Source organism: Erinaceus europaeus, chromosome 6, assembly GCF_950295315.1.
Source record: "Erinaceus europaeus chromosome 6, mEriEur2.1, whole genome shotgun sequence".
Lineage (NCBI taxonomy): Eukaryota > Metazoa > Chordata > Mammalia > Eulipotyphla > Erinaceidae > Erinaceus > Erinaceus europaeus.
In genome coordinates, this window is record NC_080167.1 from 68054716 (window position 1) to 68338289 (window position 283574).

Consider the following 283574-nt stretch of genomic DNA (forward strand, 5'->3'; position numbering starts at 1 on the left):
CCACCACCAGAGTTCCATGTCCTATCATCCCCTCCACTGGAAGCTTCCCTATTCTTTTCTTTTTTAATTTATTTATAAAAAGGAAACACTGACTAAACCATAGGATAAGAGGGGTACAACTCCACACAATTCCCACCACCAGAACTCCATGTCCCATCCCCTCCCCTGATAGCTTTCCTATTCTTTATCCCTCTGGGAGAATGGACCAAAATTCTTTATGAGGAGCAGAAGGTGGAAGTTCTAGCTTCTGTAATTGTTTCTCTGCTAGACATGGGTGTTGGCAGGTGGAGCTGTTCCCCCAGCCTGTTTCTGTCTTTTTCTAGTGGGGCAGGGCTCTGGGGAGGTGAGACTTCAAGACACACTGGTGAAGTTGTTGGGGCATAGATCTTAAATGGACACCCAGGACTAGAGAACGAAGCTTCTGGAGTAAGCTGAAGAGCATTCACTGGTCTGCTACAAGTCTGCACTCTGTTGTCTTGGGATTGTCTTAGTGTGATGTTGTGGGGAAAGAAAGAATGGATCAGGGAGTCGAGCAGTAGCGCAGGGACCGGCATAAGGATCCCGGTTCGAGCCCCCGGCTCCCCACCTGCAGGGGAGTCGCTTCACAGGCGGTGAAGCAGGTCTGCAGGTGTCTCTCTTTCTCTCCCCCTCTCTGTCTTCCCCTCCTCTCTCCATTTCTCTCTGTCCTGTCCAACAATGACAACATCAATAACAACAACAATAATAACTACAACAACAATAAAAAGATAACAAGGGCAACAAAAGGGAAAATAAATAAAATAAAAAGAAAGAAAGAATGGATCCGGAATCCGGGGGGAAGACATAAGTGCTCTAAACCCTGCTGTCATCTGTGAGGTGGTCCACTTGCTTCTGGGTCTGTGCCTGGTCAGAGAGAAGAACAGCTCAGAGAAGGCCCTGCTGTCCCTTAACTGACCGTCTACAAAATTATTAGATGAGAGTTCTTGTGATGCTTTTTATTTTTTTTTACATTTATATTAGTGGTTTATTCGTGATTTGCAAGATTGTAAAATTACAGGATACAGTTCCACGCCAAACCCACCACCAAAGCTCTGTGTCCCCCTCTCCCACTTCCCAGAGACAACCAATGTCTTCGAGACACCTTGGCTTCCTTCCTGTCTCCCCCCCGCCCCCCAGCTCGGCTCAGCTGTGGTGTCTGGTGGTGCTGGGGATTGTGCCAGCGATGATGTCAGGAGCCTCAAGCACGAAGTCACTTTGCGTATGTATTCTTCTGTGCCCCCAGTCCTGGGAATACTTTTCAATCATAAAGCACTTCTGCACAAAGCACCAAAAAAAAAAAAATTTTTTTTTTTTTGGTGTACAAGGGGCTGAGAATATGCAAGCATTTTTTGATCCAAATTCCAGGCAAAATTTCAAATGCTCTGAGTAGAAGGATTCTGAGTCTTTTTTTTTTTTTTTTGCCTCCAGGGTTATTGCTGGGGCTCAGTGCCTGCATTACAAATCCACTGCTCCTGGAGGCTTTTTTTCCCCCTTTTGTTGCCCTTGTTGTATATTGTTGTTGCTGTTAGTGGATAGGACAGAGAGAAACAGAGAGAGGAGAGGAAGAGAAAGATGGACACCTGCAGACCTGCTTCACTGCTTGTGAAGCGACCCACCTACAGGTGGGGAGCCGGAAAGCGTGAACCTGGATCTTTACGCCATTCTTTGCACTTTGAGCCATGTTTGCTTAAACTACTGCACTACCGCCCGGCCTCCAAAATACCAGATTTATTCACTCCCTTACCTGTCGCTGGAGAAAACAATTTCATTCTTGGGAGACAGAAAAGTGTGAGTTATGATTATAAATTCTGCTGAAGCAACCCAGGTTTCCAACAACAGATGAATGTCTGAGTAAGTTGTGATCTAGATACACAATGGAATACTACTCAGCTATTAAAAATGGTGATTTCATCTTCTTCACCCCATCTTGGGTGGAGCTTGAAGAAATCATGGAAATGAGATAGGTCAGAAACAGAAGGATGAATATGGGATGATCTCAGTCACAAGCAGAAATTGAAAAAATAAGGGGGGTCGGGCGGTGGCGCAGTGGGTTAAGCGCATGTGGCGCAAAGCGCAGGGACCGGCGTAAGGATCCCGGTTCGAGCCCCCGGCTCCCCACCTGCAGGGGAGTCGCTTCACAGGCGGTGAAGCAGGTCTGCAGGTGTCTATCTTTCTCTCCCCTTCTCTGTCTTCCCCTCCTCTCTCCATTTCTCTCTGTTCTATCCAACAACGAATTGCGTCAACAAGGGCAATAATAATAGCCACAACGAAGCTACAACAAGGGCAACAAAAGGGGGAAAAAAATGGCCTCCAGGAGCGGTGGATTCATGGTGCAGGCACCGAGCCCAGCAATAACCCTGGAGGGGGAAAAAAAAAAAAAAAAGAAAAAATAAGATCAGAAGGGAAAACACTAAGCGGAACCTAGCCTGGAGTTGGTGTATTGACCAAAGTAAAAAAAAAAAAAAAAAAAAACTCTGGGGTTGAGGGGGGGAGAGGGTTCAGGAACATGATGTCAGAGGAGGACTGAGTGGGGGTTGAATTGTTATATGGAAAACCAGAATAAGGATCCCGGTTCAAGCCCCCAGTCTCCCCCTTGCAGGGGAGTCACTTCACAGGCGGTGAAGCAGGTCTGCAGGTGTCTGTCTCTCTCCCCCTCTGTCTTCCCCTTTTCTTCCCCTTCCATTTCTCTGTCCTATCTAACAATGACGACATCAGTAACAACAATAATAATAATAATTACAACAATAACAAAAAAACAAGGGCAACAAAAGGGAAAATAAATAAATATAAAAAAAGAAAACTGAGAAATGTTACACATGTACCAACTATTGTATTTTACTGTCAACTGTAAACCACTAACCCCCCCAATAAAGAAATTAAAAAAAAAAATTCCTCTGCTATGATCTTAGGAACTGATGGGAAAGAACCCACTGCTTCTCACTGCTGCCTGTCAGAAATGCCTGCACCCATGCTCCTGAGGCTGCAGGCCTGTTTTCTCTTGCTCGTTCTCTGTAGGTCGAAGCTGAATCACATGGGCCTATTAGACTGGGCAAAGGTCAGGAGGTTCCTGTGGAGAGTAGTATTCAGTCAGTAGTAGCACAGCCTTGTGGTGACTAAATACCAATTCTTTTTTAATTTTTTCTTTTTTTTAATTTGCTTTTTTTCCCCCTTTTGTTACCCTTTCTTTTTATTGTTGTTGTAGTTATTACTGTTGTTATTGATGTCATCGTTGTTGGATAGGACAGAGAGAAATGGAGAGAGGAGGGGAAGACAGAGAAGGGGAGAGAAAGACACCTGCAGACCTGCTTCACCGCCTGTGAAGCGACTCCCCTGCAAGTGGGGAGCCAGGGGCTTGAACCGGAATCCTTACACCGGTCCTTGTGCTTTGTGCCACATGCGTTTAACCCACTGCGCTACTGCCCGACCCCCTAAATCCCAGTTTCTTTAAGGGCAGGGAAGGTGAGCAGAGATGCAATGATCTCAAACCCATAACCAGGCCTCTGTGTCATCTACCAGTAGTTAGAAATGACAGCGGCTGTGCAGAGGTACAAGACCAGAAACATTTTCTTAGCTTGGGCTCATTTTATTTTTAGGATGTATAATTGTTTCCCTTGATCCAATCAAACAGGAGTTTCTTTTGTTACATTTTTGGCACGACTTACACATAATAACCTTATCCTAGGAGACTTCCTGATTATCTTTATAATGAAGGGAAGGGGTGGGAGAAAGGAAGCTCAAAAGAATTTTTAAAAAGAAAAACCATGGCTGTGGTGGGGGTGGGGGAAACAAACTTTTAAAAGTCATTCCACTCTCCTGAGTAACTGCTTCATGTGAAGCCTATTTCAGGAAACTGAGGTGTTTTTTTTTTTTTTTTTAACTCTCAGTATGTAGACATTTAGGTAAATATTTAGGAATTGGGTCTCCGCTGAATTCGCTTCACTGTTTCCTGTTTCTGAAGGTCATCCAGTGGTAATCGGCAAAGTCCTTTTGATATTCAATGCTGTGATGTGATTGACATGTTAATCGGTTTTACTGCTAAGGTTAGCACTGGGTGGGGCTCGATGCCTACACTACAAACCTACCTTTCTTTTCTTTTCCTTTCCTTTCCTTTTCTTCTGTTTTCTTTTTTTTTTTTTTGATAGGACAGAGAGAAATTGAGAGGGGAGCAAGACACACACACACAGAGAGAGAGAGAGAGAGAGAGAGAGAGAACTAATAAAGTGCATCTCCTGCGGGTGGGGAGCTGGGTCTTGAGAATGGTAATTTGTGCTTTCAGCTAAGTGCTCCACCATCTGACCTGTGGCAGATTATTTTCTATGCTTTTTTTTTTTTTAAACCAAAGTACTGTTCAGCTGTGTTATGAGTGGTGCCGGGGATTGAACCTGGGACTTCTCACATGAGAGTCCTATGTGTGACCACTGTGCTATCTCTTCAGCCTCAGGCAATGCATGTTTAAAGGCAGCTGCTGTGGGCTGGATGGTTTCATTTGGAGTTCATGTCAGTATCTGTAGCATCCCTTACAGGCCAGCATCAGACTTTTGTATAACCACATATGGAAAATAACAACGAGGCAAGAGGTCCAGAGCGTTCTAGAGGCGTCTGCACAGCCCCATTTTGAGACCAAGATGATCTTTTTGTTTCTGTGTGATGACTGTGGATGGTTAGTAATTTCTGGAGAGCTCTCAGCCCTGCACCTGCTGTATGAGCGCAGAGTCCTTGCCTGAGGCTCTGAGGACCCAAGTTTAATCCCCAGCAACGCCCCGTGAGCCAGAGCTGAGCAGTGTTCTGGCCTCTTTTCTCTATATATCTTTCTCTGTGTATCTCTCTCTCTCTCTCTCTCTCACTAGAATAAATAAAATATATATAAAAAAGAAAGGTGAAAAGTCAGCAGGGACTACTGCAGCTTGTGTGTTATTGCTGAGAAGAAATGTGTATGTTTCAGGGAACTTTTTGGTGAGAAAGGTTTATAGCTTTGATAAAAACGAGTCAAGGAGACAGCTCAGTAGGTAGAGTGTGTGGCCTTAGTTTTAACCCACATGCGAACACTGTGGGTAACACCTGCATGGCGGGGTGATGCTGTCATTTGCTGTGCTCTCTCTCTCTAAACAAGAAGAATAAAATTTGGCCTAGGAAGGGGGTTAAGTGCACGTGGCGCAAAGTGCAAGGATTCTGGTTCGAACCCCGGCTCCCCACCTGCAGGGGAGTCGCTTCACAGGCGGTGAAGCAGGTCTGCAGGTGTCTATCTTTCTCTCCCCTTCTCTGTCTTCCCCTCCTCTCTCCATTTCTCTCTGTCCTATCCAACAACAACGACACCAATAACAACAATAATAACCACAACAAGGGCAACAAAAAAGGAGAAAAATGGCCTCCAGGAGCAGTGGATTCATGGTGCAGGCACTGAGCCCCAGCAATAACCCTGGAGGGAAAAAAAAAAAAGATTTGGCCTGGGGAAGATGACCCAGCACAAGTATTTTAAAAAAAATATTTTATATATTTTTAATGAAAGAGAGAGAGATAGACTAGAGTCCTGCTCAACTCTGGCATCTGAGGGTGGTGCTGGGGTTTGAACCTGGGAGCTCAGAGCCTCAGAGGCATGAAAGCCTTTTGCAGAACCACTATGCTGCCTCCCCAGACCCCAGCAGAGGTATTCTGTGTGTCATGCTTTGCGCTCATGGAGAAAGACTGAGGGGGGAAGGAAGATGAGGAGGGAGGGGCAGGAGAAGAATGAAGGAAGGGCGTCTACAGAACAGCTCACTTGGTAGAGTGAAGCTGTGCTGTGTGTGACCCAGGTTTGAGCCCAGCTCCCACTGCACTGAAGGAAGCTTGGGTGCTGTGAGCTCTTTCAGTCTGTCTCTGCCTCACAGCCTCTCTGCTTCTATTAGAGAGAGAGAGATGGGGGGTTGGGAGGTAGCGCAGCGGGTTAAGTGCAGGTGGCACAAAGCACAAGGACTGGCGTAAGGATCCCAGTTCGAGCCTGCAGGGGGGTCGCTTCACAGGCGGTGAAGCAGGTCTGCAGGTGTCTGTCTTTCTCTCCCCTTCTCTGTCCTATCCAACAAGAACGACATCAATAACAGCGATAATAATAACTACAACAACGATAAAACAACCAAGGCAACAAAAGGGAAAAAACAGCCTCCAAGAGCAGTGGATTCGTGGTGCAGGCACCGAGCCCAGCACTAACCCTGGAGGCAAGAAACAGAGGGGGTCGGGAGTGGGGCGGTAGCGCAGTGGGTTAAGCACAGGTGGCGCAAAGCACAAGGACCTGCGTAAGGATCCCGGTTCGAGCCCCCAGCTCCCCACCTGCAGGGGAGTCACTTCACAGGCGGTGAAGCAGGTCTGCAGGTGTCTGTCTTTCTCTCCCCCTCTGTCTTCCCCTCCTCTCTCCATTTCTCTCTGTCCTATCCAACAACGACGACATCAATAACAACAATAATAACTACAACAACGAAACAACAAGGGCACCAAAAAGGGAATAAATAAATAAATGCTTTTTTAAAAAAAAAAGAAAAAAGAAAAAGAGGGGGTTCGGGTGGTAGCGCAGTGGGCTAAGTGCACATGATGCAAATCGCATAATTTCTGTAATACCTCTTGCAAATACTAAACTAAAAACCAGCCCTGCTTTAGAAAAATAAAAAAGGAAACAGGTGACCTGGGGGTGTGGTGCAGTGGAAAGTGTTGGACTCTTAAACATGAGTTCCCCAGTTCCATCCCCAGTAGCACCTGTGCCAGAGTGATGCTCTGGTTACTTCTCACCCCATTAGTGAATGAAGCTCTTGGTCCGGGAGCTGGCGCAGTGGATAAAGCACTGGACTCTCAAGCATGAGGTCCTGAGTTCAGTCCCCGGCAGCACATGTACCAGAGTGATGTCTGGTTCTTTCTCTCTCTCCTCCTATCTTTCTCATTAATAAATAATTTTTAAAAATGAATGAAGCTTTTTTTTCATTTTTTAAAAATATTTATTTTATTTATTTATTCCCTTTTGTTGCCCTTGTTGTTTTATTGTTGTAGTTATTATTGTTGTTGTCGTTGTTGGATAAGACAGAGAGAAATGGAGAGAGGAGGGGAAGACAGAGAGGGGGAGAGAAAGACAGACACCTGCAGACCTGCTTCACCGCCTGTGAAGCGACTCCCCTGCAGGTTGGGAACCGGGGTTCGAACCGGGATCCTTATGCCGGTCCTTGTGCTTTGCGCCACCTGCGCTTAACCCGCTGCGCTACAACCCGACTCCCATGAATGAAGCTTTTTAAAACAATGACACAGAAAGAAAAGCTTAAATCCACACTGCTCGCAATAAAGCTCAGTTTCTGAGCAGTGGAAAACGTTTCATAACAGTCTGTGAATGGACCACGAACATCAGTGGATTTGCCTCTGAAACCAGATACTTAATCCGTCAGATCAGATTGTCTGGAGAAAGGAGAGCTGCAAAGAACACAAAGCAGGACCCGGGGGACAGCAGCATGTCCTGGACAATCGGGTTTACCCAGGGGGGCGCGGACCCTGGACCCACCCTCTTTCCGGGCTCACCGTCCACCCCTTCTTTTGTTCTCATGGGCTCTGCACAATGGCCTTTTCACAGAGCTGGTCTTTTAGAAAGACCTGGCTCAGAATTCACCCTCTAACTTGGCTTCTCTGGTCTGTCCTGTTCTCTGATTGTTCATTTATGTTTTTTTTTTTAAATATTTATTTTATTTATTTATTCCCTTTTGCTGCCCTTGTTGTTTTATTGTTGTAGTTATTATTGTTGTTGTCGTTGTTGGCTAGGACAGAGAGAAATGGAGAGAGGAGGGGAAGACAGAGAGGAGGAGAGAAAGACAGACACCTGCAGACCTGCTTCACCGCCTGTGAAGCGATTCCCCTGCAGGTGGGGAGCCGGGGTTCGAACTGGGATCCTTATGCCGGTCCTTGTGCTTTGCACCACCTGTGCTTAACCTGCTGCGCTACAGCCCGACTCCCCACATTTATGTTTTTTAATGAACTCTTTGATGCAAGTGTGCTAATAATATGAGTTTTCAATTCTCTCTCTCTCCTCTCGCTCCCTCCCTTACTCTCTCTAAATAGGAAGGAGCTGGATACCCTTTTGGAACCTTTAGTTTCAGTTCCTGCTCCACCTTGCCAGCAGATTGGTCACTATTTTTTTTCCCTGTGGCTGTTTGTATATTTATTTATTTATTTTTCCCTTTTGTTGCCCTTGTTGTTTTTTATTGTTGTTGTAGTTATTACTGTTGTTATTGATGTCATCATTGTTGGATAGGACAGAGAGAAATGGAGAGAGGAGGGGAAGATAGAGAGGGGGAGAGAAAGACAGACACCTGCAGACCTGCTTCACTGCTTGTGAAGCGACTCCCCTGCAGGTGGGGAGCCAGGATCCTTATTGCCAGTCCTTGCGCTTTGCGCCACCTGTGCTTAACCCACTGCGCAACTGCCAACTCCCTGTTTGTATATTTTCTACCAGACCTGTGTATTTGTTTATTTTATGGGAGAAAGAGAGAGAGAAAGATGAAAGGGCACCGCTTTGGGGATGGAACCTGGAAACTCAGGGCATCACACACACATGCAAGGAGTGCCTTCACTCACTGAGCCACCACCCTAGCTGCACGTCTGTGTCCTGGGAGATGGCTAAGTGGCTAAAGCATTGGACTATCAACCATGAAGATCTGAGTTTGATTCCTTGGCATCACATGTGCCAGAGTGATCCTTTGATTCTTTCTTTCGCCCTCACTAACTAATCAATACGTCTTTAAAACTAAAACATGGGACAGATGGGAGGGGAGCAGTGGGCTCCTGATCTCTCTCCCTGCTCCCACGATGAAAACAGATGAGCATGGCCACTGAATGACCAGGAAGCAGAGGCCAGCAGAAAGGGTGAGCTGGAGCTGAGGCAGTCAGTCAGCTGTCACCATCCAGAAGTTTCTCTCTAAAGAGAGGTCGGTCGGGCGCCTCGTCAATGCTCTGCACTTCCAGTATCGTCTGTGGAGCTGACCTGTCAGGCAGGTGGTGCTCTGGGCAGGAGGTACTGCTCACTGATCCTGATGACCAACCCTACAAGGCCCGAGAGCCAACTCTTGTTATTGTTTTGTGGCTTCTTTGTTTTTTGTTACCAGGGTTACCATTGGGGCTGGATGCCTGCAGGACTCCATTGCTCTCGGCAGCTGTTTTTTTCCTTTCCTCTAGATAGAAAGAGAGGCCGGGGGAGTCGGGCGGTGGCGCAGCGGGTTAAGCACGCTTGGTGCAAAGCGCAAGGACCGGTGTCAGGATCCCAGTTCGAGCCCCCGGCTCCCCACCTGCAGGGGAGTCACTTCACAGGCGGTGAAGCAGGTCTGCAGGTGTCTGTCTTTCTCTCTCCCTCTCTGTCTTCCCTTCCTCTCTCCATTTCTCTCTGTCCTATCCAACAACAACAGCATTAATAATAACAATAATAATAACAACAAGGGCAACAAAAATGGGAGAAAAAATAGCCTCCAGGTGCAGTGGGTTTGCAGTGCTGGCACCGAGTCCTAGCAATAATCCTGGAGGCAAAAAAAAAAAAAAAAAAGAAAGAAAGAAAGAAAAGAAAAGAAAGAAAGGAAGAAAGAAAGAGAGGCTGGGTGGTGGTGCACCTGGTTGAGCACACAGTTTTTTCAGCGCACAAGGACCTGGGTTCAGCCCCCGGCCCCCACCTGCAGGGGGAAAGCTTTGTGAGTGGTGAAACAGGGCTGCAGGTGTCTCTCTGTCTCTCTCCCTATCACCCCCTTCCTTCTCCATTTCTGGCTGTCTCTATCCAATAAATAAAGACAATGAGAGAGAGGCAGAGAGAAAGAGACATAGACAGGAAGAGACAGAGACCCATCGAGAAGGAAAGATATCCAAAGCACTGCTCCACCGCTGGGGAAGATAGTCCCATGTGGTGTCCAGGGGTTTGAACTCACGTCCTCACGCATGATGCCCTGTGAGCTCTACCACATGTTGCTTTTCTGCTTACCCAAACTATCCCAAAGCAAAGCATAACCAGGGGTTGGCTGAGTACTGTTCTCTGGGGGAGAATGAAGCTTCCTCCCTATTCACCTTCATGACCCAAGCAGTACTTGAGTGTCCTGCGGTTTAAGCACCAAATACTTCAAAGGGTTGGGGAGTGCGGGAGGGGTGGCTTCCCCCTTTCCAACTGTCTGACCCCAGTCACGTACATGGACCGTACACGACCCTTCTGGGGGAGGCGAGAGAGAGGTGAGAGAAGGTCTGGCAGAGAGCGCTGCCAGAGATGGAGAGGAAGAAGTAGCCCAGGACCCAGGAGCCGGTTAAGCAGGGTGATTTGTGTGCGTGTAAACCCAACCACCCAGTTCAAGCCTCTGAACTCCAGGAAACGACTCTGCTGCAGTTTCCCAATGTGGCCACCAGGTGGCGCCTAATCCCTGTGTGTGCACCTGGGCGCAAGTCCAACAGGCCGGTTAGACTGTCCGGGACAGAAAGACAGTAAGACAGTAACCAGGTGGCAGGTAGTCCCTCCTCTGCCAGCACTCACCTGTCCCAGAGCCACCTGGGGCTCCTGGATCTGCTGTCACACCAGCAAGGTGCAGCCACATACACCAACTTCAACAAAAGACCCATTTCCTTCCTTTATTTCTTTTTTCTTATTTATTTATTTTAATACTTATTTATTTATTTATTGGATAGAGACAGCCAGAATTAAGAGGAAGGGGGCAATAGAGAAGGAGAGAGAGGGAGGAGGGTAGACAGCATAATGGTTATGCAAACAGACTCTCATGCCTGAAGCTCCAAAGTCCCAGGTTCAATCCTCCACACCACCATAAACCAGAGCTAAACAGTGCTCTGGTTTAAAAAAAAGAGAGCGAGAGAGAGAGAAGGAGAGAGACACCTGCAGCTCTGCTTCACCACTTTTGAAGCTCCCCCTTCCAAAGGTGGGGACCAGGGGCTTAAACTTCTGTCCTTGTGCACTGTAACATGTATGCCAACACCCAGCCCCCTTTTCCTTTTTTTTTCTTGCCATCATCAGGGTTATCAGGACTCCAAATCTGCATGATGGCAGGGCTCCCGGTGGACATTTTCCTGCTTCCTTTCCTTTCCTTTTCTCTTCTTGTTTTTTTTTTTTTTGTTCTTTCTTTCTCTCTCTCTCATTTTTCAGATTAAAATTTTAAAACTATTTCTTCATTTATTCCCTTTTGTTGCCCTTGTTTTATTATTGTAGTTATTATTGTTGTTATTGATGTTGTTGTTGTTAGATAGGACAGAGAGACATGGAGAGAGGAGGGGAAGACAGAGAGGGGGAGAGAAAGACAGACACCTGCAGACCTGCTTCACCTCCTGTGAAGCGACTCCCCTGCAGGTGGGAAGCCGGGGGCTCGAACCGAGATCCTTATGCCGGTTCTTGCGCTTTGTGCCACTTGCGCTTAACCCGCTGCGCCACCGCCCGACCCCCCTTTTTGTTTTTTGATAGGGGGAAGAGACAGAGAGGAAGAGAAGAACAACAAGGCACTGCTTCACCACTCGTGAAGCTTCCAGGGCAGGTGCTCCAGGTCATGACTGCGGAGTGTTCTCTTTGGCAAACAGACTTGGGAAGCCCCAGGCGAGGGTGGTGATGATGTGACATTTCAGGGGTAGTGACCCAAGGGGACTGGCACTGACTCGGCTTCTCAGCTGCGGCTGTCAAGTCCCCAAGCAAAGCAGTCAGTGCTGTGCGGCAGAAAGGTGTGAGCGTGTGTGAGCGTGTGTGTCTGTGTGTGTTGGGGGGGATTCACACAGACCTGGGTTCTCGCGACAGCTCCTCCCATGCTCACATACCTGTACCTTTTCAAGCATTTGGTGTTTATATTGTCTAGTGATGGCTACAGGGACAACGGAGGCTTCCACAAACCTGATCTGACATGAAAGGTGAGAATGGGCTGGTTCATCAGACTGTCCAGAAGGTCAAATACCAGGTTAGGGAAAAATAGAAGAAGAAAAAAATAGAATAGAGGGCAGAGCCAGGGCAGTGGTGCACCTGGTTAAGCACACATAGCCGGAAGCACAAGGACCAGCGTAAGGATCCCGGTTCGAGCCCCCGGCTCCCCACCTGCAGGGGAGTCGCTTCACAGGAGGTGAAGCAGGTCTGCAGGTGTCTGTCTCTCTCTCCCCCTCTCTGTCTTCCCCTCCTCTCTCCGTTTCTCTCTGTCCTGTCTAACAATGACGACATCAATAACAACAACAATAACTACAGCAGCAACAATAAAAAACAATACGGGCAACAAAAGGGAAAATAAATAAATATAAAAAAATGAAAAGAAAAAGAGTCTAATCACCTTGGGAGGTGGCACATAGGTCAGAGCATCTGCCCTGTGAGCTCAATGGTCCTGAGCTCAATGTCTGATGTTGCATGTGCCAGAGTGATGATCTGATTCTCTTTCAAATCAGTAAATCTATACTTAGATAAGTAATTACCTGATTTTCCAGAGCAAGAGTAGCTGGTAGAATGCACACTTCAGACACAGGTCCAAGATACCAGCCATCACGGGGGGGGGGGGGCTTCAGGACCAGGGGAGCAGTGCAGGTCTCCCTCCTGTCTGTCTCTCTCATTTTCCATTTCTCTCTGTCTCTCATCCTCGATCGAGATGAAAGAAAAAATGGTGGGGAGATGCCACCCCCACCCCGCTGCCCAGAGAATGGTGGATTCATGAAGGTTCAGAGCCCCAGCAATAACTGTGGTGATAAAAGAAAGTGTTACTACTGAAAAAGAAATTGAAATGATAGGCTGGAGTAGATAGCATAATGGTTATGCAAAGAGACTCTCATGCCTGAGGCTCCAAAGTTCCAGGTTCAATCCCCCGCACCACTATAAACCAGAGCTGAGTAGTGCTCTGGTAAAGAAAAAAAAAAGAAAGAAAAGAAATTGAAATTGAAATTAATTGAAATGACAAGTCACAATGGGGAAAATATTGTGAAAGCACATGTCTGTCTGTCAAAGGACATTTTTCCAGATGAGACACAGAGAGAAAAAAAGCATTACAATTCAATAATAACACAGATATCCCATTTACAGGTGGCCCAAAGACTTGGGCAGTTACTTTAGAGAAGAAAAGGGACAGGTGGCAGTTGAGCACATGAAAATGTGCTTATCATAAGCCACCAGACAAAGCCAGTGCTCTTGAGTGTAAGAACAACTCGCCGCTCATAGAAGTCAAGTCCTGCCGCCAGTTTGGAAAACAGTTTGGCCATTTTGCTTGAAGGTAAATACCTATTAACCAAATGACCCGACCATTCTATGAATAAACATTTACCAGAGAGAAGCGAAAGACAGACGTGTGTGGGAACGTTCCTAACCGGTTTGTTTATTCATAATAGCTCAACCAGGAAGGATCCCAAAGATCTGTCAACAGGTGAAGTGACAGGCCAGCCGTGGAATGCCACTTGGCAGATGACATCATGAGAGGGGCGATAACGTGAATGGTCTCGAAAATACGAGAACAGAAGTGGAACAGAAGGAGTCAGGTGGAAAGAAGTTCATGCTTGTTTATTTCTCTGACGGTTTCCCCCTTTAGTTGCAAATCTGTTCTTCAGTATTAGAAATCAGATCTGTGTCTGCCAGGTAGAAAGAAGAATGAAACAAAGAGGTGTGTGTGTGTGTGTGTGTGTGTGTGTGTGTGTGTGTGTACACGGAATGTTATGTAGCCTGATTTGGTAGGACTTAGGAATTTATACTTTGTCAAAACTCAAAATGCCTGCACACATAAGATCTGTCTAATACACTGTGTGAATTGGATCTCAGCAGGGTTGATTTAAAAAGGAGTTCAGAGGGGGTCAGGCGGTAGCGCAGCAGGTTAAGCGCACATGGCACCAAGCGCAAGGACCAGCATAAGGATCCCAGTTCAAGCCCCCTGGCTCCCCACCTGCAGGGGTTTCTGCTTCACAACTGGTGAAGCAGGTCTGCAGATGTCTGTCTTTCTCTCCCCTTCTCTCTTCCCCTCCTCTCTCCATTTCTCTCTGTTTTATCCAACAACAACAACATCAATAACAACAATTATAATAACCACAACAACAATAAAATAACAAGGGCAACAGAGAGGGGAAAAAAATTAGCCTCCAGGAGCAGTGGATTCGTAGTGCAGTCACCGAGGCCCAGCAATCACCCTGGAGGCAAAAAAAAAAAAAAAGAGTTCAGAGCTAGCTCAGTGATGAGCTCAGTCAATGCTTCATACTAGTATGTGACTGTACACAGGTCACGTACCTCTTTTATTTTTTAATTTTCCCCCTTTTGTTGTCCTTGTTTATTGTTGTTATTTTTGTTGTCGTTGCTGTTGGATAGGACAGAGAGAAAGGCAGAGAGGAGGGGAAGACAGAGACGGGGAGAGAAAGATAGACACCTGCAGACCTGCTTCACCGCCTGTGCAGTGACTCCCCTGCAGGTGGGGAGCCGGGGGCTCAAACCGGGATCCTTATGCCGGTCCTTGTGCTGTGCGCCACCTGCGCTTACCTCTTTTATCTTTGCCTGCAGGGTTATGGCTGTAGCTTGGTGCCGGCACTATGAGTTCACTGCTCCTGGCAGATATTTTTTTTTTCCTTTTATTCGACAGGACAGATAGAAAGTGAGAGAGGAGGGGAGATAGAGAGGGAGAGAGACACAGAGACACACTTGTAGACCTGCTTCACAGCCTGTGAAGCAACCCCCTACAGGTGGGGAACTGGGGGCTTGAACTTGGATTCTTGCCGGAGTCCTTGCACTCAGTAAGTACTACGTGCGCTTAACTGGATGCACTATCAGCCCCCTCATCTCTTTAAGTCTAGATTTCTTTACCTGCAAAACCAAGATATTAGCATTCATGCAGGGATGGTTGACATGGCAGATTCTATTAGGTACCTGGGGTGACAGCCCCATTGGTTTCGTCCCTGACAGAGTGATGCTCTGGCTTCCCTCTCTCCTCTCTCTCATAATAAGTCCCTACAAGTTATGTTAGTTGTAGGTGTACTACAGAGTGATTTGCTACTCAAGTACATTGTGAAATGATCACCAGATTAAGTCTAGTTAACACCTGTCCCCATCCATAGTCACCGAAAGGGGTCATTGTTTTCTTGGGATAAAGACTTAAACTGGTGGCGCAAAGCGCAAGGATGGCATAAGGATCCTGGTTCGAGCCCCCGCTCCCCACCTGTAGGGGAGTCGCTTCACAGGCGGTGAAGCAGGTCTGCAGGTGTCTGTCTTTCTTTCCCCCTCTCTGTCTTCCCCTCCTCTCTCCATTTCTCTCTGTCCTATCCAACAACATCAATAACAACAACAATAAAGACAACAAGGAGCAACAAAAAGGAATAAATAAATAAGTATAAAAAAAGACTTAAAGACAACAAGGGCAACAAAAGGGAAAATAAATAAATAAAATTTAAAAAAAGGACTTAACTGGGACTATTTATTTTATTTATGTTTAGATAGAAGGTGAGAGATGGAGTGAAGGGAGGGAAAGGGAGAAGGAGAGAGAGAGAGAGAGAAAGGGAGGAAATAATGCCACAGTGCTGCCTCAAGCTTCCCCCTGTGCATGTGGTGGCTGGGGCCTCGAACCCGGGTCCTTGAGCAAGGTACTGTGTGCACTCGCACTCTATGGAGTGAGCTTTCTCCTGAGCCCAGGTGGGACGACTGACGGCGGCATGCTCTCACAGGGTTTAGTTAGCGTTACTGCAAGTTCAGGGGCTGGCGTGAAACTGAACACCAGCAGCCGTGCTTGTTACTGCGATCCATGGAGTCTCGACCTCTTGAGCATATGTGGATGGTGATTCCTCTTCCTCCCGGGGCCGCTGTCTCTAGACATCTCAGAGCAGGTGAGCACTTCACCCAGCACCCACAGACCACAGGGCAGAGACAGTCCCGCCCTAGCAAAGCACATGCTTGTGTGCGACAGGCAGCAGGAGAACTGTGCGGAACTTCCCCCCTAGGGCTACAGAAAGGAGACCCAGGCCTTTAAGGCTTCGTGAACCGTCTTTGGGACAAGCCAGCCGGTCAGATCCAGGTGAACTGGGCCTGAAATGGGCTCATGCAATGCTCCCAAGTGTCAGAACTACGCTTCTGTGTGAGATTTGTGCAGGCCGGTACCATTCACCAAGCCTTGCTGTCCTCCTGGTCCCTGACAGTTTGCCTGGCAGCCTGGACTGGCCCCACCCTCAAGCTGGTAATGACCTGTCTGAACCGCCTCCCATAACCAGCACACACACAACCTAACCACTCCTGAGCAGTTGGCTGGGCGCTGCTTCCTCTAAGCTGCCCGTCCAGCTGGCCACCTCTGCTCACAGTGCTTCTCCGGACACTTCCAAAAGTGGGGACACACTAGAATACTTCTGCATGGGGGGTGGAGGGGCGTGAGAAGCCAGAAAAGTCTCGAATCTGAAGGATGACAGGTGCCCTCCGTGAATCTGTGGGGGGACTCCAGCCTAAGGTAAGAGCTGGGGGGGGGGGGTTCTAGTGGGATGCAGCCAAGGACAGGGCTGGCAATTTGTCCTTGTCACCCCTGGCTTATGGGCATCACTCTGCTTGCTACCTTGCCTCTAGTGTGGCTTCAGATCCCTTCTCTTTGGGTTTGGCCTGAGTTGACTTCAAAGCACACTGGGTGATGACAGCCTGCAGAACACTCCACCTGCTCCTTTGGACAACGCTGCTGCGTGCGCGTGGGAGGCTTTGGACTTTGATCTTGGGCGGGCCTGGCTTGGACGGTCATCTTGGATGTTTCATCAAAGCTGTGTGGCCTGCTCTAGTCACTCTGGTCTCTGTCCAGGGGCTTTGGATTTGCTCCTTTAACCTGTGACCCACTCTCCTGAGGACAATCTGTCCTTGTCATTTGGCTCTGTTCAAATGCCAATCCTTCTAAGAGAACTTGCCGGGCGGCCATTTTTAAAATACACCCCTCCCCTACACCGACCCCACTATTTTCTTTATCACCATCCTCAATTAGAAGAAAAAAATTGCAGCAGTCGGAGGAGGACCTCATCTTACTTTGACACCACTGTGTTCCTAGAGTTTAGAATTACAACTAAGGTAGGGCGTACACATCATAGTGTGCAAGGACCCGGGTTCAAGCCCCCAGTCCTCACCTGCAGGGGGGAGGCTTCACAGTTGGTGGAGCAGTGCTGCAGGTGTCTCTCTGTCTCCCTTCCCTCTATGTAAAAAATTAAAAGAAAGGAAAAAAGAGAGGGGGAGAGAGAGAGAGAGGCAGGTAGGACTGCACGTAAGTCATACATGATATTTAGAGTGAATCTTTATTGAAAGAATCAATGAGTTGGTATATCTTTTTAAAATTTTCTTTTATTTTTTGCCTCCAGGCTGATTGCTGGGGTTCGGTGCCTGCACTATGAATCCACTGCTCCTGGAGGCCATTTTTCTTCCTATTGTTGCCATTGATATTGGACAGGACAGAAAGAAATCGAGAGGGGGAGAGGGGGGAGAGAAAGACAGACACCTGCAGGTGTGCTTCACTGCTTGTGAAGCAACCCCCCTGCAGGTAGGGAGCCAGGGGCTCGAACCTGGATCATTACACTGGTCCTTGTGCTTTGTGCCATGTGTGCTGCGCTACCGTCTGGTCCCCCTTAAAAAAAAATTGAATAGAGACAGAGAGAAATTGAGAGGGGAGGGAGAGATAGAGAGGGAGAGAGACAGAGAGACATCTGCAGCCCTGCTTCACCACTTGTGAAACTTCTCCCTGCAGGTGGAGACCAGGGGCTTGAACCCAGGTCTTTGTGTTAACCGGGTGCACCACCACCTAGCCTCATGAGTTGGTATCTTGAAGTCTTCATTTTCCCCTCCCTAAAATGGAGATCACGGCATCTCCCTCTTGGGTTAGTGAAGATCATATGAGGAAGCTTTGTGAGGGGCTTATCGTGGTGCTTGGCATACAGCAAGAGTGCCATCAGTGGTGGCACCTGTACCCTCCTTTGAAATTTATAAGCTTGTCCAGGGTGCATTTAAGGAAGCTTTGTTGAAATGAATACAATTTCCTACTCAGCTCACGAGTTGTCTCCCGAGAAGGACTTTCTGGACTGTCCTCTCCTGACATGGGTGTCCCAGTGGGGACTTCAGTACATGTGACGGCTCTCATGTGCTCACAGGTGGACTTCCTGAGCTGAGCTGCATTTGCACTTGACCCTGGCACTAACCCCAGGCCTCCCAGTACTCACAGAAGTGCTGTGAGTAGGATGGTGGCATAGTGACTAAGCAACAGACTTTGTACTCAAAACTTTTGGCTTCCGACCCTCACTTCTACAACTCCTTTACTGTAAAACTTCTGATAAGCCACTTGCTCGCTCTGTGCCTCAGAGGCCTCCTCATTGAATGATCATCACAAAGTGTCGATGTCACAAACACGGTGACAGATTCTCTGCACACAAGTCTAGTCTTCACAGTTCTCCCAGTTAACTCGTATTCATGGAATTGTGTCTCCTGCCAGGCCTTGGTCTATAGTAGGCATCCAGTAGTGTTTTATTGGCTAAAATTGTGATGTTGCATTGAAAAGACTTTCTTTGTAAATGGAAGTATTCCTTATTTGTTTTGCATAGAGAGAGATACTGAAAGCTTCCTTTAATGTAGTGGAACTTTGGCTCAGATCTGGGCCTGTGCATAGCACACTATTCAAGTGGACTATTTCACCAGCCCCCAAGCACGGACACAGAAAACTTGGAGCTACTGATCCTTTGTAATAAATAGGTGCAAGCAAGCATGCCTTACTTGATTTTCCTGATTTAATGTGTTATAACTAGACAAAATAAAAAAAGCATATACTTGCATTACTTTTTCAACAAGGGTAAGAAGAAGAAACAAAATAGTAACTTTAAAAAAAATATTTAACTTATTTATTCCCTTTTGTTTCCCTTGTTGTAGTTATTATTGTAGTCTGTCTTTGTTGTTGGATAGGACAGAGAAATGGAGAGAGGAGAGGAAGACAGAAAGGGGGGAGGGAAAGACAGACACCTGCAGACCTGCTTCACCGCCTGTGAAGCGACTCCCCTGCAGGTGGGGAGCCGGGGTTCGAAGGGGGATCCTTACGCTTTGCGCAACCTTGTACAACCTGCGCTTAACCCGCTGTGCTACAGCCTGACTCCTCAAAATAGTAATTTAAAAGATACTATTTCCTTCACTAAACACACTGGTTTTAAGTTAAACAGCTATACACTTCGCTGCATTTTAAAGTCTATTTTTGAACCTCAATTTTCCCCCAAAGGGGTGCACCGTTCCTGGAAGTACTGCAATACCAGGTCGATGCGTGGAGTGGACGGAGCAAGCCCCTATTCCAACTCCTAGCTCCAAAAATCCATTTAATATATTGTCCTCGGATAGAGGACGTATCAGATATTAAACTGATAAGAACAGATACTACACTTGATCTTAGCCAAAAGGCCGAGAAGCGATACTGAGCTCTAAATCCTCGCGGGTCCCCCCTTCAAGTCACCTCTATTTCATTTATGGTGATCCATCTGCACTCAGTCCCGATCTCCCTCCTTTGCTTCTTTGGTTCAATTATAAGATTTACTGGACATAATGTTTGCAGGACGGTCACTTTTCCTCTCTGTTTGTGGAAAAGACCTTTTCTACGCGATGGCGCTTGATGGTTGTTGAAGGAGGCTCCAATTTCATTTGCATGCCCCGCCCACTCATGCGTGGCCAGGGCGGAGCGCGCGCAGTAGCTACGGAGGCTTTTCTGCAAAATTCAAATGCAATTCAAGGGGTTTAAGGATGGGTTGCCAGAAGGGTCTGCCCGGATTTTCCCGGAAAAAGATGGATTGCTGGAGTCGCTAGAAACTTCCTGCCTCTATTTGGTGACCTGTATCCAGAATTGTTTGGATGACTGTGAGTCATGTAGTCTTTTAGGCTGGAGCTGAGATAAGTAGGTTATTATAGGTGCTAAATAGTTAGCTTATGAGCTGTACGCTGCCACACAAAGGATTCTTGTTTTGCCAGAATGGGCTGTTTCTAGGCTCAGAGAATCGTTCATTTTCAGGACGATTCTTCATTTTTCTTTTATTTATTGAATAGAGACAGAGAGAAATTCAGACAGAAGGGACAGAAGGGGCGATAGAGAGAGAGAGAGAGAGAGAGAGAGAGATACAGAGACACACCTGCAGCCCAGATTCAACATTTGTGAAGCTTCCCCCCCACCCCTCCGGTCCCCAGAGCCCCGCCCCCTGCCCTCATAGGTCCCGCCCTCCGGGTCTTACAGCCCCGCCCCGGCCCTCAGAGCTCCGCCCCCCGGGCCTCGCGGCTCCCCTCCCCCAGGCCCCGCCGCCTCCGGCCCCCGCGGACAGGGGCGGAGCTGGCGCGGGTTGGTGCTGCCGGGCCCGGCTCAGTTGGTTTCGGAGCGGAGGAGGGAGCGCGGTCGTCGCGGGCGCTGAGGAGACAAAGCGGCGTCGGGGGCGCGGCGCGGGGCCCGGGTCAGAGCGTCCCAGGCCGGAGGGGACCCGCGGAACGCCCCGTCGCCGCCGCCGCCGCCGCCCCGCAACAGGTCGGCCGCCTGCTCGGGCGCCTCCGCTCGCTCGGGGCCGCGGGTGGCCGCCGCCTCGATGCGGTCGGGCCCCACAATGATGCCGGTACGCGGGCGGGGCGCGGGGGCGCGGGGTCTGCTCGGCGGGGCGGGGCGGCGCGGGGCGCGGGGCGCGGGGCGGGGCCCAAACTTCGCGTCGCGCGGGCGGTGCGGGCGCCGGGCTGGGGGCTGCGGCCGGGGTCGTTCCCGCCCCGTCCCGGCCCTCGGCGTGCGGCCACTCGGACCCAGGTCATCCCGGGGGGGGGGGGCTCGGACCCAGGTCTCACTCGGGGGGGGGCTCGGACCCAGGTCTCACTCGGGGGGGGCTCGGACCCAGGTCTCACCCGGGGGACTCGGACCCAGGTCTCACTGGGGGGGGGGCTCGGACCCAGATCTTACTGGGGGGGCCTCGGACCCAGGTCTCACTCGCAGGGCTCAGACCTAGGTCTCACTTGGGGGGGGGGGCTCCGACCCAGATCTTCCCTGGGTGGGGGCTCGGACCCAGGTCTTTCCTGGGGTGGCCTTGGACCCAGGTCTCACTCGGGGTTGGGGCTCGGAGCCAGGCCTTCCCTCGGCTCCCCAGGGCTCCCAGATCCCCCTCTGCAGCTGCACGGCTTTTGGGGGGCTCCTCCGGACCCCCAGACTACACCCGCTCTGGGGGCTCTCCAGACCCCAGATCTTCCCCTGCAAGTGCATCGTTCCTGGGGGGTCTCCTCCACCTTCCTGCCTCCCCTCCCCCTGCAGGTGCAATGCTCTGGGGGGGGCTCCCTGGGAACCCCAGATCCAGCTGCTCTTGGGGGCCTCCCCCCGCCCCCGAGCCCCCGCAGGTGCACTGCTCTCGGGGCTTCCCCAGCCCCCTCCGCAGGTGCCCCACTCTGGGGGTCTCCCCTGGACCCCCAGCATCCCCCGCTGGTGCACCGCTTTTGAGGGGGGTTTCCCCAGCACACCAGCCCCCGCAGGGGCTGGCGGCGGTGCCCCCAGGGTGGGTGGGGGTCTACCAGCCCAGGGGACAGGGGCACTTGCCGGGTGCCCTTGGGTGACTGACCCCTCCCCTCCAGGACACTTGCAGCCCTGGGCTGGACACAGGACCGGTGGGTCACCAGCTTGGGCAGGGGGGGCCTTCCGGAACTGGAGAAACTGGGAATCTGCCCTTTCCAGTACTGTCTGTCATCCCGCTTTAGTTTAACACTGAGTTGGGGTCAGGCTGGTGATGACCATTGACATGAGCTTTAACCTTTAAACCAGACACCGTGCATCAGGCGAGCTTTTTGTTGTCATTTCTTTCTTGTGTTAATTATTTTGTTCCTTGAATTGGCGCTTGTTCTGGAATTAACTTTTGCTGGTGGCGGGTTTTTTCCTCATAGTGGGAGGCAGGACAAGTGGTAGTTACAGTGACAACTTACCGGGAACAGCATGATTAGTATGGAATAAACGGGGTCGTGTAGCAGAGTGGTCATGCAAAGAGACTTTCATGTCTGAGGCTCCCAGGTCCTCAAACACTGTAAGCCAGAGCTGAGCAATACTTTAGTGAAAAAGAAAACAGAATAGAAGAAAGAAGAAAAGATAGCCTCGGAATGGAGACTGATGCTTGAATACACTTGGTGGTGGTGAGATCCACATGATGGCATCAAGATGCCCATTTTACACCCACCCCTCCGAGGCTGACCCTGGCTCCCTTGATTTGCTTCTGGAAAGGCGCTGAAGATAATACTATGCTGTTTAGACCGGCTTGCTTTTCAAACACAGAAATAAGTTACATTTGTTCCGTCACTAAGTGATGTTTGTCCCTAAGTGATGTTCGTCCCTGTGGGACTTGAAGTGATAATTGGACCCAAATCTAGAAGGGAAAGGCGCATTTATTACTAAAAATAAGTAGGTAAGTGCCGAGAATCACAGCAGAGATAATGAGGGCGTCCTGCAGCCATGGGCGTGATAATTACACTCTGCCAGATACCCGCCAAGTTAGACTCTCTGCTCCTGTCATGTTTCTAAAACTTGGTGAGGTGAGACTCAGTAATTTTTCATACTCCCCCCCCCCCATTGATTTATTGAGAGTGACAGAGTGAAAGAAGAGGGGAGAAGAGACCAGAGTGCTACTCAGTTTTGACTGCCTGAATTCTTTCCCCAGGCTCTTCTACCTTATTCATCTTCATTTAAGAAGGGATCATTTGTAGTTTGAGAGGCTGACTTCGTGGTGAGCTCCTGCCATTGTAATTGAGTAGCAGATAAGGGAAAAATAATTAAACGAAAAAGTCTGGGCAAGCAAAAAATAGCTCCGTGGAGCAGTGCTCCTGTTTTGCAGAGTCCTTGCAAGCCACTTTCCGGCCTAGCCCCACCACATGGGGGAAGCCTTGCCTCTGTGGTGTCGGCCCCTCTCTTTTTCTGTCTCTCACAGAAGAAGTCTGGCTGGAGAACTGAAGCTCCAGTGACGACAACAAAAAACAGAGAAACAACCAAAAGAAGCCACTTCAGCTGTTTAAAAATAGCAGCTGTCTTTTCATTTGTGAAATAGTGTAGTCATACAATTTTTTTTTTTGAGCATCACCCTGGCATGTACAGTGCACAGTGCTCTAGGGTCCAGTGCTTTATCCATTGTGCCACCACCTTCTAGGATGCGACATTCACTTTTTATGAACGATCTCGACCAACTTCACACATTGATAATGCTGTTTAACTTTATACAAAGTTGGGCCAGCTGCCACTACAACACTTAAGTTCAAAACCAAAACAGGAAATTCCCCTGACCCAAACACTGCAGTGCAGACAGAGGAGGCCTCGGATTGGGCCTGCGTGTCACTGGGAGGTGCCATGGTGTTGGCACGTGTGGCCGACCAGGGTGGACGTGTCCTGTGTCTGTGCTGCCAGTGTCGTCGTTACCAGACACCTGCGCTTCTGTGTCACTAATGAAACCAAGGAGTGGAACTTAAAACATGAGTTTTCTTCCTTCCTTCCTTTCTTTTTGGTTTTTGTTTTCTCTGCCACCAGGTTATTGAATTCACTGTTCCTGGTGGCTGCGCCTTTCTTTCTATGTTATTTGCTATGATGGAGAGAGACCCAGGGGAGGGATGCAAATAGAGAGTGTGAAGCTTCCTCCTTGCAGGTGGGGAGCAGGGGCTTGAACCTGAGTCCTTGTGCCTTGTGCTTATTATTGTGTGTGCTTAAACAGTTGCTCCACTGCTTGCTCCCCTAAAAAGTTCATTTTTGTTACAGCTGAGTAGCCGGATGTGTCTGGTGATCACTGTATTGGACCAAAGAATGACTTCCCGTCCCTATCACACATTTACCACTGCGCATGTGCATTAATACTTTTTTAAAAAAATTTATTTATTCCCTTTTGTTGCCCTTGTTTTATTGTTGTAGTTATTGAAGTTGTTGTTGTTGGATAGGACAGAGAAATGGAGAGAGGAGGAGAAGACAGAGAGGGGGAGAGAAAGACAGACTTCTGCAGACCTGCTTCATCCCCCCTGCAGGTGGGGAGCCCAGGTTCGAACCGGGACCCTTGTGTGGTTCCTTGGCTTTGCCATGTGTGCTTTACCCGCCACGCTACTGCCTGGCTTCAGCATTAATACTTTAAATGAAATAGCAGTGCCTTCTTTATCTCTACTTACTTGGCTAATGGTTTTTCTAATATTTACTGCTCTGTTTAAAGGAATTTCCTTTCTTTTTTTTTTTTTTTTTTAAATATTTTATTTATTTATTCCCTTTTGTTGCCCTTGTTGTTTTATTGTTGTAGTTATTATTGTTGTTGTTGTTGGATAGGACAGAGAGAAATGGAGAGAGGAGGGGAAGACAGAGAGGAGGAGAGAAAGCTAGACACCTGCAGACCTGCTTCACCGCTTGTGAAGCAACTCCCCTGCAGGTGGGGAGCCGGGGTTCGAACCGGGATCCTTATGCCGGTCCTTGTGCTTTGCGCCACCTGCACTTAACCCGCTGCACTACAGCCCGACTCCCAGGAATTTCCTTTCATACCCTTAAGTGGACAATGTACACAGGAAGATGGTAGACTACTTTTTACTTTTATTTTTCAATAAATCTTTTTATTTATTTATTCCCTTTTGTTGCTCTTGTTGTAGATATTATTGTTGTTATTGATGTCGTTGTGGTAGGGCAGAGAGAAATGGAAGGAGGAGGGGAAGACGGGGGAGAGACAGACAGACACCTGCAGACCTGTTTCACCGCCTGTGAAGCGACTCCCCTGCAGATGGAGAGCCAGGGGCTCGAACCTGGATCCTTACACCAGTCCTTGCACTTTGCGCCACCTGTGCTTAACCTGCTGCGCTACCGGCTGACTCCCGGCTACTGGCTGACTCCCCAATAAATCTTTTAAAACTATTTATTTTTGATATGACTGAGAAAAGTTGAGAGAGGAGGGGGAGATAGAGAGGGCGAGAGAAAGAGACATCTGCAGCATTGCTGTACCACTTGTGAAGTTCCCCCACCCCTGCCAGCTTGAGCCCTGATACCTGCGCATGCGTGCTCCACCACCGTGTCACTGCCTGGCTCCCTGTGATAGCATATTTTAAAAAGTTGAATTGACTGATTTAATTTTAAAATTAAAAATTTTTTTTTTCTCCTTTTGTTGCTCTTGTTTTTTATCATCATCTTTATGGGTGTTGGTGTTGTTGGATAGCACAGAGAGAAATGGAGAGAGGAGGGGAAGACAGAGAGGGAGAGAGAAAGACAGACACCTGCAGACCTGCTTCACCGCCTGTGAAGTGACTCCCCTGCAGGTGGGGAGCCGGGGGATCAAACTAGGATCCTGATGCCAGTCCGTGGGCTTTTAACCATGTGCGCTTGACCTGTTGCACCAAATCCCGGCTCCCTTAATTTTTAATTTTATAGCATTTTATCTCTTAGTTCTGTAGGGGCATCATAATTATTTCTAGTTGTCATGTGATGTAAACTGGTATCTGTATGGGTTTCTATTTTAATGCGTATAGGGCAAAAAATTGGGAGGGGGGCCGAGTGGTAGCACACTGGATTAAGCGCACACTGTGCGAAGCCAAAGACTGGCGCTAGGTTCCCGGTTTGAGCCCCCGGCTCCCCACCTGCAGGGGGGTCTTTGCACAGGCCGTGAAGCAGGTCTGCAGGTGTCTTGTCTTTCTCTCCCTCTCTCTGTCTTCCCCTCCTCTCTCCTTTTCTCTCTGTCCTATCCAACAACAACAGCAGTGGCAACAGTAACAAGAAGGGCAACAAAATGGGAAAAATGGCCTGCAGGAGCAGTGGATTCAGAGTGCAGGTACCGAGCCCCAGCAATAACCCTGGATGCAGCAAAAATAAAACAAACAAACAAAAAACTGGGACAATGTGGTTTTTCTTTTAGAAGTTTAATGTCTGGCAAATTGGTATCTACTCAGAGTAATGAGGTGAAACTCATGGAGTTCTATAGTCCAGCAGCTTAACTTCTGCTTTTATACTTGTATGATTTCCATGGAAAAAGCTAGTTGTATTTAAACCTATTTTCCAAACTGAAAGTGAGTTTTGGAACTAAAAGACAGTCAAGTTTAGATTTGGAACATTGTATTTATGTGGTTGTTCTGTGGACTGAAAGAATCCTTTTCTTGTTGTCGTTGGGTAGTAATGCGACAAGTTAGCTTAGGTCTTAGTCCAGAATAAAGCTTAAGGTTGGTTTTCTGTCTTCATAGAATTTTAATTCTCATGGACTGTTGAGCAGATCATCTATTTAAGAATGATTATCTATTACTTTGAGACATACAATTGATTTCCCCCTCTCATATTAATTAACTACTGATTTATATGTCTACATTTTGCTAGGAGTGTACATAAACACCATTCCCACCACCAAAGGACTGTGAACCATCCCTCCCGCCCACTCCCACCCCCCACTGGCCCAGGAAGCTACATGTCTACCCCTCACCACTGGGTTTTTACTTTGGTGCCCTACTTGCAGATCATCTATTTAAAAAAATGTGCAGAATATCTCACATTTCGTGTGCTGTGGTGAGTTGCTTTGCCTTGTGACTTCTGCCATATTAATTAAAAGCTGACAGGCATTTTAAATTTTCTGCATTTTTACCTGTTTCCGAGAAACCTGATTTAGACTTTATAAAGAATATACACGCTGGAGCATATTTGATTTTATTATTTTTTTCTTTATTGCCACCAGGGTTCTCTGGGCCTGGGTGTCCTCGAGACAGATCCACTGCTCCTGGCACCCATTTTTTTCCAGGGCTGTTTTTTTCACATACCACCTCTTCATCTCTACTTTCTCTAAGAGTAGACGGAAAACAATAAACAAAACCTCTCTTTCTGGAGCTTTTAAGGAACACTGTAGACCTTTATCTCTTTTGGCAGTTTGCCCTAGTGTGTGACACTCCTTACAGCCTTTGTAAGGAAGGCTTAGACTGAGCTGCCCTTCATGCCCCTGTGCCGACCAGCCTCGTCACAGCTCAGACAGGGCACTGCCTCTGAATCGGTATGTGTGGGCGTGCTTTTGACCTTGTCTGTTAGAAACCTTCCCAGTCTTTTGAAAAGAGTTGGAGCAGGGTACCAGTTAGGAATTGGTGTTCGTTTCAGCTCATACCCTGTTCTCAAGTCACATTATTTAAATACTTGGTTATTCATGCTGTTCCACAATTGAACAAAACATTTGTCTTAAACCAGATGAGAAAGAAAACAGATAACAAACCATTTCAACCCAACGTTTCAAACTGCGTGGAACATGTGCTTAGGCTGGCGTGGGTGCATGACATTAAAGTTTTGTGTTTGATTTGGAGCAAGCTGAGGAGAGGTTTTGTCATTAGGGGCATTGTGCATTTGGGAAGCGGTGATTCTCAAGACAGTTTGCGTGCTGGCTTATCTCAAGAATATTGCCAAAGAGATGAGAATTGGAAGCCTAGTTTGACCTTGTACAGGAAGTATAACTTCATAGACTCAGCAAGTCTGGTGATTTTCAGTTTTTTCTATATAACATTTACTCAAAAACAATGTATTTGAATGATATATTAGTAGAATCAGATTTTCATGGACACTGTTCACTTGATTAGCAATTACTGAACTTACATATTGTAAGTTATTATTATGATTATTTTTTAATATTTATTCACTTTTGTTGCCCTTGTTTTATTGTTGTAGTTATTGTTGTTGATGCTGTCATACAGGACAGAGAGAAGTGGAGAGAGGAGGGGAAGACAGAGAGGGAGAAAGACGGACACCTGCAGACCTGTTTCACTGCTTGTGAAACGACTCCCCTGCAGGTGGGGAGCCGGGGGCTCGAGCCAGGATCCTTAACGTCGGTCCTTGCGCTTTGCGCCACGTGCGCTTAACCCACTGTGCTACCGCCCGACTCCCTGTAAGTTATTTTTTAAATGATATGTGTGTGTTTCCCCACCCCCGCACTGCTCAGCTCTGGCTTGTGGTGCTACAGGGGATTGAACCTGGGACTTTGGAGCCTCAGGCATGGAAGTCTCTTTGCATCATCATTATGCTGTCTCTCTCCCCCCCCTTTCTTTCTTAGTCTGCACTGTGCCCAGTGCTTTGGTTTGGTCATCACACCTATACCTGTATTTACCCTGAGAAGTGGATCTTCCCATTCTCATCCAGATGATGAGTGATTTAAGACTCAAAGCATTTCAATACTTTGCTCCTAGATACTCATTAGAAATGAGATGCTAAGCAGATACTCTGTTGAAGATGGCCACGCCAAGATCAGATTATTTTTTATATTTGATACGACAAACAGCTGTATTCCTTGGGATAATGATGGCTTCAGTTATTACTTTTCAGAGCATAACTGCGATTATTTTTGAAGTCACAAAAGAAAAAGGTCTCCTCCTTTATTTAAATCTAGCCTGGGTGGACGGCTGTAAATGGCTCTCCAGCAGGTTTCGAATGATAGGGAGCGATTACCTTACCCCGTGCAAGGAAACTTCACAGTGACAGTGTTTTTTCTGCCTCCAATTTCCGCCTAGATGCCAGCTGTCGCACCTGCAGAGATGTGAGGGTGTTGGGTGAGCTCTCTTTAGATATTTATTTATTTTTTTAATTTTATTTTTTATTTTTATTTATTATTTTTTTTCTTTAGATATTTTTAAACAGGGCTTGGGAGGTGATGTAGGAAAGAAAGGGTCGCAGAAAATGATGGCTCTTCGTTCTTCTCATTAACCCATTGCACTGCGGCCGGTGACCAGTGCCTGTTCAGCCGGGACCTCGTGAGCGTTCGCCATGTTCCAGGCACTGCCAAGAGGTGGGGGTACCGGAACAGATACGTTTCCAGGGAACTTGTGCTTTTGATTGTGCATGGCAGTGGTGGGGGTGGGTCTGGATGGTGGAGATGGAAACCAGAAGTGTGAGTGGAACGGCTGGGGCGTGATGTCTCAGCCTAGAGTGAGGAGCGGGGCCTGGAAAGACTACCTGTGGGGCGTGTGTGTGCATGTGTATGCATGTGCGTGTGTGTGTGTGCATGTGTGTGTGTGTGCAGGCCGAGCTCCTGGGTGGGGGGGAGCAGAGGCCTAAGGCCCCTGATGCCAGAGCTCAGTGAGCAGAGGGGAGCCGCAGGATGGAGGGAGAGTTGCGTGGGGGCTTTCGTGGACCTGGGGCGGAGTGGCTCTTGGTGGCAGGGCCAGGAATGTGGTTGCCACAGCAGGAAGAGCCCCAGGTGTGACCCGGTGAGGCAGAGCCAGTCTGATGGACTGTGCAGGCAGGCGCCAGAGTGGCTTCTGCTGCCTACAGCTTTCAACACAGACTCTGTAGGCAGACACAAAGTGTCTCTCCTGTCCGGCCCAGTGGGTTCGCCCTCTGTGTGTGTCAGTGATGTGTTGTCATCCCAGCACATGCAGCGGCGTGTGGAGACTAGGGAGAGAGTTGCGGTTTAAAACCCAGCCTCTACCAGGGAAGAGGAGTGAGCCCGAGAGCGTGCTGTCCCCGCTGTGGCCCTGGCTTTTCCAGTGGAGAAGATCTGCTTCCCTGCCACCATCTGCGCTGCCCACTGGACCTCTTCCCCTCTGTGCCCACTTGGCTTGGCAGCGCTGCTGCACTGAGAACTGACGTGGCCTTTATATCGGTCCAGCGGTGGCTGCCAGGTGGCCCTGCCTCTGCCCGTGTGTGGTCATCTTCCTGAGTGTCTTGCCCTCCAGTCTGGAGTTTCGGAGCACTCTGAAAGGGAGTGGTGGTTTTCTTTCCTGTTCTCCGGGCTGGCATTCTGAGCCCCTCCACGAGGAAGTTGTTGCCCTGAAGTTCTTGCCCTGTGTGCAATTGTTGGCAGGGTGCAAACCAGCCCTTTCCTCCTCAGGGTTCTAGCACTCAGTGCAGTGTTTGCCACACACTCTCGCTTGAGTAAAGACATGCTGTCACTTTTGATTTTCTCTCGTAAGGATAGTTCTCATCATTGAAACTTGTTTGTAGTATTGGTTTTTTAGCTTTCTAAAAAAACAAAACAAAACAAAACAAAACTATTTTCTGAGTGGCTGTGGCTGTGACAGACAGACCAGAGCCCTGCGTCAGCTCTGGCACATGCCCGCGGCCTGCCGTCCTGCGCTGCCACTGAGCACTCTCCCCGGCCCTCTGCATTGGCTTGAAGCATTGCACACACCTGAAGCCTTTGAGAGTGGAGGGACACTTCCACAGCAGAGAGCAAGGGGGAAAGACTGCGGCCAGAAGTCTGCACTGATCCATCACGGCTGGCCCTTTCATTTACAGTGCTCAGTAACTAAAAGTGAAAGGCTGAGTGAAAGTATCCAGCAGTACCTTCATGGAGGGTAAGTGAGGCACGAGCTCCCAGAAGCCACCGCTCAGTGTAGAAGGGAGCACATGGCATTCAGCTCGGGGCTGGGCAGGGCCGGTCTCACAGATGCTTAGTGCTTTGACTTCGTTTCTGTGCGACAGGTATTGAAAGCAGAGTGTTCCTAAGGCCAGTTATTTTGGAGGATGTATTTTGGAATTCAATCTATCTGATTTTTTTTTTTTTTTTTAGAGGTTTAGTTATTCATTAAGGAGAGAAGCAGAGCGTCAGTCTGGCACTTGTGGCACTTGGGGTTGAACTCAGACCTCACACTTGAGGACTCAGCGCCTTATCCACTGTGCTGCCTTCTGGGCCATGAAACTTGTCAAAATCAAGCTTCTAGCATGGTTAAAAAGTTATCCCAGACCACACAGAATACTTTGTTATTCTCATTGGAGATAAAGTTTGCTCTAGAACTATGCCGTGCGCTTATGTATAAATGCTTCTCGAGTGACGAGGGCACTTGTGTCTGTCGCAGTCGAGTCTTCTGGTAACGGTCCCATATTCCGTGGAACGTTGACTTGGAGGACTACATTGTCAGTGCAGTTGGACAAACATGCACGGCATTTGCTGTGTGGTGTAAGAATAGCATGTTGAAAAAAAAAAAAAAGGGGGGGGGGTCGGGCAGTGGAGCAGCGGGTTAAGTGCACGTGGCGCAAAGCGCAGGGACTGGCATAAGGATCCCAGTTCGAGCCCCCGGCTCCCCACCTGCAGGGGAGTCGCTTCACAGGCGGTGAAGCAGGTCTGCAGGTGTCTGTCTTTCTCTCCCCCTCTCTGTCTTCCCCTCCTCTCTCCATTTCTCTCTGTCCTATCCAACAACGAACAACATCAACAATGGCAATAATAATAACCACAATGAGGCTACAACAACAAGGGCAACAAAAGAGGGAAAAATGGCCTCCAGGAGCGGTGGATTCATGGTACAGGCACTGAGCCCAGCAATAACCCTGGAGGAAAAAAAAAAAGAATAGCATGTTGGGAGACGGAAGAAAATGAGAGGCAACAGAGCTCGTCCTACAGGAATTTAGAGACCTGCACCTGTGGTGCGAGGGATTCTCAGAGAAGCAAAGAGCAGGTTTCTTTCTGGCTTGAAATTTGAAGTGTGTGTTTGAGGGAACGTGTGTGTGTGTGTGTGTGTGTATGTTGGGGGGATGGGTCAGTAAGCATCTGTCAGTCATCTACAGGCTGCCGGTGACTGAGGAGCTCCTGGGAGCAGGGAGCAGGGAGCAGGGAGCAGGGAGCAGGATTTTCAGGTTTCACTTTGGGTGCTTTGAGTTTGTATTTCTGGCACAGAGCATTTGACATACGTTTTCTGCCTTAATATTTTTTCCTTTTGTTCTTTTTGTTTTGTTTTATTTAGTTTTTTTTTTAAATTTTGAATTTAATTTTATATTTATTTATTTATTTCCTTTTGTTGCCCTTGTTTTATTGTTGTAGTTATTATTGATGTCGTTGTTGGATAGGACAGAGAGACATGGAGAGAGGAGGGGAAGACAGAGAGGAGGAGAGAAAGACAGACACCTACAGACCTGCTTCACCGCCTGTGAAGCGACTCCCCTGCAGGTGGGGAGCCGGGGGCTTGAACTGGGATCCTTATGCCAGTCCCTGCGCTTTGTGCCACCTGCACTTAACCCACTGAGCTACAGCCCGACTCCCCGTTTTATTTAGTTTTTAACATCTTATTTATTATTGGATAGACAGAGAAATCGAGAGGGGAATGGCAGATAGAGAAACAGAGAGACACCTGCAGCCCTGGGTTCTTGAGCACTGTGACGTGTGCACTCAACCAGGCGCGCCACCACTCGGCCCCGGTCTTAATATGTCTTATGGTTGAATTCCCTGAAACTCAGACTCTGTGATTAGAAATGCTGGTGTGTCTGAGTCTTGCTGTAGTCCTGCGCTTGGTGTATAATGGTTCGGAACAGTTACTGTGCAGTGTGCGGCCTAACAGGGTGGCACTTATCTGTTCGACAGGGAGACTGGCAGCACACTGGGCATTGCCCTGGTTTGCTGTTCGTCTCTGCTTAATCTCTCTGCAGTGTCCCTAGGCTCAGAGGTGGATCCCACCCAAGGGTTTCCAGGTCAGGAGGGCTGGGGGGCTAGACTTTCTGCTTCTGACAAGTCCCCAGGGGGTGCTGATGCTGTGGGATCCTCTGACAGGCTGGAGGAGGGCTTCTCTCTGAGGGAAAGGTGTTCCCCGAGAGGCTCCAGAGATCACTTTGGGCTTTCTCTCACACAGGGAACGTGGGAAAGAAAGGACTGCCGACAGTGGGTTGACCTGAGCATCACTTGAGAGTCACGGGCTCCTCTCCACGAGCAGCTGTGATGTCTCTTTCTCTCACCTCGCCCCCTCCCTGCCCCCAGCTGGGTTTGATCGCATCACTCACACAGCGCTGTCTAGGCAGCCAGCGACCTCGCAGCCTTGCCAGTCAGCCATCAGCTCTCAGCACTCGCTTCTGAGGCCTCTGGCCTCTGCCGAAACAGTTTCTTGACTTGGTTTCTGGTACACCAGACTCCTCTGGATCCTCTCCTACCCTGCCCTGCCCTCCCTGACTCTACCCTTCTCTTTATTTATTTTAGTGGTGAATCTTTCTGTTTCCTTTCCTGGATCCCCTGGGGTTGTGTTTGGCCAACTCAAGGCACAGCCCTCAGCTTCTTTCTTGTCCCTGGCTGTGCCTGACCTCACCCAGTTTCATGGTTTTAAGTGCCTCTATCTGCTCATCTCTTAATTCTATCATCCCGGTCAGACTTGTTTAGTAAACAGCCTCTCCCATCTCCACTTGGCTGTCTGCTGGGTGTCTCAGATTTAACACGAAGCCCCTGTTCCTCATGCTTCCTTCAGCCTGCCCCTCATCTCAGTGAACTGTGCCCTTCTTTCTTGACCCAGTCACTAAGACAACAAACTTTGGCTCACTTTTACATCCCACATCCTATCATCAAGCGCCTCTTGCTGCCTCTGCCTTCAGCATAGAACTCCAGCTCAGCCATCCTACTTATGAATTGGTTTTTGCCAGCTGGGTTATTGCTTGGACTCAGTGCCTGACAACGCCACCATTCCTGATGGCTGCTTCCTTCCTTCCCTCCCTCTTCTGCTACCCCCTCCCTTCGCCTGTCTCTCCTACCACTTTTTTTCTTGTGGTGGAGGCTAAGAGGCGGAGAAGGAGAGAGAGTCAGGAGGTGAGACACCTGCAGCACTGCTGTATTACTTCTGAAGCTCCTGCAGGTAGGGAAATGAACCTGGATCCTTGCACATAATGATGTGTATTATTTACTTATTTATTTGTTTATTTTCCTTTTCGTTGTCCTTTTTATTGTTGTTGTAGTTATTACTGTTGTCACTGTTGATGTCGTCATTGTTAAGTAGGAGAGAAATGGACAGAGGCGGGAAGGCAGAGGACAGAGAGAAATGGAGTGAGGAGGGGAAGACAGAGAGGGGGAGAGAAAGACAGACACCTGCAGACCTGCTTCACCGCCTGTGAAGCGACTCCCCTGCAGGTGGGGAGTCGGGGGCTCGAACCGGGATCCTTACGCCGGTCCCTGCGCTTTGTGCCATGTGCGCTGAGCCCGCTGACGTGTATCTTACTCAGTGTGCTACCATCTGCTCTTCCTTCCTCTTACTATTATTTTAAAAATGTTTTATTGTCTGTATTTGTTTATTGGATAGAGACAGCCAGAAATGGATAGGGAAGGGGTGATAGAGATGGAGAGAGACAGAGAGACACCTGCAGCCCTGCTTCACTGCTCATAAAGCTTTCCGCCTGCAGGTGGGGACCGGGGGCTCGAACCCTGAGTGCTTGTGCATTGTAACGTGCTCTCAACCAGGTGCGCCACCACCCAGCCCCTTATTATTTTTTAACCAGCCTTACTGTTAACCTGTAGCAGCCTGTGTTATCATTGTATCACAGTTTGTGTGCTACATTTCCTTTTAATTGGTCCTCCTAGTTTATTTACATAGTAGCTAGAGTGATTTGGAAAACAAAACAGAATACAGCCACAGAAACCATTTCTTCACCCCTTCAGAAACATCCAGTGACTTTTATTTTTTTGAGTATGGTTCTTATATCGCCATTTTGAAGGATGGCTCTTGGCATATCTGTAGGTTAACTGTGCAGCCGTTACCACGTGACTTCACATGGGGAAAGAAGTCCTGTACCTGCTAGCAACTCCTTCCGGTCACTACTCGACTTTCCCTCGAGTGGCCTTGACCCCGGGCCTCCTGCCTGTCTGTTCCTCCTGGCAGCTGGACTCAACTTCTTCCATCCATGAGCTCTGGGAAAGCCACAAGCTCCTAGGCCCTGGCCTCTTGAATTAAAGTCCACACTCAGGCAGTAGCGCAGCGGGTTAAGCGCACGTGGCGCAAAGCGCAAGGACGGGCGTAAGGATCCCACCCGGTTCGAGCCCCCGGCTCCCCACCTGCAGGGGAGTCACTTCACAGGCGGTGAAGCAGGTCGTCAGGTGTCTGTCTTTCTCGCCCCCTCTCTGTCTTCCCCTCCTCTCTCCATTTCTCTCTATCCTATCCAACAATGACAACAACAATAACTACAACAATAAGATAACAAGGGCAACAAAAGGGAATAAATAAATAAAAATCTTAAAAAAAAAAAAAGTCCACGCTCTGCTCTGACCTTAGAGTCAGCGGTTCTCCCCTTGTGATCTCTGGATTGGCTGTATGAGTGCCACACGGGGCCTTGTTTGAAATGCAGGATCTCAGGCTCCACATGCAGTGAGTCAGAAGCTCTGAGCTCTGGTGGGGCCCAGCAGGCTGATTAACAGTCCTGTCAGTGCCAGTCTGAGGGCCAGCGCCCCACAAGGCCTGCGTCATCGCCTGCGTCATCTGCCCCCACTCGCCCCTGAGGGAATTTCCTGTAATTCTCTTCCCTTGCTGCCTTCACGCCGACCTTCCCCTTCTGCAGAGGGGCCAAAACGGGCGCCGTGACCTCCGCCAAGGCCCAGGAAGGCTGCAGCTGCTGAAGCCTTTGAGCTGGTGGTCTCCCGTGGGCCTGGGCACCCTGTGCCCTCTGCTTTGGCCCAGGAGGCCGACGGGTGTCCCTTGTCGTCTGGCTCCTAGGCTGCTGGGAGGGAGGGGGCTGGCCGGAGGTGTTTATTTTGTCCGGCTCCTTCTCTACACAGAAAACACTAAAAACCCTCTTGAGTTTGGCACAATGGGGCACGTTAGCTATGTGAGAAAACAAAGATTTCTGCGCTGGAATTTAGACCTACGACTAAGGAAGAGCATGTTGAAGTCTTGCTGGGAAGTTGAAAGCATCACGCCCCAATTCTGTCCGAGTAGCTGTGTGCCATGCCTTCATCTGTACCCTGGGGAGGGGGGTCCGAAGGGCAGTGGGGCTGCCAGAGTGACTGAGTGACTCATTCACAGACTCACTGCCACTGCGAGCTTGCTGCCTGCCAGCCGCTTCTCGGTGCCGCTGAGGCTACGATGGAATGAGGACCAGACACTGGCATGTGTGTGTAGCTAACCCAGCGGAAACGACTTAAGGAGAAGCGTAGGGAGTGTACTCTGCCGAGGCGAGACATGAACGTGCTGGCGGCATGCTTGCTGGGGGTAGAAGGAAGGCAGGGAAAGTTGCACTGACAAGGGAGCCCTCTTCCCCAGACTCGCCCTTAACTGGCGATGTTGCCTCTCATGAACACCTGAGGGACGCACTAGCTTTAGAGACTCTTATTTTGAAGATGAGGCGGAGCTCCAGAGAGGTGACATTCCTGCCCTCCGCAGTCTAATGATTAACAGACCTGGGGGTTAGGACGTCACCGTGCAGGCCCAGCAATGAGGACTTGGGCAAGACTCCTGCGGTCTCCGTAAGCCGATCTCCATGCCGGAAAGGCAGAAGTGGAGTCAGCGCATGCTTTGGACATTCATAGCTTTGTTAAGACTGTGGTTGTGCCTTGGGGAGAAAAGAATCTTTATATATATTCTTTATTTTCCCTTTTGTTGCCCTTATTGTTTTTCATTGTTGTTGTTATTATTGGTGTCGTTGTTGTTGGATAGGACAGAGAGAAATGGAGAGAGGAGGAGAAGACAGAGAAGGGGGAGAGAAAGACAGACACCTGCAGACCTGCTTCACCGCCTGTGCAGCGACTCCCCTGCAGGTGGGGAGCCGGGGGCTTGAACCGGGATCCTTATATGCTTTGTGCCACGTGCGCTTAACCTGCTGCGCTACTACCTGACTCCCGAGAAAATACCCTTAAAGAGAAACACATCTCATCATTCTTACTTGTATTCTGCTTTTGAATAACCCAAGCTGTTGTTTTCAAGGAAATGGAATAGAACAGTTCTCTATTAAGGTTTGAGTTATAGAGGTTAAATAGGACATTTCCTAATATATTCTGCTGTGAGGAACAGCTTAAAGAGTAGAGAATAGATCAGGCGATTAGGATTGTACTCTGACCCCCTTGGGTTAGTAGCCAAATAGATCACTCCCCCACTTTTGTATTTTTTTTAATATAATTTTTTTTTTTTTAAATTTTAGCCAGAGCACTGATCAGCTCTGACTTATGGTGATGTGGGGGACTGAAGCTAGGACTTAGGAGCCTCAGGCATGAGAGTCTCTGCATAGCCATCATACTATCTACCTCCCCTTTATATTTGTTTACTGTGGACAGAAATAGAGGGAGCCTGAGAGGGGATGGGGAGATGGAGAGAGACACTTACAGTAAGTACTGCTTTACCAGTTGTGGTACATCCCTCTGCAGGCGGGGGCCGGGGCCTTGAACCGGGTCCTTGTGCACTGTAGCATACACTCTGCTAGGTGTGCCACCTCCCACCCCCAGTAAATCACTTTGTTTTTTCTTATAAAGAGAAAGCAATATTTGCTCTGTATGTCTGAGAGTTGGTGTAAGCTTCTGAGACACTGTGTACACAAGGTGATGTTCTGTGTATTGTCTTCTGTAATGACCTTGTATTTGTTGTCAGTGTTCTTAGTATGTAAACTGTATATTCAGTATTTCTGTGGCAGAATTAACACCTCTAAGTCTCATATATGCAATGAAGACAGTTACTATGTCTCTTTTTTTTTTTTGCCTCCAGGGTTACCGATGGGGCTTGGTGCCTACACTGTGAATCCACTGCAACCGGAGGCTGTTTTTTCCCTTTTGTTGCCCTTGTTGTTTATCATTGTCGTCATTGGTGGATAGGACAGAGAGACATTGATAGAGGAGGTGAAGACAGAGGGGGAGAGAAAGACACCTGCAGACCTGCTTCACCGCTTGTGAAGCGACCCCCCCCCCACCGCAGGTGGGGAGCTCTGAGGTCCTTGCGCTTCGCATCATGTGCACTTATCCCACTGCGCTACCACCCGACCCCCAGTTACTTTCTGACATGATAAACTTCAAAAAAAAAAGTTTTGGTGTGGGTGCAAAGTATGGAGAGAATGCAAATTGGTTATCTCCCGTCTGTCAGTATGTTGTATGTATATTTTGCCAGAGCACCCAAAGAGGGGTGGAATTCTGTGAGCTTTGTTTGTTATTTTTTTCAAGTGGTTTTGTCAAGGTCTCAAGAATTTTGTGTAACAATTTGAAGTGCTGCTTACTTGGCTATGTTGAGGCCAAGAACAATTGTATCATTGTGAAGTGGAGCTTATCAGAAAGGGAAAGCCCTGCTCTAATCAGCTCATCTGGAAACCACGGTCGTCTTTCCTAAGTCTTGGGCATGGTTGCGGCATTGTCTGCTGGTCCAGTCTGCTGGGTCCCTTGCAGTGTCGTGCTTGCCTGTGTGAGTGAAGTGGAGCCATCCATTGCTTTCAAAATGCCTGGTGCTGGCATGGGGTGTGTGTGGGGGACTAGAAAGACCCCCAGGGGCTGAGCCCTCCACTCCCAGTCTGATCAGGTCCTGATTTCTTAACCAGATAGATTCCAATTATCCTCCCTGATTCGGGACTGCTCCTTTAGTTTCCTTTCGGTAAAGACTAGCCTAATGCCACTCTTGTTTGTTGGGGGGTAATGGGCAGAAGGGAAGCTGGAAGTCCTGATACATGTTTGATTTGGACAGAGGAGCTGACGGAATTGAATGGACATTGCTGGCTTTTAATTTTAAATATTCTGCTGGCTTGGATGGCTGTATATGAAGTCAGGTAAAGTTTTAGCATAACAGTCATTACTACTTAACCCTACAGGGACCAAGTGGTGCCTCACTTGGTTAAGGGCGTATGTTTCTGCTTAACCCTACTGGTGAAGCCTTGTGCTTTAGAGCAGGAAAAGCAGGCATTTAATATGAATAAAACAGGCTTATTTCTTATTCTTATTTATTTTTTTAAAAAAATTTATTTACTTTTTTCCTTTTTGTTGCCCTTGTTTTTTTTTATTGTTGTTGTAGTTATTTTTTATTGTTGTTGATGTCGTCATTGTTGGATAGGACAGAGAGAAATGGAGAGAGGAGGGGAAGACACAGAGGCGGAGAGAAAGACAGACACCTGCAGACCTGCTTCACCGCCTGTGAAGTGACTCCCCTGCAGGTGGGGAGCCGGTGCTTGAACTGGGATCCTTAAGCTGGTCCTTGTGCTTTGCGCCACCTGTGCTTAACTGGCTGCGCCCCCGCATGACTCCCCTATTCTTATTTAAACCATTGCACTGCTCAACTCTGGCGTATGGTGGTATGTGGGATTGAATCTGAGATCTGGGAGCCTCAGGCCTGAGAATGTTTGCATAACCATTATACTAGTTCCCTTGTTCCATATATATATATATATATATATATATATATATATATATATATATATATATTACCAGAGCATATTCAGCTCTGGTTTATGGTGGTGCAGGGGATTGATCTTGGGGCTTCGGAGCCTCAGGTATGAGACTTACTTTCCATAACCATTATGCTATCTACCCTCTGCCCACTTATTTATTTATTTATTTATTTATTTATTTATTATTCTTTTTTTCTTTTTTTAAAATATTTATTTTATTTATTTATTCACTTTTGTTGCCCTTGTTGTTTTATTGTTGTAGTTATTATTGTTGTTGTCGTTGTTGGATAGGACAGAGAGAAGTGGAGAGAGGAGGGGAAGACAGAGAGGAGGAGAGAAAGACAGACACCTGCAGACCTGCTTCACCGCCTGTGAAGTGACTCCCCTGCAGGTGGGGAGCCGGGGTTTGAACTGGGATCCTTATGCCGGTCCTTGTGCTTTGCGCCACCTGCGCTTAACCCACTGCGCTACAGCCTGACTCCCGACTTATTTATTTTTAAAGTTGGAATTTTTAAAAAAATATTTATTTATTCCGTTTTGTTGCCCTTGTTGATAAAGTTGGAATTTTTAAGGTTTTTATTTGTTTTTATTTGATAGGACAGAGTGAAACAGAGGGGAAGAGGAGGTAGGGAGAGAGAGAGAGAGACAGAGAGACCTGCAGCCCTGCTTTACCACTCTTGAGTTTTTCCTCCTGCGGGTGGCGGCTGGGGGCTTGCTCCTGGGTCCTTGTGCTTGGTAATGTGTGCACTCAACTGTGTGCACTGTTGCCCAGTTCCTGAAGTTATTTTTTTTGAAGATGTATATCAATGAGAGAGAGCAAGGCAGACAGCACTATCAGAGCCCTCTCGTGACTTATCTTGCTGCTTGCTGGGGATTACCCGAGACTTCTAGGTCCACAGGCATGAACGATTGCTGAGCTGGCTCCTTGGCCCTAAACATATTGAAAATACAATTTTTGACTGGAGAAATACGTACTTCGTTCCCTCCCGTGTTCTGACCCATTTCCCACCCGCTGCATCCCTCTCAGGAGCAACGCGTGTCATGCACTCTGCTCCGGTGAGGCTCTGCTTCAGTGAGGACGTGCTTGCCATCATCCCCTCAGCACCCTCTGGGTCTGCTTGGTCGGAAGGTCTTTTTGTGATAAGGACCTGCACATACCAGGAACTCTGTCGGTGATGGTCAATAGCGTCGATGTCAAGCGGCTTCATTTGCCCTTTCTGTGATCTGCTTGGATTATACACCAAGGATACTCAGCGGTTCTGCAGGCAGTGTGTGCGTGTGTGTGTGTGTGTGTGCGTGCATGTGTGTGTGCATGCGTGTGTGTGCATGAGTGTGTGTGTGCGTGTGTGTGCGGGTTTGTGTGTGTGCATGTGTGTGTGCATGTGTGTGTGTGCGTGTGTGTGGATGCGTGTGTGTGCTTGTGTGTGCGTGTGTGCGTGAGTGTGTGCGCGAGTGTGTGCGTGTGAGTGTGTGCACGTGTGTGTGCGTGTGTGTGTGCACGTATGTGTGTGTGAGTGTGTGTGGTGGGCTGGGGCAGGGAAGTCTGCTGGCGCAGCTCCCCCCCTTCTGTCTGGGCTCTGTGGAGCGCTTCCTCTGCGCTTTGGCTCTCAGACTGAGGTTTTGTTTTGGGGAAGGAATTGGAGATGAATGAATGAAAGGCGCCTTGTGGACGGCCCCGGTAACTAACTCTGTGCTCCTCTGTGTCTTCAGATGTTCCTCACCGTGTACCTCAGCAACAACGAGCAGCACTTCACAGAAGTGCCCGTCACCCCAGAGACCATCTGCCGGGACGTGGTGGAGCTGTGCAAGGAGCCTGGCGAGAGCGACTGCCACTTGGCTGAAGTGTGGGGCGGCTCTGGTATGAGACCCGGCACCCTCGGGCTTGGCTTAGATGGGCGCAGCACGCTTGCTGTGTAGACCTTGCAGTCCGCGGCACGCGTGTTCACCCCGCAGAAACCAGAGAGTGCGCTCTCTTTGTCTGACATAGTTCTCTTTTTACGATTTTCTTCCCCCCCCCTCTTTTTACGATTTTCTTTGTCTCAATCCATTGAAGACGAAAGTGCTAAAAGTCAGCGAGCAGGTGGAAACTTCTGGGGGTTTGATGGTCAGAGCATGGTGCTCAAAGGTATTATTTCGTCTGCTTAGACTTTACTTAGTTAGCAAACCGAGGCAGCCTGCTTTTTTTCCTAAATTGATGTATGTGTTCAGTAAAAACTCTTCTATGCTGAGCTACTTAGATGACAGAAAGTGGTGGAAAGAGATATCTTTCTTTCTTCCCTTTTGTTGCCCTTGTTTTTTTTTTTTTTTTTAAGAATTTATTTATTTATTTATGAGAAAGGGAGAGAGAGAGAAGAGAATGAACCAGACATCACTCTGGTACATGTGCTTCTGGGGATTGAACTCAGGACCTCATGCTTGAGAGTCCAATGCTTTATCCACTGCGCCACCTCCTGGACCACATGCCCTTGTTTTTTATTGTTGTAGTTACTATTGTTAATTGATGTTGTTGTTCGATAGGACAGAAAAATGGAAAGAGGAGGGAAAGACAGAGGGGGGGAGAGAAAGATGGACACCTGAAGACCTGCTTCACCGCCTGTGAAGTGACTCCCCTGCAGGTGGGGAGCTGGGGGCTCGAACCGGGATCCTTATTCTGGTCCTTGCGCTTTGCGCCACGTGCGCTTAACCCGCTACCGCCCGACTCCCGAGATATTTTTCAAGACCTTGAAATCAGCCCTTCTGTGTAATCTTTTGGATTTCTAAATTGGAATAGCCCTCTTTCATTTTGGCCCCTTAAGTGCTTATAGACGGGGAAGTAGATTTTGCTAATTCCTGTCTGTCCCTCCTGAGTCTGGGTAAATGTCCACTGTCTTCTTTTTCTCCTCTGGGGGATGAGAACCCGCAAACAAGCTCTCCACTGTGGAAGCCGGGGGCACAGCAGCCATGACGTCTGACTTCTCCTGAGCCCTCAGTTCCTGCCCGCCAGGCTCTTACTCATCTCTGCCTGCTTTGCCTACATTTGGGTGTTGTGGAAGGGCTGCCCGGTCCCGGATTGCGTTTTCTTTTCCTAGTCACGTGGGAACCGACGGAGACTATTTCAGAAAGAATCGAACTGTTCTCTTTTATTTGAGAACTTGCTTTTCCTGCTTCAACTCTTCAGTGACGTTCTCTTCCACCTAGCATATAATCCCAAGCTTTCAGATATGCTGTCTTTGCTGTTCCTCTTTGTCCTATCCTGCTGCTTTTTTCTTTTTCCAAATCCCTGAATAGACTAAGCCGTTTTCCACCTGAGAACCATGGGCTCTGGCTGTTCCCATGCCTGTGTTGCTCTCCCTCCAGATTTTGGCACTGCTGCGTCCTTTCAGCTAAAACGTCACCTGCTCGAGAGGCTTTTCCTGAGCGTCCTGCTAATATAGTCGCGGACTTCTCTGTTACATCCTCCTGCTCTAATCGCTCGACTTGTCAGCCAGCTGTGTGTGTTAATGGGCCTTGCCTCAGTAATCCCTGTAGCTTCAAACACACACTAGAATGTAAACTCCCCGAAGCAGAGACCTTGCTTATCTTGTTTATTGCTGTGGCCCTGGTATCTAGTAGGTACTCAGCAAACATTTACCAGGTGCATTCATGAGCTCTGGCTGCTCCTGGTTGCAAAGGGACTCTCAGTTCCACCCAATCTCTCCCCTCTCTCATATCTTGCTTACTTGCATTCCATAACTCTGACTGTGATGAGGATGTTTACAGGAATTTCTTTCTTCTAACATTTTCCATTTTCAAAAACAAGAAGGCAGTGGCCAGGAGTTATTTCTCCCAAAGGGACACGTGCTTGCTCTGTGTGGCCATGAGCAGCATGGTGCTGTGGGTGGTGGAGTGGTGCTGCAGTGTCTTTCTCTCCTGTCTGCCTCTCACTCTCTCTTTTTCATTATTATTATTATTATTTACCAGAGCACTGTTCTGCTCTGGCTTATAGTGGTGTAGGGTATTGAACCTGGGACTTTGGAGACTCAGGCATGAGAGTCTGTTTGCATAACCATCATACTATCTACCTTCCACCCTTATATTATTATTTTTTTTATTTGATTCTTTTTCTAAAAACAAGACTGAAAAAAACAAAGCAATCTGAGAGGGTATTTAGTGGCGATATCCTGTATATGTGAGGTCCTTAGCTCATTCCCAAACATTGAGGAGGGAATAACACGAGTGTGTGCTTGCAAAAGAGTGAATAACACAGGTAGAATGGGGACCTCTATTCCAGACTCATCCCAGTTGCTTGATTCATTGCTTAGAATGTTAGCAGGTAGTTTCCAGACTTTCTCTGAATTTGAGAAGTAAATTTTCTCTATGTAGATAGTATCTTTCTTGTAAGTCAATATCCTGGAGTTTACTATTTCACCTTACCAGATAGGTTGGAGAGCTTTTCAGAGTAGTATTGATATATATATATATTTTTTATTTTATTTTTTTAATTTTTATTTTATTTATTTATTCCCTTTTGCTGCCCTTATTGTTTTATTGTTGTTGTCGTTGTTGGATAGGACAGAGAGAAATGGAGAGAGGAGGGGAAGACAGAGAGGGGGAGAGAAAGATAGACACCTGCAGACCTGCTTCACCGCCTGTGAAGCGACGCCCCTGCAGGTGGGGAGCTGGGGTTCGAACCGGGATCCTTATGCCGGTCCTTGTGCTTTGCGCCACCTGCGCTTAATCCGCTGCACTACAGCCCGACTCCCTAGTATTGATATTTTAAACTATCACACAGTGTCCTATAATGTATATAAATGATAACTGATTTAGCTATTTCTTTGTTCATCAACATTGAAAGGAAGCTGGAGAACTGAGATCAGTTCTACTCTAGTTTCTATAAGTACCAACCTGCAGAATAGTCTCTAGGTCATGGAATTGATGAAAGAGTTTAAGAAATGTAATATATACCACCAGACTTCCCTCAGCAAAGACTACATATATTCCTGTCAGTTACTTCCAAGTGTTGCATAGCAGCGATGTAAATTTTTGCTGAACTGATAGCTGAGGTTCCCCATTTTCAGCTGCCTCATTGACCTGTCACAGCTGTGTTTTTCTTGGCTTTTGCTCTCTGAGTTCTCTCTTTGTTTTTGGAACCCAGGGTTTCACTTCATTTCTTTCAAATGAAGTTCATGTGCATGTGTTTTCTTGGTTGGGATTAGCTGCAGGTCTGTTTAATTTCTTTTGCAGAATGTCAATTCAACTATGGGTCTTTCCCTTCTTAGAGTCTTAGAATTAAAAAAAATATTTATTTTAATGAAAGAGATAGACACTAGAGCACGATGCTGGGGATTGAACCTGGGACCTCAGAGCCTCAGGAATGAAAGTTTTTTGCATAGCCGTTCGGCTATCTCCCAGCCCAGTTAGAATTTTGTGGTTTATGTAAAGGGATGTGTCAGACAGAACTGCATATATATATATATATATATATATATATATATATATATATATATATATATTCCCTTTTGTTGCCCTTGTAGTTATTATTATTGTTATTATTGATGTCATTGTTGTTGGATAGGACAGAGAGAAATGGAGAGAGGAGGGGAAGACAGAGAGGGGGAGAGAAAGACAGACATCTGCATACCTGCTTCACTGCCTGTGAAGTGACTCCCCTACAGGTGGGGAGCCGGGGCCTCAACCAGGATTCTTATGCTGGTCCTTGCGCTTTGCGCCACATGTGCTTAATCCACTGCACTACCGCCCAGAACTGCTTTTATTGAAACCAAGTAGATTAAGTTCAGAGGTACTTACACACTTGGCAGCTGAGTGCTTCCCTGCCCTGTTCTCTGCCCATATTGTTTACTTAAGGGGCTTTGATAGTGTCTTTGATTACTCATAAATGGGTTGAATTTTCCTAGGCTATTTTTTAAAAGATATTTTATTTATTAATGAGAAAGGAGGAGAGAGAGAAAGAACCAGATATCACTCTGGTACATGTGCTGCCGGGGATTGAACTCGGGACCTCATGCTTGAGAATCCATTGCGCCACCTCCCGGACCCCTTCCTAGGCTATTTTAACATTCTTATACTTAAAAATTACATTGAGACTACTGGATCATTTTTGATTTATAATAGTTGTAGCCTCACATATTGTGTTTTTTGTTTTTATTTAATTTATTTTTAAATTTAATTTTGTTTGATAGCTCAGAGAGAAATTGGGAGGGAGGGGTAGGTAGACAGACACTTGCACCACTCATGAAGCTTCTCCTCTGCAGGTGGGGACTGGGGGCTTGAACCTGGGTCCTTATGCATAGTAATACATGCACTTAACCAGCTGCATTACCACCCCACTCCCCTTGTGTTTGGTTTCTATATCCAGATCTCTTGAGGTTAAAACTTTTGTCTTTCTCCTCAAACTACCATTTTTTTAAAAAAAAAATTTATTTATTTTCCCTTTTGTTGCCCTTGTTGTTTTATTGTTGTAATTATTATTGTTGTTGTTATTGCTGTCATTGTTGTTGGATAGGACAGAGAGAAATGGAGAGAGGAAGGGAAGACAGAGGGGGAGAAAAAGACAGACACCTGCAGACCTGCTTCACCGCCTGTGAAGTGACTGCCCTGCAGGTGGGGAGCTGGGGGCTCGAACTGGGATCCTTACGCCGGTCCTTGCGCTTTGCGCCACCTGTGCTTAACCCACTGCGCCACCACCAGGCTCCCTCAAGCTACCATTTCTTAGAGCAGTTAGCTGTGGTCTCTTTTAAGTGTCTGAACCAATTCTGACAGCTGCTAATCTCACTGGGACGGGAGCCAAAGAGATGCACCTTCAGTACTGTAGGTGACAGAAGCTCAGGTCTGCTCCTCTGCCCAGCACTCTGCCCAGCACTCTGCCCAGCACGGACACTGGTTGCCTGCATTGGAAATCTGGCATCACATATACCAGAGTAATGCTCTGTTTTTCTCTCTATCACATGAATCGGTAATCTTGGTAACATTCTAAGATGCTGAGTGTTTCTTACACAACATAATCTGTGTGGAGGATCAGTTGTAAATGATATGCGTGTTTTTCTTGTACCTGTCGATCATACGGTTCCTGTTTTTTGTTTCTTCTAGAACGTCCAGTGGCTGATAATGAACATATGTTTGATGTTCTGCAGAGATCTGGAAGTCAGAGGAATGAAGTTCGTTTCTTCCTTCGTCATGAACGGCCCCCTAGCAGGGATGTTGGTGGGTAGTGTGTTATGACACCCAGCAAAGATAGGAACTTTTATTTTATTCCTTGGCGTAGCTGGGAGAAGCGGCAAGTAGTCAGGAGTCAGTAATTTGAAGGGTGAGTGAGGGTTAAGGAAGTGGAAGCCGTGAGACAGGCTCCTTCGGAGACCTCCCTAGGGGGTGGGTAGATTCAAGGAAAACTTTGTTTTATTTGAAGATGGGAGAAGTTGAAACAGGAGGTTATGGGACAGAGAGGGGATACTCGGTGTGACTGCTTGAGAAGGTGCTCCTACAGCTGTGGTGAAGAGATGCTCCTGGGCCACACAGGGAGCCCCCTTCCCTTGCGGCAGGACAGTGAGAAAACTTGCAGCTGTAGGCAGATGTGTGTACTTTGTGGGGGCAGCTGAGGAATTTCTCTTCAGAAATTGCCCGTTTTCAGTCCGTGTAGGCGGGCCAGCGGGCTGCCCTGCTGTGGAGAGCAGGAGGTGAACTGCTGGGGCACCAGATTGCTGGGCAGTGTGGGGGTTAGAGCCAGTGAGGCCACCTGTGGCTTCTCTGCACAGGGCTCTGCGTGTGAGGTGGCGTGGGGGAGAAGGGTGTTGGCATGATGCCTTGCAAGCTGGGTGTGGGAGAAGTGAAGGTCAGGAGGGCCTGGGGGAAGAGTAGACAGAGGCACTGGGTGACAAAGTGTAGTGAGAGCAGATTGGCGGCAAAAAGTCGACATTGCACTTGCAGTTTCAAAGGTAGAGACTTATATGATAGGGTCCCAGGCTGCACCCTGAGAACTGCCTGAATGAGAGTGGGGATGAGCCTTAGAGTAAGAGGCTGGCTTTTGGGGGAGGTCAAAGCATGCAGAGATAGGAGGGTCACATGACTGAGGCTTGTGACTAGAGCGAGGAACGGGTGGGAGATAATCATGAAGGCGGAGGAGAAGTGGGCTGAGAGCAGTGGCAGACCCCGAGACCCCAGCCACGGCTGAAACGTTGGAGGGCTTCTAGAACATGGGAGAGAGACTCCTTCCAAGTTGTGGTTGGTGGGGAGTGCCTTGGCTGAAGGAGAATTACTAGGCCTTTCTAAAAGTTACGGGGTGTTCAGAATTAAAGTTGAGGGTTTGTGACTTCCGTAAATTCATACTAATTCTCAGCAAGAAGAATACAGGTAACAGATATTAGTTACTGGGTGTTATAAAATCTCAGTTTTGAGAGTCGGGCAGTAGCGCAGCGGGTTAAGCGCACGTGGTGCAAAAGCACAAGAACCAGCTCAAGGATCCCAGTTCGAGCCCCCGGCTCCCCACCTGCAGGGGATTCGCTTCACAGGCGGTGAAACAGGTCTGCAGGTGTCTGTCTTTCTCTCCGCCTTTCTGTCTTCCCCTCCTCTCTCCATTTCTCTCTGTCCTATCCAACAATGATGACATCAATAATAATAACAATAACTACAATAACTACAACAATAGAACAACAAGGGCAACAAAAGGGAATAAATAAATAAATATTTAAAAAAAAATCTCGGTTTTGTTGTTTTAATACGGACGCCTAAGGGAGATGGCTGAGTGGTTATGCAGACGACTTCCATGCCCGTGGTGCCAAGCTCCCAGCCGTCTGTATTTGTACCTGACAATTGGGAATTATTAAGTATGGCGTGGGGGAACACAAAAGCTGACCTTGTCGGGCGTCCGGTATGTGGAGTTAGCTGACTGTCAGAGGGTGCACACCTGCAGGCAGAGCCAGGAGTGGAACTGAGTCCCCTCAGCCAGCCTGGCCTCCAGGCCCTGCACTCACCTGCCTTTCTGATTTGACTTCGAGTAACCAGACATTTTCTAATCCTCCTCAATTGTCATTTTCAGTCTCTGTTTGCATCTTTATCTTGTTCTTTCAATTAGTGACTGCAGACATCATCTTACTAAATGAGCTGAGTCTTGCCTGTTCATCTCCCAGGCAGGTACCTTCCTACACAGCACCCGGTGAATAATTAAAGAGTCTCTCAAGAGTACAATATGCAGTTTCAGTGTGTCTGTAATGTGAGAAACACCATCTGAAGACACAGGAGCTGTTTTCACATTGCTGTAAAACACCAGTGCCACACAGTGTTTTGTGTGAGATAAGACAGGCCTGCCTCTCAGCGCCCGCCCACCCCTAGTAAAGGTGCCAGGCCTCTTGAGTGTCAGTGTGTAGGTTATAGAGTAGGAGACTGTTAGCTTTTCTTTTTCCAGTTTAGAATTTGTAAGTCAAAGTGTATATGAAATCATTTTTAGATCACCACTGTTTTTTTTTTTCATTCTGACTACATGACTGAACATGTGAAGGAGAAACTGGTTGAACACTTTTGTCTTTGAGGCAACAAAGAAAGCAATTATTCTCAAAGCATAGATTCCTTTTTTCTTGCAGAAATATTGTGACAGATTATCTGAATTATTTTGTCAGAGAATTGAGTAGTATTTTAAAAATAAAGCTAACACATCAGGAATAAGTTTGATATCTGGTTCTGAGAATAGACACCTATCAGTGTGGCAGTTTGTAGGTACAATAGACATTTGATATGTATGCCTGTAAGTCCAGCACTCCACCCACTGTGCTGTCTCCCGGGCCACTGCAATGGACATTAGGTCTCCAAGCCATTTTTTTGTTATTAGTAGTGGTTTATGATTATAGGGTTTATAGTTCCACACTGCATCCACCACCAAAGTCCTGTACTCCCTATAATAGACATTTGAATAAAAATAAATTTTAATCACAGATGTCTTGGGTGACAGTAACTCTTAGGCTTTCCTGAACATATAGGTAGATAAGCTTGTTTTCATGTATAAAAATTCTCTAGTGTAGTTTGTGTCTCATAAGGTGTTGGTGCCAAGATCTTTTTCTCCGTATGGTACATAGTGTGCGCTGAGAGACTCATAGATTTTGGAATAAAATATTCTTTTTAGCCAAAAAAGATTCCACAGTGCTTGCCAAAGTATATATATTTTTTATATTTATTTCCTTTTGTTGCCCTTACTGTTTTATTGTTGTAGTTCTTATTGTTGTTGATATCATTGTTGGGTAGGACAGAGAGAAATGGAGAGAGGAGGGGAAGACAGAGAGGGGGAGAGAAAGACAGACACCTGCAGACCTGCTTCACCGCCTGTGAAGCGACTCCCTGCAGGTGGGAGCTGGGGGCTGGAACCATTATTTATTTATTTTTACTAGAGGATTGCTAAACTCTGGTTTATGGTGGTGCTGGGGTTTGAGCCTGAGACCTCTAGTGCATCAGGTCTTTCTCCATAACCACTATGCTATCTCCCAGCTTAACAAAATATTTTCTAGTACAAATGGAGTGAAGATCTCATTATTCAGTCTGCTATGGAAAACTGCCTAGAACAAGAAACAGCACTAGAAATTTCACATGTCAACTACACTCTAGGAAAGCTGCATGATTTAGATACCAAAGAAAGAGAAAATCATTTTGGGAGGCGGGCAGTAGTGCAGTGGCTTAAGCGCATGTGAGGATCCTGGTTCGAGCTGGGATTAAAAAAAAAATCCCATTTATTAAAATTTTAATAAAATAAAGTTAATTTAATAAAATCCCATTTATTAAAAAATGAATGAATGAATGAATGAAACGTTTTGTTTAAAGCACACTTTTTGTTAATGTGAGAGAGCCGTAGTAACAGGGCTCAGATATGAATCAATAGTTGGGATATCTCTCTAATGTCAGTGCGTGACTTTACTTTAGTGAGTGGACCGAGGCCTCAGGATCCAAATTTAAGAAGAAATGGAGTGAAAGTTCCTGGTGAGCACCGAAGGCAGGAGAATGGGGTAAGTCAGTAGTCTGTCTTTGTCTGGTGACATTGAAGGCAGGAGAATTGGGGTAAGTCAGTAGTCTGTCTTTGTCTGGCTACACTGCTGATGCTTTATTTTTTTAATTGCACATTTTGATTGTGATTCAATTCTTACATTATATAAACATGTAGAGTGATAACATAGTCTTTTTTTTTTGAAATTTATTTATTCCCTTTTGTTGCCCTTGTTGTTTTATTGTTGTAGTTATTAATGTCGTTGTTGGATAGGACAGAGAGAAATAGAGAGAGGAGGGGAAGACAGAGAAGGGGAGAGAAAGATAGACACCTGCAGACCTGCTTCACCGCCTGTGAAGTGACTCCCCTGCAGGTGGGGAGCCGGGGGCTCGAACTGGGATCCTTACACCATCGGTCCTTGTGCTTCGCACCACCTGCGCTAAACCCGCTGTGCTACGGCCCGTCTCCCAATCTTTTTTTTTTTTTTTTTTAATTATGAGAGAGAATGAGAGAACCAGAGATTACTCTCTGGCATATGTGATACTACGAACTGAGCTTGAAATCTCATGTCTGACATCTAACAGTTATTTGTTTTTATTTATTAGATAGAGACAGAAAGAAATTGAGAGGGGAGTGGGAGATAGAGAGGGGGAGAGAGAGAGACAACTGCAGCCCTACTTCACTCAGAAAGCAACCCGCCTGCAGGTGGGGACCAGAGGCTTGAACCTGGGTCCTCGTACACTGTAACGTGTGCACTTAACCTGGTGAACCACCACTGCCCCCCCCCTGATATTTTAACCTTTAAATTTCATTGTTACTTTGTTATTCAGTACAGTTCACAGAAGCTGTTAGTTTTAATGTTTTCATAACTATTGAAAGAAGCCACAGCCTAGGGCACAACAAATGTTGAGGGAGGATCTGTTACTGTTCTATCCTGAGTTGGGGTTTTTGTTTGTGTTTTTTTTTTTAATTCTTTTTAAAAAATATTCCCTTTTGTTGCCCTTGTTGTTGTGTTATTGTTGTTGTTATTGATATCATTGTTGTTGGATAGGACAGAGAGAAATGGAGAGAGAAGGGGAAGAGAGAGGGGGAGAGAAAGACAGACTGCTTGTGAAGCGACTCCCCTGCAGGTGGGGAGCTGGGGGCTCGAACCGGGATCCTTACTCGGGTCCTTGCGCTTTGTGCCATGTGCACTTAACCCAACTCCCTTGTTTGTGTTTTCCTTTGTAGGTTAACAGTCCTAGGATGGATCTGACACTCGCTGAACTTCAGGAAATGGCATCTCGCCAGCAGCAACAGATTGAGGCCCAGCAACAAATGCTGGCTACGAAGGTACGAGCTTGCTGTAACAGGCCTGCTGGAGCTGGGCTGATGTGGGCTAAAGCCCTTCCCAGCGTTGCCTTGGTGGTCGGCAGTCCCCTGGCAGACACCGGTACCCTTTATCCTCTTCACTTCAGCATCTGCAAGAAGTCCTAAACATTCTCACTCAAGATCTTGACACTGATTCTGATCAAAGTTGTGTTGGGTATCAGCAAAAGAAAGGCATGAGGAGCCCTCTGCTGGGTGACCATGCTGAGTCGTCACAGCAAGGGAAACTTCAAGGTCCCTTAGTGCTGACGCAGTCCCCTCTGCTGTTTGGCATGGAAAACAAGCTGCTGGTCCTTCTTTGGGGACTTTTTCCGTCCATAGACTGATTCTCTTAAACGTCACTTTCCCCCAACTCCCCCCTTAGTATTTCAGACCAGTTTCACTGCTGCTTCTCCTGCAAAAGACTTGTAGTCTATGACTGTGGGCTACAGGGTTTCTAGCATGGACTTCACTGCAGACCCTGCACAGACTTGTAGTCTATGACTGTGGGCTACAGGGTTTCTAGCACGGACTTCACTGCAGACCCTGCACAGACTTGTAGTCTATGACTGTGGGCTACAGGGTTTCTAGCACGGAATTCACTGCAGACCCTGCACAGACTTGTAGTCTATGACTGTGGGCTACAGGGTTTCTAGCACGGACTTCACTGTAGTCCTGCACAGACTTGTAGTCTATGGCTGTGGGCTACAGGGTTTCTAGCACGGACTTCACTGCAGACCCTGCACAGACTTGTAGTCTATGACTGTGGGCTACAGGGTTTCTAGCACGGACTTCACTGCAGACCCTGCACAGACTTGTAGTCTATGGCTGTGGGCTACAGGGTTTCTAGCACGGACTTCACTGCAGACCCTGCACAGACTTGTAGTCTATGGCTGTGGGCTACAGGGTTTCTAGCACGGACTTCACTGCAGACCCTGCACAGACTTGTAGTCTATGGCTGTGGGCTACAGGGTTTCTAGCACGGACTTCACTGCAGTCCTGCACAGACTTGTAGTCTATGACTGTGGGCTACAGGGTTTCTAGCACGGACTTCACTGCAGACCCTGCACAGACTTGTAGTCTATGACTGTGGGCTACAGGGTTTCTAGCACGGACTTCACTGCAGTCCTGCACAGACTTGTAGTCTATGGCTGTGGGCTACACGATTTCTAGCACGGACTTCTAGCTTCTTGGCCTGTACTTCCTCAGTTCTGCCTTTGTATCAGGAAAGCAGCCACAGTTAGTAGGTAAATGAGTGGGTGTGGCACTTCCACTAAAACTTCATAATATCAACAAAACAAACCCCAATGACTAGATCTGGCTTGTAGGCTGTAGTTTGCCAACCTCTGATTTAAACGAGAATCCTCAAGCGTCCAGTGTTTCAGTGACTATAAGTGCACTGGAGCTGGGGGGCAGTTGATGGCATGACACAGCCCGCTGGTTAGCCAGCGAGATTTAGTGGTCACAGCCAGGGACTCTGAGACAGCTGTCAGCAGTGCTGCATGTTGCCTTCCATGGAACACTTCCTGGGGCTCCTGGGCATCTTCTGTTCCTAATCCCACACAGCAGCTTTTTCACGACTGTGTGTCTCATTGTTTCCTGAATTTTAATATGTATACAGAGCTCTTAGGATATTATTATTTACTGGAACACTGCCCAGCTCTGACTGACATAACCATCATGCTATGCTCCCATCCCATTCACCTAGGGATATTATTAAAATATATATTCTCTCATCCTTCCTTCCTTCCTTCCTTCCTCTCTCCTTTTTTGTTGCCCTTGTTGTTTTATTGTTGTAGTTCTTATTGTCATTATTGATGTTGTTGTTGTTGAATAGGACAGAGAGGAATGGAGAGAGGAGGGGAAGATGGGGAAAGATTATAAGTGCTAATAATAAAATAATTCTTTTTTATGAATAAAGATTTTTATTCATTATTGGATAGAGAAATTGAGAGGGGAGGGGGAGGTAGAGAGAGGGAAAGAGACATAGACACCTGCAGGCTTGCCCCACCACTCCTGAAGCTTTTTCCCTGCAGGTGGGGACCAGGGGCTTCAAACTGGGTTCTTGAACACTGTAATGTGTGCACTCAACCAGGTGCACCACTTCCTGGCCCCTAAAATAATTCTGTAGCTTCAGGATTTTACTTTGAAGTAGTTTTTGCATTATTTATGTTCTAGGCCTATTAATCTGAATTTCCTTCAGTTGTCAATTTTGTGACTATACTCATGTTTACACATTCAAGTTTTAATACACAGAAATGAAATCGTGCATCTGTAATTGCAGTTCTATAAAGGAGTTAGACAGTTGCTTTTTTTCTAAGTGTATTTACTGAGTGTGAACTGTGGCAGGCCCTGTTCAATGAGAATCGCATTTTACACTTCACGAAGTCCGCACTGGTCCTCCAAGGTGGAGTCACTATTCTTCCTGCCCATCTGTAGGTGAAGGAACAGACTTGGTACTTGATGAGATGATGCCATTTGCCCCAAGTCATGTAACTGATATGTGACAGAACTTGGGTTTCAATCTTAATTTCACTCCGGAGCCTATCACTGTAATAACTTTCTGATGCCACCTGCCATCTTGGCACGAGCTCCTTCTTCAGGTCATAGCTGCAGTTCACAAACAACTGGTTCTGGAGAGATTCAGCCATGGTCCCAAGAGTGTGTGTTTTTTCACAAACGTTCAAGGTGGTTCTGATGGCAGTGTCCAGGACACGTGTGGGGCTGGGATGCTGCCACTGGTGTCCCTCAGCCCAGGCTCTTCAGGAACGTGGTTTCATGATTTTTGGGTGAGTGACACACTCAAAGCAGTAAGCCTGATGACTTCTTTCACCTTTAGGAACAGCGCTTAAAGTTTCTGAAGCAGCAAGACCAGCGTCAGCAGCAGCAGGCCAGCGAGCAGGAGAAGCTCAAGCGGCTGAAAGAAATAGCTGAGAATCAGGAAGCGAAGCTCAGAAAAGTGAGAGCGCTCAAAGGCCACGTGGAGCAGAAGAGACTGAGCAACGGGAGGCTGGGTGAGCGCCGCCGGGGGGGTCCAGTAGTGTGGGCTACGGCTGGGGGAGAGAGTGCTTCTGTGTACAGACTGAAGGTGGGGAGGAGAGTTGTTGTAAATGACTTCAAGGAGTTAAAAAAATTTTTTTTTAATATTTATTTATTCCCTTTTGTTGCCCTTGTTTTATTGTTGTTATTATTGATGTCGTTGTTGGACTGGACAGAGAGAAATGGAGAGAGGAGGGGAAGACAGAGAGGGGAGAGAAAGACAGACACCTGCAGACCTGCTTCACCGCCTGTGAAGCGACCCCCCTGCAGGTGGGGAGCCGGGGGCTCGAACCGGGATCCTTACGCCGGTCCTTGTGCTTGGCGCCACGTGCGGACTTCAAGGAATTTTTAAAAAAGTGTCACTCACTCTAGTTTTTTGTTTACATGGAGCCTGAGCCTTTTGCATGTTGGACCTCACTGCTTCTGAGCCAGCTTTTTCGTTCAGAAAGGGAGGGAGACAGCGCCGTACTGGAATTTCCCCCTGGTGCTGTGGCACTGCCATTTGGGGCCAGGGTTCAAACCTGGGCTTAGCACACGAGGAGGCCTGCAGCCAACCCAGTGGACTGTCTCCTGCTTCTCACCACAGTTCCGATGCTGCTGATCCCCCTACACTAAATTTAGCTGCTAAGTGTTTTAAACAAGATTTCTGAATTACCACTGGGGTGGGGGCGGGGATGGGGGGGCAGATAGTGGGCCCCTAGTTAAGTGCACACACTGCAGTGTGCAAAGACCGGGGTTCTAGCCCTTGGTCCCACCGGCAGGGGGAAAGCTTCCTGAGTGATGAAGCATGCGGGTGTCTCTCACTCTCTACCCCCTCCCCACTCAAATTCTCTGTTTCTATCTTATAATAGATAAATAAAAATAAATTTTTAAAAAGTCACCACTGGGAATGTAGTAATAGGTCCTTTTTTCTCATGCTATATTTTTGTTCGGAACTCTGATAAAGACAAGGTTTTTTTTTTTTAATCTTGCTGTTTATGAAGCAATTTTACCGCTTACAATACAGTGTCAGTGATTTAATAGCTTCTGCTATGAAATAAAGAACAGATTTAAAGAAATGATGCTGCTTCTAAAATATGGGGCTAGTAACATTAGCAATATAAATGCTGCTGAAGATGTTCTTTGGGGTGGCCAGGTGGTAGCACACCTGGTTGAGTATACACGTTACACAGTGCACAAGGACCCAGGTTCAAACCCTGGTCCTCACCTGCAGGGGGAAAGCTTCATGAGTAGTGAAGTGGTACTGCAGGTATCTCTCTGTCTCTTTCTCGATTTGTCTCTGTTCAATAAATAAATAAAAGATGTCTTTGGGTGTAAATGCAGACATTTAAAGCTAGGTACATTGATTTCATTTGCTTATAAAAGAAAGAGTAGGGAGCTGGGCAGTAGCGTAGTGGGTTAAGCGCACATGGTGTGAAGTGCAAGGACCAGTGTAAGGGTCCTGGTTTGAGCCCCCAGCTCCCCACCTGCAGGGGGAGTCGCTTCACAGGTTGTGAAGCTGGTCTGCAGGTGTCTGTCTTTCTCTCCCCCTCTCTGTCTCCCCCTTCTCTCTCCTTTTCTCTCTGTCCTATCTAGCAATGACGACATCAATAATAACAATAAAAAACAAGGGCAACAAAAGGGAAAATAAAAAAAAAAAGAAGAGGGGCTGAGTGGTGGCACACCTGGTTGAGAGCATATGTTACAATGCAGAAGGACCCAGGTTCAAGCCTCCAGTCCCCTGCCTGCAGGGGGAAGCTTTGCGAGTGGTGAGGCAGGGCTGCAGGTATCGCTCTGTCTCTCTCCCTCTCTATCTCCCACTACCCTCTGGATTTCTGGCTCTCTCTAGCCAATAAGTAAATATAGTTAAAAGAATAAATAAAAGAAAGAGGTTGGTTGTAGGATATTTCTGAAAGACTCCTCCACTTTTTATTAGAAAGTCTGCTGTAGTGGTCCGGGAGGTGGTGCAGTGGATAGGGCATTGGACTCTCAAGCATGAGGTCCTGAGTTCAATCCCCAGCAGCACATGTACCAGAGTGATGTCTGGTTCTTTCTCTCTCTCCTATCATTTCTCATGAATCAATAAATTAAAAAAAAAAAAGGAAAAAAAAGTCTGCTGTAAAGCCTGGATATGCGGCAAGTGGTCCTTTCATATACATTCCAGCCACTGCTGTTTTTCTTGTTCTTGATTTAGTGGAGGAAATTGAGCAGATGAATAGCATGTTCCAGCAGAAGCAGAGGGAGCTCGTCCTGGCTGTGTCAAAAGTCGAGGAGCTTACGAGACAGCTGGAGATGCTTAAGAACGGCCGGATCGATGGGCACCACGACAGCCAGTCTGCAGTGGCCGAGCTCGACCGGCTCTACAAGGAGCTGCAGGTAGGTCTGGGCCCTGCCCCAGACACAGTACTGGGATGCGCCGGACTTTGGTCTCTTCCTTCAGGGGTGTGTGTCGTGTGTGTGTGTGTGTGTGTGTGTGTGTGTGTGTGTCGTGTGTGTGTGTGTGTGTATGTATGTGTGTGTGTGTGTCGTGTGTGTCGTGTGTGTGTGTGTTTGGGGGGGTGGGGGGGGCCTGAGACCTAACCCCCAGAGAATCCAGGATGAACTCTGGAATGGTCTCCGTAACCGGTTGCAGCTGGGGGTCTGACACTTTGTTATAACCCTGGGGCCGTAAGTGGTGAGGTAGAGGACCTGTGCAACCGTTAGCCGTCCTTCCGCTTGAAAACTGCCCCTTCCCCCCTGGCTTCAGTTAAGAAACAAATTGAATCAAGAGCAGAACGCCAAGCTGCAGCAGCAGAGGGAGTGTCTGAACAAGCGCAATTCAGAAGTGGCGGTCATGGACAAGCGCGTCAGTGAGCTGAGGGACCGGCTGTGGAAGAAGAAGGCAGCTCTGCAGCAGAAGGAGAACCTCCCTGTAAGTGGGCAGCCTGCCTGGTGCTGGGGCCGGGCTGGGCTGGGCCGGGGACTCCTCGCGGTGACCCACCAAGCTTCTGCTTTTTTTTTTTTTTTTACCCTTTTTTGTTGGCCTTGTTGCCTTGTTGTGGTTATCACTGTTGTTGTTGACATCGTTTGTTGTTGGCTAGGACAGAGAGAAATGGAGAGAGGAGGGGAAGACAGAGAGGGGGAGAGAAAGACAGACACCTGCAGACCAGTCGCTTCACCCCTGCAGGTGGGGAGCCGGGGGCTCGAACTGCAATCCTTACACCGGTCCTGGTCCTTGTGCTTTGCGCCACGTGCGCTTAACCCACTGCACTACCGCCCGGCTCCCGGCATGTTTCTTATAGATGCTATAGCCAGATCCTGCAGGTGCTGCTTTTTGGAGACTTCATGAAAATTTAAAGCCTGTCCTGAGTCTGATACAACGTGCGTGACTTGTGACGTCAGGGGCCTGTGCTTCTTCTCCCTAAGGTCTCGTCTGATGGTGGTCTGGCCCAGCAGGGGGTGTCAGCGCCGAGTCGAGTGGCCGCGGTGGGACCCTACATCCAGTCGTCCACTATGCCCCGCATCCCCTCCAGGCCGGAGCTCCTGGTGAAGCCAGCCCTGCTGGATGGCTCCTTGAGCATGCAGGCTTCAGAGGGCCAGATCAAAGTACACACACTGCCCAACATGAGGGCCGGGGCCGCTTCACACACTAAAGGTAAGAACGGGCTCTTGGCGAGCTCTGCCTCTTTTTAGCTCCTCCTTTCCTCACTGTGATCTTCCCCAGGCTTGAATTTTAACAAAGTGTCTTCTGATCCCTTGTTCATGTTTGAATTTATTTTTTAAATTTATTTATTCCCTTTTGTTGCCCTTGTTGTTTTATAGTTGTGGCTATTATTGTTGTTGTAATTGATGTTGTTGTTGTTGGATAGGACAGAGAGAAATGGAGAGAGGAGGGGAAGAGAGAGAGGGAGAGAAAGACAGACACCTGCAGACCTGCTTCACCGCCTGTGAAGTGACTCCCCTGCAGGTGGGGAGCCGGGGGCTCGAACCGGGATCCTTACGCCGGTCCTTGTGCTTTGTGCCACGTGCGCTTAACCTGCTGCGCTACTGCCCGACTCTCCATGTTTGAATTTTAAGACTCTTTGCTAGTGGATTGATTGCTAAGTTTCGGAATGCTGGCCAATATGGTCCTAGCCAGGAAATAAAATGTCAGGTTGATCTGATGTTAGTAGGTTGAGATCTCTCTCTGCTTGTGGTGTCATCTTCACAGAATGTGAGGTGTTGAATTCCTTCTGTTGATGACTGGCATTGCTTTTCATGTATGTTTCTGTGTGAGAATTGATCTGCAGGTGGTTTTTAGAATAAAGGTGGCTGTCCTGAGGCATGAAAGCAGAAGGAACAGAGAGAAGCCTCTTATGTTGGTGGTGTTGCCCAGACCTCAGATGTGTAAGGGAGTTTTAGGTCAGAGCCTTAGGAGGAGAATGTAGGGGAATTGGAATAAATTGGAATAACTTGTCTTTTCAGACCCCTGGGAAAAGATAATAGGGTAATCTCTTTTCCCTAACCACCACCCTGTGCAAAATAATAATAATAATAATAGCAACAACTAACTTTAAGATAGTTCATTATTTTACCATAATTACTACTGTGAAATGATAGTGCCACATAGTCTGAGCGTAATTGTATAAAGACTTACTTTTGTTTCTATGAGAAAAAATATAAGGCTGTCATTTTAAAATTTAAATATCAGTGTAGAGAAAAGCCTCAATGCAGGATTTGTGAACAACTCTGGTCAAACTCTTGTGGAAAGTTTGTCTTTTTGTCTTTTAGTTCTTACTGTATGCCCCTGCCGCCCTTTGGCTGCTGACTTGAATTGTTCTGTGGGTGTGATGGTGATGTCCTCTTGCTCAGTGATATGCTGTCTCTGGTCCAAGCTGACTTTCTTTGCCAAAGTTCATTTTAAGTTGCTCGAGCAAAGGAGAAACTTACTGAAATAGAAATGCAAAATGTTCTGGCCAGGGAGGTGACACAGTGAAGAAAGTCAAACACGGGGTTCCAGGTTTTATCCCCAGCTTTGCATGTACCACAGTGATATTCTAGTTCTCTCTCTCCCTCCCTTCCTCTTTCATATGAATAGGTAAATAAATCTTAAAAGGACAGAAAGAAAGATAAGATAAGATGTATTGGGTTGTCAGGAAAGTCATGACATATTCTTTCTGTGTTTTGCTTTGCAAAAGTGCGTCATGACTTTTCCTACACCAATTGTTTCTGAATGTCAATTTATTGGGGGTGCTGTGTACCTGGAATTTAAAGCCATTTTCAGAGTTGAATGTCCTCTACAGCAAAGTGGGTGCCATTGAAACCCTCCCATAGCTGCGTTTCTGCCTTCTAGGTTCTAAGATCCATCCACTCGGTCCCGATTGGAGCTCTTCAAATGCAGATCTCTTTCCAAACCATGCCTCTGCTTCAGTGCCTAAAAGCCCTGGGTTGGCCCCAGATCAAGGTCAGCTTTATTTGCTCCTCATTTTATTATTTTTCTTACCTAAAAGGTGGCTGTGTTTTTTAATAGTTTGCTTTGCAAACTGTTAAACTTAGGGACAACAGTTATTTCCAGAACACCTTCATGTAGCTGGGAGATTAAGTTACTAACATTGTGTAGTGTCTGATTTATTCTTTTGTCAACTCATTTAAATGCAGGAAAACATTCTGGGGTGCAGAGTCCAGAGAGAGTGAGGAGAGAGGCACTTGTGCATGAATGAGAAGCCTGTTTGACTGTGAATGTGTCTGTCTTCTGTCTGCTTCTTAGATGATGGGGAGATTCTGCTGAGGGAGAAGGAGAAGAAAGTGCGTCCTTTTTCCATGTTTGACGCAGTGGACCAGTCTCCTGCCCCCTCTACCTTTGGAACACTGAGGAAAAACCAGAGCAGTGAAGATATCTTGAGGGACGCTCAGGTACTTTGGAAGAGTCCATGCAAAAAGTTTAATGGTCGCTCTATATTCCCTTATAAACAAAGTATTATCTGAGGGATAGTGGGAAAGGAACAGAGGATTTCTGGGAGCACAGAGAGTAGAACCACATTGTTACTGTAATGTGCAGATGTGGTCTTAGCCCGCGTTGGAGGAAGACTGACACACTTGTCCTGGCCATAGTTGTACATCTCTAAGTGTGTGTGTGTGTCTTGAAGAACGTCGCCTTTGTGATGCTCAGTTGTCTTGTTTCTTCAAAATGTATAACAGAAATTATGAACACCAATCTTTGCAAGCCAGATTATGACTGCGAACTCTGAATTAGGTTTTTTTAAACCACACCGGCCTATACTGTGTGAGGTTCCAAGGAAGAACATGGCTTCTTTTAGTCATTGGCGGCATCTGTGAATATGTAACACGGCAGTTGAGTGGTTTCAGATGAGTACTTAATGGTTACCTAAACTGGAAGTAGCAGTAAGCAAGAAACCCCCTCAGTCAGTGTGATTGAAGTGGAAGACATAAAGCTGGGTCGGCGTAAAAATAAAGGGCTGGTGTTACGTGTGTGCATGCACACGTCTGTGTGACTGGGTTAGCTAGAACGTCCCACACTCCTACTTAGACGGCATTGAATTGACCGTGTGTGCATATCTGTGTGTTACAGGCTTCCAGTAAAAACGTGGCTAAAGTCCCACCTCCTGTGCCGTCAAAACCCAAACAGATCAATCTGCCTTATTATGGACAAACTAACCAGGCGTCACCGGACGTTAAGCCAGACGGGAATCCTCCGCAGCTGTCTGCAGCTGTGGCGTCCACGGGCAGTAAGCCCAAAGCTGTGGGGCAGCCGCAGAGGGGCTCGCTGGCCCCCAGTGTGCCTCCCACTGGCCAAGACCAGGCCCTTTCTCCAGGTCCGAAGCAAGAAAGCCCGCCTGCTGCCGCCGTTCGCCCATTCACTCCACAGCCTTCCAAAGACACCTTACTTCCAGCCTTTAGAAAGCCTCCGACTGTGGCAGCCAGCTCCATATATTCCATGTACACACAGCAGCAGGCTCCCGGGAAGAGCCTCCAGCAGGCAGTCCAGACCGCCCTGACCAAGAGCCACCCCAGAGGCCCTCACTTCTCCAGCGGTAAGCTACCCTCCGTGCTGTCACCGAGCAGGGGACGTGCGCTCGCCTCAGGCCAGAGCTGCCCCCTCACACTGCACGGTGCGATCATTCGTCCTTGCTGGCTGATGGTCTTGTTCTTACAAATCTCGTTTGCTTGTGGCCTCTGTTCACTCCCGGGAGTTTAAGAGTCTCTGCTGAACGCCAGCTACTAAAGATCACAAGTGAGCAAAATGAGACAGATGAATGAGGTCAATGAGTAGTGACTTAGCTTTCTGTGTCACCCTTACTCAGGCGCATGTGTCTCTCACTCATTGCTGAGCACCACCAGGCCCGCAGGCTCCGCGTGGGGATTGCACTGTAGAGCCCTTGCATTCACTCTGTTAGGTTTTTTTTTTTTTTTTTTTTTGGTGCGTGGAGAAGTGGACTGGTACTAATGAGGACACAACCCTTAGATGATTTATAAAGAGATGATTTTGTGTTAAAAACACAAATCTGGTAATTTGTTGTTTTTTTCCCCTAAGAATCGTTAAACTTATCAGGCTAGAATGAAATTCACCACGTTTTCATTGAAAGAAAATGACATTTAAGTTGTGAAAGTAGTTTGTGATGTGCCCATACATGTCCTAACTAGACAGTAAAGAATTAATATATATTCTCCATCTTACTCTTGGATCCTTGGTGAAAACTGTGAACATGATAATTTGGGAGTTAGGTAATAGAGTGGGAATGTTCAGTGGGAGATAGTTTCAGTAAATATAATCGATTGTCAAAATTTTACAAGCCACATATGATTTCACATGTCGGTTTACTTTGGAAAGAGATAGGGGTACTTACTACATACGTGATTTCAGTCGGGACACATGACAGGATAAGCACTTGTCATTGATCTTTGTTACATTGTAATCTGGCCGTTCCGGCCTGTGGTCTCCTGCAACTTCGTCAGCAAGCCCCTTCCCCTTGGTGAAGGTGACAGTGACGTGTGTTCTCTGCAGTGGAGGCCCCGTGTCCTCGGTAGCTTCCTCACTCAAAGGTGGAAACCTGCCTTTGTCATTTGCTACTTTGAAAATCAGTTGTAGTGAAGGGCGTGAGGGAGTAACGGCAACGAAAGGAAATTTGATTGCTGTGGACCGTTGGACCAACTCAAGGTCTTCTTCCTTCCTTTCTTTTTCCCCGTTTCCCACTAGTCTATGGAAAGCCCGTGATCACTGCTGCCCAAAGTCAACAGCCCCCGGAGAACATTTATTCCAGTGACCAGAGCAAGCCTGGCAGTCCAGAGCCTGACACAGAGCCCATGTCTTCGGTTCAGGAGAGCCACGAACATGAAAGAATTCCTCGGCCCCTCAGCCCCACCAAACTGCTGCCTTTCCTCTCGAATCCTTATCGAAACCAGAGCGACGCTGACTTAGAAGCCCTCCGGAAGAAACTGTCTAACGCACCGAGACCACTGAAAAAGCGGAGCTCCATCACAGAGCCCGAGGGTCCCAGTGGGCCAAATATTCAGAAGCTTCTGTATCAGAGGACCACCATAGCTGCCATGGAGACCATCTCGGTTCCGGCACACCCCTCCAAGTCGACTTCAGTGAGTGCCGGCTCAGAAAGCCCTGTAGAAATTCAAAATCCCTATTTGCACGTGGAACCAGAAAAGGAGGCGGGCTCTCTGCTTCTCGAACCAGTGTCCTCCGAGGAAGCAGGGGCTGCGGATACCGAGAACAGTGCCGTGCCAGCTCCTGCTCCTGCTCCTGCTCCTGCTCCTGCTCCGGGCCTCGAGTATGTACCTGGAGGGCTTCCTGATGGCAGCCCAGCTTTCCCCAGTCATGTGGAAGAGCCAAGCACGGAGGCCCCTCATCTGCTTGAAGTGTACCTGGAGGAGTACCCCCCATACCCGCCCCCACCGTACCCATCCGGGGAGCCCGAGGGGCAGGGAGAAGACTCCGTCAACATGCGTCCGCCTGAGGTTACCGGGCAGGCTTCTCTGCCTCCTGTAAGTAATGCGGAATCCCCCGGTCATTTCAGAAAACTTTTGTAGTCTGGAAACTCGCTGAAATAGCAGCACCACGAAAGGTGACTTGTGTTGAAATGACCTAATATAGCAAACGCACAGACAGTCTGCCTGTTAGCTTACATCCCCTGGCATAGAGCAGGTCTCTCTTTTTTTTAATTTAGAAAAAAATATTTTTTTATATCTTTATTTATTTATTGGATAGAGATAGTCAGAAATGGAGAGGGGAGAGAGAGAGAGAGAGACACCTGCAGTCCTGCCTCACCACTCGTGAAGCTTTCCTCCTGCAGGTGGGGACCAGGGGCTTGAACCTGGGTCCTTGCTCACTGTAATGTGCGCCACTGCCTGGCCCTGAGCAGATCTCTTAAATGCTATCAAAATGTCTTATGTCTTACTCAGTATTAAGAACATTCTTCTTTTCTCTTTCTTTTTTACAGAAAATGTTTTTTTTGAATTATTATTATCTTATTGGACAGAGACAGCTAGAATGGAGAGGGAAGGGGGAGATGGAAAGGCAGAGAGACACCTGCAGCACTGCTTCATCACTCACAAAGCTTTCCCCCCGCAGGTGGGGACCAGGGGCTCAAGCCCAGGGCCTTGCACACTATAACGAGTGTGTTCAACCAGGTGCCCCACCGCCCGGCCCCCCAGAAAATGTTTTTTTATATGGAGGACACAGTTTTGTTCTTAGACCCACAAGCCCCACACTTGCTGTTTCTGGTTGATCCCACATACTTGAGGAGCAGTGTTTGACTGGAACTAGAAAGACTTAATTTAATTGTGGAGGGTTTTCTGTGCTCTGTTAGGTAGGTCATTTGAAGGGTCATCTTGATAGAGAGCCAGACTTTTTTTTGTTTGTTTGTTTGTTTTTGGTCTTTGTTATTTTGACCAGAGCACTGCTCAGCTGTGGCTGTTGGTGGGACCAGGGGTAGAACCCAGAACCTCCTACACACAAGTCTCGTACTACTGATGCACTGCTTCCCCACCCCAGCTAGCCTGCTTGGGGTTCTACCATATGCACTTAGCTTAGCTCAGGCTGTAGACTCTGCCCAGATGTCGTCTCACTGAGTTTGATGAAGTCAAGTTCTGTTCGCTTTGTTACACAGGTGTAGTCACTTATGAAGATTCATGAAGTTGTATGTTGTGATTTAGGTTCTCTTGAAAATCTGTCGTATATGTTGTTATAACGTAGTAGTATTTATTTTTGAAGTTCCTTTAAAACTCTAGTTTTGTCGCCGCTCTCTCTTGCTTCTACCGGGATCCTTAATTTTCCTCGCATTTTCTTGGCAGGGCAAAAGGACAAACTTGCGGAAAACTGGGTCAGAGCGGATTGCTCATGGAATGAGGGTGAAGTTCAACCCCCTCGCTTTGCTTCTAGATTCCTCCTTGGAGGGAGAATTTGACCTTGTGCAGAGAATTATTTACGAGGTACGGCTTACTGGGTCTGTTTCGTCAACAAACCTGTATTTTGTTTTGTGACTGTAATCAGAAAGCTACTCTAGAGACGTGGGATTTGGGGGGCAGAATAGATCGCGAGGGCAGTGCGCTGCTTTGTCACGTGATGGCCCAGCTTCGAGCCCAGCCCCCACTGCATTGAAGGATGCTGCGGTGCTGCGGTGCTTTTTGCTCTCTGTCTCTCAGGAAAAAAAAAAAAGTTGGGTTTTTAAATGTTTTTTCTTTTGGTGGGTGAGGTTATGGGGGGGACCCTTCAGCAGCTCCCAAACAGACTGTGTCGGTTTTGTTGCTCTTGTGGAGTCTGGGTCTTGTGTATTCCTGGGCAGCCTTTTTCAGAGCAAGCTCCACTGCCGTGACAACCCCCGTGTGGCAGCGGGGTTCAAACCTGGGCTGCAGGCATGGCAAGGCATGAGCTCTGCCCGGCGGGCTTTCTCCACAGCTCGCCTGGAGCGTTTCTGCGAAGCTGGGGGGGGTTCCCCTTCCAAATAGGGTCCCACACAGTACTGCTGTCTTTAGGAAGCTCATTCCTTACCTTTAAAAATAGGCTCATGTGGGGGAGTCGGGCAGTACCACAATGGGTTAAACGCACGTGGCGCGAAGCGCAAGGACCGGCGGAAGGATCCCGGTTCGAGCCCCCGGCTCCTCACCTGCAGGGGGGTCACTTCACAGGTGGTGAAGCAGGTCTGCAGGTGTCTGTCTTTCTCTCCGCCTCTCTGTCTTCCCCTCCTCTCTCCATTTCTCTCTGTCCTATCCAACAACGACAACAAGAGCAACAATAATAACTACAACAATAAAAAAACAAGGGCAACAAAAGGGAATAAATAAATATATATTAAAAATGTATATATAAAAAATAGGCTCATGTGGACTTGTGCTATAAACTGTTATGATGTGGCCATACTTTTCAGAAACCTACCGTTGTAGCTGGTTTTAGTTCACCTCCTTCCCTTCTCATGGCAACTGTAGCTTCTACCTAGACACTGGTTTATGGTGGGCAGTTAGGGTTAAATAAAAGTGACTGTAAGAGCACGGTACTTTTTCTGCTACTTTCTCAAGTAAAAAAAAAAATTTTCTTTGATTATCATTGGGGCTTCATCACTCCAGGCTGACAGTTTCAGACAGAAAGAGACAGACAGAGCTACAGGGAGATGCCACAGTCCTAAGGCTCCCTTCTGTGTGGTGGGGGCTGGACTTGAATCTGTGTCATGCCCGTGGCAGACACTCTCCAGTGAGCTCTCTGGCCAGCTCTCTCCTCTTCAGTTTTTAAGAAACCTATTTCTAGTGAGTGCTTACTTACTGTAGCTACAACCGACTTATTTCTAGAATGATTCTGGGCTTCTGTAGGCTTTAATTATATTTAAAACACCGCAAGATCATTTCGCTTCTTTTGGCACTTTTTCCAGTCAGTCAGTCAGTAGTGATAATCCAGGTGGGGCAGACATTTGAGTGATGGCCACCCTTCTCACTGATTTCCTAGGTCGACGATCCCAGCTTGCCTAACGACGAAGGCATCACGGCGCTCCACAACGCTGTCTGTGCAGGCCACACAGAAATCGTTAAATTTTTGGTACAGTTTGGTGTGAATGTGAATGCTGCTGACAGTGACGGATGGTAAGCTCTCCTTTTAAATGCCACTTGGGCTTCCTTTGCGCCTGCTGTGTGAGCAGCCCCCTGAGGGTGAAGAATCGTGGTGCTGGGCGCCTTGGTAGCTTGTCCCCAGGAAGGAGGCGCGAGCATGTCCTCCGGCAATGCTCCCCTCACTCCCAGCCTGCAAGCAGATGCTGGCCTCCCACTTTAGTAGTCAATGAAGAACACGAAGAAGAAAAGTCACCAGGTGATGCACGGGACGTCAGAGAGCTGAGACACGCTGACTGAGCGAGGTCCCTGCAGACCCCCTGAAACTTCTCCAGGGCTCGAGTGAACTAATGTCTGTTGGTCTCTTGAAGAGAGAATCATATAACTTGTAACTTTTCCCAGATGTATTTGGTCACGGAATCCTTTTTCCATGAAACATTTTGTGATACTGTTGTGCTTAAAAAAAACTTTTTTGGGAGCTGGGCGGTAGCGCAGTGGGTTAAGCGCATGTGGCGCAAAGCGCGGAAGGATCCCGGTTCAAGCCCCCGGCTCCCCACCTGCAGGGGAGTCGCTTCACAGGCGGTGAAGCAGGTCTGCAGGTGTCTGTCTTTCTCTCCCCCTCTCTGTCTTCCCCTCCTCTCTCCATTTCTCTCTGTCCTATCTAACAACGAAGGCATCAATAACAACAAAGTAACTATAACAATGAAACAAGGGCAACAAAAGGGAATGAATAAATAAATATTAAAAATTATTTAAAAACTTTTAAAAACAAATATTAAATGCTATTCCTATTAAATAATAGTAAAGTAGGTTCTAAGAAACTTCTGCCCCCCCCCATTACTGTAGTATCATGGATAGTAAATTTCATGCACTTTTTTTTTTTTTTTTTTGTGAGAAAGAAAGGAGTACAGAGAAAGAACCAGTCATCCTCCTGGTACCCGTGCTGCCGGAGATTGAACTCAGGACCTCATGCTTAAGAGTCCGATGCTTTATCCACTGTGCCACCTCCTGGACCATATATATATAGTTATTTTTAAATTATATGTCCTTTCTGGGGAAAATACAAAAGTTGCCTTTTTTCAGTATAGGATTTTTAAAAGTTGTAACACTTTTTACCCACCATCCTAATTCTGTTGCTTATTTTTATCTTACCTCTGCTAGCAAATCTGCGCACTCATGCGTACAAGTGCCTGCATGTATATGCATACAGGTAAAGTAGCCTCAGGTGCCAACCACATGATTGCTTTTTTTCCTTTCACTTTTTTATTTGTGTCTAGTAGTGGGTCACAAGGTTGTAAGATCACACACCACACCCACCACCAGGGTTCTGTGCCCCACACCTCCCAGCTCCCAAAGAGAATCACCATAGTTCTCACAAAGTCTTAGAGACAGTTCTCTTGATTTTGTTTTTTTAAGTTAATGTGTATCAGACCTCCAGGTTCCACGTATGAGTGAAACCATCTGGTAGTTGTTTTTCATCTCTTATTTCACTAAGCATCATTGCCTCCAGTTTCATCTATTTTATCCCAAAGGACACAAAATCATTTTTTTAAAGTTTTTAAAAATTATTTTAAAATTTTTTTATTAGATAGAGACAGCCAGAAATCAAGAGGGAAGGGGGTGATAGAGAGGGAGAGAGACAGAGAGACACCTGCAGCCCTGCTTCACCACTCATAAAGCTTTCCCCCTGCAGGTGGGGACCGGGGGCTTGAACCCAGGTCCTTGCACATTGTAATACATGCGCTTCACTAGGTGCACCACCACCCGGCCCCTTAACGTTTTTTTTTTGTTGTTGTTGTTATTGTAGTTGTTGTTATTGATGTCGTTGTTGCTGATAGGACAGAGAGAAATGGAGAGAGGAGGGGAAGACAGGAGGGGAGAGAAAGATAGACACCTGCAGACCTGCTTCACCACTTGTGAAGTGACTCCCCTGCAGGTGGGGAGCCGGGGGCTCGAACTGGGATCCTTACGCTGATCCTTGCACTTTGCGCCTTGTGCGCTTAACTTGCTGTGCTACCACCTGACCCCTGATTTTATTTTTATTTATTTTATTTATTATTTTTTTTATTTAAGAAAGGATTAATTAACAAAACCATAGGGTAGGAGGGGTACAGCTCCACACAATTCCCACCACCCAATCTCCATATCCCACCCCCTCCCCTGATAGCTTTCCCATTCTCTATCCCTCTGGGAGCATGGACCCAGGGTCATTGTGGGTTGCAGAAGGTAGAAGGTCTGGCTTCTGTAATTGCTTCCCCGCTGAACATGGGTGTTGACTGGTCGGTCCATACTCCCAGTCTGCCTCTCTCTTTCCCTAGTAGGGTGTGTCTCTGGGGAAGCTGAGCTCCAGGACACATTGGTGGGGTTGATGTTATTTTTTTATACTAGAGCACTGCTCAGCTCTGGCTTATGGTGGAGTGGGGGATTGAACCTGGGACTCCAGAGTCTCAGGCTCAAGAGTCTCTTTTCATAACCATTATCATCTTTTTTCATAACCAAATCATCTTTTTTGACTGCAAAGTAGTGTTCCATGGAGTCTGTGTCCCGTGAGTTCTTTAGCCAGTCCATAGACATTTAGGCTGCTTCTTCTCATTGGCTGTTGTGAGAATGCTGCTGTGAACAGGGGTGCGTGTGTCCCTGGAGTTAGTGTTTGGGTTCCACTGGATAAATGCCCAACAGGCCAGCCACAGGAGTGCAACTGTTCTTGCTAGACAATAGCTTGCTTTCTAGTTTTGTTTGTTACAAATGATGCTTGAGGAAGCCTTTTAGTTGTAATTTTTAGAAATTAAAATGAGAAACGTAGAAAGTGATGAAAACAGGACATCAGTACCCCACCATCTACAGGGAAACACTATTAATTGTTTTTTAAATGCTGCTTTGAGTTCAGTACCCTTAAAAAAAATACTACATATGAGAGAGAGTTTTACATGAGGCAGAGAGAAGGAGAGAAATAAGCCAGAGTACTGCTGTAGGACACGCCATATTGAGTTTTAACCTTGAAACTCAGGTATGAAAGTCTAGCATTCTACCCACAGACCCATTTCCTGACCATCACCATTAATATCTTAATAGTTAACTTCAAGCTTGTAGGTTTGTATGTGTTCCTTCTCCCTCTCCCTCTCCCTCTCCCTCTCCCTCTCCCTCTCCCTCTCCCTCTCCCTCTCCCCCTCCCCCTCCCCTCCCTCTTCCTCTCCCCCTCCCCTCCCTCTTCCTCTCCCCCTCCCCTCCCTCTCCATCTTCCCCTCCCTCTCCCTCTCCTTCTCCCTCTCCCCCTCCCCTCCCTCTTCCTCTCCCCCTCCCCTCCCTCTTCCTCTCCCCCTCCCCTCCCTCTCCATCTTCCCCTCCCCTCCCTCTCCCCTCCCTCTCCCTCTCCCTCTCTCCTCCCTCTCCCTCTCCCTTGTCCCCCTCCCCCTTCCCTCTCCCTCCCCTCCCCTCCCCCTCCCCTCTCCCTCTCCTTCTCCCCTCCCTCTCCCTCTCCCTCTCCCTCTCCCTCTCCCTCTCCCCTCCCTCTCCCTCTCTCTCCCTCTCTCTCTCTCAGTACTTCTGGGGACTTATTCTCTTTTTATTCAGTGCCAGAGACTGAGCGCAGGGTCTCACACTCGTGCTCCACTGTTGAGTGACCTCCCCGTCTCACTTATCTATTTTTCCATGAGAGAGAGAAAAAGGTGGGGAAGTGGAGGGAGAACAGCAGAGTAAGACACTTGGCATTTTCCTTAGATTATTCCAGAGTTGTTGAAGTTTCCAGAAGGAAGGATTTGGTAGGTGAAAGACTCGAGAGCGCTTTGCACAGCTGCCTGGCACAGCACTCGTCGGCCGCTCACTGTGTCTCCCTCCGCAGGACCCCACTGCACTGTGCTGCCTCCTGCAACAACGTTCAAGTGTGCAAGTTTTTGGTGGAGTCCGGAGCCGCCGTGTTTGCCATGACGTACAGCGACATGCAGACCGCCGCGGATAAGTGTGAGGAGATGGAGGAGGGCTACACCCAGTGCTCTCAGTTTCTTTATGGTATGTGACCTGGAGTGTTTTTTTGTAATTTTTTTTTTTACACTTCATTTATTTATTTATTTATTACTGGATAGAGACAGAAATTGAAAGGAGGGAGAGAGAGAGAGGGAAAGAGACAGAGATACCTGCAGTCCTGCTTCACCACTCATGAAGCTTTCCCCCTGCAGGTGGGAACCAGGGGCTTGAACCTGGGTCCTTGTGCACCATAGAGCGTTCGCTCAACCAGGTGCACCATCACCTGCCCCCCCTTATTTTTTCTTTTTCTTTTTTTATATTTATTTTATTTATTTATTCCCTTTTGTTGCCCTTGTTGTTTTATTGTTGTAGTTATTATTATTGTTGTCGTTGTTGGATAGGACAGAGAGAAATGGAGAGAGGAGGGGAAGACAGAGAGGGGGAGAGAAAGATAGACACCTGCAGACCTGCTTCACCGCCTGTGAAGCGACTCCCCTGCAGGTGGGGAGCCGGGGTTCGAACCGGGATCCTTATGCCGGTCCTTGCGCTTTGTGCCACCTGCGCTTAGCCCACTGTGCTACAGCCCGCCTCCCTTCTTTTTTCTTTTTGTGAGTGAGTGTGTGTGAGTAGAGCAGCATTCAACCCTGGCATCAAGTGGTCCCTGGGACGGACACTCAAGTCCTGTACTCTGACAAGTTCTTTGCCCACCTGGCGACACATAGGAACAAACATGTTAATCACCGTGATGGTTTCTCCTGTATTTCCAGGGGGTGATTTGGTAAGAATTCATTATTTGGAAAAACATTTTTGTGCTGTACATTGTTCTGAATATTGAAAATCAAATGGCCTCAACCATGTTAACAAGGCTTTTTGTGACTTAAGTGCAGGTGGCACAAAGCGCAAGGACTGGCTGAAGGATCCCAGTTCGAGCCCCCGGCTCCCCACCTGCAGGGGCGTCGCTTCACAGGTGGTGAAGCAGGTCTGCAGGTGTCTGTCTCTCTCCCTCTCTGTCTTCCCTTCCTCTCTCCAATAACAACAACAACAATAACTACAACAATAAAACAACAAGGGCAACAAAGGGGAATAAATAAGTAAATAAATATTTTTTAAAACATCTTAACAAAAAACAAGGCTTTTTGCCTGGAAACATCTCTTGCCGGAACATCTGAACCATAAGAGACGGCAGTGGAGCACTGACTCAGTGTTCTTCCTGGCCGTCTGAAGCTCTTCCCTGGAAGCTCTGGTGCTTTATGGAGGTAGGATAGCTGTGCAAATAAGCAAGCAAACCCCCATTTCCTTTTGATCGAGAGAAATGTTGTTCCCAGGGGCCAGACAGCACACCTGGTTGAGTGCACATATTATAATGCACAAGGACCCTTGTTCAAGCCCCTGTCTCCACCTGCAGGGGAAAAGCTTCACGAACAGTGAAGCAGGGCTGCAGGTGTCTCTCTGCCTCTCTGTCTCCCCCTTCCTCTCAATTTCTCCCCCTTCCTCTCAATTTCTGGTGGTCTCTCCAGTAAATAAATAGAGATAATAAAACATTTAAAAGAGAGAGAGAGAAATACTGTTATCTACAAAACCAAGCATGCCATAAAATAAAGTCAGAAGAAGTTGTGGAGCCAATTTTTGGCTTTTCTGTTTCCTTGATTTTGAGTTTATGATTCTGGCTGGTAGCAGGTAAGTGAGCTTTTTAGATGAACATGTCTTGGTTGAAATTTTTATTTGTATGATTAGTTGGCATGCCACCATCCTGCAGCTTTAGTTGGCATTTCCCAGAGTGTCAGTAACACTGGTCATGCTCGCAGACCCCTCAGACAATCTTTTTGGTAAATAACCACATTTATTCCTAACAATTTCTTAAAAATGGGGCTCAAGGGTTTTTTAAAATTTTTTTTTGTATTTATTCCCTTTTGTTGCCCTTGTTTTATTGTTGTAGTTATTGTTGTTGTTATTGATGTCGTTGTTGGATAGGACAGAGAGAAATGGAGAGAGGAGGGGAAGACAGAGAGGGAGAGAAAGACAGACACCTGCAGACCTGCTTCACCACCTGTGAAGCGACTCTCCTGCAGGTGGGGAGCTGGGGGCTCGAACCAGGATCCTTATGCCGGTCCTTGCGCTTTGCGCCACCTGCGCTTAACCCGCTGTGCTACTGCCCGACTCCGAAAGGTTTTTTTTTAATTACTAGAGTACACAAAATTTGTCTGCCACCCCCTTTCCCACTCCTGCCCTGACAGGTGAGCCTGGCCAGCTTAGACAGCTTGTGAAATTCTAGTTGCAGTCACTCTAGTTAATTCTTCTGCATCTAGCTGCCACACTTTGCATGTCTTTAAACATAAAGGTGAAAAGAAGAATGAACTGAACAGTGTGGGATTGGACTTGATTCCTTTCTCCTCTGCTCTCCTCCTGTGATCTTCCAGCTGACTTGTTTGTATTCTGTCCGAGTCCTGTGGGCTAGGGGTTCCGGTGCAGATGGGGAGGGGGCCGAGAGCAGCAGTAATCCTCAGCTCTGTCAGCTCTGCTCATAGCTCTGTATTTGAGGGTTTCCCCTTCCCAGCGGGTGGCATTTTTTAGAAATCTAGTGTTTCTTATTTTAGAGTTGACTCTGTGTAGCTGTTTACCTCATGTCTAAATAGTATTTAGCCATGTTCCTGCACTTAACATATAAAGAAATACCTTCTGACTTCTCTCTTTGATCGTTCATTATCAGAGACCCCTTGGCTAGACACCACACTCGGCTCTGTCTTTCTCTGGTCTACTGCTAAAGCTTTAAGTAAGAAGTGAAGATGTTACGTTTCTGGAGTTCCTTGGTCATTACACTTGGGAGCAGGCTGACATTTGACAGGGCTAGTATCCACTTTTTTTTTTTATTTAAGTAATCACCAAGGCTTCACCACTCTGAGGTGACTTTTTCAGATAGAGACAAATACAGAGGAAGAGAGAGAGAGAGGGAGAGGGACACAGTGCAGGAGAACACAATTCTGAAGTCCCCTTTAGCATCATGAGGGCCATGCACAAGTGTGGGTGGTGCACGTGGCAGGCTATTTCACTGGCCCTGTTACCCAGTTTTTTTAAAAAGTATTTTGTTTATTTGTTTTCCCTTTTTGTTGCCCTTGTTGTTTTTTTATTGTTGTTATTATTGATGTCGTTGTTGTTAGATAGGACAGAGAGGAATGGAGAGTGGAAGGGAAGACGGGGGAGAGAAAGATAGACACCTGCAAGCCTGCTTCACTGCTTGTGAAGCGACTCCCCTGCAGGTGGGGAGCCAGGCGCTCGAACCGGGATCCTTATGCCAGTCCTTGTGCTTTGCGCCATGTGTGCTTAACCCGCTGCGCCACCACCCGACTCCGTTACCCACTTTTTAAAAAATTTATTTTATTTATTTATTCCCTTTTGTTGCCCTTGTTGTTTTATTGTTGTAGTTATTATTGTTGTTGTCGTTGTTGGATAGGACAGAGAGAAATGGAGAGAGGAGGGGAAGACAGAGAGGAGGAGAGAAAGACAGACACCTGCAGACCTGCTTCACCGCCTGTGAAGCGACTTCCCTGCAGGTGGGGAGCCAGGGACTCGAACCGGGATCCTTATGCCGGTCCTTGCGCTTTGAGCCACCTGCGCTTAACCCGCTGCACCACCACCCGACTCCCTGTTACCCACTTTTTAAACATCCTTTTTGCTCCTGGTTTGCAAGGTTTTCTTCTGAATAAGACCGATTTTGAGAGGTGTTTGGTTAGTTTGTCGAGCTGTTCAGAGATAATTTACAACTGTTTCGTTAGTAGTTCTGATTTTCAGCATGTACCTATTTTTTCTTATGTTTTTGTCTTAAGCTTCTTTTAATTTTCTTACTAATTTATTGGACAGAGACAGAAATGGAAAGGGGAGGGGGAGATAGAGAAGGAGAGAGACACCTGCAGCCCCGCTTCACCACTCACAGAGCTTCCCCTCTGCAGGTGGGGACCGGGGGCTTGAACCCGGGTCTCTGTGCACAGCAGTATGTGCGTTCAGGCAGGTGCGCCGCCACCAGCCCCTTGGCTTTATAGAGATAGCGCCACCAAGGGCGGCGTGCCGTGTTCTCCATGCTGTGCTGTGTCTTGCCTCCGCGCCTGCAGGTGTCCAGGAGAAGATGGGCATCATGAACAAAGGGGTCATTTACGCCCTTTGGGACTACGAGCCCCAGAATGACGACGAGCTGCCCGTGAGGGAGGGAGACTGCATGGCCATCGTCCGCAGAGAAGACGAAGATGAGATCGAGTGGTGGTGGGCGCGCCTCGGCGACAAGGAGGGATACGTCCCACGCAATCTGCTGGGCGTAAGTCATTCCAGCGCGCGCCGTCTCCGTGCGGGGCAGGGCGGGCAGGGCGGGCCTCCCTGGGTGCTGCCGGGGGTTAGGGACACAGCGCAGCCTCCCTTGTTCACGAGTCAGAATTTAGACCTGACGCCACCTCGCCAGCAGCCACGATGAACCATCTGTCGGTAGCACATCACAGGTTTTCCAGCCCCTCGAGGTCCAGTCCGCATCTGCTGAGGAAAGTTAACCAGATGTCGCGAACTGCACTCGCAGTCTGTCTAGATCAAGGTCTGCGGCTCTGCGAGAGCTTCAACACAACACCGAAGACAGTTGCCCGCGTGTTCTCTGCTGTCTGAGTCTGGGTTTGGAACAGACCAGAGGGGGTTGGGGAGACGTCAGGGCATAGAAACCGGCAGCGCTTGTCGTCGGGCAGGATGTTGGGACTGTGCTCAGGGAGAGGCCGGGACGGCCAGAGGGAAGGAAGCGGGAAGGCCGTCCATCCCATAGCTTCGCGCTCCTCCCCGCTGCCGTATGCACAGGCGTGGGTGCTGCAAGTGCAAGCGATGGCAAAGACGGAGGCTGGTAGAGTCGGAGGCAGAAGTGATGGCACGATCCACGCCCGTGAGCGAGTGAGCAGGCTGGGAGGGCAGGGCAGCCTGAGTGAGGCACAAGCCCCAGGCTCGGGGCAGGAACGCCCCAGTGCCCACAGGTCAGGGGCACGGAGTGCTGGCGCCCACATCACTCCAGACCCCCTGCAGCATGTGGTAGGTGTGGCGCTGACCAGGGCCGTGTGGGAGGAAGGTGTGTGTGTGTCTGGGGAGGGGGTGTGTGTGGAGACAGCGGTGAGCCTGTCACTGGAGGTGGAGAGTTTCTGTGGGATTTTCCTTACCATGGGACAGAGGTGTCCTGAGCCTGCTTAGGGCTGCTACTCCAGCGTTGAGGCTGTGAGTGTTCTCTGCCTCAGTGTCACCTTCTACGGAGTCCACGTGAATGGGCCAGTGTTGGGAACTGGCCATCTGGGTGCCGAGCAGTGCCCCCTCTCCTGCCCCCTCTCGCTCTCCCTCCCCCTGCCCCTCCTGTCTTCCCTCCCCTCCTCTACTGATGTCTGTGTGGCCTGCAGCATCAAGGAGTCCACCCTCCTCTCTGTGGCCTTCCTGCCTCCCTGCTAGCAGTGTGGATGAAGCATGTGTTTGGGGGTCAGGTGCATATGCTCATAATAGGAATGGTAAAGAATAATGACGGGGCTGGGTGGTAGCGCAGCGGGTTAAGGGCACATGGCACAAAATGCAAGGACCGGTGTAAGGATCTTGGTTCGAGTCCCTAGCTCTCCACCTGCGGGGGGTGGGAGGGGAGGGTTGCTTCACAAGCGGTAAAGCAGGTCTGCTGGTGTCCATCTTTCTCTCTCCCTCTCTGTCTTCCCCATCTCTCTCTCTTTTTCTCTGTCCTGTCCAACAACGACAGCAATAATAATAACAACAACAATGATAAACAACAAGGGCAACAAAAGGGGAAAAAGCCTGTAGGAGCAGTGGATTCGTAGTGCAGGCACTGAGTCTCAGCAATAACCCTGGAGGAAAAAGAAAAAAAAAGATGACAGTGAAGACATTTAGGGTGAGGTCTGAGTGTCCAACTGGCCAGACAGAAGCAGAGCTGTGAAGAGTGTTCTCTTCCCCCAAAGCCACTGGCTCCAGAGGAGGTTCTTGTAGTCACTCTTTTGCTAAGAAACATGGACAGCATAGAAACCTCTCTGCTTATCTGGGGAACTCTCCCTTCTGGAACCAGTGGTTTGCTTTCCTTTAGTTTTCTAACAAAGAGCTTTTGTGACTTACTGTAAAACATTGGGAGAATTATTCTTCCTCAAATGTGGAAGCCACTGGCCAAAGATTTGAGTTCAGTCTCATGTGTGCGATTCCCAGGTTCTGAAACCAGCACCCCGTGCTGAAATTTTTTCATTTAATCTGACATTTCAGTATCGTCCGTCCTTTGGAAGTATTTTTCTGGGTAGGAAGGTCCTTACACACTTTTTTGTTCCTTTTGAAGACTGATTTTAAAAGGAGGTTGGATAAATGCTGACATTTTAGTCAGAAATTCAGATGAGAGTCTAGACAATTGTTTGGCTAAATATCGATTCTTATAATAAGAGTCCTTATATAGCCCTGATCTAGCAGATAGTTTCAGAGATCAAGCTACAAGTCTGACACGTCTTTTCAGTAAACTTTTCTTTCTGTTGTCTCAGGAAGGAAGAGGAGGAGGGGTTTCGCTTAGACTGCCAGTTGAATTACTAGTTTGACTTGCTCTTGGCTTCAGAACTAGAGATCTTAGGACCTTCAAACACCCTCCTCTCTGGTTCTTGTTAACACAAAACCACAAACCCCTTAAACAAACAAACAAACAAACAGCGCTTGTTATCTGTCCTTAAATCTTTGGGTTTTGTCCTTGACAGACTCCAGTCCCATGACACCTGGTTACATCCACTGCGAGCCCAGTTAAAAGAGATTCGAATCGCTTGTCTGTTTTCTGGGCGCCACAGCTGTGGAGGCTGAGGCAGGGGGGCGTCACAGGTCACCCCGAGCACTTTGCGTTCTCGTTTAACGTGACTTGCAGCAGGCTGTGCAGCTTGAGTGAGTGTAAAGGCCTAGTGGATTTTCCTGTCCTGGTACCGTGGAATCACCGCTGCTGACGGCCCCTCAGGCCCTTGGATGGTCCCTTGCCGAAGAGTTGCTGATGTCAATCTCTGTGTCCACATGGGCAGTTCTGGGGATTTCACCTGGCACAAAGAGTCCTCTTCCTATTTTAATTCCTTTCTTGTGACCCCCCCCCATACTTCCTCAAGTTTTATTAGACTGCTGTCTCTGTATAGTATGTGGATAAAGTTTTTAAATTCTCTTACAGCTATATCCGAGAATTAAACCAAGGCAGAGGAGCTTGGCCTGAAACTTGGCAGAATTTAATGAATGAAGAATTAACCCCCGTTATCATGAAGAAGAGAAAATTTCACAAGGCCTGTTTTAATGACAGTGTAACTTGGGAGCAGGAAGAATGTGCTCTGGCAGAAAATGAAGGACTGAAGAACCCACTGTTGATGGAGGATTTTCTGCTGACGAACGGAGTTTCTGAGAATACTGCCTGCACCACCTGGGGGAGGGCCAGTTCCACGGAGCACCCGGAAAGACACCAACAGTCCTGCCGCCCTCCAGCGACACAGAGAGGCACTCGCTCAGCCTCCACGAAGCCAGTTCACGTCCTGGTTAGCTGGCATTTGTCAGAGCCTGAGTCTGTCCTCTCACCACAAAGGACCAATGCCATCAGGGCGCCACCTGTGCCTGTCACCCAGCACCAGCAGGCCCTCACGGGACTCACAGGAGGGTGCGGGAGACTTGGACATAACCAGCGAAGAGCCGTTAGCCCAGTGTCAGTGAGCAACGCCTTTCATCCTGGGAATTTCACATGATTTGCAATAATTCAAGCAACGTGACTGGTCATAGATTAAGAATCTTGTTTTTAGACTGAATTTGAATCTATATTTATTATCTTTTGTATCTCAGAAATTAGATACCTGTTATAGACTCACCCACAATACTTGTCAAGATAATAGCTGAATTAAAACCAGTTGTAGTAAAAATAAAATTTTGATTGACAGCTTTCTACTGGCTTGTTTCTTTTTTTTAAAATTTATTTTCCATTGTGTTTTATTGTTGTTGTAGCTGTTGTTGTTATTGATATTGTCGTCGTTAGGACAGAGAGAAATGGAGAGTGGAGGGGAAGACAGAGAAAGGGAGAGAAAGAGAGACACCTGCAGACCTGCTTCACCAACTGTGAAGCGACTCCCCTGCAGGTGGGGAGCCGGAGGCTAGAACCAGGACCCTTATGCCAGTCCTTGTGCTACTGGCCGACTCCCCTGGCTTGAGTTTCTGATGTCATGGTCTTGTTTTAAAGTTTGCAAGTCAGCTAGGAGAGTATTTCTTTACTAGCCATGTGGTTGGTTAAATGTAGGAAGTATTGATACTTACTTACATGAGACTGTTTTGCAACTCATGAGTTAAATGGGAGTATTTTTTTAAATTTTTGTTAATAATGTATCTTTTGCTGATAGCCATGTTTTATTTATTTATTATTTTAGCCTCCAGTCACTGGGGCTTGGTGCCGGCACTGTGAATCCACCGCTTTTGACAGCTTTTTTTTTTCTTTGATAGGATAGAAAGAAATTGAAAGAGGAGGGTAGACAGAGAGGGAGAAAGATAGACACCAACAGATCTGCTTCACTGCTTGTGAAGTGACCCCCTGCAGGTAGGGAGCCGGGGGCTCGAACCAGGATCCTCGTATGGGTCCTTGATGGTCCTAGGGCTCTCCCGGGCCAGAAGTTAACTGGTGGGGGTTGAACTTGGGACCCTCATGAAAGCCCAGTGCTCTTCCAGATTAACCGTTTCCCCAGCTGTTCTTTCCAGCTTTGATGGGCTCACGGCTCACTGATCAGGCCAGCAGTTTAGCATCATGCTTTCTTGAGTCTCTTTTCCGCTTCCCAACCAAAGGGAAGTGGAGTTGGCAGGCAGAGTAGGCCAGGGTGCAGAAGCTAGAGCCTTGCCTCAACCAGAGGCAGAACAGAGTGTCAGGAATAGCCTGGAGTTGCTGCTCCGATTCCATCCTGACCTCCCTGGGTAGATGACCTCACCCATGTGTCCTGGAGCCTCCCCTCCCCAGAGCCCTACCCCACTAGAGAAAGACAGAAACAGGCTGGGGGTGGGGATCCACCTGCCAACACCCATGTCCAGCGGAGAAGCAATGACAGAAGCCAGACCTCCCACCTTCTTCTCCCCATAAAGAATTTTGGTCTGGGAGTCGGGCGGTAGCACAGTGGGTTGGTTAACGCACATGGTGCAAAGCACAAGGACCAGCGTAAGGATCCCGGTTTGAGCCCCCGGCTCCCCATCTTCAGGGGAGTCGCTTCCCAGGCGGTGAAGCAGGTCTGCAGGTGTCTGTCTTTCTCTCCCCCCTCTCTGTCTTCCTCTCCTCTCTCCATTTCTCTCTGTCCTATCCAACAACAACGATGATATCAATAATAATAATGACTACAACAATAAAACAACAAGGGCAACAAGGGAATAAATAAATATTAAAAAAAAAATTTTTTTTTTTGGTCCATGCTCCCTGAGGGGGGAGAAATGTTAAGGAGAGATGACCAGAGGCCTCTAAACTCCATCAGGACACAGAGAAAGAGGAAAAGAGGAAGGACGTTTGGAAGTAGGAATAGGTATAGGTGAGACTTAGAAAGGAAGGGGAAGCAGGACCATAGGGGGAAAATGGGCAAAAATATAGAGAGGTGGACAGATAGAGTATTAAAAATAATAACCCATATCTGTGACCTTGGGAGGACTACTGCAGTTTGCAAGGAGACAATGGGAACACAGTACCCTGGTGGTGGGGACAATGTGGAACTGCCCTGTTACTTTGTAATTTTGTAAACCACTAATAATAATAAAAACAAGAATAGTCTGTCGTTCCCCACTGGAGTGCTAGGGAAGATGTCTGGAGTCTCCAGAGAGGGCACACCTGGGCAGGGGCCAGGCTGTGAATCTGTGAATTGGGAGTTGCTCCTGGCTGGGGGGTGGGGTGGGGGGGGCTCCAAGAAGGACAGCACACATGACGGCTCCAGGCAGCTTTTTTTATTTACCAGCATTATTTGGCAGAAGATAAGGCAACAAGGCAGTATTTTCCTAACGCCCCAAGCGCTTTCCCAAGGTTAAGCCGGGAAGCAAGCACGTGCCATTCGCTATCCCGGGTACTTCTTCTTTCGCAGTGTCCTTCAGTGCCATGCACAGGTCCCCGTAACTCCGGGCACACGCACCAGAGGCGGAGAAGTTTAGGAAGTCTTGAGGTAGGCAAGCTTGCCGTGCCTGTCTTTCATCACGACTGATTTGCAAACTGGATGCCCGGTTTGGGCCATACTGATAAAAGATGAGTCCCTGGAGTAATTCTAACACCCGGCAGAGGAGACTGGGCTGGTTCTAGAACTTAAGGTGAAGGGCCTCCTGTGAGGCCAGTGGCTATAACCTGTCTGGCTTAGCTCAGATAGTAGAGGCACGAATGTTTTTCAGAGCCTCGGCCAGATCACCTCCAGATGCAACCAAGGTGGTGTTTTCCATTTGACTCCAGGGAACACTAATCCCCATTCGGGCTGCTGTCTGGTAAATGCCACAGCTGCATTTTGTAACGAGAAGTTTCCTCAATATTCCCAGCCAGGACCCCAGGTCCTTGGAGAACCACCTAATAATGTCTGTTTGACTGTGAAGTGCCTCCCTGTGTTTTCGTCCTGATTTAATATTGCTCTAAGTGGAGCTGTATCAGAGTAAAAAGTGCCTACTATGTACAGATTAAAAGCTTCCTTTCAATTTAGCAAGGGCTACCTATTCAGACTGAGTATAATGGTATGCAAATCTCTTACTTTGATATTTGAAAGTTCTGTCTCAAAGAATATCAATATTTTCAGCTATCATCATCAGCTTAAGTGCATGTCCCCATAATTTCAAGGTCCAGCTAAAAAGTCTCTGCAGAAGCTTCATCTGTGAGTGATTCCCTCTCACGACACGTCTTCATTCAGGCAGATGAGTTATGACTTCAGAGTACTGAGAAACACAGCCACTGTGAGGAAGAAGATGAAGAAATGCAGGTCAGTTCAAGGAAGTTGTTTCTCCCATGACAGTCTCTGTCAAGTCCCCACAGAACCTTCTGGAAGACAGTTTCCTACACGAGCCGATCCAAAGGTTACGGTAGCAATGCCTCAATTCTCAGTTCTCCTCCCTAATGTCCAGAGTCTGACCTGCAGTCGTCATTGTCTGAACCAAGTGGTCATGAGTTGAACTTCTAGGTGACTGAAATATGTGATGGGCAGGGGAGATAGCATAATGGTTCTGCAAAGAGTCTTTCATGGCTGTGGCTCCAGAGTGCCAGGTTCAGTCCCCTGCACCACCATAAGCCAGAGCTAGTAGTGCTCTGGCAAAAAAAAAAAAAAGTCAGTTGAGGTGTGATAACCCTCAAACTAGGTGCTTCCAACGCTGCTTCCACAGGCAAGTGAATGTAAACTTTGGGTCTGTTTCTGATGGAGCTGGGCCTACACATCAGAATTTCTGCAAAGTTCCCAGTTGGCTCAGCCTGCAGCCAAGGTTGGGTTTGCTGCCAACTGAAGGGGAAAAAAATTAAAAAAAAAATTTTTTTTTATGCCACTCAGTAAAGAAGACTAGTGTGTGAAGGATCTCTAGGGGCCTGTGAGGGGTGAGGCCTAGAACAGAGATTGCCAGTGGAAAAGGTGGTTCTCAGAAATGGGGGTGGGGAGAATGTAGACTCCCGTGACCTGAGGGGTGTGGGATGCCCGGTGAGCATGGTGAAAGCGAGTTTCCAGCAGCTCGCAGATGGCCGGCTTTCTGTCAGCTGTGTGAGCCCCAGGTGGCAACCTCAGGGTAGGGACCTTGAAGCAGGTGTTCTGATCAGCTGACATGCATCTCCAGTGGACAGAAGGTGTCTCCTCACACGTAACATCAGAGTGAAGAAACTGCCTAGTTGCTAGCTCCCTACAGAGTTCACCTTTCAAGCAAAAGGGCTCCATCCAGCTCCTCACCCATGCCCTGACCCCTTGTTCCTTCCTGTCTGCTCACCCCTACCCATGCCGGTTGCTTGTGATGCCCTGAGCTCAGTCCCCCAAGGAGAAAGGGGTGGGGAGACTGGAGCCAGCTGAGAACGAAAGTGTCCCCCCCGCCCCCCCCCAGCTGGCTCCTTGTCTTTGAAGCCAGAGAACTTTCTGTCTCAGGGACGACAAGGGAACATTCTGCACTCCTGCTTTTTGTGGAACTGGCATGCCAACTTGGCTTGGGCTGGTGCCATTTCAGAGGTGGGCACTGCTGGGATTAGATGCGTGGGTATAATGATTAGACACAGTGAGCTGATCTGTTCTTGCTGGTTTCACTGTACAGAGGGAGAAGGCAGAGTCTCTAGTCTTTTAAGTGGATCTGTTCTCAGGAAGACAGATCTTTCCAAAAACCCACTTGAACGCCACCCAGAGGGATTCTGGAAGCAGCTTCTTCCCTGTACGCTGATGAGCAGCTCGTTTTCTGAGAGGGAACCTGCAGGCGCCCTCTACTTACTTGACCCTGTGCTGTGCTCAAAGACAAAGCCCAGGGGAAGAGGCACCTGCTGCATTCACTTGGACTTGAGAACCCATAGGCACCTGGGAAACAGCTGTGAACAGAAGTCCCTTGTGGGACCTGGGAATCAAGGCCTGTCCCTGGCAGGCCAAATGGTTATTTTTTAAATTTAATCTAATTTTTAATTATCAGGTTTTTTGCCTTTTTAAAATTTATTGTTTTTAAATTTTTTTTTTTGTCTCCAGAGTTATCACTGGGGCTCAGTGCTGGCAACAAACCCTCTGCTCCTGGCAGCCATTTTCCTCCCTTTTATTGGAGGCCAGAGAGAAGTTGAGAGCGGAGGGGGAGGTAGAGAGAGAGTGAGAAAGAGAAAGACACTTGCAGACCTGCTTCACTGCTTGTGAAGTTTACTCCCTGCAGGTGGGGAGCTGGGGTCTCGAACCCCAATCGTTGGGCGGGTCCTTGTGTTTAGTACTATGTGCACTTAATGGGTGCACACTGCACTGCCTGGCCTTTGCCAGGCTCCTGCCAAATGTTTTTTTTTTTAAATTTATTTATTTATTCCCTTTTGTTGCCCTTGTTGTAGTTATTATTATTGTTGTTGATGTTGTCATTGTTGGATAGGACAGAGAGAAATGGAGAGAGGAGGGGAAGACAGAGAGGGGGAGAGAAAGACAGACACCTGCAGACCTGCTTCACCGCCTGTGAAGCGACTCTCCTGCAGGTGGGGAGCCGGGGGCTCCAACCGGGATCCTTACGCCTGGTCCTTGTGCTTTGCGCCACGTGCGCTTAACCCGCTGCGCTACTGCCTGACTCCCAAATGCCAAATGGTTTTTAAAGTGGAGCTTTGGGCTGGGGGGCAGCATAATGGTTATGCAAAATGACTTTCATGCCATCTGATGCCCCAGATTCAGTCCCCAGCACCACCATAAACCAGAGCTGAGCAGGGCTCTGGTCTCTCTCTCTCCCCTCTTTAAGATGAATAAAATGTTAAAGCAGAGCTTTGAGGGCAGGTTGATCAGCCAGCAGCAGGGGCGTGCGGGGGCATGCGGGGGCGGCTGACTTACAGAGATCAGGTTGAGCTCGATGGTTCCAGTGTTCTCGGGGTCCAGCTGCCTGAATATCCCTGGGGAGAAAGAGCAGGCTGTCGTCAGCTGGGCCACCTCCCAGCTGATTTGTTAACTGCCCCCAACCTATCACTTCATCCCTCTTCTCCCAGAGTCAAGAAGGGTGTCCGCGCTCAGCTGGACAGACAGCTGGCTTCACCCGTGACAGAAGGCAGGCTGCTCTAAGGCTTAGAGGACCGACCCGCTCCCCTCCACACTTACTGAATAGCGTTTCTAGTCGGATCAGACACCGCACGAAATTGTCAAAGTCGATGATGAGCTCATCGTCTGCAAATCGAGCCACGATGACTTGGTGCAGCTGGCAGGGCAGCTTGAAGCCTGAGGTGAAAGGGGCGAGCAAGCTGACAGAAGCCTGGGGCTGTGCCCGGGAGCCAGGCCCAGGGTCCATTCATGCCACCCGCTAACTGCTCCCGTCCCGTCCCCGTCCTCGGCTGCTCTCTGAGACTCTGGCTTCATCTCCCACAGCCACTGCCTTCTGCCGTGGCCTCTGCACACTGTTCACCTTTCTAACTATAACAGGACTTCTCTCCCTCTTCTGCTTTCCAAACTGCTACCTTCTGCTGGCTATCTTTTTCTCTCTCCCTCTTCTTCTGTCTTCTCAGCTCTGAATCATCATGAAAACTAGATTCATCCGGGATGTATATACCAAAAACTGTTTATAGGAAAGGGGTAGTTTTGCTAGTCCCCAGAAAACTGTCACCCGCTCCCCCCCACCACAGGTGAGCCAAGGCCCACATTTCCCAGCTTCCTGTGCGGACACCTGCAGCTTGGGACCAAGTTTTGGCAGGGGGATCAGAGAGCAGAGTGACCTGTGTGTGTGTGTGGGGAAGCTTCATAAGCAGTGAAGCAGGGCTGTAGGTATCTCTATTTCTCTCTCCCTCTCTATTTCATCTTCTCCTCTCTCAATTTCTCTGTCCTGCCAAATAATAGTCATAATAAAAAAAAAAATATATATATATAGGGTGGGCGAGATAGCATAATGGTTATGCAAACAGACTCTCATGCCTGAGACTCCCAGGTTCTAGGTTCAATCCCCCACACCACCATAAACCAAAGCTGAGCAGTGCTCTGTTCCTTCTCTCTGTATCTTTCTCTTATTAAAATAAATAAATAAAATAAAATAAAATAAAATAAACGAAAGAAAAACAAAGCAGCGGTACCTGCTTCTTCCAGAGCTTTGCGCATCTCATAGGAATTCATGGTGCCGGACTTGTCCACATCGATTTCCCGATAGATTTTCTGAAATGTACCAAATGGTCATCAGAACCACGGCCACGGCAGTCGGCAGGTGGCTCTGCGCCTTGTGGTTCCCGGCCTCTAGCCTGGCCTGGGGAGGCTCGGCTGGGTGGCTTGTAAGCATGCCCGTCGGATCAGCTCGCCAGCCCTCAGGCACCCAGGCACCCAGGGGGTGTTTGCGCCTGAGCTGACAGCCCAAGCAAAGGAGCCGCGGCCTCTGTAGGCTACTTGGCGATGTGGGTTTTCAGGTGAGTCTGTTTCTGTCAGCGACGGGTGATGTTCAGGAGGGGACCACTCTTGTATTTTTTTCTCCAGGGTTATCACTGGGGCTCAGTGCCCGCACTAGGAATCCACTGCTCCTGGCGGCCATTTCCCCCATTTTACTGGACAGGACAGAGAGAAATTGAGAGACAAGGGGGAGAGAAAGGGAGAGAGACAGAGAGATACCTGCAGACCTGCTTCACCACTCACTCATGAAGCTTCCCCCCTGCAGGTGGGGAGCTGGGGGATCGAACTCGGATCTTTGCGTAGGTCCTTGTGCTTCATATTATGTGCGCTTAACAGGGTGCACCACCACCTGGCCCCCTCAATCTTCTCATCTTTTCATGCCCACCCCTGTCTTCAGTCCCCCGACCCCTGCTGGGTAAAGTCCCACCCCCTGGAATGGTGATGCCAGCCATGTCCTGAAGAGCTGGGCAGAGCTCGGTCCCACAGCCTGGCACAGGGCTCTCCCGGGTGCCCACCTGGTATTTCTGAATCTTTGTCCAGAGAATGTAGAACTCCTTCAGCCCCAGCTTGCCACTCCCGTCCGACTGCCCACCGTTGAGGAACGACCCTTGACTTTGGGTTCATTTGGACCTAGTTGTCACCCTGTGTGTCCTCGCTGCTGGGACCACACCAGGAAGCCTTACAGAGGAGCCCCGGGGCTCGCTCTCCACTTTTGGTCAGACCTGCACTTCAAGGCCGGAGGAAGGGCTGACCAGAGAGGCCCACTCCCCTCAGCTCCTCTGAAGACCAGCCACTGCTGGCCCAGGATAGCTCCCAGTGGCTCCACTGCTGGGCCCTCCTGACTTTTGGAGGAGTATTTGGAGCACTTCCAAGAGGCCTTTTGTGAGGGGGAGTCACACTGTGGGTGACCTCTGCCCTGCTCCCCCCCCAGCCCACTGGACTTCACAGAAGCTCTGACAGTCCCACCCAGCACCTCCCCCTCAGCCGCAGGGACAGCTGGTCTGCATGCAGGCTGGTGGGTGGGCTCAAAAGAGGCGAGAGAGAGCTCGGTGGGGAGGGGAGCCAGTAGAGGCGGGGCCCAGTCTGCCAGGCAAGGACAGGCCCAGGGCCAGAGAAAACATTCGCTATCAGAAATAGCCTGGGCTCAGGAATAGTTTCCCAGAGGAAGTCATGGAAGCACTGACTCAGAAAAAGAATCCGGGCTGTTCAGACAGAGAACGGAGGAGGGTGTGTTGTAAGCAGGCCGCTGGGGGCTTGCACCTTGAGCCTGTGGGTGGGTGTGGGTGGGTGGGGGTGACGTCCTTCTGTCCCTCACGGCCCCTTGTGAGGGAGGCCTGTGCTGACCACAGTCCTGGCCACACAGCTGAGTTTCTCTTGGCACTCATGAAAGGATACATCCAGCATGTCAACCATGATCTTGCAGGTCTCGATGCTGAAGCCGTCCGTCTTGATCTCTTGGCCTGAAAGACAAAATGAGCTTTGCAGGGAAACCTTCCAGCACTTTCTATGATGCTGGGAGTGCCTGCCATCTGCAGCCACTTAACACTCACTGACTTCTGCCCAGACCAGGTTCTGATGAGGGATTTAAAGATAAATTGGGCAGGAGGTAGCCAGGCTGTGGTGCGCCTGGTTAAGTGCTCACATTACAGTGTGCAAGGACCCAGGTTTGAGCCCCTGGCCCCCACCCGCAGAGGGAAGAGCTTCACGAGTGGTGAAGCAGGGCTGCAGGTGTCTCCACCTCTCTCCCCCTCCTCTTTTTTTTTTTTTTTGCCTCCAGGGTTATTGCTGGGGCTCTGTGCCTGCACTACAAATCCACTGCTCCTGGAGGCCATTTTTTTTCTTTCATTGTTGTTTTTTTGTTGCTGATGCTATTGGATAAGACAGAGAGAAATGGAGAGAGGAGGGGAAGACAGAGATGGGGAGACAAAGACGGACACCTGCAGACCTGCTTCACCATCTGTGAAGTGATCTCCCTGCAGGGGGGGGGAGCTGGGGCCTTGAACTGGGATCCTTGCACGGGTCCCTGTGCTTTGCACTATATGCACAGGGTGCACCACCGTTTGGCCCCCTCTCTATCTCCCTTCTTCTCTCAATTTTTCTTTGTCTCTATCCAATAATAAATACATTTAAAAAATAAATAAACGCAGGATAATATAGGACTGTGAGGTGCTCACTGCGGCGTGCAGAGTCAGCGGGCTGGGGACCAGAGAGCCCACAGTTCAGTCTAGGCTGGGGTGGGGGTGCGGGGGTGTGCGACATGTCTGTTGGCATCTGCAGAGCACAGGTCCCCAGCTGAGAGAGCCACCGAGGACCCAGGCTCTCCGGGAGCTGCTGTGCTCATGGAGGTGGGACCTGGCACCAGGGGCTCTGGTACCACAGCCCTCAGAGCAGCCCCTCTTCCAGCCTCCAGGCATTTGCGGGGTCTGGGCAGGAGGCCAGGGGGTCCAGGCAGCCCCGGGAAGGTACCCGGATGGAGACAGACACAGAGGCAGCTCCCCTAGGAATGGGCTGGACCCAGCTCCCCGCCATCTCTCCATCTGTGTAGACACAGAGGCTCTGGTGTCCCTGCTGGTGACAGCCATCAGCTCAGAAGCCCGATGACCTCACTGGTGCCTGGAGGCCTGAGAGTAAACACCATGCTGTCCTCCCACAGCTGAGAGGAGGCGGGGAGCCTCAGGCAGCCTGGAGGGCAGGGGCGGCTCTGTGGGTCACAGACACTGAGGTGACCGCTGTACCCCAGGGACAAGAGCCAGCTGCCTGTGCCTCTCCGGGAGCCCTGCTCTGTCCCCAGCATGGTGGTGGCACTGTTCTGGTTCCAGAGGCACTCTGATCTCTTATCTGCTCTTATCTCTTCAAGTGAGGCCCGAGGAGGCCCTCTTTGAAGTTCCCGAGACTCCAGGTCTGGTCCCGGGCTTGGTGATTAGGGTGAGACAGGCCTGCTCTGGTCTCCCGTGCTGCCCAAGGCCCTGGGCAGAAGCTCTCATGGTGACCTGGCCGGGGGTGGGTGTGGGGAGGGGATGTGTGTGTTCACGGTCTCCTCCTAGTGGGTCCACATCGGGAAGAGTGAATGATCGTATTTTGACGTATTTCCCTTTTTTCCTCCCTCTCCCTCCCCCTCTCCTCTCCCTCTCCCTCTCCCTCTCCCTCTCCCTCTCCCTCTCCCTCTCCCTCTCCCTCTCCCTCTCCCTCTCCCTCTCCCTCTCCCTCTCCCTCTCTATCTTTCTTCTTTATTGCCATCAGGGTTATGGCAAGGGCTTGGTGCTGGCACTACCAATCCACTGATCCCAGGGACCATTTTTTTCCCCCTTTCTATTTTTATTTGATAGGACAGAGAGAAACCAAGAGGGGAGGGGAGAAATAGAGGGAGTAAGACAGAGAAGAAGCCAGTGTTCCCCTGCAGGTAGGGAACAGGGGCTTGAACCTGGGTCCTTGAGCGCTGTAATATGAGTGTTTAACCACCATGTATGCCACTTCCTGACCCCTGGGTGTTTTCTTTTTCATTCAGACAGAAAGACAGAGAGACTGAGCTCTGGATCTTCCTCCAGCACCACAGCGGCTCCAACCTGGGCTGCACTTGTGGGAAAGTTGGTGCTACATCCAGTGAGGTTTTTTTTTTTTTTTTAAATTTCTTTATTTTTAAAAGATGCTATATATATATATATTTACTTGTTATTGGACAGAAACACTGAGAGGGAAAGAAGAGACAGAGATACCTGCAGACCTGCTTCACCACTCACGAAGCTTACCCCCTACAGGTGGGGAGACAGGGCTTGAACCTGGGACTGGAAAGGAAGGGGAAGTACTTACGCTTTGCTAGAACTCTCCTCAGGATGACCTGCAACTCGAAGGAAGAGATCTCTGCGTCCTGTGGAAAGAGAAGCAGGAAACTGTCAGGGGCTCCAGCCGTGGGAGGGCCCCGGGCAGGGCTGGGCTGGGCTCTCTCAGCACATGGAGCCTGCTCCCAGGAGGTGCTGGGGCTCCCCGACACCCTCGCAGCCTGTGCTGCAGACATGGCTTTTGAGAGCTGTCGGTGTTAGTGTCCATCTCTCTTCCCCCGGCAGTGTGAAGGGTCCCTCCCAGCAGCGCGACTTTGGCCTTGAGGGAGGGCTGTGTGTGCGCCAAGGGCAGGGGGGTGTCCCAAGATGGCGCCTTCCTGCAGAAAGGGCAGGGGTGAGGGGCTAGTGGGTGGGGGGCAGATGCTAGATGCTATAGCTCCGTGCCAAGTCTTTGGTTGAGTGAAGGGAGCCAAGGAAGAGCTCCACAGAGGGAGGGAGAGAGAGAGAGACCGACCATGTGTGGAGGATGCCTTTTGGAGGGGTGGGCTGGGTCACCCGTCACTGACTGCAGCTCACAGGGCTCAGAGTTCCCAGAGCTGAGAAGGCTCTGTCACAAGTTGCCTGCGTTCTTGAGATTTGAAGTTAGACTCTGTGTGGGCACCCGGGAGGCCTCGAGTCTGAGCCCTGACATCACAATGACAAGAGCGATGCCCTGGTTCTCTCCCTCCAATAGATCTTTAAAAACAAAAACCCCATGGTCTGGGAGGTGGTGCAGTGGATAAAGCATTGGACTCTCAAGGATGAGGTCCCGACTTCAAACCCTGGCAGCACATGTGCTGGCTGTCTCTCTCTCTCTCCTCCTTTCTCATAAATAAATTAGAAAAATGTTTTTAAAAATCCTTCTGTATACTCATGTTTTTCCTTCCTTCTTTCCTTCCTTCTTCCCTTCCTCCCTCCCTCCCTTATTTGATAAGACAAAGAAATTGAGAAGGAAGGGGAGATGAATAGAGAGAGACAGAGAGACACCTGCTGTCCTGCTTCACTACTTGTGAAGCTTTCTCCCCTGCAGGTAAGAACCGGGGGCTTGAACCCGGGTCCTTGCACATGGTAATGGGTGTGCTCAAGCAGGTGCGCCACCATCCGACCCCCATACCCAAATGTTTCCATGGAACTCAAGTTCCAGGGGCTTAAGCTCCATGTCTCAGCTTGAAGGGAACAGAGAGAAGGACATGGCTGTGAGGGGCCGGGGTTCTTAGAATGCTGAAGCAGAGGCAGCCAGCGTCAGAGCTGGCCACAGACACCAAGGTGAGGGCAGTGCAGGGGGTGAGGGGGTGGCAGGTGTGGGTGGGGGGCCTGAAGGCCCTTAGAGCTGCACCAGCACAGCGTCCCCCAGGGCTCAGCCTTCCCTGCAGCAGCCAGAGCGCATGGCCCAGATCTTGGGGTCCTACCTCCCCTGCCAGCTGAGCAAACAGCCTCCGGAAGCCGTCGTCGATGTCGTCCTCACTCACGTCGATCTGCCGGTGGGGCCGGGAGTGAGCAGAGAAAACCACCAGCCTCCCTGCGTATCCCCCTCCTCTCTGCCTCCCCCGAAGTGCCAGGAGTGAGCAGAGAAAACCACCAGCCTCCCTGGGTATCCCCCTCCTTTCTGCCTCCCCCGAAGTGATGGGGACTGATTTACGTATAGGTCCATGTGAGAAAGTAACGGGACCAGCCATCCTTCTCATTGAGAACACCAAAGGAAGGTCTCAGTTCCGTGGAGAAGAGCCCTAGTTCCTCACATTGCCATCTGCTCGGGCCTTCAACCCAAACGACCTTTACGACCTTTTCATGGTTTTGTTTTTGTTTTGTTTTGTTTGCATCCAGGGTTATCGCTGGGGGTCAGTGCTGGCACTACAAATCCACTATTCTTGGTGGCCATCTTTCTGAATAGGACAGAGAGAAATTGAGAGAGGAAGGGGGAATAGAGAGGGAGAGAGTTGGAAACAGCTGCAGACTTGCTTCACCGCTTGTGAATTTTTTTCCCCCCTGCAGGTGGGGAGCTAGACACAACCAGGATGCTTGCTTGAGTCCTTGCGCTTAGTACTGTGTGTACTTAACTGGGTGTGCTACTACCCAACCTCCTCATGGCCGTGAGTGGGCGAGAGGGGCTGGAATCCTCCAGAAAGAGTCTGCCTAGCAAGCAGAGCCCGTGAGGCCCTATGGGAGAATCTGGCCTCTTATTGAGGACATATAGCTAAGTAACTGAGGAGTCAGCATTGGTCAAGCCACGCTGGGCCCTGGGACAGAGGGACAGAGGGACTCGAGGTCCAGGACTGTTTTCCACATTCGGGCTGGCTAAGCTTGGGCCTCTTTTGAGCTTCTCAAATTACTTCCTCCAAGGCCCGTCAGGTTTCACCACTGGAACATTCTAGAAAACACATTTCCCACAAACCTTTCCTCAGCACTTTATCTTACGGATAAAAAGAAGACTGAGGTTCAGAAAGGGGAGTGACAACTTGGCCATAGTATTTCTCCAAGCCCTCTCCCTCTTCCCTCTCCCTGCCATGATTCCCAGGGGAGCCCTGGATCCCCAACTTTTTTTGCCTCTAGGGTTATTGCTGGGGTTCAGTGCCTGCACTACGAATCCACTGCTCCTGGAGGCCATTTTTCCCATTTTGTTGCCCTTGTTGTTGACATCGTTATTATTATTGTTGTCATTGCTATTGTTGTTTTATAAGACAGAAATAGAGATGGAGAGAACAGAGAGAGAGAGAAAGAAAGACAGACACCTGCAGACCTGCTTCACCGCCTGTGAAGTGACTCCCCTGCAGGTGGGGAGCCGGGGGCTCGAACCTGGATCCTTATGCCGGTCCTTGTGCTTTGCGCCATGTGCACTTAACCCATTGCGATACCCGGCCCCTGGATCCCCAACTTCTAGCTCAGTTTGCAACGTCTTGGGGGCCTCCTAAACCCTTGATATCTTTTCTGTTGTGATTCTGGTGTCATTTAAATACCTCTTCAAGGTTGGCCTCAATTTCATCATCGACGACTCTGGAAAGAGAAGGAAAGGTTGTGTTACTGGGAGGTGGCAAGGAATGGCCATTAAATTTAGCATGGGGGGAAGATGCCCTTGTACCCTAAGTTTTGGGGCTCATATCCACCACCCCCCCGGGGCAGAAATCCAGGCAGAGGACCCAGGGAGAGTCTCGTCTGTGCTTGGAACATCAGAGATTTTTGTTTGGTAGTGTTTCAGTCCTCACACAGCAGAGTATGGTGTTGGCATCCCCAAAACTCACTAGCTTTCTGGCACTGAGGAAAGACTGCTCAGTCCCATCTGAAAGCTCTTTGCTGTCAATCTTTCTACTGAGAGCCGGGCAAGGTGCACACTGAGCTGGAGTGCAGACACCTTGGGGTGTGAAGCGCAAGGACCGGCGTAAGGATCCCGGTTCGAGTCCCCGGCTTCCCACCTGCAGGGGGGTCGCTTCAAAAGCAGTGAAGCAGGTCTGCAGGTGTCTGTCTTTCTCTCCCTCTCTGTCTTCCCCATCTCTGTTGATTTCTCTCTGTCTTATCCAACAACAACAACAGCAATAACAACTATAACAATAACAACAAATGGCAACAAAATGGAAAAAATGGCCTCCAGGAGCAGTGGATTCATAGTGCAGGCACCCAGCCCCAGTGATAACCCTGGAGGCAAAAAAAAAAAAAAAGAGAGAGAGAAAGTTTCCAGCCGCTGTTCAGAGGCAGCATTAAAGGACAGCCCAAGATGTGCTCTGTGATCCGTGTCTCCCCTTCTCTAACCAGAGGCAGACTAGTGGCCCGTGCTCTTCACCAGGCTGAGAACCCCCCAAGCCCTCTGGAAAAGGGGACCCAGGCTCAGAGGGGTGAACCCTTTCCAGCTGAGGCTGGGAAGCGGCCGCAGGCAGAGGATCACCCACTGGTAGTCAGCTTTCTTCTCGGAGAAGACCCGGATGCAGAAGTCGCCGTCCTTGTTGGGCTCAAAGGTGGAGGGTACCAGGATGTACTCGCCGGGGGGCAGCTTGAAGCGGTTGAGCACCTCCCGCAGGTTGATGAAGGTGTCCGACCGCTCCCGGGCACGGTTCGTCAGGAAGAAGTTCTTGCTGAGGTGGATGCTAGTCTGTCCGTGCAGCTGGTGGAGGCAGAGAGCTGCGGGAGTGGAGGGCCCGGGGTACGGAGCCACGACAGCCCTGCTCCCGGGACCCGGGGCCAGCAGTGCCAGCAAGCTGACAATAGCAGAGGCTGGCCCCCTGAGGGGCTCAGAGGCACCAGCTGCGGGAGAGGGGGGCTTCACCCAACTCTCTGCAGGGGTCCCCGACTCCTTTCTCTGGGTGAGGCTGGTGGCACCAGAGTCTACTCAGTAGGAATCAGCTCAGATTTATTTATCTAAAAAAATATATTACTTATAGGGGCCAGGTGCTGAGTACACACATTACCATTCACAAGAGTCCAGGGTTGAACCCTCACTCCTCACCTAAGGGGGGGGTGACTCCACAAGTGGTGAAGCAGGTAACTTTCTCTTTCCCTCTCCATCCTCCCATCCCCCTCAATTTCTCGCTGTCCTATCAAATATAATAGAAGGAAAAAAACAAAGCAAAATAGCTCCCTGGGCGTAGTGGATTTATAGTGCTGGCACCGAGCCCCAGCAATAACCCTGGTGGCAATTAAAAAAAAACATATATGATTTACTTATTTGTGATAGGGACAGAGAGAAAAGGGGGAGACAGAGGAGAGACAGACAATGCAGTCCTGCTTCACCACTTGTGAAGATTCCCCCAACAGGTAGGGCTCCCACCCTGGAATCAGTTCAGTGTGGTCTGCCTGATCTGAACCCAGTGTGGTCTGCCTGAGCAAGAAGCCACAAGCTACCAACCACAGATGCAGTGCAGTGCTAGAAGGTCGGGGTGCCTGCCCTGTGCCAATACAGGTGGGCATCTCCCCAGACCAGTTAAAGCCACCAGGGGCTGGGAGGCATCAAGAGCTCTCACACTAGCCAGCGTCAGTCTGGCTGAGAGGATGGTGGACTAGTTCTCTTGAAAAAGACCTCAGAAGTCTAGAGACAACTGGGGAGCTGCAGGTGGGGGCAGGCATCCCCCTTAGGCACTGGATGCTAAGGCATCCCCCTTAGCAGCTCTGGATGCAGGGGCTCCCGTGGTCTCAGGATGAGGGGTTGTCTCCCCAATATATGGGGCTGCACTGAGCAACCTCACTGGGTCTTGGGCTTGGGGGACCCGGGTCGTTCTGAGCCACCAGCCCCGCCCGGCTGTGCAGATGCCTGGCCTCCAGGCTACGGGCTGACAGATGCCACACGTACCTCCTCAGGGACCTGTGGGGAAAAAGGACATCACGCTTGACTCAGACCATCGCTTCTGAGGGCCCCTCCTCTGCTCCCCCTTTTTCTAAAGTCTTGTTCATCTTCACGGGGGGCCTTTCCCAGGTGCTGGAAGCTGGGAGCTCGGAGCTGGTCGGGCCTCGAGCAGCACATGGCAGCCCCATGACAGCTGAGCTGCTCTGGGCTCTGCTGGGGACCCGATGGTTCCCATGTGGCCACACTGTAGGGTGCAGGGTTGCAGCTCTTAGTACCCTGGGTCCTGGACGCCCAGTGACCAGGTCCTTCTCTGCCCTGAATTATTTCTCCAGCCTGCAGGCTGGGTCTGAGCAATGCGCCTCAGTTCCCCTATGCCCTTTCCTGACGCGGCTCACTCTGCTGCACCCCCAGAGCAAGTCCTTTCTGTTTGTGGGGGCCTGGGGATGCTGAGCAGGACAAGGAGGCCACTGGAAAGGGTAGGATTCCCAGGAAGCTGTTCCGGCCTGCTGCCTCCCCCCTGTCTAGGCCCCCTGTCCAGGCTCCCCAGCATCTAGCCCTCCTGTCCAGGCCCCCTGTCCAGACCCCCCACCCAGACTCCCTTGTCTAGGCCCCCCATGTCTAGACCTCCCCACTCAGGCCCCTCCCCTGTCTGGGTGTCCCATCCAGGCCTCCCTTCATCTGGAAGTTTCGTGTCTGGGCTCCTCATCCTTGCAACCCCATCCCAGGACCCTGGCTTAGTCGCCCTGTGTCCAGAGCCCCTAGCCTAGCCCCCCCTGTGTCCAGGGACCCCACCCAGGCCCCCATGTTCAGGCCCCCAACCAGGCATTCCTCCTCTCCACCAGACTCCCTATCCAAGTCCCCCATCCAGGCCCTCTGTCCAGGCACCCTACCACCAGGCTCCGTGTCCAGACCCCCCTCCCAGACTCCCTTGTCTAGAACCCCCACGTCCAGACCCCGCCACCCAGGACCCATCCAGGCCCCCCTTCATCTAGGGCTCCCATGTCCAGGACTCTCCTCCATACACCCCCATCCCAGGCCCCCCAGCCTAGGCCCCCAGTGTCCAAGGCCCCCGTCCAGGCCCCGTGTGCAGCCCCCTCTGCCATTTCCTCCCGCTCACCTCGTAGATGCCGAAGCCGATGGTGTGCATGTCCTCGCCCATACGCCGCTGCCGCCGCCGGTGCTTCTGAAGGAGGCCCACCAGGAAGGTGCAGCCGCTCTCCCCGTCCTCCTGGTCCTCGTCCTCCTCCTCCAGCTTGATCAGGTACTGGGGGTTCATCCAGAAGGTGTCTGTGACCAGAGAGGGCTGGTGAGTCCCGGGACCCCTTTCGGGGGGACGGCCTGAGCCCAAGGCTGGGTGGGTGGGTTTGTGGGGGCCTCACTGGGGAAGTTCCTGCAGCCGCCCGCCGTGGAGCCCCGTCGCCAGTTGCCGTCCATCTTGGTGAGCTTCCATTTCTTGTAGGAGTCGCTGGTCAGCGTGTCGGGGGTCAGGTTGCAGATCTCCAGCCGTGAGTAGTGTCTCAGGAAGTCGCTGAAAGACATCCTGCGGGCGCAGGGGACGGCTGGGTCACCCAGGGGTCCCCCCCCCCAAATCCCTGGGCCGGATGAGGAGCCACACACAGGCCAGGGGAGCAAGGCCACTGTTTTCCAGAGGCGGCATTGGCGTGTGGGCAGCAGAACAGTTCAGTTGGGGTCCACATGGGGTCCCGGGTTCGAGCCCGGCCTCCACCATACTGAAGGGCTGCAGTGTTGGGATTTCTTTCACTCTCTCTATCTCTGTCTCTCTCTCTCTGAAAAAAACAGACCTGTGGTGTTGAAACCCCAGTGATGACAAATCAACAACAATTTAACACTGGTCTACACTATTATAAAATTTTTGGAGTGTGGCCTAGCTGGGAGATGGGGCAGTGGGTAGAGCCCCGGACTTGCAAGAATGAGACCCAGAGTTCCATTTCTGGTAACGCCTATGCCACTGTGATGCTCTGCTTCTTTTTTTGCCTACTTGCTTGCTCACTAATAAATAGAAAAAAAAAAGACTGGAGGGGTGCTGGGTGGTAGTATATCCAGTTGAGCACACACATTACAGTGTGCAAGGTTCCAGGTTCAAGCCCCTGGTCCCCACTCACAGAGAATCTTCACAAGCAGTGAAGCAGGGCTGCAGGGGTCGCTCTGTCTCTCTTCCCGTCTATCTTCCCCATCCCTTTCGATTTCTGTCTCTATGCAATAATAACAAAATACTAATAATGTAACAAAAAATAACAACAATAAAACAGACTGGGGGGGCCACATCGTCACATAGGATGCACGCACACAGCTCACTGCCCCACCACGGAAGCCCTGCGTCACCACATCAGCTGGAATGCTCCCCTAGCCCGTCAGCCCCCACCCTGCCCCCCAGCATCTCCAGTTGTGGGTGATGAGTCACAGCAGAGCCAGGACCTGCATGGTGGCCCCACAGCCTCCCTGGCTCTTCGGGGCATCCACGGGCAGGGCCTCACCAGAACTCCCCGTCCTCCTGCCGCTGGGTCAGCCTCTCCCTCTCGTCCGGGTCGATGGTGTTCCAGTTTGGGCAGCTGGGGACCAGGGAAAGGGTGGTGTCAGGGTCAGGCCAGCCTAGGGAGGCAACTGGCATGTGTGGCCAGAGCTGGGGGTGGTGGTGTGGAGAGAGGGTGAGGTCTCCCGGAAGACTCCAGAAAACAAACCGGCTGGTCAGAGGCAGTATGGGGGTAGCACGGTGAACCCACACCTTGCTGGGCCTGGCAGCTGGATGTGTGATGGGGGTGCTGAGGGTGGCACAGCAGAGGCCTCAGGTGCCCATGACTGGGGGAGAGGTGCCAAGATTGTGGTGCTGGGCTGAGGGGAGCAGCTGGTCAGAACTGCTGCCCTAACAGCTGAAGGTGGGGATCCACGAGGAGCCCTGGACTCCCATAAATGCTTCTCTCTTGGACTTGGGGGTGTCCACTCCATGATCAGGAGGGAACAGATGTTGGGGGCAGGGGGACGTGTAGTTTTTCTGCTGGAGGCCCAGCAGCAGGCTGACCCTGAGCCAATGAAGGGACAAACCACAGAGCCATGAAAGCGGGAGCCCCGGGGTTCGAGCGGTAGCGCAGTGGGTAAAGCGCACGTAGTGCAAAGCGTAAGGACCAGCGTTCAGGATCACGGGTCAAGCTCCCGGCTCCCCACCTGCAGGGGAGTCGCTTCACAGGCAGTGAAACAGGTCTGCAGGTGTCTGTCTTTCTCTCTCCCTCTCTGTCTTCTCCTCCTCTCACCATTTCTCTCTGTCCTATCCAACAACAATGACATCAATAACAATGATAATAATAACCACAACAATGGTAAAACAACCAGGGTAACAAAACAACAAAAAAAAGGCCTCCAGGAGCAGTGGATTCATGGTGCAGACATTGAGCTCTGGCAATAACCCTGGAGGCAAAAAAAGAAAGAAAGAAAGAAAGAAAGAAAGCGGGAGCCCCACCCTCTCAGGGGTCATGAAAGGTAACAGAAGACCCTGACTACTGGGATCTCGGGGAGTCCCCTGCCCCAGGGCTTCTACTGGGTGGGGGTGGCCTGGGCACTGGGGGTTCCTCAGCACCTTCTTACTTGTCTTCATTCCCTGGGCCCTGAGGCAGGGCGTACCCCACTCACCTGTCACTCCACTTCCCTGTCCACTCCACCTCTCCCCAGGGGTTCCGGATGCGAACCAGTTTCTGCAGGCTTCCTCTGCTCTCCACCTGGATGAGGGCCACAGGGAGAAGGGACCCCTGAGCTCACACCAGGCCTGGAAGACCCCGGGGCCTCTCTAGACGCAATGGGGGAGGACTTCGAGTCCACGTTATGAAGGGGGCCACCAAGGGAAGGCGAGAGGCAAAGGCTGAGCCCCAGATGCCATCCTGGGCCTGGCTCTGGGGGAACCGGGGTGCTCAGTCTGAGTCCTGAGCTGAAGGCATGGATGGGCTTGTCCCTGACTCTCACTCTACGAGGCCTCAGTTTGACCAGCTGGACTTGTCTGAGGACAAGCTTGGCCACCTGTGCCAAGGACAGCGAGTGTGTAACGTTCTTTCACATCCATCACTGTGTGGACAGGTGCAGCAGCTGGGCCCTGGCTGGAGTCTGGGGATGGGACTGGTGGCTGGGCAGCTGAAGACACACACCTGTGGGCCGTACCCCAGACGGGGCCCTGGAATGACATGTTTATGTGTGTGGGTGTGGGTGTGGGTGTGGGTGGCATTGGTGTGTGTGGGAGAATGTCTTCCTTTGAAGTTTCTATTTTAATCTTTACTTTTTAAATCTTATTTCATTTTTTTTATTATTGGATAGAGACAAGGAAATTGAGAAGGAAGGGGGAGACAGGGAGAGAGACAGAGAGACACCTTCAACTCTTGTGAAGCTTTTCCCCCGCAGGTGGGGACCCGGGGCTCGAAGCCAGGTCCTCGCGCACTGTAGTGTGTGCACACTTAACCAGATGCGCCACCGCCTGGTCCCAAGGTCCTCATTTGAAGGGAACACACGCTGGCATGTTTTGCAGCGAGATATGATACCTATAAACTACTCTCAAAAGACTGTGGGGAAAAAACTTGGTTCAGCCAGGGAGGTGACATAAGATGGTGGATAAGGTTTGGACTCTCAAGCGTGTGGTCCCAAGTTCGATTCCTGGCAATGTATATACCAGAGTGATGCTCTGTCTCTTTTGCTCCAATTCATCAATTTTATTTTATTTATTTATTTATTTATTTATTTATTTATTTATTTATTTATTTATTTACCGAAGCCCTGCTCAACTCTGGCTGGTGGTAGTGCTGGGGATTGAACCTGGGACTTTAGAGCCTCAGGCCTGAGAGTCCTTTTACAGAACCATGATGCCATTTGCCCCAGACCTAAATAAATCAATTGAAGCAAAAGGAAATCTTTCGTGAAGATGAGAACCCTGCAGCTTCTGGGATCTCAGGCCAGTGCTCTGAAGAGTCTGAGGCCCCTGGGCTGATGGGAAGGGAGAGGAAGCACTGGTGTGGCCTGTGACCAAAGCTCAAGGCAGGCATGGGGCTTGCTGGCCACCAGGGGGCAGCACGCAACAGGGATAGCCCTGGATTTGAGGAAGGGGAGGCCCATGGACCACCGGCCCCACCCTGGACAGTCCCTGACAGAAATGAGTGAGCTGAGCCGAGAGGCCCCTGCCCACCCTGCAGGCCCTACCTCCTCAGCGCCAGTGACCGAATACGCGTGTCCCTTCACCAGCTTCTGGAAGGTGACGGCCTCGGAGTCGGCTGCGCTGGTGATCTGGGAAGAGGAGAAGCAATTGAGGCCACTGTCCTGGTGCCCAGGGCCTGGACCAGAGCACCCGTGGGCGCCTCACAGAGTGGCCGCCTGGCCAGTGCTGCAGTTTATAGCTAGCACCTGCTTCTGCCTGGCGGAAAACTCCCCAGTACCCCTGGGGACTCCACCTGTCTGTCTGTCTGTCTGTCCTGGCATCTGGAAGAAGGCTGCCAGACCGTAGCTAGGCACGGACTTTAGCCTGAAGTCAGCACCTCTCGCCTCTGCTCCATGGGACCCAGTCAGCACCTCTCGTCTCTACTCCATGGGACCCAGTCAGTACCTCTCGCCTCTGCTCCATGGGACCCAGTCAGTACCTCTCGCCTCTGCTCCATGGGACCCAGTCAGTACCTCTCGCCTCTGCTCCATGGGACCCAGTCAGTACCTCTCGTCTCTACTCTGTGGGACCCAGTCAGTACCTCTCGCCTCTGCTCCATGGGACCCAGTCAGTACCTCTCGCCTCTACTCCGTGGGACTCAGTCAGTACCTCTCGCCTCTATTCCGTGGGACCCAGTCAGCACCTCTCGTCTCTATTCCATGGGACCCAGTCTCGGAGGTGTGTGTGGGGGAGACACAGGCTCTGCCTGCAGGCCCTGGGACAGACATCACATCCCTCCTCTCCCTCTATCCCTCTTTCCCTCCCTCTTTCCTTCTTCTACTCTGCCCTTCCCTTCCTTTCTCTCTTTCTCCCTCTCTCTATCCCCCTCTTCTTCCCTCCTCCCCTTCCTCCCTCCCTCTCTGTCTCTTTTCCTCCCTCCTTTCCTCCATCTACCCCTCTCTCCTCTTTCCTTCCCTCCTTATGCAAAGCTAGCATGAGGAACTGGCTCCCTCCGTGCCTTCTGGAATCTTCCCACAGGACCATTCATCACAGACAGAGAAAAGTGAGGCCCTGCAGTGGGAAGGGATTTCTGGACGGTTCTTTCCTGGGGATGGGCTGACGGCGGGGGCTCCAGGGAGCCAGGAGGTGGAGGGTGGGGTTGGAGGCCCTTTGCCCCCCACTTGTCACCCCTCCCCCATCATGGCTGGGTGCCCCTGGGTGCTGGGTGATGCAGGGGTGGGCGGGGGGCTCACATCGATGGAGCAGCCGAGGAGAGAGCCCTTCTGCAGAGCCTTCTGGATGATCTTGAATAGGTTGGGCGGGGCCTTCCTCAGCTCGTACCACTCGGCGATGCCTCCGGTGAAGTCCTCAAAGCCTTCAGTGGTGGCCCCCCCAGACAGCGCTTCATAGCATCCGTTGACCCTGGAGGGAGGGGGCAGGGTGGGTGCTGCTACCTCTCAGGGCCACCCCACGGGGTGCCTCCCCCTCAGGGTGATCCAGGGACCCCAGATTCTCCTTGGCTTGGCCTCCAAATCTGGGTGTCCATGAGGCAGCTTGGCATCTTCCCAGGACCACTTCCCTGATATGTTGAGAAGCATTTAGACCATCCACCTCCAGGGGCTGAGGGGCTAGCTCAGCAGCAGGGTGCAGGACTTGCATTCCTGAAGCCCCAGAGGTTCCAGGTTCAATCCCTGGCACCACCCTAAAACACAGCTGAGAAATGCCCAGACCTCATTCCCTCTCTCTCTCTCTCTCCCCCAAATTTATTTATTATTGGACAGAGACAGAGAGAAATTGAGAGACAGAGGCAGGAGAGACAGAGAGGGAGAAGACAAGAGATATATCTGCAGCCCTGCTTCACCACTCGTGAAGCTTCCCCCCCTGAAGGTGGGGACCAGGGACTTGAACCCGGGTCCTTGTGCACTGTAATGTGTGCACTCAGCCAGGTGTACCACCGCCTGTCCCCCTTCATAAAAGCAAACAGATCTTTTGAAAAATGAGGAGCAGACAAGACAGGTCACCTGGGCGGTGTGCAGCTGGGGCTGGAACCTGGGCCCCACTACACTGGTGGAAGGTTAAGTGTTTTTATTCCTCTCTCAGTCTCTGTCTCTCTCTTTCTATCTGAAACAGTTGGCTCGGAGCAGAGAAACACTAGTCATGACAAAAAAAACGTTTTTATTTTTAAGGGGCACTCATTAAAATAAAATAAATCATTTAAAAAACAGGTTGTAAAAATAACTAAATAAATAGGGGCAACCTGGGAGGTGGTGCAGTGGGCAGAGCGTTGGGCTCCCCAGCGCGACTCTTCAGCTCAGTCCCTGACATCGTATGTTCCAGAGTGATGCTCTGGTTCTCCTCGCTCCTCTTTCTCTCTCCCATAAATAAATCAGTAAAACTCATTAAAAAAGAAAGAAAGAAAGAAAGAAAGAAAGAGAGAAAGAAAGAAAGAAAGGGAGAAAGAGAAGAAAGAGGCCTCTCTTGGCCCTTAGAACTGAAGAACCTACAAGGCCATCTGGTTCAAACCTCCCCACTAAAGAAGAGAAAGAGGAGAAGGGGATGGAGGGGGAGGAAGAGGAAGAGAAGGAGAGGTGTAGGGAGTTGTGAGGATGTGGTTGAGCTTAGCGGGACCCCCCATTGAAAGATGGGTGCTTGGGGGCACGACCATCCTATTAGTCTCTCTCTACCAGAGGTTGAGCAAGAAGGAACATGACCCCCAGGATCTGTCCCCCTATTTGTCTCCCTGCCTCACAAGGACCCTGCACTCCCTGACACAGCAGTCCCCTTCTTGTTCCTAAACCAGGTGTACTCAGAGGTCACCGAAAGTTCATCTCCTTTGATCATATGTAATCCATATATCATTGTTCTACTCTGTCAAACAGTAACTAAAGTCCTCTCCCTACTTCCCTACCTCCCCCATTCCTTTAATCATACCTGATCCATCTTCTCTCTGCCCTCAGGACCCCTCTTGGTCTGCTGGTTATTGATAACCCTATTTCCATGTTCCTTCAGCCGATTAAACCCCTTGCTTGACAGTTACTGGGAAAACGCTGGCCCTCCTCCGACCCCTTGCCTCCCTGACCATATATGGTGTAGACAGTTTACTTCCCCCTGCCACCCCTTAAAAGCCCTGCTTTGCTGTTCAATAAACGGACTGTTCTCTGACACAGACCCCTGGTTATCTCTTGTGGCGTTACTAGCCACGGACACAGAGAGAGTCCCGCAGTATTTTCCCCTGCTGCCTCGAGGTATATCCTTGGCACCCGTTTCTGGCGGTCGACAGAGCAGGCATGTCAGAAGGCCTGTACCTGAGAGAGCCCCTCTCCCCACAAGAGCCCGGAAGAGAGGAAGGAGGAGGGGGAGGAAAAGGATGAGGGGGAAAGAGGAGAAGGGGGAGGAGATGATGATCTCCCCTTGCAGGACCCCCAAGTCACCTCACTGGCAGAAGCATGGCAGGACTTGGGGGCGGGGAGGCGCTACCTTAAGGCCCCAGGTGGTTCCTGCACATCCGGCTGAAGACAGCATGGCTGTCACTGTCTGTTGTCCCATGACTCCGCACCCCTCCCCACAGCCCCCCACCGGTGGTCACTCACTTGGCGTAGGCCTTCTCCAGCAGGGCGCTCCAGAACTCTCCACCCTCGGCCGAGTGCACGAACAGCAGCTCCCCGTCCTTGGTGGGCAGCCTGTCGTCTACCACCACGTCCACCCACTCGCCATACTGCCAGAACTGCGGGGGACAGGGGGCTGGGTGGGGGCTGAGGTGATGGGGCTCCCCCATCCCTGGAAGGGCTCTCTCTAATGCCCCCCTGCAGACCAGTGTCTACCCAGAAACCCAAGAGAGGCCTCCGCCTTCCCTCCAAGTCTGCCTCTCTGAGCACCCAGTCCTGAGTTCTGTGCTTATAGTGATTGTTATGATCTGGCGGAGCCAAGCCTGACATGTGCTCCCAAGTCCCCGTCACACATGTACACACGGGCCTCACGCATGGCAAGGCCTGCACTCTACCCAGTGAGCTGTCTCTCTGGCCTCACATCATGATTTTAAAACCACGTTGTTTCTCCACTGCCGGCAGGGCAAGGGGGTCCAGTTGGGGCTGCCTTAACATTTTACCTCAGACCCCACAAATATATATACACTTTTAAAAATATGTATTTATTCTTTTCCCTTTTTGTTGCCCTTGTTGTTTTATTGTTGTAGTTATTGTTGTTGTTGAAGTCGTCGTTGTTGGATAGGATAGAGAGAAATGGAGTGAGGAGGGGAAGACAGAGGGGGAGAGAAAGACAGACACCTGCAGACCTGCTTCACCGCCTGTGAAGCGACTCCCCTGCAGGTGGGGAGCTGGGGGCTCAAACCGGGATCCTTAAGCCAGTCCTTGCCATGTGCGCTTAACCCGCTGCGCTACCGCCTGATTCCCAATAATATACACTTTTTAATTTTGGGAATTTCTTTCTGAGCTCTCTGCCCTACCTCCTGCTCACAGCTCCCACGTGACCGTCACTGCCACCCCACAGCCACCTCTCCATCACCTAACAGAGCAGTGGTCCAAGGAATCTCCAGCTCCCAGGGCTGAGGGGCGACGCCACCTTCCACCCTGAGCCCTGAAGTTACCTGGAAGTGGAAGATGCCTGCGTAGTTCTCCTGGAAGCTCTGGTCAGGGGGCACGACTCGGGCCAGGACCTCCTCATTGAGGGTGAGGGAGGCGATGGCGGCCAGCAGCCAGCAGTCCCCTGTGAATACAGCAAGGTGTAGAGGTTCAAGAGGAACCGACGTAAGCCACCTTGGATAAACAACCGGTGGTGATTAGCTTTGCTCTTGCCGGGCAGAAGTCTGCCCAGGTAGGAATGACAGATGCATGCTTCTCTTTGGCTGAAGATGGCAGAAAGCCACAGTGGGCTTCTGCTTTGCTTGTTAACCGCTGACAAACAATGAGCTGGAATAAGCCTCATTGAGCTTGCAGGAAATAATAGCGGAGGTCATCGCCTAGACATAATGTCAGTAACCACAAAACACGCCATAGAAATAATGCAAGTGTGGGGGCTGGGAGGTAGCACAACGGGTTAAGCGCACATGGCACGAAGCAAAAGGAACCCCCTCAAGGATCCCGGTTCGAGCCCCTGGCTCCCCACCTGCAGGGGGGGTCACTTCATAAGCGGTGAAGCAGGTCTGCAGGTGTCTGTCTTTCTCTCTCTCTCTCTGTCTTCTCCATCTCTCTCCTTTTCTCTCTGTCTTATCAATAGCAACAATAACAACAACAAGGGCAACAAAATGGGAAAAATGGCCTCCAGGAGCAGAGGATTTGTAGTGTAGGCACCCAGCCCCAGCGATAATGCTGGAGGCAAAAAAAAAAAAAAAGGTAAGAGAAGAAAAGAAAAGAAAAGAAAAGGAAGATATAAACAAGGAAATAATGCAAGAGCACCTGCAGAACGTCTTGATTCTGAGATTCTGGTTCAGATAAATACGGGTCAGGAAGCCTCACAAGCAGTGAAGCAGTACTATACGTGTCTCTCCTTGTCCTCTCTGCTTCTATCCAAAAATAAATATTAAAAAAATAAGAAAAGGGAGTCGGGTGGTAGCGCAGCTGCTTAAGCGCAGGTGGTGCCAAACGCAAGGACCAGCGAAAGGATCCCGGTTTGAGCCCCCGGCTCCCCACCTGCAGGGGAGTCGCTTCACAGGCGGTGGAGCAGGTCTGCAGGTGTCTGTCTTTCTCTCCCCCTCTCTGTCTTCCCCTCCTCTCTCCATTTCTCTCTGTCCTATCCAACAACAATGACATTTATAATAACTACAACAATAAAACAACAAGGGCAACAAAAGGGAATAAATAAATAAATATAAAAAATTTTTTAAAATAATAAGAAAAAAATTATTAAAAGAACCAACAACAGGGGGCCAGGCAGTAGTGTACCAGGTTACAGGACCCGCACAAGGATCCCGGTTTCAGCCCCCCTTCCCACCTGCAGGGGTGTCACTTCACAAGCTGTGAAGTAGGTCTGCAGGCCTCTCTCTCTCTCTCCTTTCCCTCCCTCCCCTCTTCTCTCAATTTCTCTCTGCCCTACTCAATAAAAGGAAAAAACGGCCTCCAGGAGCAGTGAATTTGTAGTGTTGACACCGAGCCCCAGAAATAGCCCTAGAGATAAAAGCAAACAGATAAATAAAACAACAAAACTAACTATGGGTCAAAACTCAGGTCGGGGTGTCCATTTTTCTAGTTGCCCTGTGACTTCTGGTGTTCAGACCCCCACAAGACACACAGAGGGTTCTGTTTGGGGTTGTCTCAGCACCTGGGACCTACATCTAGCCCTGCTGGATCCCAGGGCATCCTGGGGGCAGGAAGAGAAAGGGCTGAGGGTGGTCTGAGGGGAGCAGGGAGTGGGATGAATGGGCAGGTTCACTCTTTTTTTTATTTTAAACTTTTATTTATTTTTCCCTTTTGTTGTCCTTGTTTATCGTCATTGTTGTAGTTATTATTGTTGTCTGTCTTTGTTGTTGGATAGGACAGAGAGAAATGGAGAGAGGAGGGGAAGACAGAGAGGGCGAGAGAAAGACAGACACCTGCAGACCTGCTTCACCACCTGTGAAGCGACTCCCCTGTAGGTGGGGAGCCGGGGGCTCGAACTGGGATCCTTATGCCGGTCCATACGCTTTCTGCCACGTGTGCTTAACCTGCTGCGACACCACCCAGCTCCCAGGCTCACTCTTGGGAAGACTCGAGTCCTCCTGGCCTGTCTGTCATGCTTGGCCTGTGTCCCCCTCTGACATGTGAAGCAGAAGTGTGAGGTGTGAGGAGAGACACCTGGCACTTGAGGGTTTGCAGGGAAGGGGCTGCTCTGAGGGTGAGGGAGGGACACGCATGTTCCCTGCCTGTCTGGAAAGCAGGCAGTCAGGCTGATGTTTGTGGCTGGACTTGCAGCCACTGCTGGGCAGGTCTGTTAAGAGGGTGCCACCCAGGACGGAGACCCACCCCCAGCTTCTGCCTAATCTGTTCAGCCCTGCAGGAACGGGGGTCCCAAGATGGAAGCCTGAGTGGCAGGACAGACCTGAGCTAGTGCCCTTGCCCTTCTCTGTGCTCCTGGGCCCTGTGGGTCCTTGGCTGAGGGGCTCTGTGTCTCTAGTCTGCAGCCCTGGTGCCTCAAATAAAGGCCTTTTCTGGGAGAGGGAGAGTGTGACTGAAGTTGGTTTGATTCCTTCCACTTTGGTGGCTACCTAAGGATAATGAGGCCTAGAGAGAGTAAGTGGACGGGGGCTGGGCGGTGGCACACTTCTTCTTCTTCTAGCGTTTGCCCTTCTTCCGTAGCCAGTCAACAGCGTCAGGTTGAGCCTGATGTCTGCTTGTTGCTGGCTTTGAAAGTGACTGGGATCCATGTGGATTCAGTCGGCTAGGAAGGATCATCAGTTTCCCCAATAAATGGGTACTCACGGGATGCACCACGAGAAGGTCGATCCAATGCGTCCCTGGTTAAGCGCTCACATTATAATGCACAAGGACCCAGGTTCAAGCCCCTGGTCCCCTCCTGCAGGGGGAAAGCTTCACGAGTGGTGAAGCAGGGCTGCAGGTGTCTCTCTCTCTCTCTCCATCTCCATCTTCCCTTTCTCCTCTCAATTTCTGACTGTCTCTATGCAATAAACAAATGAATTTTTAAAAAAATTCTTTAAAAAGACAGAGAGCTAATTAAGATGGTCAGGAAAAAAAAAAAAGAGCCTGCCTGTTAATTGTCCACTTACTCTCTCTCTCTTTTTTGTTGTGTTTTGTTAGAGACACAGAGAAACTAAGAGGGGCAGGGGGAGGTAGAGAGGGAAAGAGACAGAGACAACTGCAGCCCTGCTTCACCACTCACAAAGCTTTGCCTTTGCAGGCGGGAACCGGGAATTTGAACCTGGGTCCTTACATTGTAACATTTGTGTTCAGCCAGGTATATCACCAGCTGGCCCCAATTAATTCCTTTTTCTAAAAATTATTTTTATTAGTAATTTACAAAGTTATAAGATAACAGAGCTGTAATGCCACACTGTTCCCATCAGAACTCTGTGTTCCCATCATCTCCATCCAGTAGTTCTCCCAAGATCAAAGATATAGGTTGACTATATATCTAAATCTATCTGATCTATCTTTTTTGCCCATTTTTTGCCTCCAGGGTGATTGCTGGGGCTCAGTGCCTACATCATGAATCCACTGCTCCTGGAGGCCATTTTCCCCCCTTTTGTTGCCCTTGTTGTTGTAGCCTTGTTGTGGTTATTATTGTTGTTGTTGATATAGTTCATTGTTGGGTAGGATAGAGAGAAATGGAGAGAGGAGGGGAAGACAGAGAGGAGGAGAGAAAGACAGACACCTGCAGACCTGCTTCACTGCCTGTGAAGCGACCCTCCTGCAGGTGGGGATCCGGGGGCTCGAATCAGGATCTTAATGCCAGTCCTTGCGCTTTGCACCATGTGCGCTTAACCCGCTGCGCTACCGCCTGACCCCTTAATTTTTAAAATTATCTTTATTTATTGGACAGACACAGCCAGAAATAGAGAATAAGAGGGAAATAGAGAGGGAAAGAGACAGAGAGACACCTGAAGCCCTGCTTCACCACTTGTGAAGTTTGCAGGTGGGGACCAGGGGCTTGAACCCGGGTCCTTGCTCATCAGGCAGACATTTTAAAGGGCAGTCCCCAAGGTGGATCAATGGATACAGCACTGGACCAAACGGTATGAAGGCATCAAATTCCATCCCTGAAAACTGCAGGTGCCAGAGTGATGCATGCTCTCTCTCTCTCTCTCTCTCTCTCTCTCTCACACACACACACACACACACACACACACACACACACACTCCCAGATCCCAGTCCATGGTAGCTATCCCAGCCTGCTGTGCCCCATGCTGCTTTCCTGGCACCAAACGCCCAAGCTTTGGCTCCGGGTTTGTGGGCAGACCCCACCCAAGGGCGGGCAGGGCTGCCCCGTGTCCTCTGGTCTCAGAAGCCACTGGCCAACCTTGCTGCTGGTCCTGGGAGGCTTCAGGTGACAACACGACTTTGCCTCTGTGTGTGCGAGACACATCTGGGTCACTGCTGACTGTGCAGACAGCTCAGGTTACTGCTGGCCACCGAGACTGGACGCGGCTTCCTGGTGTTCTGTTTGTCGGAGGCCTTTCTCTTGGCCACCTTGGGGGGGGGGCTTTGTAAAACTCTCCCATTCCTATCCCTTTTCTTTTTCTCTTTTTTTTTTCCTCCAGGGTTATCGGTGCCTGCACCATGAATCCACCGCTCCTGGAGGCCATTTCTTTTCCCCCTTTTGTTGCCCTTGTTGTTGTAGCCTCGCTGTGGTTATCATTATTGCCATTGTTGATGTTGTTCGTTGCCAGATAGGACAGAGAGAAATGGAGAGAGGAGGGGAAGACAGAGAGGGGGGAGAGAAAGACAGACACCTGCAGACGTGCTTCACTGTCCATGAAGCGACTCCCCTGCAGGTGGGGAGCCGGGGGGGGGGGCTAGAACCGGGATCCTTACGCTGGTCCCTGTGCCTTGCGCCATGTGCGCTTAACCTGCTGCGCCACCGCCCGACCCCCCTCCCAGCCCTTTTCTGTGGCTCTCTGGCATCCTGAAATGTTTCTCACATGATGAGACGCTGGCTTTTCAGTGATTAAATGACTTGCTGGAGGCCACCGGCCTTGGGAGGGCAGAGCAGGGACCTGAATGCCTAGCCTGGGGAAGACACATAATGAAACTTTGTGACACTCGACATTAGAGCAACTCTCCCTATTTTATCTGAAGCTCCCAAGAGTCGCACGAAGCGGTTATTCTGCAGTGTTAGACCACTAGCAGGTCTTGTATGTAAACCCTCTCAATCCTGACCCTGGATTAAAAAAAAAATATATATATATATATATGTATATATATATTTGTTTATTTATTTTGGACAGAGACAGAGAGGAACTGAGAAAGAAGAGGGAGATAGAAAGGGAGAGAAAAAGAGACACCTGAGGAGACTGGGCTGTAGCTCAGCGGGTTAAGCCCACGTGGTGTGAAGTGCAAGGACCGGCATAAGGATCCTGGTTCGAGTCCCCAGCTCCCCACCTGCAGGGGAGTCGCTTCACAGGTGGTGAAGCAGGTCTGCAGGTGTCTGTCTTTCTCTCCCCCTCTCTGTCTTCCCCTCCTCTCTTGATTTCTTTCTGTTCTATCCAACAACAACAGTTATAATAACAATAACAACAAGGGTGACAAAATGGGGAAAATGGCCTGTAGGAGCAGTGGATTCATTGTGCAGGCACTAGCCCCCCTGCAGGTGTGAACCAGGGGCTTGAACCTGGGTCTCTGGACACTGTAATTGGAACCTACTTTACACTGCGTTTCTTTAACTTTTCTTGTCACATTTTCATCCAGGTCAGAAGTTCCCTTCCCCAGTCTGATTTTTTTTTTAATTTATTGATTTAATACTTGCTCATTTCAGTGTTCTCAGTCACTAAGTCTGAATAGTGATGACAACGGTTAAGTAGGCCTTGGGCCTTGCACTGAAGCATTTGTTACAGCTGAGGAAAACTGATGTTTAAGGAGGTTGAATTGTCCAGCCAGAGCCCCCAGCAAGGGACGGGCTGTGGATGTGAGCAAAGTGTGTTTTCTTTTTCTTTCCCTTTTTTAAAAAAAATTATTTATTCCCTTTTGTTGCCCTTATTGTTTTATTGTTGTTGTTGTTATTGATGTCATTGGATAGGACAGAGAGACATGGATAGAGGAGGAGAAGACAGAGAGGGGGAGAGAAAGACAGACACCTGCAGACCTGCTTCACCACCTGTGAAGTGACTCCCCTACAGGGGAGCCGGGGGTTTAAACGGGGATCCTTATCCTGGTCCTCGCGCTTTGCGCCACCTGCGCTTAACCCGTTGCGCTACCACCCGACTTCAAGTCTGTGCTTTCTGTGGACAGTCTGGAAGGTGTCCTTCTGCAGACAGGTGCCAGGTTCTAGCCCACCTGATGCACGGAATTTCTGCCTGTGAGGAGGGACCCATGTCTCAGGGCTCAGACTGCACAGTCCTTACAAACAGCTTTGTTGCCACAGAGAAACCTGTTGACACACCTCATTCAGCCCCACGCCGGGCCCTCTGGCGTCCTCTTTCCTGAAAACCCTCTGTGCAAACACCTCTCTGGTCAGTCCCAGGAGGCCCAGATGCCTTCCTGTACAGCCTGTTTGGGTGGGTCACATCCTACTCTGCGTGAAGGTAGTCAGCCACAGGCCTGAAGACCGGTCTCAGCTCAGTGCCATGGACGGCCGATGTTTCTAGCTGGCTTTGACCCCAGGAATGCTCTCCTGCCTGGCAACAGCCTGTTTAGACTTCACTGTCGATAGCTTCTGGGTCCAGGCTGTTCTATTTATCTATAAGCAGCTGCCTCTGGGACCTGAGTGCCTGACACCTTCTCGTTGCTTCTCTAGGTCCAGTCCCTCCTATTCTCCAGCCTTCTCTGTCCCCAGAGTGGGCTTCAAGGATCACAGCTCTGGTTCCCAGCAGCTCTGGGTCCTGGTGGTAGGGACAGGGGCTGGTCAGCAGGAAGCACTGGAGGCCAGAGGAAGGGACAAGAATGATGTCAGGCTGTCTCTGTGCCTCGAGTGCTGGACACTATCATCCCCTCACGGTGTGATCTGCCCCCCCCCCCCCCATTTCTAGAATCCTGACAACTGGTTTTCTGGGAAGGACTTGACAATGTTTCTTCACTGGTGACCGGCGGCTTGTGACACATACACGCTGTTTATGTCTTGTGGCGGCTCCCGCCTGGTGTGCCCTGGCTGGCCTGCAGACAGTTATTTACCCCCTTCCAGAAAGGGGCCTGTCTTCTTGGCTAGAAAGACTCACTAAGAGGGCCGGGCGGTAGCACAGTGGGTTAAGCACACATGGCACAAAGTGCACCATTCGGCATAAGGATCCTGGTTTGAGGCCCTGGCTCCCCACCTGCAGGGGGGGGGGGGTTTGCTTTACAAGCGGTGAAGCAGGTCTGCAGGTGTCTATCTTTCTCTCCCCCTCTCTGTCTTCCCCTCTTCTCTCCATTTCTCTCTGTCCTATCCAACAACGACAGCAATAACAACAACAATAATATTAACAACAACAATGATAAACAACAAGGGCAACAAAAGGGAAAAAATAGCCTCCAGGAGCAGCGGATTCGTAGTGCAGGCACCGAGCCCCAGCGATCACCCTGGAGACAAAAGACTCACCACGAACATACTGCTTGCTCTAAAAACAATCTACACATGTAGTGCAGTCCCAGCACAAACACAAAGGGAGGCTTGAGCAGTCCTAGAGGTGTGCAATGGATAAAGTGTCGGACTCTCAAGCATGAGGTCCTGAGTTCGGTGACAGTATTATGTGTGCCTGGGTGATCCTCTGGTTCTCTCTCCCTCGGTCCTTCTTTCTCTTTTGTGTTAATAAATAACTCCTGGGACCAGCAGGAGGTGCCCTGGGTTGAGTGCGCACGTTACCATGCTCAAGGATTAGGACTGGAGCCCCTCACTCCCCACCTACAGGAGGGAGACTTCACAAGCAGTGAAGCAGGGCTGCAGGTGTCTCTCTCCCTCTCTGTCTGCCCCCTCTCAGTCTTTCAAAGTTCTACTAAATAAAAAAAAGAGGAGTGGCTTCCAGGAGTGGTGGATTCATTTTGCAGGCACTGAGCCCCAGCAATACCTTGGTGGCAATAAGAAAAATCTTTAATGAAATAAAATCTTTCTAAGGGAGCGACACCTAGCAGTCACCTGCAGTTTAGCCTTGTGTTACACAGCCAGCCAGTCAGCCGTACAGGCTCCAGAGCCACAGCCCAGTCCGCTGGGAGGGGGTGGGAGGGGGTGGTAAGAGAGAGAGGGGGAGAGAGAGAGAGAGAGAGAGAGAGAGAGAACTCTCTATCACCTCCAGGTTGTACACTGCTATAATGAAACCCTTGTTCCCTCCTTGGCACCAATGCTCAAGCACTTAGTGCAGATGTCCCCAGAGAGCTCTGTCTCTTTTCTTCTCAGGCCCTTCCACCTCCTCCTTTCTTTAGAACTGACTGTTTTTGTTTTTGTTTGGAGTCAAAGGATGTTTTAATAAAGTCAAAAGTCAATCCACACAACAGACGAAAAAAAAAAAAAAAAACCATCACCACGTTAACTATCTTCCTCTTAGTTTTTTTTCTCAATATTTACAATGACTTGAAATCCCGGTCTACTCATTTTACCCGATTTTTCATTTCTGTGTCATTCAGATCCAAGTGTTTATTTTTCCTTCTTAGGAGTCACAGTCTTCATATACTTGTATTATCTTGTTTTTAAAACTGGTTGTGGAATGTCACATTACAAGCTGCATTTTTTTGTATATCTTTAAACACCTGCCAACACCCATTTCCAGCGGAGAAGCAATTGCAGAAGCCAGAACTCCCACCTTCTGCTCCCCATAAAGATCGTGGGTCCATGCTCCCAGAGGGATAAAGAATAGGAAAGCTTCCAGTAGAGAGAATGGGATACGGAACTGTGGTGGTGGGAATTGTGTGGAATTGTACCCCTGTTATCTTACGGTCTGGTTGATACTTTCATTTTATAAATAAGTAAAACATAAATGTTTTAATATGCTTTTCTCCTTATTTTGTTGATTGAATGATTGAACAGAGACAGAGAGAAATTGAGAGGGAAGGGGGAGAAAGAAAAAGAGAGGTGGCCGGGCAGTGGTGCACCCAGCTAAGCACACATATCACCAAGCACCAGGGCCCAGGTTTGAGCCCCCACTGTAGGAAGGAAGCTTCCTGAGCAGTGAAGCAGGCCTGCAAGTCTCTCTCTTTCTCTCTCATTACTTTTTATTTATTCATTGGATAGAGACAGCCAGAAATTGAGAGGGAAGGGAGAGGTAGAGAGGGAGAGAGACAGACACTTACAGCACTGTTTCACCACTCGTCAAGTTTTCTCCCTGCAGGTGGGGACCGGGGGCTTGAACCCGGCTCCTTGTGCATTGTAGCATGTGTGCTCAACCAGGTGCACCACTACCCAGTCCCTGTCTCTTTCTCTCCCTCTATCTCCTGTTCTCTCTGCCCTAATAAAAATTAGAAAGGAAAAACTGGTCGCCGGGACTGGTGGGCTCATGGTACTGGTATCAAGCCCCTGGGATAACCCTGGTGGCAATACAAAAAAAAAAAAAATAGAGGGAGAGAGACAGAGACAGAGAGACACTTGCAGACCTGCTTCACCACTCGTGAAGCTTCCTTTATTCAGGTGGGGAGCGGGGGGTCCTTGAACCCAGGTCCTTGCACATGGTAATGCGCATTTAACCAGGTGCACCCCTACCTGGTGCCTTACTGAGACACAAATGGGAAGAAACATGCAAAGACTCAGAGCAGTGACTCTCCAGGTTTGGTGTCTTTCTTTTCTGTCCTGACAGAGGTGCCCTATGCTCTGTGAGGTTCAGCCGTGCAGACGCTGGCTACACAGCCCTGAGCAGGTGACAGCTAGTGGCGGCGAGACTGGGGCGGGCAGGGGCTGTGACCGAGGTGCCATTCACTTATTATTCTTGGTTTATTTTTTTTGCTGCTGGGACTTTAAACCTGTGAATTTCCATTGTTTCTGATTCTCCTTCCTTTTCCAGATCGAGGAGGCAGCTTCCTGTTTGCATCTGTACGATGCCAGGAACTCTTAACCCAGTCCTCAAGTGTGACAAAGTGTGTGCTCTACCTGGCTGGCTATCTCCCAGCCCCACCAAGGTGGGTTTTAAAAAAAGAGATGTCAAGCCCCAAAGGAAGTCCCTCTGGGCTTGGGCGGCTAACCCGTTGGCAGCTCAGTCTCTTCCCCAGAACCGTGGCCTCTCACCCGGTTGCCTGTTCCCAACTGGCCTGCACCACCTCTCTGTCCCACAGGAAGCTGCCCTTGCTGGTGACTTCCACTATTCTCATCTTGCTCCCTGCCTGTCTGGACCAGCCTTCCATTATGTACAGCTCCTAAAAAACACCTCACTATAGACCCACCTGCTGATGCCTATGCCCAGCAGAGAAGCAATTACAGAGTAATTTTGGTCCGGCTAGGATTATGGATCAACCTGTCAACACCTATGTTCAGCGGGGAAGCAATTACAGAAGCCAGACCTTCCACCTTCTGTATCCCACAATGACCCTGGGTTCATACTCCCAGAGGGATAAAGACTAGGAAAGCTATTGGGAGGGGATGGGATATGGAGTTCTGGTGGTGGGAACCGTGTGGAATTGTACCCCTTTTATCCTATGGTTTTTGTCAGTGTTTCCTTTTTAGAAATAAAAATTTTAGAAAAGTAAAAAAAAAAAAAAAGAATTTTGGTTCATACTCTCAGAGAGGGAGAAGTATTAGGGGAAGATGATTAGAGACCTCTGAACTCCAACTCAATCAGGACCTGGAAAGAGAAGAGGAAGAAAAGGACATTTTGGAAGTAGTAATAGGTGTCGGTGTGACTTAGAAAGGAAGAGGAGGCAGGATCATAGAAAAAAATTGGGAAAAATATATGTAAATATAGATTGACAGGTACAGAAATAATAGTCAACCTGCGATCTTGAGAGAACTGCTGGGAAATTGTGCCGATGCAGTCACATCTGCCATGTTGTCCCCTCAGGCTACTGCTAGTTCCCTCGAGAGTTGGGACATTCTCGGAGTGCCTGTTCCGCCATGTTGTGCCCTCAGGGCATTGTCTATATCCCCGCGATATTTGGAGTGCTTTGGTCACTCCTCCCCCTTCCCATTCTCACGAGAGTTATTATCCTATCCTGGAGTGCTGTGGTTACTCCTCCCCCTTCCCATTCTCACGAGAGCTGCTCCTATAAAAGCCCTTCTTCTTCCGCACCTCGCTCTCTTGCCAGCGCTTCACTCTGGTGTTCAGATGCAGGAAAGGTTACTGTGTGAGGCGGCCATTTTCGCTACCTCCATGTGGCCCAACCTGCCTCTCTAGCACCCAACTCTGAGGTGCCAGCGCAAATAAAGATTTGTGTTCCACCTTCACTACGGACCTCCTCTCTCTCTTCCCCGCGGCCCGCACAACAACAGAGAACTACTGCTGTTTCCAAAAGAGGGAGTGGGGACACAGAACTCTGGTGGTGGAAAAGGTGTGGAATCATACCCCTGTGAATTATAATTTTGCAAATAAATACTAAACCACTAATAAAAAAAAAAAGAAAGAAATATCATGCAAAAAACCAAATAAAAAAAACAAACCCAACCCGAGTTTCTGCAGGAACGACAGTGTCTTCACCCCCTCGTGCAAGACAGGGCTCACTGCTGCTCCCCAGTGTGTGCAGACCTGGGGTGTCCCCTCTGCTTTGTCCTCACACATGACATAAGGCACGAGGGTCCTTGAAGCTCTGAACTGACTCTTTCTGCACCTACGGCTTGGGGGTGGGAATTCTGGGGAAGGTGCCCTGTGTCACTGCCTACAGCACAAGAGAGCTCACCCACCAGACATCCCTCCCTCCCTCCCTCCTTCCCTCCTTTCCTTCCTGCATTCATCTGTCCCACAGCTACTTGGTGACATTCTCTCTGGGGACTCTTGAGGCTTTGTTGGGGTCACTGAGACCCTCTCTGTGCTCATGAGTCCCCCAGCAGCTCTTCTCCAAGTACAAACTCCCCACTCTTCTTCCCTTCCTTCCTTCCTTCTTTCTTTTCTTTTTGGCTTATATTTTTATCATCATTTATTTATTTATTTATTTTTATATTTGTTTTGCCAGAGCACTGCTCAGCTCTGGCTTAGGGTAGGGCTGGGGACTGAATCTGAGACCTCAGAGTTTCAGGCATCAAAGTCTCTTTGCATAACCCTTATTCTATCTCCCCAGCCCTTATTTTCTGTTTTTTAAATTTTTATTTATTTATCTATCGAATAGAGACAGGGAAATTGAAATTGAGAGGGGAGGGGGAGATTGAGAGGGAAAGAGACAGAGAGATACCTGCAGCGCTGCTTCAACACTTGTGAAGATTTCCCCCTGCAGGTGGGGATCAGGGGTTTGAACCCAGGTCCTTGAGCATTGTTATGTGAGTGCTTAACCAGGTGCGCCACTGCCTAGCCCTGTACTTTTCTTTCTTTTTTTAAATTATATTTATTTATTTTCCCTTTTGTTGCATTTGTTGTTTTTCATTGTTGTTGTAGTTATTATTGTTGTTCTTGATGTCGTCGTTGTTGGATAGGACAGAGAGAAATGGAGAGAGGAGGGGAAGACAGAGAGGGGGAGAGAAAGATGGACACCTGCAGACCTGCTTCACTGCCTGTGAAGCGACTCCCCTGCAGGTGGGGAGCCGGGGGCTCGAACCGGGACCCTTACGCCGGTCCTTGCACTTTACACCGTGTGCACTTAACCCACGGTGCTACCGCCCGTGCCCCTTCCCTCCTAGTTCTGTGGCACTCCCACGTGGTACTGGGGTTCAAATCTGGGCTTCAGGCCTGGCAGGCACACGCACCACCAGGTGAGCTATTGCTCACACACCCCTCTTGGGAAAAGGTGGGTTATGCCTGGTCTTTGGTTCAGGAGTATAGCCCTCCCCCTGCGCCCCTTCACCCTGAGTCCTGGTGACCCTGGACAAAGGGTCTCCCTGTCTCCTGCTGGGCTTGCCTTTCCACCAACACCCTGTTTATACAGCCCTTCCTCCACAGCACCCACCCAGGCCCCACCCAGCCCCCTCTGAGGACACAGCGTCCCCAGGCTGACGTGATGAATGGCCCCTTTTAGGCTCCAGAGCCTCATCCAAGAAGCAGGACCCACATAGATGGGCCCTGAGCCAGGCAGGAAGTTTCCAGGACTGGGCACAGGTGTGGCCCCCACTGAGGTCTGCGGGTGCTGGATGTATTTCTGGTGGTGGTGGGGGGGGCATGGGGAGAACAGGGAGCACCTCCCAGCCTTGAACCCTCACCTCCCACAGCTCTACATGCCCAGCTCACCCAGAAAAGCCTCAGAGCTTATACCCAGAGTGAGGAGTGTGTGTGTGAGAGAGAGAGAGAGAGAGAGGAGAGAGAGAGAGAGAGAGAGGGAGAGAGGAGAGAGATATGAACACTTCAAGCATTTCAAGGTCCTGTGCAAAGTCTAGTGAAGAATGAGCTAGGCTTTCAGGTGACTTCTGAGCAGCCTGAGGATAGGTGTGTGAAGGACTCCCCCCCACCCTCACCCCCACCAAATCTACCCAAGATGAGACTCGAGTCTCAGTGGCAGGTGCCTTATTTGAGCTGAGGTCAGCTGGAGCCCTGCAGGCTGAGCAGGAACTCCCTTAACCACACAGAGCACAAACTAGGGTGTTAGCCCGGATGGGGGTTTTTCACTAGAAATAATTTCTTTAAAATTTTTTTTAAATTTTATTTTATTTATTGGACAGAGATAGCCAGAAATCAAGAGGGAATGGGGATGATAGAGTAAGAGGCAGCCCTGTAGGTGGGGATGAGGGGCTCGAACCAGGGTCCTTGTACACTATAATATGATGTCACCTGGACCCAGAAATAATCTTTTTTTTTTTTTGCCTCTAGGGTTATTGCTGGGGCTTAGTGCCTGTACCATGTATCCATTGTTCCTGGAGGCTGTTTTTTTTTTTTTTCCTTTTGTTGCCCTTGTTGTTTTTTATCATTGTTGTTGGATAGGACAGAGAGAAATGGAGAGAGGAGAGAAAGACAGAGAGGGAGAGAGAAAGACAGACACCTGCAGATCTGCTTCACCGCCTGAGAAGCGACTCTCCTGCAGGTGGGGAGCCGGGGGCTCAAACTGGGATCCTTACTCCGGTCCTTGCACTTTGCACCCTGTGCGCTTAACCTGCTGCGCTACCACCTGATCCCCAGAAATAATCTTTCTTTCCATTATTTTCTCTGTATCATCTTGGATGGAGCTTGAAGGAATCACGCTAAGTGAGATCAGCCCCAAGGAAAAGGACAAACAAGATGATCTCACTTGTAGGAGGGACTTAGGAAACAAAGGAAAGGAAGAGAGTGCCACTTGGGCAGGTGTGGCATACTGCACCCAAGCAGAGCACCCTGGGGAAGGAGGGGAACTGAGGGGGTAGAAAGCTTTGGGGTCCTGTGTGTGATGTGGGGGGAACCTAGGCTGGGGGTGACAGACACCTGTTATAGGGACTTGAGAAATTATATCTGTGTGTCAACTGGACTGTCAGCTTTTAATCCCTCACAATAAAAATCATTAAAAATATATCTTCTCCCCTCCCCCCTTTTTTTGAGCTCTGGGATCTTTCATATACATGATTCCACCACTGCCAAGCCAATATTTTCATCTGTTTGATTCCAAAAAGAGGCAAAGAAGACAGAAAGTTCACCATAGTCGGTGGGGGTAAGTAGCCTAATGGTAATGCAGAGAGATTCTCATGCCTGAGGCTCCAGAGCCCCAGGTTCAATCCCCAGCACCACTATAAGCCAGAGCTGATCTGACTGACACAGGCATCCCCTCTTCTAGTCACCAAACACTCCCAGTGAGAAGGAAGCAGAGCAGGACGATTTGGTCCTGGGCTTTGGGGTGGGGGTGGGGGGCTCAGAGCTCGGCCTGGTCCCCCTGAGGCTGCAGAGGGGCCAGGGGTGGTGTGGGTGCTGGGAGTCTAGCTTAGTTCTGCATTGGCTTGCCCGTCCTCGCCAGGAGAGAGATCCATGTCGGCTTCGTCTGACTCTGGCCAAATTCCCCAGCAATGCCGCCTGCCATTCACAATGCCCAAGGTCACCCCCCTTCACCTCACCCTGCCCTGTGCCCGTGACCACCTTCTGCCCTCCCCATGGTGCTGGAAGGTTCCACCCCTCCTCTGTGGGGATCTGAGGCCTCCTCCCCACTCAGCTTTCTGGGCCGTGCCTGGGAGGGGAAGGGCTGGTGGCATCTGGCCTTGTTCTGGAGCTGCCAGGACACCCCACAAGGAAGAAGTACCTGTCTCCATGCCCCACCCCCCCGACAAAGGGGACCTTGAGATGCCCAGATGCACAGTCACAGCTTGCTGATGCCAGGAGCTGAGGAAGGGAGAGGCTCCTTCCTCCAGGCAGCCTTCCATGGAGTCCCCCTTAAACCCCAGCCTGTCCCCCAGCTGCTCCTGTAGAGAAGAGGCCACACTTAGAACCTGAGGGTCTCTGCTAGGCATCTAGGCCCCTCACCTCTCCCGCTCACTGTGTGATCCAGAAGCTTCTAGAAGCCCACACAGGCCCCGGGCTGGCCACGCCCTTCCTCTCAGACCTCAGGCGTCTCCCATGGGGCAGAGCATCGCTGCCTCACAGCCCTGAATTCCTGCTCCCTCATCTCCTCCACCAGGAGAAGCCAGCTACAGGGATCTCTCTTCCTGAGCACTTTGGGGTGCCACTGTGGGGTCTGATGGGGTGGGTCTCTGCCCCAGGGGCTGGCTCAGAGCAGGCTGCAGGCCCAGGACCTCCCCCAGGGCGTTACTTCAGAGTGTGTGTGTGTGTGTGTGTGTGTGTGTGTGTGTGGGGCTCTTTCCTCACCCCAGGGGAGGTGGCAGCACGTCCTTTGGTGCTGGGACCAGGCTGAACCCCTGGGGGTGGGGAGGGGTGGCCAGGGCAGCGGGGCCTCAGCCATCTAAGAAGCAGCAGGGGAGGGGCTGAAAGGGCGGGCAGAAGAGCTGCGGAGGAAATGGTGACTCACCCTCCCCCCCCAGCCCTCTGGATGCTGCTCCAGGAGGCTGGGAGAGGCCCTGCAGGGGGAGAGAGAAGCGAGTGCTCACTGATGACAGTTCTCCTGTGTGCGTGCTTTGGTGGGTGTGAGGGGGATTCACCAGAGCACTGACCTGTCTGTCACACACAGTGCTGCTGCCTGGGATGGGACTCAGGGCCTCACAGATGCAAGGCATGAGCTCCACATAAATCCCTCCCTCCGCCTCCCAGACCCTCTGAGTCTTATTTATTTACTTTAAAGGTAAATGCAAATTCCAACTGAGGGACATCCTACACAATCCTCTCCCTGTCCCCACAGACCAGCAGAGTCTAAGACACTGTCATAGCCAAGCTCAGGTGAAGAGGACACGGAGACTGAGTGTGACAGAGTACTGTGTGGGGTGTCTCAGCAGGGCAGGGGCACCCTAAATATTAAAGTGTGGCCTTAGCTCTGGTCCACAAGAGCAAGACAGAGACAGGGAAGCTGGGGTAGTAGGGTTGGGGGTTCCCTGTCCTAGCTTCTCTATTTTTTCTGTAAGTCTGGAAAGTGTTCTGGGGTGGGAGTAGATAGCATAATAGTTATGCAAAGAGACTCTGACAGGTGTTGGTGAAGTTGTGGAGAAAAGGGAACTGGGACAGTCCCTTTGGAAAACAGTATGAAGGGAGTCGGGCGGTAGCTCAGCAGGTTAAGTACAGGTGGCACAAAGTGCAAGGACTGGTGTAAGGATCCCAGTTTGAGCCCCCAGATCCCCACCTGCAGGGGAGTTGCTTCACAGGTGGTGGAGCAGGTCTTCAGGTGTCTATCTTTCTCTCCCCCTCTCTGTCTTCCCCTCCTCTCTCCATTCCTCTCTGTCCTATCCAACAACGACGACATCAACAGTGACAACAATAATAGCTACAACAACAACAACAAAAACAACAAGGGCAACAAAAGGGAATAAATAAATAAATATTAAAAAAGAACTACTAAAAAAAAAAGAGGAAGACGGTATTAACAGTCCTTAAACAAATAAAAATGGAATTAAACCCTATGATCCAACAATATCACTCTTGAGCATTTATCCAGTGGATATGCACCCCTGTGTTCTTGGCTGCAATATTCCCAGTGGCCAAAAAGTAGAAGCAGCCTAAATGCCCATCAGCAAATGACTGACTACAGACGTTAAGGGGTGGATATTCCATGGAATACTACTCTGCAATAAAAAAAAGTTGATACTGTGTCTTTTGGGACAAAACGGATGGAACTGGATGTGATGATGCTTAGTGAGATAAGCAGAGAGATGAAAGACAGCTACCAGATGGTTTCACTCACATATGGAATCTAGAGACCTGATTTACATGAACTTGCAAAACAAAACAAACAACAACAAAAAGCAAGCAACCAACCAACCAAGAAGCAAGTAAACTGATGGTAAGACTTGTGAGAACTCTGGTGGTGATCTTTGGGAGGTGGGAGGGTGGAAATACAGAGGTCTGGTGCTGGGTGGTTGTTGGGCTATAAAGCCAGCCCCCCTGCTCCATGCTGTATTGCTGATAGTATGGCCTATTTACATAATCGTTGTTTTGCCTGATCTATCTTCTTTCTGCCCCTGAGACCCGCCCTGCCTGCAGGGTATATTAATCCCACCAGTTAAAACCATCGCAACAGTTGCTAAGGAAGCTTCCACCTTCCCAGCATACTTTTGCCTTTCTCCACCCCTTTCCTAGCCATCTCCGTTTCCGACTTGCCACTTCTGGTTTTATCCTATAAAGCCACTTCTGTTTCTGGTTTCTCTCTCTTCTCTTCTCTCTTCCTCTCTTTCTCCCGGGTCTCGACCTGGAGAAGGGCTGGCATGAAGAGCAGGAGGTGCCACGTGGCTTAACCCGCTGTGACCACACCCCACTCTGGGGCTCCTGAGTGAATAAAGATTTGTGTTGCTACTGCCAAGAACTTGGTTCCTGGATCTCTCTCTCCCTCTTGCGAAGCTAGCCCGGCAGGTGGTGTGGAACTATACATTGTAATCTTAAAACCTCGTAACCAACTATTAATAACAAATGAAACAATTTTAAAAAGTGTTTTGCAAAAAGGGGCTGCTTTCAAAGCAGTTTAAGGGCGGGGAAGATAAGGCATAGATAACACACCTGGTTTGCATGCCGGAGGCTCCAGTGTCTCAGGTTCAAATCCTGGCACCAACGTAAGCCTAAGATGAGCAGTGTTTGAGGCTCTCTCTCTCTCTCTCTCCCCCTTGTCTTTTCCCTCTCTCTCTAAGTAAGAATGCTTTACATTATTTAAATCTATATTAAAGATTTGCTTATTTATTTATGAGCGAGAGGGAGAGGAAGCATTATCCTGGCACACGCTCATAACTCCAAGGCTTCTTTGTCCTCTGTGCCACCTCCTAGGCCTCAAAACCTTTTTTTTTTCATTTTTTTCATTTATTGAGGGATTAATGTTTTACATTCGACAGTAAATACAATAGTTTGTACTTGCATAACATTTCTCAGTTTTCCACATAACAATACAACCCCCTTTAGGTCCTCTGTCATCCTTTTCCAGGACCTGTATTTTCCTGAAGTTTTTTTTTTTGTGTGTGTGTGAGGGTGGAGGCCGGAAGAGGTTGGTAAGAGCACTGCAGTCTGCGTGTGACCCACACGGACCCAGGGGGCCCTTCTCCTGCCGGGCACTGGTCTCACCCTCAGCTTTTGAGTTTCTGGCCACAAGGACCTGGCTTATGGCCTCTCTCTTCTCTCTTCCCACCCTCTTTACCTTCCAGTCTTGGAGAAGCCTGACGCATACCCCCGCCTTCCCTGAGGTGTACAGGACCTGCTGTTTGCCAAGAGTATGCCCACTTCTGCCCCTGTGGGAAACTGAGGCTGCAAGGGCTTGGGTGACCTGCATTCACTAGGCTTACAGGGGTGGGGGAGCTGAGCTGGGGCTGGGGTGCCCTGCAGCCAAATACCTCCAGGAGCTGACAGTGGAACCCGGGGCTCCGAGCTGTGCTATGTGATTTCAGCCTGGGAAGCCCCTTGCTCCCAGCTAGCGGCTGGCTCCCTGAGGGGTGTGGGCAGGGCACCAAACAGCTGGTGTCACCCTGCCCTGTGACAACCAAAGGAGAAGGTGCAGATGGGAGTGATGGGGTTCCCTGGGGTGGGCAGGTGGCAAGAGCCTGTAAGAGCTGCTCCCTCGATTCCACAGCCTGATGCAGCCACCAGACCTTCCTCTACATGCACCGACTTCTCTAGGTTTGAGAGTCTAGGTGATTTCTTTTTATTTATTTATCTATTATTGGATAGAGACAGAAATTGAGAGAGATGGGGAGCTAGTGAGGGAAAGAGACAGAAAGGCACCTGCAGCCCTGCTTCACCATTCGTGAAGCTTTCTCCCTGCAGGTGGGGACCGGGGGCTTGAACCCTGGTCCTTGTGCACTGTAATGTGTGCGCTTATTTCTCTATCGCTCACCACCGGGGTTACTGCTGGGGCTCAGTGCCTGCACTACGAATTCACTGGAGCAGTGAGTCTGGTGGTTGGGGGAGGAGGAGCAGGTGGACAAGAGGAATTTGTTTGGGAGGATTTCACCTCCACAGGCCCTCAGGACTCAGAGGTTGTGAAGAGTGTAGACAGATTTCAAACCTCATTAGGACCCACTGGCAATTTTCCCCTGCAGTCCTTTCCCATGGATCAGTTACCTACCTTCCTTCCTTCCTTCCTTCCTTCCTTCCTTCCTTCCTTCCTTCCTTCCTTCCTTTTCTTTCTTTTAAAAAATTTTATAAAAAGGAAACACTGACAAAAGCCATAGGCTAAGAGGGGCACAAGTCCACACAATTCCCACCACCAGAACTCCATATCCCATCCTCTCCCCTGATAGCTTTCCTATTCTTTATCCCTCTGGGAGCATGGACCCAGGGCCATTATGGGGGTCAGTTTTCTTGTCTTCACACTCGCTTCAGAGCTGGGAGGATTCCATGAGATAAGCACCGAGAGACCCTAGCGAGGCCCACGCCAGAGCACAGGTGGAAGCCACTATAGTGAGCCTGACAGCTTCCTGGGCCCAAGGCAAGACCTGAGCAAAGCTAGCTGCCATAGCCTCAGTGAGTGTCTGACCTTGGCCACTCACTGGCCCATTTTTGAGAAGAGTCTGAGGTTCCCAGTGGTGACCTCCCGGCTAAGAAGCAGGCCTTGGCTCCTGCTTCATGGCTCTGAACCTGTTGGGTCCTGATAACAGCCACCTTCCCCTTGCCACTGTGTGCCCAGATGCTCAGACCAAAGCCCCATAAGTCACACTTTACAGACTGACCCTCCAAGACGAACGGCTGGAGAGGACAGAAGGACCAGCGACCAAACCAAAGGAAGCCTTGGACTAGTTACTGGGTGAAAAATGTTCAAGACTCACGTTTCACTTTCTTTCTGTTTGACTTGGTGTGATTGTGGGATGCTTCTCCCCAGGAATGTGAGTTTGCTTGCCTGCCTCCTCTCCGGTTTAGACAGGGCTTAAGCCCCTCACTTATGACCTGCGATTCGGCCTTCGGAATGTTGTTAAATGTTAAGTGGACCTTGAGTCTGGGTGTGGAGAGAGCTTGACAGCTGTGTGCAGTGACTTCTCTGCATTCTCAAATACCCATGGGCTGTGCAGTCTCCCCTCAACTCCCAGCTATGGTGACTCCCACCTTCTCTCCCCGCTGGGTTCCCTGGGGCACCCACTTTAAGTACTCAGCCCTCTGCCCTTCCCCACCCCCCACTGTACTTCTTGTGGGGGAGGGGAGCTGGGGAGTGGGAGGTGTGTTTCCTGAAGGCAGGAATGTGCTCTGGCATCTTGGGAATCCGTCCACAGGTCCAGTCCTGCTCTCCAGGGTCAAGCACCTGCGGGGGGGCCCCTTGGGTGTCTGGGTAAATGGCTCCCACAGCTGCCCTGTCCCGGTCTCCTTCTAGACAGTCTAGCTTAGGGGTCAAACACACAGACCCGGCGTCAGACTGTCTGCAGTGGGGTGACTCCAGCCCTTGTGCAGAAATTTGAATTGGGGTGGGTGGTGACTCACCCCAGACCATGAACACATATAATAACATGTGGAAGGACCCAGGTTTGAGGCCCTGCTCCCCACATGGGGGGTAAGCTTTATGAGTGGTTAAGCAGGTATGCAGGTCTCTCTCTCTCTCTCTCTCTCCTGCCCCTCACAACTTCTCTCTAACCTATCTTTAAAAAAGCGGGGGGGGGGGGGAATGGCTGTCAGGAATGGTGGATTCATAGTGCTGGCAGCAAACCCCAGTGATAACCCTGGTGGCAATAAAAAAAGAAAAGCAAAAAAGAAATGGAGGGGCTAGGTGGTAGTGCATCTGGTTGAGTGCACATGCTATGATGCACAAGGACCTGGGTTCAAGTCCCCAGACCCCACCTGCAGGGGCAAAGCTTCACAACTGGTGAAGCAGTGCTGTAGGTCTCTCTCTGTCTCTCTCTTTCTATATCTCCCCACTCCTCTCTCAATTTCTCTGTCTATAAATAAATAAATAAATGAAATATTTTTAAAAAAAGAACAAATGGAAATCATCGCAGTAACTAGGAGATTCCGCAAGCACAGCTTAGCGACTGGTGCATAGTCCACACAACAAAAAGGAGCTGGGTGGGAGTCGGGCGGTAGCACAGCGGGTTAAGTGCAGGTGGCTCAAAGCACAAGGACCTGCAGCATAAGGATCCCAGTTTGAGCCCCCGGCTCCCCACCTGCAGGGGAGTTGCTTCACAGGCAGTGAAGCAGGTCTGCAGGTGTCTGTCTTTCTCTCCCCCTTTCTGTCTTCCCCTCCTCTCTCCATCTCTCTCTGTCCTATCCAACAACAATGACATCAATAATAACTACAACAATAAAACAACAAGGGCAACAAAAAGGAATAAATATTAAAAAATATCTTAAAAAAAAAGCTGGGGGAGTCGGGCGGTGGCGCGGTGGGTTAAGTGCAGGTGGTGCAAAGTGCAAGGACCTTCATAAGGATCCCGGTTCGAGCCCCCGGCTCCCCACCTGCAGGGGAGTCGCTTCACAGGCGGTGAAGCAGGTCTGCAGGTGTCTTTCTCTCCCCCTCCTCTCTCCATTTCTCTTTGTCCTATCCATCAATAACAATAATAATTATAACAATAATAAAAGGCAACAAAAGGGAAAATAAATATTTTAAAAAAATGGTAAAAAAAAAAAAAGCTGGGCTTATTCTGGGCACCACAACATGAGGGAAAGAAAGCCATCCAAGCGGACTGAGTCTGCTTTTGGTGAACTGGTTTGGGATCCATGAGGCTGAAACAAGTTTCTGGTTTATCCAAATAAAGACCCTCTTCCAGGGATCCTAGGTCTGTATTTCTCATATGTAAAAGAACAGTCAAGAAGGCGAATTCGATGAGAGTTTAAACCACTGGTTGCTGTCAAGGCTGCCCTCACAGAAGCCTGGGGACTTTGCACATGAATGCCAGAGGCCAGCGGCTCCCAGCCCCAGGGGTGAAGCAGAGCCTGGCTTTAGAGACCTTCACCCTTCAGTCACTGGTTTTATTTCCCTTTGATGGATCACAGCACTGCTTCCTGGTCTACTGATGCCATGGTGAATAGGCCTGGAAACACTCACACTTCCTCCCCACAGAAGCACTGGGGTTTCCTCTGGTTTCCTCTGAGTCACTGTCCTCTGTCAGAGGTGCTCACTGGCCAGGGGAGTCCCCCTATCTGGCTTCATTCTCAGAGATACAGACAGCATGGGGCGGCTGACATTTGGAGCTTCTGGATCTTACTCCGGGAGCATCTTTTTTTTTTTTTCCTCCATGGTTATTGCTGGGACTCAGTGCCTGCACTCCACTGCTTCTAGAAGCCATCCTCCCTACCCCCATTTTAATTGGATAGGACAGAGAGAAATTGAGAGGTGAGGGAAAGATAGAGAAGGGGAGAGAAAGACAGAGACCTGCAGACCTACTTCACCACCTGTGAGGCAACCCTCCTGAAGGTGGGGAGCTGGGGGCTCGAACTGGGATCCTTGTGCTTAACCCGCTGCATTACTGCCACTCCCCCCTCCCCACCTTTCTGGGAGTAACTTTGTAACCAGTGCTGCGAACACATGCCTTGGAGGACCCTTGAATTTGTCTATCTGTGTGGGTATACTGGAAACAAGAGGCCCAGGAAGCTTCTGGAAATAAGACATCCCCACTCCTGTCAGCGGCCTTGCGGGAGAGCTCAGCCTGCTGTGGACTTGCTACTCACCCAGCGCCCCCTGGCAGATGTCTGTGCGCGTGGCTCCCCCCACGATGAACTGGGGCTCCTCGCAGATCTCCTGGAATGAGAAGCAGAATACAGTCAGCCTGGCAGGCTCAGGCCTCTGCAGGCAGCAGGCCCCCATTCCCTGGGCTTCACCCTGATCTCACAGAAACAGTCACAGTTTATCTGCGTGGGGCCCTTCTTCTGGGCCTGGCCTCCTCTGCTGGGCATGAGGCCACCATGCCCCCAGACGCCTGCCCGCCCACTGCTTTTCCTGCATGAATTCCTCCCTTTCCCACAGACTTGACTGTCCTTCCCACCTAGCACTAGATTTCCTTGCCTCCTTCTCTGGGAAGTCCTCCTTCATGCTCCTTGGATTCCAAATGCCAGAGGACCAGTGTTTCTTCACTTCGTATTGAGCTGGGCACTGCCCAGTGGTGTTTCCCTAACATCCACCTGCTTCTTGGGGGCGGCCTTCTGAATGTCCCCACAGGGCATGACACTTGGGTATCCCTGTATGGTCATCCTGTGCCCAGCATTTTCCATTATGGGGCCCTGCTGGGAACAGGAGATAGCTGTCATCCATGTCACAGGCCGGGTGACAGGACAAAGTGCTGAACCAATGGTCTGCAAACAGCACGGGGATTAGGAGAAACTAAGGCCACCGCCATGATGTTGTGAGTTGATCCGAAATGAGCCTCCAACAGTGTTAAAACCTCCAGGCTGTTGAAAGGATGAAAAAGGTTTGGGGCCGGGTGGTGGCGCACCTGGTTGAGCACACATGTCACAATGTGCAAGGACCCACGTTCAAGCCTCCGGTCCCCACCTTCAGGGGGGAAAACTTCACAAGTGGTGAAGTAGGGCTTCCGGTGTGTCTCTTGTCTCTCTTCCTCTCTATTTCCCCCTACCTCTCAATTACTGGCTGCCTCTATCCAATAAATAAATAAAGATAAGTAAAAAATTTGAAAAAAGAAAAGAAGAAGGCCTCTTCCCATTCAAGAAAGCTCTACCTTGAGAAGTTATTGGCCAGGTTTGAAGGAGACCTTGAGTGCTTTGAGAGAAGCAAAGACTGAAAGAATTCAGTACCTCCAAACCAGACCTTTAAGGAGGGACTCCAAAGGCTCACGTGATATGAGAACAGCAAATGACCAAAAAATTAAACCAAGAAAAACAGGCAGAGCCCAAAGAAGATCACAGTCTTAGCAGAATGCAGCTCAACAGCGGGGGTGGGCTGGGGTGGGGTGAGAAGGAGTGATGGGGTTCAACGGCCGTTGGTGGAAGGATGCCCAGGCTTCTGTGGGGTGGTGGGGTTACTGCTTTTCGAGGAAGTGAAAACTGTACTTCATAACACTTCTGGCTTTGTACATTAAGGTGACCCAGACAACAAAGAATTAAACAAATATAAAACGCAGGGGGCACAGCTTCAGAGGTGACTTCTCAAAAGAGAAGCTTGATGTCATTTGCAATTTGCACTGACCAGGAGGCAAAGGAACTTTTGCCACAGAGGAACGGGGAGGAAGTTGTGTGGGCTCTGTTTCGGGGTGAGACCGCAGAGAGGAGGAGGCTGCTTGGAAGCTGGTGACTCTCCAGAGGTGAAGAAGGGTGGGGGCGGGGGTCAGCTCCAGTGGCAGCAAGGAGGGCAGCCCCAGCGCCCCTGGGAGTCTTGTCTGCTGCCCAGGGGATGCTCGCCGGCTCTTGACTCTGGGCTTCCAAGCAGGCCCCCATTTTCCATGAGCTCTTGTTCATGTGTCTTAAATCATGTCCCTGTGTGTCCAGCATGGTGATGGGCTGAACAATAAAAAAAGGGGGGGATGTACCTTTGGAAGGCTATATGGAGAATCCTTAAACAAATAATAATGGAATTATCTTAATATCCAGCAATGCCACTCTTAGACATTTTTTTTCTAACTTTTAAAAATTATTATTAAACAGACAGGACAGAGAAGAATTAAGAGAAGACGGAGAAATAGAGAGAAGGAAAGACCTGCAGACCTGCTTCACCTCTCATGAAACAGAACCCCTACAGGTGGGGACCAGGGGCTTGAACTGGATCCTTGCTCTTGCTAATATGTGCACTTAACTGTGTGCGCCACTGCCGGGCCCCTAATCTTAGGCATCTATCCAAAGGACATACAAACACTAATTAAAAGGGACACATGCACCCCTATGTTCATAGCTGCATTATTCACAATAGCTGAAGAGTAGAACCAGCCTATATGCCCATCGTCAGATGACTGGCTGAAGGAGTTAAGGGATATATACTTCATGGAATATTACTTTATAATCTAAATAGATGACACTGTGAACTTTGGGACAAAATGGATGGAACTGGAGATGATGATGCTTGGCGAATAAGCAGAGAGATGAAAGACACGGCCAGAGTAGTTTGGCTCTTATGTGGAGTCTAGTGAACTGAGACACATAGTTGCAAAGACAAACAAAACCCAAACAGAAACAAGCAAACTGTTTCTAAGACTTGTGAGAACTCTGTGGTTATCTTCAGGAGGTGGGAGGATGGGGATACAATTTTGTAGCCCATTATTCATAAATAAAAAAAATGGGGAAAAATTAAGGGGCTGGGGAGAGATAGTACAGTGGTTATGCAAAATAGCTTTCATGCCTCAGGCCCTGAAGTCACAGGTTCAATCCCTAGCACCACCATAAGCAAGAGCAGAGCAGGGCTCTGGTAAAAATAAAATAATAAATGAATAACTTGTTATCTAAACAAAACAAAAGTCTTCAGGTTGTCCGGCCAGGAGCCCGGTGGAAGTCACCTCCCATCGCCCAATAATTGGGGTCCTCTGAGCAACTGTCTCTGAGTGACAGCGCTTCCTGGCTCTGCTGTGCCCCACCCCAAAGCCACAGAGGAAGCCCAGCACAAATCTGGTCTCCTCTGGGTGTGGGCAGCCCCGGCTGCAGGGAGCCCACACAACCCCTTCCCCAAGCACCCTCCCCATCAGCAGAGCCCTGTCCCTGCTGGCTGCTGCAGTATTTGGCTGTCTGGAAGCTGTCTGTCAGAGCATATACCTCTGCACTGTCTGCTCCCTGTGTTGCGGACAGCAGGCGTGCAGGGTGGAGAGCTGAGCCTGGAGTCCACTGTGCAGGGCAGAGAACTGAGCTTGGAGCCCACACTGCAGGGCAGAGAACTGAGCCTGGAGCCCACGTTGCAGGGCAGAGAACTGAGCCTGGAGCCCACATTGCAGGGCAGAGAACTAAGCCTGGAGCCCACTGTGCAGGGCAGAGAACTGAGCCTGGAGCCCACGTTGCAGGGCAGAGAACTGAGCCTGGAGCCCACACTGCAGGACAGAGAACTGAGCCTGTAACCCACTGTGCAGGGCAGAGAACTGAGCCTGGAGCCTACGTTGCAGGGCAGAGAACTGAGCCTGGAGCCCACACTGCAGGACAGAGAACTGAGTCTGGAGCCCACATTGCAGGGCAGAGAACTGAGCCTGCAGCCCACTGTGCAGGGCAGAGAACTGAGCCTGGAGCCCACATTGCAGGGCAGAGAACTGAGCCTGGAGCCCACTGTGCAGGGCAGAGAACTGAGCCTGGAGCCCACACTGCAGGGCAGAGAACTGAGCCTGGAGCCTACATTGCAGGGCAGAGAACTGAGCCTGCAGCCCACTGTGCAGGGCAGATAACTGAGCCTGGAGCCTACACTGCAGGGCAGAGAACTGAGCCTGGAGCCTACATTGCAGGGCAGAGAACTGAGCCTGCAGCCCACTGTGCAGGGCAGAGAACTGAGCCTGGAGCCCACATTGCAGGGCAGAGAACTGAGCCTGGAGCCCACACTGCAGGACAGAGAACTGAGCCTGGAGCCCACAGCCCACATTGCAGGGCAGAGAACTGAGCCTGCAGCCCACATTGCAGGGCAGAGAACTGAGCCTGGAGCCCACATTGCAGGGCAGAGAACTGAGCCTGTAACCCACTGTGCAGGGCAGAGAACTGAGCTTGGAGCCCACTGTGCAGGGCAGAGAACTGAGCCTGGAGCCCACACAGAGAACTGAGCCTGGAGCCCACTGTGCAGGGCATGGTGGCCTGAACACAGCCTTGCTTCCTTCTGCACAACCTCTAGGGTTTGAGTTCTGGTTCTGCTACATCTTCTGTGGAGTCTAAGACCCTGCTCAGTTACAGCACCAATTTCTTTTTTGTAGCCAGGGCTTTGCTGCAACTCTGCACCTGCACGATTCCACCACTCCTGGTGGGTTCTTGTTTTATTCCCTGACACAGAGAGGAGAGACACCACAGCACTGCTCTACAACTCATGAATCTCCCCCTTAGCGTAGCCACCCACTTGGTGCCCAGGGGCTCAAACCCGGGTCTTTGGGTATGGTAAAGCATACAGCCCACCACCAGGTGAGCTCCCTTTCTGCCCCTCTGCTCCTCTGGAAGCTTGCTTCCTCCTCAGTAAGATGAGGACAGTGATGCCAGGTGTCAGCGCTCCACAGGGCTGCTCTGAGGGCTTAGTGATTGCACCTTGGTGAGCGTCGGTGACGGCGACCTGTTACTGTTATTCAATGAGCTGGGAGGCTGGTCTGAGGCTGAATCAGGCCTCTCCGAGGATTGGTCATCTCAGCAACAAATCAGGACCCACAGGTGCTGTCTTTGTGTCCCCAGACCCTGTCACCCTTGGGTGCAGATGGCTTTCACATGGCGCCTGCACCATCCTGGGCCTCCCGGGGGCTTGGCCCATTTCCTCTTCAGCTCCCTTCTCACACCGGTGCTGTGAAGCCCCTTTCTGAGAAGGAGCAAGTCCACCCAAGCTGATGGGCTACCCTGCCATCCTTGCATCCTCCTCTCCCTGCCTACTCCCCTGCTCTTTTCCTCTGGGGTGACTGCTTTGGCCTGTAGTGACCCACGCTCCTCCTTCATGGTCTCCAGCAAGTCTGAGGGTCCTGCCTGATCCCACCCACAGCAGGGCTGGAGGGGCACTGAATGCTGTCTTTTCTGGACGCCCACCCGCAGGCTGGGCACAGTCCCGCTCTACCTGTGCCGACCTGAGTCTCAGCAGCCTCCAGGTCCTTGAGCAGCCACACCTTTCCCGGCTGGTGCCACCCCCTCCGATGCAGGCAGCCCCCCAAGCAGCTCTCCACCTCCAGCTTCCCTTCTGGAAATCTCGCAGGTGTCTCCCACTGCTGGGCAACCTGTCAGCCTTCCCTCACACCTGCCCCCCAAAGTACAGAGGCAGAAGCTAACTGCATGGGGCCTGGCCCACAGGAGGCACTCCATACATGCTTCCCAACTGAACATGAGGCCACGTGGGTGTGTGAGTCATTATTAGCTCAGGGAACTGGAAGGTGCTGGGCTCAGGTGAGGCGAGAGCGGGCTCTGGTTCTGACGCTCAGCTGAGGTTCACAGCCATCATGCACCCACCCACCCCACACGTCCTCACTGCCTTTCTTTATTATTTATTTATTTTCCCTTTTGTTGCCCTTGTTTTTTAAATATTTATTTATTTATGCCTCCAGGGTTATTTCTGGGGCTCAGTGCCTGCACTATGAATCCACTGCTCCTGGAGGCCACTTTCTTTCCCCTTTTGTTGCCCTTGCTGTTGTAGTCTTGTTGTGGTTATTATTGTTGTTGTTGACATTGCTCGCTGCCAGACAGGACAGAGAGAAACCGAGAGAGGAGGGGAAGACACCTGCAGACACCTCCTGTGAAGTGACTCCCCTGCAGGTGGGGAGCTGGGGCCCCAAACCGGGGTCCCTACGCTGGTCCTTGCACTTTGCGCCACTTGCGCTTAACCCACTGCGCCACCACCCAACCCCCCCCGCCCTTGTATTTTTATTTTTGTAGTTATTATTGTTGTTGTTATTATTATTGTTGTAGTTATTATTGTTGTTGTTATTGATGTCATCGTTGTTGGATAGGACAGAGAAATGGAGAGAGGAGGGGAAGACAGAGAGGAAGAGAGAAAGACAGACACCTGCAGACCTGCTTCACCACCTGTGAATCGACGCCCCTGCAGGTGGGGGGGGGCTCAAACCGGGATCCTTATGCCAGTCCTTGCGCTTTGCGCCACCTGCACTTAACCCACTGCGCTACAGCCAGACTCCCCCTCACTGCCTTTCTGCTCCCCGGTGCACCCCAAGCCTTTGGGCACATAAGAGGCGTGGATAAATACCGCTGGGTGTGTGAGCAGAAGCACACTGAAAGGAACTCTGGTGTGTGTCCACACACGAAATCCTCACAGCTTGGCAGGAAGGACACACACCTGTGATGAGGTTCATGGGTGACTGAAGTGTCCTGAGGGGAACCAGCCAGCCTCGGCAGTAAGGAACTTCACTGTGGAGGGTGGTGGTGATAAGAAAAGTCATCTCTGGGGAGGGGACACTGGGCAAAGCCCCAAGGACAGAGAGTGAGCCCGACACCAGGAAAATAGGCAAGAGGGGAACAGGCAGTGGTGCACCTGGTTAAGCTCACACATTACAGTGTGCAAGGACTCAGGTTCAAGCCCCCGGTCCCCATGTGCAGGTGGAAAGCTTCACGGGTGGTGAAGCAGGGCTGCAGGTATCTGTCTGTCTTCTCTTTCTCTCCCTCCACCTCCCTTCTCAATTTCTCTCTGTCTCTATCCAGTAATAAATAAAAAATATTTAAAATAAAGGAATAAGTGGGCATCTTTAAGAAACATGACTCCCCTGCCCACCCCACTCCTCCCTATTTTTTTTTTTTTGGCTTGCCTTGAGGGCTGAATCACTCCAGGTCCACTTTTTCAGACAGCAAGAGAGAAAGAGACACAGAGCACAAAGCTTCCCCCCCAGTGTGGTGGATGCTGGGTCCAAACCTGGGCTACACATGTGGTGAAGCAGCCCCCTCCCCCACCTGATGAGCTATCTTACTGACCCAGCTGGACCTCAAGAAAACTTGCTTATTGATTAAGTTGGGGGGGGGGTGCAGAGAAGCTGGAATTCTGCTCGGCTCTGGCATAAGTGGTGTGGGGATTGAACCTGTGGTCTCTGGGGCCTCTGGCACTCAAGTCTATGCTCTCACAGGCTGAGCTAGCTCTCCATCACTGCTCCCTGCATGTAAAAGTATTCATTTCATGAAAGACAGAGCTTGGGGAGCTCCGGGGATGGGAGCCAGGGCCTGCAGCAGCAAGGCCAGCACTATGCCCACCCTGTCCTGAACACCCATGGGCTAGACACGCTCAGAGAGGGCGCTGGCCAGGCCCAGCAGGTTAGTCAGACCCCACACAGTGGTCCTGGGCACTTCCTGCTGTGTTGTCTACCACTGGGCTGGGGCACAGGGGCTGGGTTTGGGGAGGGAGCCAGGGACCAGGGGAGTTGGAAGGGGGACAGCCAGGTGGGGTGGGGGGCAGCCTGTCCTGAGGGGTGTCAGGGCCAGGACAGTCACCCTGGGGTGGGGTGGAGGACTTGGTACCCTCGGGGTGGAGGGAGGCTTCTGAGCTGTGGATGAGGAGGAGGAAGAGCAGTGCCGGTCCTGCTATTCTGGGGGTGCAGCTGAGAGGACCTTCCAGCAGCCACAGGGTGGGGGGTGTCAGCGCAAGCATGAGCAGCCCCAGTGACAAAGCAAAAGGCTCCCCCACCTCTGCCCTGAAGCAGGGTCCCTCTTTCCCCTTCAGTGGCCCCTGAAGTCCCCACAAATTTCCCCCAGGGGTCCCCAGTGCCACCCTTTGTTGCCCGTGTTTTGGGGGTCAGACCCCGCGCCCCAGCCCGGGGTGCCCCTGCCTACCGGGGGCCGCGTCCACACGATGCCCCGCGTCTTGCTGGAGTAGGGCCCCAGCTCCTTGAAGCCCAGCGAGGACGGGCCGGCGGGGAAGGCGGGGTCCTGGAAGAGCACCCCCTCCTCCAGGCACTGGGCCCGCAGCGTCTGGAAGTCCTGGTTCAGGTATCTGACCGCGTTCTCGTGCGAGCCCAGCCCCTCGGCCGCCTCCCGGTCCCGGGCCAGCCTGGCCGCGACGCCCGCCATGGTGCTGCCAGCCTGGGGACCCGGACTGCGGCCTCCAGCCCGGGGTGGGGCCGGTGCCGCCTCCCGCTGCTCCGCCCGCCCGCTGCGGGGACACTGCTCCGCCCAGCCCGCGCCCGCCCCGCGCCCGCCCCTCTGGAGGAGCCGCTGCAGCCTGCGGCTCCAGTCAGCCCAGACCTGCTGAACCAGGTCAAGGCCGGGCCAGAACCAGGCCAGAACCTTAGCAGAACCACACCAGAACCAGGCCAGAATCAAGTCAGAGCAGGCTAGAGTCTGGACAGCCACAGGCCAGCCCCAGATCAGAAGCAGGTCAGAAGCAGGCCTGAGCCAGGTCAGCATCAGACCAGAACCAGGCCAGGACTAGATCAGAACCAGGACAGAGCCAGACCAGGACTAGATCAGAAGCAGATCAGAACCAGGTTAGAACTAGGCCAGAACCAGGTCAGCACCATGTCAGAGCTAGGCCAGCACCATGTCAGGACCAGTCCAGAATCAAGTCAAAACAGGCTCTAGTGTGGACTGCCACAGGCCAGCCCCAGATCAGAAGCAGTTCAGAGCCAGGTCAGCACCAGACCAGAACCACATCAGAACCAGGCCAGTACCAGATCAGTACCAGATCAGAACCAGGTTAGAACCAGATCAGAACTAGGCCAGAACTAGGTTAGCACCAGGTCAGAACTAGGCCAGAGCCAGGTTAGCACCAGGTCAGAACCAGGTTAGCACCAAACCAGCACCAGGCCAGTACCAGACCAGTAACCAGACCTGCACCAAGTCAGAACCAGGCCAGCACCAGGCCAAGGATGGGCAAGAAGGCGAGAGTGATGGACAGGACTGAGCCAAGTGAATGCTGGCCTTGTGACCCCCGCCTGGCCCTCTGTCAGCAGACACAGCTCTGGCCCACACCAACCACAGCCTCCTGACCTGGTCCTTCTCCGACCCCCCCCACCCCCACCACATGGCCTCTGCCTTGGTCCCTCCAGGAGACATGTTTGGGTTTCTGTCCTTGTCTGTGCTCTCAAATTGCAGGGTTTTGGCCCCCAGTCCACCCTCATTTGCCTCTTGATATTAGGTTGCCAGAGGGCTGGGGGAACCGGAAGCTGAGGCAGCTGTGAGTGTCCAGGAAACACCCAGTGACTCAGTAGAGCTGGGAGTGGAGCCCAGGAAGGGAGATGAGTTGTCACCATTGCTGGGGCCTGGTGGAGCTGGCCTCTCTGCTCACAGTCCTCCCTGTGTGCAGACTGCATGGACCCTCCCAGTCTCTCCACAGCCAGGAGCCTGTCCTGCCCCTGCTTTGCAGACATGAAGTCTCAGTGTCAGAGGTCAAATGACACTACCCCAGGTCACACAGTTAGGCTTGGGCAAAACAGGTGGCCAGATTTGGCAAGTACCAAAACATCCTCCAAGTGAATTTTGAATTTCAGGTAAACACCAATACATTACAAATTAGTCTTTTTATTTTTTTTAAATATATTTTGCCTCCTTGGTTATCGCTGGAGCTCGGTGCTTGCACTACGAATCCACTGCTTCTGGAGACCATTTTTCCCATTTTGTTGCCCTTGTTGTTACTCTTGTTGTTGTTATTATTATTGTGGTCATTGCTGCTGTTGTTATTGGATAGGACAGAGAGAAATGGAGAGAGGAGGGGAGATAGAGAGGGAGAGAGAAAGACAGACACCTGCAGACCTGATTGTGAAGTGACATCCCTGCAGGTGGGGTGCTGGGGGCTTGAACTGGGAACCTTATGCCAGTCCTTGTGCTTCACTCCATGTGCGCTTAACCCGCTGCACTACTGCCTGACCCCCATATTTTAAATAATTTATTAATTATCTCTTTCTTCTTTCTTTCTTTCCTTTTTTTTTTTTTGCCTCCAGGGTTATTGCTGGGGCTCAGTGCCTGCACTACGAACTCACTACTCTTGTGGTCATTTTTCTATTTTTTTTGGATAGGACAGAGAAATTGAAAGAGGAGGGGAAGATAGGGAGAAAGAAGGATAGACACCTGCAGACGTGCTTCACTGCCTGTGCAGCGACCCCCTCTGCAGGTGGGGAGCTGGGGGCTCGAACTAGGATCGTCGCCTGGGTCCTTGAGCTTCGGACTATGTGTGCTTAACCCTGTGTGCCACTGTTCAGCCCTCATTATCTGTTTCTTTAATGATTTTAATAAGAAACACAGAAAGAAAGAAACAGAAATACCAGAGTCCCGCTCAACTAGGTAGTGCTGGGGATTGAATCTGAGACATCAGAGCCTCAGGCATGAGAGTTTTTTGTGTCATTATTATCCTGTCTCCTCACGTCTGAAATTATTGGTTTAGTTCACCTTCTCCTTTCTTTTTATAGAAGATGAAAGGAGAGACAGAGAGGAGACACCTGTAGTACTGTTCCACCGCTCGTGAAGCTTCCCTCCTGCAGGTTAGGGATTGGGGTCTTGAACCCCAGATCCTCCCACGTAACGTGTGTGTTCTGACCAGCTGTGTTTTAGTGTAAGTATGCCCTAAATAGTACATGGGGTAAGACTTGTACAAAGAAAGTTTTTTTGAGTTAATTTTTTAAAAATATATATTTATATTTATTTTATTTTCATGAGAGATAGATAGAGAGACAGAGAAAGATACACACAGAGAGAAAAAGCCCAGAGCACTACTCAGCTCTGGCTGATGGTGGTACTGGGAACTGAACCTGGCATCTCAGAGCCTTAGGCACGAGATTCTTTGGCATAACAATTATGCTGTCTTCCCCAGCACCAGAAAGATTTGCTGTTGTTGTCATTTTTTTCTCTGAAACTTAGTTTAAGTGAGAGAACCAAGTCACTGGAGAGAGCATTTAGCATGGTAGCAATATTCGGAGTCACTGGACTGCTGCTCCGGGGAGGGAGCCTGGGATTTCAAAGCTCAGACTCAGAGAAATATGTGTGTGCGTTCGTTCGCCAGGAAGTGTGGGCACAGCCTCCTCTCCTACCCGCCAAATACACAGAAGAATCCGTGTGTCAGCAGAAAAGTATGCATTGTTTATAGAGAGCTGGTTCTTAACTGGGGATGAGTCCGCCCTTTTCACCCCACCCCAGGAGAGACAGCCCTTCAATGCAGGAGAACATGGTTCCAGATGCCAGAGGCCAAGAAGCCCTGGCCCTGCTCACCTCCTTCCAGGTTACCTGACTCTACCTGCTGCTTCTTTCTCTGTTTCACAACTCACCAGAGTGCCAACTAGACATCATAACCGCTATGCAGAAAGATTTCCGTGCCTGAGGCTCAGACACACAGATGAGTTCTCTCCCATCCAGGGACTCTTCTCTCCACTATGGAAAACCCTGGTTCCTATTTATTGGTGTGTGTGTTTCAATTTTTTTTTTTTAATTTGATTGAGTTACCATTGGCATGTCATACTTTGTCAGTCTTGGCAGCACCGTTCCTGCCTCTCGTGGTTATATAGACGAGTCACAGTAGGCACCAATTTCAGTATTTTTCACTTCATCTAAATTTGGGAGAGATTTTTAAAAATACTTCTTTTTTTTTTTTGCCTCCAGGGTTCTTGCTGGGGCTCGGTGCCTGCACCACGAATCCACTGCTCCTGGAGGCCATTTTTCCCCCTTTTCTGCTACCCTGGTTGTTTTTATCGTTGTTGTGGTCATTATTATCGTTGTTATTGATGTTGTCGTTGCTGGATAGCACATAGAAATGGAGAGAAGATGGGAAGACAGAGAGGGGGAGAGAAAGACAGACACCTGCAGACCTGCTTCACCGCCTGTGAGGCGACTCCCCTGCAGGTGGGGAGCTGGGGGGCTCGAACTGGGATCCTTCTGCTGGTCCTTGCACTTTGCGCCATGTGCATTTAACCCACTGCGCTACCACCCAACCCCCTAAAATACTTCTTTTTAAAAAGATTTCATTTGTTTGTTCATTTATTAATTTATTTATGAGAGTTATAGGAGGAGAGAGAGAAGAGAGCGAGAATGATCAGGCATCACTGGTACACACACTGCCGGGGACTGAACTCAGGACCTCATACTTGACGGTTCAGAACTTTATTTTTATTTATTTTATTTCATTTATTTATTTTGCCTCCAGGGTTATCATTTGGGCTTGGGCCCTGTCCTATCCAACAACAACATCAGGAACAACAACAATAAGAACTACAACAGTAAAACAACAAGGGCAACAAAAGGGAATAAATAAATAAATATTTTTAAAAAGATATAAATAAACCAATAAAAGTACCATGTTAAAAAATAAGTACTTAGCTGCTTCATTTATTTCATGAATTAAATGAAATCAAATAAATGTATGTATTTCAATCTGTTTGAGGTTTGAGTATTCAGGATTTTTCTGAGCAACAATGACCTGCAAGGAGAAACCTACAAGTCTTTGAAGAGAAACCTACAAGTCTTTGAAGTTCAGAAGAAAAAAGCCTCCTGTTTGTCTTAGGGGCTGCTCTGTGCTGATATCAGCCTTGCCTAGTCTGGGAGCTATTTTATAGCTCTGGAAGCTGTGGAAAATTGCTAGCAATGCAAATCATTCTCCTCTCAATCTATGCAAATGAATTTCACCCAGTGGCTGTGCAATCAAACGGTCACTGTTGGTTCTGGAGCTATTAATACATATTCGACTTCATGTTTCAAATGGGCTACTCTTTTTTCTTTTTTCTTTTTTTTTTGCCTCTAGGGTTATTGCTGGGGCTCAGTGCCTGCACCATGAATCCACTGCTCCTAGAGGCCATTTTTTCCCCTTTTGTTGCCCTTGTTGTGGTTATTATTGTTGTTGTTTGTTGTTGGATAGGACAGAGAGAAATGGAGAGAGGAGGGAAAAACAGAGACAAGGAGAGAAAAACAGACACCCATAGACCTGCTTCACCGCCTGTGAAGTGACTCCCCTGTAGGTGGGGAGCCAGGGGCTCGAACCAGGATCCTTATGCTGGTCCTTGTGCTTTGCGCCATGTGCGCTTAACCCGTTGCGCTACCGCCCGACCCCCGAAGGGCTACTCTTTTAGACCCCCTTTTCACTGGTTTCCTCATCTATGAATGAGTTAAGTAGAGCCTTTGGTGTTTGTTTAGCTTATATAATTGGGAGAGCATGCCATTCTTTTTTTTTTTTTTTTTTAAAGTATGTAAGCTGTTCCTAGCTGTGACCACAGAATGCAAGCTCAGACCTACAGGGATGCAGAGGTCACACAGGTTTCTGTGACGAATATGGGCCCCAGATAAAATTGATGGGGTTTACAGTTAACAATATTTATATACTTTTCCCATGTTTGGGAACTACTCTCATCCCTGATCCAGCTTTTTAGTCCTTTTTCCAACTCTGACACCATCTCCCCAGACAATAACTTGGGTCCACCTGCATGTTAGCTGTTGGGCTTAGGCAAAAACTAGTAAAGTCATGGACCCCTTGGAACAGACCTAGAGCTTTTTCCAAAATGGAGACCTCAAATCTCACCTGCTCTATTCTTGCCTTTAGGTTCCTGATTATTAAACAATATGTTCTGCTTTATATCTTAATACTTTTTCAGCCACCAAGTTGCAGATGCTGCCATGATGCCAGCCTGACTTCCCTAAGCAGATGACCCCACCCATGCATCCTGGAACCACATTTCTCTAGAGCCCTACCCCAGGGAAAGATAGAAACAGGATGCTAATGCCCATGTTCAGCAGAGAAGCAATTACAGAAGCCAGGCCTTCCACCTTCTGCACCCCATAATGATCTTGGGTCCAGGCTCCCAGAGGGATAAAGAATAGGAAAGTTATTATGGGAGGGGATGGGATACGGAGTTCTGGTGGTGGGAATTGTGTGGAATTGTAGCCCTCTTATCCTATGGTCTTGTCAATATTTCCATTTTATAAATAAATTTTAAAATCTGTCTGCTTTGTGGGCGGGCCCTATGCCTTAACCTTGGTCCTTTATAGGACTTTAATGGATGGTGGTGAAATAAAACGGGTGAGACAGGGGAGGCATTTCTCTTGGATGGTGGAGGATGTCGTGCCCTTGAAACTCACCTCAAGCGTGCCCAGCCTGGCACGGAGTACGGGGAGTGCATTCCCGGGTTACTCTCCAGGGAATGCTGCACTAGCTGGACTTAGGTTGAATCTAACATAAAAACAGACAGTGTGCTTAACCGGGTGCACCACCGGCCGGCCCCCAAGAGTGGTTTTTTGAGATGGAAGCCACCAGTGAAGAAGCTGTGTCTGTTGTTGAAATGGTGACGGAAGGTTCCTAACAAGACATAAACTCAACTGATAAGGTGGCGGTGGTTGGGTGTAGGAGGTGCTCAAATTCTTTCCGATTTTGAAAGAAGTTCAGCTGTGGGCAAGATGTTCTCAAGCAGCGCTGGATGCTACAGAAAGGTCTTTCACAAAGGAGAGTCGATACATGCAACACGTTTCACTGCTGTCTTTTAAAAAAATAAAGAAGATTTTATTACATGTGAGAGAATGGGAGAGAAGGAAAAAGAGAGAAAGAGAGAGAGAGAGAGAGAGGCAGAACCTTAGCACTACTCTGGTACATGAAACATCATTGATTGAATCAGGAACCTCGTACATCCAAGCCTGAAGCTCTACCCATTGAACCATATCTCTTGCCCTGCTGCTGTCTTATTTTAAGAGACTGCCACCCCACCCTTCCGCCAACTCTCGGTCAGACAACACCGGCGGTGTCCAGGCTAGTTGGAGGCTCAGGGGACGGGGCAGCAATAGTATCTCTAAGTTAAGGCATGGGGACACTCTGCATAGACACACTGTGGCCACACCCAGCAGGTTGCAGCAGAAGTGTGACCCTCATGGGTTCTGGGAACCAGACCCGGGCACGGCTGACGCCACCGCAGGACAGGCCTGGAGGCCTGGGGCTGAACCAGCAATGCTCCCAAGGTGCGCCAGCAAACTGCCCGTCTCGGCCTGAATGTGTTTTCTGGGATGCTTCATAGATCCAGTTTGCAGGTGTGGGTGCTGGGCCTCGTGGACAAGTCTTACTGCCCATCTCCAGGCTATGCCCCTGGTGGGTGGCAGGAGGGCAGGAATGTTCATGAGTTACTGCAGCAAAGGTTTTCTGAAACCATTGCAGTTAAGAACAGAGAGAGAGGGGGCTGGGTGGTAGCTCAGCGGGTTAAGCCACATGGTATGCAGCGCAACGACTAGGGCAAGGACCCAGGTTCAAACTCCTGGTCCCCCATCTGGGGGTCACATTGCAAGTGGTGAAGCAGGTCTGCAAGTGTCCATCTTTCTCTCCCCCTCTCTGTCTTCCCCTCCTCTCTCCATTTTTCTCTGTCCTATCCAACAATGGCAGTAGCGGCAACAACAACAGCAATGGAAAAAATGGCCTCCAGGAGTGGTGGCTTTGTAGTGTAGGCGCTGAGCCCCAGTGATAAGCCTGGAGGGAGGGAGGCAGTGGGGGCGGGACTGAGGAGACTGTATATTGGTGATACAGAAGACTTTCCTGCCTGACATCCCAGGTTCAGTCCCCAGCACCATTAGCCAGAGTTGAGCAGTGCTTTGTTATCTCTCTCTCTCCCACCCTCCCTCTTCCCCCCCTTCCTCTCTGTTGTTAAGTTTCTCTCATTAAAATAAAACAAAAAATAGCCCCAGATCACATCAAATCGATGGGGTTTACAGTCAACAACATTTATACCCCTTTCCCATATTAGGGAGCTACTCTCTTCCCTGATGCAGCTTTCTGGTCCTTTTCCAGCCATGACATCATCTCCCCAGACAATAACTCAGATTCACCTGCATATCAGATTTCAGGCTCAGGCAAACAAAACAGAACAAAACAAAACAAACAAATGAAAACACTAGTATAGCTACAGGCCCTTTGGAATATAACTAAAGTATGCCTACTAGCTATCTACAAAATGGAGGACCCCCCCCCAACTCTTCATCTGCACTATTCCAGCCTTTAGGTCCATGATTGTTCAACAATTTGTTGGGCTTTGTATGTTAACTCTCTTTTCAGCTACCAGGTTCCAGATGCCAGCAGGATGCGACCAGACTCCCCCCCTCCCCCCACAGACAACCCCACCAGTGTGTCCTGGAGCTCTGCTTCCCCAGAGCCCTGCCCCACTAGGGAAAGAGAGACAGGCTGGGAGTATGGATCCACCTGCCAACACCCACGTTCAGCGGGGAAGCAATGACAGAAGCCAGACCTTCCACCTTCTGCATCCCACAATGATCTTGGGTCCATACTCCCAGAGGGATAGAGAATGGGAAAGCTGTCAGGGGAGGGGATAGGATGCAGAGTTCTGGGGGTGGGAATTGTGTGGAGTTGTACCCCTCTTATCCTATGGTTTAGTCAATGTTTCCTTTTTATAAATAAAAATAAAAAAATATTAACAAACAAACAAACAAAAACCAGAGAGAGCTGTTAATTTGTTTTACTGTTAGATTTCTACAGGGCTCAGCCCCAGCCCTCCTGAGCTCTGGGCTCCTGGGGAAGTATGTATCCCGCTGGCCAGCTTCTGCCAGTCTCTCTGGGGACAGCTCCTCCCTGGGGGAAGCGAGTTCTCTCACACAGGCCACACAGGACTGCACAGCCAGCACCGACATCACAGTTAAGTCCAGGCTGTGGGCACCCCGGGCCCAGAGGAGTTGCCTGGCTTGGCGACCGACTGTGTCTTCCTCTGCCTTGTGCTGCCATCCTCTCTCCACACCCCTGCTGCCCGGTGCCCAGCTTTCGGAGGCCTCTGGGTTCTTAGGACACAGCTGGTGAGGCCCCACCTCGGCCTTGAACGGCCCCCAGGCCTGCTGACACAAATATGTCCGGCCCTGCGTTGGACTGGAGCCAGCCTACAAACTGAATAAACACCTCTTTCTGCTTTTCAAAGCTCACACAATGCAAGGGGGTGGGGGAGACCCAGCTGGGCTCCCCTTTCTCTGGCCTCCCTGGCCCTCTGACAGGAACACAGGACAGACTCAGGCAGACTTTGCAGAGGGGCGGGGGGGGGGGAGGGGGGGGGCAGGGTCCCCCAGAGGGCCTTCCTGGAGTGACTCATGGGCTCTGAGGCCCTGGGGTGAGTCAGAAGCAGCTGGGATTATCCTAAGCGCTGTCTCTCTCTCTCTCTCTCTCTCTCTCTCTTTCTTTAGCTTGTTTTCTCCAGAGAGAAGCAAACTTTTAGGCTGTTCTGACTCTAGGCCCAGGATGTCTGAGTTCTGTCAGAAGCTCACTGAGGGTTCTGGAGAAAGCACTCAGAGCTTCCTCCCTGAGCCAGGCCCTTGAGAGAGAAAGAGAGCGAGAGAGAAGAGAAAGGGAGAGAGATATCCTAGAAACAACCAAAATGCCCTTCAACAGATGACTGGATAAAAAAGTTATGGGACATGTACTCAATAGAGTTTTATTCAGCAAAAAAAAAAAAAAAAGATGTTGGGGGCTGGGCGGTAGCGCTGTGGTGCAAAGTGCTAGGACCTATGTAAGGACCCTGGTTCGAGCCCCCTGCACCCCACCTGCAGGGGAGTCGCTTCACAGGCGGGGAAAAAATAGCCTCCAGGTAGTGCAGGCACTGAGCCCCAGCAATAACCCTGGAGGCAAAAAAAAAAAAGCTGATTTTGTGTCCTTTGGGATAAAGTGGATGGGACTGGAGAAGATGGTGCTCAGGGAAGCTAGTCAGGAGGGGAAGGACACTACAGAGTGGTCTCACTCACATGCAGAATAGAGGCAATGGAGTCTACGAATGTGGAAAAAAAACAGTGTCAACCTATTTCTAAGACTGTGGGACAACTATGGTGGTTATCTATGGGGGTGGGGATGAGGACACAGACCTTTGGTGATGGGAGTGGTAAAAAAAATAAATACAAAAAATTCTGTTTTCAATATATTTATTTATTTATTTAAATTTTGTTTCTTTTTGAAAACATTGTTTATATTTATTTTCCCTTTTATTGCCCTTGCTATTTTTCATTGTTGTTGTAGTTATTGATGTCGTCATCGTTGTTGGATAGGACAGAGAGAAATAAAGAGAGGAGAGGAAGCCAGAGGGGGAGAGAAAGACAGACACCTGCAGACCTGCTTCTCCACCTGTGAAGCGACTCCCCTGCAGGTGGGGAGTGGGGGGGCTCGAACCGGGATCCTTCCGCTGGTCCTTTCACTTTGCGCCACATGTACTTAACCCACAGTGCTACCGCCCGACACCCATATTTATTTATTTGGTAGAGACTGAGAGAAACTGAGAAGGGAGGGACAGATAGAGACAGGGAGACACCTGCATCACTGCTTTACTACTCAAAAAGCTTTTTCCCATGTAAGTGGAGGCTGGAGGGTGCACTTGGGTCCTTGTGGATTGCTACATGGACCCTCAACCAGATGTGCCACCCTGACCCCCTTCTGTGGTTTCTCTCCCGGCAAAGACACAGCTCCCTCTAACTCTCTGTGCCTGTGTGGGCTGATAGGACTGTCTCTACCTCAAAACCTGCCTGCTTTCACATTTCTGCTCCAGCTTCCTTCCAGTCACAGCGGCCACCTGTTGAAAAAGACCAGAGAGTTACGGACTGAGGCTCCTTCTCCTTCTAGAGACTTCTGGATGCTTCTTTGGGTTGTCAGAAGGATGGTGCTGTGGAGAAAGTGTCGGATTCTCAAGCGTGAAGTCCCAGGTTCCACTGTCAACATTGCAGAAGATACTCTGGCTCTCTCTCTCTCTCTCATTCTCTCACTCTCTGTCTCATACATACATAAAGAAACAAATCTTTTTTTTGCGTCTGGCTGGCGGTGCACCTGGTTAAGCACTCACATGACAGTGAGCAAGGACCCAGGGTCATTCCCTTGGTCCCCACCTGCAGTGGGAAAGCTTTGGGAGTGGTGAAGCAGGGATGCAAGTGTCTCCCTGTCTCTTTCCCTCTCTATCTCCCCCTCCCTGTTCAATTTCTTTCTGTTTCTATCCAATAATAAGTAAATAAAATAAAAAATGAAATGAATCTTTTTTTTCCTTTTTCTAAAAAGAATGCTGACTTGGGCTGCAGGCACAGCTATTGGAAGGCTGACGGTGCCTGAGTCCTTCCTCTGACTATGAGCTAGATCTCCATGTGGCCAAATACTTGGGAAAGATGCTTCTTGCCTCAGTCTGGTCTGAGGCAGCTGTCACCGTGTGTGTGACTGGCATCCAAGTGCATCCTGTGTCCAGAGGGAGGCCCAGCCCAGCAGCTCTCAAGAGAGAACCAGGGAGACTTTACCTGGAGCCAAATAAGGGCATATTATAAAGGGGGCCTTGGGCGAGTGAGGGGCTGAGTCATGCTCGGTGATGTGGCCTCTGACTCAACGGGAGCTCCCTGGCTCAGCTCTGTCTTGGCAGGAGTGAGAGCGGCAGAGACAGGGCCTGCAGGTGGAGGAGAAGCCCTGCCTGTGACTGTGGAAGGGGGTGAGGTGGGGGCAGCACTGGGGCCTCTGGCTGGGGCTGCAGGGTGGGGCTCACCCCCCGCCCTGCCTCAGGCTCTGCCCAGCCTCTGAAAGCACCCTGCCCCTCTCTGGGACAATGCCAAAGCTTCAGCTTCCTGACTCAGTGCTCACATGGGGATGCTTTGGAGAAATTTCCAAGCAGCTTAGGGACCGTGGAGGTGTTAGTGTTCTCTAAGGAATATTCCAGGATGAGGTCTCTCTCTCTCTCTCTCTCTTTGCCTCCAGGGTTATTTCTGGGGCTTAGTGCCTGCTCCTAGAGGCCATTTCCCCCCTTTTGTTGCCCTTGTTGTTGTACTCTTGTTGTGATTATTATTGTTATTGTTGATGTTGTTTGTTGTTGGATAGGACAGAGAGAAATGGAGAGAGGAGGGGAAGACAGAGAGGGGGAGAGAAAGACAGACACCTGCAGACCTGCTTCACCGCCTGTGAAGCGACTCCCCTGCAGGTGGGGAGCCGGGGGCTCCAACCGGGATCCTTACAGCAGTCTTTGTGCTTTGTGCCAAGTGCACTTAGCCCACTGCACTACCGCCGACCCCCTCACTCTCTCTTAAAAAAACAAGCAAACAGGGAGTCGGGCGGTAGCACAGCGGGTTAAGCACATGTGGTGCAAAGCGCAAGGACCAGTGTAAGGGTCCCGGTTTGAGCCCCCGGCTCCCCACCTGCAGGGGAGTCACTTCACAGGCGGTGAAGCAGGTCTGCAGGTGTCTGTCTTTCTCTCCCCCTCTCTGTCTTCCCCTCCTCTTTCCATTTCTCTCTGTCCTATCCAACAACGATGACATCAATAAGTACAACAATAAAAAAAAACAATAAGGGCAACAAAAGGGAATTAAAAAAAACAAGCAAAAAAACAACTGAATATAAGAATATATAATGACTCCCACCTACCCTTCTTACCTCTCACTTATTAAATTCACAGTGAGCCCCTTGTACTAAAATCATCCTTCTACTCTGGAAGTAGTGTATAAAAATAATCACAAATATTTGTACCAGGTTTTCAGGACATCTATAAATTTCAAGCTTAATCATCCACCATCTTTTTTTTTCTTAAAAAAATTATCTTCATTTATTTATTGGATAGAGAAAGTCAGAAATTGAGAAGAAGGAGGAGATAGAGAGGGAGAGAGACAGAGAGACACCTGCAGGCTTGCTTCACCACTCGTGAAGCTTTTCAAGTGCAGGTGGGAACCAGGGGGCTTGAACCTGGGTCCTTGAGCATTGCAACATGTGCGCTCAACTAGGAGGGCCACCACCCAGCCCCTGTCACCCCCCTTGGTGTATCTGTGTCCCCGAGAGCTTTAAGTCTTTTGCTGCCTCTGCCTATCACCTGGTCTTCAAATATCCAACTGTGAATCATTACCTTTCTTTGTGGACTTCTTCTTCTAGCGTTTGCCCTTCTTCTGTAGCCAGTCAACAGCGTCAGGTTGAGCCTGATGTAAAGTTTCGAGACCTCCTTTGAATCTGGAGAGGTGGCAGTCGTTGACTATGTGGGTCATAGTCTGTCTGTAGCCGCAAGACTGTTCTACTATAAAAAGGAAAGTCTGCTGAGATTCAGGGCCCAGAATTTACATGTGAGCTGGTTCTAGGTCGGAGCCAGTGAACTGTTGTCCAGCACCACAGGTGTTGTGGTTTTTGCTCAGATTCCCCGCTGATTCCCGTTCTCTCGCATTTAGCTGATCAAGAGTCTGCTCACCCCAATCTGCCCTTGTCTTTGCAGAATAGCCTCCCACGGGTCAGGGGCAGGGCAGGAACTCAGCATCATGCTTGTTGTTTATCGTTGTGTATTTGGCCTGCTAACATCTCCACCCCATTTCCAGGCCAAGCCCCGAGGTTCTGGACACATGGAAAGTCAGGGATGGCGGTGGGCGGTGGTGGTGGTGGTGGGGGTCTAGAGGGCAGAGGTGAGGCCGGGAGGGAGGTAAGGAGGGAGGGATCCTGTGGGGGCCTTGTACAGTCAATAAGGGGGGGGGGTCCCTGAAGCATGAAGGACCATGGGGCAGGGTGGGACTGAACTGGGGGTTTGCACCATTGGGTGGCAGGGGGCATTGAGATAGCTTGCTTCTGCTCACTGGGGAGACAGTCACACCCTCCCCCTTTAGTTAACTAATTAATTAAGCTGGCTGTTTCCTCTGTATCTTGCAGGGCTGTAGAGACCAAGCGCTGACAACGGAACCACTGCTGATGCCACCCACAATTGCTAAGGGTTAAAAATGGCTCCACTGGAGGCCTCGCCCAAGCTGCCATGGCGCCACCTGGTGGCAGGATGCAGTATTGTTATCTCAGAGCGAGAACATTCCCTCTGCAGACAGAGAACAAGAAACCGTCACCCTATAAACCAGGGACAGGTGGTGGAGGTGAGGGTAGAGAGGAGAGTGGGAGAGGAGACACCCGGCTTTGTGAGCTAGCTGAAGGGGTTTGTACTAAGATAAGAGGGCTTCAATCAAGATTCAAAAATGTTTATATTTATTTTAAAATATTTATTTATTTATTATTGGATAGAGACAGAGAGAAATTGAGAAGGGAGGAGGGAGATAGGGAGAGAGACAGAGAGACACCTGCAGACCTGCTTCACCACTCATGAAGCTTCCCCCCTGCAGGTGGGGACCAGGGGCTCGAACCTGGGTCCTTGCACACTGTAGTGTGTGGCCTTAACCAGGTGCACCACTGCCTGCCCCCTAAAGATTTATTTATTCACTTATTAATGAAATAGAGAGAAAACCCAAACAAATAAACAAACAAACAAAACCAGACCATCACACTGGTCCATGCGATGCTGGGAACTGAACCTGGGATCTGAAGCTTTTAGGGCCAATACTCCAGCCACTATGCCATTTCCTGGGCGGCACGAGAACTTAACATTCAGTGTGGCATAAAGATCTTAAACTGCAGTGATGCAAATGGGCTGAAGGGGAGGCAGGAGTTCTGCCATGATCCAGGGAGAGATGGAATGAACGGACCAGTGAGCTAGTGACAGAAGTGGACAGATTTCTGAGAGACTCTGGAGGCTGGAAAGATGGTACTCGGTGACTGACTGGAAATGTACTGTGAATGTGAAATTGAGAGGGGGAAATATATATGGAGAGAGAGAGAGAGAGAGAGAGAGAGAGACAGAGAGAGAGAGATGTGCATGCAGCATTGTTTACTGCTTCTGTGAAGCTTCCAACCATGCAGGTGGGGACCCAGGGCTTGAACCTGGGTCTTTGTACATGGTAACAAGTACACTGCACTGGGTGTGCCACTGCCTGGCCCCAGAATTTTGCTATTATCTGATTCGCAGTTTCTATCCGATTGCCATCAATTGTCCTAATGTCGTTGATACTTTTGATGACATTCCCCTCCACCCAGCTCAGGCTGGTGAAGTACACTTGGTTGTTTTGTCTTCTTCAATGTAAGGCAGTTTCTTGTTTCATGATCTTAACACTATTTAAAAGACTATAGGCTGGCTAGTTTGCAGGAATTTAGCTTTGTCTGATATTTCTTTTCTTTTTAAAGTTTTTTTTAATCTTTATTTATTTTGAATAGAGACAGAGAGAAATAGTGAGGGGAGGGGAAATAGTGCTGGAGAGAGACAGAGAGACACCTGCTGACCTGCTTCACCACTCATGAAGCTTTCCCCCTGCAGGTGGGGACCAGGGGCTTGAACCCAAATCCTTGCGCACTGTAATGTGTGCACTTAACCAGGTGCGCCACCACCTGGCTCCCCTTTAAAGTGGTTTTTAAAACGTCTATTTATTCCCTTTTGTTGCCTTTGTTGTTTTTATTGTTGTAGTTATTATTGTTATTGATATTGTCATTTTTGGATAGGACAGAGAGAAATGGAGAGAGGAGGGGGAGACAGGGAGGGGGAGCGAAAGACAGACACCTGCAGACCTGCTTCACCGCCTGTGAAGCGACTCCCCTGCAGGTGGGGAGCCGGGGGCTCGAACCGGGATCCTTATGCTGGTCCTTGCGCTTTGCACTACCATCCGACTCCCTTGTCTGATATTTCTCCATGATTTGATTTAGTTCCCTTCTCTCTCTGTCTGTCTGTCTGTCTGTCTCTCTCTCTCCCTCCATCCCTCCTTTCCTTCCTTCCTCTTTCCATTCCTTGGACGCCACCTCCCGCTCCCATACTGCTCAGTTCTGGCTTATGGTGGTGCTAGGGATTGAACCTGAGACCTTGGAGACTTCTCACATGATTATTGTGTTCTTTCCCTGGTCCCCAAATTTCTGGTAACAATATGGAAACTCATTGTCGTCATCTTGACTTGCATCAAAAGGCAGGAGGCTACACGAATGGTGATGTTCCCTTTAACCACATGGTGGAGACAGTGCTTGCCGATTTGTCCACCGTAGACCTAGCTGATATTGCTGCGTGATTTGAGGGAGAATATTTTGAAACCATACAAATATCCTGCTTCCCACTAAACCTTCTTTCTTTTGAAAAAATTTTTTAAAATTTATTTATTATTGGACAGAGGCAGAGAGAAATTGAAAGCAGAGGGGGAGATAGAGAGGGAGAGAGACAGAGACAGACACCTGCAGTCCTGCTTCACAAAGCTTTGTGAAGCTTTTCCCCTGCAGGTGGGGACCAGGGGCTTGAACCTGGGTCCTTGTGCACTGTGATGTGAACGCTTAACCAAGTGCGGCACCATCTGTCCCTTCATCAGACTTTCACCTGCTAGTTTTAGCATTCATTACTCCCTCTTGTCTGAATCACCCATTACTATGAGTACTATAGAATGTATTTTTCTCTCTCTTTTGACAAGATTTATCTACTTATGAGAAGACCTTTCCCTTTCCTTCCAGCTCTTATTTTACTCAGTGGATTATAATTCATCACCACGTGGGGACACCATGCATGGATGATGGAGCTGTGTTGTGGGGTCTTTCTCCCTCTCTCAACGAAAAATAAAAGAGCAAACAACAAGGGATTGGGTGGTAGCGCAGCAGGTTAAGCGCACGTGGCTCAAAGTGCAGGGACCGGTGTAAGGATCCTGGTTCGAGCCCCCGGCTCCCCACCTGCAGGGGAGTCACTTCACAGGCGGTGAAGCAGGTCTGCAGGTGTCTGTCTTTCTCTCCCCCTTTCTGTCTTCCCTTCCTCTCTCCATTTCTCTCTGTCTTATTCAACAACGAATGATATCAACAACAACAATAATAATCACAACAAGGCTACAACAACAAGGGCAACAAAAGGGGAAAGAAAGTGGCCTCCAGGAGCAGTGGATTCATGGTGCGGGCACTGAGCCCCAGCAATAACCTTGGAGGAAAAAAAAAAAGCAAAGAACAAGCCCCATTGGACCTGGAAGATTTCTTGGTGTATGGGGCTTCAGGTTCACTCATTTTAATTAGTTAATTAATTAACTAACTAACTAATTAATTCTCTTTTGTTGTTGTTGCCTCCAGGGTTATCGATGAGGTTCAGTGCCAGCACTAGGAATCCACTGCTCCTGGTGGCCATTTTCCCCCCATGTTACTGGACAGGACAGAGAAAAACTGAGAGCGGAGGTAGCGATGGCGGAGGGAAAGAGAGACACCTGCAGACATGCTTCACCGCTTATGAACCTCCCCCCCCCCCCCCCCGCAGGTGGGGAGCCGGGGACTCATACCCGGGTCCTTGTGCTTCGTACTGTGTGCGCTTCACTGGGTCGTGCCACCATCCTGCCCTCTTGGGTTGACTTCTTGGAGTTGCATAAATGAAGAAACAAACAGGACAGGAGTCGGTGCCATGGATAAAGCACTGGGCTCACATGCGTGTTCCAGGGTGATGCTCTGGCTGTCTGTCTCCTCACTTTTCTCTATCTCATCAGTAAACAAATGAATAAGTACGCATTGAAAGAAATAAATACTCAAGTCACCAGAAGTAAGAAATGAAGGCCCTAAGCCCCCAATATTACACTTTTCTTCTCCTATTTGACACTAACCAGTCTTATCAAAATACATAACCCAGAAATCTCATTTTGATACTCTTTATTTATACTTGAATATTTAATATCTCAAATTCTTTTTAAAATCAGCTTTACTATCCTGCTGAGTCTCTCTTAATTAAGCAAGTAAATCATAAAAAATGTCGATGAATAAACCTCCACTTGCTCTGTAAGTATGAAAATGGGATACAGTTTTCACATATAAAAATCAGACTTGCCACATGAGTCTTCATTTATTTATTTACTTTTGCCTCCAAGGTTATCACTAGGGCTCAGTACCTATACTATGATTCCACTGTCCCTGGCTGTCATTTTTGTTTGTTTGTTTGTTTTTTGGATAGGACAGAAAGAAATAGAGAGGGCATGTAGCGCAGCCGGTTAAGCGCAGGTGGCGCAAAGCACAAGGACCAGCATAAGGATCCCGGTTCGAACCCGGCTCCCCACCTGCAGGGGAGTCGCTTCACAGGCGGTGAAGCAGGTCTGCAGGTGTCTATCTTTCTCTCCTCCTCTCTGTCTTCCCCTCCTCTCTCCATTTCTCTCTGTCCTATCCAACAACGACAACAACAATAATAACTACAACAATAAAACAACAAGGGCAACAAAAGGGAATAAATAAATAAAATATAAAAAAAAAAAGAAAAAAAAAAGAAATTGAGAGGGCAAAGAGGAATAGAGAGGGAAAGAGACAGAGAGGCAGAGAGAAACCTGCAGACCTGCTTTACCGCTTGTGAAGTGACCTCCCTGCAAGTGGGGAGCCGGGGGCTTGATCCGTGATTCTTGAAGGTTCTTGCGCTTTGCGCTATGTGCGCTGAGCCTGCTGTCTGTCACGCCACCCCTGCCACGTGAATCTTATATGGACTTTTGATTCCAAATGAGCACCATGTGGCTTGCTTTGAAGTCTCCCCACCCTCTTGCCGGTCATTCCTGTCCCCAGCAGTGAGAGACCGGCTTCCTTTCATGCTCGACTTAATCCAAGACTGTATGTAGGAAGTCACTTTGGGTTGCTAACTCCTATCCTCCTATCCAGTGTTCAATGTCTGTTTAAAAGTCTTTTTTGCCTTTACTTAGGATCATTTCTGGAATACCATGGGTAAAGTCTGGATTAGTTCTTTCTTTCAGGTCCAAGAGATTCTGAGTCTTGACTTTTTAAAAACAAAAATTTATTTATTCCCTTTTGTTGCCCTTGTTGTTTTATTGTTGTAGTTATTATTGTTGCTGTCGTTGTGGGATAGGACAGAGAGAAATGGAGAGAGGAGGGGAAGACAGAGAGGGGGAGAGAAAGATAGACATCTGCAGACCTGCTTCACCGCCTGAGAAGCGACTCCCTTGCAGGTGGGACTCGAACCGGGATCCTTCCACCTGTCCTTGTGCTTCACACCACTTGCACTTAGCCCACTGCGTACCGCCCGACTCTCAACTTTTTTTTTTAAACTTAGAAAATTCATCATAAGGTTGTTTAAAGAAGTCAGGGATCCTGGGGGCTGGGACGTAGCACATAGTATGATGTACAAGGACTCATACAAGGATCTGGGCTTGAGCCTCTGGCTCCCTACCTTCAAGGGTGTCCCTTCACAAGTGGTGAAGTAGGTCTGCGAATAAAAAGAGTTAAGTAGAGAATGGAAAGGGAAAATGAGGAGAGATAGACCACCAAGGGCCTAACAAGCCATGTGAATGGCTTTCTGTGGATAGCAAGATGTCAATGAAAGGTTTGTAGCACTGGATTTGCATTTTAGCTCACTCTTGATTTGAATAGCACAGACTGAAATTCAGTCAGAAAATCAAAGGACTAGAATTGAGAGGGTAAAAATAATATCAGAAAAGAAACAGCATCGGAAAAGATTCAGAATAAATTTGACAGAGGTGTTGAGGCTTGTACATTTGGGGAAAGAAAAGGTACAACTTGAGTGACTAGGGCAATATATTCCATAATACTGTAGTAATACTGTAGTAATTTCCTTAGTCCCTACTATGTTCTGGGTATGCCAAATTACCTTCACAGCATTTGGAATTTTGTGGTAGAGACTAAAATCACAAAATTAATTGCCATAGAAGAAGATAAAGGCATAATATGGCAGCTACATGTTGGGGCTCATTTCTTTTTTAAAAATTTTTTATTTGTAAAAAGAAAACATTGACTAAACCATAGGATAAGAGGGGTACAACTCCACACAATTCCTACCCCCAGAACTCCGTATCCCTCCCCTCCCCTGATAGCTTTCCTATTCTTTATCACTCTGGGAGTATGGACCCAGGGTCATTGTGGGATGCAGAAGGTGGAAGGTCTGGCTTCTGTAATTGCTTCCCCGCTGAACATGGGTGTCGGCAGGTGGATCCATACTCCCAGCCTGTCTCTCTCTTTCCCTAGTGGGGCAGGGCTCTGGGGAAGTGGGGCTCCAGGACACACTGGTGGGGTTGTCTGTCCAGGGAAGTCTGGTCGGCATCCTGCTAGTATCTGGAACCTGGTGGCTGAAAAGAGAGTTAACATACAAAGCCAAACAAATTGTTGAACAAGCATGGACCTAAAGGCTGGAATAGTGCAGATGAGGTGTTTATTTTTATATTTTTTTATGGAGTAGGACAATGTTAGTGTCTTTCAATATTCCAGGTAGGATATTAACTGAGGAATTTCCTTTGCATGAAATGAGATCCTCACTTACAAAGTGGCTATGTATGGGGACGGTGGTGGTGTACTCAGTTAAGAGCACAAAGTACTAAGTGCAAAGACTTGTGCAAGGATCTGGGTTTGAGCCACTGGCTCCCCACCTGCCAGAGAGGTGGAGGGACGGGGGGGGGAAACACCTCACAAGCGGTAAAGCATATCTGCAGGTGTCTTTCTTTCTCCCTCCCTATTTCCCCTCCTCTCTCAGTTTCTCTCTGTCTCTAGCCAGTAAAATAGAAAAAAATGGCTGCCAGGAGCAAAGGCTTCACAGTCCCTGGTTGGGTCTGTAGGTGGGGCAAAGGAGCAACTTGCCAGTAGCATCTGAGAATGCCAGGGGGAGCAGGTAGGCTTGCTCAGTCGTGCAACTGTAACACGATCTTGGCTAATTTCAAGGGATGCTCTGGACTATTCATGGCACATAGTAGGTGCTAGTTTGGCCCAAAGTGTCTCCAGGCTCTTGCTTCTCCCAGTGATTGAGTGGGGGGGCTGCTTCCCCCCAGTCCTGAGAATGTGACCCCCAGCTTCCCACCTGCAGGGGGAGTAACTTTACAGGTGGTAAAGCAGGTCTGTAAGTTCTATCTCCCTCCCTTCCTCTTTCATTTTCTCTCTGTCTCTATCCAATAAAATGGAGGAAAAAAAATGGCTACCAGGACCAGTGGATTCATAGTGCAGGCACTGAGCCCCAGTGATAACCCTAGAAGCAAAAAAAAAAAAGTAGCTATGTAAATACAAAAGTCAAATATCTATATGACAGCCTATTAAAAAAAAAGTGCCTCGCTCTCCCCTCAGGAGTTGGTTGGCATTCGATTTCTCAGAGACTTAGACATTTCTACTGCTCTTCTAACTATACATTTGTTCTCCCCACCCTGCATGGGAAATGACAGGACCGGCACATTTTAATTAACTCCAGCTAATTCTCTCTATTTAGAACCCGGAGACACGGACCCCTCTCTAGAGGACCCCAGATAATCAAAGCTGCTCCAGTTTGTGAGAGCTGGGCCGTCTAATGCCAGTTTTTAACAAGAGGTTGAGTGACGTTTCCAGAACGTCCACTTTTTTTTTATATGGTGTAGAGAACTTCGGGTGATCAGGGACTTTTTTTAATGACTCATATAAATGACATCTTAATTTTTAGTTTTTAATAGCTGAGCTGTGTCTTTAGTTCATGCTAAGCTTCAGGAATAAGGTTCTGAGAAAGTCTAACTCTGAGCAATATTAGAATTTATCTTTTTAAATTTATTTTTTTTGTCTTTATTTATTGGATAGAGACAGTCAGAAATTGAGAGGGAAGGGGTAAATAGAGAGGGAGAGAGGCAGAGAGACACTTGCAGCACTGCCTCACCCTATAGGTGGGACTGAAGGGCTTGAACCTGGGTCCTTGCACACTGTAACATGTGCGCTCAGCCAGGTGTGCCACCACCTGGCCCCAGAATTTATCTTTAGACACCCCCCACCCCCCAGTCTCTGTATCATCAGCTTTTTGATCCTGACCACTACCTCTCTGATTCTGAGTCTATAGTGTTCTTAGGAGTTCTTCCTAAACATTCAAATTTTTCTTTCATAGAAAGGATTCCATTTGTCCACACTAATGTGTCAACAACAGATAACAGCTTAGAATGTCTTTCTCTGCAGTAGGTACCAGCTAACTGAGAAGACTAACACCAGAGTTAGCAGGGTGTAAGGAGGTGTGGGGTTGTGGTGGAGCCTGGCAGGGCTTGATCTGAGAGGTGAGTTCCTCCTGGTAAGTCTCTCTCTCTCTACGGAGGGGTTGAGCAAAAGGGGGGGGGGACTCATGAACCTCAAAATGTTGGCGGCCATTTTAAGTCTTCTCTGCCTCACAGAAACATCCTGCATCTTCCTGCTTAGCATTCCTTAAAAAACATTAAGCCTGCTCCACCCTATATTCCCTGATACTATGGCCCATCCTTTTATTATCTACATATCAATCTTCTGCTTTATCTTACAAATCACTAAAGGTCTCCTTCCTAATTCCCCACAGGGAACTAATCCTGCCAGTTGAACCCCTAGCAACAGTTGTTGGGGAGGTCCATACAATTCCCGGCCCCTTTTGCCTTTCTCCACCCTTTCCCTAACCATGTATGGTATTGTCAAGCCACTTCCGTTTCTGTCTTGTCTCTTCCGTGTCCTGACCTGGAAGAGGGTGGGCGTTCAGACCAAGAGGTGGAAGCTGGCCATTATGGTTTGCACCATGTGGCTTAACCAGGTGTGCTAGCACCCGACTCTGGGGCATTCAGATGAATAAAGATTTATATTAAATAAAGATCTATATTGCATTGCCACCACGAGTTTAGTTCCTGGGTCATCTCTCTCTCATGTGACACTAGCCCAACAGTGGGACAAGATTCTACCCCTTGGGCTGGTGACAGGATTTGCTGGGCTCAGTGTAAACTGAAAATGTAACCATGTGCTTCAAAGCTCAAGGAATAATAGGTGCCAATCAAACAGGAAGCCGTTTCCTTTAAGAGTATTGCTTGTACGATGTAACTGAGCTGTGGTCTGGAAGATGGTGCAGTGGATAAACTATTGGACTCTTCAGCATGAGGTCCAAAGTTCAATTCCAGGCAAGACATGTACCAGAGCGATGATCTGGTTCTCTATCTCTCTGTCTTATCAATCAATCAATCCATCAATCCATCCATCAATCAAACGTACAAATGTAACTGGGATAACAGTGATAGGAAAGGAACAATATGATCTCACCCATTGCCAAAGTGAAACGAGGTGCGATTGCCACAATTTAAAGAATTATGTAGCAAGTGATGCTGTGCTAAAGTGCCATCTTAATTGGTCCTAAGATTTTTCTGGCTCGATTTTCTGCCAATTTATGAAGCCATCAAAATGGCTACTTTCAAAACCATGACAGCAGAGCATTTCAGCAAACCCAGGCTCTTCCGAGGGCAGGGCTCTGCTTGGCTGCCCAGATTGCAGACCCAGGAAGCTGCTCTTGCCTGTTTCCCTGGTTGGGTCTGCTGGAAGCAGAGGCAAAGGTGGAGTTTGCTGCGTGCAGAGGGGTCAGCATCTGAGAACGTCAGGGGGAGCAGGTAGGCTTGCTCAGTGGTACAATTGTAACAGAATCTTGGCTAATTTCAAGGGATGCTCTGGACCATTCACAGCCCATAGCAGGTGCTTGCTTGGCCCAAAGTGTCTCCAGGCTCTTGCCACTCCCAGTGATAGAGTGGGGGGCTTCCCCCACACCCTCTGCCCCAGTACTGAGAGTGTGATCGGCAGAAAGTTCATTGCTTTCAAAACCTTTAGTGTTTATCTTGGATTCAGAGAGTCATGACACCCAAGAATGCACCCTTCCAGGTGAACCCGTGTCCGTCTTTGTCTTCTGATGGTGGTATTGGCGAACCAGACTTACGTGCTTACAGGGTAGTAATTACAACTCACAGCTTGCATCTGCTCCAAGAATAGAGGTTTCGTTTACCACTAGGGAATCAATCATGGACAAATCTGCATGAGCAGAACGGTTGTTTTCTTCTTCTTCTTCTTTTTAATATTTATTTATTCCCTTTTATTGCCCTTGTTTTATTGTTGTAGTTATTATTATTGTTATTGATGTTGTCATTGTTGGACAGGACAGAGAGAAAGGGAGAGAGGAGGGGAAGACAGAGAGGGGGAGAGAAAAACAGACACTTTCAGACCTGCTTCATCGCTTGTGAAGTGACTTCACTATAGGTGGGGAGCCGGGGGCTCGAACAGGGATCTTTACGCCAGTCCTTGCGCTTCGTGCCATGTGCACTTAACCTGCTGTGCTACCGCCTGACTCCCTCTTTTTTTTTTTTTTTTTACCAGAGCACTGCTCAGAACCTGGGACCTGGGAGACTCAAGTATGAGAGTCTGTTTGCATAACCATTATGCTATCTCCCCTACCCTTCAGAATGATACAGATATGGAAAATTTGAAAAGAAAATGAAATGAAGAGAAAAGATCTATCATGCAAGAGTTTTCTAGCCCAATTCATCCATTATAGAATTTACTTATTTATTTATTTATTTTGCCACCAGGGTTTTTGCTGGGGCTCAATGTCTGCCTTATATATAAATCCACTGCTTTGTTTTCCCCCATTTTATTTGACAAGACAGAGAGAAATTGAATAAGGGAGGGGGACATCGAGAGGGAGAGAGGAAGAGAGATACTTGCAGACCTGTCTCACTGCCTGTGAAGCGTCCCCCCCGCAGGTGAGGAGTGAGGGCTCGAACCCTGTTAGTTACTCATGATAATATGTGTGCTTAGCCAGTTGTGCCACTGCCAGGCCTCCTATTAGAGAGTTTTTCATCTAATTGTTTATTTTTTCCCAAGTCCGGGCCACTTAGAGGCATTATTGCATTAAGGATTGTAAAATGGTGATACATCTAGCTCATCACACACTCTCTTCTCAGTCCCATCTCTGTAAAGAAAAGTATTCATCTGCACTATTCCAACCTTTGGGTTCATGATTTTTCAACAGTTTGTTTGGCTTTGCATGTTAACTCTCTTTTCAGCCACCAGGTTCCAGATGCCATCAGGATGCTGGTCAGGCTTCTCTGGACTGAAGACCCCACCAATGTGGTCTGGAGCTCCGCTTCCCCAGAGCCCCACCCTACTAGGGAAAGAGAGAGGCAGACTGGGAGTATGGATCGACCAGTCAACACCCATGTTCAGCGGGGAAGCAATTACAGAAGCCAGACCTTCCACCTTCTGCATCCCACAATGACCCTGGGTCCATGCTCCCAGAGGGATAGAGAATGGGAAAGCTATCAGGGGAGGGGATGGGCTATGGAGATTGGGTGGCAGGAATTGTGTGGAGTTATACCTCCCCCCATCCTATGATTTTGTTAATGTCTCCTTTCTTAAATTAAAAAAAAGAAAGAAAGAAAGGTATTTTGCCTTGTCAGTGAATTTACCCAGTGAGAGGCTCCAAACAAGGAAGACAACTCTTCCCCTTTCTCAATTTTCAGAACGACTTAGCCGTGGAAAATATGCCGAAAGTATTGCTTATAGGTAGTTTTAAGAAAGCCAACCAGGAGCCAGTGGCCAGGAACAAGGAAAGAGTGTGACTATACCTTGTGTACACCAAGCACTTGGCTTTCCATGAATCCAGGAGGTCTGCACAGATCCAACAGGGACCTAGAGGGCAGCAGAGACCACCCCCTGCTGGAGCAGACCCCCTGGGCTTTGACTCCTCTAGAGAGTCCTCTGCTTGTAGCTCTAACCTCAGCTGGACCACGCCTCGGCCATGGCTGCAGGGAGTGCATGCAGTCTCTCTCTCTCTCTCTCTCTCTCTCTCTCTCTCTCCCTCTCTCTCTGGAGTCGCTGACAGAGCTACCAGCTCCTGACAAGACCAATGCCGGGAGTCCGGCAGCCCTGATGGGGGTCATCTGAAAGCAGCAGACAGCCCAGAATGCATTCTGCATGTCTGTAAGGGGCCCCGTAAGCAGTGTCAGCGTGGTATTTTGGAAAATGGTGTGAGTTTGTTTTGTTTTGTATTATGTTATTGGGGGAAGGAGGCTTATGGTTGGCAGTATGGTGGCTGACACATAGGTATGACTTTTCATCTCCCCCCATGGTGTCTGTGAGACACTCCGACCCACAACTTGGATGTCGTTCTACTGTCATACGCCAGGACCCCAGCCCCTCCCTGGCTTCCCAGGAGTCCTCTGCTTTGGTCCAGCACTCCGGACCCAGCTCAAGTTGGATCGTCTGCTTTCCCTTTCTGTCCTTGTTTCTTAACTTCCGCCTCTGAGTGACATCATCTCGACAGATGAGTGGCTGAGAAAGCTGTGCTGTAAACCCACAAAGGGATATTACTCAGCTGTTAAGAACGATGAAGTCATCTTTTCGCTTCATCTTGGATGGAGCGTGAAGGAATCATGTCAAGTGAGATGAGCCGGGGAGGGAAGGATAAACACAGCATGGGTATTTAAGTAAGGTACGTGTGGCTTCAGCTTCTGCTGCACGTGAGCCCCATGATGAGGTCTCAGCTGCCTCCTCTGTAAGATGTGGCCCTCAGGTTCCGAGCCAGGGTGGTGAGCTAGGGGTTAGTGCAGGGCTTAGGTTGGGGGTCTGGGGGCTGTTCATTTGTGCATTTGCTGATCAGGAACCATCATGGTGCCCCACAGTCAGCTTGCCCAGGACCCTATGGCCACCAGAAATGTAGTTTTTTTTTTTAATGATTTTTAAAAAAATTTTTTATTAGTGATCAAGATTGTAAGATAACAGGTTTAATTCCATATAGTTCTGACCACCAGAGTTCCATGCCCCCCCCCACTGGAAACTTCCTTTTTTTATTTTAAAGATTTTATTTATTCATTAATGAGAAAGATAGGAGGAGAGAGAAAGAACCAGACACCACTCTGGTACATGTGCTGCCGGGGGCTGAACTCAGGACCTGCTGCCTGAGAGTCTAATGTGCTATCCACTGTGCCACCCCCCAAACCACCTTTTTAAAAAAAAATATTTATTTATTTATTCCTTTTTGTTGCCCTTGTTTTATTGTTGTAGTTAATGTCACTGTTGTCAGATAGGACAGAGAGAAATGGAGAGAGGAGGGGAAGACAGAGAGGGGGAGAGAAAGACAGACACCTGCAGACCTGCTTCACTGCCTGTGAAGTGACTCCCCTGCAGGTGGGGAGCCGGGGGCTCGAACAGGGATCCTTATGCCGGTCTTTGTGCTTTGCGCCACGTGCGTTTAACCCGCTGCGCTACTGCCCGACTCCCAACTTCCCTATTCTTTATCCCTCTGGGAATATATACCAAAATTTTTTATGTGGTACAGAAGGAGGGCCATGGTTTGCAAGCTGTTGCTTGATTTTTTAAATTCCAATGAACTAGAAAAAAAAAATGTGGAAGATAAACTACCATTATTAGAAAAAAAAAGTGAAAATATGAGGTGATGCTGAAATACAGCCTTATGAGACTACATATGTTAACATAATTTACAAAGTAGTTTTGTGTTTATTCTGCTTGACCAGTTCTCTTGGGTCCATTCTCTGGATAATAATTTTTAACTACTAAAGTGATTGTGGGGTTGGAGAGGGGCCCTGAATATTGAGAGCAGCTGTTGACCCGAAGCCAATTGTTCTTGTTCCGTGTGGCTGTTTCCACCTGTGCCCACCCTGTGATAACTATAAAAGGTGGGATGAGAAGTGATCGGGTCGTAGACTCTCCCTTTGCTTGGAAAGGTTTTAGCGGCCTAAGCTTAAGCTTTCTAATAAAGGCTCTTGCTATTGTGTGTGATTCTGGTCTTCTTTGCGTGAGATCGGGACTCAAACTTCTGGGCATAACAGTGATTATAAATGAAAAAAAAAAAAGCTACCAAAGTGACCACTATCCTCAGGGCTTTGAACCAATTGGGATAATGTGGCAAGAGGAAAAGTTGAACGTGTAATGTAATCCCCAGACCTATTAATACTGTGACTATAGCTTCACTGATTTTTTTCAGAAGCAAGGATGGCAAACCATGAAAATATAAGAGGAGCTGTACTATTTGCTAAATTAAGGTGGTTTGGTTTGGCTGGACTGCCTTGTGGCAAAGCAAAGCCCCATCTGATTCCTTCCAAGAAAGAAAGGAAACTCGCTCCATCAGCCATCTGAACAAAAGCTAACAAAGGAGTTTAACTCTTTGTCATCCCCATGACCAGAGGTGGAGAACAAAGGGAATTAATCCTGTCAGAGTTATGTATAATGCTGACTTTGGGCTGTCGGCTAGATAAGTGATGGTGTTTGGTGACTTGGGCGGAAGAAATACTTCCTTCTGCTTCTTCTTAAAGCTGGATGGACAAGTATGATAGCACCGTGTAGGGTTCATACACAGTGAATATGATGAGGAAAGCCAAGGTCTTGGAAACCAAGGGTAAAAGTTCCACTGGAGATATGTCTTGAGAGTAAGTGTGTTTATTCTTTTGCTTGTTTTCAATTTGACTGTGAAAGGAGATGTCAGTATCTTTGAAGATGCTTGAGAAAACTTCTGGAGGAAATGAAACATATTAGGGATGGGCGGTAGCACAGCGGGTTAAGCGCACGTGGCGCAAAGTGCAAGGAAATGAAATATATTGTGCCTTTTTCAAAATCTTGCTCAGGAAGATGCCGGGCAGTTTTCATTAATGTTTTTTTCACATGTTGTGGAAGGTCTGAGTCAGAAGCATGTTGCTGCATTTGATGCAGCAATCCTAACTTCATCTGACAACTTTGCGCCAGTAGACGGCAGTTTCAAGAACAGCCAGACATCTAAGGCAAGTTTTATTTTTTTAATTTTTTTTTTAACCAGAGCATTGCTCAGCTCTGGCTTTTGGTGATGTGGGGGGATTGAACCTGGGACTTTGGAGCCTTAGGCATGAAAGTCTCTTTGCATAACCATTATGCTATCTACTCTCACCCCAGAAATGTAGTTTTGTTGAGACTACGACAAAGCTACGTTCTGGGCTCCCCATGCCATCTGTGTCAGACGAGAAAAGGAAAACCCAGAGGGGACTGGACAGCTCTGAGGCTAAGGTCCATGTCCACTGCCTCTAGGCCCAAGTCTCTTTCTGGCTGCAGCTAAGTTAACTTTTTTTTTCCTCCAAATATGCCTGGCCTTCCTCTAAGTCCTTCTCAGGTTGTTTTGGTTGAAGTCAGACTCCCGTTCCAGAGACTCGCAGGTGAACCGAGAGAGCCCCCAGGATACAGACACACTAAAAAAGTCCTGTGATTTTCACCCATTCCTGGGAGAACTAGCCTGTCTCTTGCTCTTTTGAGGATGTGAGAGACAAAGTTAGAATATGACTTGTACCCAATGCTTTGGATATTCCTGTTATGCCAGGTCCTGGGTCACAGGAAAGGGGTTTGAGACAATGGGGCATGGGGGAGGGGGCAGAGACACTGGAAGGAGCAGTGTGGTGTGTAGAGGCAAGAAATTTCAGCTTGGAAGAGTGGGGGAGATATGGAACCAGGAAGCCAGTGGACGATCGCACACCAGTGTGATGCGCAGGTCAGTCTCTGTCTTGGAAGATTTTTTATTTTATTTTAAAGATTTTATTTATTTATTTACTCATGAGAAAGGTAGGAGGAGAAAGAAAGAACCAGGCATCACTCTGGTACATGTGCTGCCGGGGATTGAACTCAGGACCTCATGCTTGAGAGTCTGATGCCTTATCCACTGCACAAACTCCCAGATAACTTCTTTTTTTTTTTTTTTTAATTGACACTTGAACCTAATCTAGAAATATGAGTTATAGCAATGCAGTGAGAGAACGAGGTGGCTGTCATTTTAGTTGGTGGGAACGTGGAGGCATAAGAAGACACAGTGGGTTTGCCGGACTTTCTTATAACTGCAAGGAAGAAGCATGGATGGACAGGCTGATGAAGAGGCTGATATTTAAGCTGAGAGGTTGGGACATCATTTTCTTTTTTTCTTTTCTTTTCCTTTTTTTTTTTTTTTTTTTTTTTACCAGAGCACTGCTCAGCTCTGGTTTATGGTGGAACTTGGGACTTTGGAGCCTCAGGCATAGGAGTCTGTTTGCATAACCATTATGCTATCTACCCCTGCCCATTTTTTTCTTTACTAAATTAAATTAAATAAAGTACTCATTTTTTTGCCATCAGGATTATTGTTGCTGGGACTTGGTAACTGCATGACAATTCACCATTCCTGGTGGCCATTTTTTCTCCTTACTGTCTGAGACAGAGAAATAAAAAGAGAGACATCTGGTGGTCCAGGAAGTGGTACAGTGGATAAGACATTAGACTCTCTTTTCAGTCACCAGTTTCCAGATACTAGCATGATGCCGACCAGACTTCCCTGGACAGACAACCCCACCAATGCGTCCCGGAGCTCTCCAGAGCCCTTCCCCACTAGGGAAAGAGAGAGGCAGCCTGGGAGTATGGATTGACCTGTCAATACCTATGTTCATCGGGGAAGCAATTACAGAAGCCAGACCTTCCATCTTCTGCATCCCATAATGATTTTGAGTCCATACTCCCAGAGGGATAGAGAATAGGAAAGCTATCAGGGGAGGGGATGGGATACGGAGTTCTGGTGGTGGGAACTGTGTGCAGTTGTACCCTTCTTATCCTATGGTTTTTTCAATGTTTCCTTTTAACATTAAAAAAAATATATTTTATTTATTTTCCCTTTTGTTGCCCTTGATTTTATTGTTGTAGTTATTATTGTTGTTGCTATTGATGTCATCATTGTTAGATAGGACAGAGAGAAACAGCGCGAGGAGGGGAAGACAGAGAGGGGGAGAGAAAGACAGACACCTGCAGACCTACTTTACCACCTGTGAAGTGACTCCCCTGCAGGTGGGGAGCTGGGGGCTCAAACCGGGATCCTCACGCCGGTCCTTGCACTTTGTGCCACGTGCGCTTAACCCGCTGCACTACCGCTGGACTCCCCAATAAATATTTTATTTATAAATAAAATAAATAAATAAGTAAATAAATAAATAAATAAAAAGACATTAGACTCTCAAATGTGAGGTCCTGAGTTCAATCCCCAGCAGCACATGTACCAGAATGATGTCTGGTTCTTTCTCTCTACTCCTATCTTTCTCATTAATAGATAAATTATATATATATATATATATATATTTATTTATTTATTTATCAGAGCACTGCTCAGCTCTGGCTTAAGGTGGTGTGGGTGCTTGAACCTGAGACTTTGGAGTCTCAGGCATGAGACTCTGTTTGCATAACCATTATGCTATCTATCCTCTACCTAGTAAATAAAATCTTTAAAAGAGAGAAATAGAAAGATAGAGAGAGCCTGAAGTACTACCCTACTACTCATGAAACTTCACTCCTGAAAGCAGGGACTGGAGGCCTTGAACCGGGGTCCTCAGGCATGCTAATGTGTGTGCTCTACCAGGTGCGCCGCCACTGGACACTGACACATCGCATCTAAGGCACGACAGGCATCACTGACATCCTTTATGTAATATCATCTACTGGAGAGTGGAGGTATTTGCAAAGTAGAGAAGGCTGTCGACTAGATTCAGACTAGAAAGGATAAAGGATTGAATTTAAGCTTTGGCTTTTGGGATGGAAAGGAGGAGGGTAACTCGGGGCTGTTTAGGAGAAAGACTGGACAAGATGTGTGAAAACGATAGTTCTGGGAAGGAGCTATGTCCATCTTTCAGAATCAGCCTTGAGAACTATGCTCTAGGATCACCTGGCTGCATAGGCTCAGGGTGGGGGAGGCCCTGTCAAACTTGTGGAAATAGCAAGTGTGATATGAATCTATGCACATTCTTTGGTGTCCTCCTTAAAAAAAAGAAAATATTGGAAGTTTCTGTGCTCTCTTTATTCTAGTGTGTGTGTGTGTGTGTGTTTGTTTGGTTGGAGATGAGAGACCTGTTTCCAGTGTAACTTTTGTCCTTCAGAGGGCAATGGTCATGGGGCTGTGGATACCTTTCTTCCGTCCAATTTTGCAGCAAGCTCTGCTGTGACACCAGGACTGTCACATTGGAGGCTCCTTGGGCAGGATTCCCAAGCCATAAATATTCCCCTCACTGTTCCTGTAGACATTTCTCCTTTACTGTTAGTGTTCAAAATTGCATGAGTAACAGCCCTTGATTTATGCCAACCTTTCGCCATTAGCCCGTGTATGGCCCTCTTGACTGTCTTTCATTTATTATTACCTCCTCTGTATCTACCACCACCCCCCCCCCCAGGAATCAAAATGTTATCTAAAAATTCTATCTCTCTGCACTCCTTTCCCACCCCATCTCCTCCTCTTCAGATGGGGAAGACCAACATCTTTTTTTTTTTAATATTTATTTTATTTATTCCCTTTTGTTGCCCTTGTTGTTTTATTGTTGTAGTTATTATTGTTGTTGTCGTTGTTGGATAGGACAGAGAGAAATGGAGAGAGGAGGGGAAGACAGAGAGGGGGAGAGAAAGATAGACACCTGCAGACCTGCTTCACCGCCTGTGAAGAGACTCCCCTGCAGGTGGGGAGCTGGGGTTCGAACCGGGATCCTTATGCCGGTCCTTGTGCTTTGCGCCACCTGCGCTTAACCCACTGCGCTACAGCCCGACTCCCGAAGACCAACATCTTAATCTTTGTATTTCCTTTATGTGCTCACTCGATTTCACGTCTTTGTGTCTCTCCCATATCCACAGCCTCCCCACTAAATAGGAAGAGGGCTGCTCTAAATTTGGAGAACAAGTCTGTCCTCCTTGGGGATTGTGTCTGCGAGTTTCCCAAGTGTTTCTCATGAAGCCTTAGAAGCCCCTGTTATATTCTGTTAAGCTCTTAGCAAAGATGGCATCTTGCCTTTTGCTGTATGTAGCCTGGGTGGAACTGGAGGTGAGACAAGTGGAACAAGTTAGATGATCTTCCTCCCAGATGGGGTCTAAGGAAGCAAGGCATGGGAACTGCCAGTCAAGCGAAAATATACCCTGGGTCTATGGCTGGAGGCCTGAGGGTGCCCAGGGTCTCCAGCGAGACCCGCAGCTCTGGGGAAGAGAAAGACTGGCCCTTGGGTGGCGGGTGAGACAGCACATATTTTGAGGAGATCTGAAATGTGCCTCTTTTATATATTATTTATTTACGTATCTATTTATATCACCGCCAGGATTATTGCTGGGGCTTGGTGCCACCACTACAAGTCCAATGTTCCCTGTGGCCACTTTTCCTTTTATTATTATTACTATTTTTTACTGGCTAGGACAGTGAGAAATTGAAAGGGGATGAGAAAGGGAGATAGAGAGGAAGAGAGAAGGACAGACACCTGCAGATCTGTTTCACCACTCATGAAGTGTCCCCTCCTTGCTGGTGGGGAGCAGGGGTTTAAACCCGGGTACTTGTGCCTGGCCATGGATGTGCTCAACTGGGTATGCCACTGCCCAGGCCCCAAAATGTGCCTCTTAAACCCTAAGTCAATCCTGTGAACCATACTTAACACAAACAAAAATGTTGTCTTATTCAGTATTCAAGACCTTGAATAAAACGGCCAGTCCAGGAAACCATGTTATGTTATGTCACAGCCCACCAGCGAGCACCCCAGTGGGCATCTGCCCACAGTGAGAGGTACTGCAGGTCTCTGTGACTGCTGTGAAGGGGACCTGAATAGCCTAGGAACAGGGAGCCCTGCAGCACAGAAGCTTGGTGGGGGTGGTGGTGTGAGGAGAGCTGCGGCAGAAGCAGAGCCTGTAGGAATTCAAGTGGTAAGAGTTCCCAGGGACAGGGGCAGAACATTGGGACAGGGGCAGAACACAGGGACATAGGGACACAGGGACACAGGGATACAGGGACAGGGGTAGAACACAGGGACAGGGGCAGGACCCAGGGACCCAGGGACCCAGGGACAGGGGCAGAACACAGGGACACAGGGACACAGGGACAGGGGCAGAACACAGGGACACAGGGACAGGGGCAGAACACAGGGACACAGGGACAGCGGCAGAACACAGGGACACAGGGACAGGGGCAGAACACAGGGACACAGGGACAGGGGCAGAACACAGGGACACAGGGACACAGGGACAGGGGCAGAACACAGGGACACAGGGACAGGGGCAGAACACAGGGACACAGGGACACAGGGACAGCGGCAGAACACAGGGACACAGGGACAGGGGCAGAACACAGGGACACAGGGAAATAAAATTTATTTATTCCCTCTTGTTGCCCTTGTTGTTTTATTGTTATAGTTATTATTGTTGTTGGATATGACAGAGAGAAATGGAGAGAGGAGGGGAAGACAGAGAGGGGGAGAGAAAGACAGACACCTGCAGACCTGCTTCACCACCTGTGAAGTGACTCCCCTGCAGATGGGGAGCCAGGGCTTGAACCAGGTTCCTTATGCCGGCCCTTGCGTTTTACACCACATGCGCTTAACCTGCTGCGCTATAGCCCGACTCCCAAGTTGTGGTGGTTTTAAAATATGCCCACAAATTCTTCGATATCCCACCTCTTAAGCAAGGCAGAGGCTCATTTTCTCCTTTGTAAGAGTGGGCTGGATTTAGTGGCTTGCTTCTAATGAATCAAATAAATCAAAAGCGACAGCATGGAACTTCAGAAACCAGGTCATGAAGAGTTTCCTCCTGGGTGTGTTGGAACTGCTGCTCTGGAGGGAGTCAGCTGTCACGTTACGGGGCCCCCTCAAGTAGCATAGGGAGAACACCGTACATGGGGGAATGGAGCCCCCCAACAGGGGCTGTGAGAGTACACCGTCTGGAAGCAGGTCCTGGTCAAGCCTTCCTGTTGGTCAGTGGCCCCTGCCAGCATCTCATGCACGACCAGGAGAAAGATCTTGAGAGCAAAACCACATAGCTGAGCCACATCTGACTTCCTCGGAGGTAGGCATCTGCTTTTTCTAGGCTTCTAGTCCAGGATAAGTAGACAGCACTCATTAATATCCTCATTAATATATGTGCTGATTCATTTCACACTCAGTTGATGGTAAGTAGCCCAAATGGGCTCTCAATGCTGTCTGTCATGTCTCTGTCCATTCATTTAAAACTGTATATATTGGATAGAGACAGAGAAATCGAGAGGGGAGGAGGAAGGAGAGACAGAGAGAGACACCTGCAGCCCTGCTTCACCACTTGTGAAGCTTCCCCCTGCGGGTGGGTTGCACCTGGGTCCTTGAGCTCTTGCAATGTGTGTGCTCAGCCAGCTGTGCCACCACCCGGCCCCTTGCCCATTCATTCTTGATTCTATTTACTCATTACTGCCATAGTATTTCTACCTGGTTTCTTAAGCTCCACCTGGAAGTGAGGTCATCTGGTGTTCCTTCTTCTCCTTTTGGCTTATTACACTGGACATTCATGCCAGCTCTATCCAACATGAGACAAAGGAGATGACACCATTATTTTAAACAGCACAGTAGCATTCATATATATCACAACTTCCTTTAAATTTTTTACTAGTGATTTACAAAGTTATAAGATAGTAGGGGGATAATTCCACACAATTCCCACCATCAGAGTTCTGTGTCCCCATTCCTCTCTATAGGAAACTGCAATAGTTCTCCCAAGATCACAGATACATTTTAAATATATATATATATATATATACACACACACACACACACACACACACAGACATATATATATATCGATCTATCTATATCTTACCTTTATATTTTTTGCCTCCAGGGTTATCAATGGAGCTTGGTGCCTGCACTCTGAATCCACTGCTCCTGGAGGCCATTTTTCCCATTTTTGTTTCCCTTGTTGTCACCCTTGTTATAGCTGTTGTTGTTGGATAGGACAGAGAGAAATGGAGAGAGGAGATGAAGACAGAGAGGGAGAGAGAAAGACAGACACCTGCAGACCTGTTTCACCGCTTGTGAAGCAACTCCCCTGCAGGTGGGGAGCCGGGAGCTCGAACTGGGATCCTTCCGCCAGTCCTTGTGCTTTGTGCCACGTGCGCTTAACCCACTGCGCTACCGCCCGACTCCCTCCCTGCCCGTTTTTATTCACTCCTGTGACTCTGCCTTGATTTCCTTTACAAGTCATACCCACACCTATTACTATTTCTGAGTCCTTTCAGTTTCCTCTGCCCTCTCAGATAAGTGACATAGTGCCTGCTTCCTCTGGTGTTTGCCATATTCTCTTCCTTCTCAGTAATGGTATAAAACCAAAGATTCCTGGTGACAAATATTTCAGGTCCTGATGGAATTGGGGTTCAGAGCCCTTTGGCCATCTTCCCTGACATTTTCCCCATCCAGGAGTATGGACCAAAATTCTTTTATGGTGCAGAAAGGAGTTCTGGCTTCTGTAACTGCTTCTCTGCCAGACCTACACACACACATAGACCACAACTTTAGTTATTAATCTGTCTGTGGTCACCTGGGTTGTTCCCAGTTTGGGGCTGGTACAGATTTTGCTGCTGTGAACATTTGCCAGGTACACTGGTGTCTTTGGATAGAAGTTTTCTGCATCCCTTGGATAAATCCCCAGGAAAAGAATTGCTGGATCACAGTGTAGGTCTATTTCTAGTGTTCAGAGGAGTCTCTAGACAGGTTTCCACCTGAGTCTCGTGCGTCACCAGGCACAGGCTCTGCCGAATAAGCAACCTCCAGCCCCAGAGTCTGTCATTTTTAGAACACTTCACTACAGAGGGCCAGAGACCAGGACCCTGAGCCCTGTTGCCTCTCAGGTTTGAGAGGCAACAAACAAAACACTTCAAACACCCTAGCTGGTATTAGAAGAAGTCTGGAGATGGACGGACGGACACACACACACACACACACACACACACACACACTCACACACCCCACAACGGGACTGTGTCAAATGTGTAGCACCAACCAGAACTCCAACAAAGCATTTATTGACAAGAGTATGCCCACATCAAGGAACGAGGAACACCAGCGGTGTTTTCTCAAGTGCACACACACCGGGGAATTAAATGCCAAGGTACAGGCAGTGATGATACACCACGGAGAATAAAGGCCAGGGTCCTGCCATCCGGACGTAATGACAGGGTACAGGTATAAGAGTTCCCGTCTAGTTAAAGTTTCACTAGGATAAGCCATTGTCTAGATGTCATTACATCCGGCACACTCTTGATGCCATAAGAATATCCGGTTTATTCTCAGGTCACCCTTTTACCACTCCAGACTCTGGGAGGGGCTGGTTTCTGTCGAAATATATGGATTAAGGGATGTAGCCTGCTTGGTCATGTGGGTTAGTTATCCATTAGCTCAGCGACTTCTAGAACTCTGTTCAGAGTGCTGGAATTGTAACAAATGACAGGCTGAGGGTTTGCCGTGGGCAGGTCTCCCGGCTCTAGACAGAGAAGTGAGCCAGTGGGGACAACAGGCAGACATGTTCGAACAAACCTCGGACAGAGGCGAAGTCAGGGGGCTAGTCACGGGTACCAGGCAGCAGGGACCAGGGGCTTCTCAGCACTATACTGAGGTGCACGACTGGAAACATTTTCCTCGCCTCAAAAGTAAAACCCAAACTCCATGTACCTACAAGCTAGTCAGTCCCCAAGCCCTTTTTCCTTCAGCACCTGGAAACCAATGACCTACTTACTCTTTCTTCCTTCCTTTCTCCTTCCTTCCTTCCTTCCTTCCTTCCTTCCTTCCTTCCTTCTTTCCTTCTTTCCTTTCTTTCTTTCTTCCTTTCTTTCTCTCTCTCTTGTCTTTTACTAATTAATTAATTATTGGATAGGGACAGAGTGAAACTGAGAGGGGAGGAAGAGAAAGAGAGGGAGAGAGAAACAGAAAGACACCTGCAGCCCTGCTTCACCACCTGTGAAGCTTTTGCCTCTGCAGATGGGGGACCAGGGGCTTGAAACCGTGTCACCGTAATGTGAGTGCTTAACCAGGGGCGCCAGTGCCTGCCCCCCCCCACTTATTGCTTCTATGCATTTGTCTAGTGTGAATATTTCACATCTGTAATGTGCTCTTTGTGATGGACTTCCTTCATGCAGCATAACTTTCTTAAAGGCCATCTGTAATGTAGCACTTGTCAACCTTTCACTCTTTTCTGTCGCTGAATAGTATTCCACTGTGGGGATATGTCATCTTTGGTCTCTCCATGGGCCTTGGGGCTGTTTCCATTTTTTGGCTGTTATGAATAATTCTGAGCATTCCAGTGCCAGTTCTGTTGAGGGGGAGGGAGCAGCTCACTGAGGCCGCTCCCCAGTTCCCTCCTGTGGCATTCTAGACTGACTCCTCCAGGAGGAATCACAAGAGAGACAGCTCATGCTTCAGGGAGAAGAGGAGCATTGAGTGGGAGAAAGGAAGGAGAGAAAAGGAGAGGGAAGAACAAGCCGCGTAGGCATGCAGACTCAGGAGAGACAGAGATGTAGGCCCCGGGCCTGCTGGCCTTCCTGGCTGTTCTTCTGGGAGAGGGCAGGACCCTCAGGGGTGAGCTTCAGCCTCTGTCTCCAGGTGTCTCATCTGCCTCCATCTGCATGTTGTGGCCTTTGCAGGGAGGTAGGGAGGGAGGGGGCTGGGGCAGGACGTGCAGACACACTGGGCTTCTGGGCCTGCCTCTGGGCCTGCTCCTGGCTGCCTGCGGGGGCAGGGGGTGCAGGGGGAGGGTGCTTCTCTCCCTACGCTGCCCTCCAACAGTGCTCTTTCAGTTCCCCAGAGTGGAATGCCACTTGAAATTCTCATTTTGTTAATTTAAAAAAATTAAAAAAAAATTTATTTATTTATTCCCTTTTGCTGCCTTGTTTTATTGTTGTAGTTATTGTTGTTGTTATTGTTGTTGTTGTTGTTGGATAGGACAGAGAGAAATGGAGAGAGGAGGGGAAGACAGAGAGTGGGAGAGAAAGACAGACATCTGCCAACCTGCTTCAGCGCCTGTGAAGCGATTCCCCTGCAGGTGGGGAGCCGGGGGCTCGAACTGGGATCCTTATGCTGGTCCTTGTGCTCTGCTCCACGTGCACTTAATCCGCTGCTACTCCCTGAAGTTTGCATTTTGAGGAACAGTTGGACTGTTTGCAAAGCTGCCTAGTTTTGCATTCTCCCCTGCTGTGTTTGAGAACTCTGCTGCAGTGGAGTGTGTGTGTGTGTTTGTGTTGGGGGGGTGGTGGTGGTGGTGGCATCACCTGCCTGCCTTGAAATTCTGAACTGGGAGGCCCCAGGAGACAGGAAGCCATTGCCAGCTCCCCCACCTGCTCATTTTAGTTGCCCAGAAGAGCTCACTTGGGCTCCTTGCTGAGGCTCCAGGCAGCCGCCTGTCTTGAGCTGGAGTTGTCAGATGGGAGGGAGCTGGCACTGGCTCTTGCGGGCATGGGGGGTTCGAGAGGGGGTGTGAGGCTGAGGAACACCTGTTCCGGTGACCAATCTGCTTCCTCCGGGAAGCCTGCTCTCTTCTGGGGCACCTCCATGGGCTCTCCTCTCCATGCAGGGACCCCCCCTGAGCTCACACTTGTCTGCGCAGCCAGCATCTGGATGTGACAGTGTGACAGTTGAGGAGATGGCCAGCCCCAGGGGAGGCCCTCTTGGAGGAGGAAGCTCACAGGCTGCCCTTACTCTGCTTAGAGGCAGGGCACGCTCAGTTTAGTCCAAAGTGATGGTTAGGAGGGGGTGAGGGAGGTGTAGGGGGAAGTGGGGACCCATGAGGTGTTTGCAGGTGGACAGTGACCCAGGGGCTACCTCCCTTTTAGCTGGAGCAAGCCCCTCTGACCTCGGTGGATTTCATCCCTGTGGAGAGTCTGTCATTCAGCACACTTGTCAGCTCCTCCTCGTGCCAGAGCTTCCCTGTCTCCAGTGCAAGATGAAAACACACAGAGGTCCCTGTGGGGAGCAGAGCCTGGTGGGGTGCAGGGGACGTGCTCCCAGGAGGATGCTGTGAGGAGAGCGGCTTCCCAGGGGCAGGCGTCCAGAGAGTGAGGGTGGTGGGCAGGGTGGGGAGAAGGGCAGTTGTGACAGAACCCACAGCAGGGCCAAGGCCTGGGCACAGGTGATGCAAGGCCTCCTGGGACCCAAGAGAAACCAGAGATGGAAGGGGAGGAGAGGGCTGGTCTACTTAGGGTCCTAAAGGTAGGGTACCCCCCCATTCTCCTAAGAACAATGGACAGTGTATCTGGTGAAGGGAGCATAGCTCAGCTGGCTGAGTGCAGGACTTGCATGCCAGAGGCTCCCAGTTTGATTTCCTGACACCACATGGAAGGCTGTCAGCTTGGGAGCATCGTGGATGTTTATATATATATAAATTTATTTTTAAATTATTTTTTCTGTAAAGAAAATACTCCTCACTAGAAATATTTATTTATTAATGAGAAAGAGAGAGGGAGAGAGAGAGAGAGGAAAACCAGAACATAAGTCGGGCACATGCAGTGCCAGGGATCAAACTTGAGGCTTCATGCTTTTAAGTTCAAACCCAGGATCTCCTCAGGGAAACAGCATAATAGTTTTGTAAAAACAAATAAACAAACAAACAAACAAAAAACCCTCTCATGCCTGACGCTCTGAGGTCCCAGGTTCAATCCCCTACACCACCATAAACCAGAACTAAACAGTGCACTGGTAAAAATAAAAAAAAAAAGGATAAATAAATAAATAAATGCAAACACACATATTTTTTAAATTAAAAATTTTTTAATCTTTATTTCTTTATTGGATAGAGACAGAAATCAAGAAGGAAGGGGGTAATAGAAAGGAAGAGAGACATCCAAAGGCCTGCTTCACCACTTATGAAGCTTTCCTCCTGCAGGTGGGGACCAGAGGCTCAAAACCGGGTCCTCACTCGCTGTAACGTATGTGCTCAAGCAGGCGTGTGACCACTCAGCCCTCTTTTTTATTTTAGCCCCAATGCTCTGCCCCACCTCCTGGGTTACAGATGTGGTCAGCTCTGTGTGTAAAATGGCCACTCTGGACAGAGTAAGGCTGTGTGTTATCAGTCACCAGCTTCAGAGTCACGAGAATGGGGCCGGGTGGTGGCTGAGTGCACGTTACAATGTGTAAGGACCCGGGTTGGAGCTCTTGGTCTCTATCTGCAGGGGGAAGCTTTGCAAGTGGTGAAGCCGGGCTGAAGGTGTCTCTCTGTCTCTCACCCCCTTCCCTCTTGATTTCTGGCTGTCTCTGTTCCCATAAATAGAGATCATAAAGAATTTTTAAAGAGAGTCACTAGATTAAGAAGGGAAACTGGTTTTCCTTCCCTGCACAGTTAGTGTGAGGTTAAAGAAAAGCCCCAAATATTGAGAACAGCTATTGGCCTGAAACCAATTGTTCCTTGTTCCATGTGGATATTTCCACCTGTACCCACCCTGTGATAACTATAAAAAGGTGGGACGAGAAGTGATTGGGGTCGAAGACTCCCCCTTTGCTTGGAAGGGTGTCGGCGACCTAAGCTTAAAGGCTCTTGCTATTGCATATAATTCTGGCCTTCTTTGCGTGAGATCGGGACTCAAACTTCTGGCATAATAGTTAGTAGCTTTCCATTGGGATCCGGTGTGCCTGACCCTGTGCTGCTTTGATGGAGCTGAGGTTCTGGCGTTTAAGGTGGGTGGGGTCATTCAGGTGAGATTTTGGCCAGCTTGAAAATGTAACTGTGCACGCTGAGAGAACTTAATGGCGGGTGTGTGTGTGTGTGTGCATGTGAGTGTGTATATGTGTGTGTGTGTGTGTTGGGGGGCAGATGCCCAATCAGGGAAAGTGCAAGTAGGCCCCAGAGCAGCTAGTTCGACCCTCTGAAGTCTTTGGTCTTGAATTTATTTCATTTTTTTATTTATAAAATGGAAATACTGATAAGAATATAGGCTATTGAGCCCTCAGCTCCCCACCTGCAGGGGAGTCGCTTCACAGGCGATGAAGTAGGTCTGCAGGTGTCTGTCTTTCTCTCCCTCTCTCTGTCTTCCTCTCCTCTCTCAATTTCTCTCTGTCCTATCCAACAACGACATCAATAACAACGATAATAATAACCACAACAATGGTAAAACAAGCAGAGTAACAAAAAAGGGGAAAAATGGCTTCCAGGAGCAGTGGATTTGTGGTGTAGGCACCGAACCACGGCAATAAACCTGGAGGCAAAAAAAAAAAAAAGACTATAGGATAAGAGGGGTACAGTTCCACACAATGTCCATCCCCAGAACTCCGTATCCCATCCCCTCTCCTGACAGCTTTCCTATTCTTTACCCCTCTGGGACTATGGACCCAGGGTCATTGTGGGGTGCAGATGGTGGAAGGTCTGGCTTCTGGAATTGCTTCCCTGCTGAACAGTCTTGAATTTCTACTGGAGCCTGGAACCCCGAAAGAGCAGACCTGTGTTTCTGTTCTCCAGCTAAATGCTCTGTCTTACTTAAAAAATTAAACATATTTTATTTATTATTTATTAGAGAGACACCTGCAGCCCTACTCTACCAGGGCTTTCACTCTGCAGGTGGGGACTAGGGACTTGAACCTGAGTCTTTGTGCATACTGTAACACATGTTCTCAGTCAGGTGCACCACCACCCAGCTCCAGGATCTAGTATCTTTTGGGACAGTTGTTCAGCCTGGTTCTCTCTGTTAATTTTTTAAAATTTTACTTATTTATTATTGGATAGAGTCTGAGAGAAATTAAGAGGGGAGAGAGAGAGAGATAGAGAGGGAGAGAGACAGAGAGATGCCCGCAGCCCTGCTTCACTGCTCATGAAGCTTTCCTCCTGCAGGTGGGGACCAGGGGCTTGAACCCTGCTCGTTGCACACTGTGATGTTTAACGAGGTGCGCCGCCACCTGGCCCCTTCTCTCTTGCTAAGATTCACAAATCACTCGTACGATCCACATCCTGAGGGTACCCCAGGCCTAGGAAACTGGAGTCTCCTAAGAAGGGATTAATTCCGGGTCACGCAGCCCATGATTTACTTCTGACATTAGAACCCAAGAATCTGGAGGCCTGGTTCTTGGGAACACTTGTGAGAATTTACAGGGCCTTTCTGCACTGCTCGGAGCCAGTCCCAGCTGTCATCACATCTCCCTCCCAGGAAACTATGTGAGGTGGATCCTGCTATTACCTACTATTTTACAGATGAGAAAATTAAGGGGGAGGAGCCACCAGCTAACTTGCTGAAGGCAACAGAACTAATGACAGCCGGGGCTGGGACTGAACTCCAGGCAGAGGCCACGACCTTTGTCCAGAGGTGGGACTGTCCCCATGAGGGCATCTCTGGTCTTCCCGTCCTCCTGGAAAGTGTGTAGGCAAAGGCTTCTGAAAGGGAGAGAGGCCACTCTAAACCCTGGGGGCCTGCTCCTGCTCAGAAGACAGCTTTCCAGCTCCTCCCGAGCTCTCTGCCTCAGCTCTGAGGTGGGCCTTCTCATTCCGACCACGGCAGGGTCCCCAGGGAGGGCAGCTTACCCAGGGAAAGCGGAGCCCCATGTAGGGCAGTGTCTTCAGGAAGGAGAGGGTCCCCAGGGAGGGGAGAGCCCCCAGGGATGGGCAGGCACTGTGAGGCTGATGAACCTTGAGGCTAATGGGCTGGGAGGCACCGTGGATGGTGGGTGAGGAGGTGCCTGTTTGCTTCTGACTGACTCACACCCTCTAAGCAGCACCTCCTGAAGTGTTTACCTGCCCCCCCTCCCCACACCACCCCCTGTTATAGCTCCCTGCGCCCTGCCCTGCCAGCAGAGCTCACCATGGCCGCCTTGGCTGCCCGGCTGTCTAAGCAGCGGGCCGTGGCCCAGGGTCTTGGCTCTAGTCAGAAGGCCGTGAAGTACTTGGACCAAGACTTTGAGGCCCTGAGGCAAGAGTGCTTGGCTTCGGGGGTTCTCTTTAAGGACCCCGAGTTCCCGGCCTGCCCGTCGGCCCTGGGCTACAAGGATCTTGGTCCCGGCTCCCCACAGACACGTGGTGTGGTCTGGAAGCGGCCCACGGTAAGGCAGTGAGCTTCTGAATAAGTGGGGGGGTGGTGCTTGCTGCCGGCCAGAAGCAGTGGGGGCAAGGCCTGCGTCTAGCTCCCAAGCTCCCAGGTCCCAGCTGTCCTCACGTCTCTCTCTGGCCCTTCATGTATGTTCTGAGGCTGGGCAGAGGGTCGGTGTGCATGGATGGAGTCAGGCATCCCATGACTGTGGGAATTCATTGTCTGTGGGCTCCTGTCTGCCCATCTGGACAATGGGACCGCTGGCTCCTTAGCTCACAGGAGCCTGTGAGGGCTGGAGATGGTTCTGGGGAGGGTGCCTGGCATGCCCACATAGGGACCAGCACATGGGGATCACAGCCAGTGCTGTAGGTGGCTCTTGTGGTTTGTAGGCCCAGGTGAGTGAACACATGAGTGGCTGTCAGAAGTGACCACTTGCAGTCATTAGGGAAGAATGATCGCACGGCTTATTTTGGCCAGGCTTGTGCTCAGACGCCCTAGAGCCTTTATAGGACACAGTCTTATCCGCTGAGGCCTCCTGAATGATGGTGATTCATTTCTGATGTGTGTGTCCGCTGTTTGGCTACTGCAGATCATTCTTCCGTGAATATGTGTGTACAAATATCTCTTCAAAAAATATTTACTTATTTATTTATTCCCTTTTGTTGCCCTTGTTTTATTGTTGTAATTAGTATTGACGTCATCGTTGTTGCTTAGGACAGAGAGAAATGGAGAGAGGAGGGGAAGACGGAGAGAAAGACAGACACCTACAGACCTGCTTCACCACCTGGGAAGCGACTCCCCTGCAGGTGGGGGGCCGGGGGCTCGAACCGGGATCCTCACGCTGGTCCTTGCGCTTCACACCACCTGCACTTAACCCACCGTGCTACCGCCCGACTCCCTACAAATATCTTTTGAGACCTAGATTTCAGCTCTTCCGGAGTTCCTGGATCATGCAGTAGTCCTGTTCTTGATTTACTGAGCAGCGACCATACTCTTTCCCTGTGACTGTGGCCTCCTTTCGTTTCATTCCCACTGACAGAGCACAAGTGTTCTAGTTTCTCCTCATCTTTGCCAACCTTTGTTATTTTTTCTTTTGAAAAGTAGCCATCTTAAAGCAGTGTCTCGGCCTAAGTCTGATCTTAGATCAACTGCAATGAGCCAGTTCCGTCCTTCTACTTGGGTGACGGACGTTTGAGACAAGCTGCTCACTCTCTGCCCATTTTAAACTGGGTGGTTGGTGTTGCCTTTGCTTTTGCAGGTGGTTCTTGACTTACGTCATCCTCAGGGGCATTAAGCCAGCTGCCCGAGGTGACTCACGTGACCCTGGTTCTCAGAGAGCTGCCAGTTTCACCTGCTTTGTAAGAGAGGAGATGGGACATGCTAACTCATGCTCATGTGGCTTTGCCTTCTTTATACTCACCAGTGTTTGAGAGTTAAGTGCTCTCTGAAGTCACAGCATTTGAAATTCTGCCCCTGCCAAGTGCCTCTGTTTTCAAGTTGCTGAGTTATGTGGGCTTGAGTTTTTTCTTCCCTCCTCTCCTCTCCTCTCCTCTCCTCTCCTCTCCTCTCCTCTCCTCTCCTCTCCTCTCCTCTCCTCTCCTCTCCTCTTCTTTTCTTTTGCCTCCAGTGTTATCTCTGGGGCTCAGTGCCTGCACTATGAATCCATGGCTCCCGGCAGCCATCTTTTCCAATTTATTGGACAGGATGGAGAGATTGAGAGAGGGGGGGAGAGCTACAAAGGGACATTTTTCGGGGGCTCTTCATGACTCCAAGGCATTCCCCCCACTAACCTTGGGCAAAAACAAGGATCCTGTCACCAGACATTGACCGATCTTGAGAAATTCACACATATTCTTAGCAGCACTTCTCACCCCTCACCTCCCGGCTCCCACCGTGCTGGGTTGATGCCCAGACCAGGTCCTGAGGGCTGAGGGGTAGATGCTCAGTGTGCCAGTGGGCTTCTCTGCCCAGTTTTCACAATCAAGCAACCTTCTGACCTTAAGGAGCAGGACAGAGAGAGGAACCAGGGAATGTCACTGCTCCGTGGGCACCGAAACACCAGCCCCAGTTCAGGAAACTTTGAGGGACTGAACTCTTGAGAACTTAGGCTAAGGGAGCTGGGGAAGAGGCCCTCTGCTTGGGGCTATGGCTCTTTTCTTCAGTCGTGTCTTTTCAGTTCAGCCTCGATTCGCAGAGTTCTGGTCATGAGCAGCTGAGATGCTAGCTACTGCGGTGGTGATGGGGGGCAGTTGGGCTATTCGTTGAGGGCTGAGTGGCTAAGAGCTTGGATCTGGGCATCAGGGGATTAGAATTCTGGGCTTCAGGGAGTCGGGCCGTAGGGCAACGGGTTAAGCGCAGGTGGCACGAAGCACAAGGCCTCTCCAGGCCTGAATTCTGTGACTGTCATGTCCCCTCTTGTGACTTGTACTTTGTCCCCAATTCCTTTCAGGAGCTGTGTGCCAGCCCTCAGTTTATCGTTGGCGGGGCCACGCGTACAGACATTTGCCAGGGAGGACTCGGTGAGTCACCGGGAGAGTCCTGTTTGTTCTGGGGGCGGGCAGGTGTGGATGTGTGACAAGTGAAGGCCTCAGATTAAACTACCAGACTTGACAGAGGAAAGGACACTGTGGGATTGTCCACAAGGCTGTGTGTTTTGGGGTCTGTGGACCTGGAATGTGGGTACTCCCTTGGGCTTCCCCAATAAGATATCTCTGCAGGCTCATTCAACTCCCTTTTATTTATTTATTTTAAAATATTTTTTATTTATTATTGGATAGAGATGGAGAGAAATTGAGAGGGGAGTTGTATATATGTATATATATATATGTATGTATATATATATAGAGTATATATATATGTATATATATACATGTATATATATGTATGTATATATATATATATATATATAGAGAGAGAGAGAGAGAGAGAGAGAGAGAGACAAAGAGACACCTGCAGTCCTGCTTCATCATTCATGTAGCTTTCCCCCGTAGGTGGGGGGACCTGGTGCTTGAACCTGGGTCCTTGTGCACTGTAACGAGAGCTCTTAACCAGATGTGCCACCGCCTGGTCCCTACTTTTGTAAATTGCTTTTAATTTTAATTTTTTTTGGGGGGATAGAGATATAAATTGAGAGGAAACTAGGGATACAGAGAGGGAGAGAGACAGAGAGACACCTACAGCACTGCTTCACCACTATTGAACTTTCTCCCTGCAGTTGGGGACCAGGGGCTTGAACCTGGGTTCTTTTTTTTATATATTTATTTTTCCCTTTTTGTTGCCCTTGTTTTATTGTTGTAGTTATTATCATTGTTATTGATGTCGTTGTTGTTGGATAGGACAGAGAGAAATGGAGAGAGGAGGGGAAGACAGAGAAGGGGAGGGAAAGACAGACACCTGCAGACCTGCTTCACCGCCTGTGAAGTGACTCCCCTGCAGGTGGGGAGCCGGGGCCTCGAACTGGGATCCTTATGCTGGTCCTTGCGGTTTGCACCACCTGCACTTAACCTGCTGCGTTACCGACTGACTCCTCTGAACCTGGGTTCTTACGCACTGTAATGTGAGCACTTAACCAGGGGTCCTCCTTCTTCTTCCTCCTCCTCCTCTTTTCTCTCTTCCTCTCTTTTTATTATTATCTTTTAAATCACTTACAATTTTTCTCTTTCTTTTTCCTCCCTGTTGTAGCTCAAAGGTGTATTCTCTTTAGTTTACTGGAAACCTTCGTGATCTTGAAAGCCAGGGAGGGCATTTGATTTTAAATGCTTTCAGCATTGTCTCTCCTTTAATGAGTCAGAGCTCAGGGACCAGGAATGTAGGACACTGAAAAGGACTTGGTACCCACTCCCTGCAAAGCCTGGTCCATGTGTGAACTCAGGGACAGCGTTGACTACACCCTGTCTGGGTCAGTGTCACCTGCCTGCCAGTAGCTAAGCACTTGACCTGCCCTGGTACACGGCTTGGGGAAGCTCAGTGTCAGGCCTTACTTTCAACAGCTTCTCCTTACAGATGCTTTGATTTCGGAAAAGGTTTGTATTAAGTGCCTCTTAAGTGACCGCTGTGGCTAGGACTGGGGAGAGGGCTTCCACAGAGAGGCCAGAGCTCCAGCCTGGGGAGCGTGTGATGCCCTGGTGCCACAGCTGGAGGGCAGGAAGCTCTCAACATGCAGCATGCAGTCCACCCAGCACTTAGTGGGCATATGCCACAGAGAGGACCCCTGGCAGCCCAGCCACCCTGCTGCTGGCTTTGAATGAACAGAGCCTGAGGGTCAGCTGAGTCCAGCCTTCTGAAGGGAGTTTGGTGCAAGGCCTGGAGGTCTGCTGACCAGATGGAGCCCCAACAAGAGGAGGAGAGATTGATCTGCCGCTCTGCCCCAGGGTGGGAACCAGTGAGCCTGGTGGGCGCTGAGTTGGGTGGGGTCTTTATATGGGTGGACGGTGTGCTAGGACAGCTTCCTCAACACACACACACACACACACACACACACACACACACTCACACAGACACACACACATACATACACACACACTCACACAGACACACATACTCACACAGACACACACAGACACACATACACACTCACACAGACACACACAGACACACACACACAAACACACACACACTTATACAGATACACACAGACACACACACACTCACACACACACACAGACACACACAGACACACATACACACTCACACAGACACACACACACAAACACACACACACTTATACAGATACACACAGACACACACAGACACACACACACACACACACACACACACACGGAAGGGGGAGAGAGCAGGAGGTACTGCCACAAGATATGTGTTGAATCAGGGCGTGCCAGGGACTAATGTTTGCTCAGTGCTGTGTTGGCTTTTCCAAGCCCAGCCCAGTGTGGGGTGGTGGTGGAGTGTGTCTACTCTAGCTTATTAAATGGTCACCTACAGCTCTCTCTCTCCAGGAATGATGTCTCTTTCATCGAAGTCTGAGCTGCCATTTTTACTGTGACTCAAACCCAGTTCCAAAATTCAAACAGCTGAAAGACTCCCTGTGAGCCACCAGCCTGTTCTTGTCTACCCTCCTCCCTGCTCACTATCCTATAGCTGATTAAAAAAAAAAAGGGAGTTGGGCGGTAGCGCAGCGGGTTAAGCACACGTGGCGCGTAGCGCAAGGACCGGCATAAGGATCCTGGCTTGAGCCCCTGGCTCCCCACCTGCAGGAGAGTCGCTTCACAGGCGGTGAAGCAGGTCTGCAGGTGTCTATCTTTTTCTCTTCCTCTCTGTCTTCCCTTCCTCTCTCCATTTCTTTTTTTTTTAAATGTTTTTTTAAAATATTTATTTTATTTATTTATTCCCTTTTGTTGCCCTTGTTGTTTTATTGTTGTAGTTATTATTGTTGTCGTTGTTGGACAGGACAGAGAGAAATGGAGAGAGGAGGGGAAGACAGAGAGGAGGAGAGAAAGACAGACACCTGAAGACCTGCTTCACCGCCTGTGAAGCGACTCACCTGCAGGTGGGGAGCCGGGGTTCGAACCGGGATCCTTATGCCGGTCCTTGTGCTTTGTACCACCTGCGCTTAACCCACTGTGCTACCGCCCGACTCCCCTCCTCTCTCCATTTCTCTTTGTCCTATCCAACAACGATGACATCAATAACAACAACAATAAAAAAAAAACAAGGGCAACAAAAGGGAAAATAAATAAATAAATATAAAAACATTAAAAAAAGCCTCTCCATGTGTCCTAGAGCTCTGAACACACGCTCTGGTTTTCAGCCCCTCCCGCTGGTGGCACACCTTCAGCACTGCTCAGCACATGGCCAGTGCCGGCTGCTGTTCTGCTTAATGTCACGCCACGCGGATCTTCTCACAGCTTTGTATTCCGTGCGTGAGCTGGGTGGGTGGTCAAGTCGGCTTCCGTCTCCTGTTGGTGGAGGCTGAGCTGCTGTCTCTGAGGTGAACGTCTCTGGTATGAGTGTCTGTCCATGGATCGTGTATGTGTGACTCCGTCTGTCATGGCCACCCCCTGCGCTCTCTCCCGTCTCCCTCTGCTTGCTGAGTGAAACGTTCCCCTCCATTCCCCCTCCGTCATTAGGCTCTTGGTTCCCTCCAGTTTGTGCTCCTGTAGGGCCCAGAAGTCCTTCTCTGGGGCTCTCTGAGCTCTAGCATCCTTGAGTGGGTCAAAGCCAATTGGTTTACCAGCACTCAGTGATTACTTTTATTTTTATTTTATTTTATTTTTATTTAAATAAAAAAATTATCTTCATTTATATATTGGATAGAGACAGTCAGAAAATGAGAGGGAAACAGGTGATAGACAAAGAGAGAGACAGACAGTCACCTGCAGGCCTGCTTCAACACTCACAAAGCTTCCCCCCTGTAGGTGGGGACTAGGGGGGTTGAACCTGGGTCCTTGAGCATTGTAACATATATGCTCAACCAGGTGCACCATCACCAGGCCCCCACTGGTTCCTTTTAATGAGAGCAACCAGGTGACACTTCCCAGAACCCCAAGCATCAGCTGAAGGGCAGGTCTCCAGCAGCCTGAAAGTGGTCAGCACTGAGCAGGTGTCTTTTTTTTTAATAATTAAAAAAAAGTATTTGTTTTTCATTTTGTTGCCCTTGTTGTTTTTATTGTTGTTGTAGTTATTATTGTTGTCATTGTTAGATAGGACAGAGAGAAATGGAGAGAGGAGGGGAAGACAGAAAGGCGGAGAGAAAGACAGACACCTGCAGACCTGCTTCACCGCCTGTGAAGCGACTCCCCTGCAGGTGGGGAGCCAGGGGCTTGAACAGGGATCCTTATGCCGGTCCTTGCGCTTTGAGCCACGTGCGCTTAACCCGCTGCGCTACCGTCTGACTCCCTTGAGCAGGTGTCTTGAGCTCTGACATGGCTGTCATTTCCTCAGGAGCTCTGCCTTGGGAAGTGGGGGAAATGCATTTAGTCCAGTTCCATTTCAGACTCTGTTCACTCTGACCCTTGAGCCAAGTCTTAGTCTGTCTGGGTCCATGTTGCATCCTCTCTTTGTCCATCTTAACTTTCCCATATGGCGCCGAGTGCCGTCTGGCAAGGGTGGCGTGCGCCTGCTTCCCGCCCTGGCCTTGTGCTGGCACTCACTGCTATTGCCTTCTTGTCCTTGATTGACCAAGGACTCAGGGGGACTGGCGAGGCCTCTCTGTCCAGCCTGCTCACCGTCTTCATTCAGCGAGGCTGCCCAGGCTGGTGCAGAACGTCTCTCCCCGGCATCTCCTCTGAGTCCCAGCCAGGGAGAAGGCAGGAGACCTCCGGAGGGTCCTCTGCTGCCACCTCAGTGTGTTTGGGGAACCTCCTCCCTGCCTGCCCTGCAGTGATGAAGGCCACCCTCACCGTTCCTCCTGGCTCCCTGCCCTGCCCCAGGTGTTTGCAGCTGGGGGTCCGGGCAGAATGAAACCGGCTCGCCCACAGGGAGCAGCACTAGGGTCCTGGATGTGTGTTTGCTGATACAGACGTCACTACCCTGAACCCCTTTTTTCACTCAGCTAGAAGACAGAGAGAGGCACCCCAGTCCCAGAGCGTCCTCCCTTGCTAAAACACCTCCCAGGCAGTACTGGGTCGTAAGCATGCCAGTGTAGGCACCCTGCCCAGTGGGCTATCTCTTTAGCCTCCATAATGTAATGATCTTTTAGATGCTTTATGCTAATTATCTGTCTGGTGTCTGACGTCTCCTCTCACACACACTTACCCCAGGGGAGGCTGAAGCTTAATTGTAGACATTCTTCTTGTCCTGAATAAGCCCTTTGCGTTCATTTTGTAGGAAAAGATCCTGATCAACTATGAGGCACACACTCAGTTCAGAGATTAGAAAACTGAGGCTCGGGGCTGGGTGGTGGAGCTCCTGGATGAGAGCACATATTACAGTTTATGTGCATAAGGACCCAGGTTCGAGCCCCCGTCCCCATCTGCAGGGGAAACTTCACAAGTGGTGACGTAATGTAGCAGATGTTTCTCTCCCTCTCTATCTTCCCTTACCCTCTTGATTTCTGACTGACTCTCCAATAAACAAAGATAATAAGAAAACTCTTTTAAAAAAAAAGAATTGTGGTCCAGGAGATGGCACAATGGATAATGCATTAGACACTCAAGCATGAGGTCCTGAGTTCACTCCCTGGCAGCACATGTACCAGAGTGAATGTCTGGTTCTCTCTCTCTCCTCCTATCTTTCTTTTTAAAAATTTAATTAATTAATCAATTATTATTTTTTTTGCCTCCAGCGTTATCACTGGGGCTCAGTGCTGGCACTATGAATCCCCTGCTTCTGGAGGCCATTTCCCCCCATTTTATTGGACAGAACAGGGGAAAATGGAGAGAGGAGGGGGAGACAGAGAGGGAGAGAGAAAGACAGACACCTGCAGACCTGCTTCACTGCTTGTGAAGCGACCCCCCTGCAGGTGGGGAGACAGGTGTTGAACCTGGGTGTCTTTGCACAGGTTCTTGTGCTTAGTACTATGTGCACTTAACAAGGTACACCACTGCTTGGCCCCCAACTATCTTTATCATTAATAAATAAATTGAAAGAAAAAAATTCTGAGGTTCTACGGAGTTGCTGTGGGTCACTCGGCCGGTAGGCGGGACCCTGAGGATGTAACCAGACGTCTGAGTCGAAGGCCTCTCTGCTGTCCAGCTCTGCTAGGGCTGGGACTTCTCCAGGGCAGGGACTGTGCTTTTGTTCTGAGGTGTGTGTGTGTGTATGTGTGTGTGTGTGTGTGTGTATGTGTGTAATTGAACCCAAGACTCCATACATGCAAAACCAGCTCTGCCACTGCATGGCACCCCCAGCCCTCAGGGGCCGTGTCTTGTACCCCTCTCTTCCCAGTGTCCTGCAGACTGTCCCCCCTCAGGGTAAGTGACAGATGACACAGACATGACATAGGTGAGAACTACACCCTCACCCTGGAGGGAAGGCACAGTCTCACGGGAAGGGCCTGTGTGGGAGGGGATTTCCTCAGTGCTTCCCAGAGGCTGAGCACCTTAGCAGAGGCCCTGCTGGGGTGCTGGGGTGTGAAGGGCCCCCCGTGTGCTCCCCCCTCGGCTGGCCCCTGCTACACACACACACACACACACACACACACACACACACACACACACACGCACACACACACACACGGCGGTCACAGTGTGGAGAACATGGGAATGGCGTCTCTCACAGGGCAGGCAAGCGGTGTGGGGGCAGTGACCCCAGAGCACAGGACGTGTCTCTGGAGCTGGCAGGGAGGGACCTGAGGACTGAGGACAGGGGTGGGTGGTGCTGGTGGTGGGGGCTGCTGGAGGGGAGGGGCTGGCTCCAGGGGAGGGTCAGGGCTGCAGGGGATAGGTGGTGCTGACTTAGAGAAATCCTGGCAAGATTCACTGACGTCACAGGAGCTTCAGCAGCTATCGGGCTGTCTGCAAATGACATGTATTGGGGCCTGTCAGTGGTGCACCTGTTTGAGCGCACACATTACAGCGCACAAGGACCCAGGTTCAAGTCCCTGGTCCCCACCTGCAGGGGGAAAGCTTCACAAGTGGTGAAGCAAGGCTGCAGGTGTCTCTCTGTGTCTCTCCCTCCCTATCTCCCCATCCCTCTCAATTTCTGTCTCTATCCAATGATAAATAAAATAAAGAGAAAAAGTCACTTATCTTTCACTGTTTTTTCCTATGTAAAAAACATGTCATGACTTTCCCGACAACCCAGCGGCATAGTAACTGGCAGTTGTTAAACGGCCTCTCTTCTCGCACAGGGTTTGTGTGCTATTGCGTGGGGCTGGCGAGGTAGCTCACCTGGTAGGTGGCCTGCTCTGCCGTGTGTGTGTGTGTGTGTGTGTGTGTGTGTTCCAACAGGAATACAGTGGTGTGCTTGGGGCTGTGGTGTCTCCGCCTCTCTTTGGAAACAAAACAAAAAACAAAAAAACTGGCCCCGGGTGGTGTAATTGCACCTGTGCTAGTCCGCAGAGATGCCAAGAATGTTTTTTTAATACCACATACTATCTCTGTTTATCAACTGTGAAATGGGATAAGCCTTGAGGCTTTCTTGCTGGTAACCCAGGTCTGTTTGGACATCACTTCTGACAGTTCCACTCATCCATGATCTCATTTACAGGGCGTCCACCACCTCCTCCAGAGGTGTGGGCTGTCAGCCTCCGGGGAGCTTCTCAGTGGATCAGGAGAAATTGGGCTCGTCAGCAAAGCGAGAGTTGCCACCAGCGTGTGAGTGTGTTGTCACAAGTCCCCGAAGGCTCAGTGCTGGGAGAGGCACGGAGCTGATGTCAGGCCTGTACAGAAGACACGAGAGCAGGCAAAGTGTGCCTGAGCTGGGACACAAAACTGAAGCTCGTTTTTAGAAAGCTGTCATGTGTCAGTCAGCAGGGGGAAAGTCTCTCCCTGGCTTTTGGGGGTGCAATCCGTGGAGCATTCGTTTTCTCTTCTCCTCAGCTGTTCCCAGCTTGCTGGGGGACTGTTTCACTGACTGTGATTGTTCCCCCTGCAGGTGGGGAAGCAGGGACTCAGACTGGGGTTCTGTTCATGGTGATGTGTGCGTTCAACCGGTTATGCCGTCGCCTGGTCTCCAAGGTTTTGGTCTGTTTTTTGTTTTGTTTGGCAGTGCTGTTCGCATCCATGACACCATCTTTGTTTGTTTTCTTATAATAGGGGAGAGTCAGGGCTGTTGGGCTGATATGTACTTGGGGGGGTCCTCCAGAAGGGAAAATGAAACATGCCAAAGGGAGGAGTCTGCTTGTCAGTGGGGTGACACACTGAGTCTGGAGCTAGGCGGCGACAGTCTTGGTCGATCCAGTGAGAAGATGGTTGCTGTTCCTCCATACGCCCAGGGTCAGGGTGCTGGCTGTTAGAGGCTGTGTTGGGCTAAGTCTGCTTACCAAGCAGTCAGTCATGCAAGGCCTGTACCACCTGCAGCCCCCCAGCCCCAACCCAGGACCCTCCCCAGCGTCATTTTGGATGTTCTCTTTGTCCCCTGTGAGTCACTGTCACCGCTTACAACGTCCTCACAGTGAGGGTCTGTCTGTCTCCTGGCTTCCAGAAGTCCTGACCTACTGATGCAGTGAGAGTGGGAGCTTCAGGGGGGCTATTCCTTGAGAGAAGAAAAAGGAAGGGGGTCAAGTGATGGCGCACTGGCTAAGCACACGTAGTATGAAGCGCAAGGAAGGACCTGTGTAAGGATCTGGGTTTGAGCCCCTGCTCCCCACCTGCAGGGGGAATACTTCTCGAGTGGTCTCTCCGTCCTCCCCACTCCTCTCCCTTCTCTCTCAATTTCTCTGTTTGTCCAATAAAATGGAAAACATATCTGCCAGGAGCTGTGGATTCATAGTGCTACCACCGAGCCCCAGTGAGAGCCCTGTAAGGAAAAACAAAAACAAACAAACAAACAAAACAACAAAAGAGAGAGAGAGAAGTCAGTTTATTGTGGTACACCTGGTTGAGCAAACATGTACAACAGACAACCCAGGCTAGAGCCCCCAGTCCCCACCTGCTGGGGGAAGTCTTTACAAATGGGGAAGCTGGGCTGCTGGTGTCTCTCTCCCTCTCTACCTCCCTATTTTCTTCCCTATTTTCCTCGTCATTTCTTGCTGTCTCTATCCAATTAATAAAGATAATTAAAAAATTTTTTAAAAGGGGGACTGGGCAACTATTTCCCAGAATTCTCCCCCATGGCATTTACCGCTGCCCGTGGATCCAAAAGCCTCTTTATTTATTTTAGTTAATTAATTAATTATTTTTATTTATTTATTGGATAAAGACATCCAGAAATCAAGAGGGAAGGGGGGATAGAGAGGAAGAGAGAGACCTGCAGCATTGCTTCACCACTTGTGAAGATTTCCCCCTGCAGGTGGGGACCGGGGACTTGAACCTGGGTCCTTGTGCATTATAACGTGCGCTCAACCAGGTGTGCCACAGCCTGGCCCCTATTTATTTATTTTTTATATTTATTTATTTTCCCTTTTGTTGCCCTTGTTATTTTTTATTGTTGTTGTAGTTATTATTGTTGTTGTTATTGATGTCGTCATTGTTGGATAGGACAGAGAGAAACGGAGAGAGGAGGGGAAGACAGAGAGGGAGAGAGAAAGATAGATACCTGCAGACTTGCTTCACTGCCTGTGAAGTGACTCCCCTGCAGGTGGGAAGCCGGGGTCTCCAACGGGATCCTTTTGCCGGTCTTTGCGCTTTGTACCACGTGCGCTTAACCTGCTGCGCTACTGCCTGACCCCCTCAAAAGCCTCTTGACTGCTCTTGGAAATGAAGATTGTCCTCAGAGATGGAAGCTACGACCCCAGGGAGAGGCGCCTGGGGCACGCACGGCTGACCTCCAGGCCAGGCCCCAACAGCTTCCTGAAATACTCTGAGCATCCCAGCCAGTGCCCGGCCTCCCAGGAGGACTCCGCCGCGGGAATCACCCTGAGTCCTGGGCCTGGGCACCTTCGTCACGACTGTGAGCCCCACCTCACAGAGTCACTGGTGGGGACCACGGCCTGCCGGTGTGCCCTGGTGTCTGCTGGGAGCTCTGCATTTGCAGCAGGATCCTGGTGGGCTCCGGAAGGCCGGAACGAGGCCGGAGATGAGAGAACGAAGCTCTCTTCCAGCTGGGCAGCGCTGTCTGCAGCCTCCGTGCCTGGAATTGTAACGTCTGAGGGGAGCTCTGGGTGGGCTGATACTCAAGAGAGGGACCGCATGGCTGTTCTTCTCTCTCTCAAGAGGCCACAAGCCCAGAGGGGCTGCGGAGTGGGCAGTGCCCACCCCGGGGGCTTGGCATTGAGACTGTCTGCCCTGCTTTCTCCAAAGGCCCTTTGGGGGGCGGGGACAGAGGGCATCTCTATCAGGTGCAGTGTGACCCACGGCCCCACCACAGGAGGGGGCAGGTTCTGTCGTGTGTCTGGTGCTGCTGGGGACTCACTCAAGAACAAGATGGCAGATTCCTTTCTACTCCTCAGGCGTCCTTGGCATCCCTGGTCCACGTGTCTGTCAATGGGTCTGCTCAGGCAGCCCGGCTCTGAGAGGGCGAGTGTGTCTGAGCCTCCAGCATATAAGCAGCTTTGGGCAGAGTCAAGAGAGGGTGTCAGGCCAGGCGGGTCCTCCCAGGGGCTGTCACAGGGCGAGGGGTCCTGGTTGAAGGGACAGCAGACACTCAGGTGTGAAGGCTGAGACACAAGCCTTGCCCTGGTCCCTAGGCTGCGGGGGACCCAGGAGAGGAGGTCCCTGGGCTTACCATGGAGCTTTCTTGGGTTGGGAAAGGGGTCCAGGGATGATGGCTTTAATCCCCAGTCCCACATGGGCATATAGAGACAATGCTGAGGGAACTCCATGGATGGTGAAGTGGTGCTTTCATTTCTCTCTCTCTCTCTGTCTCTCTCTCTCTCTCTCTCTCTCTCACACACACACACACACACACACACACACAAAGGCTTTGATACTCTAACACATCCCAGGCTGACTAACATTAGTGTTCCTTCACGGCTGCTTTTGTTAACATGTTTTATCCATGATTACTAGTGAACTATGAGATTATAAGGTCACAGGGAAACAGTTCCACATGGCATCCACCCTCTGTTGATTTTTAAAAATGTTTTTTCTGGGAGTCAGGCGGTAGCGCAGTGGGTTAAGCGCAGGTGGCGCAAAGCACAAGGACCGGCGTAAGGATCCCGGTTCGAGCCCCTGGCTCCCCACCTGCAGGGGAGTCGCTTCACAGGCGGTGAAGCAGGTCTGCAGGTGTCTGTCTTTCTCTCTCCCTCTCTGTCTTCCCCTCCTCTCTCCGTTTCTCTCTGTCCTGTCCAACAATGACAACAACAATACAACAAGGGCAACAAAAGGGAATAAATAAATATTTTTTAAAATGTTTTTTCTTCCTCTGTGTCATTTTTCTTGAGGGAGGGTTGGCTTCCGGGGTTTTCCACATCTCCCCAAACAGTCCCCCTCCCCTAAGTGTTTCCCTCTCCCCCAAACAGTCCTTCTCCACCATAGCTGAGCAAACACTTTATCAGAATGGCTGGTATGGGAACCAAGAATGTGTATGTGTGTGTTTTAACAGAACTAATTATTGTTATTATATTTTTTATCGGAGGGATTAATGGTTTACAGTTAACAGTAGATACAGTTGTTACATGTGTAACATTCCTCAGTTTTCTGCAACCCCCCCCTCGTCTTCCTCCACCATCATATTTCAGGACCTGAATTCCCCCTTCTGCTACAGATGTAATAATTTTTAAATATTTATTTATTTATTCCCTTTTGTTGCCCTTGTTATTTTATTGTTATAGTTATTATTGTTGTTGTTATTGATGTCATCATTGTTGGACAGGACAGAGAGAAATGGAGAGAGGAGGGGAAGACAGAGAGGGGGAGAGAAAGACAGACACCTGCAGACCTGCTTCACCACCTGTGAAGTGACCCCCCTGCAGATGGGGAGCCGGGGCTCGAACTGGGATCCTTCTGCCGGTCCTTGCACTTCACACCATGTGCATTTAACCTGCTGCACAACCCCCCAGATCTAATTATTTTTCTGAGAGAGAAAGAAAGAGAAAGACCAGAGCATGCTCAGTTCTGGCCTATGGCAGTGCCGAGGGTTGAACCTGGAGCCTCTGGAGCCACAGGCATGCAAGTCCTGTGTTCTGCTGCTGAGCCAGCCTCTGGTCCTGTGAGCGACGTCTGGCTCCTTCTTTCCTTCTGTTTCTGGCTCCACTGGCCAAGTGCTGAGGAGATGGGGACTGGCTGGCAGGCAGGGTGGCAGGGAGGAGGAGGAGGGGGAAGCCTGAAGCCCGGAGGTGGCCCCCTGTGCACACTGGGCTACCTGACCCAGAGGGGGCTGGGGGTCCCCAGGGAGAAGGACATGAGAGACTCTACAGGCCGCCTGACCGAGGTATCCCCCCGACGCTGCAGGTGACTGCTGGCTGCTGGCGGCCATCGCCTCGCTCACCTTGAACCAGGACCTGCTTCACCGAGTGGTGCCTCCAGGCCAGAGCTTCCAGCAGGATTATGCCGGCATCTTCCACTTCCAGGTATCTGCCTGGCCCTGCTCTGGCGCTGCTTGCTGGCTCGGAGCCACCCTGCGCCCAAACTCCCTGCTCCTGAGTCCCCTGAACTCCAGTCCTTTGTGCCTGAGACCCCTGCACTTGAGTCCCCTGCACGGCTGCTGGGTGAAAACCTGGCCAGGGGCCCATGGCAACTGTTTGTCTGTTTTCCACCTAGGTTGTCACCGGGGCTCTGGGCCTGCATGATTCTTCTGCTCTTGGTGGCTTTTTTATTCTTTTTTTAAAGATAGAGGGTGAAAGACAGAGAGAGATAGAAAGGGACAGAGAGGCAGAAAGTGAAGGAGAGACACCACAGCATCGCTCCACCCCTTGTGAGACTTCACCGTACTTCCAAGTTGTGCCAGGAGCTTGAACCCGGGTCCTCCTCGCACATGGTGAAGTGTGCCAGGTGTGCTGTACCGGGCTCTAGGACCTATATCTTGTTGTTGTTGTTGTTATTCTTCTTCTTCTTCTAGCGTTTGCCCTTCTTCTGTAGCCAGTCAACAGCGTCAGGTTGAGCCTGATGTAAAGTTTCAAGACCTCCTTTGAATCTGGAGAGGTGGCAGTCGTTGACTATGTTGTTGTTATTATTGTTGTTATTGCTGTCATTGTTCGGATAGGACAGAGAGAAATGGAGAGAAGAAGGGAGAACAGGGGGAAAGAAAGACAGACACCTGCAGACCTTCTTCACTGCCTGTGAAGCGACCCCCTGCAGGTGGGGAGCCGGAGGCTCAAACCAGTATTCTTACGCCAGCCTCCTTGCGCTTTGCATCTTGTGTGCTTAGCCCGCTGTGCTACCGCCCGACCCCCTCTACTATGCTTTTTTTTTTTTTTTTTAAATTCCTTCATTGGGGAATTAATGTTTTACATTCAACAGTAAATACAATAGTTTGTACATGCAGAACACTTCCCAGTTTTCCACATAACAATACAACCCCCACTAGGTCCTCTATCTAGGACCTATGTCTTTAAAAACGATTTATTGATTGATTGGATAGAGACAGAGAAATCAAGAGAGACAAAGACACTCGCAGCACCCCTTTACTGCTTGCAAAGCGTCCCCCCTGCAGGTGGAGCTCTGGGGGCTGGGACCCTGGGTCTCTGCACATGGCAGTGTGTGTGTTCAGCTGGGTGCACCACCACCCACGCCCCACCTGTGCCTTAGTGATCCAGGTGACCTTAGGTGACTGTGATGCCTGCTTGAATTTGAGGACATCCACTGACTCCCGTGGTTACCTATGTACCTGCTCCTTCCGCCTCCCGCAGGACTTGGGGGAGGCACCTGGAGGAGGGAGGGGTGTGAGTCCTACCTGCTGCCGTGGGTGTGGCCAGGCTTCCCACTCCCACCCACACACAGAGGAGGCTGGTCTCCAGGTGTGTCCTCAGGCATTCTCTGCCGTGCTCAGCTAGTAAGCCAGACCCGCTCTTAGGGAGTTTGGTGCTCTCTGCAGAGTTGAGCACTAAAGTTCTGGGCCCTTCTGCACCTGGGGAGGCTCCCTTGGCCCCTGGCCCAGACCCACCTCAGCCTCTGTTGTTCCCCCGCAGTTCTGGCAGTATGGCGAGTGGGTGGACGTGGTGGTGGACGACAGGCTGCCCACCAAGGACGGGGAGCTGCTGTTCCTACACTCAGAGGAGCGCAGTGAGTTCTGGAGCGCCCTCCTGGAGAAGGCCTATGCCAAGTGAGTGGGCAGTGCTGAGGCCTCCCGGGACCACCCCAAACTCAGGGTGCCAGGCCCGTGTCCCTCCCGACGTCTGCTCCCCTAGGTTCTGTTTTCTGCCCTAGGAGACACAGAAACACGGGCTCAGAGTCTAAAAGCTGAGCTCTGCCCCTGTGAACATCTGACTGGGAGCAAACCCCGTGCCCTCCTGGCCGTTTCCGTCTCCTCTGCAGCTTTAGGGCAGTGTGAGGTTCTGAAGGAAGGGTCGAGCCTTAGGGCATGCGCCTTGCCATATACACACAGCCAGGTTCAACCCCGGGCACCACATGGGAGCGCCATGACACTGGGGGAAGCTCAGTGCTGTGAGATGTCTCTCCCTCTCCGAAGTAAAAAAGAATGAAAAAGGTCAACCCAGGAGTGATGGAATTGTGCATGTGTGAGGTCCTGTCCTTCCCCCACCTCCGCCACCCACACACACAGTGTTGGAGGAAAACAATGTACTCAGAAACCAAACTCAAGGGGCCAAGTGTGGCACACCTAGTAGAGTGCACACGTTACGACGCGCAAGGACCTGGGGAAGCGGCACAAGTGTTGAAGCAGCTCTGTGGGCGTCTATCTGTCTCTCTTTCCCTCTCTCCCTTTCTCTCTCTCTCTTTTTAAAAAATATTAGTTTAATTAATTTATTATTGGATAGAGACAGAGAAATTAAAAAGGGAGAGGGAGAGAGACAGAGAGACGCCTGCAGCCCTGCTTCACCGTTTGTGAAGCTTTCCCCCTGCAGGTGGGGACCAGGGGCTTGAACCCGGGTCCTTGTGCATTATAATGTGAGCACTTAACCAGGTGCGTCACCGCCTGGCATCCTCCCTCTCTCCCTCTCTCTATCCCCCTTCCCTTTCCATTTTTTTAAGTATTTTTTTTGTAATTTTATTTATTTATCTTCCCTTTTGTTGCCCTTGTTGTCTTTTTTTTTATTGTTGTTGTAGTTATTGTTGTTGTAGTTGATGTCGTCGTTGTTGGATAGGACAGAGAGAAATGGAGAGAGGAGGGGAAGACAGAGAGGGGGAGAGAAAGACAGACACCTGCAGACCTGCTTCACCGCCTGTGAAGTGACTCCCCTGCAGGTGGGGAGCCGGGGGCTCAAACCGGGATCCTCATGCCGGTCCTTGCGCTTAGCGCCACCTGCGCTTAACCTGCTGCGCTACCGCCCGGCTCCCTCCATTTTTTTTTGTCTTATTAAATCAAATAAACAAAGTTAAAAATATCTTAAGAAGAATACCCAACTCAACCAAACCTCCTTCCTTCCCCAGGCATGGCTCTCCTCACTGGCATTAGGGCATTCAAAACCTTCTTTTGGGCCTTTTAGTTCTCATTAAACATACTTAGAGAGGGGGCCGGGTGGTAGCACAGCGGGTTAAGCGAACATGGTGCAAAGCACAAGGACCGGCGTAAGGATGCTGGTTTGAGCCCCCGGCTCTTCATCCGCAGGCGGGTCACTTCACAGGCGGTGAAGCAGGTCTGCAGGTGTCTGTCTGTCTTTCTCTCCCCCTCTCGGTCTTCCCCTCCTCTCTCTATTTCTCTCTCTGTCCTATCCAACTACAACAACATCAATGTTAAAAATAACAATAAGGACAACAACAAGGGCAACAAAATGGGAAAAAATGGCCTCCAGGAGCAGTGGATTTGTAGTGCAGGCTCAGAGCCCCAGAAATAACCCCGGAGGCAAAAAACAAAACAAAACAAACAAACAAACAAAAAAACTGAGAGTGAAAGGGAGAGAGAATACCAGAACACTTTTCAGCTCTGACATATATTGGAGTCAGGACTTGAACCTGGGGCCTTCAAGGCCTCAACTCGGAGGCTCTAGCACACAAGTCTGGCACATAACCACTGCCCTATCTCCTCAGCCCACCTAGTCTCCTTTGTGGTGTCTTTTTTTACAGCCTTGGATGCTCACTGGCCCTGTCCCCAAAGCAGACAGGGCGGTGGGGGTGGGAGTGGAGATGGGGTGCTCAGCCTTTAGAAGGGGTGCCCTACCGGCTCACCAGGTGCGGCCCAGGACCCCCAGAGTCTCTCGCGAGGGCTCCTCTCTGCAGTGCTGAGCAGTGAGCCTGCCGCCCTGGCCTGTCCCCTGCATAGCTGGCCAGGCTTCTCAGGGTTCTTTCTGCCTCTTTGCCTCCCTGGCTCCTTCAGGAGCCTGGCTGTGCCCCGACTAAGGGTGACCCTCTCTCCTTCGCTCCCCACAGGCTCAACGGCTCCTATGAGGCTCTCTCCGGGGGCTCCACGGTGGAGGGCTTTGAGGACTTCACAGGTGGTATCTCTGAGTTCTTTGACCTGAAGAAGCCCCCAGCGCAGCTGTTTCAGATCGTGCGCAAGGCCCTGCGTGCGGGGGCTCTGCTGGCCTGCTCCATCAGTGTGAGCCATCTGGGGGCCACACAGGGCCAGGGGTCCAGGAGGGCTCCCCACCAGAGTAGGACCTGTGACTTAGTGGTTCCTCGTATAGGACCGGGAGGGGGTGGGCAGTCAAGGAGCCCCAAGTCCCCCTAGCTTGCTGAACCCCTAGAGTCCTGTGAGAATGATGTTAAGAACTCAGTCCTCACCCCTGGGTGCCGGGTTATACCCCTGCATCTCCTCTCTGCCATGGAATCTTGAGATTTGAGGTAGCGGGTGTGGAGACTGGCCGTGCTTATTAGATTTTGAGATGCCTTAGAGTCTGAGAGTCAGGGTGGGGCTCTGCATGAGGGGTCAAGGCTTGTTAGCCTAGCGGGACAGATGGGGGCAGGGGGCAGTATCCCGAGCCTGGGGCTGCCTTGCTATAGCCTTGAAGTGGCCTGCGATCTGTTACCTCAGTCACGGGGAGGCACAGCAGACACACTCCCTGCCTCCTCTCAGTTAGCAGTCCCGGCTGCCGAAGGGATGTGGGGCTGGGGGGGACGGGGCTGTGAACTAGCCTGGGGTCTTGGGGTCACTCCTGGAGAATGAATGGCTTTCTGTTCCCCCCAAGGCAAGGTCTTTCCCAGGGTTGGAGCCTCTGAGACCCTCCCCCGGGTTTGCCCACACCCTGGTCCCCTGGCTGTGCCCCATGTCCTGGGCAGCCCCCTAACGCTGGGTCCAGCGAGGCCAGGCCAACCGTTCTGAGTGGACGTGATTCTCTACCCAGATTTCCAGTGCGGCTGAGACAGAAGCCATCACCAATCAGAAGCTCGTGAAGAGCCATGCTTACTCTGTCACTGGAGCGGAAGAGGTACACGGGACAGGGTAGGGACGGTGACTTGTAGCCAGACTGCCATACATCCAGAGAAAGAGAGAGAGAGAGAAAGAGAGAGAGAGAGAAAGAGAGAGAGAGAGGACCTAGGGCTCCCCAGCTCTGCTGAGGTACCTTCTTTCCTTGCTGCCCGAGACCCCGAGCCCCGACACCCCACACCTGACCAGCTCAGAGATGGAAACCACAGCCTCCTGCAGTGGGGGCACCGAGCTCCCTCCCCTCTGGGCTGTGGTCAGCACCAGGGAGGAGCTTTGGAGGGCAGGAGTCAACACTGTCAGATCCTACACTTGTTCCCACGTTCTGTGGGTGAAGCCGCGGGCAGCCACAGCCTTGCGCTGGCTGGACTGTGCAGCTGAGAAGTGGGCTTTGCTTGAGTCCCTGGTAGCCATGGCCTGCGGGAAAACCCAGAGGGTTTCAGCACCAGCTGTTTGTGGCAAAGGCAGGGGTGTGAGTTACTTACTGGTTGGTGCTTGTGCTCCACATCTGTACCCACATCTGTCTGTAGCACACAGTCAAATACATTATGAGAAAACACTGGATGGGGGCTGGGCAGTGGCTCACCCTGTTAAAGGCACATAGTACTAAGCGCAAGGATCTGCGCAAGGATCTGGGTTTAAGCCGCCGGCTCTCCACCTGCGCGCGGGGGGAGGGGGGGATCCTTCACAAGCAGTGTAGCAGGTCTGCATGTCTCTTTCTCTCTCTCTCTCTGACCCCTCCCCCTCCTCTCTCAATTTTTCTCTGTCCTATTCAATAAAATAAAAAAAATATGACTGCTAGGAGCAGTGAATTCGTAGCGATGCCACTGAATTCCAGCGACAATCCAAAAGCAAAAAAGAAAAGAAAAAGAGAGAAAGAGAGAGAAAAAAAAACAAGCATTGTATGAGGGCCTGATGGAAGCACTGAAAGCAAAGTCAGGCACTGGAGACCTGGTCACACATTCCAGCTGTGCGCCCACGTGGCTGGGGGGAGGTGGGGTGTGGGCCTGGGGGTTAGTAAGTCTTCCACTGACACTCAGTCTCAGAGAGCTCAATCTCGCTGAGTTTCACATTTTGAAACTTCAAGATGGAAAGAGACTCCAGCCTGCAGGGCCTCCGTGAGACTCACGCGAGGCAGCAGTGATGCAGCCCGTGGCTTGTCCATAGTACACACTCGCTGACGGCTGTGCCCTTATGGCTCGTTGGCATCTCCGGTCCTGTAAGGAATGACGCCAGTTAGTCTGTGGGGAAAACCCAGAACCAGGTTCCGGCAGACACACACCTGGGCTCACGTCCGGCTCCCCGTGCACTTGACCAGAGTGTGCGAGGTGGAGCGGTTGGCCTGAGCCTGGCAGGCAGGTGGCAAAAGTGAATGAAAGCGTAAGCTGTAGGGGACACTGGACCGTCAAGGGTGGCCCACGACGGTGGCTCAGTTGCTCCTCTGTGTGTTCCCCCCAGGTGGACTTCCGTGGCTGCCCAGAGAGATTGATCCGACTCAGGAACCCTTGGGGCAAGGTGGAGTGGATGGGAGCCTGGAGCGACAAGTAGGTCTGCCCCTCCGGGGGCCGGGCAGTGGCTCACGTGGTTAAGCGCACATGCCACCATGAGCAAGAACCACCTGGGTTCAAGCCCCGGCTGCTCTCCTGTAGGGGAAACATCATGAACAGTGAAGCAGATTTTCAGATGTTTATCTTTCTCTCCCTCTCTATCTCCCTGTCCTTTCTCAATTTCTCTCAGTCCTGTCTAATAAGGAAAATTAGAAAGAAAGAGAAAAAGAAAGGAAGGGAGGAAGAAAACATGGCCATTAGGAGTGGTGGATTCGTAGTGCTGGCACCGAGCCCCAGCAATAATCCTGATGACAATAAAAAAATAAAGTAAAATAAAATAAAATAAGTCTCTGCCCTTCCTACGTAGCTACCCCTTAGCAATTCTGAGGCTCTGTGTCCACTGATTACACAGACCCTTCAAACACAGGAGCCAGAAGTGATTCCTGGCTGGAGAAAGAGAAACCCACTCAGCCAGGTCCTGGATTCTGGGCCCATGTGCCAGCCTGTCAGTGCCAGCAGCTCAGCCTGGCCTTGTTGGGTGCTGAGGGGTTTCCCTGCTTCTCACCTGCCAGGCTGTGGCCATCCCTGGGCACCGTGACCCCTCACAGTGGGGCTTCTTCCAGCTCAGCTGCCCAGCCAGCCTGACAAAGGCCACACCCCAGCGGGCTGCTGGGGAGCCAGGGCCCAGCAGGCAGTGATGGATGGGGCTGTGGGCGCTCACTGCCCAGGAGGAGCTCCGGGACAGGCTGACACTTAGTGATCTTGTCCAGCAGATTAATATCCAGAGAGGCTCTTAGTGGACAGGCCTCTCCGCAGTGGAGAGAGGGAGTCAGTCAGTGACAGGGACCAACACAGAAAGTTCCTTTTGAAAGGAACTTTACCCGCATCAGGGCTGCTGCCAACTGCTGAGCTTCCTCTGGGTTTGTGTCATGAAGAGACAGACACACGTCCCCAAAGCCATGGACTGGCCTCTGTTAGAGGATTTTCATCCGACCGCTCAAGACTGAGGAGAACCCCACCCAGCCCTCTGGGCTGTCAGCTACCTCTCGTGATGACAACGGTGTCGGGGAATGAAACCCAAAAAGCTAACCTGTGGGCATCTTAATCAACAGCTGTTCGTCAAACTGCACAAGCTTTTATTTGACCCTGTGGCCTTGCCCTGATGCCACCTGGTCTGTCCCTGGCAGGGGGCAGGTCAAAGAATGGGACACAGTGGCCAGAGAGGCCGCAGATTCGGCCATCCAGAGACCCTGCTGGGGCTGGCAGGTGCTGGGTGCTTTCTCAGCGCAGTGCAGGGCCTCAGTGCAACACACAAATACTCTTGTAACTTTAACTTGAAAGGGGTTAGGGCTTCATAGCAGGGAGCTGAGAACAGGTTTAAACAATACAAGGTTTTATTAGGGTGAAACGGATAAAAGGCAAAATAGGCAATTATCATCAGGGGTGAAGAGTACGCTAGGTCCATAAAGTCTGAGTATAGTTATCAAAAGTTTAGTCCCATAAGATAAACAGTTATCAGCTCTGGTAAAGGTTGCTCATGGCTGTAGAGGGTCTAAACGTTTACGGGCTAGCAGAGTCTCACGTGTTCAGTTCCCAGGAGGAGGAGGCATGGTGGATACCTGGCGCACGTCCGCTAAGATGAAGCAGCAGCCAGAGAGCCACCTGCTGCAAGTCCTGTGCTCTTTTTTTGTTTGTTTTGTTTTGCCTCCAGGCTTATTGCTGGGCTCAGTGTCTGCACCATGAATCCACTGCCCCTGGAGGCCATTTCCCCCCTTTTGTTGCCCTTGTTGTTGTAGCCTCATTGTGGTGTCCTGTGCTTTTATACATCCCCTTCTCTGTGTGTCCTGCCTCAGGCTAAAGTCATTCATATGGGAAGAGTCCCAAACTCCTGTTGGGGGTCACAACAAATATATTCACTTCCTTTTAGTAAAAACAACAACAACAACAAAGAAAAAAAATGGGGGCGGGCAGTAGTGCAGTGGGTTAAGCACATACTGTGCGAAGCACAAGGACTGACACAAGGATCCTGGCTCAGTTGCTTCACAGGCGGTGAAGCAGGTCTTTCTCTCCCCCTCCTCTCTCCATTTCTCTCTGTCTTATCCAACAACAACAACAGCAAAAATAACAACAATGACAACCAACATGGAAAAAATGGCCTCCAGGAGCAGTGGATTCATAGTGCAGGCACCGAGCCCCAAGGATAACCCTGGAGGCAATAAATAAATAAATAAATAAATAAATAAATAAATAAATAAATAAATGAGTAAAAACAAAAAAAACAGCTGGGAAACATAGCTTGAGGATGTGCTCCCCTGAGCCCCAGGCTCTGTTGAGAAGAAGCTGAGTCCTGGTTCCACCCCAGTGAGAGGGAGGCCTGAGAGCTCTCCACCTGGTGTTTCTGGGCCCCTCAGGGCCAGCTGGAGGGAGAGGCTGGGCTGGGGTCCCCTTCACCCTACACCCCACTTTCCTGCCTGGTAGGGAGGTGCTTGTGTCAGTCCAAGATCACTCGGGGGTCACTTAGACATCCCCCAGCTGTTCCAGGAAAACCTCACCCTGGAAAGGTCAGGTGGGTGGGGGTGGTATTTGGATAGACATGTGGGCATTGCTGTGAAAAGGCCACCGGCAGGCGGCCTCAGACGGTGCTTAGGGAAATCACTGTCAGACAGGGACTATTGTCCCCGCAGGCTCAGGAGGTGGGCCTTGTCCGCTTCCAGGGAGGGTCGGACCCACTTTCAGCATCCCAGGAGGAGGGATGGATGGATGGATCCGTCTTCCTTAGATGTATGTAGACATCCCGGCTGGAGGGGGACATGAGGGTAGTGCCATGTGCCTGCCGTGCTTCTGAGGTCACCTGATAGTGCCCAGGGAGTCCTGTCCCCTCTCCCAGACTGCACCCAACCCACTCCTGCCCATCTGCATCTCTCTCATGTTCTACTTCTCTTCTTTTTTTCTTTCTTTTTCTTTGTCTCCAGGGTTATTGTTGGGGCTCGGTGCCTGCACTACGAATCCACTGCTCCTGGAGGCCATTTTTTTTCCATTTTGTTACCCTTGTTGTTGTTGTCATTATTCTTGTTATTGTTGCCGTTGATCTTGTTGGTGTTGGATAGGACAGAGAGAAATTGAGAGAGGAAGGGAGACAGAGAGGAGAGAAAGACAGACACCTGCAGACCTGCTCCATTTCTTATGAAGCAAGCCCCCTGCAGGTGGGAGCTGGGGACTTGAACCGGGATCCTCACATTGGTCCTTGTGCTTCACGCCATGTGCACTTAACCCGCTGTGCTACCACCCAACCCCCTTTTTATTTCACTAGGTTCTCCTCTGCCATCATGCTCCAGGACCTGAACCCTCTCCTACCCCAGAGTCTTTTACTTTGTTCAATACACCGACTCCAGTCCAAGTTCTGCTTAGTATTTGCCCTTCTGATCTTGCTTTTCAACTTCTATGAGGGAGATCATCAAAGATTCATCCTGATATATATATATATATATATCACAACTTGCTCAGCCACTCATCTGTTGTTGGACACCTGGGTTGCTTCCAGGTTCTGGCTATTACAAATTGTGCTGCTATGAACCTAGGTGAACACAGATCTTTTTGGATGGGTGTGTTTGGTTCCTTAGGATCTATCCCCAGGAGAGGAATTGCAGGGTCATAGGGTAGGTCCACTTCTAGCCTCATGTCCCACTTCTGACCCCTTAGGGAAGACCAGCTACAGTGAACAGTCCTAGGAGTGATCGCTTCTTTTTCTTCCTCTCCTGCTCCCTGCTCCCCCTTCCTTAGCCACCAGGGTTACTGCCAGGCCTCAGTGCCTGCACAATGAATCTACTACTCCTGGCAGCCATTGTTTTTCTTTGCTAGGACAGAGAGAACTTGAGAGGGAAGGGGAGATATAGAGGAGGAGAGACAGAGAAACACCTGCAGACCTGCTTCACCACTTATGAAACTTCTCCATGAAGGTGGGTGTGTGGACTCAAACCCCCCCCCCCCGTTCCAAAAGTTTCTGGTGATTTTCTTTTCCTCAGTGCACCGGAGTGGAATCACATAGACCCCAGGCAGAGAGAAAAACTGGACAGGAAAGCAGAGGATGGAGAGTTCTGGTGAGAGTTGGAACCAAGGCTCCCCCCCCGTCTCCTCCCCCAAGCTGTGGGCTCCCTCCTGGTTGTGGTGGGCAGCATCCATACCCCACACAAGCGCCTGTGGGTTCTGTGGGTCCTACCTCTGTGCTGGACGCTGGTCAGAAGGAGCTGGAAGTCAGGTGGAAGTGGGCCGGGCTGCCTGTGGTGGGCGCGTCTCCTGGTGGGAGGCCTGGCTGGTTAGATCTGCCGGGAGGGCTCTGCAGTGGGAAGGGGACTTGGGGACACTGTCCCCGTCGGTCAGGGCTGCAGAGGGGATCAGCGCTGGCAGGCTCCTGCCCTGCCTGTCACCACCGTGCCCCCACCAACGCCAGTCACCCTCTGCCCCCAGGATGTCCTTCTCAGACTTCCTGAGGCAGTTCTCTCGGCTGGAGGTCTGCAACCTGGCCCCCGACTCCCTGAGCTACAATGAGCTGCACAAGTGGAACCTGGTCCTGTTCAATGGCCGCTGGACGCGGGGCTCCTCCGCTGGGGGCTGCCAGAACTATCCTGGTGAGGGTCCTCCCAGTGGGTGGGGGCTGCCAGAACCACCCAGGGGAGGGCCCCCCTAGTGGGCAGGGGTGGGGGCTTCCAGACTGGTCAGGGGCCATGTCTGTTTCTCCTTGGATGGCTCTCTGCTTGCTGGTTCTGTGCTCCTCCCTGGGCAGGCCTTGGCAGCTGGGGCAGCCAGCATGGGGGTGGTTCTCTAGCCCCTGTCTTGTGCCCCCCTTAGCCATACCACTGTCCCTGCTTCTGCGTGTCCACCCTGCCCTCCCCACCCCCCCAGCCCTGTGACCTTGGACTAACCTTGCCCTGGGTACGCTGTGCTAAGACCTCTGTCTCCCTGGCACCTGCACCCAGCCCAGCCCGAGGCCACGCAGGGAGCAGAGCTCTGCAGGGACTGGCCATCGGTGGGCGAGAGGTTCTCAGCAGGGACCCCAGAGCTGCCATTTCTGCTTTGTGCCCCCTGAGTCAGAGGTGTGGGCTAGGACTGCACCCCAGGGGTCACTCAGCCTGGGGGGCCTGGTGCCAGCATCCAGCACCTCTGCACTAACCTCTGATGTCCTCTCATGGCACTCAAGGTGTGTGTATGTGTGTGTGTGGGGGAATGTTACCAGCTCCAGAGAGATCACTGATGTGTACACACCTAGGCCCCTCCTCAGTCGGACCAGATGGGGCAGGACCAGAGGAAGACACCCCGCCAAACACAACCACCCCTGTCTCTGAGGAGGAACGGAGGAAGGAGGGCATGGCCCACTCTCCCCACTGTCCAGCTGACTGTACGGCCCTGAGTCAGCAGTCAGCGTGCTCTCCTCAAAGTGGGGCTCCCCCCACACCCCCACCTTCATCCTGAGACCCCCTAGGTGTGCAGGCCTGGGTCCCAGCTGCTCTGTCTCCCTCCAGCCCCCTTCCAGCCCATAGTCCCCTATTTCTAGGGGAAGAGACACGGGCTGACCAGAGACTGAGAAGGGGAAGCCCTTCCTTGCTCGGCTGTGGGATCCTGGGGTGTGTTGGAGGGGGAGGGTGGGTGTGGGTGTTCATTTTCCTGGGTCTCCCTTCTGGAACCCTCCAAACGGAGCGGCCCCCTTTGGAAGTGCTGTGCAAACCCTATGGTCTCAGGCACTGGGCCTGCACTATTTTACGGCCCGTTTGTCCTCCTCCACTAGTTCTGTTAAGGAGTGAACACAAAAAGGGGGAGGGACTGCAGGAAGGTGGCCTTTGAGAGGAATTAAAATACACTCCCCTTCGGCAATGAGTAGGAAGTCTGCATGGGTCATTCTGGGATGTCAGCACGGAGGGGGCGTTAGGTACCTGTGCACACGACATCACACGTCTGTGCCGTCTGTCACGGGCTCTCTGTTGGGAGGAGACGGGGGCTCGGGCCCTGGGTTAGTGCCATGAGTGGGGGACGGGGCTCCCTGCGGGTCTGGGGTTTTACACAGCTCATTGGTGCTCTCAATAAAAGCCTGGGCCTGGAGATCCTGGACCTAGAACCTGGCAGGGGGCTTGCCTCTCCCAGAGGTGCGTTGGCACCGAAGTTGAGGCCCCACCCGGGGCGTGCTGGGGGCCTCCCCCTCCAGTTATGCTCTGCCTGTGAGCAGTGCCCTGGACGGACGCGCTCCATGCCCTCTGTGCTGTGGTTAGTGCAGTCCCTCTTTCGAGAGTTCTTGGGAAAGACCGTTTCTTCAGCGTTCAGGGATGGGAGCCAAGCCTGCTTCCCAGGTGCCAATCATTCTTCTCCTGTGTGAACAAATGGCTTACTGGGTGTCGGCGGTGTGTGTGTGTGTGTGTGTGTGTGTGTGTGTGTGTGTGTGTGTGTGTGTGTGTGTGTGTGTGAGTATTTTCTTGATTGTGCACTGTAACTCAGCCCATAGGTGGCCAGTGTTGCCTAGAACTCCTCAGATGGGTTTGTTGGCTGATGCCATTAGTTATTGGACTGTGTGTGTGTGTGTGTGTGTGTGTGTGTGTGTGTGTGTGTGTGTGTGTAACAAAATACACAGACCACAGAGTTTACCATCTACTGGAATCAACTGTTTTCACATTTCACATACAGTCATCACATCACCCATTTCCCAAACACTGTCATGACCCCAAGGTGAAACTCTACCCATTAAACAATGACCTTAGCCCCCCTTCTCCCAGTACCTGGAAATAACCAGTCACTTCTGTCTTAGGAATTCAACTCCTCCAGGTTCCTCAAGTAAGTGGGATCATACAGTTTTTTTTTAAGTTTATTTATTTAATGGGTATATATAGAGAGGGAAAGGGAGATAGGGAGAGAGACAGAAAGACACCCGCAGACCTGCTTTACCTCTTGTGAAGTTTCCTCTCTATAGATGTGACTGTGCTTGAACCCGGGTCCTTGCACACTGTAACATATGTGCTCAACCGGGTGCCCCACCACCCAGCCCCACAATATTTTCTTTTTTAACCCAAGCACTGTTCAGTTCTGGCCTATGAGGGTGCAATGATTGAACCTGGGACCTTTGAGTCTCAGACTTGAAAGGCTCTTTGCTTTTTTTTTTTTTTTTTTTCCTTCCAGAGTTATTGCTAGGGGGCTTGGTGCCGCCATTATGAATCCTTGATTTTTTTCCTTCCTTTCTTTTCCTTTCCTTTCTTTTCCTTTCCTTTCCTTTCCTTTCCTTCCTGCCTCTCTTTCTTCCCTCCTTCTTTCCTTCCTTCTTCCATTTCTTTCTTTCTTTCTTTCTCTCCTTAACCTCTTTCTTTTTTTAATATTTATTTATTCTCTTTTGTTGCCCTTGTTGTTTGATTATTATAGTAATTATTGTTGTTATTGTTGGATAGGACAGAGAGAAATGGAGAGAGGAGGGGAAGACAGAGAGGGGGAGAGAAAGACAGACACCTGCAGACCTGCTTCACCGCCTGTGAAGGGACTCCCCTGCAGGTGGGGAGCCGGGGGCTCGAACTGGGATCCTTACGCTGGTCCTTGCACTTTGCGCCATGTGCACTCAACCTGCTGTGACTCCCTCCTTACCTCTTTCTTTCTTTCTTTCTTTCTTTCTTTCTTTCTTTCTTTCTTTCTTTCTTTCTTCCTTTCTTCCTTTCTTTTCTTTCTTTCCTTTCTTTCTTTCTTTCTTTCTTTCTTCTTTCTTTCTTTCTTCCTTTCTTCCTTTCTTTTCTTTCTTTCCTTTCTTTCTCCCTTTCTTTCTTTCTTTCTTTCTTCCTTTCTTCCTTTCTTTTCTTTCTTTCATTTCTTTCTCCCTTTCTTTCTTTCTTCCTTTTTTCACTTTACTGGATAAGACAGAGAGAAATTGAGAGGGGAGGGGGACATAGAGAAGGAAAGAGAAAGATAGACACCTGCCGACATGACATGCTTCACCACTTGTGAAGCGTCCCCCCCCCCCCCCCCGCAGGTGGGAGCCGGGAGCTTGAACCCGGATCCTTGTGCCGGTCTTTGGGTTTGGTGCTGGGTGCTTTACCAGGTACACCACCGTCCATCCCCCTGTGCCTGTCCTTCAGTGACTGGCATTTCACTGAGCAGTATCCTCAGGCTTTCTTCATGGTGGAGCACTTGATGGGACTTCCTTTTGAGGGATGTATTCTATTCCACTGTGCGTATGAGCTCCAGCAGCAGCCCGGGAGCCCTTTCTGGGGCTCACCTGGAAATGGCATTGTCATGGCTCCCTCTGCAAGGGAGTGGTTCTCAGGAAGCTGTAACACCACGGAAGCCATCAAGTGAGGTGGGTGGGGACAGGGTCTGGTCTCCGGGTCCCGGGGTTGTGATCCAAAGCTGGGGTCCCCGAGGGAGAGTGCTGGCCATCAGCCGGCCCTTCCAGGGGCCTCATGCCCGTCCAGCTGCGAGCTCCTCAGCTCAGGGACACATGTGTCATCCCCACCTCCCAGGAAGACCCACAGCTGCTTCCCTGCACAGCCACTGGGGACTCCCATCCCTGCTCACAGTCCTCCCTCCCATCCCCTTTTCCTCCACCTCCTCACGGCTCCTGGGGACCCGCCATCTCCCGGCGACTCCCAGCCACGTACTGGACCAACCCCCAGTTCAAGATCCACCTGGACGAGCAGGATGACAGCCCTGGGGAGCCCCACTGCACCGTGCTGCTGGGCCTGATGCAGAAGAACCGGCGACGGCAGAAGCGTCTGGGGCAGGGCCTGCTCAGCATTGGCTATGCCGTCTACCAGGTGTGCCGAGCCGGCGAGGTCTCTCTGCACACGAGGGCTGGGCTGGGGGGCCCTTCATGGGTACCAACGTGGCCTGGTGTCCGGGTGTTCCCATCCAGGCCTGCTGTGCTCCCTGGAGCGTTTCTCTCTTCCTGAGTCCCACAGTGAGGGGTTCACTCCTGCGGCTTAGTTCTTGCCTGCTGTTCACTCTAGGGCATGGGATTTAGTGAACCTGGTCAGTCACCGTTTATCTTGCCAAGTGTAGGCTTCTGGGGGGGGCAGACACAGGGATGGAGGGACTCGAGGGGACCCCCCAAGTCTAGAGGCATCCCAGAGTGGGATCAGGGAGACTGGACATGGGAGCCCAAGACAGACACCACCTCCCTCCACGGGCAATCTGAAACATTTGTGGGTATAGTCAGGGCTTGGGTGGATTGAGGGGAGCCCCATATGCCAGCTCCCCCCAGCCCCCTACCCTTCAGGGACCTCACAGTCTTACATATGTCAAAGCCTGACCTTCTGGACTCGACCAGCCTTAGTGAGGAACCCACTGGAAGACACTTCATTTTTTAATTATGTTTTTATTTATTTATTTTTAAAGATTTTATTTATTTATTCTTGAGACAGGAGGAGAGACAGAGAAAGAACCAGACATCACTCTGGTACATTTGCTGCCGGGGATCGAACTCAGGACCTCATGCTTAAGAGTCCAGTGCTTTATCCATTGCACCACCTCCCGGACCACATGTTTCTATTTATTTATTAGAGACAGAGAGAACTTGAGGAGGGGGACATAGGGAGAGAGAGAGACAGACAGAGAGACACCCGCAGCCCTGCTTCACCACTCGTGAACTTTTCCTCCTGCAGGTGGGGACCAGGATCTGTGTACTGTAATGTGTGTGCCCAACCAGGTGTGCCACCACCTGGCCCCTGCCACCACCTGGGCCCTGCTGCCACCTGGGCCCTGCCGCCACCTGGCCCCTGCCATTTCACTTTTTATACAGGCAGAGTCTCCTTATAAAAACATCCCAGAGGAATTGTGGTGGTGTTTTTTACATAATTTTGTTAAACATAAATTTTTTGGGGGAGGAAATACAATTCCAATCAGAAAGGAGCCCAGAGTTGGCTGACGGCCCAACATCAGAGTATAAATCACCGAGAGAAAAAGTACTGTGAGGCGTCAGGTGGTGCACCTGGTTAAGGGCACACAGTACAGTGTGCAAGGATCCAGGTTCAAGGCCCTGGTCCCCACCTGTAGGGAGGAGGACATAGCCAGTGTCTGGTCTAGGGACAAAGGGGTCAGCCAGCACATAGCCCGGAGCGAGGACCCAGACCCCAGACCCTTCCTCTCTGCTCCTCCCACACAGTCCCTGAATAGCACCCCCTGAAGGAAGAGCCCCCTCCAGGTTCTACCCCACAGGTATCTGTCAGGGGCTCGACAAGGCAGGCCATGGCCACTAGTTAGTGACAGGCTGTCTGCCTAAGTCCTTACCTGAGGCCTGGAGAGCTCATTGGCTCTATTCTAAGCTCCAGGGCTCTCATCCCCCAGAGAATCCAGGGTCCCACATGATGGGACTACATGGTGACCAAATAGAAAATGGAGTCTTGCTTCTTTGTAGAATATGGATGCTCTGTGCCCCCGAGCCGGGACCTGTCCAGTGCAGGGTGTGGGGAGGGGAGTACACACAGGGTGGAGGGGGTGGGGACTTCCCATGACCTACCCCCTTTCCCTACAGGTTCCCAAAGAGGTATGTGTGTGCTGGTAGAGTTTTCCTTCCTTTGGTAAGAAATGGCCCAGTTGGCGTGGGCGTGGGTGTGGGCCCTCATGGCACCTCTGCTGCCTCTGAGGGAAGCTGACTTGCATGTGTACAGACTCCCCCAGGACCCCCAGATGTGGCTGAGACACCCCGAGTCCCACCCGTCACACCCCCAGCCCCCTTGGAAGCCACCGGTGCTGCCCTTGGCCCGGTCTGCCTGCCGCCTCCTCCTGGTGTCCGGAGCACCTCAGCCCCTGGCCCTCCAGCCATGCATGTGCAGGCCTTGCTTTCTGAGGGGAGAGGGGGTGTCCACAGAGCTTCATGCTCTGTGGGGGGCAGCTGGGCAGAGACCTCAGTGTCATGCTCACAGCTGGGGCGTCAAACTCACTCACTGACTCTCCCACTGTCCCATCTGTCTTTGCTGGAAGGTGGGGTGGCCCTGGGGAGCAGACTGATGTGCTGTTCAGGGACATTCTAGAAGGCAGCCAGCAAGAGGCCAGGGAGGTAGCTTAATGGTGGGTGCAGGACTGAGCACTCAAAGCCCTGACTTCCACCCCCAGGGCTGCATGTGCCAGAAAGAGGCTCTAGTCTCCACGCCCCATAAAACAAATACATCGGTCGACTACAAGTTGTATCCTAGACGAGTGACGTCAGATGCTCTGGGGTGACCCGGCCTCCCCTCTGTCCCGGGCACCCCAGGGATCCATGGGCTGGATGGGTCTGAAGTGAGGCCCCCACTTTCTGGGCACCCACACTTTGAGAGCCACCCCAGGTTCAGCCTGCTCCAGTGGCCTGTCACTCTGGCTGAACCTGGCCCGGGGAAGGTGACATCTGGGTGGGTGGCAGCCTATGCCTGCTGGAGTCTCGCTCAGCACAGAAGGGCCCTGGCTCTGCCTCATGTCCTCCTGTCTGTCCCTTCCTAGTCCTCCAAATAAGACTTCTCAGGCCCTGTGCTTGGTGGAGGGCACTTCCTCTAGGCCCCACCTGTGTTGGTGTTTTCCTCTCCTCTCCCACCTTCTCCTGCTGGGTCCCTGTTTCCCCCCTTGCTGTCACTAGGATGGAATAAATGGCTTCACTGGCTGGGCCCCCAGGGGTGGGGGGAGGCTCTTAGGTCTTGTCAATGTCCATGTGTCCAGGTTGTCCTGGTAAGCAGGGCTTGGCTGGGGACATGCTGGGAGCCCTGTGACATCCTGACCAGGGCATGGGAGCAGTGTTGTGATCCACTGAGTGTTCAGAGGTCCTGGATGGGCACTGTCCATGGGGGAGGGCACATTCTGGCCCTGGGGTCACACAAAATCAGAACCTGGTCATGTCTCAGCACTGGCCCTGTGTCACAGGCACCTTGGTGCAGGTCAAGATGGCTGCTATGTGGGCCCGGTGGTGGCACACTCGGTTGAGCCCACACGTTACCGCGTGCTAGGAAGGACCCAGGTTCAAATCCCCGCTTCCCCACCTTCACAAGTGGTGGAGCAGGTCTGCAGGCATCTCTCTTTCTCTCTCCCTCTCTATCCTCCCCTCCTCTCTCAATTTCTCTTTGCTCTAATAAAAATAGAAAGGTGCCAAGCCTCAGTGACAACCCTGGTGGCAAAAATAAAAACCAAAAATATGACTGCTGTGGAGACCTAGTGACAGCCATCTCACATAGGGGCCTCTCTGTTTCTCCCTCTCTCTGTGTATGTCTCTCCCTCTCTCTGTGTATGTCTCCCTCTCTCTCTCCCTCTCTCTCTTTCTTTCTCTCTCCCTCTCTCTCTCTTTCTTCCCCCCCACCCCCCGTGTGTGTTCCAAGCTCCCTGCAGCTGGTAATGCCCCAGTCTCCTCTCTTGCCCTGGGGGAGCTGCCCCCTACTCTCTGAGGCCAGCCAGAGCCCGAGGGAGGCCAGGAGGCCCCTGACCAGCTCAAGCTGCCGCTCCCCCCTCAGGCCCTCAGCCTCCAGCTTGGCTGCCCTCTCCCTTTTCAGCGCTGCTTTCTTGCAGACCCTTCTGGCTCCAAACTCACTTTTCCGGACATGAGCTGGGCCCAGGGACCCGGGTGCCAGTCCCCAGGCACAGCTGCCCAGTCAGTGAGGGAGACGCTCCCAAGGTCTCGACCTGAGACGTTGATCTGGCTGGAAAGAACAGCCAAGGCATCAAAGGGGTTGGTGTATCCCTGACAGACCCCAGGCCTCAGATCCCAGCCCCACCATCCTCACGGGGCCTCACTGAAAGGGACACCCACTGCTGCTCCCCGGGACGCAGGACCCGACGCCTCACTGCGCTTTTCTGCAGCTGGAGAGCCGGACAGACACGCCGCTGGGCCCAGACTTCTTCCTGGGCCGCCAGCCTGCCGCCCGCTCCAGCACCTATGTCAACCTGCGTGAGGTGTCGGGCCGGCTCCAGCTGCCCCCGGGGGACTACCTGGTGGTGCCATCCACCTTTGAGCCCTTCAAGGACGGGGACTTCTGCCTCCGGGTGTTCTCAGAGAAGAAGGCGGGGGCGCTGTGCGTGAGCCTGCTCTGGTGGACGGGTGGGGGCCAGACACGGGCAGGGGCCCTCCACACCCCTGGGCCCTTCACGGGGTCTCAGGTCACTGGGGGCTCTCTGAGAGAAAGGGTGACACCAGAAGCCTGGCTGCAGGAGTCTCTACCCAGCAAGGTTAGCGTGTAAGGACCAGAAAGAGCACCTCTAACACACACACACACACCATACACCCCCCACCACATACACTAACCACACACACCATCTTGCACATACATGATGTGACGTTCACACCACACACAGACCACACATGCCCACACGTCCACGTCAGCCACACCACAGCACACACCTATCACCCTCACGCCACGTACCACACACAGATCCCCTAGGCACCCCCACACTTTAAGACCCTGATACACACACCCGTCCGCCACGCCCTCTCCCCACTCACACTCTACCTTGTGCCAAGCTCACATTCCAGCTCGCAGGTGGGGAGGGGGCTTGCTGGCTTTCCCCCAGAATCCACTGCCACTGCGACGTATCAAGCTGGATCCCGGGGGGCCGGGGGAGAGTGGTACCTGAGGCACAATGGTGGGGAGAAGCCTTCAGCAGAGTGGTTCACCGGGTGAACACTCCAGGTTCCATCAAGGAAGGGCCAGTGGGACGTGGCGGCTGGTGCAAACTCTGGGGTTGGGTGGGGGAGTATCCCGGGTAAAGACGCCACTTGTACAGTTTGGAGCTAGTGAAAATGGAAGTGTGTGGGTGGGAGGCCAGGCCCGCAGAAGAGCCACAGACATTAAAGCCTCTGGTTCTTTGCCACAGTCCTTACTCACACTTGGTGAATCTCTTTCTTTGCGTTTCAGGGAGATTGGGGATGAGGTGGCTGAACACCCCTATGAGGTATGTGAGGGCAAGGTATGGCAGGCCAGACCCTCTCGCCTAGCAGGCCTCTGAGTTTCTTATTGGATTATAGGCCTCTTTCTATAATGAGGATGGTGATTCTTTTAATATTATTTATTATTGGATAGAGACAGAGAGAAATTGAGAGGAGACCTGCAGCCCTGTGTCACCACTTGTGAAGCTTTCCCCCTGCAGAGGACTAGGGGCTTGAACCCCATTCTTTGAGCACTGTAATGTGTGTGCTCCGAATCCACTGCTCCGAGAGACCATTTTTTTCCCTTTTGTTGCCCTTTTTTTTTTTTTAATCATTGTTGTGGTTATTATTATTGTTGTTGTTGCTGTCCTTGGATAGGACAGAGAGAAATGGAGAGAGGAGGGGAAGACAGAGAGGGGGAGAGAAAGATAGACACCTGCAGACCTGTTTCACCGCCTGTGAAGTGACTCCCCTGCAGGTGGGGAGCCGGGGGCTCGAACCGGGATTCTTCTGCCAGTCCTTGTGCTTTGCACCACGTGCGCTTAACCTGCTGTGCTACAGCCCGACTCCCTCAAGGACCATTTTTAATGCACCCTGGGTCTCAGGACACTGACGCAGAGTACCATCCCACATGTCTCAGAAGCCCAGGAAACTTCTTAGATACACGGGGCCTGGGAGATAGCCTACCCAGTATAGCACACGCCTGACTGTGTGTGAGGGCTTGGGTGTGAGCTTCCAGTCACCACGGGGGAAGCTTCTTAAGCCGTGGAGCAGTGCAGTGGGGTCTCTCCTGTCCTCTCTCTCTCTCTCTCTCTCTCTCTCTTTCTCTGTCTCAAACAAACAAGGAAACAGTGGAGTGGAATTTTATCTGCACAGAGCCCCAGCGATAACCCTGGTGGCAGAAATCGAAGGTGCTGACAGCATGAATTGTGAAATATTGTGTGTGTTGTTTGGTAACTGCATCTCCCCAACCCCCACCCCTGCCCCCCAGCCTCACCCCAGGGAGGTGGATGAAGCAGACAAGCAGTTCAGGAGCCTGTTTGAGAAGCTGGCCGGGCAGGTGAGTGAGGGCCGCCTCCTGCCAAGCGAGTGTGGAGAGTACTTGAACCCTTACTCCCTGGAGTCTCGGTCAGTAAGACAGATAACCCAGGCTATAGGTCTCAGGGTCCCTTACCCCAACCCCCCTTCTGTCTGTCTCCCCTCCTGTGTCACTGCCGGGCAGAGTGGTCACTGTCCCAGATCACTGTGCTTGTCACATGGCTGCCTCATGAGCAAATAGCCGGCCAGATCTCCAGGCCTCGCCAGGAGCCCTTCTGATTGTCAACTGGCCTTTTTAGGTCGGGGCCCAGCTGAGGCCCTGGGCAGCTCTGATTTTCTAAATCACCCCCTTTCGCAGATGGGAGGGCTCCCCAACAGGCAGCGGGGTCAGCCAGGCTGGGCAGAGCCTGAGATGGGGGCCTACTGTCCTCCCCTCACCAGGCCTAGGGCCAGAAGAAGCATTGACCAGTGGCATGGCTTGTGCCAGAGTGATGTCCTCTCCCTCTCTCTCTCTCCCTCCCTCCCTCCCTCCTCTTGTTATTAAGTAAATCTTTAATAATAACAACAACAATGCCTTGGAATGGCTGTCGGGGCTTGCTGTACCTCATGTCCGGACTCTCCTCTCTAGGATGCCGAGCTCAGTGCTGGTGAACTCAAGACGGTTCTCAATGGAGCGCTTTCCACATGTAGGTCGCTCTTGGGGGCTTTGCGGAGGCAGGCACCCTGGGTAGTGGGTCCTGTGTGGTCTACTGCGTGGCCATCTCCTGGCCTCCTGGGCCTCTTCTCATTGCAGACTGTGCAGGCGCAGAGATGTGTCCACACCCTTCTGGTGGACACACGCGTGCTCTGTCCCCCCGTCTCAATTTCCATATCTGTGAAAGATGAGGAAGAGCCTTGCAGGGCAGTCACTATGGCTTCTGGTTCTGCTTGGCTGGCGGGGACACCAGACCTGGAGGCAGTGGCTTCCTGACGTCTCATGGGGTGGAGGGCGGCCAAGTCCCAGTGTCAGCATTCACTCTGCTGTACATTGGCTGTGGAGACCAGGGGCTCTGGTGGCCCTGCACAGGTATTTCTGACTCCCGCCCCTCTCCTGTCCCTCACTTTAGGGCCAGACATAAAATTTGATGGATTTGACATCAACACTTGCAGGGAGATGGTCAGCCTGATGGATGTATCCTTTCTCCGTCACCTTGACTTTCCTTTCTCCTGACAAGAACCACTAACTGCTCCAGGCTCCAGGGAGGGGACAGGGGAGGCCAGGGAAAGGAGTGTGGGTGCTGAGCTTTCGAGAAAACTCTCTTGGGGGCTGGGTGGTGGTACACCGGGTTAAGTGCACATTAAGTGCAAGGACCAGCACAAGGATCCCAGTTCAAGCCTGTGGCTCCCCACCTGTATGGAGGAAGCTTCACAAGTGGCGAAACAAGTCTGCAGTTGTCTCTCTTTTTCTTTCTCCCTCTCTAGCTCCCCCTCCTCTCTCAATTTCTCTCTGTCCTGTCCAATAACATAGAAAAAATGGTCGCCGGGAGCTGTGGATTCATAGTGCCGACACAAAACCCCAGCGATAATGCTGGAGGCAGAAAAAAAAAAAAAAAGAGAGAGAGAGAGAGAAAACTCTCTTCTTTTCCCTCCTCCTCAGAAAGTTTGAGGTTGTCATCTTTCACAGGTGGACAGACTGAGGCGGGTAGTTCCTTTAACTCAGAGACAGCAAAGATACAGCATTTTTGTCCTTCTGTAGCGATCTGTTAGCCAGCGCCCATCCCTCCAAACCCCTTGTCTGCCCTCTGTCCTCCCCACTCCCTGCCCCCCAACTACGTCTCAGAGTCTCATCACCACCTTAACCAACAGCCTAGGAGGAGCACAGGAGATTAGACCTGCTTGTTTTTACACTGAGGAGGCCGAAAGGTCTGGAGGGTGGTCACGCCGAGGGCTGTGGGCTGGCTGCTGGAGCGGGTATGCAGACTTACCAGCCTTGCAAAGACGGGGTGTTCTCTGTACTTCTAGAGCACAGGCATGGGGGTTCCTTAGCCCAGGGCCCCACTTTCAGGTTCAAGTAAGTACCAGTCAGTTCAGTAACAGACTGTTGAGTGTCCATTCACTGTGCTGCAAATAGTCCCTTGATTTCTGGATCAAATTTGCCGACTGACTTCCACCTGGCTTAGAGAGTGGCTTAGCTGGCCTCACCTGTGCTGTTTGTGTCTCTTAGGGCTCTGAGCACCAGGGCTCTCTCATCCTTTCTTCTTTTTTTGCCACCAGGGTTATCGCTGGGACTCGGTGCTGGCACTATGAATCTACCACTTCCAGTGCCATTTTTACCTCTTTCTCTCTCTCTCTCTCTCTGTCTCCAGGGTTATTCCCGGGGCTCGGTGCCTGCACCATGAATCCACTGCTCCTGGAGGCCATTTTTTCTCTTTTGTTACCCTGGTTGTTTTATCATTGTTGTGGTTATTATTATCATTGTTATTGATGTCGTTGTTGTTGGATAGGACAGAGAGAAATGGAGAGATGAGGGGAAGGCACAGGGGGAGAGAAAGACACCGGCAGACCTGCTTCACTGCCTGTGAAGCGACTTCCTTACAGGTGGGGAGCTGGGGGATTGAACCAGGATCCTTCAGCCGGTCCTTGCCCTTTACTCCACCTGCACTTAACCCACTGCGCTACTGCCCGACCCCCACCTCTCCCTCTCTTTTTTTATCTTGTTTTATTTGATAGGATAAAGAGAAATTGAGAGGAGGGGGAGAGAAACAGAAGGAGAGAGAGAAAGATAGACACTTGCAGACCTGCTTCACCGCTCGTGAAGTGTCCTCACTGCAGGTGGGGAGCGGGGGCTCGAACCCAGGTCCTTGCACATAGTGCTGTGTGAGCTTAACCAGGGGCACCACCTCCAGGCTCCTGGTTCTCTCATTCTTCACAGGTGTCTGTCAGTCGTTTTGATAGTGTTCTGACTCTCACTCAGACGTGGCTTTTATCATGAGGTGGGGCTCTGCCTCAGGTCAACAGCAGAACCGCCCATGAAGCCTTTTTTTTTTTTTAATTTTCTTTATTGGGTTTTTAGTGTTTTACAGTTGACAGTAAATACAATAGTTTGTACGTGCAAAACATTTCTGTTTTCCACGTAACAATACACCCCCCACCAGGTCCTCTGCCATCCTGTTCCAGGACCTGTACTCTCCCCGCCACCCACCCCAGAGTCTTTTACTTTGGTGCAATACACCAACTCCACAAGCTTTTTAAAGACAGTGACAAAACTGTTGAGTGATAATTCCTGTTAGGCGATGTGTCTATTTCCAGAACGGCAGCAAGGGCCTTTCTGCTATTCTCAGCATTGTACGGACTTCACCACCCATCTTAGAGCGGCTCTGTCATCTCCAGAGAGGCTCTGCATCCTTATTACTGGCTTCTCCTCATGGCTTCACAACTCCCAAACGCCTGTATTTCAAACACTGATCAGCTCGCCGTCTTGATAGATCCGGCTCTTGGCATTTCAGAGGGAGAGAGAGAGAGATAGAGAGAGAGGGAGAGGGAGAAGGAGGGGGAGGGGGAGGGGAAGGGGGAAGGGGAAGGGGAAGGGGAAGGGAGAGGAAGAGGAAGAGGGAGAGGGAGAGGGAGGGAGAGAGAGAGAGAGAGAGAGAGAGAGAGAGAGAGAGAGAGGATAGTTAGTCCTTTGTGGCTGGATTCTCTCAGCGTGGTATTTTCAGTGCCCCGGCATTCCACTATTCTGAGATCTACAGGGTGCATGATTAGCCACGGAATGGAGACCCTGGTGCGTTCAGCGGTTGGTGTGCATTTGGCAGTGAGAACACAGACCAGCTGAAAGGGTGGAGTTTGGGTTATCAGGGCGGGGTTATCACACATGGCTTTTTGGTGGGCTACTCAAAAGAGATGAAAATGGTGGTCTGTTTCAGAATTTTCACAACTGCACTCACCATCACCATACTTCTTAATCTTTGGTGACTGCCAAAAAAAACAACCCAGTAGATTTCCATTTTTTAAAAACTTTATCAAAGGACTGTTGGTGGTATAATTGGTTAAGCACACATAGTACTAAGTGCAAGGAACTGAGCAAGGATCTGTGTCCAAGCCCCCGGCTCCCCACCTGCAGTGGGTTCACTTCCTAAGTGGTGAAGTAGGTCTGCAGGTGTCTATATTTCTCTCTCCCTCTCTATTACCCCATTCCTCTTTCAATTTCTTTCTGTCCTATGCAGTAAAATAGGAAAAATGGCCTGCAGGAACAGGGGATTTATAGTGTTGGCACCAAGCCCCCAGCAACAACCCTGGAGGAAAAATTAATTATTGGGTAGAGGCAGAGAGGAATTGAGAGGGCAGAAGGAGATATAGAGGGAAAGAGACAGAGATGCCTGCAGCCCTGCTTCACCACTTGCAAAGATTTCCCCTGCAGGTGGGGACCAGGGTCTTGAACCTGGGTCCTTGTGCACTTGTAATGTGAGTGCTTAATGGTCCCCAAACCATTTAAAAAAAAATTAATTATTTATTTTCCATTTGTTGCCCTTGTTGTTTTATTGTTGTAGTTATTATTGTTGTTGTTGTTGCTGATGTTGTTGTTGTTGGATAGGACAGAGAGAAATGGAGAGAGGAGGGGAAGACAGAGAGGGGGAGAGAAAGACAGACACCTGCAGACCTGCTTCACCACCTGTGAAGCGACTCCCCTACGGGTGGGGAGCTGGGCGCTTGAACCAGGATCCTTATATCGGTCCTTGTGCTTTGTGCCATGTGCACTTAACCCACTGCACTACCACCTGACCCTCTCCCAAACCATTCTTATAGCGTTTTATAAGGTTGCAAGATTATAGGATATTAATTCCATATTGTACCTGTCACCAAAGTTCTGTATCTCTGCCCTCAGAAAAGGTGGGACTTCAAATAGGGACAGTTCAAAACCAAACCCTACATATCAAATGCCGGGACTCAAAACTACCCAGAGGCTAGATGCGGTTGGATGGACAAAGAGAACCACCCAGTGAGGACCTGCTTGGGCTGACTCCCAGCTGTGCCCTGGGAGTGTGTCCCAGTGTCAGGGGGTGGTGCTGAGAAGAAGCTCAGAGCTCCTTTCAGGGCACTTTGATGAACCCACACGGGCCATTTCCTGTCAAAGTTCCACTCCTGATTTCCTGGCAGCCTTTGAAGGGTCTGAGACGCTACGACTATTTCAGTTTTCAGCCACAAGAAATTTAAATCTGGAAGCCAGTTTCTAGACTATAGAGTCTAACCACCTACCGACTCACTAAGGCAGAATGTCTGGCTGGTTTGAGCCTCTTTAGTGACGATGCCACTAGGTGTTCTCATCCCTGATCTCCAAGTGGACCTCAGTGAGGAATTTCACTCCCTCATCATTATTCCCGCCAACCGCTCCTGCCATGACCCTGGGGCCCTGCTTACCAGTGCCTGGATATTTACTGAGGTCTTGAGAAACCAACCACAGTTTGCTGCTGGGTGTGTAGAATCGGGGCTTGATTGTGTTGGCCTTGAACAGACATCATCCAGAGCCATGAGACAGGCACCTTGGGGCTGGCGGAATTCAAGACGCTTTGGCTGAAGATTCGCAAGTATCTGGTAAATCTCCCTCCCCCTGTTGGGTGCCTTCTTGATTCTGGCCTCTTTCCCCTGCTCTGTTTCTAGTGCCCTGCCCTCCCTACTAGTCCTTTTTACTCTGTTGTCATTCCCCCCACCCCGACCAAGCCCCCAACTATGGTTCAAAGCCACACGGAGTGGCCTGGTGAAATAGCTCCCCTTGGTGTGTACAACCCAGATGTGAGCCTGGCCCCCACCACACTGGAGGAAGCTCTGGTGCTGTGATTTCTTTCCCTCTCTGTCTCTCTATCTGAAAAAGACTGACTCTGAGTAGTGAAGTCCTGACAATGACACAAATAAATATGTGAATAACTAAACCGGCTTGAGAAGGCCAGAGACTTCTCATGCCTTGCACTGCACATAGAATACCATCCCACACCCCTTTGGATTCCTCTAGGCTGGCAAAGGATCAAACATCAGACAGACTGGTAAGAAGAAAAAAAAATCCCCAAAGAAATTTAATAATGGCGGGCCAGACGGTGGTGCACCTGTTTGAGCTTACACATTACAGTGTGCAAAGACCCAGGTTCAAGCCTCTCTCTGGTCCCACCTGCAGGGAGAAGGCTTCCCCTCCTCTCTCAGTTTCTTTCTGTCCTACCCAGCAACAAAAATAACAATAACAAGGGCAACAAATGGGGGCGGGGGGAAGAAGGCCTCCAGGATCAGTGGATTCGTAGTGCAGGCACCAAGCCCCAGCGATAACCCTGGAGGCAGAAAATTAAAAAAGAAAGAAAGAAATTTACTAATAGCACAAGTAACCTCTGTGTGCCTTGGAGCGACACAGGAAGACTGAGCTGCTCTCTGAGCTGGCTTCAGACACCCCCTTAAATAGTCTCGACTGGTAATGAATACATGCGTATTTATACATGCGTAACATTTCTCAGTTTTCCACATAACAGTACAAACCCCACTAGGTCCTCTGTCATCCTTTTTGGACATGTACTCCCCCCCCCCCCACCCCAGAGTCTTTTCCTTTGGTGCAATACACCAACTCCAGTTCTCCAGTTCGGGTTCTACTTGTGTTTTCTCTTCTGATCTTTTTTTTTCAATTTCTGCCTGTGAGTAAGATCATCCCAGATTCATCCTTCTGTTTCTGACTTACCTCACTTCACATGATTTCTTCAAACTCCATCCAAGATGGGCTGAAAACAGTGAAATCACCATTTTAATAGGTTTTTAAATACAAACTGTTGTATTGACTGTCTGTTAATGTAACTGTTAATGTAAAACATTAACCCCCAATAAAGAAATTAAAAAAAAAAAGTCATGGCTGGGCCTGAGGGGGTGGCAGGTTGCCGGGGCGTGTACTGAGCGGGCAGGGCTGCTGTCTGGCAGAGTTAAGAAAAATTAATGGGCTAAGAAGTAGACCTTCTCTCAACAGCGAGGGAGCAGGCCTGGCACAGACGCCGTCTTTGCACACAAATGGCTCCTGGGCATGTCTTGGGGGTGGTGGAGAATTGCCCCTCTGTGTGCCTGGGCCCTCATGAGAGCTTGTCACTGGAAGGAAGAGGTCTCTTTCTTCTGGCCTCTGCCCCTGAGGGGGTCTGGTCTTCCCAGGTGGCAGTGGGGAGGAGAGATGACTTTGGGGGGGGGGGTGCTGCACAGCGGCTTGCTGCCTGGGGCTTCTCTCCCCCTTTAGGAGATCTTTCAAGAAGCTGATGTCAACCACTCGGGGACCATTGATGCCCATGAGATGAGGATGGCCCTCAAGAAGGCAGGTGAGGGTGTATCCCCTCCTCCAGGTCTTGGGACACTGCTCTGCCCACTTCAAATAGTTGTGACCATTCTGATGATCAGCATGGGGATGAACTCAGGTCTGTTGCCTGCCTGAGAACACAGGCTTGAAGACAGCTTTCCTGGTTCAGGCAGGAGGGCATGTGCCAGGTGGGTCTGTGCAGCAGAGCCCCTCAGACTCCCCCCAGGGGGTCTAACTGGGAAGGTGACTGAAGTCCCAGGGAACGGAGCTGGCAGAAGGCAGCCCTCTCCCTCTGGATTCTTCCCTGCCTGGCTGGCGAGAAGCCACACTGAGCTCCTGTGGGGGCTTCCCACCTCCGTAGTGCTCAGGAGACCCAGCTGAAGCTCAGACACCTGCTACAGCTGAGGAAACACAGTGGATGGCAACTTGAGGGGGGGGCGGTGGCCAAGTGGTGGTGTCTCTCTGTTTCTCTCCCTCTCTGTCACCTCCTCCTCTTTTAATTTCTCTCTGTCCTATCCAGTAAAATGGAAAAGATGTCCACCGGGGCAGTGGATTCATACGGCTGGCATTGAGCCCCAGAGATAACCCTGGAGGCAAAGAGAAAGACAAAGAAAGAGAGAGAGAGAGAGAGGAGACAGAGGGAGAGGGAGAGGGAAGAGGGAGAGGGAGAGGGAAGAGGGAGAGGGAGAGGGAGAGGGAAGAGGGAGAGGGAGAGGGAGAGGGAAGAGGGAGAAGGAGAGGGAGAGGGAAGAGGGAGAAGGAAGAGGGAGAGGTTGAGTGAAGAGGGAGAGACAGAGGGAGAGGGAGAGGGAAGAGGGAGAGGGAGAGGGAGAGGGAGAGGGAGAGGGGAGAGGGAAGAGGGAAGAGGGAGAGGGAGAGGGAGAAAGGAGACAGAGGGAGAGGTGGGATTCATTTAGAATTGGCCAAAGCCTACAATCCCGGGAAGCCAGGTGTGAGGCTTTTAGTGGGGCCAGAGGATGAGGGAACACGCCTGCTGGCACCCAGCGCTCAGGGTCACTGCAGCTGGATGGGCTGTGAGCAGCTGAGCAAGGACTGGGAGCATTCTGGCTGGCTGCCTGGCCAGACACCCTCCCCTCCCCCTGCCCCCAGTGGCCACCTGTGACCCAGGTCCCCTCTGCCACCAGGCTTCTCCCTCAGCAACCAGGTGCAGGAGACCATCGCCCTGCGGTATGCAGGCAGCCAGCTGGGTATCGATTTCAACAGCTTCGTGGCATGTCTGACCCGCCTGGAGGCGCTTTTCAGTGAGTCCCCTGTCCCAAGGTGCAAGGAGAGGCCTAGGCCACAGCGGGACAAAGCAAAGCTGGGGGTGGGGTGGGGGCTTCTGCCACGGGGACACCCTTGGGGGGGGAAGGGAAACAAAGGGATTGGGGCCAGTCACAGGCGCCACATCCAGGGGTAGAGGCTACCTGTTTTGGACACAAGCTGATGCTTTTCCTGCACTCTTGCTCTGTCACTGGGCCAAGGTGAACGGGTCCCAGCAATGTCCCCAGAGGGCGTCACCACAGCAGCTCCTGGATAGAAAAGGGGGTGTCCCCTGTGGAGAGTGATCTGGAAGACTCTCAGAAGACTAGATGTGGACCTACTCTAAGGCCCTACAATTCCTCTCCTGGGCATAGATCCTAAGGAACCCAACACACCCACCCAAAAAGACCTGTGTACACCTGTGCTCATAGCAACACAATGTGTAATAGCCAAAACCTGGAAGCAACCCAGGTGTCCAACAACAGATGAGTGGCTGGTCTAGATACACAATGGAATACTACTCAGCTGTTAAAAATAGTGAATTCACCTTCTTCACCTCATCTTGGATGGAGCTTGAAGGAATCATGTTAAGTGAGATAAGCCAGAAAGGGAAGGATGGATATGAGATGATCCCATTCATAGGCAGAAGTTGAGAAATAAGAACAGAAAAAGAAACACAAAGCAGAACTTGGGCTGGGTTTGGCGTATTGCACCAAAGTAAAAGATTCTGGGACGGGAGAGAGGGGCTTTCGGGTCCTGGTGCTGACGTTAGAGGAGGACCTGGGCTGGGGGGTGAGAGTGTTTTGCAGAAAAGTGAGAAATTTTACACATCTCAACAACTATATTTACTGTGAAATATTAACCCCGCAATAAAAAAAAAAGGAAGGAAGTAAGGGGAGTATCTGGGCATGGAAAATGGCTGCAGAGGGAAGCTTGTGGGCAAGCTTCAGAGAGGAATAGGTGGGGCCTGGCTTTGGAGAGACAGGTGAGAGTGACAACAGATTCCCTTTTCTCCCCCAAGGTTATCATGGGGGCTGGCTCAGTGCTGCCACTATGCATCTGTGGGTCCTGGAGGCCATTTATTTCCCATTTTATTGGATAGGACAGAGAGAAATTGAGAGAGGAGGGGGAGCTAGAGGGGAAGAGAGAGAAAGACAGATGCCTGCAGACCTGTTTTGCCACTTGTGAAGTGTCCCCCCTGCAAGTGGGGAGGTTGGGGCTTGAACCAGGATCCTTGAGTAGGTCCTTGCAATGTGCCACCACCCGGCCCCCGTAATAGTCCATCCTTAGGAGTTCTGGGTGGGGTGGGGGGAGTTGTGCTTATTCACAAGGAGAAGGAGGGTGCGGTCAGTCAGGGACACAGTCACAGGACGCATGTGCAGACTGCAGTGGGGATCGCCAGGCCCTGTACCACAGGACAGGGGGCCCCATGGTGTGGCCTCCCCTGAGCCCTGCCTGGCCCAGGGTTAAGGAGCTTGGCGGCTCAGCCGCTGAGAGTGAACTGTCACCTTCTCCTTGTTGTGGGAGCCAAGATGTTACCTGGGACCTTTCCCAGCTCCCTCCCCATTCTGTGATTCAGCATGGAGCCTCTGGAAAGAATTCCAGTTTTCTTTTAGTTGTGAGGTAGAAATGGTACAGAAATGGAATTCAAGTACAGAGGATGACTCAGGGAGAGGGGGTCCCTGAGGGCCTGGGGAGATCCCCAAAAGGCCTCTTCGTGCAAAGGTCCCCCTCTCTCTCTCTTTACCCAATACATGTCACACCTGGGCCAGCTTCCTATTGGCTTTCTGAAGCCTCTGGTTGTGCCTCCTCACATCTCAGACCGTGTAGGGGTCACACTGAGAAAGAGAACACTGTCTCCTGGAGGGCCGTGTACCCTCCCTACCCTGAATGACAGGTGTCATCTGTCTCCTTGGCCTTGGGCTCCTGCCAGGGTTTCTTATAAGGGACAAATCTTCCTTTTGTAAAGGGGCAGGAGTTGGCAGGTCCTGAGAGGGAGAATTCCGTAGCCTGAGACCACACACGGGGGGCCCTCTACTGCCTGCTGGGAGAGTCCTGTGTCTTCAGAGGACATGGGACTTGAACTCACCACTAGACCTCTGTTCCCTCTGGCAGAAGGCCATCTGCTGAAGTCTCACCCAGGATGCTGCACCTAGAACGAGATGATCTAAGTGGGAACTGGGGGGGCAGGGGGCACAGGGAGAAGGGGTGTCAAGGAGGAGGGGGTGGGGCAAGAGAGAACTCTTAGGCATTTCTGGAGCCCAGAAGCTTCGCTGCCTGATCACATTCCTTGTTTGGCTTTTCAGAGTTGTTCAGGCTCCTGGACAAGGAGCAGAAGGGGACTGTGCAGCTCTCTCTGGCCGAGGTGAGTGGCTGCTCCAAGCGGGAGGCCCTTGCGCAAGTCTCCTGAGGTCAGGTGGCATTTATTACCATGACTGGCTCATTTTCATGTGAATACGGCCCTGGGAGAAGAATGTGATTGCCATCCAGTCACTGCTGCACTCACTCACACCCTTCTCAGGGCCCAAGGCCCCGTTAACTTGAGTGGAATTGTGGGTGGTGTGGATAATAGAAAGAGTATGATTCCTCCTCAGCTGCCTTACATTAGCATATGTAAGGACAAGAGAAACAAAAGATAAGTCACTGTAAGGTCAGATGAAGAGCTCCAGAAATAGATGTTTTGCTGTGTATAAGTTACACAGCGCCTGGTAGAAGCAGACAACATGTCCCAACACCCAGGCCAGGAGGGGCATAGCCCCTGACCTTCCTCTGAGGAACCAGAGGCCCAGGAGCTCCGCCCAGTTACCTGGCCAGGTGGCTTCCTTTTCTTTTCTTCTTTCTTAAAATTTTTTTAATTCTTTTTTTAAATGTTTATTTTATTTATTTATTCCCTTTTGTTGCCCTTGTTGTTTTTGATTGTTGTAGTTATTATTGTTGTTATTGATGTCATTGTTGGACAGGACAGAAAGAAATGGAGAGAGGAGGGGAAGACAGAGAGGGGGAGAGAAAGACAGACACCTGCAGACCTGCTTCACTGCCTTTGAAGTGACTCCCCTGCAGGTGGAGAGCCGGGGGCTCGAACTGGGATCCTTCTACCGGTCCTTGCGCTTTGTGCCATGTTCGCTTAACCCGCTGCACTACTGCCCGGCTCCCTTATTTATTTATTTATTTATTTATTTATTTATTTATATTGCCACCAGCGCTATTGTTGGGGCTTGGTGCTGGCACTACAAACCCACCACTCCCAACTGCCATTTTTTTCCCCTTTGTCAGTTTTATTAGATAGGAAAGAGAGAAATTGAGAGAGGATGAGGAGATCAAGAGAGGAAGAGAAAGACAAACTCCCGCAGACCTGCTTCACTGCACACTTATAAAGCTAGACCTCTACAGGTGGGGAGTGGGGACTTGAACCCTGGTTCTTAAGCTTGGTAATATGTGTGCTTAACTGAGTGCGCCACTGCCCGGCCCGCTAACTCCTTTTCTTACAGTCGTGAGGTAAGAATTGTGCAGAAGTCGTAGTAAGGTGCAGGGACAGCTCAAGCAAAGAAGTTTCCCCAGGGCTGGAAGAAAAAGGCCTGTGTATGTGCAATTGTTTCCCCCTTCCTTCCTCCCTTCCTTCCTCCCTGCCTCTTTCTTTCTCTCTTTCTCTTTCTTCCTTTTTGCCTTTTTAAAAAAAATTGGGGTGAGGATGAATGGTTTACAGTAAATATAGATGTTGGTACACACACAAAATTTTTTATTTTCAAAAAAAAATTTTTTTTCTGTTTTCTGCCAAACTTTTTCACCCTCAGCCCAGGTCCTCCTCCACCATTGTGCACCAGGACCTGAAAGCCCCCCAGTGCCCCCCTCCCCAGAGTCCTTTACTTTGGCGCAATGCCCTTATATAATACCCAAGTTCTGCTTGCTGTTTTCTCTTCTGCTCTTACTTCTCAACTTCTGTCAGTGAGTGAGAGCATCCCATAGTCATCCTTCTTTCTGGCTGATCTCACTTCATATGATTGCTTCAAGCTCCATCCCAGAGGAGGTAAAGAAGGTGGATTCATCATTCTTCACGGCTGATCACATCCTTCCTTGAAACCTCACCTACACCACACCTGACTAGCTTTCCAGTGGTTGGCTCAGGTGTCCAGGTGTGGCTACTTTATTAAAGCCTCCTCCCACACTATGCAAGGTTCTTTCTTAGTGCTTTTCAGAGACAGTCCCACTCCCATTTCCATGTGCTACTTTTTAAATCTTCCCCAACTAGTATGGAGAAGTATGTGCTGGAGTGCAACAAAGTGTCCGTACTCCAGATGCTTGTGGGATGCTGGTGGCTTCCAGGTCCCCTGTCCCTGTGCTGATCCCGACATCACCACCAGCTCCCAGAGGAGCAGTCCGCCCATCTGGTCTCCTTCCCTTGCAGTGGCTGTGCTGTGTGCTGGTCTGATGCAGAGATCCGACTCCGGTGACGCTCCCTGTTGGCCTGCCTTCCTTTCCTACCCCTTCTTTCTGGGTTTGTCAACACTTAGCCCTGAGTGGTGTGACCCCCCCTTCACCCTGAGATCCTGAGTTTCCACCCCAGAGGGATCTGAGGAGCCCCCAGATTTGGTCAGCAGTGTCTGGGCAGACCCCAGGACCCAGTGGAGGGCAGGGTGATTAAAGTGGTGGGCAACGAGCTTTGGTCTTTCTCCAGTGACTGACTCCCTGAGGGGACCGGGATCCATGAGGGGAAGGCTTGTCGGGAAATGGCTTCTTCCTCTCCAGGGTGCTGAGAGGCTGGGTATGTGAAGGGAAGGGAGTCCCACCAGGTAAAGCTGCCTGTGGCAGTGTCGCAGGAACCTGGCCTCAGTGCTCTCCAGAAGGGGCTGGGGAGAGGGTGGGCTGTGGGGAGAAGGGCTCCTCTTCCTGGCTTGCCTGAGGAAGTAAGTGTTTCTAGGAGGGAAATAGATGCTCCAGCCAGTGCCCTCGTGGGTCGGTGAGAACAGAATTCACAGGAGCAGCCTTATAAACAGTGGAAATGTATCAACACTTCTCAGGTCTCTGGAACTGGGAGACTGTGATTGGGGTGCCAGCATGGCCAACATGCCCCAACAGAGGCAGGAAAAAAAGCACCTGGCAGGGGAGACAGCTTAATAGTTAGTTATGCAAACAGACTCTTCTGCCTGAGACACAAAAAGAGCCAGGCTCAATTCCCAATGCTACTGAAAGAAAGGTAGAAAGGAAGGAAGAAGGAAGGAAGAAAGAGAGAGAGAGAGAGAGAGAGGGAGAGAGAGAGAAAGGGGGAAGAGGAAAAAGAAAGGAAGAATGAAAGAGATAAGGGAAAGAGAGAAAGGGAGGGAGAGGAAGAGAAAGAAAGGGAGAAAGGAAGGAAGGATGAAAGAGAGAGAAAGAAAAGGGAGAGGAAGGAAGAGAGAAAAAAAGAAAGGAAGGAAGAAAAAGAAAGAAAGAAAGAAAGAAAGAAAGAAAGAAAGAAAGAAAGAAAGAAAGAAAGAAGGAAAGAAGGAAAGAAAGAAAGAGCAAGTCTCCAAGGGGACAGCTCCCTGCCCTGGCTCTGCCCCTGGGCCCAGGTGTTGACAGGGAGGGAGGGAGGAAGGTCATGTGTGGGCAGCAGTGTGGGGAGAAGGCATGAGTGTGCCCTCTGCTCTCCATCCTGAGGGAAGGTCCCTGTGTCTAGGGAGGGCGACCCAGTCTCTCACTGGGGGCAGCACCTGGAGAAGGAGGCACACCCAAGGGGAAGGGGGTACTTGGATTTGGCACTCCTGGGACTGCTGGGAGCCTGTGCTGGGCTCACCCACTGATTAATTGTAAGGTGTTATGGGGGATGAGATAAGTCAACTGGAGGGAAGGTGGTGGTGCACTTGATTGAGTCATACATTGCCATAGGCAAGGACCTGGGTTCAAGCCCTTGCTCCCCACCTGCAGGGGAGACACTTCATGAGCGGTAAAGTAGGCCTACAAGTGTCTCTCTTTCTCTCTCTCTTCCCCTTCCCTCTCAATTTCTCTCTCTCCTAAAATCAAATAGAAGGGGAAAAATGACCTCCAGGAGTGGTGGGTTCGTATATAGTGCTAGTGCCGAGCTCCAGTGATAATCCTGGTGGGAATAAAAATCAATCAATGAATCAGTCAATCAAGGGACATTGTTCCAGCCACTGTGGGCCTTAGGAAAGCTAGTGAACAGCTCACTTGGGGAGTGTGCTGCTATGCCATTAGCACGACCCTGGTTCCCACCACATCAGAGGAAGCTTCATTGCTGGGGGCTCTCTGCCTCTCTGTCTCCATCTGAAACCCCCGCCCTCTACCTGCCAGAGCTCTGCTTTACTTCTTCACAGAATGGACATTATCCACGCTGTGATCTTATAAGCTTCCTACATCTCCTCCTGTTAAAATTGTTCTGCTATGATTTATTTATCAAGCCACACTGTCATTTGTGTATTTATTTACACCTTCAGATCTTACCCATTCTCAGTCTTACTCAGATCTAATAAAAATTAAAAGAACCATACGTGGAGCCCCGCTTCGATTGGAATAAATGTGCCCGGTGTTGTTGTCATGTTCATTTGGTCTGATGCTGCTGGGGGCCTTCTGGTTGTAGTAGCTCCCAGCTGTGTTCTGCTTCGCACACTGGACATCTCTCTGAAGATGAGGTTTCAACAGTCATAGAACTGCTACCCAACTGCACAAAGTCAGCAACGAATTTCAATCACACCTAATCATCTGTCTGTAGTCACATCTTTTTGACTGACTTAAGGTATCTTCTGACAGTGGGTGTGTTTAAATGGTGATGCAGGTGGGGGTAGATAGCATAATGGTTATGCAAAGAGATTCTCATGCCTGAGGCTCCAAAGTCCCAGGTTCAATCCCCCCTCCCCTACCACAATAAGCCAGAGCTGTGCAGTGCTCTGGTGTTTCTCTCTGTGTCTTACACTCTTTGCATCTCTCTCAAAAAAACATAAATAAAAATAAAATATTTTAAATGGTGATGTGACTGGTGTCTTCACCTTCCCCATTAAATTTGGGATGATCTTCCCCCTTTTAAAACAATCTCCACACTCCTGACTGGTGAGTGAAAGGTTGGCTATATAAATCTGTCACAGAGTGTCAGCTTGGCCCAGTAAGAGGAGGTGGAGGGCTTTCCCCAGGGCCACCCAGGGATCACAGGGAAGAGGTTCTGTGCCTCTGCTTTTCCTCCACATGCCATTCTTGGGGTGGGGCTCCCTTGACTTCAGGACTGTTGGGGCTGGAGGCCCCATTCTGGGGTTGGCACTTCCCTTTGCTCAGACCTCTTTGAGTTCCTGGGAGCCTGGTCCCAGCTGGAGACATCTAGATTCCTTCTAGAATCCTTCCTGCTATGACTCTAGCTGTTTCCCGACCCCTCTAGGCAGGAAAAGAGCCTGCAGCAGGGTCTGTCCCCGGAGACCAGAGAGAGTGGTGCAGGCACCTACTGATGGAGGAGGAGGAGGAGGGGGTGGGGAAGGCCTCAGGAAGCCACTCACGAGGCCTCAGGGAAGCTCTGTGTCTGCTTAAGGGGCCCTGCAAGGTGCAAATAAGTTGAGTTCACACATTACAGTCCTCAAGGACCCAGGTTCAAACCCCCAGCCCCCATGAGCTTCATGACTGTGAAGCAGTGCTACAGGTGTCTCTCTGTCTCTCTATCTCCCTCTTCCCTCTCAGTTTCTGTGCCTATCAAAAATACATGTACAATCCATAAAAGAACACACACACACTCACCCACACACATACTCACACTCACACACACATAGACACACACACACACACTCACACATACACACACACTCACACACACACAACACACACACTACTTCTGTTTGGTCCCTAGGCTCTTCCTGAATTTCAGTGGGGGCTCTCCCCAAGGGTGGGCTCTGAGGGCAGGGGCCACACTGCTCCTGGGAGATGAGCTGGGGTGAGAGGAAGGCCTACTGACCACCTCAGCACCACTGTGGGCTGGCTTATAGGGACCCCCAGCCACCAAGCTTGACCCAGGAGACAGCACCCTCCAGGCCCCTCTGTCCTTGGGTGCAGGTCCCTGTGGAGAAGGTCAGGGGCTACTCCATCCAACTAAGGGGGGAGGGAGAAGGGCCTGGGGAGGCGGCGAGAGGGAGGACTCCTAGTTCCTCAGCAGCTGGCATCTGGGGGCTGGCAGCCAGCCAGAAAGGCAATGACAGAGGACCGCTGTGTGATTAAAAATCCTCACCTCTGTGGCTATTGTGAAAGACAAGGATAAGCATGGGGTGATCTCAGCCAGAGACAGAAGTTGAGAAATAAGAACAGAAAGGGAAACACACAACATTGTGAACTTGGACTAGGTCTGGTGTATTGCAGCAAAGTAAAGGACTGGGGGGTTGGGGGCAGTGCAGGGGGGCAGTGCAGGGGGGCTTTCGGGTCCTGGTGCATGGTGGAGAAGGAGGACCTGGGCTGGGGGAAAAGAGTTGGGCAGAAAACTGAGGAAATTTTATGCATGTACCAACAACTGTAAACCATTAACCCCCCAATTTAATAATGCATTAACATACACATATATACTCTATGTTTATACCTACACGTATATATTATCATTGGTCCAAAAAAAACCAAGTCTCATTAAATTTAGAATATATAATCAAGGAAAAAAAACCCTCACCTTTGAAATGCAAATAAAGGCTTCAGTCTCCAGCCTCCCACCTCCCCAGACCTGGGGCAGCACCTGCCCAGATAAAGGGAGGGCACTGCACAGAGCAGGCCTGCGGCTCTCTGGATGGCCGCTGGGGCAGAGAGAGCTCACTGTATGGGGAGTGTGGGGAGCCAGCCCTGCCGCTCACACCCAGGTTCAACCCCTGACACCGCTCGGGTCGTGGTACCAGTGCCTCCCCCCCCCCAATAACTACATTTTACAAAGTGGCCCAGAGCAGTGGAATTTTGCTTGAGAGTCTCTGGCTCTAAAAACAACAGCAGCAGCAAAGACAAAAGCTATCGGCTGCATTTAATGCGCTTTAATCCTTTCGCTCATTCCATTCTCAGCACACGCCACACATCTGGATTCTTTCCCACGTGCCAGGCACCAGGAGACTAAAGCTTGAAGAGGAATAGAGAGCCGTGCTCGGGGAATGTGCACCGAGCTTCTAGGGCATGGAAAGAAGCCAGTGCGGGGGGCCTTGGGCGGGAGCCCAGTGGGTTAAGCGCACATGGCACATGGCGTGAAGTGCAAGGACCGGCGAAGCGGTGCAGCAGGTCTGCAGGTGTCTGTCTTTCCCCTTCTCTGTCTTCCCCTCCTCTCTCCATTTCTCTCTGTCCTATCCAACAACAATAACAACAACAACAATAAAAAAACAACAAGGGCAACAAAAAGGAAAAAATGGCTTCCAGGAGCAGTGGATTCATAGTGCAGGCACTGAGCCCAGAGAGATATGGCATGAACAGTCTTAGCGCTCAAATGCAAGGGACTCCAGGCAACCCCTTCAGCTTGGCTGGAGCTGGACAGCCTCACACTAAGTAACTGAAGAGCAAAAGTCCTGTCGGACGCCGGGCCTTGGACCGAGCCCCTGGGACGAGTCCCACTTAGAAAGTGAAGAAGGACAGCCTGGAGTTTCTGTTTGGTAAGATGAGAGTCTCGGAGATGGAGGGGATGACACTGTGTTAAATGTCTAAAAGGCCTCCAGTGTTTGATTTTGTGTGTATGCATTTAAAAAAATTATACCTTTTTTAAAATCAAAATTTTATTTATTTATTTATTCATTATTGGATATAGGGAGAAACTGAAATGGGGAGGAGGAGGTAGAGAGGGAAAGAGACAGGAGACACCTGCAGCCCTGCTTCACTGCTCATGAAACTTTCCCCCTGCAGGTGGGGACCAGGGGCTTGAACCTGGGTCCTTGTGCACTGTAATGTGTGCGCTTAACCAGGTGTGCCGCCGCCTGGCCCTTGTTTATGCCTTTTTACCATTGACTAGATGGAGGAAGGAATAAAGTGATAAGTGGGGATACTGTCAGTGACCCTTGAGGGTGGGGCTCAAGCCTGTCGCCACTTCTAAACACCCCCATGTGAGCCCAGGTGACAGGAGATGGGATGGAGGAGTTGGGGGAGCTGAGTTCTTTGCGCCTGAGCTGTCCCCCCACCCCCACCCCCACCTCCACCTCCTAGCACTTTGGCTTCCTGATGAGGAGGCCTGGAGGCTGGGGCTGACCAGGCTAATTAGCCAAATGTGTTTTCCTCCCGTGAGCCTGTGTTTTCATGTTTGGTTCTGTGACAAAGAAGAGAATTTTCCAGCTAATTGGACCGATCTCTGGAAGTTTCTGGAAGGCTGCCAGTCAACACTGCTTTCCCAGGTCCTGAGGAGCCCTGGCAAGAGAGTGTGCAAGGCCGGCTGGGGCCAGAGTCCTTATTTTTAAAAAATAATATTGTATTTATTTACTTACTTATTTATTTATTGGATAGAGACAGGGAGAAATTGAGAAGAAGTGGGAGGGAGGGTGTCGTATGCTTTACATTGGTTTGTTCTAGCCCTCCCCCGCCAAGAGAATTGGATGAGTCCTGTTAATTTCGCGGGCCTGCTTGGCCCCGCCCCAAGGAACCCTGAGAGAGGGTTCCTGAGTCCGAGAGTTCCTGAGTTCCCGAGTGACAGAGTTCCTGGGTTCCTGAGTTCGAGAGTAAGAGAGAGTGCTTGTGCCGCCGCAAAGAGACAGCAGAGTTCTGTTTGGTGATTAGTTTGTCTTAGTTTGTGAATCGTTGTTCCTGAATAAAGAAATACAGCTTCCCTGCCCAGCCGTTGTCTCCGCGTCTCTGTTACCAGCCCATGAAGCAAGCCAGCCCGGCAAGAGCCTTCCGGAATTTTAACAACAGAGGGAGGGAGAGACACCAGCAGTCCTGCTTCACCACTCAGATGAAGCTTTTCTCCTACAGGTGGGGACCAGGGACTTGAACCCAGATCCCTGAACACTGTTACATGTCTACTCAACCAGGTGCAGTACACCACCACCTGGTCCCTGCAATCCTAGGAAACCTTTCATGTTGCTTATGACTTTCTGAGCTAAGCTCCACTGTGGTCTATTATTGGCTTCTGTCAGGAGACCATGTCACAGCACCCTGGGCTTCCTGGACACCTCCCCAGCCCCCACCCCTGGAAAGACACCATCCTTCCTCAGCTCTGGCCTCCAAGCCATCCTGTCCAGCCTGGTTCACCCCAGAGATACTGGGAGAAGATGGTTCCTGTAAGCCCAATATTCTTTTGAGCTCAGTGGAGAGAACCAAACCCTGGCTTGCAGAAGCCAAGGCTCTGAAGTCATGAGGGACATTCCCGGTTGATAGGAGAGAGAGAGACAGAGAGAGGCAGAGAGAGAGAGAGAGAGAGAGGCAGAGAGATAGAGAGACAGGCAGAGAGAGAGAGGGAGGCAGAGAGACAGAGAGGCAGAGAGAGAGGGAGGCAGAGAGACAGAGAGGCAGAGAGAGAGGGAGGCAGAGAGACAGAGAGACAGAAGAGAGAGAGAGAGAGGAGGGGGGACTGGGCCAGACACAGAGGGGCTGACTCTCCCAGGCTGCAGCTCCCTGAGACTGGGGACCAGCCTCTCTGCCCAACACTCCTCTCTCCACGTCCACACCTGCAGGATAAGCTGGCCAGCCTAGCCTGGCTCAGGCCTCATGCCATCAACTCTGACTATGGGAGCAGATGGGTTATGGGCTGAGGGGACCAGGTAATGCAGGAGAGGGGTGTGTACGGGCAGTCGTGGTGGAGAAGGAACTGAGAAAGTCTGCCTGCAGTGAAAGCAGACTCAGGAGATGGGGGGGTATGAGGAGGAGGGTGTCCCCCACTTTCATGAAGCCAGGGGTGCATCTCTAGCCTGTGTCTCTGGGTCCCAGGCTCCGTGGCCAGCGCCTCAGAGGCTGCACCCTTGATGAAACCATCTGCAGGTGTCCTTTGGCCCTGCCTCCAGGCGTCTGCTCTGCTCAGCAGCTGACGGACCCCGTGTGCTGGTCGGGCTGGAGAGAAGGTTCCGTGCATGGGGGAAGCTTCCAGAGGGGCTGCAGGCTGGAGGGCAGCTGAGGACCGGGCAGGGCAGAGGAAGACATGAGGGCATCCGGGCGGGGCCAGCAGGTTCCTGGAGTCCCGTGCAGAGTGGGGAAGGGGAGATGGGGGCCAGTTTCTGGCATGCCAAGAGGGACATCTTGAGGAAAGAGGGAATTGGCACTGAGCAGAGGAAGAAGGTGAATCTCTCTTTCCTTCCTTTTCCTTCCTTCCTGCCTTCCTTCCTTCCTCCCTCTTTTCTTCCTTCCATGCCTCTCTCCTCCTTTCTTCTCTTCCTTTTCTTTCTTTCTTTCTTTCTTTCTTTTTATTTTCTTTTAAATTTTTTGGGACAAATCGAATTGCTATGTGGAAAACTGGGAAATGTTCTGCATGTAAAAACTATTGTGTTTTGCTGTCAAAAAATTCATTGGGACAGAAATTGAGAGGAGGGGGAAGACAGAGAGGGAGAGAGACAGAGAGACAACTATAATCCGAATTCACTGCTGGTAAACCTTTCCCGCTGCAGGTAGGGACCAGGGACTTGAACCCTGGTCCTTGTTCATGGGTATGTGTACACTCAGCTGGAGGCACTGCTGCCTGGTCCCCAGTGACTTAAAGTCCTTCTCTTCTGAAAAATAATGTTTCAGGAAGCAAAAGCATGGGGGAGGCAGGCATGGATCTGGGTTCGAGTCCCCAGCTCTCCACCTGCAGGGGGAAAGCTTCACAAATAGTGAAGCAAATTTTCAGGTGTCTATCTTTCTCTCTCCCTCCTTACCTCCCCTTCCTCTCTCAATGTGTCTCTGTCCTAACCAATAAAATGGAAAAAAAAAATGGCTGCTAGGAGCAGTAGATTCGTAGTGCTGGCACTGAACTCCAGCGATAACCCTGGATGAGAGAAGAAAAAAAAAAAGAGCAAGAGAAGAATCTATACCATTATTTATTCATTCATTCATCCAGCAAACATTCACAGAGCTCCCAGTCAGGACTCTTAGAGGAGACTGTACCCTTCAGTAAATGGCATTTTCCTTTTTTTAAATTCTTCTCTCCCTGTACTGAGGTTCTGAACTAACTGAAAAATCAGACAAGCAGTGAAGCAGACAGAGGCCGAAAGATCACAATTAGTCCTGATTGATTGGGAGATTCAACTTGGAGCCAGAGCAAATGAGCTCATTAACCAAACCTTCCAATTAGACAAATGGACTCAGTCACAGAGGTAGAGGACGTGCCCTGGCCTTCTCCCCACGGGGGCAGCAGCCAGTGTCAGTGACGGTCTGGCTCCCAGGAGGGGGAAGGGAGAGCTGAGTCCCACCAGGCCTGAGGGAAGCAGGTTGGAGGAGAGGGAACTGGTGACTCGTGTGGGAGGGCTTTCAGGAATAGGCCCAAGACAATTCCCCAGCCAGTCCAGGGGGTGGGAATAACAACATCAGGAACACCTAGCATTTATGGAGAAACGGATATGCTAGGTCCTCAGCAGAAGGGCTTCCATGTCCATCAGAGGACCTAGTCTTCCAGACAGTCTCATGGGGTACACACTCATTTTCCATTTTACAGGTGTGGGGTTCCGGGACATGAGGGGCAAGGTGGAAGCCGTTACAGGAGCCGGAGAGTGGAGTGTGCTGGGGGGGGGGGGTGTGGAGGCTGCAGGTGTTCAGAGAACAGAGTGATGCTGTCAAGAGGTCCTTGTCATCCAAGAATTACTGGCTGTAAGAAAGCCTATTCACTGGGGTTGGGTGGTGGTGCGCCTGGTGGGGCACTCATGTTAAATGCGTAAGGAGCCAGGTTCAAGGCCCCAGTCCTCACCTGCAGGGGGCAAGCTTCACAGATGGTGAAGCAGGGCTGCAGGTGTCTCTCCCTCTCAGTCTCCCCTCCCCTCTCATTCTGGCTGTCTCTATCCAATAAATGGATAAAGATTAAAAATTAAAAGCTCATTCATGTGGGAAGTTGACTGGTAACTGGTGTGAAAGCAGCTTGACTAGAGTTTTGTCTTGCTAAGTCAAATATCATCAATGTAATACAAATGAAGTCATAATGACAGTATTTAAATTTTTATTTTATTAGTGATTTAATTATGATTATGATTATTTAATTATGATCGAAAAGATTGTAAGGTAAGAGGGGGACAGTTCCACACAGTCCCACCACCAGAGTTCCCTGTCCCATCCCCTCCATTGGAAGCTTCCCTGTTCTTTATCCCTTTGGGAGTATGGACCAAAGATATTTATGGGGTGCAGAAGGTGGGAGGTCTGGCTTCTTTAATTGATTCTGGACATGGGTGTTGGCAGGTGGATCCATATCCCCAGACTGTTTCTGTCTTTTCCTAGTGGGACAGGGATCTGGGGAAGTGGGGTTCCAGGACACATTGGTGAGGTTACATAATGACAACTTTTAATAATTTTGAGAGAGAGAGAGAGAGAGAGAAAAGAGAGAGAGAGAGAGACTACAATATGAAAACTCCCTTCAATGCGGGGATGGGGATTAGGGGAAGCTGGGCTTGAACTTCAGTCATGCTCATGACCAAGCAGTGCTGAGAAGAGAGAGAGAGAGAGAAAGAGAGAGAGGAGAAGAGAGAGGAGAGAGAGAGAGAAAGAGAAAGAGAGAGAGGAGAAGAGAGGGGAGAGAGACCAAAACACTGCTCTCAGGTCTGGTGCATGGTGCTGTGGGGATTGAACATGGGACTGTTTAGTCTCAGGCACAAAAGTCCTTTTGCATAACCATTATGCTATCTCCCCTCCCCCATTAAAATTATTTGGGTGGGAGTAGATAACATAATGGTTATGCAAAGAGTTTCTTGTGCCTGAGGCTCCAAAGTCCCAGGTTCAATCCCCCACACTGCTGTAAGCCAGAGCTGAGCAGTGCTCCAGTAAAAAAAAAATAATAAAAAAAAAATTAGTGAGATAGAGATATAAAGGCCAGAGCCCTGCTTAACTCTGGCTGATGGTGGTGTGCTGGGGATTGAACCTAGGACCTCAGAGCTTCAGACGTGAAATTCTTTTTTTGTAAGCATTGTGCTGTCTCCTCAACAAGCTCTCTAATTTCTTTTAAAAATTTATTTATTTAATTGTTTATTTGTTTATTTACTTTTTTCCTTTTTTTGACTCTATTATTATTTTTTAAATTTTATTTATAAAAAGGAAACACTGACAAAAACCACAGGATAAGAGGGGTGCAACTCCACACAGTTCCTACTACCAGAGCTCCGTATCCCATCCCCTCCCCTGACAGCTTTCCTATTCTTTATCCCTCTGGGAGTATAGACCCAAGGTCATTGTGGGATGCAGAAGGTGGAAGGTCTGGCTTCTGTCATTGCTTCCCTGCTGAACATGGGCGTTGGCAGGTGGATCCATACTCCCAGCCTGTCTCTCTCTTTCCCTAGTGGGGCAGGGCTCTGGGGAAGCCGGCCACACATTGGTGGGGTTGTCTGCCCAGGGAAGTCAGGTTGACATCATGTTAGCATCTGGATCCTCTCCTGGTGGCTAAAAAAGAGTTAACATAGAGAGCCAAACAAGTTGTTGACTAATCATGAACCTAAAGGCTGGAATGGTGCAGATGAAGAGGTGGGGGGGTCTCCGTTTTGTAGCTAGTAGTCTTATTTTAGGTATATTCCAAAGAGCCCATGACTATACTAGTGTTTTTTTTCCCCTGGGCCTGACATCTGGACCCAAGTTATTGTCTGGGGAGATGATGTCATGGCTGCAAAAAGGACCAGAAAGCTGGATCAGGGAAGAGAGTAGCTCCCAAATATGGGAAAGGGGTATAGATATTATTGACTGTAAACCCCATCGATTTGATCTGATTTGGGGCCCATATTCAGCTTAGGAGCCTGTGTGACGTCTGCATCCCTGTAGGTCTGAGCTCACATTCTGTGGGAGACGGGAGTGATCTGAGGTGCTTTGCAGAGTCATCACACAAAGTGGGGGAATAGCACTGGACACACTTCTTCGCTTCCCACTCTCACACCCCTGTGAAAATGGAGGCCTCTTCCTCAGAAATGACACAAAATTGTGCTGGTATTTCCAAGGGCCTGTCTTCACTGCTTGGTGTTCAAACTTTTGTTTGCTGAAGTCCCTTCCGACGCATGACTCTCCTGACGGCCTCTCTTTCAACACAGAGTCACGTTCCTGGGCTTTTTGAAATTCACTCGTTTCTCAAGAGTCTGCTTGTCTTTCTATGATCACTCTGAGCCACATGTGCTTGATGGGTGGGCTGGGGGTGGGGGCCGCTTACAACAGCTCCCATGGGAGAGGAGTGAAGGGCCATGGTGAGACAGAGATGGCCCGGTGCTGATCTGGTCAGGTGGAATCTCCCCCCGCTTCCCCCCCCCCAACCCCGCCACAGTGATCAGGTCCTTATGTAAGCTCTTCAAGAGAAGATGTCTTTGCTCTCCTCATGTCACCGACTACTGTGGAACACAGATATGAACACAGGGCTAAATGCAGACTGTCTAAATGTGGAAGGGCTTCCAGAGAACCGCGAAGGGGACGTTGGGAAAACTCCATCTGGACAGAGTGGAGGCCTACAAGAATGATTTCATTTTAAAGCCATCAGTGACTCATGGGCAGCTTTGGACTCTGAGTTCAGCGTGAAATGTGACACACACTAGAAGCTCAAAACCTTGATAAAGTTTCATGTAGCCAATGCCCCAAAACTTGGGTGCTGAGGTGACCTCTGTAGAGAGCCTTGCCAGTGACTTGCTGACTTACACAACTCTTTTTAGTTATTTATTATTGGGTAGAGACAGAGAGAAATGGAGAGGGGAGGGGGAGATAGAGAAAGAGAGAGACAGAGAGATACCTGCAGCCCTGCTTCACTGCTCATGAAGCTTTCCCTCTGCAGGTGGGGGCTGGGGACTTGAACCTGGGTCCTTGTGCACTGGAATGTGTGCCCTTAGCCAGGTGTGCCACTGCCTGGCCCTGGTTGACTTTTGAGGTCTCTAGAAGCAAGACTCTCAGGAGTCAGGCTGTAGCGTAGCGGGTTAAGCGTAGGTGGCACAAAGCACAAGGACGGGTGTAAAGATCACGGTTTGTGCCCTGGCTCCCCACCTGCAGGGGAGTCGCTTCACAGGTGGTGAAGCAGGTCTGCAGGTGTCTGTCTTTCTCTCCCCCTGTCTTCCCCTCCTCTCTCCATTTCTCTCTAAAAAAAATTAAAAAAAAAAAAGAAGCAAGACTCTCCAGTTTGGAGTTTCTCTGAGTGAGTATTAGAATTCCATATTGAAAGTTGCTTTGTGTTTGTTTCCAGAAGGGATTTTGGTTCCTGGGCTGCAGCCTGAGGAGCCGCTGTTTTCAGCTCACACCTGAACTGAATCCAGGCCCTGAGTGTCCCAGCAAATTGTGTTAAGCTGTTGGGATGAAGTGAGGGTATCTGACTGCTCTGGCTGTGGCCAAGATGAGTGCAGGGCCCGACACATACTTCTAGACCCGGTCAGACCTGTTTGTTTTTCAAATGTGGGCTCCGAATGGTCTTTCAGCAGCAGCGGCAGCCGCCTCACAAGCAGAAGCATTATGCTGGGCCAAGCACACACATGGCACAGGCATCCCTGCGTCCAGGGCAGGTGCGCCGGGAAGTGGAGCACTGCCACTTTCCTCCAGGACAAAGCAAGGCCTGCTGGGGGAATAAGAGCTCCCAGAACTCTCAGAGACAGACAGACGGACACGAGGGCTGACCTGCTCTGAGCAACACATCAAGGGAGCTGCAGACAGTGTTTGCCTCTCTCTCTCTCTCTCTCTCTCTCTCTCTCTCTCTCTCTCTCTCTCTGTTTATGTGGTGAGAGGCTGCAGAACACCTCTTTCAGGTGCTAACACAGCCCAGGTGAACCAGGAAGAAGACAGGGTCTGATACAGGCAACAGGCAGTGCATGCAGCCTCCGCGGTGACTTTCCAGGTGAGTAAGAGGGAATTAAAAAAACAAAAACAATAAACACTCTAAGTGTCTCCGACTCCTCTATTTCCTCTCCTTCCCAGTGTACAGGAGTGGGCTACGGAGGCCTCACCCCAGCTTTTCAAAGATTAATAAGGGCCATTCATTACTGCAACATTCTGTCTGCTTCCCGGAATATATTAGTGAGGGTTTTAATTACTGGAATTATATGCTCATAAAATAGATGATTCAGTGAAAGCCAGCGGATCATTTGCATTCTGGGCCTGGCCGCACGCCTGCCTGCAGACACGGCCAGCAGCAGGGAAGCGAAATCACACTCAAGTGCAGCCCAGTAACTGGGGCCCTTGTCATTCTGCCCGAGGACCCAGGGGCTCAAAGGACTTTGAGTGCCAAGGCAAAGCCTGCTGGATGGGGCATGAGGAGGGTTACAGATGACAAGGGGGTCCCCAAATTCTCTTCTCTTGCCAGCACTCAGAGCCTGTCTTTCCTGGAGGGGCCCGGGATGACCTCACTTCAGATAAGGAGAAGCTAATTGGCGTTCTCTTTTGCTGAAGAGGTAGGTGTCTGAGGCGTTTGAAATGATTAACTCTGGGAGTGTTGGCGTGCAATTGAGAATAGCGAGGATAAAAGACAGAAGATGCTGTGCTTCTCATTTCCTTTCTCAGCATGTGATAGGACGGGGTGGGCTGTGGCCATTGCAAAGCCAGACCCCAGCTGTGGGCCTGTGGGGGTGAGCCCTAAACTCCAGCTCCCCCTGGGTCCTCCCCACACGGTGGGGTGAGCCTCTGTTGGGTGGGTAGGAGCTATCGCTCGGAGCTGTTGAGAATTACCCAAGGTACCATGGTGGCCACAGGTCAGGGACCTGGGCTCCTCTATTCCAATTAGATTCTCAGTCAGGTGTAAATCCCAGGCTGGACTACTCAGTCTCTCACACCTGACACCCTGCTACTAAGAAGTCTCCCCTCCTCTGCTTGTCCTGACGCTGGGACTCCGGAAGTGAGAGATGCCATTGCATTTGGGCTCTTTCGCTTCTGATCACACCTGCCAAGGTTCATTGCCATCGTGCTGTGTTCAAAATCTTGTGTTGGGGGAGTCAGGCGGTAGCACAGTGGGTTGAGTGCACATGGTGCAAAGCGCAAGGACCAGCGTAAGGATCCGGTTCGAGCCCCCAGCTCCCCACGTACAGAGGAGTCGCTTCACAGGCGGTGAAGCAGGTCTGTAGGAGTCTGTCTTTCTCTTTCCCTCTCTGTCTTCCCCTCCTCTCTCCATTTCTCTCTGTCCTACCTAACAACGTCAATAACAACAACAATAATAACTGCAATAATAAAAGCAACAAAAGGAAATAAATAAATAAATAAATAAATAAAATAAGTACTAAAAAAAAAGATCTTGTGTTGGGCTGGCACAGGACACTTGGGGGACATTCCTCACCCACAGTGACATCATACGTGGCCCCAGCGCCTCGCACACGCGTGATGCCTTACTCCCTCTGGGTGATTCTTTTCTTCTTAAAAAATATTTATTTATTTATTCCCTTTTGTTGCCCTTTTTTGGGTAGTTATTATTGTTGTTGTTATTGATGTCATTGTTGTTGGATAGGACAGAGAGAAATGGAGAGAGGAGGGGAAGACAGAGAGGGGAAGAGAAAGACAGACACCTGTAGACCTGCTTCATCGCCTGTGAAGTGACTCCCCTGCAGGTGGGGAGCCAGGGGCTCGAACCGAGATCCTTATGCTGGTCCTTGTGCTTTGTGCCACCTGCGCTTAACCCTTAACCCTCTGCGCTACCGCCTGACTCCCTTCCCTGAATGATTCTTTCGCTCTTTCTTTTTCAGATGGGCTGTGCGGGTGGAGCCAGAGAAAGGGGACAGGACAGCACTGCTTGTACCATGGATGGAGCTTCCCCCGGCACTTGGTGCCCCCATACATAAGAGGGGCTTGAACCCAAGGTCTCACTTATGGTAAGAGACATGACCTACCGGGGCTTTATTCAACCCCCTTAGAAAGTGCTGGGTGGAAGTGTAACCTGCCGTCTTCCCTCAAGGCTTGTAGATCAGTGGTCTCACCTGCTTTGATTTCTCTCCAGAGCCTCGAATCTCTTCTATCTCTTGTCTCTCCACTGCACACTGGGGAGACTAGCAGCTGCACTGTGTGAGCCCCTGCAAGGTGCACTTGGCTACAGACAGTCAGGGGTGGGACCAGGGCAGAGCAGGAGGCAGCACAGAGGCACGGGCTCAAGTGGGAGGGGTACTACAGCCCCTTGCATGTTCTGGATGGTTCTATCCGGGGACTGCAGGTGAAGGAGGCCCTTGGGCAGTAAGAGGCCTGCTCCCACCTTGTCTCTGGAGCCAGGGAATGCTACCTATTGCACAGGCATCAGAAAGGGTGTTGAGAAGAGAGCCAGGGGACTTCTCTGCTGTACTCTGCACCTGGGGAGAGAGACATGAAGACAGCTCCTAGGGCCTCTGGCTGCCTTCCCATCTGCCTAGGAGGTGAGCTGAGCTGCAGTGGGACCCCCTAACATATGGGGGGGCTGCCAGGACCTGCCATGTTCTTGCAGGGCTGAATCTATGAACTTGATGCTGGAATGTTCTGGCACAGGCTGGCTCCCCACTTGGCATCTCAGCTGTTGGTCATTACACCAGGTCCCCTGCATGGCTTGATGCTGCGATCTATTTACATAATCATTGTTTTGCCTGAGACCCACCCTGCCTGCAGGGCATTGGTGTAATCCCCACTGGTTCGAACCTTTGCAACAGCTGTTATGAAAGCTTTCTATGTTCACGCTTTTTTGCTCCTAGCCATTTCCTTTTCCTAGTTGCCACTTCCGGTTAAAGAGATATATAAAACACGTTGTAACACGTTGTATCTGATCAATAAAGAAAACTGCATTGCATTCCCGCTCAGCCAAGAGTTCCGGTTCCTCTCCTGCGTCGCTGAGTAAGCAGCAGCCCAGGTTGGCTCTGGTCAAGTTCTCTGCCCCAAGACACAGCCAGACACTCAGCCTTGTGGCATCTTAGGTCTTGGGAACCCTACAATGGCTGTTCTTACTTGTGGCTTGGGGATGATGAAAAATCTTCAAGCAACTCTACATCTGGTTAACAAATGAGTGGGGGAAAAAACAAACAAAAAAACCCCACAAAAAACAAAGAAGGACATAGTCTACCCCAGTGCTGGGAAGTATTCACAAAAGCCTCTGACCGAGGTATTCCAAAAAAAGCCACAGGACTCCGCAGGATGCAGGAGACTTGGGTTCTGTGGAGCTGAAATTCAAATGAGGACGGTTCCTTAAGGGAAAATCATCATCAATAACAACAACGACAACAAAGATTTGTTTATGGGTTTATTTGAATTCTACTTGGATCACCTTCCTGGGGGAGTCATATAGCAAAGAACAAATGATTGGAAAGCAGAGGTCAACATTGCCCTTGGCCTGGGGCAGTTCATTCCCCACTGTGGACACTAGTCTCCCTACGGATGTGAGGAGAGGTGCAGATTACGTGCTTTTCCTGTGAGCTGTGTCCCAGGAAACCCTAGTGTCCCACAGGCAATGATTACTCATATGCAAGAGAAGTCCAGTGATTGAGTCTGGGAAAAGCTACCTACTGCAGTCCCCTCCTGAGTCCGCAATGTTCCCCTGATCGAGAAAGCTCACGTCCCAGCATGTCAACACCCCTGGGCTCACAGAAAGTGATGATCCTTCATTTCTCTGGCTCACTGGAGTCAACAGGAAGGGGGTTATTTACATTTTCCCACGTTCCATTTTTATTCCTAGGCTATGTGGAGACAAAAATACAAATCTTGCTCCTTGAACATAATTTGTAACGGGAAATTTGTGCTTACTTTCACAAACTGTGTTTTTTTTTCTTTGTTTGTTTTAAATCTGGTGTTATATGCATATGCAGAAGCTGCCTATAAATTTTGATCAATATTTTAATAGCTTTGGAATACACATTGGTAGCAAATAGCAGAATAATGATAATAATATTATTATTACTTCCAGGGGGCTCAGTGCCAGCACTATGAATCCTGCTCCCAGTAGCCATTTTTTCCCCTCCCCACCATTTTATTCAATAGGACAGAGAGAAATTGAGAAGGGAGGGGGAGATAGAGAAGGAGAGAGATAGACACCTGTAGATCTGCTTCACTGCATGTGAAGCTTCTTCCCCTGCAGGTGGGGAGCCGGGGCTCAAACCCAAAGCCTTGCCCACGTCCTTGCCCTTAATACTATGTGCGCTTAACCAGGTGCACCACTGCGCTGCTTCCAAAATATTATTTTTTTATTCTCCATCTGGTAGAAACTGCATTCTCACCACTAGCCAGCATTCAGATAACCTGGTCCCTTTAAATCTGCTTTAAGGGTAAGATGTTTTTAAAAAATATTTTATTGGGGTCAAGCAGTGGTGCATCTGGTTAAGTGCACACTTTACAGTGCTCAAGGACCCAGGTTCAAGCCCCCGGCTCCCACCTGTGGGGGGGGGAGCTTCATAAGTTTGAAGCAGGGCTGCTGGTGTCTATCTCTTTCCCTCTCTATCTCCCCATTATTTTCAGTTTCTCTCTGTATATATCCAATAATAAATAAATAAAAATATTTAAAATATTTTATTATTTATTGGATATAGACAGCAATTGAGAGGGAGAGGAGATAGAGATAGAGAGAGTTAGAGTTATATATAGAGAGAGACCTGTAGCACTACCTCACTGCTTGGGAAGCTTCCCCCTTGCAGGTGGGGACTGGGGACTTGAACCGGGTCCTTGATGATTGTAACATGTGCACTCAACCTGGTGGTCCACTATCCGGCTGCGAGGATAATTCTTTAAACGCAGCAGCTCTTTTATTTCATGAAAAAATAGAATATTGTATGGTAACAGGGATGGATTCAGAATGCAGTCGAACTTGGTCATGTTGACTTTTTCTTTCTTTTTTTTTCTTTTCCTTAAGCCCACAACGATGCCCCCTCTCTTGGCCTTTAATCCTTTCTAGGACTCATGTATCAGGCCTGACCAATCTAATTTGTAAATCACATTAACCCCACTTATCCAAAGTCAAATTTTTGCTTTTCTTAGAATTCATAAACTTTGTCTGCACACATTCATGTGCTTTTATGTGGCTCTTCTAATTTCCAATTAATGTCTATCAGATACTCAAAAAATTACGAGTTAAGTACACCATTTAACAAGTCATTATTTGCTTTTTAGTCTATCTTCAGAGCTGGAGTGAGTCATAAATTAATTTTTAATTCTTCCTTTTGCCCATGAATTTCCAGCACAATTCCTTCCCTGGCCAGCCGATGCTCTTCAGTGTGAAATGCCAGAAGTGGTATTGTGATCAAGTTTGGTAAAGTCGAGGACACACAGTTTAAATTTCACTGGTGTCACTGTTTTGTGGGATCATGCACTAAAAACATTGCTTCAGGGAATCGGGCGGGAGCGCAGCGGGTTAAGCGCACGTGGCTTGAAGCGCAAGCACCAGCATGAAGATCCTGGTTCGAGCCCCCAGCTCCCCACCTGCTGGGGAGTCGCTTCACAGGTGGTAAAGCAGGTCTGCAGGTGTCTGTCTTTCTCTCCCCCTCTCTGTCTTCCCCTCCTCTCTCCATTTCTCTCTGTCCTATCCAACAGCAATAACAACAGCAACAACAATAATAACCACAACAATAAAACAACAAGGACAACAAAAAGGAATAAATAAATATTAAAAAATATATTGCTACAGGTTAACTTGGTGACAAGAGGGCTTCTGTGAATAGAGCATGCTGTTTCTTGTGTCTCATGATTCTGAGAATGAACTTGATGTGTGACCTGGCTTCTTTCTGGAATGCCAGGTCTATCACCGGCACACACACACACACACACACACACACACACACATCTGCAGGGCTTCCGTGACGTCTGTCTCCAGTCTTTCATTTTATCACTTTGGTTTGTTTGGGTACTTTGCAAAAACAGATAAAGTTCTTCCAAGACCCCCCCTTTTTTTTTTTCTTCAGAGATTCTCACTGGCGCAATTGTAGAACACAATTACCAACGGCTGCAGATCACTCAGCCTGCAACGCAGCCATTTTGGTTCTGTCGCTTGCCTGCCCTCAGCGCAAGGAAATGCCTGAGTGGAACTGCTTGTGACACTTTTCAGAAGTGGTCGCATTTGCATTTCCTTTGCTTCACTGATCCCAAACACACAGGTCTGACAATTTCCAGGCAGCTGAGTAAAATGAGTCAGTAGGCGGTTGTAGGAGACATTTTGGCGTTTGGTTATTCGTTTTCTGACTTTACACCTACTTTCGTGAGTTCAAAGTGAGAGTAGTTTAAATGTCTTTTTTTTTTTTTTGCCTCCAGGGTTATCACTGGGGCTTGGTGCCTGCACTAAGAATCCGCTGCTCCTGGAGGCCATTTCCCCACCCCATCCCCATTTTTGTTGCTCTGGCTGCCCTTGTTGTTGGCTAGGACAGAGAGAAGTCGAGAGAGGAGGGGAAGACAGAGATGGGGAGAGAAAGACAGACACCTGTAGACCTGCTTCACCGCCTGTGAAGCGACTCCCCTGCAGGTGGGGAGCCGGGGGCTTGTACCGGGGTCCTTACATTGGTCCTTGAGCTTCACGCCACTTGCACTTAACCCACTGAGCTACTGCCCGGTTCCCTTAACTGTCCTTTTAAAGTTATTTGTTTATTATTGTGCACTTGGTAATGCTTATTATTTTTCTATTTTTTTTAAAAAAATATTTATTTATAACGTGGAAACACTGACAAAAACCTTAAGCTTAAGAAGGGTACAATTCCCACCACCAGAGCTCCCTATCCCATCCCCTCCCCTGATAGCTTTCCTATTCTTTAACCCTCTGGGAGCATGGACCCAGGGTCATTGTGGGGTGCAGAAGTTGGAAGGTCTGGCTTCTGTAATTGCTTCCCCGCTGAACAAGGGCGTTGGCAGGTGGATCCATACTCCCAGCCTGTCTCTCCACTCCCCTAGCGGGGCAGGGCTCTGGGGAAGTGGAGCTCCAGGACACATTGGTGGGGTTGTCTGTCCAGGGAAGTCTGACTGGCATCGTGGTAGCATCTGGAACCGGGTGGCTGAAAAACAGTTAACATATAAAGCCAAACAAATAGTTAATTAATCATGAACCTAAAGGTTGGAATAGTACAGATGAAGATTTGGGGGTCTTCATTTTGGAAATAGCTAGTAGGTCTATTTTAGGTATATTCCAAAGGGTCCATGACTTTACTAGTTTTTTTCTAAGCCTGATATCTAATATGCAGGTGGGCCCAGGTTAATTGTCTGGGGAGGTGATGTCATGGCTGAAAAAAGGATTAGAAAGCTGGATCAGGGAAGAGAGTAGCTCCCAGATATGGGGAAATCGTATTAATATTGCTGACTGTAAACCCCATCGATCTGATCTGGGGCCCATAATCAGCACAGGAGCCTATGTAACTTCTGCATCCCTGTAGGTCCGAATTCGCATTCTGTGGTCATCAATAGGAACATTCGAGTGGCACCAATTTCAGGACCCATCTTCTTCAGGTGGTAGATAGAGCATGTTATCCATCCAACCCCCCTTCGGAGGATGGAACATTCTCTACCATTGTTGATCCACATTGAGGGAAAGGTCCTATGGGGACCCCCAAAGGGGTCCATTATGTTGTTCCTGATGGAGGAAATACTTATTCTAGAACCTCATATCCCCCCTCCACCCCCACAGTAGACCTTTCGAGACAGCATGCCTGCGTGGTTTGCTTGGCGTCTTTCTTTTTTTTTTTTTTTCCTACCCCCCGCTTGGCGTCTTTCTTATGCTGTCATTATTGATTTATGCCGATTGATTTGCCTCATATGAGATACAGTTTCATGAAAGACTGTTACCTTTAGCAGAAACTGTTCCCAGGGCCACACAGTGGCTCACCTGCTTGAGCACACACCTTACCATGTGCCAAGATCCAGGTTCAAACCTCCGGTTCCCACCTACAAGGAGAAGCCTCACAAATGGTGAAGCAGTGGAGCAAGTGTCTCTCTTTTTCCCCCCTCCTTCTCTATCTACCTTTCCTCTCTCAATTTCTCTCTGTCCTCTCAGAGATAAAATAAAAAGTAACTGATGACCAATTTACTTATTTATCTATTTTTTCCTTTTTTATTTTTTATATTATAGAATTACATGTCCCACCACCAGAGTCCTGAATCTTCAGTCTCCCCACTGCAGTCCATCACAGTTCCCCTAAAGTTGTAGACATGGGCCCACCATCTTCTCCACAGCTATCTGTCCACATTCATACATAGTTGCCCCTTCTTTTTCTGATTCACTCCTCTCTTCCCCTCTAAGCCACTCACTCATGACATCAAAGCTACTTCCGTATGTCCCTCTCCTTTTCCTCCTCTCTCTCTCTGGGTGCTGATGGAGCTGAAGTGCAGAGTCCTCTTATCTTCTTTTTTTTTATATTTATTTATTAATTTTCCCTTTTTGTTGCCCCTGTTGTCTTTTTATTGTTGTTGTAGTTGATGTCTTCGTTGTTGGATAGAACAGAGAGAAATGGAGAGAGGAGGGGAAGACAGAGAGGGGGAGAGAAAGACAGACACCTGCAGACCTGCTTCACCGCCTGGGAAGCGACTCCCCTGCAGGTGGGGAGCTGGGGGCTTGAACCGGGATCCTTAAGCCGGTCACTTGTGCTTCGCGCCACCTGCACTTAACCCCTGTGCTACCGCCCAACTCCCAAGTCCTCTTATCTTCATCCTATCACTTCTCCCCCGCTGGGAGTCTTGATGGGAAGCAGAAGGTAGGAGTTCTGGCTTCTGTAGCTGCTTCTCTGCTGAGCATGGGTGTTGACAGGCAGATCCCTACTCCCAGCCTGTTTCTATCTTTCCCTAGTGGACCAGAGCTCTGGGTTGGTGAGGGTCCAGGCCACATTTCACTAATTTTTTTTTAATTTTTTTTTTTTTTGGTAATTGTTATTTATTTATCTTCCTTTTTGTTGCCCTTGTTGTCTTTTTATTGTTGTTGTAGTTGATGTCATTGTTGTTGGATAGGACAGAGAGAAATGGAGAGAGGAGGGGAAGACAGAGAGAGGGAGAGAAAGACAGACACCTGCAGACCTGCTTCACCGCCTGTGAAGTGACTCCCCTGCAGGTGGGGAGCGGGGGCTCAAACTGGGATCCTCATGCTGGTCCTTGCGCTTAGCGCCACCTGTGCTTAACCCGCTGCGCTACTGCCCAGCTCCCACATTTCACTAATTTATTTTTTAATTAACTTGTATTGAGTTGTTTAGTTGACATATAACTTCATATAGTCATGCAGGATAGTGACAAATAACTTCATATAGGCATGCAGGATAGTGACTTGGTCTGAGTACACACACTGTAAAACAATGATTATAATCAATAATTATCACCTCTTTCAATATATTTTTGGAGGTGGTGAGAATGCTTAGCTTGATATCATAAATTTCAAGTACACAATTCAGCATTACTAACTATATACCCAACATGCCAGACATCAGAGCTTCCAGACTTCTAAGGAAAATCTGGTGCCCTTTCAAGCATCTTCTCACTCACTACTCCCCCAGCCCTTGGCATCTATGTCTGTGTTCTCTGCTTCTGTGAGTGTGATTTTTTTCTTAGAGTTGTTATACAAGTGTTCGTCTTTGTCTGCCATACAGTGTATCTTTCTTGACCTGCCTTATTTCACTCAAGATTCTCTCATTTTGTAATGGTTAGATTTCTTTCTCCTTTTGCAGCTGAACAATAGTTCAGTGTGTGTGTGTGTGTGTGTGTGTGTCTGTGTGTGTGTCTGTGTCTGTGTGTGTGTGTGTGTCTGTGTCTTTGTGTGTGTGTGTCTGTGTGTGTGTCTGTGTGTGTGTCTGTGTGTGTGTGTCTCTGTGTGTGTGTCTGTGTGTGTGTCTGTGTCTGTGTGTGTCTCTGTGTGTGTGTCTCTGTGTGTGTGTCTCTGTGTGTGTGTGTCTGTGTGTGTGTGTCTCTGTGTGTGTGTCTCTGTGTGTGAGTTGTTTCATCCATTCATTCACTGGTGGGCACTAGGCTACTCTTTTATCTTGACTATTATACATAATGCTGTGGTCTGGAAGATGGTGCAGTGGATGAAGCATTGGACTTTCAGGCATGAAGTCCCAAGTTCAGTCCCCAGCAGCACATGCACCAGAGTGATATCTGGTGCTCTCTCTCTCTCCCTCCTCTCCTATCTTTCTCATTAATACATAAATAAAACCTTCTAAAAATAATACTGCATTCTATGCTAGTTAGTTATCATAACTGTTTCACACTGTATAGTTATTTGTTTTCTTTGGATAAATACCCAGGGATTGCTGGACCACATGACAGCTCTATTTATAAATTTTGGTGAAACTTCAAATTTGTTTTCTGTAATGACTGTATATTCCCACAACAGTGTCTGAGGGCTCACTTCACTCTGCATTCCTGTCAACAATTGTTACCTCTCAACTTCTTCATAATAGTCACCCTAACAGGTACAAAACGGCCTCTCATTATGCTTTAGATTGGCATTTCCCAGGTGACAGTGGTGGACAGCATTTGTCATGAATCTGTTGGCTATTTACATATCTCTCTGGAAAAGTGTCTATTCATTTCTCTGTTCAGATTTAAATGGAATCGTTTGTCATTGAGCTCGGTGTGAGTCTCCTATCCATTTTGTCTCCACCCATATTCTCAGAGAGATGAGCTTCGAGCTGTTTCCTCCCCTTCTGCAAGCTGCCTCCTAAGGTGCTGATGGGTTTCCTTCCCTGTGAGGAGCTGTATAGTCTGATGTGGCTCCACTTGTTCATTTCTGTTGGTCTGGTGCTTCTAGTCTCCCCCTCCAAAATATTACTGCCAGTCTCTGCCAGAGAGCTTCACCTGGCGCTCCCTCCTGGGAGTCTGATAGCTGCAGGTCTCACATCTAGAGACTAAATACATTTCAATCTAGAGACTAAATACAATCCTTGTCAAACTTCCAACAGTGGTGTTTGCAGAAATGGAACAAACAATTTTAAAATGTATATAGAAGCATAGCTGACCCTGGAGAGTCAAAGAAATCTTAAAAGGATAAAAGTTGGAGGCATCACATGCCCCGATTTCAAATGATATCACGAGACTGTAGTCGTCAACATAATATGGCATTAAAAAGAGACAGACAGACCAATCAAACAAGTGCAGAAATAAGACACATAGACACTGCCAGTTAATTTATAGCAAAGGTGTTAGGAACATATGGTGGAATGCCTTTAATTTTGAGTCAGTTTTGGGTTATAGAGTGAAATAACGGTCCAGCTTTACTCTTTGGCATGTGGCTAATTTTCTTTCTTTCTTTCTTTCTTTCTTTCTCTCTTCCTTCCTTCCTTCCTTCCTTCCTTCTTTCCTTCCTTCCTTCCTTCCCTCCTTCCTATTTATCTATTTGTTTATTTTGGATAGAGACAGAGAGAAAGTGAGAGGAAAGGGAACATAGGGAGAGAGACAGAGAGATACCTGCAGTCCTGCTTCATACTTGTGAAGCTTTCCCCCTGCAGGTGGGGAGTGGGGGCTTGAACCTGGGTCCTTGCACACTGTAATATGTTGTAATTTGACAAGGATTGTATTTAGTCTCTAGATTGAAATAATTAGTATAGGCTTTTAAAAAATTAGTGATTTAATAATGATGAACAAGACTGCAACATCACAGGGGTCCAATTCCACACAGTTCCTGACACCAGAGTTCCATGTCCCATCCCCTCCATTGGAATCCTCCCCTCTTCTGTATCCCTCTGGGAGGATGGACCCAGATTCTTTATGAGGTGCAGAAGGTGGGAGATCTGGCTTCTGTCATTTTATTTGCACATACTAGCAACGTTGAACTTTTGCAGTCCACAAGCATGTCATACTGTTCCGTTGTTTTGCGTCTTCAGTTTCTTTGAGCAGTCCTTTCAGCACGCAGGTGTTTATTGCCTTGGCTGAATTTATTCCTAAGTATTTCATTGTCTTCTTGATGTAATTGTCAATGAGATTGTTTTCTTAATGTCTCTTTTTGATGTCTCATTATAAGTGTATACAAACACGACAGATTTTTCATGTGGTGATTTTGTATCTTGGAAATTTCCTGGTATTTTACATGAGTTTGAACAGGTGTGTGTGTGTGTGTGTGTGTGCATAATTTTCATCATTTTCTACAGTAATATATCTTATTTGCATATCATCATATATTCACTCCCTTCTCCCCAATTTGTATGGTTCTCACTGTGTTTTTGCTAAAGTTTCCAATACCATGTTGAAAAAAACAACCCAAGACAGATCTTTGTCTTGTTCCTTACCTTATAACAAAGCTTTCATCTTTTCACCATGGAGAATGATGTCACCTGTGTCTTAGTCTTCAGTGGCCGTTAGGTTGAGACTTGCTTTCCTCCTGGGGGGGGGAGGTGTGTGTTGTGGGCTGGAGGGAGTTGAATTTTACCAAATATCTTTTCTGCATTTGTTGAGATGGCCACATGCTCTTTGCGCTTCACTTTGGTGGTGCAGCATGTCACCTGTGCCCACCTTCACAATGGCCACAGATTGGGCCACCTGAGCCCGATAGTAATTAATAATGAAACTGAACAGAGTGGTTGAGGCAACCAATCTTTACTGTGATTCATGCTGTATAGTTAGCGTGATCTTCACGCATTTTGCCCTGTATGCATATGCATACGGTAAGTTTCCTATAATACTCATAACACAATCAGAGCCAGCTAGAGTGACCTTGTAAGGGGGGAGGTCCCCATCCCCAGCAACCAGTTACGCCAAGAGAGCCGCCAGGGTCTCCGTGAGTGGTGATATCCTTGTGGGGACAGAGAGCAGGGAGGAGGGGTGTCCAGTGCTTACAAACAGAGAGGAAGGGCTCTCTCTCCAAACCCCCTTCAGGAAAGATCTTTCTGGAGTCTCATACAAACACTCTGATTTCCTTTTTAACATCTTTTAAATTTTATTTATTTTGGTTAGAGACAGGAAGAAATTGAGAAGGGAGAGAGCTAGAGATGGAGAGAGAAAGAGAAAGAGAGACATTTGCAGACATGTGTCTCGAACCTGGGTCCTTGCTCCCTGCAGTGTGTGCTCTCCACCAAGTGCATCGCTGCTCTGATTTCTGTCCTAATTCTTTGGTACAGCAACTCTTTCTGCGGGACAGCTGAGCTCAGGGTTTCTGGTTTTACCTTCAGGGTTAGGTGAATCTTTGTGGAAGCCTCTCTCCCTTCCCAGGACGCTGCAGTAGACATATTGTTAAGTGTCTTCTGGGGCTCACTCTTAGCCCAGGAAGCAGGAACTCCGCGCAAACACAGAAAATAGCCAGCCTGCAATCCCAAACCACCACCCCCCTCAACTCCCTGACTTTAGACAGTGACCACCCTGGCTGTGCTTCCATTCCTGCTCCTGTGGTCAGTGGGCAGCCGGGCTGGCAGTGGCCTCAGTCAGGAGCGACTAAGCTCTGTCCTGCCCTGCTCCACCTGTCCAGCCGGCTTTGAACAGGAGTGCAACACTTGCCGAAGTTCTCTGAGCCTGGGAGCAAAACTGAGGCCAATTTTCAAACCTACCCTCAGGCTAATTTAACAGTGGGCCTTCACGTCCCCCTTCATTTCCATAATCTTGACAAACAACATGAACTTCTCACCCCAGTCACAGCCCAGGCCGCTTCCAACCTGGGACCAGGGCAGGTGTGCAAAGCCACACACCTTCCCTCAACAGCTCTGCAGTTGAGAACAGATTCCCGTGAGCACTGGGCCAGCTCTGCAAGGCAACAGACAGAAAGCAAAGCTGGATGTGGGGCTCAGGAAGGGGGAGAGCCCTGGTCCCTGCCCAGGAATCTCAGGGCTCCAGGTAAAAGTCCAAATGCCTAAATACACAAAAGTTGTGAATCTAGCCAAAGTGTCAAATGAAATGTGTTTGTTTATTATTGCCACCAGGGCGATCACTAGGGTTTGGCTCTAGTACTACAAATCTACCGCTCCCAGTAGTCGTTTGTTATTAGCCTTTGATTTTTCTTTCTATTTTATTTGGAGAGAAATTGAGAAGGGAAAGAAAGGTAGAGAGGCAGAGAGGAGAGAGAGAGGAGAGAGAGAGAGGCAGCTCTTCCCTCCATGAAATCTCAGTCCTAATAAACACTTGGCCAAGGAGAGAAGCTAGGATATATTTCTTCCACTAAACAATATTTATTTATTTATTAGTGAGAGTGCAAGTGGAGAGAAAGATAACCAGAGCAGCACTCTGGCACATGCAATGCCAGGGAGAGAACTCTGGACAGACACTGTGTTTGTGAGTCCCAAACACCATCTCACAGGCCGTATAAAACATACTCAGGGTCTGGGTGGTGACGCACCTGGTTGAGCACACACACACATCACCATGTGCAAGGAGCCAGGTTCAAGGCCCCACTCCCCACCTGCAGGGGGATGCTCCACAAGTCGTAAAGCAGGTCTTTCAGGTGTCCATCCATCTTTCTCTTTCCCTCTTTATCAACCCTCCTCTCTCAGTTTCTAGAAATGAGGGAAAAAGGAAAAAAGGCTACTGGGAGCAGTGGATTTACAGTGCCGGTACTGAGCCCCAGCAATAACCTTGCTAGCAAAAAACCAACCAAACAAAAAACATGTGTCCCCTAAATCATCCCTTGTGGACCCCACATCTACAGAAAATGAAGCTAGGTGGTGCCGGGTGGTAGCACAGTGAGTAAAGTGTAAGGGCTGGGCTTAAGGATCCCGGTTCAAGCCCCCAGCTCCCCACCTGCAGGGGGTGTCACTTCACAGGCAGTGAAGCAGGTCTGCAGGTGTCTATCTTTTTCTCCCCCTCTCCGTCTTCCCCTCCTCTCTCCATTTCTCTCTGTCCTATCCAACAATGATGACATCAACAACAACAATAGTAACTGCAACAATAAAACAAGGGCAACAAAAGGGAATAAATAAATATTTTAAAAATTTTTTTAAAAATGAAGCTAGGGGCCAGGTTGTGGTTCACCTGTTTGAGTGCACATGTTACAATGTTCAAGGACCTGGGTTTGAGCCCCCAGCCCTAACCTGCAAGGAAGAAGCTTTGTGAGTGGTGAAGCAGGTCTGCAAGTGTCTCTCTGTTCCACTCCCTCTCCCCTCTCGATTTCTGGCTGTGCCTCTCTAACAAATAAAGGTAATAAGGAAGCACATTTTTACATGAAGCCAGCCCCTTCTAACCTATGTACCACAATCAAAGCCTGCACTTCATGTCTGGACCAAGTTTTGCCGTGAGAGCTCAAGGAAGCTCTGCTCAGAATTGCCTGAAAGCAACAAGTCTCACTCAGCCAGTGGGCGTACAGGCAACGGATCTCACTACTTAACCAGAAAGCAGATCAGTTAAGGATGTACATACACAGCACTGCAGGCTGATCTCAGTGGTGCCCGAGGGACAAGTGCAGACAGCAAGAATCTGTGCTATATGATTTCATCTCTCTCTCTCTCTTTTTTTTCTTCCAGGGTTATTGCTGGGACTCAGTGCCAGCAGGACAAATTCACTGCTCCCGGTGGCCATATTTTCTTTTAAAAATCTCTTTCTAATTTTTATTAGAGAGAAATTGAAAGAGGATGGGGAGCAGAGAGAGAGAGAAAGATACGTGCAGGCCTGCTTCATCGCTTGTGAGGTGGTGTCGGGCTGAGCTTCACTGATGGGAGACAGATGACCAGGGACTCATGGTTGAGTTGTACACAGTATCTCTTTATTCATGCAGGACGCAGCACAATCTATACCAAGCTAGACTAAACTAACAACTAACTAAAACGAACAATGTTGTCTTTATATATACTTCCCAAGTAGGGTGTGAACAGGATGTGACGCAGAGAGGGTGGAGAGAAAAGTGACTGGTGAAAATCAGGGTGTGACAAGGAGAGGATCAGGGTGTGACAAGGAGAGGGGGTGGAGCAGGTGAGAATTCTACCACTAAACCACCAATGCCCTGGAGGGAAGGTGGTGCTTTATGTAAATGTAAAAGTGATTTATGTAAATAGATGGCAGTGGTTATGTAAATAGAATACAGTGGTTATGTAAATAGAATGCAGTGTTAAGCAGGGGGGATTTAAACCAAATGAAACAGAAGGGGTTTTTAAAAGCAGAATTAGAAGATACCAACAATTCCCCCTTTCTTTTTAACTAATGGCCATAGTATTGGGATTGCGGGGCACTTTGTGAGGCAGGGAGACTGATAAGAGGCACACCTTTTTGGGGTTCTACTGTCCCTCCTTGCTCAACCTCTCCGTGGAGAGAGAGACTAACAGGATTGACACACCCCTCAAGCTCAAGCCCTTCCAAGCTCAACCACATCCTCACAATTCCCCAACATCTCTCTCTTACTTTATAGCCATATATAACTGGGTCAATGTCTGTAAAAGGCTTCATCTCTGTCAGGGGAATAGCAGTGTAGGGGTGAACAGAAACCTATATCATACAGGCATTTTCAAAAGAACTGGCATAAGATATGGAAAACAAAATAGGCGAGCAGCAATAACCAGTGTGATGCCAAGGGGAGGCCTGAGGGGGTATTTTCTGCCTCAAAGGGCAAGGCCTAGCAGGCGAAAGGGCATTTCTTGCCTCTGGGGGTATCAATTGCCTCTGGGGGCGCTTCATGCCTCTGTGGGCATCTCTTGCCTCAAAGGGCATTTCCTACCTCTGTGGGCATAACCTAATAAGGAGGGGGAGTTTTCTGCCTCTGGGAACAGAGCCTGCAGGCGAGGGGACATGGCCTATAAAGTCCCAAGGCTCTGGCTGAAGTTAGTCTTTGAGAAACACAGCAGCGTGTACCAGTAAGTCCGATGGAGGGGTCAGTCCAAAGTAGCTGACCACGGAAGAAAATGCCAAGGGATGAAACACTGCATGTCTGTCTTGATGGGGAATGTCCAGAAAATTTCATTTGAGTAGACGCTTTTTCATGTGAAGACTTGACAGCTGAAATTCACTTACTTGTCAAACAAAACTTGTAGCAGATTAGAAGTTTACTATAATTGATAACTCCATTATAATTGGAAGTCCTTTCTAGTATGATTTTAAGGTTATTTAAACAGTTTAAACTCAATAAAATGTGGAAAGGTAAACAGAAGAACCACGGTAGAAGCCTTAGGCATGAGAATAATTAACATAATCATTGCACTATCTGCCCCACCCATAACTCATACAGTTGTCAGGATTAAATGTTTCAGATTCATGTCAAGACGTAAAAGAGAAATAAAAGGAGGGAAAAAACAATTTTTTGGATTGTTTCTGGATGTCTCTAGAAATCATGGCTGCGTCCAGCATTTTTTTTTTAAGTCAATGTTAAAGAAAGATTCAGTCATTCAAATCACTCTCTTACGAAACAGATCTCACCATGTAGCATCAAGAGTCCCCGGAGGGCATCCTAGTCCAAAAAGCTCCTCGAAATTCCATTTAGGGTGCTTCTGACTGTTCCTGCTGGATTGCTTCAGGCACCCATTTTTAAAAGTGTCTTCCCATTGAAGATAGAATCCAATCAGGAGAGTAGAACTAACCACGTGTCTCCATTCTTGGGGACTTCCAGGGTACTGGAGAACGCTTCTCAAATTAGAGTAGTCCTTCTCCATGGGAAACATGCGAGAAGAAGTCCAGAAAGTCCCAGTGGAGATCTCTGTGCATATCCCAAGGTCTATGATCACGGTCATAAAGAACCAAACTGTGGCCCAGAGCAAAATGTAGTCCTTTTCCTCGGGAAACATGAGAGAGGGAGTCCAGAAAGTCCAAGGAGAAATCTCCATGCATCTCCCAAGCTCTATGATCCCGGTCATAAGAAACCAAAGTTCCCGGTCAGGGAACTGAAGTGTGGCCCAGAGTAAAATGTTCCAGAGACAGAGAAACTGTCTCATAATGAAACAGTAGAGGCTTTGGCAAACCTCTTCATAAGTAGAAAGGCAACCCATGGTGGATGGGTAGCCAAGTTTACTTATCTGGGCGATGGGTGGGTTAGGTCCCACATTGATGCCAGTCCATGTTTCAGGGCTTATTTCAGTCCCTGTTCGGGCACCCTATGTCGGGCTGAGCTTCACTGACGGGAGACAGATGACCAGGGACTCATGGTTGAGTTGTACACAGTATCTCTTTATTCATGCAGGACGCAGCACAATCTATACCAAGCTAGACTAAACTAACAACTAACTAAAATGAACAATGTTGTCTTTATATATACTTCCCAAGTAGGGTGTGAACAGGATGTGATGCAGAGAGGGTGGAGAGAAAAGTGACTGGTGAAAATCAGGGTGTGACAAGGAGAGGATCAGGGTGTGACAAGGAGAGGGGGTGGAGCAGGTGAGAATTCTACCACTAAACCACCAATGCCCTGGAGGGAAGGTGGTGCTTTATGTAAATGTAAAAGTGATTTATGTAAATAGATGGCAGTGGTTAGTTATGTAAATAGAATACAGTGGTTTTGTAAATAGAATGCAGTATTAAGCAGGGGGGATTTAAACCAAATGAAACAGAAGGGGTTTTTAAAAGCAGAATTAGAAGATACCAACAAGGTGGATCCACTGCAGGTGGGGAGCCGGAGGCTCAAACCCTGGTCCTTGCCCTCTGTGTGCTTAATCTGATGCACTACTGCTCAATTCCCACTTTTTTTTGGTTTTTTTTGGATAGGACAGAGAAAAATTGAGAGAGGAGGGGGGAGAGAGATAGAGAGATAGGTAGAGAGAGGCACCCGTAGACCTGCTTCACCGCTTGTGAAGTGAACCCCCTGCAGAAGGGGAGTTGGGGCTCAAACCCAGATCCCTGTGCGGTTCCTTGCTCATAGTACCTTGTGCACTTAACTGGGTGCACCACTGCCCAGCCCCCTGATTTCATTTCTGGGAAAGTCTTGGAGAAACTAATCGGTAGTGACAGGAGACACGTCAGTGGTCGCCTGTGGATGAGGGTGGGAGAGGAGGGAACGGAGGAAATGTCTAGAGGTGATGGGACATTCCTTAGTGTGGCTTTGCATCTGGGTCCCTGTCAAAAAGTGTGCTTCTCAGGCCTTCCACCAGGGGGAGCCAGGTGCCAAGTGACTCTTAGCACCTTGCAGCTGGTGACACCCGGGACCAGGAGATCCCAGCCAGGCAGAGGCCTGTGGCAGCTGCAGGGGTAGTAGTTATTATTGTTGTTGTTATTGATGTCACCGTTGTTGGGTAGGACAGAGAGAAGTGGAGAGAGGAGGGGAAGACAGAGAGGAGGAGAGAAAGATGGACACCTGCAGACCTGCTTCACCGCCTGTGAAGCGACTCCCCTGCAGGTGGGGAGCCGGGGACTTGAACCGGGATCCTTACGCTGGTCCTTGCACGCTTAGCCCAGTGCGCCACCGCCCGACTCCCCTTCTTAAAGTTTTATCTACTCACTTATGAGAAAGAAAGACAACCAGAGCGTCACTCTGGTACTCGCAGCACCAGGAATTGATCTCGTGACCCCAAGCTTGGGAGCTGAGTGTCTTATCTAGGGCGCCACTTCCCGGGCCGCAGCTCTGCCCTCTGCACAGGGCTAGACAAGCCTGCCTGACCCTCTTGGCAGATTCCCTCGTGATGTGTTTGCATCTGGCCGTCTGCTCCTGGCTGGTTTTCCCGGAAACAGACACCAGCCCAGATGGAAGATGCAAACATCCGCTCTGGCAGCTGAGAGTTGCCCCATTCGAGAGAGGAGCTGGCTCGCTGGCCCCACACAGCACACCTGGTCTTGTGGAGATAGGCGTGAGTCTGACACCTTCAGAGAAACAGTCCTCTAGAGAGAGAGGGGCTGCTAGGGGCTGAGCAGTGGCACACCTGGCTAAGTGCACATAGTATAAACACAAGGAGCTGTGCAAGGATCCAGGCTCGAGCCCCTGCTCCTCACCTACAGGGGGAAAGTTTTGCGAGCAGTGAAGCAGAGCTGCAGGTGTCTCTCTGTCTCTTTCCTTCTCTATCTCCCTGTTCCAGGTGGCCTGCATGCCCCTCCCCACCCCTGGGGGAGTGGGGGGAAATGTAGAAGAGGGTGCTGCGCTGGGCTGAGTGTGCTTTGCTTTTGCTCTTGGGGTTGTCACGGGGGCTCATTGGTTGTCATCCTGCCTGCACAATTCCACCATTCCTGGCAGAGTCTGTCTCTCTTTCAGAGAGAGGTAGAGAGAGAGAAAGAGAGAGAGAAGGAGAGGAGAGAAAGAGAGGGAGGAAGAGAAAGAGGAGAGAGAGAAGGAGAGAGAGACACACAGAGACAGAAAGACACATAACAGAGAAAGACACACAGACACAGACAGAAACAGAGACACACAGACACACAAACACAGACACACAGACACACACACAGACGCACACACAGACACACACACACAGACACACACATACACACAGACAGACAGACACACACACAGACACACACACACAGAGACACACACACAAAGACACACACACACACACACACACACACACACACACTCCTGCTAGCTAGCTGGATAGGCCCTCAGCGAGGGCTGAGAGCAGGACGCCTCTGCAGGAACACGTAGGTCTTTCCAGTCGGCTGACTTAGTTCATGCCGACAGCTTTGCTTTCAAGAACAGAAACGATGACTAAATAACTAGATCAAGAAGTGGGTATGGAAAGTCTGCCTTGCACTGGAAAGCCTAGTGGGGGCACACACACAGGAAGCCAGGTCCTGGGCAGGGTGCTGGCCCTCCTGGCTGAGCGCACATGTTACAGTGCACAAGGATCTCTCTCTCTCTCTCCTCTTTCTCCTCTCTCTCTCCCTCCCTCCCTCTCTCCTCTCTCTCTCTGCCTCTCTCTCGCTCCTCTCCCTTTCCTCTCTCCCTCCCTCCTTCTCTCTCTCTCCCTCCCTCTCTACTCTCTCTCTTCTGTGTGTGTCTGTCAGTGTGTGTCTCTCTTTGTGTGTGTATGTGTCTGTCTGTCTGTCTCTGTGTGTGTCTCTGTGTGTGTGTGTCTGTCTCTTTGTGTCTCTCTTTGTGTGTGTATGTGTCTGTCTGTCTGTCTCTGTGTGTGTCTCTGTGTGTGTGTGTCTGTCTCTTTGTGTGTCTCTGTGTGTGTCTCTGTGTGTGTCTGTCTGTCTCTGTGTGTGTCTCTGTGTGTGTCTGTCTCTGTGTGTCTCTGTGTGTGTGTGTCTGTCTCTGTGTGTGTCTCTGTGTGTGTCTGTCTGTCTCTGTGTGTGTCTCTGTCTGTCTCTGTGTGTGTCTCTGTGTGTCTGTCTGTCTGTCTCTGTGTGTGTGTCTGTCTGTCTCTGTGTGTGTCTCTGTGTGTGTGTGTGTGTGTGTCTGTCTGTGTGTGTGTGTGTGTGTCTGTCTGTCTGTCTCTGTGTGTGTCTGTGTGTGTGTGTCTGTCTGTCTGTCTCTGTGTGTGTCTCTGTGTGTGTGTCTGTCTGTCTGTCTCTGTGTGTGTGTGTCTGTCTATCTGTGTGTGTGTGTGTGTCTGTGTGTGTGTGTGTCTGTCTGTCTGTCTATCTCTGTGTGTGTGTGCTGAGTTTCTGACTCAGGGCAGGGTGCACAGGGCCCAGCAGAGGCTGAAGGAATTTTGGAGCCTAGAGGACTGACTGTGACTACAGGCTGAAGGCCAGTGTGCCCACAGCATAGCCGCTCTCCATAGGGGCAGTGGTGCCCACTCCTCATAGTACAGGGACTCGACACCCCTCGCCCTTCACGTCTGGCAGCAGGGCCGTGCGGGGACACAGGGACACTATTCTCCTGGAATATGCCAGCCAGGGCTCACCACTGTGGTGGCAGCAGTGTGTCTGTCTGTGTGTGTTCCGAGGCAGCTCTGCAGGAATCTAGGCTTAGAAAGGCTACCCCATGCCGGAGGCTGCCTAGTCCCAGGGGCCCTGGCACGCCAATCTACACCATACCTGTGGCTTGGCCAACAGCCTCCGGGAGGTGGCTGGCTCTCTGACAGCTGCCCACCCACCTGGGGGCCTCCCTCACCCCGTCCTGTCTTTCTGATCTGTTGCCCTTGAAGGCTGCGTGTGGGGTGGCCTCTGAGCCCCCTGGACAGAAATCATCCTGCCTGGACCCAGGAGTCACACAGAGTATCTTCAACAGCTGTCAGTCTCTGCCCTGACGCCAGGACCTTCCCAGGGAGCCACTGTGGCTCAGTTTCAGTGAGTATTTCTTGGCAGTCAACTCTTGGCCAGATGCTCTGGGCAGGGAGTCCAGGAAATACACACATACCCACCTTCACTTTTAGTTTCTTTTTTGTCACCACCAGGGGTTCATCACTCCAGGCTGACTCTTCCAGATAGAAAGAGAGACACAGAGACAGAGACAGAGACAGTGCCGAGAGGCAACACAGCTCTGAAGCCTGCAGGTGGGAGAGGTCTGAACAACCTTTAAAAGTGGTTTAGAGAAAAGAATGAGATATGTCCACCCTCATATTATGTAGCATGTGTTTTTATTACTTTCTGTTATTTATTTATTTTGGATAGAGACAGAGAAAAATCGAGAAGGAAAGGAGAGATAAAGAGGGAGAGAGAGAAAGACAACTGTAGTAGTTTCACCACTCATGAAGCTTCTCCGTTGCAAGTGGGGACCAGGGACTTGAAGCTGGGTCTTTGCACACTAATGTGTGCGCTTAAACAGACGCGCCATCACCTGGGCTCTTGCTCTTTCCTATTTTTCAATAAGAAACTTTCTTTTTTAAAAAAATTATTATCTTTATTTATTGGGTAGAAACAGTGAGAAATTGAGAAGGAAGGGGAAGGGAGAGAGGAAGAGAGACAAAGAGACACCCACAGCCCTGCTTCACCACTCAAAAACTTTCCTCCTGCAGGTGGGGAGTGGGGGCTTGAACCCAGGTCCTGATGCACTGTAATGTGTATACTCAACAAGGTACACCACCACCCAGCCCCTAAAATATTCCCTTAGCATAACTGGTCATGGGTGTTCCAAGGGCCATGGGAAGGTGAACCCAGGATGCCTTCCTTGTAAGTTGATTTTGTTTCAGAATCAGATGGTGTGGCTCTTCAGTGTTTGGCTTCTTTATTTTATTTTTTTAATTTTTAAAAGTTTTTAACAAATATTTATTCCATATTGTTGCCCTTGTTGTTTTATTGTTGTAGTTATTACTGTTCTTGTTATTGATGTCATTGTTGGATAGTACGGAGAGAAATGGAGAGAGGAGGGGAAGACAGAGAGGGGGAGAGAAAGACAGACACCTGCAGACCTGCTTCACCGCCTGTGAAGCGACTCCCCTGCAGGTGGGGAGCCGGGGGCTCGAACCAGGATCCTTGCACTTCTCACTATGTGCGCTTAACCTGGCGCGCTACCACCGCCTGGCCCCCGATACCTGTGTTTTAAGGCCATCCATTGATAAGTAGTCTGTGTGGAAAATCATACCATGTCCAAATAACACGGTGTGAAAGGTTCTATTCCCGCCCCCTTTCCAAAATTTAGACCATTCTTTCTTTTCTTTTTTGTTTTTTTTCAGCTCTGATTTTGAAAACCTTTACTGTTTCACCACCAAAAATGTTAGCTGTTGTTTTGGGGGAGGTTACAGGATAAAGGGAAATCCCTTTGTATTCTGTGCTAGCTAAAAAAAATTATTTTTCATCCTAAGTAGGTATTCTGAATCTCATCAACTGTTTTCTCCATCTGTTGTAATCATCATATTGTTTTCTTCTTTTAATATGCTAATGGGGAGAATTATAATTACAGATTTTCTGAAGTTAAGCCTCCCAGTTCTGGAACAGACCCAGCTTAGCCATGATGCTCTCCCTCCTCCCATCAAACACAGCATTTGTTTTTACTAATATCTGTGAAGGATTATTGCCTTTTTCTTCACGAATGAGCCTTTCCTATGATTCTTCTTGATTGTAGTTCAGGGTAGACTTGCAGATTAAGTTGGGGAGTAGTCTCTGTCAAGAAAAAGAGTGTGCATGAGATTACTGCATACATGGTAGAGTTCACGTATGAAATTATCTGGACCGGTGTTTCTTTGAAGGAAAATGAAGCGGTGACCTCATTTGTTGTATAGGCTGTGAGCTATCTGGGCTCTCCAGTTCTTTTTGAGCTTATTATTTTGAGAGGAATAAGAGTATTCCTTCAGGGATGTGCTCATTCCTTGTAAGTTAATGAAACAGTGCCCCCAAAGGACAAGCTGTCTGGCAGGGCCCTGAGGTGAGGGAGGCAGGTGAATTGAGCTGCTTAGAGGAATTCAAAAGGGAGGAGGGCTCACATGCCGACTCTGAATCTAGAAACCAGAGGACAGCCAGATTCAGGGCTTCCCAAGCCCAGATGTGTTCCGCTGGCCTCTTGAAATCATGAAGAATTATGAAGACGAAACTGAGCACAGACTTTATTCTGAGAGCTGTGGTCCGGAAACAGCAGAGACTTGGGGCTCCCAGCCTTTTCCTACTTGACTCCAAATCTAGCCCCTGTTTGTGCAGCCTCCAGTCCCTTCCACCTGTACAAAAGGTGGCACTTTGGGGAGGTGGGGGTAGTTTGATTTGGGGAAGGGTGGGGTCTTCTTTTCCTCCCTGTCCCTGTTCCTTTCCCTCCTCCTATTCAGAGAGGGAGAGAGAGAGAGAGAGAGAGAGAGAGAGAGAGAGAGAGAGAGAGAGAGACCACAGCACAGAAGCATCCTCCAATGTGAATGGAGGCTGTTTCTAACCTGGGCCGTGCACATGGCAGAGCTCCCCCCCAGGCTGGCTCCCAGGTTGGTCTTTGGTAGTTTGATTTGAGTAAGATATTCTGGTCTCCAAATGCAAGTTTAAGAGACAGTGTGGTTTTCTGTTCTTCAGGCAGAAATCAGTGTCACAGAGTTTGGCTCTGGGCCCACATCTGGCTTCATCAACACACCTCACCATCTGGGTGAATCAAAAAGAACTTTTTTTTTTAGTTAAATATTTTCACTTATTTATTATTAGAATGAGAGAGGGAGAAATTGAGAGGAGAGGGGCAGATAGAGAGGGAAAGAGACAGAGACACCTGCAGTTCAGTTTCACTACTTGTGAAGCTTTCCCCCTGCAGGTGGGGACCAGGGGCTTGAACCTGGGACCTTGTGCACTGTAACGTGTGCACTTAACCAGGTGCGCCACTGCCAGGCTATGGGTGGATCTCTGCAGGCTTTAGTCTCTGTTGTTCTGATTAGACCGCCTTGCCTTGTCATTTTAATGTTATTTGGGTATCTCTATTTCTCAAAAATTTCAACCTGAATCATGGCAATGCTATTTTTCTTTTTGTGTTTGCACAACAAGAATCAAGTGTTGGTTTTTTCTGGTTATTTCCAGCATGTCTTTGTTTTCTATTCTGTTCACTTCATCACCCGTTGCTACCCTGCTTTCCACTTCCTTGAAGCTCATTTTAGTGTTCCTTTTCGAAGTTAAGCTGGGTGCTTAGCTCATAAATTTCGAGTCTTGCATTGCTCTTATTAACAAGGTTTTAAGAGTCAGAAGTATCTCTCGTGTTTTTTAAAATTATTTATTTACCTCCAGGATAATCACTGGGGCTCAGTGCCTACACTATGAATCCACTGTTCCCAGCAGCCATTTTTCCATTTTATTAAATAGGACAGAGAAAAATTGAGAGAAGAGGGGGAGATAGAGAGGGAGAGAGACAGAGACACCCACAGCCCAGCTTTACCACTCGTGAAGCGTCCCTCCTGCAGGTGGGGAGCTGGGGCTTGAACCTGGGTCCTCACATGGGTCTTTGTGTTTCGTACCACATGTGCTTAACCAGGTGTGCTGTCATGTGGCCCCCTTTCCTGTTATCTTTCTCGCTGAACTCACAGACTGTGTTATGTGGTGTTTCTCTTGTTGTGCATGTCTAGATATAGAATTTTCTAAGTTCTTTTAGTATTAAACATTTTAGTCAGTTGAGATTTTAAAATTCTAAGCATCTGCTTTTGAGCTCTGCTTTCACTGCATTATAGTTAGAAAACCCGGTACATGTTGATACCAGGTATTTAAGAAAATGACCTACCCACCTGTCACAGCCTAATCTTAGGTCCAGTTTTATAATATCTCATGTATATATCTACAATAAACCAGGTCTGGCAAAATAAAATACTTGCTAATTCTTGTCTTATTAAACATCTAGGGATTTCCTCTTCCTCTCTCTCACTCTCTCTCTCTCTCTCTCTCACCATGATTTCGGCCTGTGTGTTCTATACATTTTAATCGAAACATTTCAGAGTTTGGGGAGCTGTTTTGTATTCCAGCTGAATCCAAGCATTTTGATACTGTATCAACGAGTCTCTCCATAAGATGCTTTTCTGTCTTACAGTCTACTCTTCCCCCACAACACAAAGCTTTCCTTTGGTTCATATTTACTTCATACATCTTCTGCTTCCAGCAAACCTTGTCAGTCTTTTACCTTTTCCCAGCCTAAGCCCAAGCATGCCCCCTATAGCCGACAGGTAGGATGTTTCCCAGGTAGTGTGATTGACCGTCTCTGTTTCTCTCCTGGTGTCTTCTTTTTATTGTAACCAGTGTACATATGTACTTTGACTGTGCTGTCACTTCCTGGTCTCTAGTCTCTTTATTTGCTGGACAGAGACAGCCAGGCATCGAGAGGGAAGGGAGAGACAGAGACACCTGCTTCACCACTCATGAAGCATTCTCCCTGCAGGTGGGGACTTGGGGTTCTGTTGGGTAGTTGCCATCTCCCCTTGGCTTCTGCTTAACCATATGCCTATATAGGGATTTTACTGATCCAAAGCTTTGGTCTATTTACATAAATCACTTTTACATAAAGCACTCCAGGGCATTGGTGGTTCTATGATAGGATTCTCTCCTGCTCCACCCCCTCCTTGTCACACACTGATCCCTTCTTTGTCACACTCTGATTTTCACCAGTCACTTTTCTCTCCACCCTCTCTATATCACATCCTGTTTCCACCCTACTTGGAGAGTATAAAAACAGCTGCTCTTCTGATTAAAGACACTTGGAAATTGCTTTCCGGCTCCGAGAGTTCCAGAGTGTATCTCCTGCGGAAGTTGGTGCAGCACGAGTTCCTGATCCCTCTCCCACACAGCAGCCTAGATCAGCTCCAGTTGAGTTCTCTCCAACCCAGAGAGCACTAGCTCGGGAAGAAGTACCCTCAGGCTATCCCGGCAGGGTTCGAACCTGGGTCCCTGAGCATTGTAACATGTGTGCTCAACCGCGTGTGCTGCCGCCCAGCCCCACACTTTCTGGTTTCTAATTACTCCATTTTCCCTGTGGAGTTGTAAAGCTTTGGATTTTTAGTTTTGATTTATTTCATTCCCTACCCCCTGCCCGACTCTCTGGATGTTCTGCTATTCTCTAGTTATGTCCTTTTACGCTCACCCTCTGCCATCTGACCACAAGGAGTACTAAGTTCTGCCTCTAGTACCTCAACCCCCCTGCCAGACTGTTGGGCATTAAGCCAGCTCCCCTGCATTGCTTGATGCTGTGGTCTATTTACATAATCTTTGTTTTGCCTGAGACCCGCCTCTGCAGGTGGGGAGTGGGGGATTGAACCTGAGTCCTTGTGCACTGTGATGTGTGTGTTCAACCAGCTGCACCACCACCTGGTCCCAAAAGCATATATTTTCATTTCTAAAATGTCTTTTTTTGGGTTCGGGTGGTAGCGCAGTGGGTTAAGTGCACATGGCATAAAAACACAAGGACAGGCATACGGATCTCGGTTCGAGCCCCCGACTCCCCACCTGCAGGGGGGGGTCTCTTCACAGGTGGTGAAGGAGGTCTTCAGGTGTCTGTCTTTCTCTCCCCTTCTCTGTCTTCCCATCCTCTCTCATTTTCTCTCTGTCCTATCCAACAATAATGACAGCAATAACAAAAAACAAAAAACGATAAACAACAAGGGCAACAAAAGGGAAAAGCAGCCTCCAAGAACAGTTGATTCTTAATGTAGTCAATGAGCCCCAGAAGTACCCCTGGAGGCAAAAAAAAAGTATTTTTTTTATTCTTTTCAGATAAACCTAGTCATATCTGGCATTCTTTTCTGTTTGTTCACTTGAAAAAAGTGATTTTTAACTTCACTATATAGAGGAGGGGGTAGAACAAGACCTTTGGTGTGGCAGGAATGGTGTTATTACACACTCCTATTCATTAAAATAAATAGCTACATAAAGAGATTTATTTATTTATTTATTTATGCAATGACTTGTTTTTATGAGAGAGAGGTCAGAGGACTGCTCAGCTCTGGCATAATGTGGTCCTAAGGATTGAACCTGGGGACTCTGAGGCTTCAAGCATGCAAGTCTGCTTGCTTATTTTTATGGTTCTATTGCTTAATTAAACATTCAGGATAAAGACATTCTCTGTTCTGACTCATTCTGATCATCTGAATGTCTCATGAATGGATGCATTCAAATTAATTTTAGTTCTGCTGGTGCTACTTATGATGTGCGAGCTGGCTTTTGCTTCTGCCTTCACAAGAGGGAGCAGAAGTAAGGGGACTCAGGAGAAGAGAAAACATTCCACTGCCATTAAAGCTACTCTCCACCCATGCTGGTCTGTGGCATCAAACAGCCCATCCGAATCTCATTTTAGAATCGCTCTCTGGATGCCTGGCGTGTGTGAGGCTTGTTTCTCCAGTGACCTCCAACAGCTGGCTCAGGACCTGCCTGCCTTCTGTCTAGCACCCCCAAAACACCTTTGTCCACACCTCCCATTTTGCGCACAGACACACACACACACACACAGACACACACACACACGACGCGGCCCAGGCTACTGAAGCACAGTGGCTCAACCCCAGTTTTTCATGTTGAAGACAGAGGAAGCTCTCCCACCGCAAACAGGCGACACACCACTGTCGCCCACTGAAGCCCACGTCCGCTCTCCCACTGCCTCTCCTGCTGCCTCCCTGCTTCACGCTTCTCAGTCAGACTGCCACTGTGTGATTAGCGGACTGGTTTCTTCCACTTTATTTCTCCTTTGAAATTGTTCTGGCTGTTTTAGTTCCTTTGCTTTCCACAGAAAGTACAGACTAGTCTACAAAAATCTATTTGGAATTTTGTAGGAAGGGCTCTAAATCTGTGTGTCAGTTTGGGGAAAATGATGTCTACATAATGCTGAGCCATGCACAGTAGCTATATTTACTTGAACTTTCGTTGACGTCTTTTTAAAAATATGTTTATTTTCCCTTTTGTTGCCCTTGTTTTTTTTATTGTTGCTGTTATTGATGTCGTTGTTGCTGTTGGATAGGACAGAGAGAAATGGAGACAGGAGGGGAAGACAGAGAGGGGGAGAGAAAGACAGACACCTGCAGACCTGCTGCACCGCCTGGGAAGCGACTCCCCTGCAGGTGGAGAGCCGGGGGCTCGAACCGGGATCCTCATGTTGGTCCTTGCGCTTTCCATCATGTGCTTAACCCGCTGCGCAACTCCTGGACTCCTTCTTTGACTTTTATTTTAATGTGGCACCCGAGTGGACCCAGGACCTTGTAGTTGTTTGACAGCACTGCTGAGTGACCTCCCTTGCCCAGGTTTTCACTCTTACTTTGAGAAAGAGAAAGAAAAAGGAGAGGAAGACAGAGAATCTCCTCCATCATCCATGGAGCTCTCCCAGTGCCACCCATGGTACTTCCATGTGGCACCAGGGTTCAAACCCAGGACCTCATAATACTTTCTACTGGGTGAACTATTTCTTGAGTAAAACTGTATGGGCCTAAAGATTTGGGGGGGGAATAATATTTTACTTATGAATTTAAGTTTATTAATAGCTAAGTGCTATTCTAATGGTCTATTTTATATTATTTCTTTTTCTATCTTTTATATGAAAGGACAGAGAGAAATTGAGAAGGGAGGGGAGATAGAGAGGGAGACAGACTATTTTCCCTTCCCTCTCTATTCCTCTCTGTCCTATGCAAAAAAAAAAAAAAAAAAAAAAAAGGCCACAGGAGCAGTGGATTTGTAGTGTAGGCAGTGAGCCCCAGTGATAACCCTGGAGGAAAAAAAAAAAAAAAAAAAAGACACCTGCAGACCTGCTTCACTACTCGTGAAGCATCTCCACTGCAGGTGGAGAGAGGGGGCTCGGTCTTGGGCCCTTGCATAGTACTGTGAGTGCTTAACTGGCTGTGCCACTCCCTGGCACCTGCTTCATTTCTTAAAGCTTTGCTTTATTTTTCTTTTTAATGAGAGAGAAACAGCGAGAAAGACACACAGAAAGTAACCAGAATTCTGTTCAGCTCTGGCTTAAGGTGGTGCTGGAAATGGAACCTGCGACCTCAGAGCCTCCGGCAGGAAAAGTCTCCTGGGGAACTTCGCACTGTTTTTCTAGCACCTCTATTTACATTAAATGGGTTGTGGTTTTTGAAAGAACGGGTCTGTTTCTCTAAAAGCAGTCAAAGTGATGCCTAGATAGTTATTCCTAACATGGCCTTTGAATCCTCTAGATATTGCCAATCCCTGGACTGGCATTCCTACTCATTTACGAGATTGATCATTACCGGTCCCTCTTTTTTCTTCCTGGCCTTACTAGAGAACTGCCTATCTCATCGGAACATTTCATTGTCGCTCTTAAATTTGTTTTTACTCTGCTTCCATTGCTTTTGCCTTTATTCTTTTCTCCCACCTGCCTTGGGTTGATTTTGCTCTGTGAGGTGTTTGTGGGGGTCAGGGCCACTAAGGTGGGAGCTTGAGTGATTGACTTGAAAGGTTTTCTCCTTTCTGATGTACTCACTTCAGGCTATACATTTTCAGCTCAGCTTTGATTTGGCATGTCCCACACAACTGAAGTGTTTTATTTTCATTTGCCTCAACTCTGGCCACTCTGCCTCAACAATTCCTTCTTTCCTCCTGGGAGCCCAGGCCATGAATGGTTGATCTTTTATTAGAGTTCCCACGGTCTATGAAGTGCTGCTTGCGCTTCCTTTAATTGCTGCGGTTACTGTTACTGTTGTTGTTGTTCTTCTTCTCCTCTTCTACCTTCTTCCCCTTCTCCTTCTAAATATTCTACAATAGGTTACTCATGATTGTTTTCAAGTCTCACTGACGCATTTTGCTGCCCTGTCCTTTCTGTTGTTGGGACTACCCACTACGCTGTCCGTTTCTGTTCTTTTTTTGCTATTTCTTTTCATTTTAGTCCATGTGGCTTCTTTCTACCTCTTATTTGTTTTTGATCCTTTCTATTCACCAAGATGCATCATGTCTGTTTGTAGGCCTCTGTCTTGGCTGCTTTAGAAATAACCAAAGCATACAGAGCATGAATTGCAGCCAAGAGCACTTTCAGACTCTGAAAAGAATGACAGTGAACAGAGGGGGAGGGGAAGGGAGTCGACGTGATGGTTACTGGAGAGTTTGGTTGTGGTTGTAATGAGACGTGAACACAAAGAGAAACATGAAGATGTCCTCCTGCAATTTATATACCATTGCAAGCCACTGGTAAAATAACAGAATTTTAATTTTAAAAAATGAACTTTTAAAAAGATATTTGTAATGTGTCTCCTGTTGATATCTGTTGATATCTGTTAAGGATAATTTCTGGAACCATCCGTTCCACCCCGGTTCCATGGCTGCCAGTTCTTAGCAACATCGCCCCGCCAGATATTCGTCGGGATGCGGCATCATCTAAGTTCATTTCCCACGTCTACGCTCGACCGGACCTGCCAATATACGCGGATATCTTCGCCCACCCTGTCCAACGCTTGACGTCTCGTCATCCAATCTGGTCCCCTACGCCTACACTGAACTTCTCTGTTCCAGACTCTTGGAAACAGAGTTGGCAGTCAGCTGAGGTCAAGAACAAACACCTCATCACAGACCCCTGCAAGCGTCAACCCGGCTTTGACCTAGCACGTTATGATTGGGTCCTCCTCAATCGCTATCGAACAGGCCATGGCCGGTGCGCCGCTATGTTCCATCGCTGGGGAGCCAGAGATGACCCGAACTGCCCCTGCGGCTCCAGACAGACTATGACCCACATAGTCAACGACTGCCACCTCTCCAGATTCAAAGGAGGTCTCGAAACTTGACATCAGGCTCAACCTGACGCTGTTGACTGGCTACGGAAGAAGGGCAAACGCTAGAAGAAGAAGAATCTGTTGATTTATCATTTTTCAGTTGTTAGTATTCTTTTTTTTTTTTTCCAGAGCACTGTTCAACTCTGGTTTATAGTGGCACTGGGGATTGAACCTGGGACTTTATTTTTTTAAAAAAATATTTTTATTTATTAGATAAGGACAGAAATTGAGAGAGGAAGGGGAAGATAGAGAGGGAGAGACACACCTGCAGCCCTGCTTTACCATTCGTGAAGCTTTCCCCCCTACAGGTGGGGTTCAGAGTCTTGAACCTGAGTCTTTGCACACTGTAATGTGGACACTTAACCAGGTGTGTCACCACCTGGTCCTGGAACTTGGGATTTTAGAGCCTTGGGCATGAGAGTCTCTGCATTATTGTTCTGCCGTCTCCCCTGCCCTGATAGTCTTGGCTCTTAGTGTGGAGAGTGACTCTTTTCTTGAAGCCCTGGCCTTAAATTTTTTTTTATTTAAAAAAAATTTTAAAACATTGATAAGACAGAGAGAAATTTATTAGAGGTAAGAAGGAAACAGGAAGGGAGAGAAACAGAGAGACACTTACAGACCTGCTTCACCACTTAGGAAACTTTCCCTCTGCAAGTGGGGACTGGAGGCTTGGACCCAGGTCCCGCACACTGAAATGTGTGCTCTTAGCCAGGTGCGCCACCACCAGGCCCCAAGTTCTGGCCTTCTGAATGCCGCAAGACACTCTGTGTGGTTTCTTTTCTGTTCTAGAAAGAGACAAGGCCTCACTACTGAGAGGTGGGGCAGAAGTGGAGTGTTACCACTCAGCCTCCATCATCACCTGAGGGTGTGTGTGTGTGTGTGTGACACCGAAGTACTGCTGGGTGATGGTGGGCATCGAGCTGCCCTGGGCCTCCGTTGTCACCTCGGGGCTGAGACGGGCAGGGATGCCTTGTTATTGCTGCCCACCTGGCATCTGCTGACTGCAGGGAGAAATTGCTGGATGGTGCTGGGATTCTTCAGACAGCAGATTTCCGGAGGTGTGGCCATGGAGTAGGACTGTTACAGATACCTTTCCTGTGAAACTAGAAAAAAACAATTAGAAGATGGCTGGAAAACTCAATGAAATACAACCAGGACTTCTTCAGAAACTCACTGGCAGACACCAAGTTACAGATGCTACTATGATTCCATTTTGATTTCCTGGGCAGACGACCTCACCAATGAATGTATCATGGAACCCTACCTCTCCAGAGCCCTGCCCCACTAGGGAAAGACAGAAACAGGCTGGGGGGATGGATCCACCTGACAACATCCATGTTCAGTGGAGCAGCAATTACAGAAGCCAGACCTTCCACCTTCTTCATCCCATAAAGATCTTTAGTCCAGACTCTCAGAGGGATAAATGTTGGGGGAAGATGACCAGAGGGCTCTGAACTCCAACTCCATCAGGACCCAGAAAGAGAAGGGAAGAAGGGGGGGAAAAGAGAAAAGAAAAAAAAAAGAAAAGGAAAGACAGTCAGAAGTTGTAATAGATATAGTTGTGAATTGCAAAGGAAGAGAACCATATTTTAAAAAATGGGGGAAAATAAATATAGTTATAGAAAAAATAGCCCATATATCTGTGACCTTGGGAGAACTCCGGCAATTTCTAGTGGAGGGAATGGGGACACAGAACTCTGGTGGTGGGAATGGCATGGAATTATACCTCTGTTGTCTTATAATTTTGTAAATCAATGTTAAATCACTAATGAAAAATGTTGACAAACAACAACAACAACACTCTTCACCTTACACGGAGCTTCCTCTCACTCAGCCCAGCAGCCAGGCTCCCTGGCACTGTGTGGTGGTGTGAGTTGAATATGGGGGAGGGGGCAGGGTAGAGAAGCTCCCACAGCAGCCTGAGGAGGGAAACATCTGGACTCCAGATGGTGTCTGTCAGCCTGGGGGAGGGTGCGGGCCATGATTCTCTGTATCATTAGGCAGCAAGAGTTGTCTGCATGATTCTGACTTGCTAGGATGCCCTTCTCCTGGTCCTTTGACTCAAGAAAGCAAACTGTTGAGGCTTTTTAAGAACCCATGCTCTGGGAGCCTGGTGGTAGCACAGCGGGTTAAGTGCATGTGGCGCAAAGCACAAGGACCGGCATAAGGATCCTGGTTTGAGCCCCAGGCTCCCCACCTGCAGGGGAGTCGCTTCACAGGCAGTGAAGTAGGTCTGCAGGTGTCTGTCTTTCTCTCCCCCCTCTGTCTTCCCCTCCTCTCTCCATTTCTCTCTGTCCTATCCAACAATGATGACATCAGTAACAACAATAACTACAACAATAAAACAAGGGCAATAAAAGGGAATGAATAAATAAAACATTAGAAAAAAATTCATGCTTCTTGGTATTTGGTGCGTGTCGGGGGGGGGAGTCTGCTGTTTTCTTCAGCTCTGGGTCTGGGATGCATGAAGCAGAAAGCAAACCCAAGGAGTTACCACTATGCGGCTCCCCAGGACTAAAGTTCTTCAGTCATTCTGTCTCCTCTCCATTTTCAGAGCTGCTCATGCTTCAGATATAATGCTCACATATATGGACAAACGTGTATCCATATGTATTTCCACATACTTGTGTGCAGGGCATGCATTTATTTTAGGGAGAAAAAGAGAAAAGTAATTCTACTTCACCTTCTGCCAGTCTCCTTCTGCATTTATTTCTATAAGTAATGCCTTCAAAGAATTGGATTTCACAAAGAGGATGTGTGTATTTCTTAGAACAAAGAACATTATGTGGTCAGAGGTGTGGAATATTGGTATTGTACCAACACGTCCTGTTTCATGTTACCCATATTGACTGGATATTAGGAGCCATGTTTAGCATGGGTATAAAATTGTCTACTGATGCGTAGTTAGGAGAGATGTGAAAATGTATCCAGTCTTGTAAAGACACTTCCTCGATAAAAATCAAAATCAAAAAAATAAAGACACCTGGGACTGGAAGATGGCACACGTAGTACAGCACATATGACAGTGTGAGAGGACCAGGTTCAAGCCCCCACCCAGTTCCCACTTGCAGGGAGGAAGCTTCAAGAGCGGTGAAGCATTGTTGTAGGTGTCTCTTCCTGTCTTTCTCTCGACCCCTCTTCCCACCCCTTCCCTCTCAATTTCTGTCTCTACCCAAAATAGCTGCTGAAGCCACGGCCCTGGTCTTAGCTGGCTGGCACAGTGAGAGTCTGGAGCCAAGAAGCACAGCAGATGTTGCTGAGTGTCCAGGAGCCACACAGCTTGTACCAGCAGAACGACATCAGATGGGCCAGCCACTGAGGTCCCACTTTTGACAGAAGAGGCAGAATAATGGACTAACACTCTTGAAAAGTAGGCCTGGCTGTGATGGGAGGAAGCAGCTGGTGGGAAGGCTTCACACGGGGAGAAGGGAATTGAAGAAAATGGGAAATCCGTGTTCTCCTCAAGCCGTCCCTGCTCCGCCGTGGGACCTGTGTTAGGCTCTGGGCGCTGGGCCAGACAGCCCACGCTGACGGCGCCACTTAATCAGCCTCTACAACCTGCCTTGAGGTCTGATTTATGCTTCTGCTTTAAGGACCAGGAAGCTGCGGCTCAGAGAAGTCCCTTTCTGAGAGTCATACACTCTTGAGATAAGACCCCGGGTCTGGGGCATAGAATATTTGGGCTGAAACAGGGAGTTAACTCTGGCAACAAGGCAGTCAGACTGGAAATAAGGGAAAAATATACAGCCCTTACATTTGGGGGCAAAAAGGCATTGGGGGACCCAACTAGACCTCTCTGGGGATAGCAGGCATAGGGGGTCGGTGGAAAGATAACAAAACAGGAAAGAGGACCCAGTTTCCATGAGAGAGCTGACTCACAATGTCCCTTCCTTGGCCTCTATCACACCATGTCAGAAATCCTAATAAGACAAGCACCTTCCAGTGGGGCATGGACTTTATACTCTTTCTACCTCTGCCTTCCTTTACAGGAGGAGAAAATATTACACTGCAGGTCTTTAAATAGCTAGATTGTTTTTTTTTTTTTTCCCAATACAGACTTTAAGGTGTGATGAGTGAAATTCTGCTGAGCTTCTGGTTCAGGTCTTTGCAAATGCCATCTTACTGAATCATGCTGACTCACTCAATTGGAGCCCAGCTGGGTTAATTAGATGCGCTCCAGGTGGACAGAATGGTACCACATAGCTCTTTCAAAAGACACTGGGGTGGGGGAGAAGAAAAGGAATCCAGTAAAGTTTTATTCCCGAAAATGGAATAGGACTGACCTGAAAGGAAACAGAGCAGCTGGTGTGTGTGTGTGTGTGTGTGTGTGTGTGTGTGTGTGTGTGTGTCTGTGTGTGTATTGGGGGGGGGTAGCATAATGGTTATGCAAACAGATTCTCATGCCTCAGATTCTCAGGTCCCAGGTTCAATACCCTGTGTCACACACACACACACACACACACACACACACACACTTTCTCTTTCAATATTCTTTAATGGAGGCCTTTTCAGAACCTTTAAAAAGTTCTCTTGTCTATACAGCTATCAAGAACAATGAACCCACCTTCTCTGACCCATCTTGGACAGAGCTAGAAGGAATTATGTTAAGTGAGCTAAGTCAGAAAGATAAAGATGAGCATGGGATGATCCCACTCATCAACAGAAGCTGAGAAAGAAGATATGAAAGGGAAACTAAAAGCAGGATCTGACTAAATTGAAAGTAGGGCACCAAAGTAAAAACCTTGTGGTGAGGGGTAGACATGCAGCTTCCTGGGCCGGTGGGGGGTGGGGGTGGGTGGGTGGGATGGGACACAGTCTTTTGGTGGTGGGAATGGTGTTTATGTATACTCCTAGTAAAGTGTAGTTATATAAATTAATATGAGAGGGGGAAAATTAATTGTATGTCTCGAAGTTTTTAAAACACAGACCGAGTCTTTTAATATATAGGCTGTGTATTTGATATGCGGACTCTCAAAAGCCTAGACCAAGTAGATCAGAAGCAACCTGTGGCACCGCTATATACAAGATACTGGGTACTATACAGCAAACCCTAACAAAGGAACTTTTCAAAGTTAACCCAATTACCAAATAATGTGATGATAACAATAACTATCCCATTGTCTCTGTGTCCAGAGACTTCAGGTGTGGAATGACAACCCTTCAGCTTCATTACTCAGGTGAGACCTTTCCTTTCATAGTATTCTCTAATTCCACCCCAGGTGGTTCACTTTCTAACAAAGTCCCAAAACCTAGATATAGACCAGGTTCTGTGAGAGAGAGAGAGCATATGTTCACACGTATCCATAAACTAGTTCAAAATATATACCTGAAAACAGAAGTACACTAGAGTTTGCAGTGAGTACCCCCCCAACACTTCATCTCCACTCTTCCAACCTTTGCGTCCATGACTGCTCAACAATTTGTTTGGCTTCGTATGTTAACTCTCTTTTCAGCCACCAGGTTCCAGATGCCATCAGGATGCCGGCCAGGCTTCCCTGGACTGAAGACCCCACTATTGTGTCCTGGAGCTCCACTTCCCCAGAGACCCACCCTACAAGGGAAAGAGAGAGGCAGACTGGGAGTATGGACCAACCAGTCAACGTCCATGTTCAGTGGGAAAGCAATTACAGAAGCCAGACCTCCCACCTTCTGCAACCCACAACAACCCTGGGTCCATGCTCCCAGAGGGATAGAGAATGGGAAAACTATTGGGGAGGGGATGGGATATGGAGATTGGGTGGTGGGAATTGTGTGGAGTTGTACCCCTCCTATCCTATGGTTTTGTTAATTTATCCTTTCTTAAATGAAAAAAATTTTTAAAAGTTCTCTTGTGGGAGTTGGGCGGTAGCACAGCGAGTTAAGCGCATGTGGCACAAAGCTCAAGGACCGGCATAAGGAACCCGGTTCAAGTCCTGACTCCCCACCTGCAGGGGGGTAGCTTCACAGGCGGTGAAGCAGGTCTGCAGGTGTCTATCTTTCTCTCCCCGTCTTCTCCTCCTCTCTCCATTTCTCTCTGTCCTATCTAACAACGACGACATCAATAACTAGAAGAACAATAAAAAACAATGGCAACAAAAGCGAAAATAAATATAAAAAATTTTAAAAAGTTCTCTTGTGCCTTATTTACAAAAGCCAGGGTTCCCAAACCTACTTGCTTACAGGACCTCCTATCTGCACACTTTTTTAAAAATTAATTTATTTTTTTACCTCCAGGGTTATTGCTAGGGCTCAGTGCCTGCGCTACAAATCCACTGCTCCTGGTGACTTTTCCTTTTTGTTGCCCTTGTTTATCATTACTGTTGCTGTTGTTGGATAGGACAGAGAGAAATGGAGAGAGGAGAGGAAGACAGAGAGGGGAGAGAAAGACAAACACCTGCAGACCTGCTTCATGGCCTGTGAAGCGACTCCCCTGCAGGTGGGGAGCCGGGGGCTCCAACCGGGATCCTTACACTGATCCTTAAGCTTTGTGCCACGTGCGCTTAACCTGCTGCGCTATCACCTGACCCCCTGCACACATATCTTATGATGGGAACTTCACACTTGATCCGTCTCAGGTCCCCAAACAAGGAAAGGCTAAGACTTGCAAGCCTGAGGCTCTGAGGTCTCAGGTTCAATTCCCAGCACCACCATCAGCCAGAGATGAGCCACTTTCTCTTTGTATGTCTCTCATTAAGACAAAATAAAAGTGAGGAAGATTAAAAACTAAAACCTATTGCCTGAAGGTGCACTCAGATTTCTGCTTGAAAGCAAGGGGGGGGTTGTCCACTGTAACCCCGCAGTGTTGGGGTTTGGCTTTTTTTTTTTTTTAATCCAGAGCCCTGCTCAGCTTTTGTTTATGGTGGTGCAGGGGATTGAACTTGGAACTTTGGAGCCTCACACATGAGTCTCTTGGCACAACCATTATGCTGTCTACCCCCAACTTGTGCTCCTCAGTTTAAAAAAATTATTTATAAAATAAAAAATATTGACAAGACCAGACCTAGAGGGACGCAGAGCTTACACAGGCTCCTGCACTGGATATGTGCCCAGATCAAATTGGTGGGGTTTATAGTAAACAATATCTATATACTTTCCCCATATTTAGCAGCTACTCTCCTTCCTGATCCAGCTTTCTAGTCCTTTTTCCAACTCTGACACCATCTCCCCAGACGATACCTTGGGGTCCACCTGCATGTTAGCTGTTGGGCTCAAGCAAAGGTTAGTAAAGTCATGGGCCCCTTGGAATATACCTAAAATAGACCTACTTTTTCCCAAAATGGAGACCCCCCACCCCCAAATCTCATCTGCGATATTCTTGCCTTTGGGTTCCTCATCATTGAATAATTTGTCCTGCTTTCGTATCTTGAAGCTGTTTCAGCCACCAAGCTGCAGATGCTACCATGACGCCAACCTGGCCGCTCAGTTCGAAAGGTCACCCTGTCTCAGCCATTTCCTGTTCCTGGACCTGAGTGAGAGGCACCAAGCTTGAAGGGCCCATGAGAGCAGGACAGGGCGGGCTTCCCTGCCGCGGGTATTTATCTGCTCAGGATGCCTGGGGACCTAGATGAACCTTAAGTCAACATGCACAAAGGCAAGTCGGTTCTGCAAAGCCCCACGTTTCTCTCCCCAGCCCAGCTGCCCCAGGAACCCGTTCGAGCGCAGCAAGTGCAGCTATCTGATTTGTATTTTTAAAAAACCGGTGCTGAGTTAACAGTCCGAGGAGGAGGAGAAGAAGAGGAGGAGGAGGAGGAAGAGGCACGGCCGCCTGGGGCCTGGGGGTGCGGGTGGGGACCGGCCCGGGGGTCGTCCGTCAGTAGCGCCCCCTCTGCAGACCCGCGCGGCGCCGGGCCTCCAGCAGCAGCGCGTCCAGGGAGCCGCTGGAGGGGGTGGTGGGCGTGGGCGCGGCCCGGCCGGGGTCCCGGGCTCGATCCCGGGGCGCCTCCTCCCGCTCGCGCCTGCGCAGCGCCTCCTTGATGCCGGCCACGTGGCTCTGCCGCTCCCGCACCTGCTCCAGCACCTGCTCCCGCAGGAGGCCGGGCTGCCGCAGCTGCAGCGCCTTGTCGCGGGGGCCCCTGTGCGCGCCCGGCTCGGCCCGCGGCGCCCGCCTGCGTCCCTCCGGGGGCCGCTCAGCGCCCGGGGCCAGGGGGGGCGCCTCCCCGGCGGGCTGCTCCAGGGCCAGCCTGCGCAGCAGCTCCTCGGCCTTGGCCTGGCAGTCCCGCAGCACCCTGCGCGCCTCGTAGTTGACCAGGGAGCTGAGGCCCGCCTTCCCGGGGCAGGGCGGCTCCCCCCGCGCCGGCGGCCTCTCCGGCTCCGGCCAGCGCCGCCTCCCGGGCTCGGCCGGCTCCCGGGCGCGCTCCTCGGGGGGCGTCTCCCGGCCGGCCCGCGGCCCCCCGTGCGCCCGGCGCGGCTCGAGCAGCTGCCAGTGCTCGCGGCTCTGCTGCAGGAGCAGCCTGCGCTCCCGCTCCAGCGTCCTCCGCACCCGGCGGTCCGAGCGCTGCAGGTCGTCCCAGGCGGCCGCCGCCTGCCGCTGCAGCTCCCGCATGCGCTGCGCCTTCTGCAGCCGGCTGAGCACCAGCGCCACCAGCTCCTGGCCGCGCGCCGACGCCAGCGCCTCCCGCAGGCCGCTCTGCAGCTGCCGGCGCCGCGCCTCCCCGCCGGGCTCCCCCGGGGCGCTGCGGGGTCTGCGCGGTCCCGACCCCGCCGACGGCGGCGACCCCGATCCCGGCCCCGCGGGCTCCGCCCAGCGATCGCCGTCCGGGGCGCGCGGGGGCCGGCAGCGCGCGCAGTGCCCGCAGCCCTCGGGCGGGGCGGCCTCGCTCCAGGCGGCGCGGGGGCGCGGGCGGCGGGCCAGGTCGCCCAGGCTGCGGCTCTCCCGGGGCGACGCGGGGCGCGGGCGGCGGCGGCGGGGGCGCGGGGGCGGCGCGGGCGATGGGGCCCAGCTGCTCCGCCGCGAGGACCGGTGTCCCGAGCCCTCCATCCTGCGCCGGGTGCCTGGTCCGTGCCGCCCGGCCCCCGGGTGCCCCGCGCCTGTGACGCCAGGGACACTTCACAATGCGCAGGGCGTGGGGTGGCCTTGCAAACCGAGGGGCACGGGGGTGGGCTGGTGGCAGGCTGGCACGGTGGTTCTGCGAAGGGACTCTCAGGCCTGAGGCTCTAAGGTCCCAGGTTCAATCCCCGGCCCCACCATAAGCCAGAGCTGAGCGGAGGTCTGGATAAGAATAAAATAACGACAATAATAAAGCCAAAGCCCCAGGCTGAGGGGCACAGTGGACGCCTCCCCCCAGGGATTCAAGCAGGAATCTGAAGGCCCCTTAGTGCACCTTCAAGCAGTAGGCTTTATGTATTTATTATGATTATTTGGCCTCCAGGGTTATCTTTGGGATTCGAGCAGGAATTCAAGCAGGAATCTGAACAACGCCCCTTAGTGCACCTTCAAGCAGCAGGCTTTTAAAAAATTATTATTTATTTTAAAAAGGAGACATTAACAAAACCATGGGACAAGAGGGGTACAACTTCACACAATTCCCACCACCAGATCTCCGCATCCCATCCCCTCCCCCGATAGCTTTCCCATTCTCTATCCCTCTGGGAGTACGGACCCAGGGTCATTGTGGAATGCAGAAGGTGGAAGGTCTTGCTTCTGTAACTGCTTCCCTGCTGAACATGGGCGTTGACAGGTCGATCCATACTCCCAGCCAAGCAGTAGGCTTTATTTATGTATTGCAGTGAGGTTGTGGGAATGTGGTGGAGCCTGGCAGGGCTTGACCTGAGAGTTGAGTCCACCCCTGTAAGTCTCTCTCTCTACGGAAGGGTTGAACCAAAAGGGGAGACATAAACCTCAAAAGGTTGGCGGCCATGCAAGTCTTCCCTCCCCCACAAAAACATCCTGCATCTTCCCACAGGAGCCTGGCATTCCTTAAAGACTCCTCCCTACGTTCCTTCCCTGCTACTATGGCCTGTCCCTTTATTATCTATATATCAATCTTCTGCTTTGTCTTACAAATCACTAAAGGTCTCCTTCCTAATTCCCCTGCAGGGTATTGCTAGTCCTGCCAGTTGAACCCCTAGCAACAGTTGCTGGGGAGGTCCATACCATTCCCGGCCCCTTTTGCCTTTCTCCACCCCTTTCCTAATCACGTATGGTATTATCAAGCCACTTCTGTTTCTGTTTTGTCTTTTCCGTGTCCCGACCTGGGGGAGGGTGGGCATGCAGAGGAGAGGCGGAAGCCGGTCATTGCGGTTTGTGCCACGTGGCTTAACCAGGTGTGCTAGCACCCGGCTCTGGGGCGTTCAAATGAATAAAGATTTATATTGCTTTGCCGCCACGGGTCATCTCTCCCTCTCGGGACACTAGCCCGACAACTTATTATGATTATTTTGCCTCCAGGCTTATCTTTGGGATTCAAGCTGGAATTCAAGCAGGAATCTGAACACCCCTTAGTGTAGCTTCAAGCAGTAGGCTTTATGTATTTATTATTATTACTATTTTGCCTCCAGAGCTATCTTTGGGGCTTGGTGCCTGCACTATGAATCCACTGCTGGAGGCCATTTTCCCATTTTGTTGCCCTCGTTGTTATTGTTGCCACTTCTGTTGTTGTTGGATAGGTCCAAGAGAAATTGAGAGAGGAGGGAAAGACAGAAGGGGGAGAGAAAGACAGACACCTGCAGATCTGCTTCACCGCCCGTGAAGTGACCTCCCCCTGCAGGTGGGGAGCCGGCGGCTCGAACTGGGATCTTTACACCGGTCCTTGCGTTTGGCTCCATGTGCACTTAACCCACTGCGCTACCACCCAGCCCAGATTTTGTTTTTAAAATCTTTTTAAAAATATTAATTCTTCTTATT

The 283574-nt window shown here is 49.7% G+C and overlaps 4 protein-coding genes, 1 long non-coding RNA gene, 1 other non-coding gene and 1 pseudogene across 7 annotated transcripts; 3 read left to right on the plus strand and 4 right to left on the minus strand.

Moving 5' to 3' along the window:
• The first annotated feature begins 16246 nt into the window (after positions 1–16246).
• TP53BP2 (tumor protein p53 binding protein 2) lies at positions 16247–78106 on the plus strand. Of its 2 annotated transcripts, none has more exons than XM_060192442.1 (18): positions 16247–16400; positions 40620–40767; positions 45975–46088; positions 49782–49864; positions 51073–51174; positions 54029–54203; positions 56402–56583; positions 56954–57118; positions 57613–57841; positions 59519–59629; positions 59933–60078; positions 60755–61217; positions 62381–63177; positions 64486–64623; positions 66128–66261; positions 70064–70230; positions 74289–74488; positions 77360–78106. In XM_060192442.1, the coding sequence occupies exons 1-18, from the start codon at positions 16356–16358 to the stop codon at positions 77399–77401; spliced, it is 3441 nt and encodes a 1146-aa protein (XP_060048425.1). In that variant the 5' UTR covers positions 16247–16355; the 3' UTR covers positions 77402–78106. The 2 variants fall into 2 exon arrangements, with proteins under 2 accessions (XP_060048425.1, XP_060048426.1); XM_060192443.1 differs by lacking the exon at positions 16247–16400 and adding an exon at positions 20264–20535.
• LOC132539212 (U2 spliceosomal RNA) lies at positions 19170–19360 on the minus strand. The gene has a single exon (XR_009550504.1). It is a non-coding gene; the product is annotated as a U2 spliceosomal RNA (small nuclear RNA).
• Positions 78107–80112: 2006 nt separating the features above from the next.
• On the minus strand, positions 80113–135115 carry CAPN2 (calpain 2). Its single transcript, XM_007530171.3, has 21 exons — positions 134826–135115; positions 127140–127209; positions 103997–104115; positions 102984–103117; positions 100647–100815; positions 99459–99542; positions 97914–97999; positions 96767–96841; positions 95651–95811; positions 95389–95558; positions 94278–94289; positions 92884–93095; positions 91960–91996; positions 90415–90480; positions 88998–89055; positions 86586–86650; positions 85706–85774; positions 84887–84965; positions 83928–84044; positions 83667–83725; positions 80113–81103 (listed from the first exon to the last, which is right to left on the minus strand). Exons 1-21 carry the CDS (start codon positions 135060–135062, stop codon positions 81080–81082), a joined length of 2103 nt encoding a protein of 700 aa, XP_007530233.1. The 5' UTR covers positions 135063–135115; the 3' UTR covers positions 80113–81079.
• A 3004-nt stretch (positions 135116–138119) lies between these two features.
• Positions 138120–140905, plus strand: LOC132539033 (uncharacterized). The gene is made up of 2 exons (XR_009550341.1): positions 138120–138379; positions 140558–140905. It is a non-coding gene; the product is annotated as an uncharacterized LOC132539033 (long non-coding RNA).
• Positions 140906–162340: 21435 nt separating this feature from the next.
• LOC107522898 (transmembrane protein 69-like) lies at positions 162341–163290 on the minus strand (annotated as a pseudogene).
• Positions 163291–177983: 14693 nt separating this feature from the next.
• LOC103119846 (calpain-8) lies at positions 177984–227930 on the plus strand. The gene is made up of 21 exons (XM_007530172.2): positions 177984–178223; positions 180660–180729; positions 193102–193220; positions 194778–194911; positions 197134–197302; positions 198048–198131; positions 199586–199671; positions 203697–203771; positions 204139–204299; positions 208282–208445; positions 210161–210172; positions 212446–212657; positions 213498–213534; positions 214500–214568; positions 215175–215232; positions 215653–215717; positions 220046–220114; positions 221772–221850; positions 222974–223090; positions 225398–225456; positions 227494–227930. Exons 1-21 carry the CDS (start codon positions 177987–177989, stop codon positions 227515–227517), a joined length of 2100 nt encoding a protein of 699 aa, XP_007530234.1. The 5' UTR covers positions 177984–177986; the 3' UTR covers positions 227518–227930.
• Positions 227931–280398: 52468 nt separating this feature from the next.
• Positions 280399–281708, minus strand: CCDC185 (coiled-coil domain containing 185). The gene has a single exon (XM_060192539.1). It carries the CDS (start codon positions 281706–281708, stop codon positions 280542–280544), a length of 1167 nt encoding a protein of 388 aa, XP_060048522.1. The 3' UTR covers positions 280399–280541.
• Positions 281709–283574: the final 1866 nt, after the last annotated feature.

Excerpts from the sequence above, each read along its gene's own strand:
- CAPN2 (XM_007530171.3), bottom strand. The coding sequence starts at position 135,062 with ATGGCGGGCGTCGCGGCCAGGCTGGCCCGGGACCGGGAGGCGGCCGAG. Across the intron at positions 103,118-103,996 it reads CAGGCATCTTCCACTTCCAG|TTCTGGCAGTATGGCGAGTG; the intron begins GTAACTTCAGGG and ends TGTCCCCCGCAG. Across the intron at positions 98,000-99,458 it reads CGGTCACTGGCGCTGAGGAG|GTGGAGAGCAGAGGAAGCCT; the intron begins GTAGGGCCTGCA and ends GCCCTCATCCAG.
- LOC103119846 (XM_007530172.2), top strand. The coding sequence starts at position 177,987 with ATGGCCGCCTTGGCTGCCCGGCTGTCTAAGCAGCGGGCCGTGGCCCAG. Across the intron at positions 197,303-198,047 it reads TGCTGGCCTGCTCCATCAGT|ATTTCCAGTGCGGCTGAGAC; the intron begins GTGAGCCATCTG and ends TTCTCTACCCAG. Across the intron at positions 223,091-225,397 it reads CCGCCTGGAGGCGCTTTTCA|AGTTGTTCAGGCTCCTGGAC; the intron begins GTGAGTCCCCTG and ends TTGGCTTTTCAG.
- CCDC185 (XM_060192539.1), bottom strand. The coding sequence starts at position 281,708 with ATGGAGGGCTCGGGACACCGGTCCTCGCGGCGGAGCAGCTGGGCCCCA.
- TP53BP2 (XM_060192442.1), top strand. The coding sequence starts at position 16,356 with ATGACAGGTGCCCTCCGTGAATCTGTGGGGGGACTCCAGCCTAAG. Across the intron at positions 49,865-51,072 it reads ACCGAAGGCAGGAGAATGGG|GTTAACAGTCCTAGGATGGA; the intron begins GTAAGTCAGTAG and ends TTTCCTTTGTAG. Across the intron at positions 74,489-77,359 it reads TCCCACGCAATCTGCTGGGC|CTATATCCGAGAATTAAACC; the intron begins GTAAGTCATTCC and ends ATTCTCTTACAG.